Here is a 266,251-nt window from a genome sequence, read left to right as displayed (position 1 = left end):
GAATTCGAGCTCCGTGAGGGCAGGGAGGGTCATTATCTTTTTTAGGGCTGTATCCCAATGCCTACTTAAGTATGCGATAAATAATTTTAGAATGACTAAGTGAATGATTGCAATGGTATTTACAGTTCTAGTTCACTACCAATGTTGTGAACCCTTCCAGTGACCGTGAGGGTCTCTATGTTGAATGGTGTGTTTGTGACCAGTACTGAGAAGACGTCTGTATCATATGATACCTCAGAGCTGCTCTCTCCCCACTGTGTGAAAGATAATCTGAGCCCTCAGGATGGCCCCCTGTTGGGGCATTTAAGAACCAAAAATAGAAAGTGAACTACAGGGGCTGGTATATGGTGTTCAGATATTATAATATATAGTATATGCAGAGCTGGATTTTGTTAAAATGACCTCACACATTGCATTGCTTAGATAAGAAGCTCTTTCCTATATTTTAGGTTATGTTATGTTCTTTTGGAGTTATTTTTGAAGGTGAAGCGCTTAGTATCAGATACTTAAAACTCCACAGCTTGTTAAATCACCTCACCTCACCTCACCTGTAAGCTACAGTCTATCATGCTTTTAAGTGTGAAACACGTTATCTTATTTTTCGTTTTAAATACCTCAAGTCTGCAGGGACTTGTGGTAAAAATGCTTCACCATTGCACTAGCAAATGTTGGCGGGGGGGGGGGGGGGGGGGTGTCACCATATCTTTCTCAGATTTCTTTGCCAAAGAAGCAAATAATTTCTTTGCCAACTTCTTACTTCCCACCCCTTTCATTCCTGCACACACACACACACACAAAGATGTGAAGGACCATTTAAAGACTTGTGCTTTTGTATTGGAGGTAAAAATAGTAAACAAACCAAAATGTTTCAGAACCCTACCGTCCCAAAAAAGAATAATAATGAATTTTGTTTTGTTGGAAACTATTTTACATTGACTTCATAAAGACTTTTTGAAGGAATAATATTTCACAAATTCACTACAGAAACCCATTATTTTTTAATTTTTAACCCCCTCCTATCCTCCCATACAGAGCTTCCTCTTTAAGGGTATAACACTTTAAAGTATTATGAAGTTACTATTCATTATCAGAGGAGATAATTTGACTTTATCTACTATACCCATCACCTATTTTCAGAATCATTGCTGTCTACCATTTAACATTTGAAAACCAATAAATTAGAGAGCTAATTATAAGGTAAAATAAATAGCATGAAAGGAAAAATATGAGTGCCCTGAATAACAAACAACATTTGTTTATAAAAAACTGACAAACTCGATAATCAATGAATACAGGAATTTTTTTATCAAAATAAAGCACTTGATCTGCCATAGATCGGTTCATCTGAGCTTCACATTTAACAGATGAGGAACTGCGGTCTAGAGAGGGTAGATGATTTACTCACAGTCCAGGGGCAATCATGGACTGGAATTCAGACCATCCATATTCTAAACCAGTACTCTGGAGTTGCTATTGCCTCCCTATTCCCACAAGAAAGTTAGGCAGTGACAACAATCCATGAAAGGGACATGGAGTAAAGAGAGATACAGCTAACTTCAGCTACTAGAAGGCTATTTCACTAATCATTTAATTGATATTCTAATTTAATTAGTTAACATATGGGTTTAGCACTATTAGTCTTTCTAATTACTCTGAAATAAGCAATATATTAATTAATTCAGTGCACACATTTGAAAATATTATTTGTTCAGCACTCTTGAATAAATGGAGGAAGCTGATTAATGTCAGGACAACGATGACCATTGAAAGGTTTCCAGCCACTCTAAGGACCGAAGGAGTCAATATCTCATTACCCTCATAATCCATTTGTTGCACACACATTCTGCATTAATTAGTAATGTTTAAAGTTACATCAAATTAAGAAAGGTTTAGAGCATGAAAGAAAGCAAAATAATTATCCAACAGAGTTTGTGTAGAGCTTAGACTTTAGCAAAAAGATTCAGCCAAATAAGTGAAAGTTTATTAGGAAGGAACTAGTTCAGATGCTTTGGATACAAAGGCCAAAACCTTGAATCAAACTAGTTTAAACAATAAAGAAATTTATCATGTCATATAACAAATCCCGAGATAAGACAATCTTCAGTCACAGCTCCCCAACCTCATCAAGAGCCCTTCTTACTCTGTCTCCACTCTGTGATCAGCTGTATGAGCAATTTTCCCAAATCCCAGCTGCCATGTGGTCAAAAAGATAGCTGCAGTCTCTTTCTTGAGAGCAAGGAAACTTTCCTCAGAAATCCCCTATTAGACTTCTCCTTAGGTCTCATTTGCAAGAACTGTATTTTGTACATTTCCAAGTCAATCACTGGAAATGAAAATGAGGTTGCCATGACTGATTTCTTAGCCAAAGCAGAGTTCAGAAGTGCTGAGTTTAGGGTCACCTCCCTTGTTTCATATAGGGGAGGAAGGAGTGCTTGAATAGAATCATTTTTCTTATTCAGAAGGAAAAAGAGGAATTAAGCAACCAAAATCTTAAGAAAGAAACCTAAATGTCTGCTAAAGGTTATAAACACTGACGTTTTAATAACATTTTGATAATTTTTTAAAATTCCTCAGGCACTTATACAGAAAAAGTAAAGCTAGAGCCCATTAAATACAATGTAAATTTTATAAAATTGATCAATATAACTAGGATTGCAAACCAAGAAATGGTATATTATTAAACTTACATCCAGATTTTGATCTGAATGTAACTACTAAAATTGAAAAATAGATCTAACTTTTGTATAGTTTTCTAGGACTATTATAAAAAACTACTGCAATCTGAGTTATTTTAACAACAGAAATTTATTGTCTGTAGTTCTGGAGGATAGAAGTCCATGATCAAGGTGTTGGCAGGACCATGCTCCCTCTAAACAAATCCAAAGGCACCAGAGAAGGATCTGTTCCAGGTCTCTCTCCTAGGTTCTGGTAGTTCCTTGACTTGTGGCAACATAACTCCAACATTCACATGGCATTCTCTCTGTGTGTATATCTGTGTCCAAATTTCTCCTTTTTATAAGGACACTGGTCATATTGGATTAGAGGCCCACTTTACTCCAGTATGAACTTATCTTAACTGATTACGTCTGCAACAACCCTATTTCCAAATAAGGTCATATTCTGAGATACTAGGGATTACAAATTTAACATATGAATTTTGGAAGGACACTATTCAACTTATAACAGCATCTTTCTAATAGAAATAAAGTTGAAGATAAGTATCAAGAAAGATTTGACTGCAAAGGATAACATCAAAAAGTAAAAAGGCAACCTGCAGAATGGGAAAAAATATTTGTAAATCAAGGGACTTCACAAGGGACTTGTATCTAGAATATATAAAGAACTCTTATAACTCAATAATAAAAGATAAATAATCCAATTAAAAATAGGAAAAGGATATGAATGCCATTTCTCTAAAGAAGATATACAAATGGCCAATAATAAGCACATGAAAAGGTCTTCAGTATCATTAGCCATCAAGGAAATGAAAATCAAAACTGCCAGGAGCTACCACTTCACATCCATGAGGATGACCAGAATCAAAAAGCCAGATAATTGTAAATGTTGGCAAAAATGTAGAGAAATTGGAAACTTCATACACTGCTAATGAGATGTAAAATGGCACAGTTGCTTTAAAAAACAGTCTGGCGGTTCCTCAAAAGGTTGAACATAGTTACCATGTGATTCAGCAATTACACTCCTAGGTATAGACTTAAAAACATATGTACACTCAGAAACTTGTACATGAATGTTCATAGCAGCATTAGTTATAATAGTCAAACAGTGTAAACAACACAAATGTCCATCAACTGATGCATGGGTAAGTAAAATGTGGAATATTACTACAATGGAATATTATTCAGCAATAAAAGGAACAAAGTGATACATGTTACAACATAGATGAACCTTGAAAACATTATGTTAAGTGAAAAAAGCCAGGCACAGAAGACCATATATTGCATTGTTTCACTATGTGAAATGTTCAGACTAGGCAAATCTATAGAGATAGAAAGTAGATTAGTGATTTCCTGAGACTGAAGGGAAGGAAGAATGGGAAGTGATTGATAGTAGGTACAGGGTTTCTTATGGGGGTGATAAAATGTTCTAAAATTGATTATGTTGATAGGCATTCAACCCTGTGACTAGATTAAAAACCACTGAATTTGAAAATTTAAATGGGTGAATTGTATGGCATGTGAATTATATCTCAAAACTGAGAGAGATACATAAATATAAATATATTTCATATATATGTGAAAGACAAGGTTCTAATAATCATGCTTGATTAAAATTAAACAGTAAAGCAAATTATATACTATAAGCATGTTCTTTCACTACTGTTCAGGCAAATTTGTTTTCCCTTATTTGGCTGCTACCATGACAAAATGTATATATAGATTCATTCAATTAAACATCGACCTATTTAGAAATAGAGAAATGCTGTAGAAAATTCTTCACGTATAAATGTATCTTTTCTATCTTTTTCAAATGGGTACCCTAAGCCTATTAGAAATGCTTAAATAGAAATCTTCACTCTGTAAATGATGGCCAAACCAGAATCTCTTGGGGAGCTTGGTTCAAGAGATTGCCCAGAATCTGCATTTTTATCAAGTGATTATGGTGTAGGTGGTCCTTAGATAACCCTGCACTGTAGGAATCCTGGGGTAATTGAGGAGCAGCACAGGACTGAGGTGATAGCCACCAGCCTCTGGAGGTAACAGACTCACAGGGCTCAAATTCTTCCTCTGCCACTGCTACTGTATGACTGGGCCAAGCTGCCTGACCTCCCCGGGCTTTGCTTTCTGCTTTGTAAATTGAGTACTCCGCTCACGGGGGTAAGTGTGAGGATGAGATGAATTAACAAACCTAAAGTGTGCCTGGGACAGAGACTGGCACAAAGTAAACACTAAAGATGTGCTCGCTACTACCATTAACTATGAATTATGAAATTTAAATACCACATAGATTGTATGCAAAAAGTTTAGACTCACAAAATATAGTGTCATAGGAAACCAATTTCTATCATGCTGACATAGCCCAATCTGATAATTTAAAATAATGACGAGTGGCCGGGCGCGGTGGCTCACGCCTGTAATCCTAGCTCTGGGAGGCCGAGGCGGGTGGATCGCTCAAGGTCAGGAGTTCAAGACCAGCCTGAGCAAGAGCGAGACCCCGTCTCTACTAAAAATAGAAAGAAATTATCTGGCCAACTAAAAATATATATACAAAAAAAAAAAAATTAGCCGGGCATGGTGGCTCATGCCTGTAGTCCCAGCTACTCGGGAGGCTGAGGCAGTAGGATCGCTTAAGCCCAGGAGTTTGAGGTTGCTGTGAGCTAGGCTGACGCCACGGCACTCACTCTAGCCCGGGCAACAAAGTGAGACTCTGTCTCAAAAAAAAAAAAAAATAATGACGAGTTTTCAGTGTTGAGTTGCTGTCTGAGCCCTACATCAGATGGGGCCTAGCTGGGCCAGGAAGTGGCAGGGATGGTAGGCCTGGCTATAGCCATGAAAACCAATCATAGGCCTTCTATAAAAGTCAGAAGACATTTTTAGAAATTATCTATTAGCTCGAATTGTTTTATTGACTTGCTCTTTCTAGAGACATGGTTTATACTCCTGAAGATTCTGATTTAGTTTTCCTTTTCCTTAATTTCTAACAGCTACGCTGGAATAGAGCCTGTCTAAGGTTTACTCTCATAAAATGTATCCTTCAGCTTTATGTTTGCTTTTTAGCATGAGAAGGTCCTGTAATATTTATGCAGAAAATCACATTTGACTGTGATTCTTGGCTGACTCTCAGCTGACTCAGGTGCTTTTTCCTCCCTCTGGCTGACGGCTGCCAGCACAGGCTGTCAGTCAGGCAGCAACATTTACGGAGGGCTCCTCGTGTGTGCAGAGCACCAAAGAGAACTTCAAACAAAACAGGAGCTACAGCTTTGCTTTTAAGGCACTTACAATCCATTGGGCCTATTGGAACAAGCACACGGGATATATACATAATGCATAATTCATGACACAGACATATAAGATCATGTATTAGCAGGATCAGCCGGTGGCCAAATTGACAGGCAGGCTTGTCTCTGAGTTTTCCTAGGCTCCATTTTCTATTTTTCTTCCTCACTTCCAGGTGATGCTTTACAGCCAACAAATATTTATCAAATGACATCTGCATATAACATCCTTCAGAAAGCAACAGATACTGCCCTCAAGACCTTCCTACCCAACCAATACTATGTGGGCTATTGCCCACATTCTAGAATCCACTCCCCAATCCCCTCTCCCAACTTCAGGGTCCTCTCTCTCTCCTTAGTGCCCTTTTCTCAACTAGCTGTAAAGAAATAAGTCTTAATTTTTTAAAAAGTCACTAAAGCATGACTAATGGATTACAATTCAATATTTTAACTTTTTTGTCAGCCCAAATAAATCTGTAATGGTGAGATTATAAAAGAAAATGCAACTGGATAAGGAGAGATGTATTTTAACAAGTCTATGAGGTTTCCTTTTTTAGACAGCACTTTTTAGGTTTGGATTTGCAAGGCCAAAGCTGCTGGTGTTATTTCTTTCTAGGTCCTCAGACTGAAGAGCCAACAGTTGGTATATTCCCCTTGGCCTTGAAATTCAGACAACTAGGCTTCCCGGAGGCACAGTTATCTGAAACTAGGAAAATAATTTTTTTTTTTTTTTTGGAGACAGAGTCTCATTCTGTTGCCCAGACTAGCGTGCCATGGCATCAGCCTAGCTCACAGCAACCTCAAACTCCTGGGCTCAAGCCATCCTTCTGCCTCAGCCTCCCGAGTAGCTGGGACTACAGGCACGCACCACCATGCCCGGCTAATTTTTTCTATATATATTTTTAGTTCTCCGGCTAATTTCTTTCTATTTATTTAGTAGAGATGGGGTCTCAGGCTGGTCTTGAATTCCTGACCTTGAGCAATCCTCCTGCCTCGATCTCCCAGAGTGCTAGGGTTACAGGCATGAGCAACCGTGCCCAGCCATAGTATCCTTTTCCTACCTGATAATGGCTTTTTTGTAAGATAGAATATTATTCTTAAAACTGTGCTCTGATAAGTAGTGTCATAACTATTTGTATTTATTCTTAGAACAAGAATAAACAAATTCAAATCTTTAAATGCTATCTGACCTTTCATTAACTAACAACTTATTTATTGTTGCTTAAGTAATCCTAACTCAGTCTCTGAGTGTACATAACTCAGTACATAACACCCAGTACATAACTCTAACCACTGTGGGCTCTTTCTGGGTCACATAGATTGTACACAGTTGTTTCAGACCACACTTTTTCTTTGATTCTTGTCAGCTCAAATCTCTCTACCTGTTTATCCCTAACCAGTTAAAAAGCCCTGTTTGCCCTTCTGTGAATCCTGATTTTAGTCTTTGGCTGTATGTCTGAAGGTATGACTAGAAAGAAGATAAAATTATATGCCAGCAGCCTTATGCCATGAAGACAATCATTTAGAAAAAGTTCCCCCAACCTCATCTTGGCCTTTTTCCATTTTTGAGTTTTAAAAGAGTGTTTTATGTATACTTTTCCCAACTCCAATTCAAAATATTAGAGATGAGTTAGAATTTCCCAATTCAGTTTACTAGAAAACATTTTTTAAAGGAGAATACAGTTTTAAAACTGAGAAATAATGTCTTTGGTATCTTTTAAGTCTTCTCATAGACAATTTATTCTGCCTACTTTAAAATGAAGTTTGTAATTTTAACTGTGGGTTTGTTTGGATGACTAGAGGGACATCCCAGAATTACTATGGGAATTCTTTACAGAAGAATGAACTTGAAATATTGTATTGAAAGAAAGAAATATGGCATAATTTAACATAGGAAGGCATGAGCTAAGAAATGTGGGAAATGATGTGTGTAAATACCTAAAGATAAAAATTACTGAGTCATGTACTGAGAACAGAAAACCAGTTTCCCGACTTTATCTGCCAACATAGTAGGAAATGAGGACTTTTAGGGGAAAGAAGAATAAATTAGCAAAAGATTATAAATATATGAATGGGAAGTAAAATTTACAGGAATGGGAACAGAAATGTTTTTCTATCTTGTTAAGTATGCATTTCTCAGAATTTCTAACCATTTCTCCCTATGAATATTAGAAAATTTCCTGATTTAAATCCTGAACAAATGATGTGTTCATACTGCCAACTTCCTAAGTATGATGTAGTCTTAGGCCTTTCCATATTGGAAAATAAATTATTATGGTTTCTGGGAGTATGCTAGAGTAGGTACCCTAACTTACTTTTCCCTGCTAAAAATAACCAAATATCTAGAATAAAATTATTTTAATGCATTGATGACCTAGAAAGTTAGTAAGGAATACTCATGGATCAAAAACTCAGTGAAGACAAAAACCCCGAGGGGTAAACAGAAGGCTGAGGCCAACTTTCATTTTGAGGTATATCTGAAGCTTCAGTTTTTATGCCTTTGAGAGTGCTGGGGACAGATGACAAAGCCTAGGGCCTGCCAAAGTTGGGGAGCATAAGAGAAAACAAAATTCAGGTATGGTCTGTTTATAAAAGACTCATTTAAAACTAAAGAATAGAAAGAGATTCAAAAAACTGGTGGCATAGCCAATATAAATACCAGTAGAAATGGTACTTTAAGTATTACTAGAGATAAGAGATTAACATTTGGTACAGACAAACACAGAATGTAGGAATGAGAAGAAAGTGAATTAACACTCCTTTCAGGAAAATTATCCAGCATAATCTATTAAAATACAAGATCGTGTAAAATACAGATACGCTTCAACCCAATAAAGCCACTTCCTTTCACAAGTCTTTTCATCCTTTCTTCCTTATGATTTGGAGATGTGATTTTGATGAGATTAAGGTATCAGGAAGCACATAACCTAACACACGATTGATTTAAAGTTTGCAAATGTAAAAGTTGTAAACCATTATATTAATATGTTGAAATGAAAAATAGTGATACATGGTTAAATGGAAGAAAAAAGGTCAATAAAGCATATAAGACAAGTGAAGGAAAAGTTGCAAAGCAAAAGTGTGGCCATTTTAAACAGGCTTGTGTTTAGGAGACATTAGTGTCAGGTGGAACACTAGCTCCCCTGACTGTGTGGAGGTTCCCCTTATAGTCTGGGGTGGAATAAACACAAAAGAACAACAACAAAAATCACAGGAACTTCCTCAGAAAATTAGGATCCCTTGTAGTAGTTTCTGGCCAGGTCTGCTTCTCTGAACCTCCAATGCTCAGCAAGAAATGAAATGCGGAAGTTCCTTATCATGGTAGTAAGTTGGACTCTTTAGGGTTGATGTGTTCACTCTGACAGGAAGCCTAAAAAGGGAGCAAACCATTGGATCTGGACTCCCATAATCTGAAAGATTTCTCATTCTGAATGGCCTGCTGAAAACATAAAATTCTCACTGGGCCTTGTGGAGCATGAGGGAGGCCTAGAGAAGGTGTATCTGCTCACCTCATCATATGTTCATGATCTTTATATAACTTTTTCACACCTTATTTTTTCATTCAGGGTAAAAGGAAGTAAAATTAATGTTAGCCACGTCTGAGTTGGTATTTGTGGCCTAGCATCCACCATAAAGCTTTTGAAATACCAAACTAATAAGTATTAATATAATACATTTATTTTTTAAAAGCTATTTATTCATCAAAACATTACTGATGCAGTAATTCTCACATTCTCATCAAATAATAAAATTTCCAATCTGTACTCAATTCTTAAGAATTCTAGGAATTGCAAATCCATTCAATATTGTATTTAAATAAGAAACTAAAAGAAAGAATTAAAAATTGCAAACTTATGGAAGATAAATTACTATACAAAAGAAAAAACTTTGCGTATTTACGGAAACATTGTTGATGGCACCGTTCTATTGAAACTCATAAACATTTCACTGCTTAATTTACATATTATCTTGGTGAAAAAATAATATTCTTTACTCTCTCAATTTCCTTATACTAAAACACATTATAATTCTAGAGGGATATTACTTGGGTGTTATAAAAACCAAGGGAGATCCATGACAAGGTCAAATTTAGAGTCAAAGATGCTTCAAAGATTCCAAGAAATAATTTGAAGACAAATTTAACTAATGCGTATTGGGATACAACAATGGCCCTTCCAAACTGTATCCTGTCTCTGACTGGGGCACCAAAGAAAGGTCTATTATAAAATTGACCTTGGTGATATCACTTCAAAGTAGATTGGATAACAACTTCTCCTGCCCTGACACCACCAGCTTCCCCTAATAATTCAAATAAATCAGTCATCTATGTATTGATTCAAGTCTTTCTACTTATTTATATTTTCATACTGATTCAAATGTGGGCCCATGAATTAGTTAAGTTTACTATTAATAACTGTAGAGTGGTTTTTTCTTTATTTATTCCTAACTACCTTATTCAAACAATTAAGAGAAGCATCTAGCAGGGCCTTTCAGAGATCCAGAGGTTCCCTTAAAAAACAAAACAAAACAAAAACAAAAACAAAAACAAAAACAAAACAGGAGTTCCCTTAAAATATGAAGAAATGCTAAAGAAATGCGAAATATGGTGATATATTTAAATATTTACATTAAACCACAGTTTAACACCAAATATACAATGTAATCTAATTCTACAACTTTCAAAAGATTTATTAAAAATATAACAGTGTGGCCAGGTGTGGTGGCTCACGCCTGTAATCTTAGCACTCTAGGAGGCTGAGGCAGGAGGATTGCTAGAGCTCAGGAGTTCAAGACCAGTCTGAGCAAGAGCAAGACTCCATCTCTACTAAAAATAGAAAAAATTAGCCAGGTGTGGTGGCACAAACCTGTAGTCCCAGGTGCTCAGGAGGCTGAGGCAGGAGGATCCCTTCAGCCCAGGAGTTTGAGGTTGTAGTGAGCTATGATGATGCCACTGTACTCTAGCCAGGGTGACAGAGTGAGACTGTTTAAAAAAAAAAAAAAAAGGCACCAGTGTATGGATTAAAGTGGTATGGTGAGTTTCTTCTTTCCTGTACCTCTGTGACTGCAAATTCATTTGAAATGACCTCAAAAGTGTACCGAGAGGTTCTTCATGGATGTGAGGCTGAAGCCAAAATGCCCTCTGGACTTCCTTGGTAAACACTGGCATCTAGTTTCTAATAATCTGAGGTTTGGTGACAAAAGCTCTGGTTTCCTGATCCTTATCCTTCACGTGAATGGTAAAATTCAATAAACTATTTAGTTCAGGCTGAGTGGCAGGGGAGGGAGATGGAAGACTGCAAATGAAGGATAATTTTCTTTATGAATTGGCTAATTTTCCTTGGAAGTAAAACTGGTTGGGCAAACTTCAGGATACTCAGCAAGGTTAAAAAAGAATTCAAGCAGCAAAATAGTGGCATAGTATGAAGCAATAGAGAAGGTCACATTGAGGCTAAGCTATTACAGTGTTATCTATAGCTCTCTGTTTTTATCTCCACATATATCTATTACTCCGGGAGTTTACTTTTAAGTAGGCTACTGAACTGGCCTTTCCCTACCCCAGCATTGTTTATCTGTCAGGTGGAGATGATAACTGAGAGCAGGTAGCTGCACGCTGATTTCTTGAGGCTTCTGACAGGTTGGACAAAATATCCACAACTCTGAGGAGTGCTACTCTGTTGGACTTCATGCAGACATAGCCTGTGTTTGATATACTCTTTCTATTGACCATTTAAAGGTTAACCAGTAGCCAAGTCCTCAGAGTGGGAAGATTCTTCTCCAGCCATTTAATATTTTTGGTTATGGTTTCCAGAACAATTTGAAAAATATCCAGATGTGATCCTTGGGCCTGAAGAGATTCAAAAAATAGTTTCACCTGAAAAATATGTAAGAAAAAAAATTACTGACATGGTTCATAAAACACTTTGTCTTCCAAAAAATTTCAAAACAGCTTGCAAATTATACACAGGCAGGTGCAGGCACTTCTCTGCCAACCTCTAAAAGGTTATTTTCTTCTTCTTTTTTGCATAACTATTATTTCACTTTATCTTTAAACAATATATGAAGGCAAAAATTATAAATCCTCATCTTACTAGTAAACACACTGGGGGTAAAGAAGTTAAGTGATTTACCCAAGTCAGAGGAAATGGTGAGCCAGGATTTAAGTTTTGGATTTCTGAATTTGCTTAATGGGTAAATAAATTCAAGCTTTATTGTGAAAAGAAGTTATAAAATACTACAGTGTGAAAAGATGATGTAAAACACTAGAATGCTTTTTAAAAAAAGACAACTAGAATTACCAATAGTTTTGTTTAAAAGATCATTCATTACACTTCAGAACTTTAATATAATCTTGTGTCATGGTACAATGTGAATGACATAATACAAAAGTATATCTCAAGTATATTTTCATTTTGAATGCTATGAACACATTGCTTGTTTTAATCCTCTCCCCCATTTACTTGCTATGTGACATTCGACAAACAACTTTTTTTTTAAATAAAATGAGAACTTCAAACCCGATTGCATCTAAGTTTACTTTCAATTCTACAATTTGAACATTTATTTTGAAATTGTTAGCAACAGAGAGTCACAAACCTCTTCCAATTCATCCTTGGAAGAAAAGTGGGATGTGGTGCCAGAGATGATCATTCGCATGGCAAACGAGCCCAAGTCAAATCTGAAAATAAAAAGGAATCTCATAGATTTCAGTAATAGAAATACTGGCCTTATGTTAATTATATCATGTATTATATTTTAAATACATTATATTAATAACTATATGATAAGCTTGTGCATTACAATAGATATTACTAATTACCGTCATAACTCATATTCACCCAGTACAATCCTGAAGCTTTGAAATTTATCATATTTGAATATAAAATGAAAATGTCGATGAAGCTTCTTTGGGAAATATGGTTAGGTTATTCAGCAATGTTTATGTTTAAATTTAAGTTTAAGTCAGTGTTCTCTACATTTTTTTTTTATTATGGGTTCCTATCAGTAAAGATTTTTTGAGCTAGAACTTCCCAATGTCCATATTTATTTATGAATTATATGTATGTATTATGGTATGGTAAAAAAATTAAAACCATGAGATAAGAGATAATATAAAAATATATTTACTTAATTTTTGTATTTTATTTGTTTGTAAATACATAATAAATAATATGTTAAAAAATTAAGAAATAACACGTAGTAAGATTTTCTTTTTGCACTCTAATGTACTGCCTTGCACACTTCCTCATCCCATTTTGGACACCACTGTGTTTAAACATTGTGTTTATTGAGACAACGTTACCTGTTGAACTCTCATGCACAGCCACAGACTGCACCCTTCACCCTGATGTTGTATAAATAGAAAACTTATACCATTGGTCAAAAAAAATCCTCAGTATTACAGAAAAAGTTCAACCATCTCAGGAGAAAACTGACAATCACGCAAACAGCCAAACTAATGGTTCCAGTAGAGTCTTCAAGACTTTTTTCTAACAGAAAGCAGTTGCTATTTGATCTTATGTGGATATATCAACTCCTCGAAAGTCTGGGAGAGGAGTAGAAATGTGCTTTTTGCTTACACAAACCCGTCTGTGAGGAATCTGAATCCTCCATGACTATAAAATAAGAGAGAAGAGAAACTGGGGATGAAAGACATGAGAGATGCCAACCGACCCTAAGATAAACAAAACACATCACACAGCTCTCTGATTTAGGATATTTCCATTTAGGTCCTCAGTGCTATTTTGGATTTGGAGGAGGAATGGGTGAGCGCTCTACTAGAGGTTTTTTGTTGTTGTTGTTTTTGTTTTTTGTGAGAGAAAGCAATGCCATCCTGTACATTCCAACAAAATCTAATCATTATTGGTACTTTCTGGGGGATATTTTAGCTCCAGGAATATAGTAGAGCGAGCTCTGTTTCTCCCAAAAGTTGAAACCCCAGAAAAGACTCAGAACCAATACAATTTTGGAGGATGCTCTCTAAACACTCCTGACTGGGTTTACCTTCAGCTGTGCCAAGGTCTCCATTGTGCCACCTCCACAGGGAAACTGGGGGTGGGGATTAGCTCTCATCAAAATTCCTGAGGTTTTCCCCCAGAACAAGACTGCATTAACAAAGCAGGCAGGCCAGATATGTTCGATGTGATATAAGGCTTCATGGGATTCCTCTGGGCTAAAGAGAGAGCCAAGGGGGATGATGGGATGGAGCTGATGACTGGACTTAATTCAACTTTTACTTGTTTCCAGTGATTTTTTGCCTGGGCTGAATGCAAGTCTGTTTCCCATTCCCTTTTTCTCATTTCTCTCCCTTGTACCTGGACAGGATAATCTGGGCTAGTACGTTTTAAAGCTGATAAGACTTCATTGAACTATTTGGGTAAAAATGGTATCTTTTTATGTGCTTTAAGGGACATTTGATTCCATGTGGTTTGAGGCTACTGAGACAACTGCATGAAGGAACACACACTGGACATGAACGAATACCAACTTTTGAAGGAGATGGGTCCAATTTTCTCTTACAAAACTCCAGGCTAATTGCTGCCCCTTTGGATTTCTGGCAATTGCTTGAAGGAGAGCTGCCAAGTTCTGTGTCTTGATAACCTTTCCTTCCATTCCTAGTTCAATTAACCTGAGGAAACAAAAACCACGTTTCTTTGCAGTACATATTATGCACATGGAAATTAACTCGAACTACTAACACATTAAAAGAATAGAACAGAAAGAGCCAGGATAAAACCATAATTTACCAAAAACAGTAATACATTTTCTACTGGCTCATATTTTTAATGTTCCAGTTAAACTTTTCCTTTTTTCTAGCAGTAATTTTATTAATTATTTCAAAGAACTTTGGTTAGCATCTTATTTATATACATCTTATATACAAGATGTATTTTTACAACAATGATTTTCCTTCAAGGTTCTGAAAGTAAAACATAGCCATTTGTCTAGTAAAACATAGCCATTTGTCTAGTATCAATCACATGGTTAATAACTAGGGAATATCTGTTTTCACTATTTGTATTTTGTCAATATATATTTTTGAAGTAAAGTTAAAACCATAAAAATTCTGATTCAATTATTTTCTGCCTTTCAAATTGGTGGCTGAAATATTAATGATGCCACTGAATTTGTGTCAGTTTACTTTTAACAATTTAGTTAAATTAATGAACTTACTTCATTAACTTTTCTTGATGCTTGCTCGTTGACAACGCATACAGAATTTTGTTTTTTTCAGCACCTGACACTGACAATTCATATTGCTCCAAAAGGTAATTCCATCCTTCTGTTGTCCGAGCACCCACAGAATACACAATCTTTAAAACATCTGTCGGCATACTATAATGTTGAGGACAAAAGTGAAGAAAATAGTTTTATGAAATAAAAACTTTTTTTCCTTATTACAATTTTAAGTTGTCATGACAGAATCACCCCTGAATTATTTCTAGGACTCAGTCTACTAAATCTTTTTTTGGCCAAACTTTCATAAAAATATTTTATGTAATTTTACTTTGCAAATTATTTGTGATTTATCTCAAATAAAATATTAGCAAGCAGAAAAAGCATAGAATTTTAACCTACTCTGGTGAAAATAGAAAGTTAATGGGATCAATTGATAAAAGAGACCATTTCTGAAACTACTGTTTTATACACATTCTATCATCAAATAGCCTCTATTGGTGCTGTAAGATTTTTTTTAAAAGATGATGACTTGATACTTTAATGGCACTTTAAGAGCATTTTCTGAGGCCTGTCTGAGGGTCATCTGACTCTTGAGGTCTAGAGAATTGTAATTTAGCACAATTGATTAGGGCCCAGTCATTTTACAATTTTGTAAAACTGATTAAGATGCAATGACATTATTTTCTGCCCTCCTAAAGAATACACTATGATTTTGGTTTTTATTGTCTTGTGAGACATTAACCAGTTTTTATTCTAAATTGGTGTATAATCTTTAATCCCAAATATTGACAGATCAATAAGAACCGATATTTATATTGATGGCCCAGAAAAACCACTACACAGAGCAGTGGGGAGGGAGCAGGAGATTTGCATTTGTCATGAAGTGACCATGTGGTAGGGATTGTACTAGTCTCTGTATATCTTATTTAACTGTCAAAGCTACCCATTGAGATAGTTATAATTTTTAAAAAGTGGAAATAAATCTTGGAAAGGTTAAGTAACTTGCACAAGGTGCCCTAACTAGCCATTCTGGGAATGAGATTTAACCCAATGATTATAACACTTGTGCTATTTGAGCTATACTATATGAATTTAAATATCTCAAGTGCCATTTGAATCATAAAATAAAGATTAAGTAATTAAATTACAATCCATATTGTTTCCATTTTAGTATATTTTGCTGTACAAATTTATAAAAATTGTTAACAAATACACTATAAGTTTTTGAAGATAGGCCACATAGTTGCTTTGTTCTCTCCTTTATTCTTAGCTCCAAGAGCAGTGCCTGGCTGGCACAGAGACAAGCAAATAATTATACTCTGAATTCACAAATGAATGAAGTAAATAATTAATATATGTAAGGAAATTTTTCCTTAAGATTCATACTAGCAGTCTTGGAGTTTGGGAAAAAACCCTACAATATTTAATTATGTATTCTTGATTATAAGCATAAATGAACTTTATCCAGAATATTTTCATAGGTGTAGTCAACATGTTTAACACTTATATCTTCTATAGATAAGTTACTGCAGATTAAGATCATCTCTCTTGTAACTAGCATAAAGACAGAATAGTAATATTCTACTTTGTGATAGGGTAACAGGATGTTCATATTTCAGCTTCACTCGTACAACACATTCATACAGGAAAAAAAAGAGGAGGATAGAAGATCTAAAAGATATTTTTTCTAAAACTGATTTCAGGCTTAAAAACAGCCAGAAAAATCCAAAAAGAAGAAAACTTGAATTACTTTTTTTAAAAAAGAAAAATTCAAGAAAAGATTCCAAAAAGTGCACTGAGATTTGGGTTTGGGGAGAGAAGTTATGATAGCATATTATAGGAATTTGGCACAGGAAAAATTGACACCAATATATTCCGTGTTACCAAAATTATAAATTTTTTCTTCTATTTTTTCCTTAATTCACAAATAAATTTGATTTTCCAAAACATCCAACTCTAGAGTCATATTTTTAAAAATAACAATTTAAAATCATGTGTTGGACAGAAATCAAGGCTTCTATTGAAAAGATTGTGGGGTCTGTTAGTATCTATGGGTTGCAGCTACTAAACTGAACTGCAACAGATCCACTTGATCACTGGGCATCCTCCTAATTATATTCACCACCAGAATCAACTTTGCCACCATATCCTTTGGATGGCCAAACCCATCAGTTTCCCATCAAAGATGAAACTTGGGGACAAGGTTTGGCATTTGATATTGGTTGATGAGGGAGCAAACACATTTAAAAAAAAAACACCCTTTTTTAATGAGTTTCATCAAATGATCACTGTTGTTTTAATTGCACATATATTTCACATTGTTTCTTCTAACATCATTTTATCTTTAAAAGGCATCGCTTTTGGAAGTTGGGCTCCCCTGCTTCTACTTCCTGGCTATCTTTCTGTTACCATGCCAATGTTTATTAGCTCTCCCCATGCGGACCAAAACCTTTGCTTCCCACAAAATCTATCAAGCACTTACAATGTAGGAGCATGAAACAAGGCATATAATTCCCAGCATTTTTTTTTTCTGTCCTCACTAAAAGGTTTTAGGTCTAATGTCTTGCTTGATCAAAGACTTTTACATCAAAGTGAAAAGAACAAAGAATAGGACAGAAGTGTAGATCTACTTTAATTTTCCATTGGATTCCATCCACTGAGAGAAGAGTTCAGCCGCCTTCCGGATGCAAGGAGCATGGTTCAGGTCGCAGGCAAGCTTCAAGACAGCAGAGCGAAGCATCCTGTCCCAGACCGAGCCCTCGTCACTCCAGCTTTGCCTGTCAATCACTGGCTTAAAATACTGGAGAAGGTAATGCTGCAGAAAATATGAAATGGTTTACAGAGAGGCTAAATTTAGTTCTTAACACAGCTCTTACTCACCCATGTAAGGGCTCAACTCTAAACTTTCTGCATGAATCATGAATCTTTCCCAAAACATAGTACCACTTATTTTCATATTTCTCTTCTCTTTTTCTGGCTCCTACCTATCACACTTAAGAAACAAGAGTTTTTGCATTAAAATATGATTTAATTTCCTATCTGAGAGGGGAATATTAATTGATATAAGATGAAGTCACATTTAGTAGAGATGCTTTGCTCATAATTTAGCTCTTACAGTTGACAGTGACAAAGAACAAGGGGCATTGACCGCTAGGGTCTGTGGTATGGGCTGTGCGATCAGCCAGTCCCCTTAGCTTCTCCTCCGTGACTTAACTCCAAGGACTTCACATAAAACAGACTGGGCCTCACTGATCCTCCCGACACTGTGTATTTACTTAATAAATTTCCTGAAAGTAACACAAACCTTGAGGTTTTCTGAGACATCTGAAATATTCCTTAAGTCCATCATGTGGTAAAACAAACCTAAGTAGCTCAGACCCTTGAGAAGCACAGGGCTGCTTGTTTCGTGTTGGAGATAGCGGGTCATGTCGAGGGCTTTGTCCAGGGTCAACCTTCCTGCACTGAGATATAAAACAAATGTCAGTGGTTCCTGCTTATCTTATAGTTTTTAATATTGTTAATACTAAAACAAATATGAAATAGAACCCAGTAACAGAGGCAGTTTGTTATAACCAGACCATTTGGTTTAAATTCTAGCTCTGCCACTAACTGTGCGATCCTGGAGAAATTACTTAACCTCTCTGGACCTCAGTTGTCCCCCTTATATAATGGGAGTGGTAATAGTATCTTCCCCATAGGCTTGTTGTGAGGATGAGCATTAACTCATTTCAAAAAGCACTTAGAATAATGCCTAGCACACAGTTACAGTTTAATAAACGAAATGAACATTACCTAATGTTAACATTTAACAGTACCAAATAACATCAAAGTTTTTACATATTATATCATTCTCTAATTGCTTCATGTGTCAGTTTCCCCAAGTAAACTTGAGGACAGGTGCCATGTCTTGTTTTCCTTTGATGTTTGTCTTTAATCTTACCAGAGAAGCAGTGATCATTGCAAACTGGACAAAACAAATATGTTCGTCTTACTTAGATTCTAAAGTTATATGCCTTTTCTACATTTTGTTTCAATGAGAAGAACAAACAACAGAATTATTATTCTGAATACCAAAATACTAGAGTATCTTCTGTAGAGGAAATTAACCATTACGGTCTCGCTTTTGCAAAGTGGTTCTCACGTGTGTTTCTGGAAGGTTGTGTGTCCACACAGGGTCTATAAGCTGTTCTTGTGAGCATCCAACTCCAACTGGCACAGTCGTGTGTTATGGAAACCGATTCCAGCACAAAGGATGCCTCCTTTGAATTTATCATTAACATAATGTCCTACCTCCTTTGGGGATTTACATTTTTAAATTTCTGTCTAAAAAGAGGGAACTGAAACTAGAAGAAAATGAAAAGAAAAAGAAATAACTTTTGTTGTGCCCATACTCTTCTTGATCACAGTGACATGCTACTTTTAAAACAGACTTATGGAAATTTTTTCAAAAATTTCATCTGAAGACAGAGGGCTGGACCATATGCTCTGTGATTCTGTGCTCTGGTGTATTTTTTAAGAAACAAATCCACAAAATGTCACTACTCCTTTCCACATGTGTGAGTATCATAGCATATGGAGCAGTTGATACCTTAGCATTAGTAGCTGAAGGAAACGGTATTCTAGGGTCACAATTTAAAAAAGAATGTTTGACACATGAAAAACTACTTTATTTGTTCCTTCTTCACTCCCACTGCTTCACTTGGCTAGTTTTAAAAAAGAGAGAAAAAACCCTTACTTTATATAAAACCTGTTTTTCTTTTCAGCCCAGCCTAATTGATTTCTTACTAAAATCAATGCCATTATTAGGAACCTTTACTTTTACATTTGCCTACTTTATTTTAATCTTAATATTTATTCATAAGGGACCTCTTTTCTTTTTATGTAGTTACCAAATTTTTTAATAAAAAATTCAGGTTCTTACCACCTGCCCTATGCATCAATCAATGCATAGAATATTATCTGCATGTTTGTTTACCTTAAAGAATAAACACATATGTAAGCATGTACTTCAGCCCAACAACAAAAAACTGTATCTACTTACATATAAACAATTTCAGCTAGATTGTACTTTTAAGAAATAAAATCATATTCCTGAAGAGACAATTTGGGGTTTCTTTTTAAGATGTGGGATTAAAAGAAACAGATTCAATTTTTCTCTAAGGAAATTAAAGGTGTCATTTTAATTTCACTCAGTTCATACAAGGCCCAAGTCTTTAAATGCCTAGCACACAAAAGTAAGAAAGCCTAATTAAAATAAATAACCATTTCTGGGTCAAATTCTGTCTCCAAAGTAAATGTGGTCACTATTATGTCATTTTAACTTTTTTTGGTTTTGTTTTGTTTTGAGACAGAGTCTTGCTCTGTCACCCGGGCTAGAGTGCATTGACGTCAGCATAGCGTACTGCAACCTCAAACTCCTGGGCTAAAGCAATTCTCCTGCCTCAGCCTCCCAAGTAGCTGGGACTACAGGTGTACTCCACCACACCTGTCTAATTTTTCTATTTTTTGTAAAGATGGGGTCTTGCTCTTGCTCAGGTTGGTCTTGAACTCCTGGGCTCAAGCAATCCTTCTGCCTCGGCCTTCCAGAGTGCTGGGATTACAGGCATGAGCCACCACGCTCAGCCTCCTTTTAACTCTTAAAATAGATGTTTCATAAAGCAGGGAGGAAAGGGGTTTATTCTATTTAGAGAGAATAGCAAGCAAAAATATTTAAGGCTTATTATCAAAGTTTTAAATTGTTTCCTTATACAATTATGTTTGTTATAAAAGTAATATAAATAAATTACACAACAACTGGAAATTAGAGAAAAGGAGCGAAAAGACTCATAACTTCACTACCCTACGCACTTACTAATATCATTTTGAAACAGTTCCTTTAAGGTTTTGTTTCCCATTTTCACTTATTTTTTTCCTATGTAGTTGAAAACATAATAATACACAAATATTAATATATTCTGCTTTTTTCCCAACTTCGTATTATTTGAAACATACTTTTCTGTGTTATCACCTCCTCTTCCTATTCAACTCATGATGTTTTAAATAATTTGTATTAGATAATACTAATAATGTTAGCAGCTAACATTTATTGAGCAGGAACTATGTTTAATGTTTTATCTGCATTATCTTATGCAATCAAAACAATTCTGTGTATTAGACATTATTATTACTGAAGTTTTAAAGGCTAGAAAATTTAGGCTTAAAAGGTTTAAAAAACTTGCCCAAGCTCGAACAATTAATAAGTGAAGAGGTAGTACTTGAACTCTTCTGTTTTAATCCAAAACTTATATTCTTAACTTCATTAATCTGTCTACCTAGTGAAGAAAAGATTATTGTTTTCTCATTGATGCACAGTAACTGTAGGGTTCCTTTGGCTAAATTTAGACTACCCATAAATTTATAGGCTGGAAACAGCAAGAAATATTTCACAACTACTTAAAAGATTGGATTTCATTTGCTGAGTTGTCAATATTCTTCATTTTTCCTAGTCTTAAATTTTTAATCAACCTTCTCTGCAATCTGCTCAGAGTTTCAATTTTGAGCAGACAAACCTCCTTCAACTAATGATGGCCTGCATCCTAGCTGTCCTCTCATGCAATTGCACCCGTGTAGGAGGGGGTTTTTCCTAAATCTTGGCCTCCGATGATCTATGCCACATGATGGTCCCAAGACTCATGGGGCTGAGGATTCAGCCTCAGTCCTCTTGTCTTTCTAACTAGAGGATTCTGTTGTACCGAGAAGCTCTGCCTGAGAGATGTCTTGCCATTCACTTTCATTGAATTTGACATAAATAAGCATCTGAAAGGAAATAATATGTCACACTGAATAAAGTAAGTACATTATAGTAATTCTCAGAACAGGAAAGGCTTACAATGCACAATATTTCTCCGGATACTCATTCTTTTTCCCCGTTGGTGATCTTAAGACCTGATTTATTCTATATACTATTCTGTTGACGATAAACAGAAAAGGAAAGAAAATACTTTGTCCTTCCAGGAAAAGTCTACAGAGGAATAAACAGCCAATTCTTACTTCATTTCCCTACCAATTTCATATTGATTTTTCCAATGTAAGTAATGAATGGATTGTGCTCTAGGCTAAGAACTCATTTAAATTTGTAAAGGTTAAGACTATATTTATACTTTCTGTTTGAGAGATTACACAGGTATTTGTTGTAACAGCTACTAGCACAAACACATTTTAAATCCGGGGTCAAAAGCTCAAATGCCTAGGAGGGTTCACACTAAATGAGTGAAACAGGCAACTGTGTGTCATTTGGGATTTTGGTGCATGGGGGACTGCAACCTGGCCCAAAGGGGAATGGGCCCACTGTGTCCTCCTCAATGGCTGTCCTGTGGGAGTGAGGTCCACATTTACCAACATTCATTTTTTAAGAGATTCCAGAAGTCAAGATTTTTATATAAAATTCTCTACATTTTAAAATGTTGGATTAAATTTGTAAACACTGTGTAGGTCAAGATACCTTACTAGTGAGTAGGCTTTGACCTAGTGGGCAGTGTTTGACCTCCATTCAGATTCATATCTTAAGAATAATAAGCACTGAACATTTGATTTTGAAATCTAGCATATCTGGTTATGGATCAGTTATTTCCTGTGAAGTCAGATGAAATTTTGTATTACCTAACCAGCTGAAACACATCATGAATCAGACCTATTCTGTCCTTAGGTCTGAGAAGCGTATGGTTCTGGTTCAGCTGTGCAGTGAGTTGGTCCCATCCGTTCCCCTCATAGTGAACAATGTAGTAGCCATTTGAGTCCACATTAAATTTCACCCAACTGGTCTCTTCAGGTAAATCCAGGGAATCTAAGAGGAGAAAATGGGCATAGGCATTTCATTATCAACATACATATCAGGAACATCTTCAAAACTGTTAGTTTTAACACTATTACTAATAAATCAATGGGAAGACAAAGTTTTGGAAGAATCATGATGATATTCATTTACATAGTCCATTGGATGGTTTCTTTTGGGGAAGATAGTCTTGCCAGATTAATAAATAAATTAATTCATAGGAATAGGACTGCTGAATTTGTTCTCAAAAATACTCTATTCAGGTCTAAGAGGCACGCAAGGGCCCAGTGAGCCATATGACAAGAATAGCTGGAATTTGGTTTAATTTATTGGTGCCTTGTCTCAAGGTTTAATTACTAGTCATTGAAATATATATAAATAAACAGGTGATCCATTTGTCCATTTGAGTGAAATAAAAGCTCCAGGTAGAACATTACTTTATCATGGAAAACCTCTCAAATTTTAGTAAACTGTTTAGAGGAAACTTAAAATTATATATTTTTAATATGGCATGCATTATACTAGGTGGTCAAATTACATAATGATATTCCCTCAACAACTCTGTGAGGCCTAGTCCTTATTCAAAATAAGATGAGAAAATTGAAGCTTAGGAGGGGTTAAGAAATTTTCTTAAGGTCACATATCTTATAGATGAGAGAGTGAGGTTTGAATCCAGGACCAGCTAATTCTGAAGGGTATGCTTTTTCCCCTAAACATTTTTGCCTCATGCATAATCTATAAAAATGGATTAGTAGGTACTAAAGGACATAATATAGGATTCCATAATTTCTTGATATAAATATAAACCCATCTCTCAATGTTAGAAGCACAAGAGAACTTCCCACTGAATGAAAAACTCAGACTTTCTAAGTGTAGGGTTCTTTTAGTAAGTAATATACGGATAAATGAGAACATCCCCCAAACATAGATCTTTTATTATTAGATTTACTTATATATTGTATCTTTCCTCCAACTAACTCAAAACATGAATTTTAGCATTGCAACACCCATTTAGCTAATTAGTTCGTTACCTGTCTTTGATTTTAGAATGTGTCTGTGAATTGCATTGGAGGAACTCGTGGAGTAGGTCAGCGGGATGTGCCACAGATACCTATGTCAGAAAATAAAGAGAATTACAGGCAATGAACGACTGCTTCAATTTTCAGCATGTCAGACTCAGGTGGTAAAAGGCACCTAAGCACCTATCTGTCACACTGCCAGTGGCTTTTAAATCTTATAGGCTAAAAGTACCATATTCTTAAGTATGCAGAAATTTCTTCCATGATGATTATGAAGGGACAGCAATATATACCTAGTTGAACTCTGCCTCAAATACCAGTGTAATTTGCTGTCCAAATTTCATACTATAACAAATTCTGCTATTTGCAAAAGAAAAAAAAAGTCCAATATTTCTTTCATGTTTTCAAAAACTCTGACAGCCTGATATTAACTCAAATGACTAAATCAAAGCTGTACAGAAAACCTTAAGAGTTAAAGCACTTACTTCAGTATGATTTTTTACTTATCCTTTTGTTCAATAGAACTATTCATATCCAACCTCCCATCTGCTATCTGACTGCAAGGAAGTGGTCAATAATGCTATAGCCTAGGATCTGCAGCAGGGCATAAGTCCAGAGAGCAGAAAAGCAGAATGGATTGGAGGAAAAGGCCTCAGTTACTTTTCAATGACCCTACTAAAATAAATAACAGAAATTGGCCTTTTTTTCTAAACAATTTTTCTAGCAGCCTCTGGAATTCACTTCCTCTATTAAATCAAGCCGTGTTAGCTATAGTAATCCTATACATGTAAAATCATGTGCTTGATAATACTCACTGGTGTAAAACAGAAAGGACGTAACTGAGGAAGTACCCACCAGTCTTTAGAAAAATATAAAACAATAAAGGAAACAATATACACTGACTCCACCTAGTCTAGTAAAGGGTCAGAAAAGATAATCCACACAGTAGAGATAATTAACCAGTAAACTTAGAATCTTTACACAAAAAGGTAAAAGATGGACACATAGATACTGCCAAGACTTAATGGATTGGTATTTGAAGATGAATCTTGGCTATAAAAGAGAAGAGATTTTTTTCAGATAACTACATCTAGGGGTGGAGAAGGGAAGAATAGCACTCTATGAGTTCAGATAGCCATGAATCAGAGGGTAATCATTTTATGAATTTTCTAAATACTGCCCCAGACAGAGGAAAAATACAGATTATTGTAGAAGATATTTATCATTCTGGGCCATCCACAGTTTTGAACTTTCTCATGACATTTTGGTAAGTTACAAAATTGTGAGCCTTGCTTTCCCAATAATAAATCAGACATTAAAATTTTTAGACTGTTTTGCCAAGCTATAAGTCATGTAAACTGAGATTCAGATTTTAGAAGAACCCACAGAAAAATGGAAGGATGTGTACACAAGAAGTGGCATAACAGTTGCGCTGGATTGGAAATATGCAACTGATAAAAAGAGAAAACAGTATATTCTATGTGTTAATGGCCTCGAATGTGCTTCTGATTCTCAGAAAAATTTTATAATTAATTGTTAGACAGCTAAGACCATAAGAAAAAGAAAGTATCATCATAAGAGTCAACACAGGTTCCCTTGGATTATTTCATTTTAGATTAACCTCATTCATTTTATTAACAGGGCTAATAGATCAGAGAAATGTGGACACTGCTGTTTCTTGATTTCAGTAAAGTCTTTAACAAGTTTTCTCAGGATAGGCTGGTGATCAAGATGACAGTGTGTTTAATTGGATTTGCTTTCATTATTACCAACATCATATATTTTAAAATGTTACATTTATAGTCTATTTCTAAAAAATAAAAGGCAACAGGAGCTCTTAGCATCTAATTTATCACATAAGGACTATCTTTTCTCTGATGGTAAGAAGCGTAGTTGTCATAATACCCCCTAGGTGTACCACCCAGAAGCCCATGTATTATAATAGAAATATAATCCACCACCCTCTGCATCAGAACCAAGGTTCTGAAGGCTGCATGGAATTCCTAAGAGTGGGGCTGTTGAACAAAGCTGTGTGGGCCACCTGAAGCTCTTGAAATCTGCTAGGAAGGCTAGTTCAGGCCTTTGATTCCTAAATGGAAATAGCATCGTACACCAGCTGCCAGGGATCTGAGAGAAAGCTAATAAAACAATGCACGAACTGAGGTGAAGTAAACTAGACCAAAAGGGGAAAAGCAGCCACCTTTCCTGCAGGGCCCTCCATTCAGGATCCTCTTTGAAAACCCCCTTCAGGAAGCGCTCCTGTTGTAGTCGGAGCGAACGCCCGTCTTGTTTGACCACCACGAGGGGGATGCCTTTCTGGAGAGTCCACGTAGTCATCATCTCTTTAACCTCCACATTTCCCCCCAAAGAGGCGAGCTGAAACGACAAGTGACTTCGATAATTCAAGAGACAGGAGAAGATCCAAAGAGAGATCAGAAACTTCCATCTCCTTGGATGCCAGAGACACGGCTTGGGGAGCAGAGCACACAGGCTGGCATCACAGGGCAGGGCAGTGCAGAAAGCTGGGTCTGAGTGGGCGACGCCAGGGCTGCTCTCTGCAAATTACCTGAATGAAGGATGTAGATAGGATTTGTAGGGTTATCCTGTGGCAGAAAAAGCCAATGAGGAAGGGAAAGGGACTGAGCCTCCCTCCTGCCCCCTTTCAAAAAACAAAACAAAACAAAAAAACAATAAACAAAACAAACAGACAAAAAAAAAAAACCCTATTATAATAACAGTGGAATCCAGCAGGGGTGGCGTAGGAGGGAAATGCCCATCTTTAAGGAAACTTTAAATTTTCCAACAGAAAAATTTTATGTCAATAGAAGTATATTGAATGGAGAACAAACCTCTAGCTTCTGTGCTTCTAGTGTGGATGTCTAATCACTGGATGATGCTAAATCTTCCTTTAGAAAGCATAATTTAGGAGATTACCATGACTCTTTTAAAAAAGTTTGCCTTGACTCTGGGAAGCCAAGGTGAGAGGATGGCTTGAGCTCAGGAGTTTGAGACCAGCCTGAGCAAGAGTGAAACCCCCGTCACTACTAAATGTAGAAAAATAGCACACCCCTGTAGTCCCCGCTACTGAGGAGGCTAAGGCAGGAGAATTGCTTGAGCCCAGGAGTGTGAGGTTGCTGTGAGATGTGATGACTCCAATGCACTCTACCTAGGGTGACAGAGTAAGACCCTGTCTCAAAAAAAAAAAAGAAAAAAGTTTGCCTTTTTCCCCCATGATGACTTCTTTTCCCTCTCCTATAGTGCTTCTATAACTTCCCAGAAGTAAGGAAAAAGAAAGCCACACAGTTTTTAGGCCTAACAATACACATGTTTTGCCATTTGTCAGAGCCTAAGGGATGTCAATGCAGCAGCAACCACTCAGAAGAATTTTGAGCTGACATATTTTTAGCTAGCAGTGGGGTTGTGGGAATGCTGAATTGTAACAGCAAAAATATAATAGCAACAGCATCATTCTGAGCATTTCCCCTTCAGTCAGCTTTGTTTTTAAAAAAAATTGTGAAGTCTTTCTGTCCAGCTTTCTAAAAGGACACAGGTGGGCTATTCTATATGTCACACTCACTCCAGGTCATATCTCTTCTATTCTATAACTCTCTTTATACTTACTGTGTTACTTGTCATCCTGGAATCAGAATAACAAACTCCACCAGATGTAAAATCACCTTCTAAACAACTCTATAAAACAAGAAGAAAAGAGCACTGCCATTTAGGCATTGATCATTGGCTGAATATACATATTAGACATGAATGCAGACATTTATTAGCACAGCTAAATGAAAATATAATTCATCTAGACATGATGAAGATGAAAATGAGAAAAAGAAGGCATCTTTGCAGTGACCTAGGATAAAAATACACAAAAATTATTTTTCCTGTTTTTTATACATGTGTATATGTGTATAAAGTTTTCTAAAGAAGTTCAAGGAGGTCAATAACTGTTTTAAGGAAGAGTCAATTTGTTGAATTTTCCATTCATTTCTTTTCCTTCCCCTGGGAAAGGTATTCATTCATTGTGGCATGTTACACATGCCCCTATGTAGCATTTAGGCAACTCTGTCTAGTACTATTAACTTTCCCCTGTCATATTGCAAGTTCCTTGACAGTAGGGGAAATACCTTTGCTTATCTGGGTATTACTGCAATGGCAGTAATAAATTTTGAACTAAATGGTAATGAAATCAGACTAAAGAAAACTACTAACTTGGCAATCAACCCTTGAATAAACAGTAGTTAATTCTCTAACAGGAGCTGCAAATGAGAAAAATGAAATATACACTAAGGCTCTCAAATGCTTTTAGATGATCTTATGAAAAATAACAGCAAAGAATTCTTCTGATTCTCAAGTTGCTATTGACATATATTAGCATTGACTTTATGTGCCACAATGGTGAGCAAGATATTTTCAGGAATTTGTTATTTTTGTACCATAGTGTCCTTTGGCATCAGAAGGGGGTCAGTTAGAATCTAGGACCTGTAGGGAAAGGTTGATGGGGGGACTTTTCTGATAAATAGGAAGTAGATGCGATATAATTGAAAAAGTGAATATTGGACTTAAAGTCAGAAGACCAATCTTAAGTACTGACTCCATCACTGACTCAGTGACCCTGGGAAAATCTCTCCCTTAGTATTGGTTTTCCCATCAATAAAAATGGGGTAAGGATGCCTACTTTATCTTTGGATATGGTTATAAGCATGATGTGGTAAAAAATAACACAGAAGTCTTTACTTCTGGCCTAAAATAATCCTATCATTGCTGGCCAAATTTTCTTTTTAATCCTCCCCACTGCCAGTATGCACACCAAATGACAGAGTCTTCCTTGTTGGAGAGAGGCTACTTGATATGTACACAAACACACACACACATACATGCACACATGCACAGCAAGGGAGAGGGAGAAAGAGAGAGAGGAGAAAAAAGCAACATGAGGCTTGGTGTTGAGAAGTTTAGGAGAAACCTTGGAGAAAGAGCATTTGAGTCACTGATGGGGGTGATGGAAATGGATAGGAAAGGGAATTTTTATAATTATTAACAAGGAACGTGTCTTTCAATTCATATCATGATTTACAAGAAGTGTAGTTAAAAATTTGAGCTACTGAAAAATAATTTTTTTTTTTTTTTTTTTTGAGACAGAGTGTCACTTTGTTCCCCTGGCTAGAGTGTGTGTCCTGGCGTCAGCCTAGCTCACAGCAACCTCAAACTCCTGGGCTTAAGCAATCCTACTGCCTCAGCCTCCCGAGTAGCTGGGACTACAGGCATGCGCCACCATGCCCGGCTAATTTTTTCTATATATATTTTAGTTGGCCATATAATTTCTTTCTATTTTTAGTAGAGACGGGGTCTCGCTCTTGCTCAGGCTGGTCTCCAACTCCTGACCTCGAGCAATCCACCCGCCTCGGCCTCCCAGAGTGCTAGGATTATAGGCGTGAGCCACTGTGCCCGGCCTGAAAAATAATTTTTGATTGCTAGATTTTGTTTCTTTAACCACAAAATCCCATATAAGTTGGACCATGAGGGTGCTTTATAAGGGCATTAAAATATCAAGTGAGAGAATGCACACGAAAGTGTTTTTAAAATGGTAAAGTGCTACACAAAGATTGAGCAACATTATTACTGCCCCTAGGACACAGTGCTTATGAAAAAGAAGGACCTCTTCTATCTAAATGGCTTAGGGTTCTTCTACCTGTGGGCATGAGTCTTCCTAGTCCAATGGTTTTATAAAAGATTATTTTCTTTGCAGTTGAAAATTTTTAAATATTTTAATAATTATTAGAATCATCTGAGTTGACTGAATGTTTTCTGCTTTGTCTCTCCTATTATCTACATGAGTCCCAAAGACAAAGAGACCATGAGATAGTTCTTTAATTGATCCTTAACTATTTATTAATCAATATTATAGGACCCACAGTATGCTAAGTGCCATAGCATTAAAAAAAAGAATAGATATGATTCTTGTTCTGAAGCAAATTATTATTATTATTATTATTATTGAACCAATAAAAACCAACAAAAGAGTATCATTATGTAGAACAGATTGTAAGTGCACTTGCAGGCATTTAGCAGAGAGGCAAACCAATGAGGGCTGGGCAGTCTGTAAGGAGGAGGTAAAATCCTCGCTGGATCTTGAAAGATAGATAGCATTTGAATTCCTTCAAAGAAGAAAGGGTTTTTCGGTACCAAGGGCACTAAAACAAAGGTACCACAATGTCGGGATTCAACAAGATTTCTTTTTATGAGAGAGAAGATAAGTTTTAGTCCACGAAGAATATATATTGGGGAATAAGATTTAGTAGGTAGAGTTCGACCTTAAAATTTGGCAGACAAAATTAGGTGTTATGTGGTAGGAGTTGCAAAGTTATTAAAGATTTTGGAACAAGGGAAAATAAAAGTGTAGGATTAGCCATAGAAGGGGAACCAAAGAAAGGAAGGTGGCCATCCCACTGTGACATCCTAGTCTAGTTAGTATAATGTCACAAGAAAAAGAGAGGTACTGCCTTCTATAGACCCTGACAACCTGGCATGTGGAATATTATTGACTGACAATATAACTATTAATAAGCTTTCATAATTATAAGCATTCATAATTTTTAGACTTAACAACAATCTACTGTCACCCAACATATGACTTACGTTTGATAGACTGTCCCACAGATCATCGTTCTTCGCATTTCTGTAGCTGAAATTCTTTAAGTACTGAATTATTCCCTTCTGGAATTTCTCCTCACTCAAAAAATCCTTGAGCATATTCAAAATACAAGCTCCCTAAAAAAAAAAAAAAAAAAAGGAACTAAAACAAGACAAACAGATAAAGAAAAAGATAGTTTTTAAAGGAAACTTAAATTTTATGGAACATGTGTGATGTCTGAAAATGACAAATAAAAAGTGAAACAGGTAGCAGTAATTTGGCACCAATGACTTAAATTGCTGATTTTGCAGTCATATTTCTTCTGAAAGCAGAACTTCCACCTGCACACAACATTTACTACCTTGTTATAGGAAACTTCATCAAACATTTCCTGTATTTGAGTAGGAGTTTCTGCTGGTTTGGAGATAGGGCGAGATGAATTCAGTGAATCTTTTGCTATTACTTCAAAACACACATCCAAAAAAGAGTCATCCTAAACAGGGGAGAAAAATTTTTACTTTTAGTTTCTATTTGACACTCTAAAAGGAGGAGAAAACATGCTAGGTTTAGTAAGATGTTCTTAGAGGTAAGAATTCATCTGTATTTCTTGCAAGATGTTTCTTTGTCTTTATATAGTCCCCTTTCACCGATGCTGTATTTTAAAAAGGTAAAAATCCCACATTTTTTCAGATATAGCCTAAATGTTTACATGTATCAAGCCTTGAGTACAGAAATAAAAAATACTGGTTTCCAGTTAGAATACTTGCTGTGTGCTATGACCCATCATCTGCAATCTTTTCGACACCTCAACAAAGGAGATGCAGTATATGAATTTTACAAATGAGAATATACAAAGCTTTGGTATTAAACCACAGATTCAGCACATACATAATAATAAGACTCTGACTTTGAATCCATGTTTGTACTGGATTAAATGTATCCCCCAAAGATCTAATTAACCATTACTAACCACCACAACATACAGATTTGGGAAGTGTTCAGACTACCATACCCATTAAAAAAAGACATGCTTGAGGAAATCCCTTCACACAGTTTGGGGAAGCCAACAGGCGCTTTGGAAATTCCAGAGGAGTGTGCTCCCAATCATGTTCAATTCAGGTTACATGCCAACAACTCTGCACTGTACCTAGTAGCCATGGGCATTGCTGTGTGAATGTATACGGACAGCGATATTCTTTCCTCTCACCCCACATTCACAGCTGTATATTTGTGCTAGTTTGCCCTCTCTGTCCACAAACTTCTGGATGAGAGATTTATGTTGATTGTTTTCTGAAACCTTCAATGTCTCATCCAGTTCTGTGATCTGTTTTGTATATCAAACAAAACAGCATATGTTCAAAAAACACATTATGTAGTTTTCCCTTTAACATTCATTCAAAATTTTAGTAGTAAATTGATGATTCTTTAGGACATATGGTATGACATACAGAATTGTGAACTTACAAACTGCAGCTCTGGATAGGTAGCGTTAACAGAGATAAGTTCCATGTAATTTGCAAACCCCTCATTAAGCCAAATATCATTCCACCATTCCATTGTAACCAGGTTGCCAAACCACTAGGAGGTAAAAACTCAATGTTATTAGAAGTTAAACAAATATAAAACATTATTATTATAACTGTAGTAAAAAAAATATAATGGTTGCTGGCTCTATTTTTTTGATTAGTTACAGTCTCTCCTCCATCTTTGCTACCGTTTTCGCTGTGCACAATTTCCTTCTACTGATTTATTTGCCTTCTAATTCTCACTACCACATATGTTCTTATTTCCCTTTTCTTTTTTGTGTCCTTAATGCCTCTAACTCTCCAATTCTCATTCTATCCACCCCACATTTCCTAGCTATTAGATTTAATATTAAGAAAACAAAGCATTTTATAGCGGTAGTTTTTCTTTCTTGCACAATAAGAATAATCTTATTTTGTCCTTGATATATAATGATGGTCTTATAAAAAATATATGTCAAGATATCCTTGGTTAAGTCACCTTTTTATATTGCTTAATAAGTACTTAGGAGAACCATAAGAATTCACTTAGGGATCTCAGATTATTACATAATATTTACCGATGAGCAAATTTAATTGTTAACCTCTGCCCCTGATTTACTTCCAGGGATTCATCTGGCTACTAGAAAGAATAAAGGTCTCAGATTTAAAATATATATAAATAAAATTTAAAAGATGCATAAGGATAATCTAAACATTTACCCTTTACCTATGTTTGATCCATATCACACATTTTAAATATTACTATTCATTCATATATTTTATTTATTTATTTAGCCTGATGTGCCCAGTACTGTGCATCTAGTATAGGTATTTTAAGGTTGCACTCTCCAGAAGGACCAGAAACTTAAACAATAAGATAATAAATTTCAGAAGATCCTTATTATAGTTATAGAATAGAAAACTCTAGATCTATAGCTTCTAGAAAAAGTTTAAGCTCTATTCCTTTTCTGACAATCCTCAGATTATTTTGCAAGTGGGCACTGATCCTCCTAAGGGCATCCCTGGGAAGGAAGAGGAGGTGTTGCCTCAGTTTGAGAATTGGTGAATATGAGATGTACAGGTTGAACTCATTCTGGTCTTATTACCAGTTAGTAAGAATAGTTCATTCATTTGTTCAATAAATATCTATTGAGCACCTATTATGTTTCTGACACCATGCCATATGTTAGAAATACAAAGTTCTGTATGTAATAATATAGCCACTGTCTCCATACAAATGATGGAGGCCAACTAATAGAAAAATATTACACATTCGATAAACTATTATAGGGGTTAAGGTCAATTCTCTGCCAGGGGCAGAGGGAATTCTAGAGAGAAATAATCAATTTTTCTGGGAGAGTATGTAGGACAGTTAGGAAGTGATTCATTTCCTGAATGTTGCAAGTGGTTTCCAGGTACACTGAGATATTAGGTAGCAGGAGCAAAGTCATAGAGGGGTGGTACAACCTGGCATGCTCAGATTAGGGCAGGTAGTTTCAGATGGCTAACGGTTAAGTGTAGGTAAGAGAAGAGGCTGGAGAGGTGAAGAGTGACTGGGCCATGGGGGCCTAGTATGCTACACTAAGGACCCTTTACTCATGCAGTGGGCACTGGGGAATCCTTGCCAGGTTATGTGCAGAGGAGAGACATGGTCAAATGGACATCAATGGGGAGACAAAATTGTCAAGGCAAAAGTTCCAATGCTGTTTGTTGCTTCAGCCCCAGACTCTGCGTCTCCATGAAAGAGAAGCTATTAGATGAAGGCCCAGAGGGAGCATGGAGCCTCAGAGGTAGAGCTCTCAGACCATTTCCCTGCAAACATTGCCTAGAAAGATTAGAAATCCCCAGACTCAGTTAAGTGCTTTAGAGCTCCTGGTGACTAATGATCAAAACACCTAAAATGGGCCAGTGGGGAGATTCTGAACCAGAGGAAGCAGCCCTTATATTCTCAAAGTACAGCGCTGAGCATGGCTCCCTATGTAACTGGTACTTAGTTCACTGCTTTAAAAAAACAACAACTTATATAATGGTGATGATAAAGGATGACATTAAAATTTTTTAAATAAGAGATTCTACCAGCTTCTAAAATGATATTTGCCCACATGGTGAAAGAGAATTTTTGGTGCCTCTAATAATTCACTGCATTACTCAGAATTTTCAGAAATGAAATAGAGTGGAAATAGACTCTGATATCTATAGACCCAGTTTTACAGTTCCATATTTGTATGTAATACAGGGTTGATAGATAGATGATCCTTAGATATCTTATTCTGCAAGAAATGGTGGTAGTAGTAGTAGTGGCCACTGTTGTCGTCATTAATAACTAACACTTATCAAGTGCTTACTATACAGCAGGCACAGATCCTTTCCTTATCTGTAATCCTCACAACAGTTTTATGATGTAGCAACTATTATTACCTTCATTTTATAGATGGCAACACTTAACTTCAGAGAGTTAGGTAATGTGCCCAGGGTCAGCAGCCCATGTACACTTGACTGGAAACATTTATTATGGCCATATAATCACAGGCTCCAAAGGAAGGGAGATTGATTTTGACTGAGATTGGAATGCTGGGGTACAAGGAGAACTATTTTTAGTAGAAATCTTTATTTGTAGGGTTTCCATTTCTGTGCTCTATGTGTGTGCATAGTTACCATCCTTTTTTCCCCAAAGGACATTTGAAGGCTTTGCTTTGAAGAGTTTTGGAGGATAAATTTAGCGGCTACTCTTCTTGTGATAAAATTTCTATATGAGTCCCATAGTCTAGAGACTGAGTGCTCTGCTACTCCACATACTGTGTTGGGTTTGATATCCCTAAGCTCCCCTCTAAAAGTACAATGTTATTATCTTATGTTGTCTCAGGAAGATTGGTGGTGTTCTGCATAATGCTCTTTTGGATTAATTTTGAGAAAATGTCATGAGTGCGAATACCTGATGTGCTAGTTCATGGGCTATGACTTTGGTGACCCACAGTTTGTCAGAAGCAGAAGAAGTCTTGGGATCAAAGAGCAGTGATGTTTCTCTATACGTAATAAGGCCCCAATTTTCCATGGCTCCAGACCCAAAGTCAGGAATAGCAATTAGGTCTAAGAAAGAAGGACAAACATACTTAATCATTATGGCTTCCACATCAGAAGTAGGATTGCTCCCTACTCAAATATGTTATTTCAATACACATAAGCAGACTTTCTGAAAACATCAAGAATATCTTAACATTGACATGGTATATTGTAGTTGCAGTGTAAATATTCAGTACCCATTATTAAGTGGAATAAACTCTACCACTATAGTTTTATAGCTGAAGCAACATATTGACATTTAACTATTTTTCCCTGAAAGTGCTGAACTCTGAAAGTATTTTGGGTGCATTACTGCCAAGAAAATAATTTATTTAAAAATACTCATATTGTATTTTATATCAATAATGCTGAAAAACTTTAAAAATAAAATGATTCAAATAATTAATATGTTTGAGATTCATCAAAACATATAATGAACTCATTTCTAGAAAAAAGAGAAAGATACAGGATTTTGATTTCAGGAGAACACCTTTTGGGAGCAATCTCTATGGTCAATATTTCAATTGATATTTCAAGCATATACAGGCTCTATTATGAGCAAGTGTCCTTCTAAGGTATTAGAGGAAAAAAGCTCTGGGCATTGATTATTTCTGACCTCAGTTTCCTTTTCAACATTGATATTTCCTCTACCTCCTAGAACGTCTTGAGAGGGGGAAGTGCAATATAATCATCTGTGAACAACTCAGGTAAAATGTACATTAATTTATATTATATATGTGTGAGTGTATATATATATATATATATATATATATATATATACACACATATACAAGTATATGTGTGTGTTTCCTTTGCCATTCTTTGCCAATGACTTTATGTAGGTTAGAAAATTCCTAGCTAGGCCATTTTGGAAGTTCTGTTTAGCTAAAAAGGAAGATAATTTTTTTTTAAAGTTCAAAATGAACCAAGTCACTTGGCTTGTAATTACATTATCTGGAGTTAATACTGGTTAATTCTAGTGGATAAAAACAAGTATTTATAACACACTCAAAAACTAAATTAGCACTAACAAAGATAGTATTCATTAACACTTCAAATGTGGGAATGACTCCTTTTCTAAATTGCATTGATGATTTTATAGCAGTTGCATTATTTCCCATAGGTGTTAGAGGTTCTTATATTTGCTCTATTTTTTCTTAAGCTGCATGCTTCTTCTCAGTTTTAAAAGGTGTTATGTATGATCCTCAAGGTTGCATTTTTCAGGAACAACATAAGATTGTTGATGGCTGTTACTGATTTGTCCCTGACTTTTGACCTAGAGGATAGCAGTGGATGATGAGGAAACTGAATTTAGTATATCTGTACTAAAGGGCATGTAGAACTGGCCCTCTAACAATATAGTGAGACTCAGGAACTACAGAAATAAACCCCTGGATATGTCTTTTGATGGTCCTTTTTAACTTCTCTAAGGAAAACTCATGGGAGTTGGGAGGAGAGAGAAGGAACACGATGAGGTGTATATCCTAGCATCTCAAAGGAAAAAACTGTTTTGTCACCATCAGAAACTCTAAGAGCAAATCTATGTAAACTATGCAATTTAAGTCATGGTTTTTATATGCTCTGCAGCATTCTAAAAATCATATCTGTTATTTTTTTAAGACACAAAATCAAAACTAAGATAGATTGTATCATCCCGTGTAAAGATCTATTATCACATCCAAATGATCTATTTCTTCCAAATCTTTTTTTTTAATTTCAGTATATTATGGGGGTACAAACACTTTGGTTACATAAATTGCCTTTTCATCGCTCAAGTCAGAGCTACAAGGGTGCCCATCCCCTAGACAGCATGCACCGCACCTGTTAGGTGTGAGTTTACTCATCTCCTTCTCCCCGCTTCTCACCTGCCCGACACTTGGTGAATGTTACTTCCATATGTGTACAAATTAGTACCAGTTTGATTGTGAGTACATGTGGTGCTTTTTCTAATCTGTGCCACAGTCTTATCTTCCAATCTCAATGGCCAATATATATGAGAGATGGAGGGACAGTTTTCAATTCTCTGTTTACATAAACTTTTGGCAACTTTTATAAAAGATTGTTGGTCTTGTACAAATACGGTGTAGAGATTTCTCCAGAAAATTCATCTAATTTTAATATGCACTGCACATGTATATATTTATTTATTTCAGCATATTACAGGGGTACAAATGGTTAGGTTACATATATTGCCTTTGCCCCATCCAAGTCAGAGTTTCAAGTGTGTCCATCCCCCATACAGTAAGCACCACACCCATTAGGTATGAATATACTCATCCCCACATATATATTTACATATGTATATTTATGGAGAACCCATTCTCTGAACAGTGCTGCTGGGGCACAGAAGGGAAGCATGATGGGAAGTGTGTTTCACACCCATAGAAGGAGAGCATGATGGGTGGGAGCCTTGCTACATGCCACAGGGGCCACGGCATCACTGGGGTGAACAAATATTTAAAGAACATCCCTGTGATGAGCTCTTGGGCATGTGGCCCCCTGATTTCAGGGACAGATACAGAGCAGCCATTGTTTTCCTCCTCTCGTTCTCCCAATCTATCTCTAGGGCCCACTACCTGGCTTCTGTCCCAGCATCCCAGTGTGTTTCCTTTCTCATCAGCCTTGGGAAGAGTGAAATGCACATTTTTTAACATTAAACCTGATAGAAGAATAGAGAAATGATCAACACTACTCAAGCTTCTCATAAATTTTTTCTATACTCAAGGACTATCTCTGAGGAATGGATTATTCCTTCCTGGGCTAACTGAATATCTTCAATGCTCATTTAAATGAACTATAAAAAGGTAAGAAATCAAAGCAAGTTCTATGAGCAAAAATAAAGACAAGGATGTGGAATTTGAACGTACCCAGTTTGGAGAGTGGATAGTTGATGTCAAAGTACTTTTCATAAAAATCAAGTAGCTTCAGTGTTGCCTGCAAAGCATAATGTGTTTGGCTCCATTTGTCTGGGGATGCATAGATGGACACCTGGGAAATGTGGATCAGAAGAAATGGCCTTTGAATGACAGCTCCTTGACATAAGTCCATCCTTGATAACCCTCACACATAGAAAGGCAGATTGCATTTTTAAAGAAAGTATTGAGATACCATTAAGCATGTTGTCAATAAGGGATAAGAGGCTCCATGAAGTATTAAAGCAAAAGTCAGTCTTGACAATTACAAACAACTCTGCATCTTCTGTTACAATCCACTCTCTAGATGCTCATCTGTAACTTTCAAGCTATATTAACCCATCATATCATGAGGACTCACTTGAGTTCATCTTTATGGTATACTCTGTAGACCTGTGTGGGAAAGCCCTGAAAAATTTATTGGATCCACCCTCTATTGCTTTAAACTACAAAAGGCTCAAATATGTTCAATGACTCCCCCAAAGTAACTAGCTATTAAGGAGAAAAAACAGGATTAGATTCCAATTTTCTTGGCTTCCAAGCATAGGACTACTTTCAATTTCATGACCCATTTTCATGCTCTGAATTAACTGAAGTTTCTCAGAACTTTCATGCAGAGAATATGTAAATGGCCACCATTTGTTTTTGACAGTTTAGCAGACACTGTGTTAAGTGCTTACATATAAGATCTAATTTAATACTTAGACTCACCCTATGAAGAAGATGCTATTATCTTCATTTTATAGATGAAGCAACAAAAACACAAGGAGATTAAGTAATTTGTTCCAAATCTCCCAGGTAGAAAGCTGCAGAGCTGGGATGTGAATCCAAGGAGGCTGATAGGAACCTGTCCTCTGAAGTAAAGTGCATCCACCTCCCACACATCTATCTATGTCTGTGCACACATATATGTAAGTGCACAGATGCTGTGATATGTATGTAGACACACAACTCATAATAACTATCTACATATCTATAATATCTATGTAAATTGTAATAGCCATTTTACACCCATTTTTCATAAGTATGATTTTATGGTTCTTTGAAGATGTTTTTATGTCTATAGTTTGGTTCCTCACGGTAGGAGTTCTTTTTTATTTCTTTAATGTCTCCATTGATGTTTGCAAAAATTTAACTACAAGATAAGCATTGGGTATTGTTCTAAGTTTTTGCAAACCATGAAGACTCTAAAAATCTTAAAGACCTTGTTTCACTGAGAAAAAAAGTTATAGAAAACAGTTGGAAACAACATGAATGTCCTAAAATAAAATGCTGATTAAAAAATCCTTGGAAAATATATGCAATTATTAAAATTATAGAAAATATTTAATGGCATTCAACTTTTAAGGCATATTATAATAAAAATTGGATAAAAAACAGTCAATATGCTATTTTGGAAAAATTGTATACATATATTTTAAAAATATATATACATGTATATATAGTATACACAGTTACTATACACCCACATATACTGACATACATATAAAAATATTTGGAAGGCTTACACTAATATTATCAGTAGTTATATCTTGAGATTATGGATAATTTTAAATTAAATTAAATTAAATTTTTTACATATCTCTGTTTTGAAAAATGAGCATAATACTTTGATAATAAGGAAGAAAGCTTAAGAAACTAAAGAAAAGCTCATTGCTCTCGGGAGGACACTGTTCTATACTGTGTAGGAAATTAGAACTCAGTCTCACCTTGACCCCTGATGAGGCTGTGCCACTCACAGACTTGAAATCACAAACTATGTAGGCTACAAGGTATGTACTCATTTTGACAGTAGTTTCAAAGTGATCTTCCAAGAGGCCTCCTTCAAGTTCAATTGTCTTAACCTACAACAAGAGAAAGGAATGAGTATTTGAAAACTGGAGTATTTCACAAGCATGCCTGTGGCTTACGGCAAGTGGGTTAGAGGCAAGTCTGCCATTCTGAAGGACACTTGATGACTTTCTGGGAGATCAATGGCCTCTCACAACATTCTGTGGTCTCTCTGAGCTCTTTCTTTTATCCCTGCACTCTCTTAAAGGCACAATATGCTGCTTTTGAGATCCTTGAAGCGCAAAAATGCCAAGTCTTATTTTTTTTCTTGAGAGCAAAAAAAATCTTAGATGCTTCTATTGTCCTTAAATGCAATAATCCCCAACACTGGCATAAATTCAAGTTCTGGGCTTCTGAGTAAAAATACCAGAGAATGGCCTCTTTCCCTTTGTCATATGGTAAATAAACCTCTGTGGCAGAAGGCAACAGGAAGGAAAATGGCTTTACATTATTTTTTAATTCTCTTATTATATTGGTATGAGGTAGGTGTTATTTCACAGGTGAGGAAACAGAGGCTCAGAAATATTAACTGAATTGCCAGAGATCACACGGCTAGTTACACTGCAGGACTGAGATGTGGATGTGACTGACCATGTGACTTCAAAGACATTGCTCATCCTTTCACTTGCTTTGTGACAACTTGAGTCATAGTCTTATTTTATCTTTGCTTCATTGATTCAGCAATGAAAGCAGTCAGGCCAAGAAGGTCATTAGTAATTTAAGCTTCTGCCCATCTCCTGAGGAAGCAGAAAGTTTTTAGCCTACAGTCTGGTCAGCTGCATCCATCAACCTCACTGGGTCATTACTGAATTCTATCCTCATTTGGTCTGGGTAGTTTGTCTCAGAGACGGTCTCCACCATGGTACAACACCCCTAAATACCCAATAATCCGAAAACACCACTTTCTTCAAACTGGTCACCATCCTTAGACTATCTCTCCCCCACCCCCACCCTTCCCCCCTTTCAGGGAGTCAGGCTTGTGACAATGCTGACCAAGGCTTATTAAGCATATTTGATGTGTTGGATAAGATGACAGTTTGCTTTGGCAAGAGAAAATAGCTTGATGTATTACCATAAACTACCTAGCTTACTTTAATGGCAAATGTTTGTGCTATTAAATTCTACAGAATTTAATTCTACTGAATTCTATTTAAAATCCATTTCTACATTTCAACAAAGGTGAAGACATTTTTTGTTGGAATCTTTTTTGCTAGAATCTGATTCAACCAGAGTTCTCTGGATACCCACCCCCAGCAGAGGAGAAGCTGTTTTGTGGTGGGGGTCCGGGGTCAGAGTATGACTGTGGTCTTTTGGCCAAACTCAGCAGCGAAACCATTTAATCAAGTGTGTGGAGGGGTGAGGGGAAGAGGCTGTAGGACTACAGGGAAATGAGAGCCTGGGCCACTGGAAAGTGGGTGGCAGAGATGGTTAGGAGAGAGATGGTTATTTGCTCTGATTCCCCCCTGCCGGCCCTGCCAAACAGAGGCTGAGTTTTGTTGAAGAAGCAGGAGTGACCCATGTATATTAACATTGCCTTAAATGGAAGTATGTGGGATATTTAGTGTAAGTTCTTCCAGGATGGTGATGTAAGTTCTAAGCATAAAACACTCATTGCTGGACAAGGATTTAGCTGTTTTCTCAATGCCAGCGGAACTTTACTTGCACAGCAAGTATCACCAGCAGGTATGTGTTCCCTTACAAGATGAAGTTGACAAAGAAATGTACAAAAGGCATGCTGCCTCTGCTGGTGCTTGGGTGGCACACCCCACTTCCCGTAAATCCTGTATTGTCAACTAAGAAAATTGTGAACTTAGTATATGTTGCTTCTTCCCACTAGGCCATAACCCATCTTAGGTGGTGCAATTATTATTCTGACAGTGTGATTGTATCATTACTTCAGTTCTCCTTTTTTGGATAACCATGAAAGTCTGGATTAGTCATGTACATAAGAAGCAGAAAGTTAAACCAATATTCGCTGAAAACAGCATGATCCAGAGAGCTGCTCTGGTCAACTGAGGCAATACAGAGATTCAAAGCCTGGAGAAAATATTTTCAAAGTGTTTGCTTATTTTTCTTAAACATGAGAAGTTACTGGAGGTTTCCAAAGATATAAAGTTCTAATATGATAATGATAATGGCAATTTATGTTTGCATCATATTTTAATTAAAAGGACTTACTGTTTTTTACTTTACCCTCCATGATTATTCAGATGAAAAATTATATTAATAAAATGCTTCCAGGAAAGGGACTGAAATGATAAACTGCCCCAAAATAAATGCTTTTGGAAAGAAGATTTGGAGATGAGGTAGCAGATCATTGTTACTTGAAAATGAGAGGGCTAATTAAGTTGCTAGCTGTTCGATCATGGAAAAACTGTGAGCTATAGGTCTTGCAGAGGGTTGCCACTTTTTCCCTTCATCTGCTCTGTCAGAATTTCAGAGCAAATGTCTTTTCCAGCATTAAACAGAAAAACAGAAATCTGGGGTAATGCAAGGTCTGGATTATCGCTGCATCTCTCCTGCATGTGTAGAGGCCAATCCCTGTGTAGGGCAGAGAGGAAAAGGGGAGGAGGGCCACTTGCTGGCTGCTGATGACAGGGCTGCTTCCTGCGGCATTTGCCTTTTCTGAAGCACCATCAGGACAGCCTCTATTTTCGTCCTACTTTTCAAGCAGCGAAGGGGAAATATTTTACATTTCATTCAACAGCACAAATGGCAAGCACATCATTAGTGAGGAAATATCAAATGAGGGTCTGCTGGGTCTTTCAGAGTTCTGCATCGTGTGTACTAACACAAGCCAGATAAGGGTATCCAAAGGTCTCTTCCAATTAAAAAGTTGTATAACCACAATCAATAATTTTTCTAAATAATTTTGGGAATTACTTGTGGGAATTAAATTTAAAAAGGGGGGAATTTCTAAGTTCCATCACAGACTATTACATAAGAATTTTGTAGAGTGGGGCCTGGCAAGGTCCTCTAGGTCATTGCACTGCAAATGTCCCTGGACCGGCAGCAGTGGCATTACCCAGGAGCTTGTTAGAAAAACAGAATTTCAAGCTTCACCCCAAGACCTACTGAATCAGAATCTGAATTTTAACAAGATACTCAGGTGATTCATCTGAACACTAAAGTTTGAGAAATGCTGCTATAGTTCATTCTGAATTTCATCTCTGGCCAAGGAATACTGATTTAAAAGAACACTGTTTCTATATGAACCCAAATAAAATATAAATCACCTTGCTTGGGAGACAAAAAATAGAAGCTCCTTATGTAACAATGCTCCACACAGAAAGATGTTAATGTCTAGAAGGATTCGGATAATTATATAATATGTAGGTGAATAAAAACAAATCAATGGCTTAAATCCTGAAAACAAAGGAAATATTAAAAAAAAAAGAGTGAGGCTCAATTTGAGAACAATTTTTCGAAGTTTCTGAAAATGGAAATACCTTTGGCATGTTGGATAGGGCGATGTGTCTGCTCTCTCTTCTGATCTTGATTGAAAAGTTGGCTTTGAACAATGGTTCATCAAAGCAAGGGAAGGCCATGCGTGCCTCAGTCGGCTCAAAATCTGTTACAGCAATTACTCTGTGAAAAGACCCACCCCCAACCAGAACACACAAGTAAAACCAAGAAGAGAAATGAATATGTACTTTTAGCAAACAGAGTATCAAACCTAGAGGTGATATATTTGATTTTTCAAACTACGATCTTCTTGTATCTCAACTCCCTCTTTGAAGAAAACGAGGGTAAAATCTCATGAGCAATGCCCTGTGCTGGGAACTCTAATTACATGATTTCCTTCATACCTTGTCACACAAGGGTATTGAGGCTCAGAGAACTTGAGTGACTTTACCAGGATCCCTGGTTGGTAAATGGCTGAAACAGGACTTCTGCCGTCAACTTGACTTCAACATTGACTAGGGAATTAATGGTCAGTATTGTCTCCAACCCAAGGGGGCCTCCATCAGACGTGTGAATAACTGTGTATATGAGTGATGTCCTAGGTTGTGTTCCCTGGAAGCAGACCCCGATTTATAAAGAACATGCTGCCAAGAGAAACAGGCAAGGGAATGAGGACAGCAGGGCAGTCGAGACAGACAAGGGTACAGTATCAGGCAGAGTCCCAGCTTCAACCCCATCCCTGGGAGCCTCTGGGATGGAAACTACACCTTCCAGTGTCCCCCACTGGAGGCAAAGAGCTGGGCTTTCATATTCCTGCACCATCACTGGCTGCGGGTCTCCATGTGGCACCAGGCCCCCAGACACATCTAGTTCTCTCTGCTTGCCAGTCTTCAGACTATGACAGATAGGTAGGTACTTTGACAAATCTCTCTCCTCCAATACCTTGAAAATGCCTGAAATTGTATAATTACGTATTTATTCTTTTGACTTCAAGTTTCAAATAAGAAGTGACTCTGGGGAACAGAATTTGATTGGAGAAGGAAGGGAGAATAGAGCAGCTCAAATGAGACCATGATGGGACCAGGAGTCAAAAAAAAAGGAGCTCTTAGGACATTTTACCTCAGCTCACTTTATTTCTGTGATGCAGGTTGGGAAAATGAAGCTAGGGATTTAAATGATTCCCTTGGGGCCTTGGGGTCTTATTCAGATTTGGTAGAGGGCACTGCTAATGTAAAGGAATTCTGAGTGCCTCGAATCATTTTCACTATTGTGAAATTTTGGTTGTCATAAGTCTACATCGAAAAAGCAAAAAGTTGAACCATTTCTTTGCTACTTACATGATATTAATTTTAACTCTGCATGCAAAGTAGTGACTTCCTGCTTCTCAAAAAAACTATTGTCAACTGAATTATTTGTGTATTTTAGGTGAAGGGGTGAGAGCCAGCGAGGGAGAGAAAGATCCATAAGATTCAATTGACATAATGCAGCACATTATCCTACAAGTCAGACCTACTAGGTGACTGAGTATGAACAGAACTGACAAACCATTAGAAGAGTCAGAAATAACCTGCAATTCATCACAGGAGGCATGCTGTAAAGTCCTCCAGCTCTTACTCCAAATTATCTCCCCCTCTAATCTCCCCCAGCTCCCCAAATAGTATCCCTAAAATATATGTCCCTTGGATGGGGCATTTGCACTTGAAAAAATGAGAAAAGCCATCACCGTTCACATGGTGCCTTAGTGAGAAGCAGTGGATGGATTTCCTACCCAGTACTGCTCGGAGCCTGAGACAGGCCCCTGAGAATGGAGGCTGCAACGAGGGGAAGCGTCTCCAAGGGGAGCGGGAAAGAGATGAGCCTGGGGGAGAGCTGTCCTAAGTGGACCATTTGGGGCTGGAGGTGGGCACTTGAGGCCCCAGCGGGCAGTGAGCGCCGAGGTGGGGAAGGGAAGAGCAGGTACGTAGTAGACATTGCTAGTCGCCTACCCAATGTCCCTTCCCCTTCATCAGTTCCAGTGGAACCGCGATTTGCTCAGGAAGGCAATGAGTCCAGATAAAGAGTTACTTCTTCAGGCTCCCTTGCGACTTGGCGGGGCCTATGACTTGTTCTGGCCTAACTGAAGTCGGTGGGAGGGAACACTTTGTAAAGAGCATCAGACTCATTTGCAATGTTTCTTTTTGCCTTTTTCTCTCCCCCATGTCCTCTTTCTTCCTGCCCGGAGTGTAGACTTGATGCTTAGAGGTGCAGCAGTCATCTTGTGATTATTAGGAGAAAGCCATAGATGCCTGAGCAGAAAGACAGAGGAGCCTGGGGCCTGGATGACATTCAAGAGCAGCAAACCTGAGCTCCCTGCTTCTGCACTTCTTGTTGCATGAGAAACATATGCCTCTGCATGGCTAGGCCACTGTATTTGGGTTTCTCTAGCTGGCAACTGAATACAACTGATAAAAGGTGGGAAAGCACTAAGCCAGATCCTCTTACCTCCCTGATAGACCCTGGCCCGGAACAACCAAACCATCCACTCTATGAAGCAGCCTTGCTTCTTCTCTTCCTCTCACCTCACATAACCAGCATGTCTGCAGTCTCCCTTGTTTTACCTTAGGAGATAACTGCCAAGTTCTACTGCTTTGCTCCTAAGCACTGCCGCTGGCCTGGCCCGAGTCACCATCACTTGTCACCTGAACTACTGCAATGACCACCCCCCACCGGGATTACTCTGCCTCTACTTTCTCCTCTCTATGACATGTCCTCAACATAGACTTGATCTTTACAAAGCATAAATCAGATCAGAACCTGCCAGTGACTTTCTGTTGCACCCGAATAAAAGTGTGAAGTCCTTACAAGAGGTTCCAAGGCTCTACACAATCAACCCCTTGTACACTCTCCTCAGTACACATTAACCTTCTTTTCTCATTCAGTCCTAGTTTAGAGCCTTTACACTTGCTGCAAGATGTTCTCACGATTCTCTCTTTTAAAAAAAAATAAACCAGGTCTCAGTTTAAATACTTGCTTAGCAAGACCATGTGGCTCACTCATCTAAATCAGTCTCAGTCCCCAGCTACACTTTCTATCACAGCATCTTGTTTTATTCCCTACACAGCACTTATCACTTACCTCACCCATGTCCTTTATTTTCCCATCCTGGTTGTCTCTTCCATCATATCCCACCACATAGCCTGTGCTCAACAAATGTGAGCTGACCAAATAGACCATATTTCTCAATTCTCCAAACTTGTTCCTTGTTCTTGCCTCTTGGACTTGAGTCATGCCACTCTCTGGGCAATGTACACCTTACTTCCTCTCTCCCAACCCCAATCTCACATTTCCTTCTGGCCCCAGACCAAGACTCACCTCCCTTGAGAAGCCTTCCCTATTTCAGCCGTCTCTGCACTGACCATCCCTTCCCCTAGCACATAGACGTGTCTGTCTTACCACAGTCATATGCCGGCCCCTCCTCCTAGTTGTTTTCCCTACAGCTGTTTATGCCTCTGAATCCTGTCTTCCCATCTCTGCTGTGATTTCCTTAAAATAGCAGAGCTTTCCCTTCTTTCGACTTCCCCACCATTTATTGGATTTCTTTTGAATGGTTGCTGAAGCACCTGGCAAAGAGCTGTAACTCATAAGGAAAGCACCACAGGAGACTGTACGTGACCTGAGCAAGGTCTTACCTTTGTTCACCACCAAGAGTTCTGTATGTGCTTTTGTAAAACCCTTCAAAGCCATCCGCTAACTTGGCCTGGAAGTCAATATCCACGTAGTATTTCCAGCCAGGCATGAGTCTCTCTGGAACCAGCAGTGCAATTTGTTGATGAGTAGGATAACTCAAAACATGCAGCTTTTTCCCTGGTTTCATGTATCTCGAATCTTCCTCTGACTGAAGGGTGGCACTCGTGATCTCAAGATCTTTGCTGTGCAAGATGATAAATTGGGTGGCGTCTCTGGCCAAGACCTCAATCTTCTCAGATGCAACAAAGTCCAGAGAGGTGAGATTGGGGTGGATTAAAAGGTCATAGTGGAGGGGAGTGACCGTGTTGGGGAGCCTTAGCTCTGGCCAAGGAAATGGTTCCCCATTGGTGGCTACTGGGAAAGCTCCAGGATGCTTATTGGACTGATAACTAGATGACACTGAGAATTGAGAACAAATGCATATTTTGGGCAAGATGACTGCTAAGCAGTAAAATCCTATGTAAATATTAAATATTGGTTTTCCGTGTGAATTAACCATTGCAGAAGAATGGAACACTGATTCTGCTCTCTAGAAGACAAGTTGATATCCAGGCTACGCCTATAGTTCTCCGTAGCACAGCATCAGCTCCAGATATGACACACAGGATCTGAGCAATGTTTCAATAAATGGATTTAATCTAGAAGGAAAAAAAAAACATTTATAGCATGAAGAAAAAGATTTTAATTCACAAAGAAAACCTATCATCTGGTTATTACAAATAAAAGTTATGTAGAGCTCAAATAAAAGGACCCTACTTTAAAATTGCATTTAACGAATTTCCTCTGCATTCCTATGCAATGAGCAGAAGGCAAGTGTGTAAATTCATTGCATCTTGAATGTTTTTAACATTTGGTTACATCATTTTAAGAACATGCCTGAATGCCTGAAAGTAAACTGTGCAATATGTCTCTATTTTGTCTTAATCAGTCCCCAAAGAATATCCTATGTTCTTTGGATACCAGATATTATTATTGTTGCTGATGACATTGAACTTCACCTCTTTCAATAAATAACATCATCTGAATGACCTTATTCTATGGCTACTGGTATAAAGAGTGCTGGTCTAGGTGGTAATTATCCTCCATTTATTTCCAATATATAAAAAGCTGGGGCAGAGGGGAGGTGGATGATGAGAAACTATGTAATGAGTACAATGTACTGTAGTTGGGTGATGGATACCCTAAAAGCTCTAACTTCACCACAATGCAATATATACATGGAACAAAATTACATTTGTATTTCATAAGTTGATACAAACAAATAACAATAATAATAATAATGAACAAAACCCAAATGCTTTGATTTATTTTTAGCCCCACTGAAAGCAGAACTTTTTCATTGGAGTAAATAATTTTATTTGGGAATAGAGGAGTAAGTGAGTTGGCCAGGTGGCTTCCTTTGCTGGTAAATATAGTAGGAATATAAATGTCATGGACAGCTTTAATAAATGTGTTTTGTGTCCAAATTTAAAAAAAAAATCCAATATATCATAAGCCATGGAAATGAAATTTGAGTTTATAATATTCTAACTGAAAATATTTTAAAAATTGTTTTGGTCCTCTTCACGTTATACTACCTTTAAAAACACAATTAAATCAAACTGAATTTACTGCCTGAATAGAATTAAGGCAGTTTCCTCCTACTAGAAGAGTAAAAGTACAAAACATATAAAATTACAACAAACAATGTAGTTAATTGAGGTGATTCAACTCTGCCTCCCACCCTGCCACCTTCCTGCTCCAACTAAAATCCATGTATGGTTGTCTTTTCTTTTTCTTAACCATTAAAAATTTCCTCAGAAATAATTATACAATTACTTCATTTTCCAATGTGCAATATTAATGCAGATTAATGGGTATTGTTGAAGGAACAAAAAATACAATAATTTTAAATAATGACACTTCTCCCTCCTTTTAAAGACAAGCATTAAATTACTGCTATCAAATCTCAATGTTCCAAGAACCTTTGAAAACTAAAGTCATAATTGGTCTAGGAACTTGAATTTCTGAGGGTTTCAAAAAATAAGATGGTTTATTCATTAATTCTTGGGCTTTAGAATCAGAGTGCCCAGATCCCAACACTAGCTCCACCAAACTTACTTGTATGATCTTAGGCAAAGTTTCTGACTTTTTGAACATCACTTTCCTCACCTATAATACAGTATAATAATTGTACTTTCCTCGTGTTGGGAGGATTAAATGAAATAACTCATGTAAGGAAGTGGGCACAGCACAGCAACTAGCATACAGGAAGCATGTAATGAATGTTAGATATTAAATTATTAACGTGGTCATTAACTTGCATGCTGTGGCCTAAATTAAGAGGCGGTTCTGCCCCTACTTATAGCTGACCCTCCCAGAGTGTATTTTATTGGTAACAGTGGAGAGAAAGGCTTTGATATTTATTCACATAGTCCTTAACTTTAAAGCTGGTAAGGATTTTAAAGACCAGTTAGCACAAGCCCTTAGTGTTCAGATAAACTGAGGGTGAATGCCTTTCCCAGATTCACACAGGAACTTTTTAAGCAGAATCTGGACTGATGGACAGCTCTTTGACCCTTAGTCTAGGGGACTTTCCATTATACTGCCCTGCACCTTAGATAAACATCCCGGAATTGAAGAGGCAAAAATGGTAACAAACATTTGGGAAAGGCTAAAAGATCACCAAAAGAGAGTGAGTCATTTAAGCAGAAAGAGTCTTAAATCAAGTCCCATCCTCAACCTCACACACTTTCCAATACAGCAGTGCCAGGTTCACCCTCTTTCCCCAGAGCCTCATCTAAGATTACAAAACCTCTTCAGTACAGTTCTACAACTTCAGTTTAGGCCATTATTCTCACTGAAAAATTCTGCTTTTAAGACAAACCCAAGAGACAAAGAGAGGTTGATTTGTTACCTCAGTCCACGCTGTTGCAGATTTTAATGGAAGGAGTTTATTTTTGCTTTCACTTTCTATTCTAAGATTCAGAGCTTTGCATACTTCCTGATTACAGTGCTAGCTGGTTCATTATCATGGAGGTGTAAATGGGGCTTAGGAAAGAAGCTTTATTCCAAAAAGCACAAGAAACTTTCTGTAGAAAGTACCAATAAGTGGCTTCAGAGTACAAGCCAAACCACACTGCAGGGTAGGATGTGACTCCAGTATCCCCAGCAGCTGTCGGTCCTGCTGTTTTATCTCCCCCTTCCCCTTATCCCCGAGTGTAACCCAGTTCATGTTTCTTCCTGCCAAGTTATTTGAAGACTCAATCTTGACTTTCTCACTCACTGTGCTGTGTTCTTAGCACTGTGAAATCTGACTTCTGTCCATGCATCGCCCAAAGGTAACTCCAAGGTTACCAGGGCCTCCTAGTCAGCTTCTGTGGCCTTTCTCGGAGGTGATTAGCCTTGGCTTTTCCATGTCTGTAACCTCTTGCCTTCTGGGCCCCAGGGGACTGTATCTCACCCTCAGCTCCTTGATCTGTCTTTGTCCTCCCTGTTCAGAAAGGCCTCTACTTCCTCTCTCGCCTGAATATGGGCCTTCTGCAAAAGTGAAACCTCTGCCCGTTGTTCTTCCCTCTCTTTACCCTTCTCAGTGCGCAGGTTTAGCGTTTCTCCTGTTCTGATCTCTGCTTCGGGGTGATGGTCTGTCTTTACAGGGATGTTTCATTAACAGCTCAATGTCTTCTTTCCCCAGATCAGGGCCCTTTGCTTTAACTTCACCTGCTTTAAGCCTTCCTCCACCAGGATCCTCCACCATAGGATCCTGTGGTTATTTTGATTCTACCCATCTCCAATTTGATAGCAAGTCCTACTGATTCTTCCTTTTTAATCTCTTTCTATCCAACTTGGAAAAAAAATCCCACAGCGATTAAAGTAGTCCAGGCCCTCATCACTCCTCACAATGGCTTGCGAACAGGTCTTCAGGCTCCTTAAGCCCTGTCCCCTGCAGTCTGCTTGTACAGCGTCACCCGATTGATCCTTTCTACTGCTGCTTGACCATGCCTCCCCCTGCTCGAGACCTTTCCATGGTTTTTCTGTTTACACAGAGAGACAGGTCCCAGTGTAGAGACCACGGGTGGCCCACGGGTGGCCCGCAGGCAGCCTGTGTGCCAGCCTACAGTTGTTTTGTTTGTTTCGATCACAGTCTATGAAAAGGCAACGCACTCGCACAAGTGTTATTCCTGAGTGAAACAGAGCGAGCTTAGCTCTTACTGTCTTACGGACCCTCTTCACATGCTTGTGTTACACGCCAGCCTGCGATGCACTTGTGTTCGCAACCTGGGCTTTGGCCCAACATCATGTGTTGCCATGATTAGATCCTAGTTAACTCTCAAGCTTTACTTTTTCCCCTCTCTCTATATTTTATTATTTTAACCTGGATGAACAATTTGGTGGAGTAGAAGGGACGAAAGCAAGGTGGGAACCTACATCTAGAGCCAGAGGCACAAGGCTGAATGGGAGTGGCATTCGCCTTGTGCCTCAGGGTGGCATTTCCTGTAGTTAGAGGGGCACCTCAGGGTGTGGGGAGATGGCTGGAAATGGGTGAGTTTCCAGGGGAACAGGAAAAAGGGGACCAAGAAGAGGCCCCAGGGGCCTATTCATGGAAATTTAATTCTGCAGGGGTTAGGGGGATGTAGGGGAGGTATAGGAAACTGGGGGTAGCTTTGTGACATTACTTGTGACTGGATCCAGCTGAATTGTGAGTGGAAGGGGTAGGGTGGGGAGGGTGCATGTGTGTGTGTTCTCAGACATCTCCCTGTCCACTGGCACAGAAGTGGTGATTAAGAACGAAGAACAGGGCGATGGGGTTGAGCTACAGAATCCTAGAAGACAACGTTGAGTAGATCTGAGCACTTCATAGCTTATTGACACGGTTGCCCACCAAAAGGGGTTCTCAACTTTTCTTCTTCCTGATCAGAGGATAAGCTTTGGGACGTTTGTTGCTTAGAGAATTCACACCTCATTTTTTCACTTCATTGGGTTCTCTGAACTGTCACTCAGAGAGACCCTCCTTGTTGGCTCTATCTAACATGGTAGCCTTCCTCCCTAAATCCACCCCAACACCACCCAGGGTCTGCCCCCTCAGCCTACTTTATGTTTTTTCTTAGCATCTCTCAATTCCTGATTATTTCACTCTACACTTATTATTTTTTTACCCATGTCTCCGTCAGAACATAGCTTTTTGTAGGCAGCAACTTTGCTTGCTGACTGCTGAATGCCCAGAGCATAGAGCAGAGCCTGGCATGTAGGAGACCCTCAGTAAATATCAGCTGAATAGGTGGCTGCATTTAGATCGCCCAGTATTTGCCCCATGCTTCGGGCACATCAGCATACTTTCCATTTCTGGATGAGCCAGTGTTTTCTCATTTTTACTGCAGCTGCTACTCCATGTGACATAAAGTGTCTATGTAACACCCCAGGGTCCCTTTGTCACAGGGTAAATGCCCCCTCCAAGAAGCCACCCTGGAAATGACACATGCTTCCTTTCCAGTCCCTAACTATAGGCATTTATTTAGTTGTTCTACAGGCCCTTACCTTAGGCTAATATTTTTGTGCTTCCTATTCTTCCTTAAATTATCAACTCCTTCAGGCTCTGGGCCGAACACCAGGACTCCAACTCTTTCCAGCACCTATCAGAATGTTGTGCACATTGTAGGCCCTCAGACAGGTGAGAATGAATGAGTTAAAGTGAATTTTCCAAAGAGATGAAACTTAATTGTCAAAATGTTTTAAAGATTTTATTAATTTTTAATTAAAATTTATTTTAAAAATATATTTCAAATGTTTCCATCCCCTTAGAGTCTTCCCCACAGATTTAAATCTTAATGACTTCAGTTTTTTTTTAAATTATGAGCTGAAATGAACCTAGAATCAAGAGAATTGAATCATCTTCATAATTCACTTCTTATCTCCAAATTAGACACAATGATACTTTCCTACAGAGGATTATTGTCAATCTCAGAATCAATTCAAGATAATATGTGAAAAATAGTTTATAAATGTTTTATAAACTTTAAAGTTGTTGACTTGCATCAGTTACCTTTATAATAACAATAATCAGTGATTGTGTTATATTGTAATAAAGTGCTGTCCTGGAGGCAAAGGAGATGTCATAAATAAATGACTCCAAGTTGCTGTATCTTTTTCAACCTCTGTGGATACTCTACAAAGTTTATTTCAGCCACCCCATTATTATCAAAATTTTATTTATCTTCTGTTGTCATCTTTAGCTATCCTCAACCTCCACCCTAGACTTGTTTCAAAGTTGTTTCTTTTACTGTGTTGCAAGCTGAAAAATTCACAAATGAAGCCAGTTGGATATTTTTTTCAGGCACTCAGATGCCTTAAAAATCATTTGCTAATGCTCCCTGTGTTGCAGGTGGGCAGATTTCAAGATAAATGAAGTGACAAATATGTCCTGACAAATAAAATGTCGTCAACTCTCTTCCGTTTTTGCTAGTGTGGCCACTGAATTTCCTTCCTTTGACGTAGTCACACCTTGGCCTTTGTCAATGCTAGATGCTTGTCACTCTCAAGCTAGCCAACTTAGAGTTTTAAAAACAGCTTCCTGTTCTTTGTCTTTCATTTCTTTTCAAAAGGATCTCTAAAAGTACTTCACAGAATTATTGCTATGCTTCTGTTCATTTTCAAATAAAATAGAGGCAGAGTCTATAATATGGTTTTTAAAAATTTTTATTTAAAGAAAAAATGAAAGTTTATGCTAGTACAAAGACTCAAGGCCTTCTGCAAAATATGAGGGTTAGGAGGAGGAATTCACCTCGCAACTGCATTCTATAGCTTCTTTTAAACTCATTCAGCCTCAGTAGAAAATTAAAACAGCATATTCTCAGAATTTTAAACCAGTAACTGACAGAAAGATGATTTTTCGAAAACTGTTATCTTTAGCATGCCTTCCACAAAGCATTTGTTAAAAACGAAAACAGAAGAACGCAACAATAAAAATCTTACATTGTTGAAGTAGAATAGAATATTAAACAAACCTGACATTAGACAGCTGAAATTGTACCACAATGAAAACTTTTATTTAACAGCTAAATGAAAAAGTCAGGTGTCTCTGTCATTTTCCAACTAAAGCTTACCTAAATAACTGATGACACGTTTTCAAACAGCAAGTACAGTTGCAAAATAAACCAGAGTGATTCTGAGCTTGTTAAACACTTTATTTTGAAAGTAAATTTTTATGCTTCCAACTGACTGATAGAAAGCAACTGATGAAATGAAATCAGTATTGTTTTGATGTCCTACTATTTAAAGATTTAACTAAAAAAATCTATAGGAAATTCCGCTTCTGGCCAAAATAGAGTAGGGTATCTGATTTATCCTCTTGCTTGAAACAGTCCCCCCTCCCCAGCTCCCCCCGCTCCCGTAAAAAAATGGACAAAAAACAGGTAGTAAGACAGTGAATATCAGGCAGCCAAAGACAGTGATCCCTGAAGAGAAGGAAACTATTAAGGCAAACTCTGCAATTTTCCCAGCTCTGCAATTTCCCAATTTTCCCAGCTGGCTTGAAAGAGATTCCAGGCTGCTTTGAAGGGAGAACTGAGGCAGAGCCCAGCAGACCTTGAGTTGAGGAGATGGAGCTGAGAGGCTGAGAGCAAGGAAGCTAGAGTCCATAGGATGAATACCAAAGAGGGGGGTGGATTTGGAAACTGCTAAGGGTTCCCCTTGAGTATTCAGCTGATCATAAAGATCAACACATGTATGTGCAGAAAATAACAGAGCCAGAGACTGAAGCTCTGGAAAGGATTGGAAATAACAATGCCTGGTGCTCATGCAGAGACAGAAATAGCACTTGTGCCCACCTGTCAAACTGGAAAACCTCAGGATAAACGGGCCGATGGGTAGAGCACACCGATGGGTCTTACCTCAGCAGTGGGGAGCAATTAGTCCTAGATAAATCTCTTGCTCTGGCCTGCCTACCAAATCTTAAAAGCAAGATCCACATGGATCAAACTGTTCCCAAGTAACTTAACTGTGTCCCAGCACAATGTTCAAGAATATTGATAGTAATAATAATAAAAAAAAAATCCACCACCCAACCATGTAAAAAGGTGGGTGGTTGACTTTTGAATAAATTGGGTTTCTTACTCATCGAAGCAAGGGAGAACACATGCAAGAGGAACCCTGGGGCCAGCTCAAGAGAATGTCAAAAAGGGATCATTAGAGGATGTGTTAGGTGGTTTGGGAGAGGGCTTGATGCAGCAGTGCTTTTAGATGTTTCCAGGCAGTGGGGTTAATTCTGTGATTGGGTATTTTAATAAGAAGGGAGGACTAGACTAAGGCTTACGCTGGATTTGGTAAAGAAACAGCAATCACTCACATTAGTCGGTCTATGGATACGTTTGGTCATTTTTGTGGCTTGGACAATGTTCACGTTTGCTGTGTTCAGACATGATTATGCAGTGGGCTTGTGCTTGTCTTGAACCAGCAGAGTCACTCAGTGGTTTCTTTCTGATGTTGATATTCCATGAAATTGTTTATGTTCAATAGGAGAACATCGAGGCCGGCCTCTGAGTGCCAGGTCAGCTCCTGGTGTCAGGGACTGCTTTTCTCATTACTCTCCACTGGTCTTGGGCTCAGTTTTTGCACCCCTGCTCCGGCAAGTCTGTCAAAATCTGAAGCAGCTTCTCAGTTTCCTCTTTCAAATCTGCACACACCCCTGGGACATCCTGGAATCCCTTGCTCACCTCTTCCAATATCCATCCTCTCTAGAATCTTAGCTCAGTAAGTCTTCGCTACCTTTTTAGTCTTCGATGCTTTACAGATGTTTTCATATTTTGCCAGTGCTTATAGTTGCCTTCAGTGTGTAAAATTAAAAACAAAGTCCTAAGCCCCTCCACTGACTGAACACCCTCTCTTGGCCAAGGAGATCCCAGAAAAAATTTAAACACCGAGTTCCCAGCCATGACAGGATGGGAGGTTGAACATGCCTTGTTATGCCCCCTCCCTTTTGGAGTTAGGTAAACCAAGTGACCAGCATTAATGTTAAAATAGAGATCATAAGACTGACAAAGCAGACTGTTTGTGGCAGTAACATACCAAATTATAAACAGAAGTCAAGGCCATGCAAGGCAAGAGTTATGTCACATCTGCAGGCCATCAGTCTTGCTAAACCGGTCATTTTGACCCAGTGTATTGTGGCAAACTGACTCTGACATAATATCCTTATCTTAACTTAAACATTCCTTTCTGCCTTCTCTACATTTTAGATAGAGGCTTACTCCTTTAACCAACTGCAACTTAAATAATCTCTGAATCTGAATCTACCTGTAATTTTTAAACCCCTACTTCAAGATATCCTGTGTTTTTTGATTGAACCAGTATATACCTTCCTTGTACTGATTTATGTCTTTGCCTGTAATTTCTACCTCCCTGAGATGTGTGAAACCAAAGTAATCCAACAACCTCAGGACCACTTACTCAAGGCTTCTTGGGTTTGTGTTTTCCCCAGGCCACAGTCACTAATATTGGCTCAGAATAAACCTCTTTAAAATATTTGAGAGAGTTTGGTTTTTCCCTAAACAAGTGGGAGGGCTGGTGCAATTGCATAGTGCGTCATTACTGCAAATGGAAGCAGCTTCTCCCACCACCGATAGAATTATGAACCATTTCAATCTGGCTAGATGTTGATCACCTTACAATAGCTCCACAGGGTTGATGGTCAAACTGTTGAGTAGTTTGCACACACTTATATTTAGCTTTTCCTGATCCAACACTCTTCATCTCTTTCAGCGCTTTCTCTAAATGACCCAGAGTCACCTGACTGTGTTTTTGATATGTAAATACAGCTACAAAACAAGCCCTTTGGACAGCTCCTTCTTCAAGCCAGAGAGCTGCTCCTACCACCCTCTTCTGTAGAAATTCTGAATATACCGGTTATCCTCTAACAAATATGTAAGCTGAATAAATGTGGGTGGGCTCATGGTTATACTTTCGAAAATATGTTGAGGAAGCTAATTCCCAGCTTTTATCTAGGTGGAAGGAGGCTTCCTCTTTCCATGGGTGCCCTTTGATTGTACCTCCCTGAAGCTAACACTTGGTATGAATCTAGTCAGTGTAGGTGAGGCAGTGATGGGTATATATCTTTAAATAAACAGTTATCAACTGGAGAAGTAATGGATTACAGCCATTTCTATGCACTTTAATACCTAGCTTTCTGAGTTTTATTGAAATTCACAAGATAAGACTGGTTGCCTTACCTTCAGAGCAAAGCAACTTTGAATAATCCTAGTTATGAATTTTAAATTCCAGTCAATGTCATCTTGTAACCAACCAAGTTCTCTTGAGAGAAGAAAGCAAAGCAGCAGGAGCTTCATCTAGTGGTAACACGTGTAACTACAGAGAATCATAGGTTGTGGAGCTAACCCCTTACGCAAACATACATCCTGTGGCAAATCACACAGTCCAACAAGCAATTAGATACTTGTATCTAAGCACAACCCAGACCTAAAATAATCAGATTTATAAGTAGGCTTGGATTTCTGATATGTGAAGTTGAAGACTGGGGGGGTCAGAACTTCTATAATTCTGTTACTCTCATTTAGATGCTTGAATGACTATGTATTAACAGTATAGCCTGGGGCAGTGTATCTCACAGCGTGCCCCACCCCCTCCAACAGCAGCATCCTGAGCATTTGTTAGAAATGCAATTTCTCAGTCCATCCCAAACGTAATTAATTGGAAACTCTGGGGCTGGGGCTTAGAAATCTGTTTTCTAACAAGCCTGCCAAGTGATTCTGATAAAATGTGAGACCCACTAGCCTAGGGTCAGGAGTTCAGGATCTTAAATAAAACAGCCTCTCTTTATGTCCCAACTCAATTTCTTCACGTCATTGTGGCCTTGGGCAAGACACTTTTTCTCTAAGGTTCAAGTTCCCGCTTACCAAATGTTGTAATAGTAGTACAACCCCCATAGGGTTGTGAGAATCAAAAGATACCTGTGTTTCCTTAGTCAAAGTTCCCCCAAAGAGAGCCTGAGGCAAAGTTTAGGCGGTAATGCTTGTGACAGGTTGTATTTTCCAAAGATGGTCACGCTAACACATAGCCCATCCCACATGCTCTTACTAGTGAGGTCTCTCTTCCCTACCCTTGAATGTGGGCAGAAATTTGTAACTGCCTTCAATAACATGCAGCAGAAGTGACTTTGTGTTTTGCAGCTAGATTATAGAAGGGAGATAGCTTCTGTGCAAGTGGAGTGGGGGGGGGCGGTGCTGACTTGTAAGTGAGAACTGATTGTACGCATCTCTTCCCAACTTTGGGTTCAATGACTTCTAGTTGGTACCCTAAGATCTACCACACAGAGTATTAACACACGGGAAATTAAAAAATTATACCAAGTAGGACCTTTTTCCCACCAGAAGAGCTGGTTGTTAAACATTTTCCAGACAGTACCACTTCTGCTTGGAGCCCGCCCGTGCGCTTTCTCTCTCTCTCTCTCTCTCTCTCTCTCTCTCTCTCTCTGCTGGTCCTTGGAACCCAGCCATGAGACTACAAGGAAGCCCAGACCAACAAGGAGAGACCACTTGTTGGCATTCTGGCAGACACCCCCAGCTACTACTGCCAGGTGACAACCAGCATCTACCACCAGGTAAGTGAGTGAATGAGTTTCAGATCATTCCAGCCCCACCCTTCAGGAATTCCAGCTAAGACTCCAGACATTGTGGAGCAGAGAAAAATCATCCTGGCTATGCCCTGTCTGAATTCGGAACCTAAAGAAACTGTGACAAATAATAAACGATTATTGTTGTTTTAAATCACTAAATTTTGTATTAATTTGTTACGCAACCATAGGAACTAAAACATGGGGTGTAATCTCAGGGAAGCAAGAGAGGGGAAAATGAGGCAGAGAAGAAGGGAGACAAACACAAGGTGAGGTACTATGAGCTGGTCGCCAGGTAGCCAGCAACTAACTCATAATACCTCATCTTTCTATATCAAGAAAAAGTAGCTGGTTGCATGGTCCTGTGGGACATCCCCAGAGTGGCTGTATGGAACCACTGTGTTTCAGAACGGTATATTCATGGGGTAAAGGGTGGGCAAATGATCAGCTGGCTCCTTCCCATCTCCTGTCTGTCAATAGTGCATTAGGTCCCCAGCATTTCCTGGTTGTGTTAACAGGTCCCTCCCGGCAGCTGCAGAGCGCATGCTGGAGGTCTGCTCCCTAGAAAGTGCCTCTCAGTGGCTCCCAAGTTTGTTGTGGCTGCAGTGGCAGCACCTTGGGCTTTATAGTTGCAGAAATGGCATTGGCTATTACTAAAAGCAACCCCAGCCATTGGAAGCAAAACACGCAACTGAGGCCTGGTGGGGCCAGTGGGGCTAAGCAGAGCTAGGATGGCATATACACTGGGTTGGACACACATATTGAATAAATATCCTTAATAAATGTTAGTTATAATTATTACTATTAAAACCATACATTACAAAGACTGATGTCTGTTCATTGGTATTTTTTACCTACACAAGTGTGTTTTCGTTGCTGAAATTAATGTGAATATTGAAGGGTGTAGGGATTAACCTAAAAGTTGGCTCTTCTAAGCAAGAGTCACAGGGCAAAATAAGGGATGCATTAAGAGTATAAAGAACTTATGCACATATTATTCATGCAGTTCAGGTCATGTTGACCCCTGAGAGGGGGAAGAGAATTCAAAGAATATGATCACTTGACCAAAGGAGAAAGTACAAGCTTAGTATAATGAGAGAATAGGGCATGAGGCTGGACATATTAAGCATGTGGATGACATTATTATACTTTACTGGTCTTCTAAGCTAGTAACTATATTTCATTTTCTAGTAAAACCATTTGTAAATATACAGAAAAGTAAGGTTACAAATACACATCACTGTTGGTATGCACAATTGATAGACTGAGTGTGGAAAAAGTGGTTTAGTGTGGGGCTTACATAGAAAAAATACACACAACTAACTTTAAATCAGTCTGGGTACGACATCTTTGAAAGAGAAAATTCTTGGCAAAGCTTGCTGAAAGCAATAGGGTTTGGAAGACACTATTCCACTCAATGTATGGGCCATATGTAAATGGAGGTCATTCATCCATTCAAAAACTATGTATTGAGTGTGCTCTGGAACCAGATTAGGAGGTGCGATGTGGTAGATGGTAATGGAATTAAACTTGAAAGATAAAGGCATATGATATACAGTACTGGTGTGTCATAATTAAAACCTAAAGTAAGAAAATACTAAAAATAGTATAATTACCTTGGTTGTTTGGTAGGCTAAAAACATTTGAATTATCTGGTAATTTTATTTATTTCCTACTACTGATTACCAATTTAAAAAACAAAACCTCAGATATATTGCTTGTAGAGAACAAGTAATTATTTAGCAAATATTTCTATCTGGTTGTTTTGACATTATTTCTGTAGCTTGCTAACATGAAGCAAATCTCCCATTTCCTAATTTGTTTAGAACTAGTTCATACTTTGGAAAGCAGTAGGGCTTTCATATACACATTTACAATAGAAACAAGAGCAAAATCCAACAGGTTTCATTATATCAGTGGGGACATTAGAAATGGAGAAAATTAGCTGGGCGGTGGTTCTGGCCTGCAATCTCAGCTTCCTGAGAGGCTGAGGTGGGAGGAGCCCAGGAGATCAAGACAAGCTTGGGCAACACAGTGAGACCCTGTCTCAAAAAATAAAAACAAAACGAAATGGAGGAAATGGATTTCCCTCCAATCCTGTCCTGGGTGGATGCTTTAATCACTTTTTTAAAATAAAAATTTCTATAAGATGCACATCTTGACTAATTTTCCTGTGTCTGTAAGATATTTAGAGGCCTTTCCTAAAACTTGGATAAAAATTTCACTTGTTTAAAAGATATAAAGAGGATGGAGCAGGTCACAGATCAGTTCAAAGGGAAAGAATACAGCATTCTGTCAGGGACCATATCTCATCGCTTCAATTCTATTTGTTAATTATTAGCTAAAAGACAATACGAAGAGTCCTAGAAAAAAGCATACAAAAGGCAAAGAACAAAAATAAAATGTTAGCTTTAATCCAGGATTAGATCTTAATGTTTTTACCTCTTTGTTCAATTCTCAAACCTCTTACAAATTATTAGTCTAGATTGCATATGTCTATCAATGAGATCCCTATTGAACACACACCTTTGTATAAATTGGACTTCTGATAAGATTTTTATGGTTTTAACCTATACATATATAAGTCACTTTTTTTAAAAAAAAAAGTATTGTTCCTTGTTCAACCCATCAGATATTTCCAATATTCTAAGAAAATTACTATTGAGCTTGCATCTTCAAGATACTCAAATCCAAACTGTGAGACTTGATACAGTTGACTGAAAAGTGGAATTCCTTTTCAAAGCATTGTATTCCTCCAAGGGATTATAAAAATACTTTGTATAATCAGTGGACTCAATATTTGGCTTTACAACTCCATTTTGTGAAAAATAACCTTAACACCTTCTACTATAGCCCAATATGACTTCTGTTTATCATATGATAGAATATTTCTGTGCAATTTGTGCCAACCTGATGCATACAGAAGGTAGCAAAGTAAACCTGAGACTTTATCATTGTCATCTTTTTTGTACTGAGAAACCTGTCATTTTCAATGCACGTTTATTTTCCTTGAAGTGCTCAAAATCTTGAGGGTTACTTTTAGAGAATAAGGAAGCACTTGTCTGCCAATCTAAGGGAAAACACAAAGACAAGTAAGTTTGACATATTTGGCATAAGTTGAATAACTTTTAGCTCAGCTACTGTGTTAATAATAAGGCAATCTTACTGTTTTGGAAGGTAGTAGTGTCAAACCACCACTAAACCTTACTCAAATACAAGTGAGAGTGGCAACATTATTTATTTAACAGTTTTTGTGGTTTGTGTACATTATCAAAAAAGTGCCATATTGGGTACTGCCAGGAAGTCAAACAACTCTTGCCTCTGCTTGAAGCATCTTGTGCGCATGTAAATGTGAATATGTGTAGGAATGTATTCACCTTTAAGAAATTACAATAATATATGCATGTGGTAAAAAATCAAATAGTACAAAAATTGTAATGAAAAGGCACAGAACCACTCCCCACCCTTACTATTTCTCAACCATTTCTAAGCTTTCTGGTCTTAGTGGCCCGGAATGTCCTTCTACCTGCCCTCCCCACTCCCACCTCCATCTTCCGTCAACCAGGTTTTTACAGTGTCAAGCTAGATAATATTTACAATCTGCCATATACTCATGTAAACCTTTTGCTTTTTTCCCTATAGGCTAGTTCCAAAGGTTGGAAATCAATAACTACATTTATATAACCTGACTATGTAAATATTATTCCCAGCAGAACCAAGAAGTGTGCCAAGATTACATTTTCTTCTCTATCTCTCAAAAATATTTGAAATCCTTCCTTCAATCATTTCCTCCTTCATATGTTCAAGAAACACTTTTGAAAGCTTACTAAGTGTGGGTATTGGGGGGCACGGAGAGGAACACAAAGAGAAATACAGTGTTGTCTAACCCCTAGCCTCTGCTCTTAGGAATTTATTGTATAGAATTTACAGTGCAGCTGGGGTCAAGGAAGTCTTTGGGGAGAATACAGAAGATAAACTAAACCTTAAATGACAATCTGAAAAGGGGGAAAGGGCATATAAGAAGTGACACAAAAGGAGAGCATGTTCTCACTAATAAGTGAGAGCTAAATGATGGGTACACAAGCACACAAAAAGATGTAAAGGACATTGGAAATTAAGAAGCAGGAGGGATGGGGGTGAGGGATAAAAACTTACCTGTTGGGTGCAATGAACACTGCCCTGGTTACGGGCACACTGAAAGCCCTGACTTCAGCATTATACAGTGCATCCATGTACCAAAAGCATTTGTACCCCAAGCATTTGTACCAAAAGCATTTTATTTTGAAATAAAAAAAGAAGTGATACTAAAGGAGCAAAGTGTTAGAGACAGGATTTTTGTTTTAAAGGGATGAGATTTCTAAATTTCCTGCTTAGAATTGGGGGAGTTTGCACCAGAGAGGAGTGGTAGGCACGATCATATCTAGATTGGAGAATTGATAAGAATTTCCACATAGAAATCAGTGGGTAGGTAGAAATGTGAATAGAAATTTGCAAAAAAGTCAGATTGGAAATCACATAAAAAGGCAGTAAAGTCATGACCGTGGGTGAGTCTGCTATGAGAAAACACTGAGCAAGAAGAGGAAGGGGCTGGAGGAGCTGATGTTTAGGGGAACAAGAAAAGGAGAAGAGAGCTAAAGAAGTCAGAGACAGGGAGAGGATCACAAGGACATGGCGCAGAAGCCAAGGGAGGGGAGTTCCATAAAAGAGGGGTGGCCAAGGGCAGCCAATGAAAGAGGAATGAGGGTGATGATGGAGAAAAACCCATTGATTGGATCAGGTGGCTCAAGATCACACCTCTGAGAGACCATTTAACTTCGGGAGAGGCAAAGGCTGAAAGTACCCTGCAGAGGGCCAAGGTCGTGTTGGAGGGAACAGAGACTGTGGCAGGAAGCCCGGGGGCTGTGGCTCAGAGGCTTTGCAGCTGACAGAGGACGGAGGGTGCAGAGGTGTGGGGGATGGGCCTGACTGCAAAGCCAGCCTGGAGGACCTAGAAGGGAGAGGAGTCTGAGGAGGGCACACAGCGAATGGGAAGGTGAGGGGGTGGCGGACAAGGCACAATGGTGGGTTTAGAGAAGAAAGATTTGAGGGGACAGCACAGGTGGGTCTATCGTCTGAAAAAAGAAACACGTAAAAAATTTTAAGTGAATCCTACGGTTCCAAGAGGCACAGGTTAACATGGCAAGTGTGCTCCTTTTAGCTATGCCCTATTTGAGCCAGACAGAGGTGAGGGCAAGATAGTAGCTCTGAAAGGTCTGAGGCAGTTTTGATTGGGATTAACAGCAAAATGGCAGGGAGACAGAAAAAGTCAAAATGAGACCTTTTCCTGGGGGTGGGCCTGGAGAATGGCTCGGAAAGGGTCTTGCGGGGAGAGCTCCTTTTCCTCTTTCATCTCTTAGTAGCTTCATATTCTTCTTGGTCTGAAGCACAGCATAAAGAATAGTCGATTGGCAATCTATGGTGGCTGCAGAGAAGGTGACCCTGTTGCCATCAAACTTTTCTTGATACCAGGTGCCGTGGTGTGTGCACCTGTAGTTTCAGCTGCTTGGGAAACTGAAGTGGAAGGATCACTTGAGTGCAGGAGTTTTAGCCCAGCCTGGATGACATAGCGAGACCATCATCTCTGAGAAATAAAAATAAAAAAGAGAAGACCAGCTTAAGATAAAATAAGGAAGGTCCTTAGACCTCACTAACTACTAAAAAGTCAACCATTCACCAAACAGTGATGGAGTCTTCTAATGTCCTTTATTCATAACCACTCTAATTTCAGAGAATTTCTAAGTTCCAAATCTCATGTCTGGCTTTCACACACAGACAGAGATGCTTATTAATAGCTTCCTTCTGATTTTCTGTGGCTGCTTGGGTTAGCCTGATTCCCAGGCCACCTTTATCCTGGTTGGCAACCTCAATTTCACTAATAAGAAGGCAAGTTTATTTACTTATTTATTTATCTATGTATTTATTTGATTGAGCTACTCCCCTATTTATGGGAGTTCAAGCCAAGAATCACAATATACCTTGGTTCACAAGTCATGCAAGTCGTTTAGAATAGGATGCTTTAAATTGCAATTTTATTTTGAACATAAAAAATACTGGGAAAAATTCCTCTTGGGTAAATGCAATAGAATTCCCACAAAGACATTGCCTGTGCCCTACTGTCACAGCAGAGTTTGTTAAGCACGTGGACTTTGAAGTTAAATGTCCTGGATTCAAATGCTGGGTCATGTACTTACTTCAGTTGTTTAAATTCTGTTGCCTCAGTTTCCTCATTTGTAAATTGGGGATAATTAAAACACCTACCTTAAAGCATTATAGCTAGGATCACAGGAGATGGCACGTGATAAGGCCTTGCATAGACTAAGTGCTCAGCCTATATTAGTCATTATTTGTTGCTAAGGATGACCAATGTTAGCCACAGCATCAGAGGGAACATTGCCAAACGTGATTAAGGTTTTCAGAAATATCTTCCACTATCTTTGGAGCTGCCTGTGGACCTTGAGACCATTCCCATGAAATTTTAAAATGAGAATCATTAAGTATCTGTCAAAAGCCACTTAGATTTTTTACCTATTTGCATTCAGATCCACTGGGGCTCACGTTGGTCTTCAGAAACTCTCCCTAACGAGGTCAGACTGTCTTTGTTTTCCCTGACAGTTTGTCAAAGGTTGCCTTGCTGAAGTATCCAGGTGACGTCAAGATGTCTATGGGGAAAACTCACACTGATGCCAGCTGCTTCCGGATGCTGCAGCAGGTAGTAAGACCAGTGGATCAGAGTCATGGGCCCTTGTCACACCTCCTTGTTGTGACGGGGTTGGATGCTTCATTTGTGGGAATTTATGAAAGGATTTTTAGCAGTTTAAAGAATTGTCAGAAGGTGCTAGAAGCAGACTTATGAGCCTCTAGGAGGACAACACCCACAGTTTAGCCACAGGAGCAAAAGTCAGGATCTTGACCTAACAATGACTCCTGTCTCCAAAGTTAGAGGAATTTGCCTACACAACTAAAAAGAATAAAATAAAAGGAAGCTCGGCATGAAGACTGCTTGCTTGTGTTCACATGTAAATCACATTAGTGCCTTGCATTGGCAGAGCTAGATCGAGTGTCTGCAATTTAACTATAATGGAGGCTGGGAATTTGAGGCTGATTTCTTTCAGGCAGTGGGACTGGAAACGTGAGGCAATCATTTGGAAGATGATAAACAGCTACCACAGGACAAAAGTCCAATACACTCTCTCACTTTTAATCCACTCCCCTGGATTCCAGCCAACTCCCTTTCAAGGAAGTCTTCCATAAACTGACTCTTCCTCAAGGAAACCTTCCTTGACCCACTTAGACTAGATAAGTCACCAGATTATAATATCACAAGTGTGGGGCCCATGTCTGTTTCATTCGGTGTTGTATTTTAGCATAAATCCCTAAGTAAAAAGGCTGCCGTTGATCATCAAATCCAAGGTTATTATGTGCAATTAAGTGAAGAGGAGTTTATAATTGTCAATACTGGATCAATGCTCACTGTAATCAAATTAATCAGATACAAAATTATCTCCTATTGTTGCTTAACAGCAAAAATATGCTGCTGGCATCTACACTTCAGCCTCTTTGCCCCTCCAAACTGCTGTTCATTGCTCTTGCTCCCTCACATTCTGCCCCCTGACCTTGCTAAATGTCCCATTTTGAACACATTTGGAAGATATGATCTCAGCTTTATCCTCTGGGTGTGATTTTTGGTATTTTCCCTCTGGCCCTACTTATTTTCTTTCTTACTCTCTACCCTGACCCTTAGAGTCCTGCCATCTAGGCCTGGACATAAAATATATGCTCTCAGGATTAAAATAGTCTGAATATAAAACACATTTTCTCACCCAATATGTGGCTTATACATTTAAGGTAATTTTGAACTAATGGCAGTAATACTTTATGATTGCTATGGTTCTATCCTAACTCAAAAGCAAGAGGTATAGATTATAGAGTAGCAAGTAGGCATATAGGCTCTGGAGACAGACTGCTTAGATTGGAAACTCACATCTGTATTTCTTGGCTACATAATCTTGGGAAACTCACTTAATTTCTCTGTGCTCAGTTTCCTCATCTGTAAAATGGGAATGATGGTAATATACCTGCTTCACAGGGTTGCATTAGAAGTATTGCCTATTTTTATTGATTTTCATTTTTGTATTTCATCACAGAAAAATGTATTGAGAGTTTTCTATGTGCCAGGCCGTGTGCTAGATGCTGAGGATACGATTATCACAAGATTAATTTCTTTCCACAAGGTGCTCACTTCCAGTGGGGGGAACGGTTAAACAAAAAGGCAACAATAGCCCAGTGTGATAGTGTGTGCTAGGAGTAAGGGCAGGAGCTTTGAGAGCACATAGGAAGCTAACCTACCCCAGCCCTGGGGAATCAGGGAAAACTTCTTTGAGGAAGCGGCGTGGTGCTGAGTCCTGAAAGATGAAAGGGAGTTAGCCTGGCAAAGAGTGGCGATCACATCCTAAGCAAAGAGAACAACAGGTACAGATGATAGAAGGAGAAGAAAGAACAGGTCACATCTGGGGCAACAGCAAGGCAAGTAGATCAGTGGAACGATTGTGGTGGGGCACGAACTAGAAAGGCCTATAGGGATGAGGCTCTGAGGAATGAGCCCACCCAAGGGCATCCGGATGCAGAAGGACCAGACAGGCACCAGCCTTTCTGGAGAGAGGGGACAGGGCAGAAGCAGGAGGTCAGTGGCCACAAGGTCCAACAACACATAGCAGGTGGAAGACCTAGGAGGAAAGTGAAATGGGTAGGATGTTGGTATTGAGATTAGACAGCCAGCAGTGCCCGTCTGACGTGGTATCACATGGGAGAGGCCAGTGAAGACAGAGCCCCGTGAGAACCGCGCCCCAGGTGGAGAGAAGGAAAGTGGACTGAGCATGATTGGAGGGGCCAGTCATAGATCTGTGGTCAAGGAATCATTAATGAAATGGGGGCCCCAGGCCAGAGCAGAAGCATCCAGAAGCAGCAGAAAAGTCAATGAGAGTAGTTACTGAGAGCAGCAAACTAGCTCCATGCACATTCCTGAGGACTTGCTGGAAGTAAGGTGGAGGTTGGTGTCAAATTTCTCAAACAACATTGGACTGAAATATATTTATATCCCAGAAAGGCTAATAATTTGTCCCCATTAAAACTTAATATCCTTCAAATATTTGTTCAAAATTTACTTATAGGGAAGGCTGAGTACTGCGTGTGAAGAAAGGAGAGCAATCTTTCTTCTGCTGCCCAAGCAATTCAGCTGTGGCGGCATAGAGTCATTCCCCACTCCGTAATTAACAAGACCACACGTACACATAGTGTGTGCATGAGTGTGTGTGTGTTCACATGTATCATCTGAGAACCAAAATCCCTTGCCCTCCATTTTTCTGTTCCCTTTTACCTACAAGACCAGGAAGGAGATGTCTTGGGATTCAGATTCTAACTAGACTGTGAAAGCAGATCTGAGTGTTACTTATATGTCAATCAAGTGGGAGAGGTGGAAACGATCCAGCGGTGGCCAAAGTTCTGCTGCAATTGCTTCAGGGGGGTGAGCCAAAGTTTTAGAAATGTCGCCACCCTTTTCTTTGGAGCAAAGTGCCTGGTTTCCATAAGTCACGGAAAGGAACAGTCTTTACCCTAAAAATCACAGGGCGCTATGCAATCGCTGGGAAAGCCCCAGAGAGAGGGGTGATCTGGTTCCACCACTGCCCACCAATCTTGGTTCATTTTTCCTCCAAAGCCTTCCAGAAACATAGTTGTCTGAAATGTGAGAGATACAATGTATCCTATAGAAGTAGTTTTGACAGAGTTGTTTACATTCTTACAGCTCAATTTCATTGGATATTCATTCAACTCTGTAACACTTTATCTTTTAGAACAGGGGTCCCAACCTATGGTGAGTTGTATAATTATTTCATTGTATATTACAATTTAATAATAATAGGAAAAAAAGTGGACAATAAATGTAATGTACTTGAATCATCCTGAAAGCATCTCCCCCAAACCCCACCTCCCTGGTCTGTGAAAAAATTGTCTTCCATGAAAACTGTCCCTGGTGCCAAAAAGGTTGGGGACCGCTGTGAGAACATTCCTTATCATTGATTGAAAGTAGTTTTTCCACAGGCAATAAGGCTTACATTTATTTTTGTAATGATTATGATGCAAGCATACAGTCTTTTCTCACATTTCTTTAATTCTAATTAGCTCATATATGATTAGTAAATAGGAGAATGAGGTCAATGGAAGTTGTGTGGGTTCCAGCAATTTCCCTCAGCATGTTCATATTTGAAATCCATTAGAACCAAGCTCTCTCATACAGGGAAAAAGCTTCATAGCATATTAAGACTTTAAGATAAAAGCTATTTGTCCTGAAGAAATGTCTTTCCTTTGTGCAAAATGTGGCTTGTTTAGTGGATTCAAAGACTGCTAAATGTTCTATGTTAAGCTCCCTGGGGAATTTCAAGTAAAGATGAAGAAGCTTGAAGTCATTTCCCTCATGTTAAAAGAAAAATTAATGATAAGGAAGGCTACTCTTGGATGGTCTTTTAAATTTTGGTTAAACTGATTTCTAGGAAAGTGACTATTTTCAAGGACATTCATTTTAAAAGAGAAAGGAAGCATGACTCAGTGGTAAAAGGCCCCAGAGGTTGGAAGTACTGAGATTCCACAGCAAATACCCATGAAAACTTAACGATACTGGTAAAATTTCTTGTTAGGATTCCAACTGGTTGTGTTAGAGTGCTGATATCAAAGTTGTGTTGGTTTTTGAATATTCTGTCCTTAATGCTATTTTCCCCAAAGGCTGTATTATTTTTAGTGTGCAATTTTTGCAAAATGTGAAATTTTGCAAAATGTTTCCAAGAACACATGTATGATGTTATTGTAAGATACCTGTATTTGACACTTGAACAAAGCTCAGAGGTGTTTTTTTTTTGTTTGCTTGTTTGTTTACATTGGCCTTCAACAATTTTAGTGCATAGACCTGTTCAATATGATTCATTTATAAATCCAATTAAATTGTGAACTGTAGAACACTACATCAATATCTGTGTACATACTTGGTGTGTCTATTGAATCAAAAACATAGTACTAATTTGCAACAATGACTGCAATCTCACATTGACATTTACTGCCTGCCAGATAGACGCTATGCTAAGTGCTTCTCATGGTCATCTCATCTGATTTTCACAACAGAATTAGCAGGTTGATTCTATTACCCTCATTTTACAAATGAGAAAAGTAAAGTTTAAGTAATTAGCTCAGATAACATATCTGTGTGTGTGTGTGTGTGTGTGTGTGTATTCAAGACTTGGGGGGACGCAAGGGTTAGAACAAGATTATTTGGCTCAGAAGAGTTGGAAATGGCTGTGATTACAGATTTCTCCCAGTTAGGTGATGTCCTTCAAAACCCATCTTTTACCTGTCTTTTGTAAGTGAATGTTCCTCCCCTATGGGCACAGATGCAATGGCTCCCACTATTAAGAGCCTGCACCATTTTTCTCACTTTTCTAAGATTCAGGAAGGTCATCATGCTTCATTTCACAGAACATTTAAGTACTTAGAGGTTGACTGATATTTGGACTTGTAAGACTATCTCCCATTAACCTTAGGCACTCTGCTCACAAAACAAATGTTAAAACACTACATGGAGAGGAATATCTTTCCAAAGCCACATTTCACTATGAGTTCCAAATTTGCATCTGCCACCGAGCTCTGTGGGAAATGAGCTTTGCCTTTCTAAGTTTGTTCCCTGGGTATAATGTGAGTAAATATAACTCACATTATCCAGACCCTTCCTGGGGCAAGATGGGTTCACTGGGCCAAATTAGGTTACTCATAGCCACCCTTCCTGCCTAAAACATGCCTTTATATCTCCCAGGTCTTGGAATTTGTCCATCTGTACAAGGAGAGAGATAAGTATATAAGGCATTGATACTGACTTATGGAATAATTTTTTTGAATTCTGTAGTGTAAATATTCTTAATATGTGTGAGGCTAACGCAAGTTTTGCTCTCTGTCTTGGAATCCTATAATGTATATTCACCCACAGACTTCTGATCTATTTCTATAGTCTAGACCCTGTTCTCCTGTACCTTCTGCCCACAGGTTGTTTCAAACCAGGGCAGAGAATAAACAACCTCTCCCTTGGGATCAGGGGCCACAGCTGTATCCTTAGAGAACAACAGTTGGCCCTTCCTTTCTCAGTGGACTTCTAGACCTGAAGGTTGATTTGCATTTCTTTCTCTGAGCAGAGCCTCTGGCCTTGACCCATTATCTTCTTAACTCTGTATTTATTGAGTACATGGACAAGTGCACTCACTACCAGCTCAGTCCAATCTTCCAACTCTGCCCGTAAAGTGAATCAAAGGGCATGATTTTTAGCCACCTAAGAGAAATGTTTTAATAAAATATCTCTAGAAAATCAAATTTAAAGTCATCTACAGTCTGCTACTTGTCATTTTGCCTTATTGTGGGTAGAGTACATTCATTTTTCACAGTAGATGAATCATAAGTTAAGATAATTTAAAACAGTTTAGCCATGAAAATTCCTGCAGCATGTGCAGAACTAAGATTAAATTTAAGGCAATAATAATTCCCTGCCAGGAGAAAATGAATATATTCATCAAGGTACTTCAATTGAAAAGTAATTGAGTCACCATTTCTATTCACATTACCATCTGAACACTGTAAAACTAAATTAAAAACTATGGGATTGTAAAATGGCTTTTTGAAAAGTCTATTTTCATTGCCAGTCTTGAATACAAGCCTTTGCATCTAAAATAAGTTGTTCTTTCAAAAGTGGAAAAGTACTGAATTTATGAAAACATGATACCATTTTTGTTGTTAAATAGAGGTACTACAACCTGTCCTTAGATTTTAACTAGAAAATTTGGGGAATGGAATTTTTTTCAATATTTCTTTCAAAACAAACCCAAGAACATAACTTTCCTGAGCCACAAGCCTAGCTATACAAAGATTGTATTTTAAAAAAATTTTTTTATAACTGACTTCTATCTTGAGTCTCAAATCCACCCAGTGATAGAGACTTGCCTTCAGAAATTCAGGACAAATTCAGTCAAATCAGGGTTTTCTTAGTCAATTCTGGTATTCTGTTGTTCTCCTTCAGTGTGTGTGTACTGTCCAGAGGGGGGGAGAAGGCTGCCTGTTACCCACAGATGGGGGAGATTGGAGACTGGGATCTGGTCCACTTAGCGTTCATCCTTGCTGGCATCCCTTCTCATAAAAAATATATTATTCATCTCTATTATCTCTGAGAAATTTCATGATCCTACAAGTATATAATGCCAGACAATTTTAGAATAATAAAATTTAAATAATAATAAAATTTTAAAATTATAAATGTGGGAATTTGGAAGTAAATCAAGTTTAGGCTTCTCCCACAGAGAGAACTCAGTATTTGTCAAATGAATGAATGAATGACTAAGTGAATTCCTTCATTGCTACACTTTTGAGGGCAAGGAGGCACTTTGTCCCCCTCTTCATATACAGAACTGTTCTCAGTTTCTTTGTCACTTGTTCTCTTTGCTCAGGCATCAGAGGACTTGCTGCTTGCTTTTCCACACCACCATTTCTAATCCATGCTGCTCTTGCCGTTGGTCTCCTTTACTCTGCCTGGCTTTTCCTTCTTTTGTATTTCCTGTGACTCTTGTCCCTTTTCCTATACATCTCAGCTTTCCTTGCAATTTTCAGCCAGAGTATTCATGTACTACTAGTGCCAGCGTAGAGTACATAAGTGTGTTCTTTGGCTTTTCTCTCTCTCTCTTTTTTTTTTTTTTTTTTGGAGACAGGGTCTTGCTCTGTTGCCCTGGCTAGAATGCAGTGGCATCATCATAGCTCACTGCAACCTCAAACTCCTGGGCTCAAGTGATCCTCCTGCCTCAGCCTCCCATGTACCTGGGACTACTGGCACATGCCACCACACCCAGCAAATTTTTCTATTTTTTGTAGAGATGGAGTCTTGCTCTTGCTCAGGCTGGTCTCGACCTGTTGGGCTCAAGCAATCCTCCTACCTTGGCCTCCCAGAGTGCTAGGAGGCATGAGTTACCCAGCCAGCTTCTCTTAATTGTGCGTCTGATATTTCAGTACAAGAGTGGCCTGTCATAGAATTTGTCCAATTCCAGGGCTCAAGAGGTAGATTGCCAGGAAACAGAGATTGTACTCACTGTGCTGGATTGAATAATAAAGCAAAACCAGCGTCTGTGCATAGGTTTTCTGTGTCATGCCTGTAGGTCATTTGTACACAAACCTGTCGAAAAGCAGCGTTGAAAGGATGTTTGACATAACCTGTCAATCAAGCAGTTCGGGCCATGCCCAACACTCATCTGTCTCCTAAATTTGCAGAGGGCTCTAGATTTTTATTTTCCTCATGGTTTATTTACAATGTAATTAATTTATAAACTGTGATGTCCCTGTTCATCCTTCACCAGTGAAAGGAGACACAGGATGTAAGGCATGGTGCGGTCTGACTAAGGAAACCAAGTTCACCCGTTTCTCAAACTGATGTTTCAACACAGACAGAATTATTGCTTAAAAAATTACTTTTAGATAATCAACTCCCAAAGTCATGCCTTCAAGTGGAAGAAAAGTTCACTTAATTACTATAAAGCACTAATTAAACATAGACCACAATTTAATTATCCTGCGCTTTTAATTACCTGAAACCCTTTCTTATCAGAAATAATGTTCATGAGTGCTATTTGTATAGTCAAATAGATATTTTTGAGGGAGCAGAAAGAAGGAAAGAAATTCAACAGATTGAAATATTTTGTGACTCCTTCAACCTCCATTATTAGGTCTGTGACTTTAGAACAGTGTTTATAAAATGTGTGCCCTGGGATGTTAATGTGTTATGGTGGGGGGTGGGGGCGGGGATAAAAAGAGGTGGGGGAGTCTGTGGCCTAAATAAGGTTGAGAAGTTTTGTTTTGTTTTTTTTATTTTTTGCAAGAGACTTTAGTAACAGAGCCTTTAGTAACATGCCAATCTGCAGTATAAATTTCACAGAGAAAGAAAGGCATGCAACATTTCCCAGTGTTAATTGAACAAAATGGTATAAGATCTTGGTGTCTTGGTATTCTATGGAACAACTAACACACTCTGGGAGCTCTACACTACAAAATTAATAAGAGAAATGATCAGGACACATTTCAATATGGTGTTTACAATAAAAGGAGGGTTAAAATTGATAACAGAACAACACAAGGACATACAGATCTGTACTGGAGCAATTAAATTTGGCACATTTTACCAGAATTCATTTACACATGTCTCAGTCTTGCCAGTGTTTTACATTGCTAAACTAAATACACAAAGTTGAAATTCATTTTTAGCAGAAAATTAAATGAGTTATTTTAAAAACCAGCAAGATTTATTGAAAATCAATCTTGTTTAGTTTCTTATTATTCAAGCAAGTAAAGGTTTATTTAAATGGATTAGGGGAACTTCTACTTCAATGATACAATGTATGGTTATTACAAAAATAAAACTTAAAGAGTTCATAAGGCATTTCTCTCAAAACTTAAGTTCTTTATTACCATAGGAAGGTTTTTGTCAGGAAACAGTTCTTATAAGCAGTATATCAGCATCTATTTAATTCTCCTAACTATTCTTGTGTACACATATTGGCCTTCAGGGTATCTTTGTCCAGTACATCTTTTTTTTTATTTAATTTTTATTTTTAACTGACAAATAATAATCATATACATTTATGTGGTACAGTGTGATATATACTTGTATACATTGTGGAATGAGTGAATCAGGCTAATTAGCATATTTATCACCTCATATTCTTATCATTTCTTTGTGGCAAGAGCATTTAAAATCTACTCTTTTAGCAATTTTGAAATATATGATACATTATTATTAAACATAGTCACCTTGCTGTTCAATAGATCACCAGAACTTATTCCTCCTGTCTATCTGAAACTTTATATCCTTTAACCAACATCTCTTTCCCTCCCTACTGTCCCCATCCCTCAGGCTCTGGTAACCACCGTTCTACTCTCTACTCCTGAGTTTGAATTTCTAGATTCCACCTATAAGAGATCACACAGTATTTGTTTTTCGTTTTTTTGTGCCTAGCTTATTTCACTTAGCATAATGTCCTCTAGATTCATTCATGTTGCAAATGACAGGATTTCCTTCTTTTTAAAGGCTGAATAGTATTCCATTATGCATATATACCACATTTGTTTTCATCTGTTTATCTGTTGATGGGCACTTAGGTTGTTTCCATATCTTGGCTATTGTGAATAATGCTGCAATGAGTCTGGAAGTGCAGACACCTCTTCAACATACTGATTTCAATTCTTTTGAATATACCCAGAAGTGGGTTTGCTGTAACATGTGGTAATTCTATTTTTGGTTTTGTGAGGAACCTCCATACTGTTTTCCAAAATGGCTACGCTACTGTACATTTGCACCAACAGTGTGCAAAGTCTCCCTTTTCTATACATCCTCACCAACACTTGTTATCTTTCATATTTTTTATAATAACCATTCTAATGGGTATGAGGTGCTATCTTACTGTGGTTTTGATTTGTATTTCCTTGATAATTAATGATGGTGAGCATTGTTTCATATACTATTGGCCTTTTGTATATCTTCTTTTGAGAAGTGTCTATTCAAGTTTTTTGCCCATTTTAAATCAGGTTATTTGTTTTCTTGCTATTGAGTTATTTGAGTTCCTTATATATTGTATTTTAGATATTAGTCCCTTATCACATGTATGGTTTGTAAATATTTTTTCCCAATCTGTGGATTGTCTCTTCATTCTGTTAATTGTTTCCTTTGCTATGCAGAACCTTTTTAGTTTCACATAAGTTTATTTGTTTAGTTTTGCTTTTGTTGCCTGTCCTTTTGGGTCATATGCAAAAATTCTTTGCCCAGACCAATGTCATGAAACGTTTCCCCTATGTTTTCTTTTAGTAGTTTTATAGTTTCAGGTCTTACATTTAAGGCTTTAATCCATTTTGAGTTGATTTTTATATATAGTGTGAGATAAGGGTCCAGTTTCATTCTTCTGCATGTGGATATCCAGTTTCCCCATCACCTATTGAAGAGACCGTACTTTCCCCATTGTGTACTCTTGGCAACTTGTTCAAAATCAATTGTACATGCATAGATTTATTTCTGGACATTCTATCCTGTTCCATTGGTTGATGTGTCTGTTTTTATGTAAGTACCATGCTGTTTTGATTACTATATTTTGAAATCAGAGAGTGTGATGCCTCTAGCTCTGTTCTTTTTATTCAAGAGTGCTTTGGCTATTTGGGGTCTTTAGTGGTTCCCTGTGAATTTTAGGATTGTATTTTATATTTTTGTGAAGAATGACATTAGAATTTTGACGGGGATTATATTGAATCTGTAGCTAACTTTGGATTGTATGGACATTTTAACAATATTAATTCTTCCAGTCCATGAACACAGGGTATATTTCCATTTATTTGTGTCATTTTCAATTTCTTTCATCAATGTTTTTTAGTTTTAGACATACAGCTCTTTCACTTCATTGATTAAATTTACTCCTAAGTATTTTATTTTTTAATGCTGTTGTAAAGAGGATTGTTTTCTTAATATCTTTTTCAGATACTTCATTGTTAGTGTATAGAAATGCTATTGATTTTTGTATGTTGACTTTGTAACCTGCAACTTTACTGAATTTATTTATCAATTCTAGCAGCTTTTTGGTAGAGACTTTAAGGTTTTCTATATATAAGATCATGTCATTAGTAAGCAGAGATAATTTCACTTCTTTCTTTTATATTTAGATGCCTTTCATTTCTTATTCTTGTTCAGTTGCTCTAGGTAGGACTTCCAGAACTATGTAGAACAGAAATTGTGAGAGCAGGCATCCTTGTCTTGTTTCTGATCTTAGAGGAAAAACCTCCAACATTTGTGGATGAGGTTAGCTGTGAGTTTGTCATATATGGCCTTCATTGTGTTAAGGAGCATTTTGATGAGACTTTTTATATGCATTTTGATAAGACTTTTCATCATGAAAGGATGTTGAATTTTGTCAAATGCTTTTTCTGCACCTATTATAATGACGATATGGATTTTTTCCTTCATTCTGTATGGTGAGTCACATTTATTGATTTGTGTATGTTGAACTGTCATTGCATCCCAGGGACAAATCCCCCTTGATCATGGTGAATGATTTTTTTAACATACTGTTGAATGCAGTTTGCTAGAATTTTATTGAGGTTTTGCATCTATGTGCATCAGGGATATCGGCCTGTAGTTTTCTTTCCTTATAGTGTCCTTGTCTGGTTTTGGAATCAGAGTAATGCTGGCCTCATGAAAAGAGTTTGGAAGTGCTCCTTCCTCTTCAGTTTTTTGGAAGAGTTTGAGAAGGATTCATATTAGTTCTTTTTAAAATATTTGGTAGAATTCAGCCATGAAGTTTTCTGGTCCTGGACTTTTCTTTGATGGGAGAGTATTTATTAGGCTGATTTAACCTCTTTACTCATTATTAATCTATTCAGATTTTTTATTTCTTCATAATTCAGTTTTGGTAGATTATGTTTTCATAACATATAACCCATTCACCCATTTCTTCAAGAGTTATCCATTTTGTTGGTATGTAATTGTTCATAGTAGTTTTTTGTGATTCTTTGTACTTGTGTTCTCAGTTGTAATGTCTCCTCTTTCATTTCTGATTTTATTATTTGAGTCTTTTCTCTTTTTCCCTTAGTCTAGCTAAGAGTTTGTCAATTTTATTTAGCTTTTCAAAAAAAACCTCTTAGTTTTGTTGATCTTTTCTATTTTTCTAGTCTCTATTTCATTTATTTCTGCTCTGATCTTTGTTACTTCCTTCCTTCTGCTAATTTTGGATTTAATTTGTTCTTTTTCTAGTTCCTTAAGGTGCAATGTTAGATTGTTTAAGCTCTTTCTTTTTTGATGTAGGCATTTAATGCTATAAACTTCCCTCTTATAATTCCTTTTGCTGTATCTTATATGTTTTGGCATGTTGTGTTTTCATTTTTGTTTGTCTTAAGATATCTTTTAATTTCTTTTTTGACCCAATAGTTGTTCAGAAGCACAGTGTTTAATTTCCACATAATTGGATTGATTTCTAGTTTTGTATCATTGTGGCCTGAAAAGATACTTGATATGATTTCAGTCTTCTTGAATTTGTTATGTTCAAATTGTGGCCTAACATATGATCTATCTTTGGGAATGCCCTGTGTGCACTTATGAAGAATATATTTTCATGCTGTTGCTGTTAGATGAAACGTTCTGTACATGTCTGTTAGGTCCATTTTGTCTAAAGTGCTGTTCAAGTCCAATGTTTCCTTATTGATTTTTTGCCTAGATGATCTATTATTAAAAATGGGGTATTGAAATTCCCTGCTAATATTGTGCTGCAGTCTATATCTCCCATCAGCTTTTTTAATGTTTGCTTTTTATATTTAGGCAGCATATGTTTTGAAAGCTCCATTTGTCTCATTTGTACTCAACTTTTAAATGGCATTTTCCTGGATGCTTATTATGCTGTTCCAATGACCAATTGATTATGGTAACCGAGTAGAGCCTTCAGTTCACTATTTGTTCCTGTTTCATTTATTTATTTATTCATATTTTAATAGATTTAGGGAGTACAATTTGAATTCTGTTATGTTCCAGTTTTTAATTTTTTTATGTCATCAGCAGCACTCTCAAAATCACCCATTTATTCTTTACCATGGCTTTTGTATTTCTGAGTTCATGAGTTTGATTCATCTTTCGGTTGGATGCATGGAAGAGAGGCTGGAGGTTTAAAAAAGAGAATAAAAAATGTCATTCAGGACTTTACTCCTCAATGCGTGATCCCCAGAGCAGCAGGAACAGCATCTCCTGGGAGCTTGTTAGAAATACAGACTCTCATTCCAAGTCCCAGATCCACTGAATCAGAATCTGCATATTAACAAGATTCTAGGGAGTGCATACACACATTAAAGTTTAAGAAGCAGTGGTGGAGGACACTAATTCTAAAACTTAGCAGAATATGGGAATCACCTCAAGAGTTATAAATATTACTGATATTTGGCTTTCACTTCTAGAGATTCTAATTCAATCTGTACAGAGTGTGACCTGGGGAATCAGGATTTCTAAAAGTCCCCCACATGATTGGAATGTGCAGAACACTTTGAGAACCACTGGTGAAGGAGAGTGAAAGGGGAAATAGACCAGGGGGGTGGTTCTCAAACTGTGGTGTGTGTCATCACCAAATAAAACAATATAGAAGGTCAAGTTGTTGAGTAAGATAGGTCTTGTGTCTCTGTACAACAAGTTTCCCAGCTGATTCTGAAAAACACCAGCATTTAAGAACTACTGGACTAGGAACATATATCATAATCACTGGGCAATTTTAAGGACCTATGAGGTTTTTGGAGATCTCCCTTGGGTTCTGTTTTTTATGACTAAGTTAAGACACTGATGCAAGCATCTGTGCATGACCCTTCTATTACCTTATTATTTTATCCTCTAATATGTATGAAGAACTGATTCTTCTAAGGATTAAATTATGTCCTGTTGTATGCTAGACTAGTACTACTAAGAACATTTTTTTCATATGTGATCTTAAAAAAGATCCAAAGATTTAAAATCATGTATTTATATCATTTCTTTCCCTCTTTTCTCAGAACATACATAAAATTTGCATGTGCAGATATATTTAGATTACCAGACTGTTGGAGCTAGACTAGGTCTTAGAGATATCTAATTTCATTGCCATGTTCTGTTGAGGAAATGGAGGACCAGAAGGGGGGAATGAGTACCCAAAGGTTACACAGGGAAAAGAGCAGAATATGAGCAGTAGTTCTGATAATTTTGAAAAGTTTGAGTAGGCAAACATCATCCTAAATCATGTGGGCTAAGTACTATAAACATAAATTAGTCAAATAAAAGAATCAAGCTTATAGGTAATATATTTACCAATGTGCATATAATTAACAAGCTGCAACATAATTATGCCCAAATAATGTTTGAATAAATGACTGTAATTAGTGTTATTTTTACACTAACATCCTTATTTTTTGTCAATATTTCTCTTCCCAGCATAACTCTCTATTATATATAATCAGCACTAAAACTTAGTTTTCTTCCCGGTAACATACATAGTTTGTCATATTAAACATACACACCATTCTGTAGTCAATTTTGTAAACTTTGAGAAACATAATGCCTTAGTACCCTGGCTTATCTGAGAAGAGGGATCAGACATAATTTTTCGATTCAATTTTTCATCCTTGACTCTTCTGCCTCCATACTCCTCAAAGCTGAAGTATCTCAGCTTTTTAAAGAATCTAAGAAAACGAGTACTTGAAAATAGACAAACCTAGCTTTCATAGTGTTTGGATCAATAGCCCTTTTAAAAAGTTTGAGCAGTTCTCTCCTAAGGAGGTAGAGAGAGCCAGAAGCCACGCTGGGCAGAATTCTGAAGGTAAGTTTGTTTTTAGCATTTTATCATCTCTTGTCCTTCACTGCACCTGAGCCCCTTTCTTTCAGGGTCTTCCTACAAGCAGCAGTGCCTTTGAGCCACCGTCTCATTGCTCAGAGAACCCCCACTGAACTATTGTATCAAACCTGCCTTTTAAAATATTTTGCTACTTCTCTCAGGGTCTTGTAAGTTTACTTAGTTGAGCATCCGATAAACTTACTCAAACTATTAATACAGTGTTAATTCATTGTGAGTGATCATATTATTTTAGGTTATTTTTATTGCACATATCAAAAACTAGTAGGGACTAGCTTAAGCAAAAAAAAAAAAGAAAATTATTGGGAGGAAAATGGGTGATGGTGGTGGGAGGTGTCTCAGGGAATTTAAGAGAGAGTTGCACTAGTTAGCCCTGGGAAATGCAGGAAACAGCAGAAAGTATACTTGAAGTTTTTCTGAGGGGCCGGCATTAAAGTGACTCAGCTCCATTGGTGTGCTGGAGCTGGCTCATAACGACTTGGGAGAACAAACTGATAATTGTTTGGGAGTTTTGCAAACTGAATATTACATTAATAGCTTGAAATCGGCCATGGTGTGAGTATCTACACCAAGGAAATTGGTAAATGCTACAAAAAGCATTAGAAGAATACTATTGCTCAGGTCTAACTTTGTTAAAACACCACATTCTAAAGAGAGGTTATTGAAATGACTCAGTTTGTGTTCACTTCTGTGTTAATTATGTACGGACATCAGGACAGGGTTATGATATGCAGACATAGCCAACTCAGAATATTAGCAGTGTCCTTATGGAAGGGGATTTTTTGTGGACTGGGCAGCCACACAAGGGCTTTCTGCACAGTCACAGTCCCTTTTCAGATAATAAATTTTCATCTTAACCAGGGTTCAGCAATTAGGAAATTGGGAGACATGATATGTGTCCTTGGTGGGAATAAATTTACGTACCCAGCCATGACTGTGATTAATGCTTCAGCTACTGTAGTGGTCACAACTGCATATTTTAATCACCTGGACCTTTAAAAATAGACCAATGGCCGAGTCCCATCAGACAAAGATTCTTCTTTATCAGAGTGTTGATACTTTTTAAAAGTACCCCAGGTAATTCTAATATGTAACCAGGATTTAGAACAAGTGAGATTATGAGTTGACATCATTAAGGGATTTAGAGAAGAGAAACCTTTACATATTTGTCACTTGTTGCTTAGAACTCTTCCCACTTTTTTTTTTTCTTGGTAAGGTAGAACTATTAGACTTTTAAACTACAATACATGGCAGATTTAACTTATGTTATGGGCCAAGAAACATATGAAAAAATGCTCAACATCACTAATCATCAGGGAAATGCAAAAAAAAAACCACGAGATACCAACTTGCCCCTGTCAGAATGGCCATTATTATAAAGTAAAAAAACAACAGATGCTGGTGTGGTTGCAGAGAGAAAGGAACATTTATACATTGTTGGTGGGACTGCAAATTAGTACAACCTCTGAGGAAAACAGTATGGAGATTCCTCAAAGAAACAAATGTAGACTTACCACTCAATCCAGCAATACCACTGCTGGCATCTACGCAAAGTAAGTCACTTTATCAAAAAGACACCTGCACTTGAATGTTTATTGTAGCATAATTCACAGTTTTGAAGACGTGGAATCAACCTAAGTGCCCATTGTTAGGGTGGAGATGCCGGTGCACGAGGGTTTTGAGAAAGATTTCTCATGCGGAAATTAAGTAGTCCCCTCACGGGGGAGAAAAGTGACTTCTCCCCATGTGGAGACAGAGAAAAGTCCCCATAAGAAGGCAGAGAAATGATTTTCCTTCGCCTCTTTGTGGAGGCAAGAGAAATGACTCAGTTTTAGGCCCCATGAAGGCCACCAGATGTTAGGGTGGACAGGCTAGTAGGTGCTCACGGTGGGGGTAGAGAAAGATTTCTCATGCAGAAATTAAGATATATCAAAGTTAAAAGTTTATTTTATCCTTCAGGATAGAGAGAATGAGAGAGGAAGAGAGAGAAGGAGAGAGGGAGAAAGGGGCAGGAATGGGGGGAAGAGAGCAGGCATATGGCGTGGCATCCCAAAGAAGGAGAAGGCGGTGCCAGCAGCGAGGACAAGTGGCTCACTGATTTTAAGGGGGATGAAGAGAAAAAAAAAATAGTGATGGCTGTCAGCTGATAACAAAAGTGGCAGCCGGTAGATAACAAACAGTACAAGGATGTCAAAGTCCAAGACTTGGTTTCCTGCCTTTCCTTGGAGAAGGGATTATCACCGGAGATGTGACTTTGTCCTCGAGATAAGGTTGAGGCTGTAGCTCCTTCTGCTGTTTATTCTTGAACTCTGTTAAAGCAGATTCTCAAAAAACAATTTTGAAAGAGAGAGATTTACATCTCTTTTCCCTTCATTCAGCTCTTTTTAGGAGTTGTGCAAAACAGAACTTCTTCAGGGTACCTGTTAGTGAAAGAATTGGTAGGAATGATCTTTAACCGTTATGGGGGAAATTGTAGGATTGGGTATTTTCCTGTTATATTTCACCCATCAATTCATGAATGGACAAAAAAATGTGGTGTGTACTACTCAGCTATAAAAAGTAATGAAATAATGTCTCTTACAGTAACTCGGAGCTAGAGACCATTATCCTAAGTATCTCAGGAATGGAGAAAAAAAACACCACATTTGCTCTCTATCTATAATACGTGGGTGCTAAATGATGGGCACAGATAGGCACAAAGAGATGGAAAGGTCATTGGAAAGCAAGAAGAGGGGAGTGTGGGAAGGGCTGAGGGGTAAAAACTTACCTGACAGGTACAGTGAACACTATCCTGTGGAGAAGCACACTAAATGCCCCAACTTAAGCATTATACAAGGTATCTGTGTAACGAAAATATTTGTAACCCCTCAGTATTTTGAAATTAAAAAAAAGTTTACGTTACGTACTCTAAAGTAGAACTGGATTTACTGGGAAAAGAGGGAAAAAAAGAGTGAAAATAAAGCAATTGATATGTCCTCCAGAGTCAGGGACAACCTCGCTCCCTGGGGAGTGAGAAAGAATGTTATCTGTGGCTGATGGACTGAAAAGAGAACTCTATAGTAACTTGGCAAAAATGTGGAGGTTAATAAGCCACATAGTCCCATATGGAAATCTTAAAATGTTTTGAGATAGATAATACAGATTCAAGGCTTTTTCACTATTGGAAAGTTGGGGGTTCTTAGGAATACTTAAAAGCAGCATTTACTCACTTATTAATTCCATTCTTTCTTTCATCCAATAATTATTTATTGACAGAGAATTATATGCAAGGTATTTTATTAGGCTCTGGGAATACACTACCTGATATTATTGAATTTTCACTCTAGAAGAGGAGATAAACAATAAACAACTCATTGCACACCTAAGCATGTTAATGACAAATGTAAACTGTTATGAAGGAGAAATACAGATTTGATGAGCATGTACAACAGGAAGAGCTGAGCCCCAAGAAATATTCCGGGGAGTCAGATGAGGTCAGGAGACTTTTGGAAGTAACATTTGAGCAAAGAGATGAATATCTGTGGTATTTATTAAGTTGAGAGTAGAGATTGTTTCAAGAAGATAAAATATTATACGGAAAGAGCTGTTTGACAAGAAAGAGGTTAATGTATTTGAGGAACTAAAAGAAGCTCAGCATATCTGTTGGGCAGAAAGTGAAAGGGGGAGTAAGACAGGTAAAGAAAGTGAAAAATGACCATGCAGAGCCATGTAGACCATGGTGATACATATCCTAAAGGTAAGAGAAACAGTGAGAGGGTTTTAAGAATAGTATCGTATAATAAGGAATTCGGCTGGTCTTTGTCCCTGATTCCGAGGAAGTAACCTCTAAATCCTTGTAAGTTCCTGAGTAACAGGAGTGTCTTCATTATTCATGGCGAGCCCCCTGGGCCACACTTGAGTTTATGCTAATGAGATGACTCAGGATGGGGCTGGTCACACCAGAAAGACCAACCATGGGATTAGAGTTTTGGGGCTTTGAGGCACATGATAGAAGCCAGACCTCTGGGGAGGGGGGAGGGACTGGAGATTGACTTCAAGCATATGGCCAATAATTCAATCCTGCTTACATAATGAAACTCCAATAAAAACTCTAGCTTTCTAGTTGGTACACTCATTGATGTACCTTAAGGATAATGTATCCTCGGGACACAAAAGCTTTGAGTTAGGGATCTCCCAGACCTTGCCCTTTGCATCTCTTCATTTGCCTGTTTCTGAGTTGAATTCTCTTTTTATTATTATTTTTTTAGAGGCAGGGTCTTACTCTGTCAGTGCAGTAGCACGATAAATACCTCTCACTGTAGCCTGGAACTCCTGTGCTCAAGTGATCTACCACCTCAGCCTCCAGAGCGGATGGTACTACAGCCATGCACCACCAACCATGCCCAGCTAATTTTTTAATTTCTTGTAGACATGGGGTCTTGCTATATTGTTCAGGCTGGTTTCAAATTCGTAGGCTGAAAGGATCCTCCTGCCTCAGCCTCCCAAGTGTATGATTACAGGCATGAGCCACCCTGCCTGGCCTGAGTTAAATTCTTTATAACAAAACTGTAGTTGTAAGTATAGTGCTTTCCTGAATTCTGTGAGTCATTCTAGCAAATTATCAAACATGAGGGCTTGGGGGAACCCTGAATTTGTAGCCAGTTGGTTAGAAGTGTGGGTGGCCTGGAGAATCCCCCAATTTATAATCGGTGTCTAAAGTGAGGGCAGTCGCGAGGGAGATTGTGCCCTTAACCTGTGAAGTCTGAACGGATTCCAGGAAGTTAGCATCAGAATTGCATCACAAATGAGGGTGTGTGTGTGTGTGTGTGTGTGTGTGTGTGTGTGTGTGTGTGCGCATGCGCGCCCACGTACATGCCCATGCACATGCAGATGTGTGGTGAGTGATTTTTTCACTTCTACTCCCATGTTATTGTTTCAGGCTCAAACCTAGTTCCATCACTTCCTCTGTGAAGCCTTTCCAACTTACATGGCTTCAAGCTGTTGTTATGAATGGATTTGGGAGGAAATACATGGAAAGAAGTAATAAAACTGGGTAACTTTATCCCACAAATTTAAGAATTCAAGTTTTAAGATGAAGTGCTATTACATCAATAATATATGCATGCAGGTAAATCTATACCTCCAAACTACCACATTTCCAAAAACTGGGAAAAAAAGAAAGCCTAGATTAAAGTGTATTTTCAAATGTTGTCCTTGGACTACTGGCACCAGAGTCCCCCTGAGGGCGTCCTGGTCCATCTCAGAGGCACTCAGTCCGAAGTTCTGGCTGGATGGGGACCTGAACGTCTGTAGCCTTGGCAACCCATTAAACAAACCAGGCATTTGCAGATCTTTCATAACTCCTGATCCACCAACGCAGGTCTGGCTGCTGCTGTGGTCTATAAAATAGTTTTGAAAAACTATATCCCCTTCCAATACTTTAACATTTTAATTCTACATCTAAATTTTAAATATCTAAAATTTGTATACTTTTAGTAGCTGTAAATGATGTCATTGCTGGAGTATTATAAATATTGACATTTAAAACTCATACTAATTTTAAAAGTGTGTCCAGTAGAATGTGAATCTCATGAGAATTTGATACTTACACATCTATACTAAAAAGACAACATGTTCTTTTCTAAAAGTCATCAATTCCTCCTTCCTCCCCCTGTCACTTTCTCCTCAGAATTTTAAACTAATATATTTTGATTGAAAGTCCTTACGCCATCATGATTTTTTGAAACAGAAATATGTACATCAGTTGAAATGTAAATGAAAATTTAATTTTCAGTGACCATAATGCTAAGCTATTTTTTAAAAATCTTCTGGTTTGCATTATCATTACAATCAAATTAATCAACCCAATTAATCAAAACAGGATAAATACATTGCAAATTTTGACAATTAAATTATTTAACTTTATGCATCTTTTAATGAGATGAACAAATCTTGTATTTCAGTCAATGCATCTGTATATGCTCTTTATTGTTAGCATGAGTCTGGATTCGGCATCAATTTTATTCCTATTTTAAACTATTTTTTATGTAAGTGCTGAGAACTCTTGTTCACATAAGTTAGTAGTTGGGAATGTAATTCTAGCAATGTCACTCAGTTCTTTGAACTCCTTGTTACTTATGTGCCCAAAACAGCATAGTGATCTATCAACAAAAAGCATTTTTAATTATCTACTAGTTAGGTCTTCTTTTAATTTTGTTGAAAGCTAAGATTTGAAACTACCTGAAATGTAAAAAGATTTGTTGCCCAGTCTTTAAAGGCATTCACTTTCTTAGGACCAACAACACTATTTCACATTTCTCTTTATTTGAATCATGGAAGTTTCTTCTCCCAGAAATTGTATCACAGTAATGTTATTAGCCACTTAGAGAGGTTGGCCTTCCTTTATCAAGTGAAACAAGGGTGGAAAGGAGATTCTAACTGACCTTTACACCACAGGAGTGTTCTCAGGTTACACGTAGGTAGGGTAAGAGTGAGCTGAGGTCCTGGAAACTGATCCCCTGTCAGAACCACCTGTCTGCCTGGATGTCTCTTGGAAAGTCTTTGTGGGTTCCGAGAGGTCTGATTACTCTTTTTGAAGACCGTGTTCTAGCCTAGGAGGTCTCTGGGAGCTGATGAGTAGGATAGGCCTTTCTGACTCGTGAACCTTGGTACTGCTGGCTTTTGGAAGGATTTAGTCATGTTTCTACAACTGTAAATTTAGTTGTGATAGTACAGTTTAAAACATGATTGTTATGTAAGAAAAAGATCACACTATAAACTTAGACTTTAAAATCACACACACAGAGATACTATATAATAAAATCAGCAACAAAGTTTTTTTTTGAAGCATCTGGCATTCTTTACATGATTTCATAGAAATAAACTTCTCTATACCTAAGGATACTCTATTTTATTATTGTTGGTGTTGCTAAAAAAGATATAGGATAGGAAATTCTGACCATAGAATTGGTATTTGAGACCCTGTCTGGCTTTCATTTGTGGTTTTTTTTGAGATCCTTGTAGCAATTCATGCTGTTAAATGGAGCAGTGCCTTGTCCTGAGTCAAGTTCTTGTCAGACAGGTCCCTGAGGATCCTACCATGTGCCAAGAATTACTCAAATTCCAAAGCAGTTCTAAAGCAGCTTTGCTCATAATCTACTGGACAACTCCAGTTACCCTTGAGCCTTCTGGGACAATCAATGGCAGAATTCCACCTTTCTCAATAAGTAATGTCATAATTTTATATCAAGCTATAGACAATGTCCTAGTGTTACCTTTTTTTTACTATTATTAAAGCAAACTTCTCAACTGTTAATATACTCCCCCCTCTCTTTAGTATTCCTGAAGATCTGGAAGGATTCAGCACATGGCAATTACTGAAGGCCCTTATCCTAGTGGTTCTAAACTGGTTATGTGCGTAAGAATCATGTGGAGTGCTTCTTTAAAATGTGGTTTTATAGTCCCTGAATCACCTTTTGATTCAGTAAGTCTGAAAAACTGGCTGTTATTAGGTAAGTATTATCCAGAGTTTCTTTGTGTTGTCAACATTTGTGTCTCATAACAAAAAATTACACAGAGATAAATTCTCATTAGATGATTTACACAGTATGGGTTAAACACAATGCAGCCATTGATTTAGTAATCACAGTGAAATGGAAAAATGATTCCTTCCCACAGCATCAAACACTTTCAGTGAGAACACTCTCAGGTCTATTCTCTCTGCTACTGAAGAATATGAGCAAATTGCAGCTACCACTGATTTGGATTCATTTTATTTTGATTACATTCTCAAATCTTTTTTTATTCTTGTTCAAGTAGCTCATTTTACTGTGAACCAGGCCAAATATAAAAGCTTTGTCTCAGTGTAAGTTTATGTACATCAAACCCAGGACTTTGCTTAGCATAGCACAATTTAGCGGTTAATTTAAAATTCCTCAAATTGGACGGGGTCTGATAACTGCTGAAATCATAGAAGAACCGTTAGTGACAGACCCATTGTGCATTTAACATTCTTTATGGTTTGGGTTATTATTTCCATTTTAAAGATTAGAAAATTAAGGCTCTCAATGATAGTGGAGGGCTGGAATAGGAACCCATTCTCTTGAATGCAAACTCACGGGTTAAGAATGTTGACAAGGTAAACACATATCTTGGCAAAAAGAAAATTAATTCACTGGAGAAGGAGATTGTTGTGAAGTAATGAGAACTATTTTTGTTTACTGAAAGCCCACTTTAACTGTGGAAGTCACTGAGTTACTGAGGGATTAAAAATCCAGTGATGCTAACAAATTAAGGCAACCCTTTACTCATTTTGTGAAGCTATATCTAAGATTATAAGTTTCAGGTTTTCATATACAATTAGTTGGGGTTACCTCATCACCAGCTTTACTCTGACTGGCATGACTTTTGCCATAATCACAATGGATTATTACTAAAGTTGGGAGTATTCTCCTTTATTTATAAAGACAAAGACAAAGATATATGGACAGGAAAAACAGAAGACACATGGAGAACTGAGTCTGAAGAAAAGAAAATCCTGTCAGAATTCTTACGCTATTTTCTTATGCAAGGTGAGGTCAGGAGCTATGTGACCAAATTCCATTTATTTATTTTAGTTTTTTTTTTTTTTTTGAGATAAGGTCTTGCTCTGTCACCTGGCCTAGAATGCAGTGGTGTCATCACAGCTCACTGCAACCTCAAACTTCTGGGTCAAGTGATTCATCTGCCTCAGCCTCCCAAGTAGCTGGGAGGACAGGCGTGTGCTACCATGCCCAGCTAATTTTTTTCTATTTTTTGTAGAGACGGGGTTCTCACTCTTGTTCAGGCTGATCTTGAACTTCTGACCTCAAGCAATCCTCCCACCTCGGCCTCCAAAAGTGCTAGGATTACACCGCGCCCGGCCCAAATTCTATTTATTTTGATGTCTTCCCAGTCCCTAAAATGGTGAGGGTAATAGACCCTTAATGAACCAACATTTTAAATTAACTTTATAATGGAGAATACATATGTCCTTCAAATTATCTCTCTTTATCTTATCACTATTACCACCACCAACAAAAACAGCCACATACACAAACCATTTTGATATCAGTAAACAAATATACATTTCCAAAATAACCTGTTGAAAAATATTTATGTGATCAAAGCACACAGTGATGACAATCTTGTGCTCGTAAAGCTCAGGCCCCATTCACTGTAGAAGGATAATGTAACAGAGATTTGCGGTTGTCACCTTTGGCAGACTGAATAATGCAATCAATAATTTTAGTTTCTGTCTAAATCTTTATTGGTCCACAAATTCATTGGCTATCTTAGTTTAGGTTTCTATAACGAAATACCATAGACTGGGTGTCTTATAAACAACAGAAATTTATTTTTCATATTTCTGGAGGCTGGAAATCCAAGATCAAGGCACCAACACAGTTGGGACCTCTTTTGGGTTGCAGATTAATGACTTCTTATTGTATCCTCAGGTGGCAGAAAGAGAGCAAGATTGCTCTCTGGGGTCCCTTTTATAAGAGTACCAATCCCATTCATGAAGGCTCTACCCTCATGACCTAATTACTCCTAAAGGCCCCACTTTCTAATACTATCACATTGGGAGTTAGGATTACATTATATGAGTTTTGGTGGGACACAAAGATGACATCAGCCTAAAGAGATCATGAATGCAATTCAGGCAGTATAGAAGAGTATTAATATTTATACCAATAAACCTAAAATCTAAGATAATTGTAGCATCATTTTCCTTTGCATGTATCATGCTACTTGCTGCTTATAGCACATTTTCAGAGACATAAGTGCATTTTGCAAATCCTGTCCATTTGTTTAAAAATGATTAAATATTTTCCCATGTAAAAATCATAAAATGACACAAGGTGGAACTCCCTGGAAATAATTTCCTCGGATCCTTTAATTTTATGCATTCTTCCATTTCAGGGGAATACTTTAAAGACATTTGTGAAACAATCTGAATGTGGAATCCTTCTATATTTTTACAATTTTTCTCATTCTTTTGCAGTTATTGTACATACCCCCAATTCCACTCAACTTTATCAAAACTTTCCAAGATATTCATAGACACAACACTTTTCTTTTTCTATCCACTGATTTCATAACATTTCATTAACTTAAGTAACTACATTAAGAATACAAATGGCATAAATAGGTTTCAAACAATCAAAACTGACTCCCGGCCAGCATTGAGCTCACCCAGTGGGACAGAAATTCTCTCATACACCACGAGCAAAGTTTGCTGTGATATCAGTCAACATGTTTTACAGAGCGAATAGAGAGGTTAGGTTACCTGGGGAGTCAGTTTTTGTACCTAATTATAGTGGAATTGGTATGTTAGGTGGGACTCTTGTCTAAGTGAGTTTACTCCTCCTGCGCTGTTCTGGCATGTTCAGACCCACTCTGTGGGGCCCGGGGCCCGGGGGTGGGGGCGAGGTGTGCTGGGGGAAGGGCATGGGCTGGCTTTGTCCTACTTCTCCATGTTTAGCTTTCACCTCTGCTAAGCCTGGACTCTGGAGGAAGCAATAGCAGCATTTCCACAGCCAGATAAATGCTGTTCCGAGGACTGACGGTAGGGAAAAGGGCACGCTACTATATTTAATCTATGCGATTTGAGAGCTGCTATGGATGCGACTGCATCTTAGGAGTATTGATAAATCTGGAAGGAAAGTAGCCTTTGCACAAACTGTATATTGGCCTTATAACCAGTAAAAGGAACGTATTCTTTGCCTTTCCCAAGTGAATTAGAATATATCTGAAGGATCAGGAATGATTGTCTCTGGAGAGAACATGACTGACACGGCTGAAGCTCCTTGTGTGCACTTGTCTCCTCTCCAGGAACAACCAGAACCCTGAATTTTATATTTATTGTTCCCTTGCTTTTAAGCTTGACTACAAGTATATATATTCCTAAACAACATTATTCACTTTTCATGTTTTAGGACTTTGCATTACTGGTATCACACTATATAATCTTCTGCTACATGTTTCTTTGTTTGCTGAATATTACATTTCTGAGATTTATCCATACTGATGCATATAGCAATACTTCACTTATTTTTATATATAACATATATTTATATTCATTTATTACTTCTTTAGCATCGAATTATATGAATATCCCATCTTGCTGATGAATATTTGAATTGTTTCCAGTTTTTAATCATCGCCATACTATTTAATGAGCACCCTTGCTCATGTTGCCTGCTGTACAGTGCTACAATCACATACCTGGGGTGGGGGAATCATGGCGTATGCACATCTTCAACTTTTCTAGAGACAATTTAAGGCTGAAGATGATGTTATTTTCCTCCGGAGAGGATTTTTTATTTCCATTTGTCAATGCCTGGAGGCAGCAGCCATCTTGAACCATCATGCATTTCTGGAACCAAGTGGGTGACCTCAAGCCGGTCTGCAGTCTGTACACAGGCCACTTTCCTCTAGGCTTGTCCCTGCTGCTGGGATGCAGTCCCATAGGACCTCTTCCTACAGTGAGATGGGTTTGCCAGGGGTCTTACCTCTGAGCGGCCCTGGACTCCAGCTTTTTTGAAATTTCTTTCAAACTGATCCCAAATGTCATTCCTTAACATCTTGTTAGTTCTTTGATGCATTTGATACTATTCCTTTTTAAAACATTTCAAGCTTTTTTAGTTGTTGTGAGTGGGAGGCTTGGCCCAACTTAACTAGTCTCTCATTACCAAAAGTGGAAATTACATCCTTTCAAACTTGCTAGCTAATATTAATACCAATTTGCTGTACAAAATGGTTTATATACTTGCCAACAGTGAAAAGCATTTCCTTTGATAAGAGATATTTACTTTCCCATGCATATCCTTTTGTAGTTTTTGCCTTTTGTGCTCAGGACATATATGTTCAAAAAATACATACAAAAATTATTAAAAATAAAAGAGTGAATTATCATTAATTTGGAAGGCAGTTTGCCCTCAAGGAAATTAAACCATATGTTGCAATTGCTTAACTCTGCTTCCTTGTGTTCTCTCTAATTCAATATTGAGCTGATTGTTATGTCTCCCTAGGAAATTTTTGTGTGGACAATGATGTTTGTGTTCACAGAATCTAAAATGGTTGGTGTTGTTGGATTAGAATAGATCAGAAGATCACTGTGGATGGGACGAATTCAATCAAGAAGCCTTAATGTATATTAGAAAAATGACTAGCTCATTTGTTGCTATGGGGAAAATGATGTTTTCAATTCCTTCCCCACTAAAGGCATTCTTGCATTTAGTAAAACTCAAAACAGGTCAACATACCAGTTGTAATAATGCTATAGAGATGCAATCTTGTAAATAACCTCATATTAAAGTTTGAAAATCCATTGAATTTTATTCAGTATATGAAAAAACAAGGAATCTCCTATTAGGTCAATATTGTTTGTTCACATGTATAAATTATTTGGTATGAGACCCGAGGGGACTGCAGAGTTTGTTTAAAGTCATTAAAAAGAAGAATTAAAATAGCATAAAGAAGAATACTGTTGATTTTGATGCTAGTAAGTGAGTAATTTCTTAAAATCTAAATTTTTCTGAAGCTTATTTCTCTTCTACCAACTCCCTACCGCATCCCAAGCATCCAGACTTGCTGAAATATAGCATGTTCACAACGAGGACAGATTCCCAGGATGGTCTCGGTATGGTTCTCCCCTCACATGGAAGGATGGCCCTGAAGTTCTCCCACTGTCTTCATCCTGGTGATTCTGTAATTATGATCCAAATGTCTCTCCATCCCCAAATTATGGGGGTACCACTATATTTGGTGTGTGCCAAAATCACTTAATTGATGAATCTGCTCTAGTAAATAAGTATTTTTTGAAAAAGTGAACTTCTAATGTTATCAATTCTCACTTATTTGCTTCATTTTTCCTCTTAATATGTATTTAAATAAGTAATACTTATAATTGAGAATTTTATATTTAAAAGACTTGACACCTAAGTGCCCAGTAAATGTTATTAGTGTTACTAATATACATTTACAATGAATCTAGAGACTTTTATATTCTTGGTAATCTATTTACATTCAATAGTTGGATTACAAACTTTTTAAAATGTATCAGTCTTTATTTTGTAGTCATAATTAAAATGTAATGACACATAAAAGACCTATAAATTAAAAGCTTGCCCTGTAGTATATAGAAAGTAAGAGGGCACTTGGACTTAGACACCACAAAAGGCAGCAGAGATGGTGTCTATGTTTTCAATGGCTCTGTTCTCTGTGCACTTATTAGAAAATTTTTACTTTTGTATAAATGCCAGGAGAATTTCAGGCTAAAATTTAAAATAATTTACAAGATGAATGTGGTTCATTCCTAGCAGGCCTAGTTTATCACAGTAGCTTTAAAAAGGTAAGTTTGTGAATTGAAAAGTCTTATTTGGGAAATAATAATGAAACCTAATAAATATGACTTTAAATTGGCCCAGTAGAAAAAATAATGGTATTTCAGAACCAACGTATCTTCTATTACCCCCACAGGGTTACAGCCAATACAGGGGTCTCAGTGTTCTTCAGATCAGCATTTAATTTTTTTCAGGGGGGTGTATCACAGACAGGGCAGAAGTCAAGGGAAAGGTGAGGGGGAGGGGAAAAGGGAAATGGAAACTACTATTAAAAGATTAAAAGCAGCAAATTCTAGAAAATGTTTTTAGATTTTTATTTCATAAACAGAAGTAAGAATTTCAGGTTTTTTTTTGTTTCATTCTTTTTTTTTTATTTCAGCTTATTATGGGGGTACAAAAGCTCAGGTTATATATATTGCCCATGTCCTGCCCATCCCCCTGAGTCAGAGCCTCAAGCGTGTCCATTCTCCAGACAGTGCGCCTGGCACTCACCATGTAGTCATACCTCCCCGAGTCAGCACCTTCAAGCATGACCATTCCCCAGAGGGTGTGCAACGCACTCATCATGTAGGCATACCCCCGCCCCCCAGTCTGATATCCAGTTGGTATCATTCCCCATTGTGCATTTAGGTGATGATCAGGGAAACCAGTTTTCTGGTGAGTACGTGTGATGCTTGTTTTTCCATTCTTGGGATACTTCACTTAATATAACGGGTTCCAACTCTCTCCAGGAGAACCAAAGAGATGTTGTATCACCGTTATTTCTTATAGCTGAGTAATACTCCAGTTTTATTTTTAACTTCTTAATCGCTTGTCTTCTACTTCTGATTGGCTTTTTAAAAAGGAGACAAAAACATCTATCTCTACCGGCTATGAATTAAAGAACTCACTGTAGCTACCCTCAGTCCTTGCAATTTCATTCAACATTGGCCCCTTGCCTTTGCTTTATTAAATCCCAGCAAAACTACAGGAAAGATCTGTTTGGAGGGATGTGCATTAGAGCCAGAATTGGGGAGGGGGGTCTCAAATCCTGAAATATTGATATAATTTTCAATGTTCACATTGTGACAATATTTTCTAATTCTCTCCCCCTCCCCTTTCCAATACCACCTCATAAATACCACACATATTTTAACCTTGTGGGAATAGAGTCAGGGCATATTTTTATAGTTATTCTCTGCACCAAAAAATATATCTAATGAACCTTTCCATAACTAGTTTATTTCAACCTCACTGTATAGTGTTCCCTACAGTTAGACAGACTGATCCATCTCTAATGGCCAATTAATTTCAAAATGAGAGTAAAAAAAAAAATGAGAGTAACAAAGTTAAGGGGGCATGGTGCACTAGAATTCCTCCTGGAGGAGAATAACCACAACATTAAAAGCAGGGGTCAAAAATTCAGATGCTTTCCAGGGGTCAGTGGGTAATGAGGACTGTAAGGCTCTGCTGCAGTAACACGGTTAGGAAATGATGTGCTGGCTGACTGGAGAACTCACAGCCAATCCACATGTGTAACAAACACCACACTGGCTGAACCCTGCTGGCTATATTCATCCACCATGACACCCTTTTGGGATCCCTTTTTCAAAAAAGTCCTATATCAGAGGGATAAAAAGGGAAAGGATTTATTTGACTGGGAGTGAAGATCCCTAAGAGTTTTACTTTCTTCTTTTTGCTTTTCCCAAGTAGATATTGAAAACGAAGCTTAAGGAAAGGCCAGTCTAATTAATAGACAGGTGTAATTTGTTTGAAGCTTCCAAAAGTTCTCTCTGCCCAAATTCTCTTCCTCTCTGGTTTGCCATGGCACCTAGACTTACACTGGTGGCATGACTAGGCTCCGAGCAAGTATGTTGAGGGAGTGGGGACATTGGGGAGGACACCAATTTATCATAGTAGTTTCAAGGGCACAAATGTGAGTCTGGCAGATATTTAGCTATAATGTAGCTGACAGTCTACACATCATATTCATGAGAAAAGTGAAAAAAGAGTCAGAATTTCATGCATCAAAGGCACTGCAAAAGAAATTAAAATTTATGACCGGTTAAGAACACCAATAGCATTAGAGAATAGGAGGTATCAGGGCTGCAGAATGAAGGAAAGTGGCTGATGGTGTGAAATAAGCAACAAATTAAACAACTAAACTAAACTAATGTTATTGAGCATCTATGCCACGTGCTATGTGTGGTACTGGGGATACAAAGATAAATAAGCTATGGATACTTCCAGCAGGCAAGACAAACTCAGCTAACCACAATATTTCACCAACTCTATGACTCAAGTTTTTTCATATTTAAACATCTTTGAAATTGATAACTTATCATGATTTTATTGGCAGCATTTATTTTTTCTTTTACAGTGGTACATAAAATAATTGTGGGTGTTACAACATAAGAAATATAGTAAATAGATTGTAAAATATTGTTACCAAGTAGAAGGAAAAACAGTTAAAATGTATAGATTATAGTGAACCATTGGAAGCTTTTAATTGGGGGAGTAACATGTAACATCTCTGTATCCATTCTTCCCATCCTCATGCTCTTCTTCCCTCTTTTTATTCAATAAACATTTATGGAGCACATTCTGTAGGCAAAATTCTGTTAGATCCTGGGCATTCAATGGTGAAAAAGAGAGATACAACCATCAATCAATTGGATCTAATTGACATTGATAGACTACTTCATCCAACAACAGCTTAATACACGTTCTCTGGTTCCCATAGAACATTTGCCAAGATAGATCACATTCTGGGCCATAAAACATACCTTCACAAATTTAAAAGAATAGATATCATACAAAGTATGCTCTCAGACCAATGGAATGAAACTAGAAAGATAGTCAGAAAATCCCCAAATATTTGAAGACTAAACAACATATTTCTAACTAACACATGTCAAAAAAGATGTTTCAAGAAATTAAAAAGTCTTTTGAATGAAATGAAAATGAAAATACAACCTAATAAATTGTATGGGGGGAGAGAAAGCAGTGCTTAGAAAAAGAGAGACATGAACTCTGGCCTCAGGGAACTTAAAACTAGCTAAGGAGACTGAACAGTGACCAAGTAAACAGAAAAATTTATAGAAAGGAATAAAATATTTTGTGATTAGAGCTGTGTTAAAGAATTAAGGGCATGTGACCACTTTTTGAGAAGATGGTAAGGAAAGTAACATTTAAGTTGAAATCCAATTGTTGGCAAGGAGGGAAAGTTTTCCAGGCTGAGAGAATAGCAAGTGTGAGGCAGAAAACTCCTTAGTGCTTGTGGAAATGAAAGGTCAGCATGGTGGAAACTTAGCAAAGAGAAAAGAAATATGAGATGATTTGGAACAATAGACAGAAGTTAGAGCACGTAGGGCCTTATAGAACTTACCAAGTGTCAAGAGAAGCCGTTGAGGGGTGTTAAGCAGGAAGACGGGATGCAATTTATGTGTGGAGACAAAACTCCTGGGCCAGCAGAAGAGAGATTTGAATCCTAGTCCAGGTTTGACCAAGAGCCACAGCAGAGGCAGGAATCTGAGCCCCCAACCCAGGCTGCCAGCAGAGTGTCTGAGGAATCTGGTTTCTGAGGTCATTTGTGTTCTCAAGTGGACTTGGCTGAACATTTGAACATCAGCTTTGGGTGCAAATACAGGGGTTCCCCCTTATCTGTGATTTCACTTTCCGTGGTTTCAGTTACCCATGGTCAACTGCTGTCCAAAAATATTAAATGGAAAATTCCAGAAATAGACAATTTGCAAGTTTTAAAATGTGTACTATTCTGAATAGCATGAGGAAACCTCCTGCTGTGTCCCACCCAGGATGTGAATCACCCCTTTGTCCAGAGTATCCATGATGGATGTCTACACCACCTACCTGTCAGTCACTTAACAGCCATCTCAGGTATGAGAGTGACTGTCATGGTATTGCAGTGCTTGTGTTCTAGTAGCCCTTACTTCGCATAATAATGGCTCCACAGTGCAAGAGTGGTGATGCTGGCAATTTGGCTATGCCAAAGAGAAGCAGTAAAGTTAAAGTGAAAAGTTGAAAGTTCTTGACTTAGTAAACAAAAGAAAAAATCATATGCTGAGGTTGCTAAGATCTGTAGTATGAACAAATCTGTCTGTGAAATTGTGAAGAAGGAAAAAGAAATTCATGCATTGCGTATATAGGGTTTGGTAGGGTAGGAGCTTAGAATAGAATTTATTATTTCAATAAGATAAGAAAATCTTATATTTCTTGTACACTTGAATGAGGGACTGAGGTTCTTGCCCATTTTAAGAAGACATCTTTGTATGCTGTGTGGATTGGATTACAAGGAGACAAGTACAGAAACGGGGAGAACTGAGAGGCTATTATAGTATCTACGCAAGAAATAGTGTGGATCTAAATGAGGGGGATGGCAGCGGAAATGCTGAGAAGTGGAAAAATGAGAAATTGTGTCAAAAATTTTTGGTGTCTGTGTTGAACAGACTCTTAAGGTACCTTCCATAGTCCATGCCTCCTGGTGTCTATGTTCTCATGTGATCACTTCACCTTGAGTGTGGGTTGGACCTGTCACTTATTTCTAACAGAATATGGCAAAGGTGACAGGCTATACATGATCACATGGTTGTGTCATATGTGATTATAAGGCTCACCCTATTGGAGTCTCTCTCCCTTGCTGGCCTTGAGGAAGCAGGCAGCTATGTTGGGGATCCCACCTGGCAAAGAACTGCAGGTGGCCTCTAGGAGATGGGGGTGGCCTCTGGTCAACAGCCAGCAAGAAACCAAAGTCCTCTGTCCTACAACCTCATGGAACTGAATTTTACCAACAACGTGAGTAAGATTGAAAGTGGATCCTTCTCCAGTCAAGCCTCAGACAAGATTACAGCCCTACACGACACCTCGATTGCAGCCTTGGGTGACCCTAAGCAGAGGGCCCATCTAAGCTGTGCCTGACTCCAGACTCTCAGAAACTATGAGATAATAAATGTGTGTTGAGCTATTCAGTTTGTGGCAATTTATGGCATAGAAAACTAACACAGTGCCCTTAAAAGCATCTGTCTCTTCCTGTCTAAAGTCTCATAAGAAGTCACTTATATTCACATCTCTATGTGAATATAACTTCTATATGTGATATAGGGATATGTGATAATACAAGTTATATGACACATATAATGTTATATAACACATATTATATAAATATATGTGATAACTTCTATTCATACTCTTCCTCACCTTGTTCATCTGGCTGAATCTAACTGTAGTTTCTCTGCCTGTATTAGGATCCTCTGGAAAAACAGAGTCAAAGGATACACACACACACACACACACACATATATAAAATAGGAGAATTATTATGGGTGTTGGCTCATGCAAATTGCAGAGGCTAAAAAGTCCTGTGATGTGCTATTTGCAAGCTGGAGAACCAGTAAAGCCAGTGGTATAATTCATTCTTAGTCCCAAGGCTTGAGAACCAGGGGAGCCAATGGTGTAACTACCAGTCTGAGGCCAAACGCCTGAGAGCCAGGGGTGGGGTTGCTGGCATAAGTCGTAAGTCTGAAGGCCAGAGAAACAGGGGTTCCAATGTCCATGGGTAGGAGAAGATGGATGTTCCAGCTCAAGAAGAGAGAGAATTTGCTCTTCCTCAGCCTTTTTGTTCTATTCAGGCCCTCCCCAGATTGGATGATGCCTACACACGTCAGTGAGGGTGGATCTTCTTCACTCAGTCTACTGATTAAGATGATAATCTCTTTAGGAAACACACTAAATAATGTTTTATGAGCTATCTGACATCTTCTAGTCCAGCCAAGTTGACACAGGAAATTTACCATTATACTGCCTGAAACACAATTCTTGCATCTCTGCTTGATTCCATTTGGAATGATACCTTCTCTCGACTTTATCTAGGTTTCTGAGCCCACCTTTGTTCCTGAGCAATGTTTTTGATTCTGCTTTTTTTTTTTTTTTTTTCCTTTCTCATGACAAAAGTTGCTCTGTCTTAATTCTTTGCCAAACTCTGGCTTCCTGATTTAGATTTCTGAGACCTGTTAGTTTGGGAAGGGAGTTTAGACAGATGACAGTATGGAAAGCAGATTAAAGAGGGGGAAGAGATTACAAATTAAAATACTAGTTAAGAGGCTCTATAAGAGATGACTGAAGCCTGACTAGAAGAAGCAAGAGGAATGGAGAGGAAGGCAGAGGCTCGAGACACTCTTAGGAAGCAAAATCGACAGGACCTGCTGAGGTTGAGAGGTTGAGTGGTAAAGGGCTAGATGACACTGATGTGTTAACAGCATCTAGCTTGGGTGGCCGGAGAGAAACCAAGAAAATAATCACAGTTGGAATAATCTGCCCCTCCCTGATCCATTTTAAATGAATATGACACACAAGCAAACCCACACCAGGAAAGATTTGAAAGGCAGAATTCATCTCTGGAATTCAACCTGGTTCCACCGCTAACCAGGCCCTATAGCTTCCTAGATCTGTACCCTATGAGTTACTCATCTTTCAGAGTTTCAGTTTTTTTGTATTTGAAATGGAAATGACAATATTACTTACTTCATAGTGTTGCTGTAAGAATTAAATGACATGTTTCATACAAAGCGGCTGGGACACAAAAAATGCTTAGTACACACTAGTTATTATTATTGGCATGCTCCCTCTGAGCCAAACATGCTCTGACCAGTCTTGGATTCCCTGCTGCCATGATGTCTCTTTTGTTGACTATGTATCTCATCCAGTTGTCACTGAGTGCCTAGGTGTACTTGCTTTGACTTTGGCCCTCTTTCTTCATCTGGGACACGACGTGCCAGTACCTGGTCACAGATAAGGTCAGGAATACCTGTGCCCCTTGCCCTTGCCTTCCTGCTGTGCTTTCTCTGGGTCTCATCAGACTGCATGCCCAGATCTGCCTTTCTCCTACATCCTACATCCCCCTTCCTGCCAACAGGAAGGGGAAACAAAGGAGATTATGAGTTTGAGAGGAATGAGGGCAGTTTCTTCTGGAGTCTGTTGAACTTAAAGTGTTTACAGAGCATTGAGATGGTTGATTTTACGTGTCAATTTAGCTAGGCTATTATACCCATGTCTTTGGTCAAATACTAGTCTAGATGCTGCTAAGGTATTTTTTAGTGTGATTCACTTTAAATCAGTAGACTTTGAGGGAAGCAGATTATCCTCCACAATGTAGGAGAGCCTCATCTAATCAGTTGAAGGCCTTAGGGGAAAAGACTGAGCTACCCTGACCAAGAGGGGGTTCTGACTCCAGACTGCCTTTGGACTCCAGACTGCAGCCTCTACTCTTCTCCTGGTTTCTCTAGCCTGCTGGCCTACCCTGCAAATTTTGGACTTGCCAGTTCCCACAGTTGCATGAGCAAATTCCTTAAAATCAGTCAATCAATCAATCTTTATGTATCTATCTTTTATTAGTTCTATGTCTCTGGAGAACCCTAACTGATACAGACATCCAAGAGAAGTCTCCAGAGTATGTGATGTTTGTATAGATCTAGAGCTCAGGAGAGGAATCAAAGTAAGTAAATAAATAAATTGGGAGTTATTACTATGATAGTGATATCTCTAAAGCCAAGGGAGCTGAGAGAATGCAAGAAGGAAGAGGTTATAAATAATATCAGATATTGCACAAAACCTCACAGGATAAAGGATGAGAAAAGAACATTTGACCTGGCAACTAACTCATCAGCATTTACTTGTTTGCCACTTGGCAAAGAACATGGCTTTTTTAAAAAAAAGACAAATGAAAGAAAATCTCATTTTCAGAATTAGTAGCAATTTTATAGGACTCACTAAAAAATTATATGGTCTTTTTCATGGATTATATGATCCTCAACAGTTTAATGACTAGTAATGTTTAGATTACAGCAGACTTTTACAAGACTGTTTCCCAAGACCCAAATCTCAAATTCCATTTGAGTATATATTTTTTCTCATAAAATGCAGTAAAATGAACTTTAAAACTTTGAGCGATCTTTTCAAGATCCTTAACAAAATTGTAAGAATGTGGCTTGTTTTTCTTTTGAGATATTATCACTTCAGAAAGCAAACAGTCTGTGATGATGAATAGAGAACATGGCGTTGGGTTGGAGTGTGAACTCTGATGGGCAGGCAGGCACACTCACAGGTCAGGTGGCTCCTGCTCTCACATCAGTTCACATAATTGTAATTTATGCCTCTGCAAAATTATGAACTATGTAAGTTCTAGATATTGAAGTCACCCCCAAATAGTCAAAACTATAATTATTAAATCCATGGCTGCTGGAAGGCTATTACATGCTTGATCTTTTGATGGTATCTTGGAAGTTGATGACATCACTCAAAATATTAGAAGACTATGCTGAATGTGCAGGGTGTTTGGACAGGTACACATCAATCTGGAGAATTTTCCCCTAATTTAAATTCTCCTTGAGAGTGATTATTTTGTATGGCATATTTCTAAATGCTGTTCTGGTCTGGTCCTATAGTGTTTGAAAAGAACAATCCCAGAATAAGGTTTTTGTCTTTTCAAATTCTAAGCATCGAAGATGCTTCCAAGGCAAGCAAAAGAAACACACCTGAGTGTTGTTATTGGTAGGAAAATTTTTGCTTTCTCTCTCTCTCTGTCACACATCTCTCTCTCTCTCTCTCTCTCTCTCTCTCTCACACACACACACACACACACACACACACACACACACACACACCCTGCCCCGTAGAGCCATGGACTCTCTTTCCTTCCTGGTCTCACAGGAATTTTTCTTTGGCTTTCCCCCAATGCCAGTGAAATTATCTGGGACTCGCCAGACTACACAGCTGGTGATTGTTGAGTGAAAACATGATAACTGTGGCAGCAGTTGTCCATGAGGCTTTTACACAATGCAGTCTGAAACACAGTGATATTATAGAATCAATTAAATCAAGTTGGCTGATTAGAAATGTGGTTCAGGTTTAGACGTCATTGGAATGTGTTTCCCCACACAAGCAATGTATGGGAAAGCAAAGCAAAAAAAAAAAAAAATCACTTTTCCCATGGACACAAAAGACGCTACCTTCCTTTAAGTGAGTAGTGGAATAGTAGGTTGTAAAATTGAGACTGTGACTCTTTACGACTCTTAAAATTAAATGCCACTGATTCTCAACTCAATAAAACTATCTTAATCTAAAAGGGAGGATTTATGGGAAGGATGCTGGTGGCCTCACAGAATTGAAGAAAGCTGTAGGAAGGGGGTAGTTCCAGGCCTTAATTAAGGGTTAAATCAGAAAATGTGTACAACAAAGGCGTCTCTCAAACTCAGCCTCTCATTTCTTTTTTCTTCCTTGGCTATCACCCATAGTGGGAACTTGGCCATTAACTCTAAGGCTACATCCTTATAGAATTGGGAACATAAAGAAAGAAAAAAGGGGAGCTTTCTTTCTGGCTGCAGCCAGAACAATGCTGGGCAAGGACTCTGGTTGGTTTGGCTTTGGTCGTGTGCCAATCCTTGGCCTAATCACTATGGCCAGAGAGTGGAGGTGCTATGTTCATTCCAGACTGAGACTAGGAAATGTGACTATTCACTTACGAGGAGAGGAGGGGCAGGGTTGAACAGACAAAAGAAAAAGAAAACCCCTAGAGACATTCCAAAGATACCAAATGATAACTTGATTTTTGGCAACGTGCTTATGTCACAAAGTTGCATATACAGCTCACACTCAAGTGCCCCATGGCTCTCATAACCTAAATCTACAGTCGATTTGCCAATATCTTCTTGTTCATAACAGCAATCAGAATTACTTGAGGCTTCCTTATAATTGTATTATTTCTGTATTTGTTCAGCCTTAACACAGTTTAACGTTTGTGGAGGATACTGGATTGGCACATTCAGCGTCTCTTCCAACCTCTTTTCAGAATTTCTCACACCACTGCCGAGGCTGGAAAGCAAACACTTTATCTTCCAGACCCCGTACTCCTCGCTTCTGGAGATGCTTTAGCCTCTGCCAAATAGAAGCTCTGTGGGAGGCTTGACTTTGGAACTGAGTTCAGTGGGGAGAGAGGCAGCACGTGAGCTATTCATTTGCTGGGACAGATTGTAGTGCACATGATGTGGTTCTGGAACCAGCAACTGTGGCAGCAGCTGCCCAATTTAGCAGATAAATTGGCAACACATATAAACATAAATTTCTCAAAAGAGAAAATAAAAAGCAAAATCATCTAATCAACCTATGTTCAGTGTATGTGTTCAATCTTATTAGTGATGAAAGAAATGCAAATTAAAAAAAAAAGTGTTATGGTGATTTAGCACCTTGTTGAAATGAGCAAAGGGAAAACAGCAGGAATACAAAGTGCTGGCCAGAGAGCAGTAAAATGGGCCCTACCCCTACCGAGGAGAGATGAAGAAGGGTGGGTTTCCTGGGTTCTGCAGGGCTGCAGGAACGGAAGGCATGCTCAGGTTACCTTGGGTGGCAGTGGTTTATGAAATAAAAGCCTGGGGAGGTGGGGAAAATGGGAACCATGTAATCAGTCCCTGTGACACCTAGAATGTTCCTCAGGACCTGGGATTTCTAGAAGTTCAGCAAGTCACTCAATTAACTCCAGTTGTTCCTACAGAAGCCGGCATCCCTTGTCCCTCCTGTAGTGCTCTGTCATATGGTGACTCTGGACTCTTTCTGAAGCCTGATTCCAACTGGCTAAGTCAAAAAGGAATTCACTGGCCTCCTGACAGGAAAGTCCAAAGGCTGGGCTGGCTCCGGACAGCTGGATCTGAAGGCTTCAAGGGTTATTCTGTTCCCGTTAGCTCTGCTTTCCTTTGAATTGGCTTCAATCTAAAGCAGGCTCTCTCCAGGTGGTGGAGAAGGTCACTTACCTTCTCAAATCCTGTTTCCTCATTCTAGAAAACTGGACCGATAAGCCACCTACACACGTACTCTGTGAGGAGCCAGTGAGATAGAGTATATGTAAATGCTTTCAAACCATGGCATTTCAAAGGAATTTCTTAGTTGTCATAAGCTCAGTGGCCCGCTTTGAAACAGTCTTTCGACTTGGCATCTATACCTTCCTCTCTGTTCTGATTATTAATAAAGTCAAATAGGTGTGTTGAGCAGGCCTGTCCTGAAATTTGGCACATAGGGAAAAAAATGACATTCTCTTTATCAAGAATGAGGGATACTATTTTTTTTTTTAAATAAAAGGTATCCATGTAACAGAAACATTTATACCTCCTTAATATTTTGAAATTAAAAAAAAAGGCTCTGTTGTATTTTTTTTTAAATTGAGTTCTATGGACCGTAGGAGCCTGTGGAAGTGTCTTAGGGATCACAGTATGTGTGCATGTTGGCGGGGGCCCGGCAGTGGGCACGGCTGAATGGCTGGAGCTGCCCCTTTAATCAGAGTGGCCCTGCTTTTGTCTGTTTTCTCACATCATGGTTCTAAGATTTTACACCAAAAAGGAGAGTAGTAATATGATTAAAATAGCAGCAACTCTGGCAGCAAAACAGAAGAAATGAGCCAATTGCTGATATTAACTGACTAATGAAGGGGGAACTGAATGAATCAGAGCAAAATTGAACACCACTTGATACTATCTGGAATCCAATATATATAAAAAAAAATTGATCGGTAATAGCCCAAAGTGGAACATGTTCCAATGGCTTACACGTGAGGAGGACCTCCCCCATTCCCTGGCTCACGTCAGGGACTAAGGACGCCGAGGAGCCGTGGCAACGGATGGGCTCACCTGACCCTCCTAGGCTGTGAGGTACACAATGCTATTTGTGCTTAGCCACCCCGCCTCCTTCTGGGCAATGACATGTGAGTGGAAGTGGTGTGTGTTGCTCAGCACTGAGGCGGTAAAAAGCTGATGCATAACTCTCTGCACTCTCTCTTTCCTGGCACTGTGATGGAGAAGGCCAACAGCTTCAGAAGGTCAGCCAGATATGGTGAGCCCCTGTCTCCCATGGACCCTGCCTAACCATGAGCGAGAAATAAAGCTTTGTGTTCTTAAACCACTGGTATTCTGGGGTTACTTTGTTACAGCAGCAAGCCTAATACCCACTGAAAGGAAATTTGGAGACTCCTTTTTCAGGCTGGGGAATTCACAGGGGCTGGCTGGAGAAAGGAAGCTAGAAGCACTGCACGAAACAGGGGCTGGGGTGAAGGGGGGAAGGAGTGAATAACAGCTCACTGAGGGAATGGTGTGATTTAGTGGAAAAAACATGGATTTTGGAGTCAAATAGACCTACTTAGGGACAAAATAGGTTTCACTATTTATTTTCTCTTTGACTTGAGCAAATTGCCAACCTGTCTCACTCTTCTCATCTATAAAACATAATGCCTACATTACAAGATTGCTGAAAAAATTATATTATACACATATGCATATGGCTAGCATTTATCACAGTGTCTAACAGTTGGTAGGGAATCAATAAACCTAGGTACCCTTTCTCTCTGTGTTCCATGCTAAACATTTCTAAGCTTGATTGTTTGCTGTTTTGATCTCACAGACTCTACAACTAGGAATCCTTAAAGTCCTTACTCCAGGGTTTGCATCCCCTAAAACCCTGCTAGGGCTTTGAAACTAGAAGGGAATACTGTCAAATTCTCTGGCGTATCACTGCTTGTAGTGCACTTGAACTCTGAAGAGGAAATCATGGCCAGTGCGACTGAGGCTAAAGTCTGGGCCAGGGTGAGCTTGGGGAAGACCAGCGTGGAGGGAGGTGTGGAGGGAGGCATGGTCTCAGCTCTCTTCTTGCAGACACTCAGCTCAGTTCTGTCCCATCCCCGCCTCAACAGGCCTCAACAGTCTTCTGTGATCAGCCTCCAGTCTGTTTGGTGCATTTGCCCCTGCCATCCTGAACTTCAAAGTTCAGGATGAACACACACACACACTCTTACTAGAAATTAAAACCATCACACCCAAAATTATAAATATAAAAGCAAAGAAATGTATGCATTTAATGGACAAGAAGTTCTAATCTTGAGTAAACTGGGAGCACTCAGAGATGCCTGGAGGTCTTGGAGGAGTTAGCTATAATATCTAGTGACACCTCCTGCCATATTCTGAACATGCAGAAATTACCAGATCCCAAAGTTCTCATTTCTTATTGAAGTTTAGTGAAAAACTTCCCTTGATCCCAACCCTGGTTGAGTCTGGGAACACGGTGTTAACTTTTATATTACAAAATATTCTTGACTGGAGGGAATAAGCAGAACTAAATGTTGTATTTTTCGAAAGGAGGCGTAAAATTGAAAAAAAAAATGCTGAAAAATACTGCTCCAGTGTCTTGGAATCACGTTGTCGAAGGGAAGAAGGCTAATGAGGAAGTGGGAGGAAAAAGCCCGAGAACAGCATGGAAAGGGTCCTGCTCCCAACAAGGATGAGGGTCCACTCACCAACGTGTAGCATTTGGTTAGTTTTAATGTGTTTTCTTGGCTTGTTACCCCATTTACCCTTAACTGTTTAAAGATGAACTTTTTGGACATTTCATCCAGGCTTGAATGTTCCAATGGGCGTGAAGAATTGGTCATTTGCTTTGAAAACTCAGGGGAACGTCTTAATGCTGGAAGCAGCTAACCCTTGGGGTACAGTGTCCCCTGCGGTGCTAGGGGAAGTTCTGGGCCATCTGTAATCCGCCCTCCCCCTCTGCAGGACCTCGTGCTGCAGTCACCCTCCACGGAAACGCGAGAGCATTTTGTCACAACAGAGTTCCTCCCTGAGGCGGGCCAAGCCGCTCAGCCCATTTGCAGCAGCGCGATGACGGACACCCTCCGACTCCAGGGGGCGCCGAGCTCGTCCATGCCCGGCGGACTGGCGAGCTGCTGCCCGGCCTCGGCTCCCACCGTGCCGGGTACCCCGAGCCCCCGCAACGCTCATAGCTAACGAACGAAAAACGTCTCCAAAGACACACAGAGAGAAAAGATCTGCGTTCAGAAAGGGGTGCTCCTCCCCGCCCGGTCCCCGGCACTGCAGCCCCGCAGCTTCCCCGGCCTGCAGCGCTCATTTACGAGTCGAATCCCCACTTGGGAGCGGCGGCCTCCCTTGATCGCTCCCACTGCCGGGTTTCCCCTTCCCCAGCTCCCGCCTCGGCCGCCCGCGCCGCCCGGGCTCGGGCCGACGCGCCCCTCCGCGCCAGCCCGCCTGCCGCGCTCGGGGCTCCACTTTCGCTTTCGGTCCCGGGCGGCGGCGGCGGCGGCGCGAGGGAGAGCCGGCCCCGGACCCCAGGTACTGCGCGCCCTCCCGGAAAGAGGGGGACGCGGCACGGGCCCCTTCCCTGCGCCCGCCGGGGGGCCGAGGGCCCGGGGCGCCGGAGAGATGGGTGGCGGGGCACCAGGCAGGGCGGGGACAGTCGCTGGGCCGGGCGCGAGTCCGCGGGGAGCGCGGCGAAGGGCCGGCGCGCCTGTTCCCCGCGCTCCGTGGTCGCCCACTGTCTCCCCGCAGGAGCGCCCCCCGCGCCCCGTCTCGCCGGCGTATTCCTGCCAGCCGCGCAGGCCACCAACTCCCGCCTAGGGCCAAAGGGAGGGGCGGGTGGACGGCGGGTTAGGCCAAGGGGGGCGCCTTGCTGATAGCTCCCAGAGGAGCGAACGTGGCTTTGGGTTAACTGCTGCGGTGGGGGTGGGGTGTTGTGGCATCGGCGGGACTCAAAGTGTCCTCAAGGTCAGTTCCCTCCCTGTTGCTCCTCTACTTCTTGCCAGCAATTGCCTCTCCCCACTTCGCGCTGGCTCTAGCCCGGTTTTATTCAGATAAAGCTCTCCCGTTGAGTTTGCTATCTGGGTGCCTGGCCAGGTGGGCCAGCAAGTTAATTTCATGAGAGGAAGGGGAAGAGCAGACACTTGCTCACACCGTTGATGGAGTTCTTTGCGTAGGCTTGGTTCAGAGAGAAATGCTCTGTTTTCTATTAAATGTCTAAGAGTATTTGCTCTCAACTCAGGACATGGTCAACCATTAAAAAAATTTACTTCGAAAAATTGGACAGAGTTATCTCTTCCCTCGGGGATTTGGAATTAAATTGATTAGCAGCACATTTTCAGGTGGGGCTTGAGTATGTTAACGTTTTCGAATTCATTCAACATTTTTATTATTTATCAGCAGTGACAAGCTATTATCAGTGCTTGTTAATTTCATTGTGTGGAAAGTTTTGGAAGAACGTCCGTTACTTCTTAATCTGTGTTCCATAGTGTCCCAATAAAGGGAAAGGCTGACCAGTGGCCCCTGACTTCTGTGGTGAGTGGGAACAGTCAGAATCACCAAAGGCAGCCTAAGTAAGGTTCCTAAAACACCTTGGACTCTTTCTGGCTGTGAATTAAAGTCGGGTAGCAAAGTCTGCTACACTTTGGCGACGTTGACTGTGAAAGGTAGTTTAGTTTGATCAGAGGCCAAAGGAAAATACTTTTTAAAACATTTAAGGAGCTGGGCATGGTGGCTCACGCCTGTAATCCTAGCACTCTGCAAGGCCGGGGCGGGCGGATCATTTGAGCTCAGGAGTTTGAGACCAGGCTGAGCAAGAGCGAGACCTCGTCTCTACTAAAAATAGAAAGAAATTATATGGACAGCTAAAAATATATATCAAAAAATTAGCAGGGCATGGTGGCGCATGCCTGTAGTCCCAGCTACTCAGGAGGCTGAGGCAGGAGGATCGCTTGAGCCCAGGAGTTTGAGGTTGCTGTGAGCTAGGCTGACGCCACGGTTCTCTAGCCCAGGCAACAGAGTGACACACTATCTCAAAAAAAAAAAAAAAAAAAAAAAAAACATTTAAGGAATATGGTACAAGAAAGTCCTTTAAAACCCTGAACTCCATGCTCTCAACCTGTGTATTCAACGGCCTGCTTGATATTTCCCTTTGGATATCTCATGAACATCACAAATTAAACATATTTTTTAAAATGAACTCAAGATTTCTTCTCTCTTTTAATAAAAATCTGTTCCACCTCTGGTCTTCTCCATCTCAATAAAAGGCACCTGTGTTCATTCTAGAAACCAGGCAGCCATTGCTGATACTGTCCTCTCCCTCATCCCCCACTTCCAGTCTACCCTAGATATAGATGTTGAACCCATCTATAGCGTGTGCGCACTTTCTTGCATGCACTCTCATTCTCCCTCTGTCTCCACACCACCCCAGGACAAGCCCCTAGCCTACTTGTTCTAGACTACTTTCTCACTGGTCTCTTGGCCTTCACTCTTGCTACTTTCCAGTCTTCCACTCTCCACACAGCAACTAGGGCAATTTTCTTACAATGTGAACTTGATCCTAAGTTGACCTAGCTCAAAATCCTTCTAGTGGCTTTTCATTGCGCTTAGAATGTTATCCAAAATCCTTAACATACTTACAAGAATGTGTGGTGATCTGGCCCCTGCCCACCTCTCCAGGTGCATCTTTTGCTTGAACTTGAACTTGTGTTTCAAGTTCACTGGCCTTCATAACCAGTGCTCTCTACTGCCTCTGAGCATGCAAAATGATTGCTATTCCCTCTGTCTGGAACACTCTCCCGCTGCCTCTCTTCTTAGTTCACTTGTATTTTAAGTCTCAGCTAAAATGTCCTCGGAGCCCCGATGTAAGTTGGTCTGCTGTTATTGTCTTTTAGTGTGTGTGTGTTTTCCTTCATAGCCCTAATCACGGTTGGTAACTGTTAATATATATATTTGTGTAAACTTGTTAAAAATCTCCACTTCCTAGCTCTTTGAGGTCAGGGACCTGTGCTATCTCATATAGCTAGTACCCAGTTAAACCCCTGGCACATAATAGGCTCTCAACAAATATTTGTGGAATGAACAATCGAAAATATTTTTACTCATTTGATCTCTGTAACAATCCATGAGAGAGGTACTATTATTATCTCATTTCACACATGAGGAAAATGAAACTTGTATTAAATAACTTGCACAGTAGGTGGCAGAACAAGTACCTCAGTTTTCTGACTGTAAGCCTAATATGTATATTATTGTATAGTTATAATTTTATGTGTATATATATGTGTGTATATATTTATATAAAATTACATTTGTAGAAAAAATGTCAGAGACTACTACTTAGAGTTCTTAAATAAAACAATGTGAGTCTTGATAACATGCAAAGGAAAAATGAGAGTACCATATGGGAGGAATCAGAAAGTAAAAGCACAAAGGTATGAGCTCTTGGTAAAGCAGAAAAAGCAGGGAGTTTATAGTCACACAGACTTGTATTGCATTCTAACTAGTTACGTGAACGTGACAAAGGTACATGAATGTTTCTTTGCTTCAGTTGCTTCTCCACCTCAAAACAGGGAAAAAAGGCTTTTAGAGTGAGAGACTGTGTAAAGTGCCTGGCACTTTGGAGGCGCTTAGTAAATGTTAGGTCTTATTCCTCCTTGGCATGGAGTTTTACTTCAAAAAGAAATGTACTTTTCTTGGAAAGGAGCTGCTTATATTGAATGGACTAATCTTTCTGAGAGCCTTTTTTTATTTTTAAACTGCATCCCATTTAGAAAATTGGTAATAAAACTTGACTCTAGGAGACCATTCAGAACCATGAAATGCCCTGTTTCAAATTGAAACACTTACTGTTAGAAGTGAAGCCAAACAAGAGCTAATTTTTCTGGGGAACAGCTAAACACACTGGAGCATGATCACAGAATCTTGGATATATCCTATCACTGGGGATTTAGAGAATTTTCTCAGTGAAATCCTTAATTCACTACACTGAGTTTTTATCCAGCTCCTCTTATGTGCAAGATATAGTTCTAGGTGCAATACAGAGATAAATACAGTTTTGTTTCCCAGAGTTTATAATATAGTGGGGAAGGTATTACAAGTGCATCAGTTATAGTATTTTGATGCAGGGTGCTGTAAGATGCCATGAGAAGAACAAAGAAAGGCCTATGAGTTTCAAAGCAAGAAGTCCCTTGTGCCTTGAAATATTCAAGGAAGGATTCCCAGGGATGTCTCATTTGAGTTGGATTTCGAAAAATGGGAGAAAGTTGTTGAGGTGGAGGGAGTCCTTGAGCAGAGATGTGGATAGAGAAAGTGTTGGTCACGTTTTGGGAACAATCAAACACCCATAGCAGATCCTAGGATGCATATAGTGGGTTTATGTTTTGAGGTAAGGCTAAGAGGGGAGAGAAGCCTTTGTAGAACTCTGTTTCAGGGAAATCGCTCAGTCTGATGACTTGGGAGAAGAGACTGCATCTCAACCTTTCAGTCTCAAACATTCAGTGAAATGTCTATGACGAGAAAGACCAGACCAGTAAGACATAATCCCTGCCTTTGGGAGCTTATAATTTAGTAAAGAGAAGCAGGCATGTAAAAAATTAAGTTCACTAATGTGTTACAGGTTCTAAGAATTCTGCCTAGGATTCAATAGAAGACAAAATTTAGTGGATTTTAGTGGTTTTTGCTGATTGTAAATTTCTTTCTCCTAGTTAAATCAAGGATACAAGGTAGGCAGTTTTCCTCTTAGGAAAGACCTTGTATTTATGAAAGTTTGCATCATTTATCCATTGAATGTGGGTGAATGAATTCTGACATTTATGCTGTCTATATGTCCTATTTTGGTTTCTGGCACTGTATCCTCCTTGAGACACAGCCCCTTCTTGGACCCAACCCTGCAAAGCCTTTGATGTGAGGTCCCACTACCAACCCCTCAGTAGCCCGTGGGCCTGTTAGCTCAGAACCAGTTGGAATTTTTAGATCTCCTTCTTCTTGGGCTGTTGGAGAAGACTTGGGGACTTCCAGAGTCCTTGCATGCTTAAACCTGGCACCTGCATGGAGCCCTCTACTGTCTTGGGGTGAGGGCTAAGCCCACTAAGCTGCTGCTATCAGAAATTCCAGGTGGAAATAGGATACAGTTCCTTTTACTCTCTGCTTCCTCAACCTCAATGGAAATCCATTGTTCTGCCCCTGCCCTGGGATTCTGCCTGAGGAGGTAGGGGCAGGAACTCTTTACCATATTGCTCCACTCCTCTGTGGCTGAAAGCATCCTTTAATTGGTCTCCGAGATTGACTGTCTCTACGGGTGTACGATCCTTTCTAGCTAACCTCCAAATCCACTCCACAGGGGAGGAAGAGGGAGGCACCTTGATCTGTGTGCTTGGGAAGGGAACAGGATGGAAAGTGAGGGGTGAGGAGACCATGTCAGCCATTGCCTTGAAGTAGTATCCCATCACATGGGGTTCAAGGGTAAGGCCAGGGTCTGGCAAGGCTTATGTTGGAGCTTTTCAACCCTGGCTCCTCAGTAGAATCTCTGGGAAGTTAAAAAAAAATTGATGCCCTGATCTCGTCACCGTAGATTCCAGCTTAATGGTTGTCAGTAGGGATCCAGGCATCAAAAATTTTAAAAGCTTCCTAGATAATGTTAATATGCAGCTACAGTAGAGAACCTGACATCTAAGAGAGGGAGAATCCTCTGTGCCCTAATCATTTCGAGCGATCCAGTTTGTAGGGTTACCACTTTTCTCATTTCATCTGAATGTCCAGGAGCCAGGGGAGTTTGAGTGAATTAGGGCCAATTACTGAGCTCACCTGGCAGGGTCCCTCCTGGCAAACACCCAGTAGAGAGGTGTGTTTGTGTAAGGAAAAGAAAGAACTTTGCTTGAATCTTGGCATGTGGGTTGCCAGATCCCTTAAAATTCACATTGCTTTCATGTCCCATGGCTTTTAAAATAAAGTACAAAATATAGTCTGCAGCATGACTTCTGCATGCTTTAAGCCTGATCTTGGAATTACTCCCCTCATTGCCTTGCAAATAATCATTCTACATCAAGTCCTCCTGGGTTCACTTCTGTCCACGTCAGTTGCCTGAACAGCCTTGTACTTCCTCCCTTAGTGCTTTAGCTCCTGTCCCATTTGCTCCACCTGTGATACTGTTAATGCTCTCCCCATTTCCAAATCTAAACTGTCCTTTCAGGCTGTGGTCAAATGTGTGAAGGCATCCCAAGGAGTTGTTACTGCAGCCAGAGGCACTCTCTCTCCTTGGAAATATCATTCCATTCTTCCCAACACCTTCCTTTAGTAGTATTCTTCAAATGCTCCACACTTTCTGTGTTGTGTTTTATTATTTGCACATGAATGTTTTCTGTTCTTCCAGAGTTTGAGGTCCTTGGGGGTGGGGTCAGTGTGGTGTATATTATCATATCCCACACAGTACTCAGCACACAGCCTTGTTGGATGATTGTAAGAGAGAATCCAGATGACTGATATGTTTGTCACAAACTACCAGGAAAGTTAAACTCGTTAAGTCATTCCTGGCTAAATATTTAATTGACTTTTGGCATGACAATTTGACAATGACACTGATGTTATTAAAGACTACTGTTACCAATACTTGCCTTTTTTCCTCCTCACTACTCGCCATCTAACTGTCCTTCCTATGCTTCCTGTGTTTTGGGAATTCTCTACCTTGTGAGGCTTGGTGGGAAGCAAGGCCTTGTTGCCCGTGGCAGAAACTAAGAAGTGCAGATCATTGTTTTCTCCACTTTCCTGCTGGTGGCATGGACATCACACCTCGGCTCAGGCAATAGGACTTCAAAGCTGGAACTTTGAAGGTGAAACAAGTCATGCAAAGTTGCAGGGGCAGTGGAGAACTAATTCCAGTGGTGGCTGCAGCAGCGTGAGCATCTGATTTCCAGGGCAGTAGAGCAGCCTTCTCCAAGTTCCAGTGTTGGTGGGGAGCGGTAGCTCGATTAGATGTTTCTCTGATACGGTTCCGGCTGCCCATCTTTGCCTGTTTTATGAGCCTGGTTTCCCAAGTGTCTTGCAACTCTGTGACCCATTTAGTGAGCCACTGATGATCCTCCGATGGTTCCTCTACTTCCTGTATCAGCCAGAGCTTGTTCTGCTGCTTTCAACCTAGAGCCCGGACTGATAGAGTTAATTTAAACTTCAAGACTCAAATGATGCTTTCTAGTAGTGTTACTGATTGTTGCTAACCATAAACTTTTTCTTCTATGAATTAATGATGTAGGGAAGGTAGTTTTACTTTCAGGAAACGACCTAGTACTTTTCAGGTTTGTATTTATATCTATTAATGCTGGGTGGACACAGTGTAAAATTATGCTGTCTGGAGAACATCTTAATGACTTTTATCTATTTATTTTTGCTTTTATACATCTGTGCCACTAGGTGGTTTGAGCAAGAAAATGGTGTCTCTGTCTCTCAAGTGGCCACTTGCAACCATGTCTTGTCTACTTCCCTCGTTGTTGACTCTCTTAACTGTGTCAACTCCTTCATGGTGTCAGAACAGAGAAGCTACATCTCCAGAAGCTGGTAATGGGACACCATTTCCTTGGAATAAAATGCGACTTCCCAAGCATGTCATCCCAGTTCATTATGATCTCATGATCCATGCAAATCTCACCACGCTGACTTTCTGGGGAACCACGGAAATAGAAATCACAGCCAGCCAGCCCACCAGTACCATCATCCTGCATAGCCACCACCTGCAGATAGCTAAGGCCACCCTCAGGAAAGGAGCTGGAGAGAGGCCGTCGGAAGAACTGCTGAGGGTCCTGGAATATCCCGCTCATGAGCAAATCGCACTCCTGGCTCCGGAGCCTCTCCTTGCTGGGCTCCCGTACACAGTTGTCATCGACTATGCTGGCAGTCTTTCTGACAATTTCCATGGGTTTTATAAAAGTACCTATAGAACTGAGGAAGGGGAAGTGAGGTAATGTTTTTCTATTTTTTTTTAAGCTTCAAGTGCTATACACACTAAATTTATTATTTCAGATGGATTGCCTTTTAAAATTTCCTTTGTTGCTGAACTCTTTCTTCAGTTTTGTTTTTACATCTTTTTTATAGTATTAAAGATGGCCGATTTTTTTCCTTGATTTTTTAATCTCACTTTTCATTCTATTTTAACCAATTTTCTTTCCTCCAGTTCTGTCAGAGTAAATACTTATTTGTTTATTTAATTAGATTTCTGAGACATAATAAACATTTTTAATTCTTTTGGCCTGCATTGGTTTCCTGAGCCTGTCATAACGAAGTGCCACAGACTGGGTGGCTGAAAACAACAGAAATGTATTCTCTCATGGTTCTGGAGGCCACAATCTGAAATCAAGGTGTCAGAAAGCCCAGGCTGTGTCTTAGTCTCTGGGTGAGATCCTTTCTTGCCTCTTTCTAGCATCTGGGGGTGGCCGTGGATCCCTGGCACTCCTTGCCTTGCAGCTGCATCACTCCTGTCTCTGCCTCTGTTGTCACCTGACTATTGTACCTGTGTTTCCCTGTGCCCAAATTTTTATCCTCTTATAAAAGACTATAAAATCTTATAAAATATGACACCAGTCATGTTGGATTAGGGCCTAGCCTGATGGCCTCATCTTAACTTGATTATATCTGCAAAGACCCTATTTCCAAATAAAATCACATTCACAGATACTGGGGGTTAGGACTTCAGCATATCTTTTGGGGGTGGGGAGTTCAATCCATAACAGCCTATTAGAGGAAATATTTTTCTCTCAGTTAAAACATTTTTAGGATCCCTACCTGCTTTACTTTGGTTCCTTTTTTTAAGGAGGAACTTATTTGGGGAGATTTTATGCTAAATTTTAAAATCAAATCAAATTTTGTTAGATTATACAAGCTTATTTTTCTAATTCCATATTATTTTATCAAGGTAAAAATGTCAGATGCTACCAAAAAGAATTTTTTAAAAAGTAAAATGTATCCCAATCATAGCCCTCTGAAATAAATACTCCTTCTATTTCAGGGGAACATCTTCCTAGCCTTCTCTCTAGATATGCATATATGTTATTTTATGTAAATGGAATTGTTATATTTTCTTATTTTATGTAAATGGAATTGTTATATTTTCTTTACGATGGAGTTTTTGAAAACTTAATATATTGGAAAGATGTCTTATATAAATGACTATCACTATGCATCATTTTAATGACTTTATTAAAATATATGTTTATACATTATTTAATCCCTCATGCATGGAAATTAAATTCTTTCCAACTTTTCAGTATCAGCAACACTTTGATGAACATCCACATAAATTATTTTTTTAGAATAACAAATGCCTAGGTGTAGAATTGGTAAGTCAAAGAGTCTACAAACTTTGGTTATGCCTTGTTTTATTTCCTCATCCCTAACCACTACTGTATATTGGCAATCTTATTAGAGCAAAGAGGCCAAAAAATGGTATCTCCCTTTAATTTACATTACTTTGATTAAGGAAGTTGAGCAGCTTGTGATATGTTTATTGATGATCTGTTTTTCTTTTCTGAATTGCTTATTTATGACTTTTGCCTGAGATTGCGCTTGATTGTTGGGTATTTTCTTACTGATTTTTCAGAGCTCACTGTTTGTTAGGACTATTAAGTCTTCTTTAAATACTTTTCTATGAATTTTCCCAGTTTTTTACTTGCCTTTTAATTTAGCTTCTAATAGCTTTTGTCATATAAAACATTTTCTTTAGTAGTGAAATCCATCGATATTACAGCACCTACAGAAATTAAAAAGCCGACAAACCCCTATTTTAGAGTCCCTGGTGCTTCACGATCAGTTTGTATTTCATTTGCCGTTATTTTAGGGTACTTGCGTCAACACAGTTTGAGCCCACTGCAGCGAGAATGGCCTTCCCCTGCTTCGATGAGCCTGCCCTTAAAGCAAGTTTCTCCATCAAGATTAGAAGGGAGCCCCGGCACCTCGCCATCTCCAACATGCCCTTGGTGAGTCTGCGCCCCTGTGTCGACTCACAGGAAAACCTACCCATTCTCTGTGGCTTGCATTTCCCCAGTGACAGCTGACATTTGGGTCACCTGTTTTGTTTTACTGCTAGGCAGACAGTTGTTAACTTTTCTTTTTCATTTTCAACCTATGCTTTTGTTTCAAGTCACAATTGTTTGTAGTTAAAGAAAAAATTAGCCTTGAAAAATGTACGATTTCAGTAAGAGTAACGTTCCAGATTAGCAATGTTGATAGGAGGGAAACTTTAAGGAGTTCGGGCCAGGTTTAAATGCTAGTGCCCTTCACAAAACACTTTCACCCTCATTTTCTCACATAAAATTTTAAAAGGGTTTTAAAGAGAATGCTTTGTTGAATAAGACCGTATTTCTAGTATATAGTGATTTTCTATAATTTCCATATACTCTTTACTAATATTAACTATATGGTTTGTAACTGTATGCACAAAATTGGGCAGAGAGAAAAAGAGAAGAAAAGTAATCTTTTCAGAATAGTATGTAAGGAATGACAGCTTGGTTCTCTTCAAAGAAACCATTATCCTCCAGTTTCAGAGCAGGTGTAGACAGCGTTCTGTCTGATTTTTAAAAGTGGTGAGAGGACGACCGTGCCAGGTGAATAAAACTATTCATTATCCTATGATGCTGTTAGCTTAGAAAAGCATCAGCTGGGCTGTGATTCCGCAGCTAGCGTATCCCACCTCCTGGAAGCACATTGTTTGTTCAGAGAAGCTCACCGTGGATGAGACTCGGGGTGGAATAGGCCTCGCTCACAGTCCTGAAGAATGACCAGCTCCATCCCTACGCGGGCCAGGTAATCAATATCTCAGCATGAAGAGACCCTGAGCGCCACAGACCGGCCTCTTGTGCAGTACTTCTTAAAACTCTATAAACCTTAAAACGCTATATGCGCCTTTGAATACCTTCTAAAGATCCCTTCCTCAAACCAGATTCTGACCTCCTTTATGGAAACTAGAGGATTATCCTCTATAAAAAACACTCTTTGAAAATCCCTACCAGCCAAGAACTTTTGTCCTCCTCCCTCCCTTGTATATGAAAAGAAACAATTATGTTATTTTCCTAATATAAATTTGATCTACATAATATGATTTTTCAAAATATCGTCCTCTCCCCCAGTATTATGGTATTTCTCCCTGAGACAGAGGTGAGTCTTCTAATTAGAGAATCACTGCTCTAGGAGAATAAAGGAACAGGAATGGGATGGAGACATGAAGGACTAAGCAGGATTAGTGGAGAAATTTGTGGCTTGCAGAGGGAAGGCCAGGAGCTCTGGAGGCTCCACGAAGATGCTGCGGTCTAAATCTGTGTGTATCCAGGATCCACCTGTTGAGGACAGGAGAATCTCTAATGCAGTCTTGCCCCTTGGACAGAAATATAATAGGAGTGGCCTGACCTCAGGCTGCAGATGTGGAGCTGAGGGGGAGGGGAGGACAGTGGAGTCTCAAAGGGTCTTCTTGGAGGATGGAGAAACAAATAAATACCTTTGGAACATTGAAGTGTTTGGGCAGTGGGCAGGTGTTCATCACATTTAAATTTGAATTAGTTTAATCAGGGTACTTTCCTAATAAGTAGCAGAACTTCAGGAATGGAACTTTTTGTTGGGGTCGGGCAGAGGCATTTAAAAAGAAAAGATGATTTGGGATCCTTTAAGAGTAAACCTAGGTTGCTAGCAGAGTCAATCTGAATGGCCAAATGGTGACCAGGAGGCATCATAGCTGGTGGCTGGTGGGTATTAAGAAGGATAAGGGCGTAGTGATAGAGACAGGCATGGGATTACAGGGAAAGTGCTTGCTAACTTGGTTTCTCCAGGTTAGTTCTGGCTGTTTTTTCCTCCAAGATTTCATTTCAGTGCTTCTTGTTGCTGAGGTATTAGCCTTTCTTCTTCAGGAGCAGACCTCTTAGACTACCTCCATCCACCCCACTCTAACCGCAGGGCTATGCCTGATTGCAATTAAAAGCTGATTCCAGGCAAATGGAGGCAATGAGGCAAATCTGAGTTTGGAAGAGGCTTTGCAGGATCAGGCCTATCCATAGATTACTTTCAACTGTGTAGAAAAACAGAAGCTGTTTTTAGGTAATGCATGGTTATGCATTTTCCCAGAGTATTTACTACACATTGCATTTCCAGATAATTCTCAAACTTGTATATTTAAGGACAAGTGGACCACATCTTGGCAAAACCAGCAATCTTAGTTTTGCCTTGTCCCATCCATGTTATCAATTCACATGTATTAAATATGAGTCAGTTTGTAATAATCTGGATTATTTAAAAGAAATTGAATGTCAATCATTACACAGCTTTATAAATATAAAAACTGCAGAATCATGTACTTTAAAATGGTACATTTTATGGTATGTGAATTATATCTCAATAAAAAAAAGAAATTGAGAATGGCTTGACCTTAATAGCTAAATTACAATTGGATATTAGAAAGAGAACTTTTAAAGTAATTATAGAAATGTCATGCCATATACTTTTAATATTATGTCTGGTAATTGGGAAATTTCTCTTTATGATGTGTGTTTCGCACATCGGGTACGTGGATTCTTTGATAATTTGAGTTATTCTGGTTTTAGGTGAAATCTGTGACTATTGCTGAAGGACTCATAGAAGACCATTTTGATGTCACCGTGAAGATGAGCACCTATTTGGTGGCCTTCATTATTTCAGATTTTCAGTCTGTCAGCAAGATGACCAAGAGTGGAGTCAAGGTGAGCCTGTGATTGTCACATAGGGTGACCAACTTGTCCTGGTTTCCCTGGTTGTCCTGGTTTTAGAACTGGGAGTCCTGCATCCTGGGAAGCCCCTCAACCTCGGGCAAACTGGGATGGTTGGTCACCCTGTAGTCACAGATGCCCACTTGTACAGTGAGGTTCTAATAACAGCAACACAGAGGGAACAGGGCCTGGCCTGAGTCATGATCCTGATGTCACCACTACCTGGCTCTCTGACCTTGGCCCTGCTCCCTCTGGAACTTAGCTCTCACTTCTTTGGAAGGTGCAAGGTGGACGAGATCCTGCAACAGTTTCTAAGGTGGCTTCTGGTTATAACTTTCTGCAGTTTGGAAGTAAATGTTACTGATTGAGCAGGGGATTTATGCCTGTGGGAAGGAAATAAGATAGAGCAACCGGCTTGGAGAAAGGAGTGGTCGTTTCTAGTTTACCTTTACACTAACAGCATGGCCTTCGGGGTCCAGCTGTATGTGGGAGTCGTATGTCCTGTTAAACCTCCCACTTTGGGCAGGCCCTGGACTCTGTCTCTTATCCCTTGAGACATTCAATGCCATGGAAACCAAAGCTCAAATCCAGCTGTGTTGGGCTAGTGCTCTTAAGGGAAAAGCAGGGGGCAGTGCTCTGCTGACCTCAGAGGGTCTGGCTGTCACTTCAGTTTTGGCCTCTAAATCTTCCTTTCATTTTTGCCACCTTATGAGCACATTTAAGAAAAAAAATCTGTGTATATTACCAACATTTGTAGTTGTTTTCAGAAGTGGAATTGATCGGGAACAGTCAGCATTGATATAAGAAATGGGATTCCCAATTGTCTTCTTTTAATATTGACAACCATATCCCACAGTATGAAGGCATTACTGTCAGTCTCATGCAGGTGTGGAGAGAAGCTACTAAGATATTTGAATACCTTTCTTGTGCCTTTCTCTTTAGGTTTCTGTATATGCTGCTCCAGACAAGATAAATCAAGCAGATTACGCGCTGGGTGCTGCGGTAACTCTCCTAGAATTTTATGAGGATTATTTCAGGATACCGTATCCCCTACCCAAACAAGGTAGAGGTCTTGCACAGATACTGTGATGTGGCATTGGATGACCCAGTCATAGATTACAGAGCATTATAATTGGTGCATCCCCATGGCTATCTCAGCAGCCCCTCAAGTCATAACCCTAGCCAGTGTCAAACGTCTGGTTGATCCTTCTGAGCATTTCCTCACCTTTCATCTGTACAATGAATTTCCAGTGACAGTAAAAGCAGGTGTTGATACAGTTGCTGAGGCGCAGGGCATGGAAACTATTTTGCCTTCTGATTTTATTAGTGGGCAATCAGCAGAGGGAAGTGGCTATGTTTTTTTCATTATTGGCACATGCTTGGTAGGGGCATAGAGGGTGCTCAATAGGCTTTTTTAAAAGAATAAATTTATATGATGTAAGAAAACCTGCATTTTCTTTCTTGTCTGAGCCCTTAAAACTATTGTCTGTTTGAGTTTTTAGGTATATGTGGGTATTGGACATTAAAATACAGTAGATTATTAAAGTAATTGTTAAGATTATTCAGTCCCAAAACGCCTCGTCAGAAAGTCAGAAATGGAGTCAAGCGGCCTGAGACACATGTCTGACTTTGTAGGGATCGTAGCAAAATGACCCTGAGTCACCGAGCCCTTTTTTCTCCATTGTGAAAGGCTCTTCCAGTCTAGAGCTTCATGGTTCTGCATGGGCAGCTTGGCTTTCGTGTCCTAACACCCATTTGTAACCAATAGTGCATTTGGGGGAACATGTAGCTTAGAGATTGGTAATATTGCTCTATTACTTTCTTCCTAAGATCTTGCTGCTATTCCTGACTTTCAGTCTGGTGCAATGGAAAACTGGGGACTGACAACATATAGAGAATCTTCCCTGTTGTTTGATGCAGAAAAGTCTTCTCCATCAAGTAAGCTTGGCATCACAATGACTGTGTCCCATGAACTCGCCCACCAGGTACAAGCTTACTCATACTTTTTAAAAAGTATAGTTGAACTATATTTATATCACTTTTATGGGACATATGACGCCATTTATATATTATGCTTATAGTTTTTAGCTTGATTTTTTTCTCATAAGAAAAACTGTTTCCTTAAAGCATTAGGTTTCATGTTTTATAATGCATATGAAAGGTTTTTATTTTTACTTTGATATTATTTCTATAAACATATGTTAACATTCATAAACTGACATTTGATATCTAAAATATGTTTCTTTTTGAGTGTCTTTTGTGTAAGGCTGCCGTTATAGGAAGCAGGTAATCCAGTCTCCATAGCAATGTGTGAATAAACTGAGCAGTGTTTTCCTTCTAGTGGTTTGGGAACCTGGTCACCATGGAATGGTGGAATGATCTTTGGCTAAATGAGGGATTTGCCAAGTTCATGGAGTTTGTGTCTGTCAGAGTGACCCATCCTGAACTGAAAGTTGTAAGTAGTTATTTATTTATTTTTTTTACATTTTAGGTTAATCTGTTATTTTGTTCAGTGTCGCTGGAAAATATATCTTTGATTATAGAAGTCATAGAGTTCATTGATAACCTCCTTGAGAATTTAGATATGAATCATGTTTCACAAATGCTAGGGAACTTTCAAGATATATTGCAAAGACTTATTTTCAGACTCAGTGTGAATCTATGATTGTTAGAAAATTAAGTGTTGAATTCCCTTAATATCAAAAAAATAGAAATAATGACAGCATGAATGTTATGTATCATTTCTCAAACCATCAGGTTGCTCATTGCAGAATTATTAGGTATAGAATGCTATTATCTCGGTAGGACCCTACTTGCCAAATCAAATGAATTATGCTTAAAGTAGCTGCACATTTGATTGTAAAACAACATAGACTCACAAGTCACTAATTTAATGCTGTGGAACTGCTATATATTTGTTTTAAAAATCACATGTTTAACTTGGAGAAAATCACATTTAACAAAATTAAAAGTAAACTTATTTTACATAAAAAAAACCCTTTACCCTACTATGATTCTTTTCATTTGTGAATATTTATTATTTCCAATTTCCATCTGCCTATACACATAATTTATACACCATTATAATTATAAAATACATATTATAAGAGGGAACACAAACATTTCCTTATGTTTCTGTATAATCTTTAATAATAAAAGTGATTATCTATGTATATTATTCTATTGAGTTAATGTGCCCTACTAAAGCAGATTGAGGTTGGAATTTGTTCTCCATTTTTTTTCCATTACATGCTCTAAAATAGGACAGATGACTGGAAATGTTGAAATCACTATGCATTTTAGTTTCTTATTTTGTTGCTGTTTGGCTATAGGTGTAATGGTTTTGTTTTTAGGTTAATGTGAAATTTTCTTTCTTCTAAAGTGATGTTAAAATGAACAAAATCTATAATGTTTACCTAAAATTATTGTTTTTAGACTCATAAATATTAGAAATATGGAATAGGTTGGCTCAAAAATTTGAAGTATAGGCTCATTACCCTAGATCAAACCTTCCTCCTTTCGTATTTTTATTTCAATATAAATCATAGGTGATACTTCCTTTTTCCTGTCTCAATAGGAAGATTATTTTTTGGGCAAGTGTTTTAATGCGATGGAATTAGATGCTTTAAATTCTTCACACCCTGTGTCCACACCTGTGGAAAACCCTGCTCAGATTCGGGAGATGTTTGATGATGTTTCTTATGAAAAGGTAAAATGGATTATAAGGGTCCAGTTTGGACACTAAACTTATAACTACTGGGGTGGAGAGGTTATTTATAGGTAAGGTTGAGGGCTTAAACCTAGAATGAAGGCCTTCTCTCCTGACTTGTGCTGGCTGCTAAATGAAATGAATTGTGCTTAGCTCTTTTAGACATAACTTGGAGTTTTGTTCATAATCCTCAAGATTATATTATGTTCAGTTTTTCATTAACTCTTTCTTGGGTTGAAAATTCATGGCCTACAGAAACTCTGTCTTTTATTCATCATTCAACAAATAGGTATTTACTGAGCATTAACTTTGTGCTAGGCAAAAATTCCTGGCCTTGTGTAGCTTACCTGTCAGGGCCTTCAGAAATGGTTTCTATTGTTGAACTGCAACATGCTGTCCTGCACAGTGTGTTTAAAGACAGAGTTGGAAATTGTTGATGACATTTAATAATTAGGAGCTTTTATGTAAAAATCCAGATTTCTGGCTTCTCTTGGGGGAAGAAAAGGAGTTTTTGGCCACTGAAGAATCGTCATTAGGGCCTTTGGAAACATAAACTGGAGCTAATTCTTTATAAGATCAAAGTTCTGCTTTTCCACTTCCCCTGCCATTCCCGATTATTCCTATTGTCTTCTCCCTGAGGCTGAGTGTGTTGTCATTTATCATTGTGCTTTTCTATTGTTTTTCTTATAGCAAACAGAAAAATATTTCTTAATTGCATGTTTCCATCAAAAGTACAGAGGAAACATAATGTAAAAGAGCATTCTTCTTACCCTTGGACTACTTCCCTTATTTATGTCACCTGTGATATGTCACTGGAGGCATTTGCATTGGTGACTCACAATCTGTGGCAATGGGAGCGGAGGGGAAAAGAGCTTACCCAGAAATGAGCTTCCTTTGCTTCCATCTCTAGTGCTCTACCTCTGTTGTAGCCACCTCTCCCCCCCTCCTGCCCGGGAGTGGCAGTGGGAGAGCCAGGTGCTGGTTCAAGGTCTGATGTTTAATCTGTCCCATCGTCCACTCACAGGTGAACAAAGGCAGCTGGCAGGTGATGCTAATTTTCTCCATGGGGAGACCTGGCTACTGACAGAAAAGAATGGTCCTAGTGGGCTAAGAGCATAAACAATCATGTTAGATCTCCTGCCTACACAGGTCCAGGTTTAACCTACTACTCTGTTTCACAAATTGCCAGACAATAGCAAAGTTACTGCATTTGCATCTTAGGAGAATTATTGCCAAATAAAATATGATGGGAGAACAGATTGAGATCAAACCATACATAACAATTATTTCTATTATCTTTTCAGGGAGCTTGCATTCTGAATATGCTAAGGGATTATCTTAGTGCTGACGTATTTAAAAGTGGTATTGTACAGTATCTCCAGAAGTATAGCTATAAAAACACAAAAAACGAGGACCTGTGGAAGAGCATGGCAAGCGTGAGTATGTGTTTGTGTATCTCTGTGTTTGGGATTGACAGGCTTATTATCTTGTTTTCCCTGCAACACATTAATCCCTCTGAGAAGAATCATGAGTGTTTTCTGCAGAAACAAGAGTGATGTGTTTAGTTTTGGTTTTTAGATTTGCCCTACAGATGGCACACAAGAGATGGATGGCTTTTGCCCTGGAAGTCAACATTCATCTTCATCCTCAGTAAGTCTCTGCATCTGTACGTGTTCCATTAAGCACATTCTTTTATTCCATGTTCTTTGAAGGATAGCTCTGTGCCAGACTTTCTGAGGTTCTTGATTGTATCACCCTCATTCCAGATAAGACTGCATTTAAGCTACACCAGACTGACATTCTTTTACAATTGTTCTTAAAACGTATCAATACAAGAGAGTTGAACAGCCTTCTTTGGTATTACTTCTCACTGATAACTAATTTCTGCAGCTTTACTCTCTGGAAAGGGATTTTGTGACATGTTTCTATGGTAGATGGGGTGGAATTGTAGCAGTCAGGAGGATATGTCAGTCATTTCCAAAGTTCTGAATTTGTTCAAGGACAAATAGTGGCCGTGAGCATTCTTGAACACTTACTAGGTACCAGACACATGCTAAGCACTTGTGTGTTTTATCTCCTTTACGCCTCATCATAAATCTATGAGCTGGGTTCTCTTACTGCCCCTACTTTTACAGGTGGGAATATGAAATCCAAAGGCATATGGTTGGTAAATTGCACAGCAGGGATTTGGATTTAGATCTAACTCATGTTTTTAAATGCTAAGCCATAAAGTATTCATAACATCTAAGTCATAAAACAGTCCGAGTTTCTGTTTATCTGGACTTGGAGAATATTTTCACAGACAGCTGAAGGTGAGTCTAGAGATTCAACAGAATTTTATCTACCATATTTTTATTTTCTTGGCTTTTCTGTTTCTAGAGATTCCTTTTTTCAGTGGTTTCCAGATTGGTCCTGTAGCATAGTTTATTCTTTTGTTACCTCTTAAATCTTTTCTTAAAAGCTTTTTTTAGTATCAAATTACATATCCTGTTTTGCGTTCACGACCATTTGTTGAGTATGGGCCATCTCTGGGTTATCACTTTGGTAACACGGGCTCTCGACTGAACATTTCTTCCCACCTTGCTTGTCTTGGAGCCAGCAAAGTTATGTGGGTGTTGAAAACCTGGCCACTTTCTCTCCCTTCATTTATTCACATGCCTGCCTCTTGCCTGGTGCTATGCCAGCCCCGAGGTGTGCCCAGGAGAACCAGATATGCCACCTGTCCTCAAGGTACACATGTGTAATGGAGGAAAGTGGAAAGTAAACAGTCGGTGCTCTAATGGAGGTGTGAGGGCTGGAAACAGTGGGGGTGGGGGCCAGAGGAAGGAATCCGGAAGAGCTCCTCAGAGGAGGTCGTCAGCTGGTCGCAGTCTTTTGAGCACCAGCTGGTGTTCTCTCTTTCCTCAGAGTTGGGTTAAGTAGGTGATGCATCTGCCTTTTTGTGTATAAACCAGCACTGGCGTCAGGAAGGCCTGGATGTGAAAACCATGATGAATACCTGGACGCTGCAGAAAGGCTTTCCCCTGATAACCATCACAGTGAGAGGGAGGAACGTACACATGAAGCAAGAGCACTATATGAAGGGATCTGACGACGCCCCAGAAAAAGAAACTGGGTAATGTTCATAGGATAAAACTTATTTTGTTGCCTAGGTAATATCTGTCTTATAGGATGAAACCTAACTTTTGAAATAGTGCCCTTACCCCTATGGCTAAACTGTTTCAGTTGAATCTATGTAAACTATGAGGTTGACTTATACCACCCTCCTCATCTTCCCAACAGGATTAAGGAGGCTTTAAACCTTGGTTAATTTTGGTAAAGTTGGCGATATGTAATTACTTTAATATTCTCATGTTTTGTAGTCTGATAGGATGGTAATCTCTGGCTTGAAATCAGCTCCAATGTAAGCAACTGCTACTAAATTACAATAGTGCATTAGGATTGGAGCTAAGGACAAAAGAATTTATGTGATTCCTGAGAATTATGAAAGACTTAACTGTAATTTTTGCAAGTGTGGGTCAGATCTTGGAACCTGTTTGTCAGCTTAATGCCACAGAAAGGTATCACTAAAAATGAGAGGCTGTAACTTGATTGACCCTGGATGGACACTAAAAAAATTCTTTTTCATCTTGAAATAATTTTAGACTTATAGAGAAGCTGCGAGAATAGTGCAAAGAATCCCCATATATCTTTTATCCAGTTATATGTTAGCACTTTACTTTCTTTATCATTGTGTGTATATATATATTAATACATATATGGCATATATTTTTCTAAACTATTTGAGGGTAAGTTGGAGACATGATACCCTTTACCCCTAAGTACTTCAGCATGGTATTTTTTTAAAAAAACAAAAAAACAAGATCATTTACTTATATAATCATGATGCAATGATCAAAATGAAGAAATGGACGTGATAGAATACTTTTATCTAATTTATAAACCCCTTTCAACTGTTTCTAATTGTCCTAAAAATATCTTTATAGCAAAATAGAAAAGAAATTCTAGTTCAGAATTTAATACAGGATCACATATAGTATTTAGTTGTGACATTTTGGTCTCCGTTTTCTCTGAAACAACTCTTTAGTCTTTGTGTTTCTTGTTATTAACATTTCTGAAGAGTACAGGCCAGTTATTTTATAGAATGTCCTTCAACTTGGGTTTTTTGCTGTTTCTTCATGATCAGATTCAGGTTATACATCATCGGCAGGAATTCCACCGAAATGATGTTGTGTCCTTCTCAGTATATGATTTAGGAGGCACATGATGTTGATTTGTGCTATTACTAGTGGCCAATGTCTTAAAGTTAGGCCTCTGAGCTCCGATCAGCCAATCACTGTAAAGGCTTTCAGGGCTCACTTGAGCCCAGATTCCTAGCTCTATTCAAAGGGTCCAAGAAGGATGGGAAATGCCTGAGCTGACACCCCTGCAAAGCTGGAAAGCAGACTGTAGTTACTTTGAGAGCCTGGCTACAGCAGCTTTAGCACCATCCCATCCTAAACTAGCCAGTGCTTGGCACATGATAGGTGATTTAATAACTGCTTGCAGAATTAAATCAACAAATGAACAATCCATCCCTCCTTTCTTTTAGGTACCTGTGGCATGTTCCATTGACATTCATCACCAGCAAATCAGACACGGTCCATAGATTTTTGTTGAAAACAAAAACAGGTAATTTCTTGTGGAAATAACTAATTTAATTCAAAGAAGAAGTATGGAACTATGTAAGATTTAAATACTAAGTTTCTTTTGCTATTTATCTTGGTTAAAACAAAAAGGATCAGATTGAAAGTACTTTCTGGTTTTACAAAAAAATGACCAGTATCTTGCAATATAGAGATGAAAACAGTTGATTTATGTAATGCTAAAAAGGAGGGATTACTAGTGAAAATTCCCTATTACTTTGTTAGCATTACTGGGTTATATCATATGTATGGCCAGAGATGTGGTTGCGTTCTTTTCATAGATCTGTAAATCTCACACAATGCATGTCTGAAGCTAGTGTTGCCTTTTGTCTCTTGAGTTGCTGTTTTCTGGTTTCTAAAAGAAATAAGTGATGATTTCAAATTGTTCAGTATTAAACTCTTCTCCGATTTCCTTGTCCAGTCTCTGATCACAAAAGCTTTCATCAGGCGAGAGGGTAAATGGAGCTATGATTTATTTTATTTGCTCTAGATGTGCTCATCCTCCCAGAAGAGGTGGAATGGATCAAATTTAACGTGGGAATGAATGGCTATTACATCGTGCATTATGAGGATGATGGATGGGATTCCTTGACCGGCCTTTTAAAAGGAACACACACAGCAATCAGCAGTAATGATCGGGCGAGTCTCATTAACAATGCATTTCAGCTTGTCAGGTAATATGGGCTGCACAAAGTCGTGCTTTATTTCTGAAAGCAGCTGTTATCGTTCAAATTCTTGATTTCTAAAGATGAAAATGATCGATTGATTGCTAAGAAGAGGTTGAAAGGTGTTTTCCCCCAAGTTCTAACCATTCAAGATTGCTTTTAGCCTTCTGATTAACATTAACCTCCTGTCTGTGACTGCTAAGTAACTTGAAGGAATGAATCTGTATTTTAATTTTCCTCATTAACGACTCGGAGCAGACTGAAGCAAAAGTGTAGAAAACCAGGAGACTGACATCCGGGTGAAGTCCCTGGCCTCATGCCTCAAGCCTGGTCCTGCAGCTTTTTCTGGCCCTGCTGTGTCAGATCAGGTGTCTCCCATGCGGGGTCCTTTAACAGTCATGAAGCCTTCTCAGGAGACTAAGGGACCCAGGCCCAAGTTGTTACTATAGCAATACATCTCTTGGATCAAAAGAGGGATTTTTTTTTTTTCTTTCCTAAACCAGACACCTGAACTTCACAGCATCTTTATGGAAAACAGCTCATAAAATCTGGCCCAACCAAATAACCTTTGAGTGGTTGCAGAAAGAGTGAACACTAGCCGTTTTTTGTTTTTTGTTTTTTTTTTGTGCCATGACAATGGTTTTTAAGGAAATGCTCCCCAAGCCTAAAACTCAAACTTCCTCACTATTTAGGCAGAACTGAAGTCCTAAGGGGAACCGTCCAGGTGGGAAGGAGTAGCTCTCTAATTGTCGTATCCCATGTCCCTCTGCCTGGAATGTGGAGTTCTTCCTTCTGGTTCTTCTTACCAACACACTGGGCCTCCCGAGGTGACAAAAAACAATAGGGGAGAAAGTTAGGGCTTGCTCGTCTAGCTCTTTCTTCCTGCCTAAAAAACTCCCCTCTGTAGCATATTTTTGCTTGAACCTTAGAGATTTTGTGTTTATTTAAGTAAGTATATATCCTACCATTGAGACTTTTAACGCCAACCCTCTGTAATGAAGGGTTTTTGTGTATATTCAGTGTCTTTTTGAAATGGAGAAGATGAATATACTGCAGGGACTCATACTTTTGACTGAATCTAACCAGGCTTCCTGAAGGATCTTTGATGGAATCCCCTTCTTCCTCTGGCAGTTCGGGACACAAGCCAGTGTCCCACGGGGACAGATGCTGACCTGCTTCCATTCTGTCTTACCCACTCAGCCCTTGCTGTCATTATTTGAGAAACTTCCTCCCCAGTGTAAACAGGCTAGATATTTGTTATGTGTGACAAAAAAGAGACTGATATAACAGTTGTTATGTATAAGGGGCATTTTTATCTGATTGAATGTTGTTCTGGAAGATTAAAATACACTTTGAAGCAAAAAGTTGATTTCCTGGATTTTCTTTTAAACCACTAACCATGGTGTTTCTTGGTCAGCATTGGAAAGCTATCAATTGAAAAAGCCTTGGATTTAACCCTGTACTTGAAACATGAAACTGAAATTATGCCCGTGTTCCAAGGTTTGAATGAACTGATACCTATGTATAAGTTAATGGAGAAAAGAGATATGAATGAAGTGGAAACTCAATTCAAGGTAAAAGCCTGGAATAGTTATATAATTGTGTTTTGTGTGTGTGTGAAAGAGTGCTTATTATTGTGTATGTGTGTGTGTATATATTATGTGTGTGTCTTCATATATAAAGGAAAAGCAAATAAAAATTCAGTATTTGAATAGGAAGGATTTTTGTTTTATTTGGCGCTAAAAATAGGAACAGCTTTCTTTAGACTCTACACTTAATTTTCATGGATTTATTATTCCCTTTGTTTCACAAATCATTTATTTCATTTTACTTCTCTATTATAATGGCTGACATTAAGACTTTCTGGGCTCAACAGTACTTGAGGAAGAGGCATAAAATTGTTATTTTTGGCAAAATGTCATGAAGTCCTGTTGAATAATTTGCTTTTAAAAATTTAGTCATATAAACTGTCCCTTTTAGTTTGTTTTTAAAAGTGGCAATTCATTCTGACTTTAAGTAGATAGGATAGCTTATAAAAGATTGTTTTGCAAGTACCAAAATCATTCATCATTATTCTATTTTTTGACTATAATTAAATATAAACAAAGCAGCATGGTTCTTAAAATAAGTTGTGGGTTAAGCTTTAAAAATTAGCCCCCATCACCGGAGGCGGTACTGGATTATGTTAACATGAAATGACCTGTGACAGTACTAGTGACACATGTTGCTGTTGCCCTGTACAACACCCTCAGGCCTTCCTCATCAGGCTGCTGAGGGACCTCATTGAGAAGCAGACGTGGACTGATGAAGGCTCAGTCTCCGAGCGAATGCTGCGCAGTCAGCTCCTCCTCCTGGCCTGTGTGCGCAAGTACCAGCCGTGCGTGCAGAGGGCAGAAGCCCATTTCAGAGAGTGGACGGAATCCAATGGAAATCTGAGGTCAGTCCCTGCTGAACAATTTGTTGATGTAAAAGGTATCTTTTCTGTTTTTCCTCATCAATGCTAAACATTGGGAAAAACAGGAAGTTGAAGCAAGTCTCTCCTGCTGCCCTTTTTTGGAAAATAAATTGCTTTTTAAGACTTATGTAGCACCCAACTTTCTGTTTTAAGAAATGCTAGGAGGAAACTTCCGTTCATGAACATCGAATATCTGTTGAGTTAGAATGAGATGAGAATAATTTTCATCTTGTAGAGCCAATATAAAATTGTATTACTGAGCTGAGACAGCCATACAGAAACAGAGGCCATGCATTTTGTAGTAGCTTCTTTGGGCCTCCAAAGGCCCTGACAGGCTGCATGGTAACTAACTGCTGACACTGTCTGAGCAAGATAGGATCTTACCATATCTGGAAATCCCTATTCTTGCTATACTTCATTCCTTTCATATTGGGAGCTTAAATCCTATGGAGGAAACATTTATTCCAACAATCTACATGCTTCCATTTAAAGAAATACATACAAACAGTGGTCCTGACCTGTGATCATGGTGTAAACGTTGAATCTAGTTTGAATTTCTTTCTTTTGGCTTGAAAGGTGACCAGCTATGGAGTCACCCAGCATCATTAAAATATGTTAGATATGTGTATGTTTCTAAAACCGGCATGTTACATTACGTTTTGGGGAAGGCTACTTTAAACTTAATTTTAGGTATTTTTCTCTTGCTTCTTTCACAAATTGTCACTGAAGGAAAGAAGTAGTTTTTGTTGCTATTTCCAGGTATGCTTCTCTGATCACGAAGCCAACTCACCAGTTCATAACTGGTCACCATTATGCCTCTAAACGCACTTACTACGTCACAGATTCTCACCGGGTGTGTTCTTTCCCACAGCCTGCCTAATGACGTGACCTTGGCAGTGTTTGCTGTGGGGGCCCAGAAGACCGAAGGCTGGGATTTTCTTTATAGTAAATATCAGTCTTCTTTGTCCAGTACCGAGAAAGAACAAATTGAATTTGCCCTCTGTACGAGCCAAAATAAGGACAAGCTTCAGTGGTGAGTCATTCATTCATGTTCCTGTGGCCAAGGGAAATTAAATTAGATTAGATCATTCTGGCATCTATTTTTGTTCTCTTGGCCAGGAATTGCCTGTTCTGCTGGGAACATTACTGCAAGTGGGCACACATCTAAGGAGAATGACAAATAATTAGGAAGAACTAGGTGTTAGGAAAAATATTTAAAGAATACATTTGTGTATCTTTAAAGTGATAACGTACTTGAAATATTTACTAGAGATATTCTTCCTCAACTATTCTTTTGAGCCAATGAGAAAATATATGAGAATGGGTGTTAAAAACACTGTATAAACGTTAGTTTTCATTGTGATGTAGCTCTCGTGGGTTTATCAAGACTCTGGCTCTCTATTTAACCTTTTGGCCCTCACTATTGGCAGACTGGTTTTACTGTTTCACAAATTATTTTATTGTAGTCATTCATAACTGTTTCATCAGCTATTCATTGCTAACATTTCTTCTCTTAATCCTTCCAGGCTACTAGATCAAAGTTTTAAGGGAGATATAATCAAAACCCAGGAGTTTCCACATATTCTTACACTCATTGGCAGAAACCCAATAGGATATCCATTGGCCTGGCAGTTTCTGAGGGAAAATTGGAATGAACTTGTACAAAAGTAAGTAGTACCAAAAATTGTGCTGAGACTGGATAAGTTCCCTCCGTAACCTTACTGTTTTGTAGGTTTGTTGTTTATAAAATAACAATAACGGTTTAAGGGGATTTTTTGATTGAAGATGGCATTAGAAGTACTTAAAATATGCTTAGAAAATATAAAACTCTAATTCAATGCTAATAATGAATCTGGACAGGGGCATTTTCCATTCCATCTGGAATAACTGCTTCCTGCACCCATGGACTTACTTGAAGCCTTCCTTCTTACGTTCAGCCCACGTCTTCCATTAGCACTTTGGCTTGTTTGCTTCTGCCTTTGTGTAGCTCTTGAAGCACTTTCTACCTCCATCATTTGCTTTTGGATATTTAACCTTTTAAAAACTAACACCCAAGTGCCCAACAATACATGAGTAGATTAATAAAATGTGGTGTCTACTCAGCCACAAAAACAATGGTGATATAGCACCTCTTATATTATCCTGGATGGAGCTGGAGCCCATTCTACTAAGTGAAGTATCCCAAGAATGGAAAAACAATCACCACATGTACTCACCATCAAATTGGTATTAACTGATCAACACTTAAGTGCACATATAGTAGTAACATTCATTGGGTATTGGGCAGGTGGCGGGGGGAGGAAGGGATGGGTATATTCACACCTAATGGGTGTGTGGTGCTCATCATCTGGGGGATGGACACGTTTGAAGCTCTGACTCAGGTGGGGCAAAGGCCATATATGTAACCTAAACATGTGTACCCCATAATATGTTGAAATAAAAAAACCCCCAAGCTTTTAGCTAAATGCTTTTATATATATGAGGCCCTTAAAAATATATGTTGAATGAATAAATATTTCAAATATATTTTGATAATTTCGGTTTCTAGGTTTGAACTTGGCTCACCTTCCATAGCCCACATGGTAATGGGAACAACAAATCAATTCTCCACAAGAACACGGCTTGAAGAGGTAAAAAGACAATCTTTCTTTTTAAACTTGTGACAGTTAGGTAGTAAACATGTAGATAAAACATTTTGGGGGTGTGATGAGTTAGAAATAGATTTTGTCATGTAAAAGTTGGTTTTGGATGCCGTGGTATTGACGTAAGCAAAAGTCAGTTGCAAGTACACTAGTGAAAACTATGCCTCTTCTCAAACCCATGAAGAGGTCTAAGCTCTGCCATTAAAAGCTTTAGGACTTAATAAGAAATTACTTGGGACAATTAGGCCCTGTTTAAGGCTGCCCACAGACCAGATCTATAGCAACAAAACATTTCATTCATTCACTTGTTCATTTGTTTTCTCGTTAATGCATTCAAGATATATTACATTCCTATCATATGCCAGACATGGTTGTAGGTTCTGTGGCTACAACATTGAAAAAACAGCCTCTGCTCTCATGGAGCTTAAATTCTACTGGGGGAATCAGACAATTACAGATGAATTAAGCTGTGTCAAGTATTACATGCTCTGCAGATGAATAAGGCAAGGAGAAAGTGATGGGGTAGGTGGATGTTGCTACGTTGTATAGAGTGATTAGGAGACATTTGAGAAGATGTTGAAGGAAATGCCGACATCTAGAAGAGTGTTATGTGCAAAGACCCTGAGGCAAGGCATGGAAATGAAAGAGCCCGAGATATTATCATAAAGGAGAGCATCCTACTGCCATTTAAAAGTGGGGGTCATCCTGAGTCCTTCCTGCCCCTCACATCTAATTTATCCCGAGTCCTGTTGGCCCTGTCTCCAGCATGTGCACCGTATCTGTGCACCTCTCCTCTCTGCCCTTACACTCGTCCAGGCCTTTCTCATCTCTTGCCTGGCCTTCCGCTTGCCACTTTGCCAAAAGCAAACCATTTTGCACATTTAACACTGCAGATCGGCCCATGATTGACCCTGCCTTCTTAAAACCCTGCCTGCTGCTCTTGCAATAAATTCCAAACCCCTCCTTCCCACGTGTCCAAGGTCATGATGAGGTGGCTTCTGCCGACCTCTCCAGCCAGTTCCCACAGGCTCTCCTGCTTCACTCTCTCACAACACTCGGGCCACTCCGCCGCCTCCTGCTGCCGGGCCACCAGATGTTTCTTCTGCCCTTTAAGCCTCTGTACTTTTCCTTTTCTCTGCCTGGCTTGCTCTTTCCCCAGCTTTTCACTAGAAAGGCTCATTTAATATTTTAGAGGTTCCGGCTCAAATGTCACCTTCCCCTACTATGCTGTTTAAAGCAGGCCACCCTCTCCCCAGTTACTATCACACACTTAGCATATGTTCTTCACAGCGGTAGGTTAATGTAATCATAATTTACTGCCTCTCCCTTTCCCCAGGTAGATTGTAAGCTCCATGTGGGCAGGGCGCTTGCCTGATTCACTGCCTCATCCTCAGTGTCTAGACAGTAATCACAGCAGAGGGATCAGTAGGTACCAGAGTAAATATTGGTGAATGAATTGTTGAGGTTGGGTTCTGCACTTACCCACATTATATCACTATATCCTCACCACTGCTCTGCAGGGTACATATTCTCCCCATTTTACAAATGAGAAGACTGAGTCCCAGAGAAGTGAAGTCATTTGCTCAAGGTCAAACAAGTTAGGAGGATAAACCTATTTTTCTATCCCTACATCGCACTACTTATTGCACAGAAATGTTCTCAAAGAGGCAGGTTTGCATCCAACATTCAGTTGACATGCTGCATTTCCAAGGCAGATGAGGGTAGAAGAGACGGTGTGGGGTCAGGAAAAGGGTAAGGGCAAGGGTCAACAGCTGGCTTTAGTGGTGTTATCATGATGGGGTCCTTTAGGGCTAATTAAATAATTTGGGCAATTAGTAAAATTATTGATGTGGTTTGACTGTTGCGGAGTACCCACAGTGAGTTTTAATTGACTGTGAATTAATCTTGAGTTCTGAGAGTATGAAACGGGAGGTCGAGCTACAGCTGAAGGCAGGACAGTGGAGAAGGAGAAGCGTTCTCCAGGTTGCTACAGCAGAGGCCATGCCTTCAGCTCGTTGAAAAGTTGTGCTGTACTTAGATGTAATTTTAAAACAACTCTGCATCATTAGAAATTGGAATTTGATCTTTCTAAAGCCTATTCCCACTCTCCCCTTTATTCCTAAACTTATTATGTGGCATCATGACATGGAATTTTAAGGAATTAGCTGTCTGGAACCCATGCTGAATAAATAATACATCTTGGCCTACGCTTGCTTCGTGACTACAAAATCAAAAATGGATGGATTAATGCTGTGAAACTTTATGAGAAAAGGTTAAGAACTCTTTAAAGTGAAAGAGAACAGCACAGTGGTCATTGCTGTGGCAAAGCCAGCCTATTCCTCATGTGACATTAAGGGGTTAAGATACCCAGAGATGAAACAAGAACAAAGATATTTTTCGGGAGATAGCCAAGAGTCTCTTATCTCTTTAAAATCACGGGGAACTCTGTGGATTTTATCTTGAGGGAACACTACGTGAATTGTGGATTAGGATAAAAAACATTGGCAAGGTTTGGGGTCTTACCACCATAACTTGCTAAGAAGCCCATTCCCCCCAGTGTTCCTATAATAACATACAAGGCTAGGCCCGTGGAGAAATACTGCACTTATGTGGTTTAAACTGTTTTGCTTGGCAAAGACGATACTCTGCACATTTGGCTTTTTAGATGACATGTTTAAAAAAATTAAGTATGCATCTGTGTATACAGAACAGAATACATGTTAAATAGACATACTCAATTAAACCTTAATTATAAAATGGTAAACAGTGAAGTCTTTTAAAGCCTGGCAAGTGTGAACAAATAAAAGAGCTGCAGAGAAAAAAACACAAAACCTGACTTCATGAGGTATGAGCTCATTTCATACAGCTTAAGTTTATGTGTACATAATCATATCCAGACACCTGGGGCTGCCTTCTATATAGAATTTTGACAAATGTTGGAATCTTGGCTTCAGTTTTCTTTTAATGAGCCTGAAGTTACATTTGCTTAATGTAATAAAATTAATTTACAAAAAGAACCCAATTTTGTCTCACAAGGTAAAAGGATTCTTCAGCTCTTTGAAAGAAAATGGTTCTCAGCTCCGTTGTGTCCAACAAACAATTGAAACCATTGAAGAAAACATACGGTGGATGGATAAGAATTTTGATAAAATCAGAGCGTGGCTGCAAAATGAAAAGCTGGAACTGCTGTGACAACTGTTCTTGGCCAGGTTCCTGTTATCTGTAATCACCAAAATTTTGTTGAATGTGAATGTTTTCAAGCTAGAGAGGGCTGTTTTGGCTCCAGCTGAAGATACTTCCCTTCCCTTCCACTCCTGATTCGTTTGACTATTCCTAAGATTGGCTGTTAGTTTTTTCATCAATGGGCTATTGCTACCACGTGTTTCATTTACAGGTGGTGTCCTCAGATCCAAAGTGCAGTGGTGGGTTCCTTACCATGGACGAAGAACTTATTCTCAGGTGCCATAGTGTCCCAAACCCCATGCCCCACCTGTTTGTCATTCGTAAGCTGTTTCATCAATCTCCTTGAAAGACTTTGAATAGTGAAGACTACTGAACAATGAACGCCTGGCTCACAGATGAAGCCGGACTGGGGCTGTGCCCATGCTCTCCCACTGACCCCCTCCAGATCCGCTGTCCACCCTTTTCTTCCTTGCTCCTTGCCCAGGGACTGACTGGGAGGTGCAAGTCATCAGTCCTCCTTGCCCTTTGGATTTTGGTCAATGGGAACCCCAGGAGGTTGGAGCTGGGGTCGGGGGACGGAGTAGATGGAGGTGTTTCTTCCCTGGCTCCCTTGCGGAAGGTCTTAGCTCCTGAGAGGTGGCTCTGTTTTCCACACAGCCTTCTCCATCTCGGGGTTCTGGTCACTGCTTCCTCCTCTCATCCCTTCAGGACTAGGGGCCTCAGTGGGAGCCTGGCTTTTACTTGTCCTGGTGGTCTTTGTGGTTTCCTTATGCCTCGCCTGCACCTTTACTTTTGTAGCCCTTTTATAGAACCCTCCTTAGATAATTCTAATCTGAGTGTCATCTCTTTCCCCAGAGATCCTGACTGATACAGCAGCTCTTCTGAAAAAGCAGAGTGCCTTCAGGTCTATAGGAAAAACCTTTCATTTGAAGTTGTACCAGAGAGCTGTCGATCCTTAGGTAGGGAGGTGATATTTTCTCTCTCTTCCTTATTTGGCCTAGTTTTTAATTCCTAAATAACTCATTATTGGCACTTATTGCCAATAAATGATGATATACTGTTGCAGTGGAAAATATTTGCTTATATTTGCCTAAGTGAGGACAATGTATTCTTTGGCTTTCAAGTCATATATGATTTTTTTGAATATATGGCAAAAGTTTCAAGATAAAGGAATATGATATAAAAAAAGTCAAAATGTGTTGCTCTAATACAGTATGAATAGAGTGACTTTTCTGGACTTAAATGTATTTCCAATTCCATTTTTATACTTATTGCATAGTTAATGGTTTAAGAAATGAAAACAGAAATCACTGGTAATTTCCACCCCAGGCTATTTTCCTTCTAAAAAAAAACCATACACAACAGCCAGGATTTTAATGTAAAATATTTTGCTTTAATTATATTTTATATCTTGATTAATGAAACATGGAAATGCTGACTTTCAGTTTTGGTCACCTGAGGAACCTATCTTCACGTGCTTTTGGAAAAGCCCATTTTCTAAACAGATACAATATTGCTACAACAGTGTGCAGAAACCTTTTTGGTAATAAATTGTTTCTTCCCTCTAAACAGATATTTGTGATTTTTTTTTTCTAATTTAGTCAAAAAGGGCGGTCGCTTTTGATCCCACAGCTCACTCCAGTCATCGTTAGTTACCAGCAAACACTCACGTCTCCAAGATATTTCTCATAAAAAAAGAAGGCGTATTCAGAGTACCTTAAATGCTTTACGGGGAGTTTTTAAACCTCTGGATTTTGGTATGTCTTTAAAAATTACCTCTATATATGCATGGATGTTAGTAATACTGCAGCCACACCCTTGCAAACACATGTGTCAATGTCAAAGGTTTCAAAGTCTTTCCTGTTTAAACAAACAAAAAAGCAAACACCTGTTCTGCCCAGATGGGAGAATTAGATATATAGTTAAAATCCCTCAGGAAAAGTGGGATTTTTTTTGTTGTTGTTACTGCCTTCAAAATAGAATAATAATTGTATCTCTGATGGGACAGAAACAGCATTTTAAGCAGGTAACAGTTTGAAATCCCATAGGTAACTTTTAGAGAATATTTTTAGGGAATACTAATAAAATTTGCCCATTATAAGCAGTGTTATTACTTTTGCTTGCCTTGCCCCCCCCCTTTCCCCCATTTAGACAGTATTGGCCTTATTACCTGTTTTTAGTGAAGGCAGTTAAGTCCTAACAAAAGCTTTAAACTGATGCTAAGGAAGGCTGTGCTCTTTGGAAACAAATTCCAAATCTGTTTTATGTTATGTACCTGACATCTTTTCCTGCATTCACTACCAGAAAATATAGATGAAATTAAATATTTATCAAAATTCCATCAATGGTATCACTGCCGTGTTCATGAACTATTCATTCAGAAAGATCTGAGAAACCATCAAAAGTTGGAAGACATCAGAGTCTAGTTCTTAAACTGTTGTGGGAGAAAAGCAGATTTTAAAATTTCAGATATACGTGTATTTTTTTTTTAAAGCAGAAGTTTTTGTATTAAGTAAACTTAACTTCCACAAAGCCAGATGCTATACAGTGCAAAGACTAACGTGGCAATGGCTCTAAGCAAACAATTGCTGCTCAGATTTTACGTACAGAAAATAGAAAGCACAGTTTAATTCGGTAAACCAACAGAGTTCAAGCCATATGAATATTCTAAGAACTAGATTTTATTTCTTATTCTCAAAACTTGCTACACAGCGACCTCTGTAGCCTGTATTTTGCTCTTTTGCTGACTTGATTCAAGGCTCATTGTGTTTTGTGTTCATTATAAGGTACAGAAGTCCTCATACCTGGCAAAGAAGAGTTCAAACTGGAAAGGGTTCGGTGCTTCCTGGTTTGTCCAGGTTATCTATTATTAATTTATTAGCAGCAGCCCAAGAGGAGATATGTGCCCAATGTACAATATTTTATGTTTGACTTATAAACATTAACTCCAAAAAAATCAAATACAGTTCAAAAGCCCAAGAGGAAAGGGGATAATGAGAAATCAGAACATTGAAAAATGTTTAAAGCATTGTTTTCCAAATGCTAACAAAAAAATGAAGTGCAAACTGAAAATACTAATGGAGATTTACAGGCACTGTGTGTAGAATGTGCAAAAGTTTGCAAAGTTTTTTTTTTTTGGTGTTGCTTTATGAAACTTTATCAAATATATTTATTACAAATATAAAGCTTCCTTTCTCTCCCAACTGAAGGCAATTTAAAAAAAATTCAAAGTTCATCAAGACTCAGTACAATAACACAGGTGAACCAGACAAATTCATTTTTTTTCTGGAAAAGAACAACAAACCAATGTTTAGGATGTCAAAAGACTCAAATATCACTGTCTAGCAGCCACCCAGAAAAATTGTTTTCTGTTGCCAAAGCTTTTTGTTCTTCAAGTCACCATTCACCAGCTGAAGATTTTATATGCAGATACCTTGAGAAATTCAAATAAAAAATCCAGTGAACCATTTGATATGTAATCTTATTGTTATAAGCACAGTAAATATACCATTTAGCATAAGCATTGTATAATAGACAATAAGAAATTTACTATATGTAAACATGAGAGTGGATTATTAAATAGAAATCTTTTTTTAAATTTTGGGCAGAAATATTTACAGCAGTTCTTAGTTTACCTCCCTCTTTACAGGAAATAAAAATGGATCGTGCTGCGAGAGCTGAACCCAATGTAACCTTCATTTTGATTTCCTTTAGGCTTTGGTCAGTAAGTGGTTGTATGTTTTTGAAGGCTTAGAGTAAGACCTCCCATGTCTGAAGATTAAGATAAGGACCCAGCTCTTAAGATGGATCTCAGATTCCTTCATCTGTTGGATTTCTTTAGTCACCATAAATTAGAATCAAACATAGTACTTTACAAAATTAAGACAAATAAAAGTGGCCAATCTTTCCCTTTGCCCTTGTTCCCAAAAACCCTGTAATTTCCCCTAGACCCTAAACTTCTCCCTACCCTACCACATGTTGGTATTTTGGGTAATAAAAATACTTAAGGCAAAGCAAAATTAGCATGTTACAACTTAGCAAAATGTCCTTAATAACATGCAGTCATGAGCATTAGATTTCAAAGATTCAACTAGCCTTAGATAGTCATTTTCTTTAAGTGTCTGGCTTAATATTTTAAAGTCCTCTTAATCATAAGATTATGGTTTTTAAACATTCCAATAGCACAATCATCCCATTTAGTGCTTTTCAGAGAATGACTGATTATTCTGTAAATTTTGCAATTTGCATTTCATGCCCATAGTATAAAGAGGGGATGGAATACACAAGGGGTGGACTTCATTTCTCTTACTATAACACATAGGTTGGTAGAAGGTATAGTTGTCATTTAAATGAATGTCTCCATTTACATTCAACTTACCGAAGAGTGTAAACTTTAACTTGTATTTTTTTCATCAGTTTTTGGCTTGGAAGTTTCCTCTGTTGTCTAAAAGGAAAAGCAAAACCATCAGTGAGCTCTTTCTTTTCTGGATTAAGTATTAAGAAAACTGATCCACCAGAGGTGGTTTATGAGGAGAGGGGCTTCTCAGAATTAAAGGGATGATGGATGGCAGTCAGTGGGGGAAATAAGATGGTCCTTTCAAAGTTTCTCTTCATTTGGCCAAAACACCAGGAGTTCTTTCCCCTCAAGTTTATGAGCTTAAAAATAACCTTAAGGGATCCTAAATTTCTTAAACTTTTTTTTTAAAGGCCAGGGTAGGTGAAAAAAAAGGTGCATAGGTGTTCTTGGATGGCCGTGTTTACAGCAATCCATCCTTATCCTGTACTTGGGAGCATGGCTGGCCAGCTACTCACTCGTCACGTGGGGTTATGCTATTATTTGTTAAAGGGCTGATAAAGTACTTTGTATAACTGAAGTTAAATAATAAGCAAATAAGTATTTAACCTGAGATAGCATTGGTAATTGATAGTTATGCCATTATGTTTTTTTATCCTTTAATGGAATCTACTGTAGGAAGATTTCAATATCTTGTTTTTATTAAGAGCTTTGATGCAACTGGACTATTGTTTTTAAAGCCACACTTCAATTTCCCATTGTAGTCAGGGGATCGTAGTAATAATCATTTGAATCAGATGTTCTTGGAATTGTCTGATTCAACTTTCATTTCTGACCACAGCTTGAGTAATTTTAATAATAGAAAGCTCCCAACTTGTGTCCTAAAATTTATATAGACCACATACTTACTCTGGTGGTATTTTAATAAGGGCAAGAAACACAGGCAACTTGAGTTGTGTTAAGAACATTCATTTAGATTTTTAAAGCCCCAGTTACTTTAAGTGTGTGTGTTTGTGTACGTGTGTGTGTGTGTGTGTGTGTGTGTGTATATATATCTTTATCTTTAAAAACTCAATTTCTTTAGCAAGGTATGCTATGGAATAGTGATTTACAAAACCTTTTATTCTAAATAGATTCCAGTAAGACATTAAATGACTAAAGTGATAAACCCCACTCCATGTAATTGCTAAACTAATGTGTAGTATATTTACTGCTCTGTTTACCTTTGCTGAGTCCTTTGCTTTACCTCCATTCTTGGGTGCTTTGGAACTGGAAGTGGTCTTCTTGCTCTTATCCTAAAGCAAAGAAGATGTAATGAGGCTATTACTACTATCAATCTACCTAGCTATTAACTGCTGGCTACAATCAAATTAATGCAGACTATTCTTTCTAGCCTGGAGATCTCTAGTTTAATTAAATAATGGAAGAGTTTGCGTGTTTTAGTCATGATTTTTTTTAGAGCGGGGGAGACTGGGCTTGCATCGTCACCCAGGGTAGAGTGCAGAGGTGCCATCACAGCTCACTGTAACCTCAAACTCCTGGGCTCAAGGGATCCTCCTGCTTCGACCTCTCAAAGTGCTGGAATTATAGGCATAAGCCACCAAGCCTGGCCTTAGTCATGATTTTTTGAACAATGGTGAATGTACACCGGAGTGTTAAAACACGAGGTAAAAAGGATAAAAATGAGGGAAGTGTGGGTTACGCTGATGCTCTGCCAATTTCCATGATGCATGATTCACCCAGACCTTATTTTGCTCAACAAAACAGAGCTTATCTATGGGATAACAAATGTGGGTGAGGGTGTGTAGAAAAGGGAACCCTAATACACTGTTGGTAGGAATGTAGATTGGTACAGCCATTATGGAAAACAGTATGGAAGTTCCTAAAGAAATGAAAATAGAACTACTATATGACCCAGCAACCCCTCTTCTTGGTGTATACCAAAAGATGATGAAATTATCACCTCATAAACATACCTGCACTCCCATGCTCACTGCAGCATTATTCACAATAGCCAAGATATGGACACAACCTAAATGTCCATCAACAGATGAATGGATAAAGCAAGCGTGGAGTATAGATACACACAACAGAATACTACTCAGCTTTAAAAAAGGAGATCCTGCCATTTGCCACAACATGGATGGACCTGGAGGACATCTTGCTAGGTGAAATAAGCCAGGCACAGAAAGAGACATACTGTATGATCTCACTTAGATGTGGAATATATATACGAGAAAAGCTCAAATACACAGAATGTGAAATGGGGTGGAGAGGATGAGCACAGGGAGATGAAGGTCAAAGGAAAGAAAATAGCAGAGATGTAGGATGAACAAATTTAGAGATCTAATATACAAAATGGGGACTAAAGTTAATAAAATTGTATTGTATTAGAGATTTTTGTTAAATAAGTAGATTTTAGCCACTCTTGTCCCAAGAAAACTACGTGAGATGATAGATATGTTAATCTCCTTCACTATAGTAACCATTTTACCAGCTATATGTATTCCATGTCATGTTGTAAACCTCAAATATATACAATAAAATTTATTTAAAAAACAAAAAAACAAAATCAACTGGAAAAAAAAACAGAGCTTGTCTCTATTGGGAGTGGCTTTTAGGTGCAAAAGCAACAGAGCAAAAGCAAGACACTGTATTCAGTGTTATGGAGGAGAAATGTAACAATGGAAACAACCCCAGAAAGGTGGAGCATGTTACATATAAAGTCCATTCACCAAAAAGGTTGTTATATGGGAGTTACCTGGAGTGAGAAATAGGATGCTGAGGTGGTCTAGAAAGTAAATAACCCAATATGGGAGGACTGGCAATTCAGTGATTGGGAGCTATGCTTAAGAACAGCCAAAAACAATGGCAAACTGAGATATGCAGAATTAAATGGAAATCACGCGAAGGCACTCATTTCACTTTTCCTTCTGTTTGATTTATGAGACAGAGTGTGTAGTTTATAGGTAAAATGCCCCACACTTGTTGAATTGCACAGTGGTTTTTCATTTGCTTTTAATGACATGCTTTGAGCACCTGCTAAGCACCAGGCAGTTGAATGCTGAGCACAGAGGTAAAGGACATATCACAACTGTGTAAGGTGACAGCTCAGTGGTGTAATACACATACACTGACAGGTAACCAGAGTGCAAGGAGGGCATGGAAGAGAGGCCTGTCACCTTGGCCTGGGGAGGGAGAAGGGGTAAGACAAGACAGTCTCCCTGAAGGAGCTGATACTTGAGCTTCGTCCTGAGCAATGAGGAAGCGTCAACCAGTTGGGCTGGGCAGAAAGGGTAGGAAACCCCAAAGGGCAGGTGAGCACGAGAAGGCCTGGTACAGTTAGGGACTGCTCTCATTTTAAATGGACACAGACATAGCTTTACTGTCACACAACCATGTAGTGTGGCAATCAAAAATGATGGCTATGGAAATTATAAAGCAACATGACAAACATTTACGAAATAACATTAAGCAATGTTTTAGAAATGGACTACCAGTATAATTATATAAAACATACATATGGAAACAGGCAAAGGAAATATACCAAATAATACTGTTTTTGGGGTAGTGAAAGTATAGATATTTTTTCCTTTCTCTATTTTCAGGTTCTGTATGGTATCATTTGATTCATTCTATAGTTTAAAAATTATATTTATGTACACACATACATATGCATTTCAAAGAAGATCAATATGAAAAGGCACAATACCTTTGCTGTGTTCTGTGAGGTCTCTGTAGTTGAGGGACAGCTGTCAAAATCTCCTGAGAGGGCATCAATGGGGTCTTTGTCATCTGCAGTTTTCTGAGATATCAACAGAAATAACCATCAGGAAAGCAGCACAAGGCAAAATGCTATATAGGGCATTTTCCCACATCACTTAAAAAGAAAAGATGTTTATTTATTAAAAAAAAGTTGCTGACTTTTTTTTTCTAACAATGCATTGTAAAGGAGATAGTAAAACATGAAATCTTGACAGCTTTATTTTCTTTTACTCTGAGACAAGTTGCTTAGTGTTCTCTGAGCCTCAGTTTTCTCACCTGGGAAATGGTCCTGCCTACCTGAAAGGGTTTATAGTGAGGACTAAATGAGAGGTCATTAATAGACACACACATTTATATGCATGTCTTGTCATAGTACCAAGCAAGCTCAGGGTAGGCATCCAGTACATTTTAGTTTTTTAAAATGCAAAATAAAGCCATGGCTGTTTTTTTTTTTTAATAGAAACATGCTACTTTGGTAATTACCTTTGATTCCTTCGATTTCTTCGTAGGCGGCTTCACAGATTTGTCCTTAAAAACAAGGTACACTATTGATTAAACATAAATCTTTGTAAAGGTTTACTTAGGCTTAGTCGGTATGTATAGGATCTCTTATCAATGACTTCACTTGGATAAATCAGAGTACAGATTTGCAGTTAACTGATAAACCCGGGTCCCTACTATTTCTTCACCAGCTTTGCTTAATTACTACCCTTCTACTCAATAGACTTGGGGGAAATTTAAGAAAGTCTGCCCTGGAAGTGAAAGAAACACTAGGAACTTTCTGCCATCATGTGCTATCATTTATAATCCTACTTCAAATGTTACAAAAAGTTACTGGTGTTTTTATGTCTTATTTACTACAGCTCATTACACTTTGAAATTCATCAGGGATTTTCCCATCTTGGAAGGCAAGGGCATTAAATAATACATTTCCCAGTGAATACAGGGCAAGGTGGTACTATCAGAGCGGGGAGGACTCCAGCAGGATGCAGAACTGCTATCTGGAGGCAAACCCAAAGCAAGAGCAAGGAGAATTGATTCCTGTAACAAGAGACACTGGGGCCGCCAGTGCTGTTCAAACTAGAGAGTCATCTTACCCTCCGAGGGAATCAGTACAGAAAGAGAAGGATGTAATTTGCTCTTTCTTGTTTTTATTTGATGAACAGGCCTGCAAAAGGTTATTTATCTAAGTGACTCGAAAGTAAGAGCTGAATAGGAAAGGGGCAGGGAGGAGAGGGGAGGGGGAAGCAGACTGAGTTGACCTAAGAACTGGCTTCCACGTTGGAGACAAAAGCTAGGACTTTTGGACACAGAAACTGGACTTGCTACTGAGAATATCATTTTGCCTGTCTTCACTTTCAGTAGTGCTAGTGATGATGTAGAAGAAAGGGAGATCCCAAGTCTTGGAGCTGCCTTATTTATTTACGCTATTAATTATTCCAACACTAGCTCCTTTTCTGCTTTCCTTACACAGAGGAAATTCCTTTGAAATTCCATTGCCTTGGACATTTTTATAGCCTTTCCCTTGAAAAGAGAATCCGTCTATGTACATCTCTTGGGTCACTCTTAAGTGTCAGTGAGTGACTGAACATTAGTCAACCCTGTTCATACCACAGAGCCCAGCATATGAATAGCAAATGATATTGGCTCAAATTGATATTTATAGAATTCCAGACAGCCTGTTCATCAGCTCTGGGGGCACATTAAAAGCAGTCAGTCATGACATGTTCTTATGCTATTGTAAAAGGTGCAGCTTTTATTTATTTCAAGGGTGGTTTGAATTTAAAAAGCTTTGTAGCAAAATCTGATCTAGGCTTTTGCCTCAGTTTACCTTCCCATCACCATCCAGGAGATGTCTGTATTCAGGTGGGATAGTGTCATCTCTTTCTCCAAGCTTGTCTCTATGTTCGGCTTTAGATTTTTCCTATTAACAGTGAGCAGATTAATTAACATTCATTTCCTCCTTCACTTAGAAAATACATTCTAAAATGCCACACTCAGCATTTAGTATACATTTATGAAGCAAAGCATATGGTCTGGTTTTATTTTTTAAGCAGCAGAACAACACGGAAGACTTCAACAGATTACTAGTTGGTGAAAAAATGTAAACACATATGCTTCTTCTATATGTCAATCCCTATCTGTGAATTTTCTATCTGTATTTTAAATTGAAATAAATGGCTAAATAATTATCCTCAGACACCATGTTAGGAGATAAAACCCAAGGGTGTAAAATATCTTTTCTTTTAAGGTATGAGTTTCACTTTTCAAGTAAAAGAATCAGGCCACTGAACCTTGGCACTTAGGTAACATTTACAACTTTGCCTATTTATCAGCAATGCTGCAGGGTGAGGATAATCGCTGACCTGAGTGGACGTGCTAGCGCTTGCGTTGCAGGGAGCAAAGCTGCCACTGAGTAAGCTGTGCCTACCCCCCAGCATCTCCGCCTCAGTGAGGCTTGGCTGGTCTTTCCTCACAGATTCAGGGGCCTCCCCCCTCCACTGGAGTTCCGATTTATTTTTCTATATCATTATAATTCCATTTTTCAAACATAGGTTAAGTTCCCATCAATATTCCTATGACAATGATAGAACCAAGACCCAAGGATTAAAATTGCACTTATTAATGGATTTTTTTCTACCTTTACTTTATCCTCCATTGGTTTGTTCTCATCAGGGTCAGGCTGCCTCTGTCCTAGACTGTCAGAGAGTTTATCCAAGGCATCGTCGAGGTCTTTGTCACTCTGCTAAAAAATAAATAATTCTGAATGAGTCAGTGGTTAGCCAAACTGTATCAGAGGCAAACCAGCCTGGGAACCCCATCTTTTCAGGAGGGGACCTGTTCCCTTGAAAGAGAAAGACATCTTGGGGTGGAGCAGGGGACAGACAGGGTCAGAGAAGGCTGAGCGTGGAAGATCAGGGAGGGGCAGCGGCACCTGTCACCCTGCCAGGGTTGCAGTCCAACACCTTCTACCCACCCTGCCATCTCCTGGTGAAGGTCCCACCAGCTTAAGGAGCCTTAGTGGTAGTGTCAGGGGCCACACCCCAGCAGGTGACCTAGAGGCCACTTAAAGGGTCCAGAAGTAAATGAACCAATCACATTCCTTTCATTTAGAAATTAAACATGATCAGAAAACTGGATGTGAAAATAACATCCACAGATGTCAGATGGTTAGGAAGCAGGATTTTGGGGGTTCCTTTGGTTTTGTGGGTGCGCTGTAAGACCAGATGCTGAAGGGTGCATCTCACACAGCACAGCATGACAAAACATAGAAGGTGGGGAGCTGTGGAGCCCAGCACTGCCATCTCGATACTGCCTAGAGCATGAGAGCCCAGACAGTGTCATGAGAGTGGAAGGGGCTTCTCTGCCACACTGGGGACGAGGGGCCTCAAAAGACTTCAAAGACTTTCTGAACTGATGGGGAATCTCTCTCTCTCTTCACCTTTAGGAAGCTTCATAGGAAGCTCATGGGGTATTTAATCCCTCTGAGTGTCAATTTCCTTGACTATGAAGTGTGAATAATAACAGTACCCATACTTCTAGGTTGCTGAGAAGAATAAGTGACTGAAAAGGCATTTAAAACAGTACTTGTATGTTAGCACTTAGTACATTGCACATTAATATTATTACAGTGAAGTCCTGAGAAGTTTTTTTCAAAATATTTTTCGACATAGTGCATTCAAAATATTGACTTCCATCTCTATATGAATTCAGTTAAAATGTGTTTAACAACACTGTGCAAGACACCACGCTGAGCTCTGTCCTACACCGTACAGAACTTTCCAATTGATTTTCAAGGCATTTGCATGTACATTACCCAGTTTTATTTGATGCCCACAATGGCCCTGAGTAAACCAGTAAGGGTTTTTTTGGAGGCAGAAAGCAAGCTTAGGGAAGCTAAGTCAGTTGCTTGAAGACATATTGTTAAATAGTGAATGGAACCCAGGTCTTGGGACTGACAACACACAAAGCTTTCCCCTGTCCTGCTCAGTCACATCCACGATCGTCCATTTCCTCCTGAAGCAGCTTTTCCTGTTGGGGTGATTTGATTATACAGCTCTTTGAAAATATGTCTTAAGATGCTTTCAGTGTATGTAACACTGCTGGTGACTGTCTAATAACCCCATCAAAGAAAGCTCCCGTGAATTGTGATGGCTTAGTTGACATTTATTTATTTGTTTAAAGTTTTATGCTTAGTTTTAGTGATATCGCAAATAAAATATTAACTAAAACAAGACTTTCTGATGGACAAAGTGATGAGAGAAGTGTCATTCTTAAAACCTACTTGTTAAAGGCAAAAGCTTTTTGATTGCTAATGTTTACTAACAGCCTCCAAAGGGGCAGAACCTCTGGCCCGAGTGTTGGAGGGTTAAGAACGGGAGTGTGAATGGCAGCCTGGTCATCAGTGAGTCTTCCTTTCTGTTGCATAGGTGCTTTCATCACGTGGGTATGTTTGCACACACACACACACACACACACACACACACACACACACACACACACCCCACAGGGCATTTTACTGATTGTAAGTGCTTCATTAGAGCCCAGGATTATAGCTGCTGATGGTGGAGCTACCCACAGCCTCGTCTGGGCTTTGTCATCTGTGCCTCTGGATATTTTCAGATGATCTTGAGGCTGACCCAACAGGATGAAAATTCATCAGAATCTCAGACTACAGCACTAAGTATGCTTTGATGCTACATCAAAAGGAATGGAAACATAGCTGACTTCACTAGAGCTACTTCATCTCCTTCTAGGAAACGAGGCACTGTTCACCAAAGGAGAGGGGGATCTGGTTTAAGGCAATCCCTTTATCTTTTGATGTGCCGTGGTCTCCTCGATAGTGTATAATTTGGTACTGCACAGGTAATTAATCAAGGAAGTCTGGAAAAGCTTTGGTCCCATAGCCTTGCCTCAGAACATGTAAATAATTAAAACAACATTGCTGCTGAGGTTTTCCTATTGCTAGCAATCGGAAATGACAAACTTTTACTGGTGTGAATGGGAGGAAAACAGTGCTATTCCATGATAGGTTTGTAAAAAAAATTTTTTTGAGACATTCAGACACAAGAATTCCATAAAATAAACTTTGAGGTTAAATAATGGGTAGTAAATTACAGCATGTATTAGGAAAAATATAAAGGAGAAAATCAATTATCAGGCAAGCTAAAGAATTTTTCAAATCTAGTACTTCAAATACAGACATGATGCACATTATGGCACTTTCAGTTCTAATAAAGTGACAATAACATTAAGCTCCTCAACTGTGTTAAATACTTTCACATATGTTGTTTCATTTCATCATTTCAAAGTTATTCTCTGTCATCTCCCTAAATCACCAGTCGTAGCTCTTCTGAAACAGATGGTGCTTGATCTTCCTAATAATTTAGTCTATTTTCATTTGCTCTAAGCAGGTGCCCTATTTTCTTTCTTGTTGCTGCTGCTGCAAAAACAAATATTTATCTCTCAAATACGGTATGTTGCTTACCGAAGTGTCACGGGGCGGGGCTCCAGAATGAGTGGTTGAAGCTGGGGTTTGAGAAACCACGTCAGAGATGACAGCAGAAAGTTTAGCCTCTTCGAATTCCTTTTATTAAAAAAAAATTTTTATCAGTAACATGTTGTGTATAAAATTATGCCCACAAAGCCATCCCTTAAATACAGCTCTTAAGCTAGCTTTAGCACTGTTTATTCTCTTGATCCAAATAGTCTCATAGTAACATATAATCTTAAAAGTAATTTTTATTCTACTTCCTTCTCTATAGTATTTTTTATATAATTTCCTATTTCTATTTCATACTCATATTTATTATTCTAAATATGGTTCAACAGAGTTCACATATTTCCTATTGTACATTTAGGTTAATTACAGGTTTTCAGCTTTTTAAAAAATTGCTTTGAATAAGTTCTAGAAGTGGGTCTTTTTATGATGTTGGCTATATTCTGCCAAACTGAGCTCTCAAAAGTTGCTAGGAATTATACTGCTAAAAGCAATGACTTCCTCCCCCCCAGGGCCTTGCTTGTCAGAATTAGATTTTTATCACATAATTTTATTTCTGATAATATAGGTATAAAATGTGCTATCGTTGTTTGTATAATATATTGTGGTATATAGTATGAAGTTTCAATTTTGTTATTCTTTCTCAATGTTGAATATTATTCTAGAATCTTTCTGAAATAATTTTTAAAATATGCATATGTACTTCATATTCAAATACTCCCTTTAATTTGACAAAACTTTAGCTATAATTGTTGATGGAAAACCAGAAACAAATCCAGAACTCTTTGGAAGCTCCAATTATGGGTACTTTATTTTGAGAAAAAGAAAACAGAAAATTTTACCAAAGGATGGGGAAAAGAACATTAAAGAATACTAATTTTAAGAAAGTTACTTCAGCATAATATACAATATTACCAGACATTATATAAACTAATTTAGATAAATATAAGATACTTAATGTCAATTGATACCCTATGAAGACATTTTAGAATGTACTATCTTAGGTAATCTAAAATACAACATATTAAATAAAATTCATTTTTAGTTATGGGAAATCTTTGCTTCTATTACAACTGTCAAATAAAAAAAATAACATAATAAAATATTTATTTCTATTGTTACTTCTTAAACTGAATATTTTATTGACTCATTATTTAAGCCTTTTAATACCAATTATGGAATAATCTATCATCTGGAAATTTGCTTTGCAAAGCTGTATCTATATATATTATCATTTAATCTGAAACTACATGAAAGTAATATTTTTTTCTCTTTTTAAAAATACTAAGTCTATCATTCATATCCACTTCTAAATTTGTTTTGCATTGACCTATGAGTTGTGTTCTGCATCAGTACTGTATTTTCTATTACGACTATGTAACATATCCTAGTGTTTAGTTGGATTAATCTGCCCTAAAAATACTGAAAAATACTTTAATATTTTTTCATATTTTATATTGTACAAATATATTTTTAAATAATATTGAGTTATAGAAACTACCTTATTGCTATTTTAATTTAAAAAATTAGCTTATAAAATGACTTGCAAGAATTGTCATTCTTTTTATGATACATTTAAACTGTCTTAATGTAGGGGTTTCAGTTTCTTCATGTCCTTATTTTTCTAATCATTTCTCCTTTTGAAGTTTTCTTTACATAGATCTGATATCTCATATTAATTATATGTTCTAATCTATTGTTAATGTACATAGCATACCTAATGTTATTGACAAATAGTGATATCTACAAATACATTAAAGTGTTCCTTTTTAATGTTTGTCATTTCCTTTTTATGTGTTGTTAATGATTCTTCCATGCAACATTAAGTTTAAGTGACAATAAACTAAACTTTTCATAGTTTCTGTAAGGAAATTCCTCTAGCATGATATTGAATATTGATTCTTAAAACTAAATACTCTTTAACACATTAAGGGGTTGCCTATTTTTTTAAGGTTTTTATTTATAACATAAATATATGTAAAATTTCAAATATAACTGTTATGTGGACAATTATTTGATTATTTGTTTGATGTACCACTACATTATATTAAGTTTCTGTTTTTCTCTATTACTGATGAAGGTGGTTATGACAATAAATGTGTCTCAAGAATACTGCTTTGGCTGCTACTCAAAGATTTTTATTTATAATGTCTTATCTTTGATTTTTTAAGTCTATTATGAATTTGATTTCAATATTATTAGGGGAATATTTAAAAATTTTTCTTTTTAAATAGAATTTCTGTTCTATTTTATTATGATTAAAGAGCATGGTATGTACAGTAGCTGCTTTTAAAAATATTTGAATATTAATTATGAGCCAGTATATATTTTTCCTCCAAGGTTCTTGGGATGTTTCTCTAAATAATTTTCTGTTTTCATTATTTGCTTATCATAATCACTTTTTTCTACTTTACTAATTATATTGTCGACACTAATAATTTTTTTTCTTTGCTAGATTGTTAATTTCCTAAGAGTAAAATTTTTTTTTAAATTGTTGTTTGATCTAATCATTTCCCTGCTGTACACGTTAGGGGTAGGTGGAGGGGGTACATATAAGTTCATGTTACTTTTTCCAAATCTTTAAGTTTCTAAGAGAAAGAAACCCCTAACTATTGTAATAATAATAATGACAGTCAGGGTGAGGAGGGGGCATTCCAGTCTTGTTCCCCACAATTTGTTCAGGTGTTCTGTGTCACTGCAGTGGCATGGTTCCACATTCCTGGGATACTACTCACGTGGTTTTCTTCCCTATGTCTTTCAAGTTTTCTAAATCAGGGCCGGAGTGCCTCTCTGTGATGTGCAATTGCTTGAAGGAGGATGAGAGGGAAGTCATGGGATGGGGTGAAGGAACAGTGTGGTGCTTTTATAGGGGTGTCACGAGGACCGTGCTGTGGTTAGCAAGCCCTTCTTTGAAGGGTTTATCACTTCAGCAAGAGCAACAACTTCAGGCAACTCCAAGGAATCATTATTTCTTCCAGTTGTCACTCATTCTGTCTATAAATATATTTATATTCTGATATTTTCCATGCCATTCTCCACACAGGAATCTGTTAATTTGTTTTCCAACTGACTGCCAACACTACATTCAGTGGTTTAAAAACTGGGTTTCAAGTAAATAGGTAACCCAGACCCCACGTGAAAAGGTTCTGCAGCTGTATAAGTTTGGGAAATCTAACAGACTTAACAATATATATTTGCATATAAAAAGCCCTAAAAATCCTACAGTAGGGAAACCTGCTTAACATTACCCAACATTGTTCAAACTTTGTAGTAACAGAATTCCCTTTGAGGGACTATTACACATAGAGCTAAGTTTTCTTAGGAGGCAATTTGGGAAATGATAAATTGTAGAAATAACAAGCAAAGTAGCCTGAGAAGTAATTTTGGATAAACCCAAATTTAAATTTTATTTTCATAGGGGTACTTGATATAGTACATGCTCATTGGTCCAATTAGTTAGACTGCTGAAAACATCCACTGTGTTGAGACTTTATTTCATGGGGCGACACATTTTTAATGGCTACAGTGGATCAAGGGCCATTAATTTTGTGAGTTTCCTCAGGTCCCAACTCAGATTCTAAGTCACAAGTTGCCATTTATTTTTGGAATTAATTTACCCTAAAAGTAAAGAAAGAAAACCAAGAATTCCAGACTTACAAGAGATGAAGTGTTTGGGGGACCGGAGAAGTCCTCAGACAGAGCATCAAGAAGGAAGTCGTCACTCATGGGCTGTAAGAACCAGGAAATGTATCAACAACATCATTGTCATCTGTCTCCTCTTCAAAATGATGTCACTATTTACATGCTGATCAACTCACTAAGAGGAAGGCTATGTCCTTCCTGAATTAACAACCAGGGCCAAAAGGAAGGAGATATACTCAGAGAAAACTGGCTTGCTTACTGGAAGCTGTTCCTTGGGCTCTTTTGGCAGCAGTGGTTTTCCATCTTTATCCTATCCAGGGGGGAAAAACATAACACTGAATCATTTCATATTCTATCCCAAGTATGAAACCTTGTAAACATTACAAAGGGCTTACAGGTTATACCTGCTGTTGTACGGTTTAGATTAGATTTACCATTTCAGGACACAGGTTCTCTCACCAGACACTATGTTCCAATTAGTTCATGTCAACAAACAATCAGCTCATAAGTACCAGGCATTCCCAAGGCACAAGGGCTGCACACCAGATTAGGTATGGTTTGTGATCTCAGAAGCCCAGAGACTAGCAACTAGCACAGGAGAAAAATGGGTGAATGGTCAATGTCATGTGGCACGTGGTGCTGTGATGAGGGTTTGTGGGATGGTGTGAGATGAGCTCCTCACCTGCCTGGGGCTGAGTTTTGCAGAAGTTGCTTGGAAAACACTGGTTGATTTTATAAGCCATGCATCTAACTAACATGCATGGATTACGTGCCAAGCCCTAAGTACCGGGACTACAATAGAAAATAGCACAGATGAAGCCCCTGTCTTCAGGGAGTTTGCCTTGCAGGCAAGGCACTCTGAAACTTGCAGCTCAGATACGTCAAGCTTTAAATGGCCCTAAGTGCCACTTTTGAGTAATAGGGCAAAACTGATACAGCATTTGGGGCTCTTTAGTAAAAGAAGATATATAAGTTAGTGGTAAATCCCATGTACACACATACACAAAAATAAGCAAGCACAAAGCTATATTAATATTTGTGAATATTTCTCCTGAGAAACTGGTTAAGGTTGGTTTTTATTTGTTTCATTTAAAATGTGAGGTGCAGTGGTTTAGAGGTACAAGTTGCACATCGCTAATCTGAAAACCGGAAATCCAAGATGCTCCAAAATCTGAAACTTTTTGAGCGCTGACGTGACACTCAAAGGAAACGCTCATTGGAGCATTTTGGATTTTTGGATCAGGGATGCTCAGCAAGTATAATTCAAATATTCCAAAAATCCAAAAATAATCTGAAATCTGAAATGCTTCTGGTCCCAAGCATTTCAGATGAGAGATACTCAACCTGTATCATCTGCTTCCCTTGTGAGTGACATAAACCCCTTTACCTACTTTCCATCTCCTCTGTAGTCCACCCGCACATTCTCACCTTTCTTCAGGGAGGAGGGAAAGCAGAACCTGGGCTTGTTCTCCACCACCCATTAGGGGCAAAGGCAGCAAATTTCCCCAGTGATGTATGGGACCCTGGGGACACTTCTGCTCCACACTCAAAGGAAGTCAATTTTCTATCACTGCATCATCACATGTCTGGAAGGGGAAGCTTGTGGCCTCCCCTCAGGTAGCTGAATCTCCCTGAAGAGACCCGATGAGAGCGTAGTTGACAAATAACAACATAGGGTTTAAATAATAGATGAAGCCAGCACCTGAAAATGTTCTGTAGCAGTAGTTAACTAACAATGTGTGAGATAAACAAGTTCAGAGGAGGATGAGACTACCACAGAATGAAATGGTTGGGGAAAACTGATTACCTGCTTTCTTAAACACTACGACTAAAATTCAGCAAAGGGAGAGAGAGGAAGCAACCACCCAATCATTCCTATGGACAGAGTCCTCTGCGCTTGACCAGTCTGTACTGGAGGGGTAGTCCGTGCAGGCAGAGCATGTGGCCCCTTAAGATGCTCTCTAACAACTTTGAAAAGCAACATACGAGCAAACCCAAATTAATAGAAGTGCCATGGTTTCAACTGAGTTGTGAAATACAGAAAGGAAGAAGAATAAAGATACCCAGAATAATACACTTTCAATCAAGGAGAGCTCAGCATAGTTCCTGTGTTTGCCATATAAATGGACTAGTGCACATGGATGAGTAAAGAGTATGCATTTGATTTTCTGGAATTATTAATGAAATTTTGTTGAATATTCTTTTAAGTAGTGACATGTTATGAAGATGACTGACATTTGTTCAACTGTCCATGCATCTACCTTATTTAAGTGACTGCATTTAAACTACAAGATTCGTAATGGGGTCTTCCCCTCTGTTACTTGTCCTGTACAACCTATACTTTCAAAATAAAGGAAATGGGCCAACTTGCCACATTACTCAATGTTAAACAAGCTCTCTTATCTTTCTAACTTACATCTAAGAGTTGCACAGTTTTCCTCATAGAAAATAATTGTTCCTCTAGTCTCGTCTCTTCAATAAATGGTGGGGGAAAACTGGATATCCATATATAGAAGAATGAAACTAGACCCCCTCCTCTCACCCTATACAAAAATCAACTCAAAATGGATCGAAGAATTAAATGTTAAGGCCCTAAACTATAAAGCTACCAGGAAAAAAACACAGAAGAAATGCCTCAGGATTTTGGTCTAGGAAAAGATTTTATGAATAAGACACAAAAGCACAGGTAACAAAAGCAAAAATAAACAAATGGGATTCTATCAAACTAAAAAGCTTCTGCACAGCAAAGGAAACAATCAACAGAGTGAAAAGAAACCTACAGAATGGAAGAAAACATTTTCAAAGTACTCATCTGCCAGGGGATTAATATCTAGAATATACAAGAAACTCAAACATCTCAACAGAAAAAAAAAAAAACCACAATTGTATTAAAAAAAAGGCAACTGATCTGAACAGACATTTCTCAAAAGAAGATATACAAATGGCCAACAAATATATGAAAAAATGCTCATCATCAATCATCAGGGAAATGCAAATCGAAGCCACAGTGAGGTATCATCTCACCTTATTTAGGATGGCTATTCTAAAAAAGACAAAAAATAAAAAATGTTGGCAAGGATGCAGAGAAAAGGGAGCTCTTATACACTATTAGTGGGGATGTAAATTTGTACAGCCACTATGGAGAACAGTATGCAGATCCCTCAAAAAACTAAAAATAGAACTGCCATATGATCCAGGAATCCCACTACTGGGTATTTGTCCAAAAGAAAGGACATCAGTATATCAGAGAGACATTTGCACCCTCATGTTTACTGTAGCACTATTCACAATAGCCAAGATGTGGAATCAACCAAGGTGTTCAACAGATGAATGGATTAAAAAATATTATTCAGCCATAAAAAAGAATGAAATCCTGCCATTTGCAGCAAGATGGATGGAATTGGAGGATATTATGTTAAGTGAAATAAGCCAAGAACATAAACACTGCATATTCTGACTCATATGTGGAAGCTAAAAAAAAAAAAAAGCCAATCTCATAGAAGTAAAAAGTAGAACAGAGGATTCAGAGGCTGGGAAGGGTTGGGAGAAGGGAGGGATAGGGAGAGATTTGTTAAAGGATACAAAATTACAGCTAGATAGGAGGAATAAAATTCTATACCACTGCAGGATCACTATAGCTAATAATACAGAATTTCAAATAGCTAGAACGAAGACATTGAATGTTCCCAACACGAAGAAATGATAAATGTTTCAGATGATGGATATGCTAATTACCCTGATCTGATCACTATACATTATATGTATCAAAACATCATGTACTCCATGAACGCACACAATTGTCAAATTAAATTAAAGAAACAAGTAAATAATTGTTTCTCATTTTGGTTTTCCTGTCTATCCAAGATTTTTTATATTTCTGGTATTGTTAACTGCTAGTTAGAAGGGAAAACATTAGGTAGCTTAGATATTCGATTTCTTTCACTAAAGGGAGGATTGAAAGGCCACTTAGGAATATTTTAGTTCCATATCTGGTGTTCTAACATGATTATTAGTGGACTAATACTATTTGGTGTTTGAAATATTAAGAAAGATCTTTATACTCCAGGTCTATTCCCATGCCCCTTCTTTATGTATATGAAATTCAGAATGAATTAAAATCAAATAGAAAAATACTCTGGCCTGTTTACCTTGACTTCTTCTAATCTATAATCAGGAGGAATTGTTTCTTCTTTTTCACCAAGTTTTTCACGGTCTTCTTCTTTGGCTTTATCCTGCATAAAAATTTTATCATTTGCATTAATCATATATCTGTTTTCCCATCAAATGGATGCCTGAGTGACTAAATTTGAGGTAAACAAATCTATCATTAGGTTAGGACGTATGTATGGCCATATGTTTACAGTTCCTACAGCGACTGTATCCTAGTTTGGCAGGCTCAGACACCACGATAAGCCTGCTGGGCTGAAAGGCAGCTGTAAGGAGCAGCAGGCAGCTGCCACTTGTCTCCTGAGTCCCCGGCAATGGCCATGACGCAGGCAGGCAAAGGTGAGACTCAGAGACTTCTGACATGCGCATGCTATCCATCCACTGTGGCAGTTAAACGCTGGTGCTTACTCAGGTTTAGCTTATTAAAGGATATGCACAATAACTGAGAAAGCCTGCTGGTCATGTTTTGTGGGAAATATTTAAAAAACCCAAACGACTAACTTATTTGTGGGGGGGAAGAGGATGATCAATGACAGCTATTTTCTAGAAGTGCGTGAGTTGTCATTACCTTGACTTTGTCTATCACAGGTTTTCCATCTTCTGGATCTGCTTCCCTTTCTCCCAGGCTACCAGCCAAGGCTTCTACAGCATCATCTGGCACTGTGCCCTTCTGAAAGTACACGAGTGCATATACTAAGTAGGTGGTTAATCATTCCTAAAACAGACTCTATCAAACAATTCACAAAGGCATATCCTCATTTCAAATAAGAAGCACATGTCATCTTTTATTAATAATAATCTGAGTTATCAATTGAATTAGAATCTATGTTTAAAAAACTTAAAATGTTAAAAATTAGAGCAAGTTTCCCATATTAAACATTAAGTATGTGCCACTTATCTGTTGACAACGAGAAACTTACAAGATCTAACCCGGAGTTTTGGGCTAGAAATAAAGAAGGCAATAGAATGAGAAACACAGAGATGCTGGCAAGCCAGGAAAGAAGACAGACATGATATTTATGGAGATCACTCTATAGGCGGCACAGGAAAGATTTTCAGAGGGCCCACGAGACATTCTTCCCCATTATCTGAGAGGTAGCCTGGCCTGTCTCAAAGGCAGCGGCTCGGGTAGAGCCTCTATTGAGGCACAGAAGCGTGTTTGCTCCATGGGGCTTCTACTGGTCAAAGTGGATTTGAGGCTGCTTCAGGTAACTCTGCCTGGGACTGACCAACCTGAGTGGCACAATGAGAACTGGCACCTGTGATCCAGTTGTTCAAAACGAAACATGCTCCCTCGCGATGTACTGAGCTCTGGCCATGCTGGTGCGTAAAATGAAACCGGATGAACACACAGCATCGATGGTGCAAAGGGAAAATGAAGGAGAAATCATGTTTGGGCTAAAACGACTAGATCTGGCTTTTCCAAACTACAGGACATGATCTGTACTTTAGTGGCTTCTAAAAATAAATTTAACTGTAATGGTTCGTGGCCAGGACTTTTTTTTTTAAATGAAAAGAATAGAAAATGGAATGGATCATATATAACGGATATAAGTATCATTCTTCAAACTGTTGTTTCCACCGTATGTGTACCGGGTTGCAGTACTGATGAATTTCCAACTGTTGGTCTTGCTTGGTCAAACAAAAATGTGAAAGCCCTTGGATTAAACAGTCTCAGAGTTTAATCTTATTATAAAAATCTCTGACATCATATTCAGTATCTATTGGAATTTTAGAGTAAAAGTGTATTTCTGTTTTATAGATCTGAGCCCTCATTCCAAGTAAGAAAAACTGTTTTTCTGCTAAGCTGCACTGCAAAAGGAAAGATCTCCAATGAGAGAGAGCCTAAGTGGAAAGTGATTTACTGCCACCTAGTGGCTGGACACTGCATGGATTTTATTCCCAGGAGCAACAAAAAAATGCCTGAGGTATCTAACCTGTTGGGGATTATACCTAAACTAAGTATTAAGAGTTGTAATATTCCTATCAAGAGTTACACTGGTCCCCAAGGCTTACCCAGGCAATATGAGTTGCTACCTGATTTGAGACTCCTGTTCACACTTTAATTCTGTTTTCCCATACTCTGCTGTTTTTGGAAACCTACTGCTTCCCAATCCCATGTTCTTTGCAAATCTCTGGTTTAAGAAATTAATGAAAAAGAGTTAAAGAAAAGCTAGGAGAAGAAGCAGTTTTAAGAACTAAGAAATGTGCAAACAAGACTAAGGACTAAAACTTCTATTTTTGTAGTATTTCATGTTGTCAAATGCAGAACCAGAACTCAGGTCTCTGGGTTTCCTCAATAAACTTTCTTTTTATACACACAAGAACCACCCAGAGTGCACATGCATTTCCTCCTTCTAGTCTGTTTTCCTTTACTCACTAATCTTCATGCCTTTCTTGAGTCTTCTGACCTTTATCACATTCCACAGCTATTCTTTCTGGCTCCTAAGGATGTCACCATCCCAGAAATCCCAGCTGCCTCAGTGATCGTAACCTTGGCAACTGGCCAGAGTTGGTGGTGTAGACGCCCAGGACAGGTGGTCAGGGAAGGGGAAAACAAGAGCGTTTTGTTGGGGGGGGGGCGTCCACTAAAAATCCAATGCTCAATTCTCTATAGTCAGGATAAAGCTGGAAAGGAACTGACTGAGCCCTTGAAGGCGTGGCTGTCACACTTGGCAGATGAGGTACAAGGCACAGGTTTTAGCCACAAGAGTTCTATTCTGAAATATGAGCTATTGCATTTTTGATTCCAATCACTGTCTCTGTTCCTGTGTTCTTCACTGGACCCTTCCCTCCTCTGTTCTTTACTGTGACTCGGCACTCACAAAATAAAAGTTTCTAGAGAGTGTCCTCAAGCCTCATGAAAAGGTGGCAGGGGGTGGGGGGTTGTCCTCAAGTTCTGTCTAAGGCCGGAGGGAGACCCTGGACTCAGGGGATTTGCAGTTGGCACCAAGGGCTTTCCTGGCAGGAGGCAGCCATTTCACGGCCCACAGGGCACTTGCGCTGTGCCTTCTCAAAGGCGACCTCTTCTCAAACAACTGAATGCATACCCCAAATTCACAGAGAGCTTTGCATTCCTGTGTTGGTCTGTCCTTGGCTCACTGGTCTTCCTGGAAAAATGATGCAATTTCTACTTCTCAGTGTGATCCTGCCTTCCACCTGCAATCCCTTTGTAATTTCCCCTGGAGAGGGGCTCCATCGCCCACATTCCCTGTGCCATTTTTCCACATGGGAATGATCAAATTGTATTTGTGAGCTTGAGATCTGGCCCACATCCACGCTAGGCTTGAAGGTAGCTGAGAGCAGGGGTCATATCTTTCATCTCAGACGAGGCTCTGAAATGTTAAGTGGGTTGTTCAAGGTCAACTCAAAGCCTCATTTCCTCATCTACAATAGGAAGATGATCAGAACAGACTTCATAGTGTCCTTGTGAAAATTTAATGAGAAGATATTGCAAAGCATCTAGAACAACTGCATAGCAGATGCTGAAAGTTAGCTATTCAGAGTGTAGATTTACTGCATCTGTAGTAATGAAATATATTTCTATCAGATGTTATTCTCTGAGTCAGAGTCTATCATTAGCTAATGGAAATAAAACCCACTGAAATCAAAAGAAAACAAAGATTGAACTAGTTAAATATCATATCTCATACAAAGAAAGTGAGAGGGAGGCAAGAAATGAAGAAGGCAAGGGAAAGGAATTGAGTTGATCCCTCTTATTTTAGTTGGGAGAGTAGGGAGGAATCATGATTTTGATGCAAATTATTCCACCAGGGAAGTCAGTAAAAAGTAACCTTGGGCAGCCTGTGGATCTCCAAACAGGCTTAAAAGATGCAGGAAAGTGAAAAAGCAGGATTCTCCATAATAGCTGAGGAACTAGAAGGAATTTCAGAAGATGAAAGAAAAACATAGCTTGCTGCAATTTAATTAAAAATTTTAATTTAGTGTGAATTTCTAGCACACCCCTGAGGCCCAAACAACAATAGATACTATAGCTATATCACATTTATTTTTATTTTGTAAGAATAAAAAAAAGATGGCAAAATATAGCAGAATGTGATGAGAAGAACAGAACTTTCTCAAGACACTGTTTAATGCCTGAGAACCACTCACCGGGGGAGCAGCTGGCTTGGGTGGTGCTGACTGTATACTGCACATGGAGGTCCGAGGCACGGCCTCTGCCACAGCAGCCGGGGCAGCCGCCTTAGATGTCTGAGGAAAGAAGCAAGTACTTTGAATAACTTTAGAAATGTATGTTTAATAAGACTGAACAATGATGGACCAACAAGACACTGCTATATTATACGCTATGCACATGATTTCCTAGAATGCGAAAGGACTGCTGAGCAGTAAATAAGTCAAGGCATATTAAAACTCTTCGGCTACCATTATTTCAATTTGGTTTTCTCTCTCACCTTAGGTAGGTTACTTAAGCTGTCTGAGACTCAGTTTGCTTATCTGGAAAATGAGAACAATGATAGTACCTACATCTCGAGGGTTGATATGGGGCTTAAATGAGATAATGCGTAGAAAGGGCCATGCGTAGTACCTGGGGACACACTAAGGTCAATACATTTGAGCAATCACTGCTAATATTTATATATATATTTGTCATCATATATAACAACAAAATATACCTATTATATAATACAACATAGTATCATATAAAATGATATGAAATGTAAGATCACATTACAAATTATAAATATCTCTGTTTAAATGCAAGGTAGTAATACTATACCAGGGTTCTAAAAGTGTGGTCCCTGGACTGACAGCCTCAGCACCACCATAGAAATGCATATTCTTGGTCTCCCAGCCCAATGTACTAAACAGAAATTCTGGGGGTGGAGTCTAACAATCTGTGTTTTAACAAAGCCTCCAGGTGATTCTGGTACATGCTAAAGTTTGAGAACCGCTATACTACCTTATCACAAGAGTAAAATTTCCAACAAATTATTTTAAATCCAGACATTTTTGGAAGCCTATCCTAATATGCGAGGTGCTTAAGCAAATGATCATTAATAGGGTCTGATCTCTTCTATCAGGGAACTTACTATCTATTAAAACCTAAGTATAAATGTTAGAGTTGAAGAAAGATCAATACACCTAAAAACTTGTTTGTAACAAACGCTTTAACAGAAGCAGGGATGGAAAGGAAAGCATGGGTTCGAGGCCTTTCCTGAAGAAATAATTACAGGACCACAATTTTGCAAGAATACCAGGGTTAGCTTAGGGAAAGAAAGCACATCCAAAAAGGCAAGACAAAAACTGCATGTAAAAAAAATATGGCATATTGGGCTTTTTAAAAATCAACTGCAACATGCTAAAATAATTCTGGTGTCACATTTTTTAAGATTACACGAAACATAAAAACATTCCTCAAAACTAGAGTTTTATTTGTTAGAAACATACTTTTGTTTTTTCAGTTGGCTTAGATTGTTTCTCTTTACATTTAGACTGGTCAAAACCTTCTGAAAGTTCATCAATGAGTTCAGATTCACTCAGGAGCTGTAATATAAGAAACACTGTATATTATGAAGTGACTATTTTCACTCTGTAAAAAAAGTTTTCATAGGGCAAATATTTTTTCTGATTAACACGAGGCCATGCGTTAGAATCTAAAACCAGAAGCTAATTTATAGACACAATTTTCATCTATCAACATAAGATAAAAATGTCATGCAACAAATAAGGAATTCTAAACAGCTCAGTACCACAAAAGCGTTAATTGTTTAGTCAAAAGTTTTCCTGATACTTCAATTTCAGAAGAATTTTGTCCCAATAAAATTGCCTGTTCTCTCCAATGAAGATCTGTATCATTTTTCAATGGGATTATTGTTTTCCTATTTCCCAATAACTTCCCTTCTGAGTAAGTCTGAGCAAACATAGATCACATACTCCTTTCTTATGACTACCTGGGTTTGTGGCAGGAACATTCTGCTGTCCCTAGTTCTTTCAGGGTAGGTGGTATTATCGTTTGGGGCATGTGGAAATTTTGACTCATACAGTAACCTGTGCTAGACAGGCATGCAATTCAGAAGCCAGGCCCCAGCACTAGACAGCCTGAGTTCTAAGTCCTGGCCTGGCTCTTTCTAGCCGTGTGACATTGGCCTATTTACATAAGCCCTCTGTGCCTCAGTTTCCTCATGATAAAATGGGAACACTAACAGTGCCTTCACTCAGGGAGGACTCAAAAAGATAACATTCAAAAAGCATTTGGTGCAGTGTCAGACCCATAGTAAGTGACTAATAAATGTTGCTGATTAGTAATATGACAGGTAACTCGTGGCTGCACCAACTTAAGTAAAGACAATATATTTAATTAGAGTATTTCATCAGGATCAAACTCTAAGTGCTAGCTTAATTAAATTTAAGGACCCCCTTAACATCAGATTCTAGAGTTCAATGAATGTTACCTAGAAACTCACAGTATAATAATTCATGAGGAAAATAGTCACTATAGTATCTGAAAAGGATTCATAGGTATCAGCCAAGTGTTACCATCAGAAGTTCCCCTGTCCTCAATACTAGGTTGGCATGTGAGTCTGCACAGTGAAATCTGGTTTGTCAAAATTACCTCAATTTATACTCTACATTTCTATCATTCCTTAACTACCAGAAGAAAACCTATTTTCCTACCTTGGATTTTTCCTCAGGCTCTGGCAACAGTGGTTTGCCATCTTTATCCTGTAAACGAAATTGAAAATTCACTGGAAATGAAATAGAAAGTTTTGCTTTCATGTTTCAAGTTTGTTTTTTGGAATTCTAGGATAGGAGAGATCAGCTTATTTTTTCTTATATTTGAGTGAATTTGTTTCAGATTTACTTTTTATAAAGCATAAGAATAAGGAGTTGAGCTGTAAAAATCAAGGTGTTACCAAATATGATGCACATTTACTTTTCTTTAAAAGTTACTGAAAAAAAAATTTTCCATCCATTGCATAGGGCAATAGGAAAAAAGAATTTCTTTGGCAAGAAAGGTACAGCTATGTAAATGAAAGATTTTTAAAAAGTTTCAATTCTTCAACCCAGGGTGAAGAGGTAATTATCATTTTTATAACACTGTTTGGTTTTTCGGACATAAGGTTTCACAATTTTGAATATTTCCAAAAATGAGAAACTTTTCATATATAAGCACATATAAGAATTACAACTATTTCCCTTCATGTGCCTATATGTATGATTTCAAAAATAAATTGTAAATGTAACAACAAGAGTTAGTCCGCCATCCTAATCACAAATCAAAACCAATAAAAAAACCACCCTAACTGAGGATACTGGTAAACTGTTGGACATTTATATCTACCACTGAGAAGATCTATGGTGCTTTTATCCATATAACAGATAGAAAAGTAAATATTCCCAAACTGTTTCTTCTGCTTTAAGTTTAAGGATCTATATGAAGCATTGTTAATAGTTGAAACACTTGAATTTTGGGGAATTTTAATGGCCACCTGGGCACTACTGAGGAAGCCAGGCAGATATAAACCATCTCTCAAGGGGTCCAACTGCAGAGAGCAGAGAAGAAAGGGTTCAGGGTTTTCAGAGTTAATATCTGAACTGGGACAGACATGTCCTTAGTGTCAAAGGTATGGAAACAAAACACAACGTGAAGGCAAGATGCTGTGGTTGTTCATGGTGGCTAAAAATTTACCGTGGCTGGTTTTAATCTGTACTCCGGTGGGACTGTCTCATCATCCTCACCACACTTCTCTAGTTTTTCTTCATTAGCTTTTGCCTGATGGAAGTTGGAAAAAAAAAAAAAAAGCAGTTGGATAATGCATGTAAAATGAAATGATACCACTTCGTCTGTATACTTCCCGAGTGTGGTAGACAAGGCCAGACCCGGTACAAGTGTCTAGAAGAGCTTTGTAAACCACAAACGACAAGACCATGGTGGGCATCTATGGAAAAGGCATCACGGGGTAACTGGAAAACAGCCCGGCCAGGGATCCCAGGGAGCTGTCCTGCTCTGCCCCCAGGTGCTGTGACCTTGGGAAGCCACTCAACCTTTCTTTGGTCCAGTTTCTTCAGCTGTAAAATGTAGCTACTAATAATCCTCATCTGGCTCACTGCCTTGTGAGGATCACCAGAGAAATTTAAAGATCCTTTGAAGACAGTCCACACAGTGCGGCATTAGATGCAATTACGTTAACAGCCTTCATCTGTCTGACTCAATGAGCTAGCCCTCTAAGGAAGGGAGAGGGAACACAACCAGTTCTCACGTGAAACCCAGTTCAGAAATGGGAGAGGTATCCCATCACACATCTTGGCTGATCCACAGATAATTGGTTTGACCTCTTTTAAAAGGGCTCCCTTCAATAAACCAGAACTGCACTGGCTTACTGAACCATGGATAACCAACTGCGTTACAAATAAAACTAGTTCTGTAGCAGATTGCTGACTTCTAGGATTTACAATTTAAACTACTGGTGAGTAGGGGAAAGTTCCATAATGTGAAATAATTTGTACCTATATCAAGGTGTGGATTTAATTTACAAATGGGGGGGGGGTCACTTAGCAAATCCTAACTCAACCCACACTGCTCCCATCTGCCCCTCAGCCTAAGACTATAGTTCTCCATTGATTGATTGGTGGATGAATTAATTTAAAACATATTTATTGAACATTTTTAACGAGCCAGGAACTCTAGGCTTTGGAATTAGTTTTATTTTTTATAGAATAATCCTCATTAAGGCGTGAAATCATGTTTTTTTTAAAAAAAACATTTCTAGTTATATTCTCCTGCAGTATATGGAAGAAGTCTTACTACATAGCAGCATGCCCCAATTCAGGGATTTGTGAGGTCTCCGGCTACAATGTGGTCATCATAGGTCGCCTGTATTAAAACTGTCCTCCCCACTACATGCAGGCTTGCGGACAGCAAGAGTGACACACATAGCTAGAGCCTTTCTTTCCCTCTTTGATCTTTATATTCTTAAAATGGCTGCACTGTGGTTTGTATACAGTAGGCATTAAAAAAAAAAAGTCTACTGAATTGAAATAGCACTGGACTAGGTAACCACACCTAAAAATGGGGAGATATATAATGAGGTATAATTGTAGAATAAAAAACTTTTATGTTATGATAGATTATAATACCAAGGAGGCATGGGCCTCTTCCCTGAAGTATCACGTGGTTTTGCACAGAGATGTCTGTATTGGGGGCTGTGCCGCAGTGGCAGTGGACACCCCTACAGGATGACAGCAACTTTCCTGAGCCTTATCAACACATCAGACTATCTGGGATGGAAAGAACTCACCATCGGGTACTAAGAATTCAGCTTAAGACTCTAGAGGTTTGAAAGACCTTAGGCAATATTTATATTCTGTTCATGATTAAAAAGGAAAACCAGTAAGTCATAAGAGTGGAAAAGAAGATTTTTTTTTTTTTTTTTTGCTGGAATTTTAGTTTACTGTTGCTCTGAGGTTTTCTAGAAGAAATTTAATACATTCATACACATCCCCAAACTAGTTACCCACCTGCTTACTAAGCTATTTTTATGTCACTTTTTTACATCTACTTATCTGATTTTAGTCACTCTAAGACTCATTTGTTCCTGGGATTTTATAACTTGTTTATACCTTCCCTCCCCACATTTATTGTCCTATTAAATCACCATAATTATCTATAAAAAGCCTGGGGCAAAAGTACAATTTACTTGTGGCCATATAGCCCTCGGGTGGTAGAACTACAACTCAACTGGGCTTCCCAACTTCCCCCCAGGTTTTGCCAAGACCACCCTTTCCTCAAGGTGACATTACTTCTATGGGGCCACTCCAAGTAATGTACACCTCACACGGTGCTGTAAAGAAAGTTTCCTTTCTTCCCAATACATTACTTGGCCCTGGAGGACAGGGACTGTTTCTCCTGCTCCCCCGAGATCACCGTCACCAGGCTTCTCGGGCCACACTGTGGCCGGTGAGCCCTCCAAGTAAGTTGAAGACAGAAATTGGCCCATCTTGGACCAGGTCAGTCCCAGACTCCAGGGGAGTTGCTGGGAGTCAGGGACATTCCCCTCCCCTGATGACTTGGAACAGGAAGTGACAGCATAGAAAGGGGCATTGTGACAGTGACACCTGCCAGCTCCCCTCCCCTGAGCTGATGTGGGGGAGGGGTCCTGGGAATCCCAGGCTGCCTTTCCATCTCCCCACGACACTGCCTCGTCAGTAACAGGCAACTCTCCCCTTTCCTTTCTTGCTTCCCCCAGAGGACCAAGTTGAAAGGTTCTACAAAAATAACAATTTAACGTGAAAGCTCTCCTACACCAGCTACATCCTTGCTTTGGCTCAGAAGGCTTCTTAAGATCTTGGAGTGTGGTGGGATAAACACCATCATCATGCTCTAAATGGGCAGGAGCTCCAGTTACAGAGTTATTGTTGCTTGACTTTATTCTAATTTGACGAAACACTTTGGACATCTTTCCCCATAGTTAAAAAAAAAAAAAAAAAGGATCTTCCCATCCCTTGTATGGCCATCTCCTACTCTCCTTTTAAAGAGAAACACCCCAAACTCTTCTAAAAATACAAATTTCCAATTTCCGTGAGAGCAGACAAATCTCACTATTTCTCACCAGGCCACAGTCTCTTTGTTATCTTGCTCAGTCAGGTGCCATTTAAGCTTTGGCAAAGGAGATGAGTGTTCATAAGACAAACACTCAACTGTTTCTCTTCGTGAAGCAATAAATATCTAAATGAACCAGACTCTGAAAGTAAGGCAGAATGAAGAGTAGTTCATTTTCAATCTCCAATAAGAGAAAAGTTGTACAACAATTCTTAACATGCAAAATGCATTCAGTTTTGCAGCCTGCAGACTAACAGGCTTTGTATATCAACTCCAAGGTCAGTACCTCATCGACTTCCTTAAGAGAGCTGAGGTCGAGCTCGGGTTCTGGTTTCCGGGTGCCCAGTGAAGCTGACAGAGCCTCAAGCGCTTGATCACTCATTGTATCCTGTTAAAAAGGAAAAATTCTGTGCATGAATAGAGAGAACATCTCTGGAGGCTGAATAATCCATTTACTTCTTTGTGAAATATATATTTTAAATATATAAGATAAATTGTAGATTGGGAAAGTACTTTAGGAAGGAAGGCAATTTCACTTGAGATATAGCAAAAGAAGAGAAAGGAAAAAGAACTTACCAATGAATGAAAGCTGGGGCTACGACACGTTTGTATAGTAACAGTGTTCTCTGGGGCACACTTCACCCCTTATTTGGCAAGCCAGAAATAAAACTATAATAATATTATTATAAAATATTCTTAGCAAAATAAAAACTGCAAGTAGTAGACTCTGACTACCCTGTTTTTCTTTTTCTAAACATTCATCTTTAAAAATGGCTTCTGACAACCAATCTTCTAGCAACACAGCTACGCAGGAAGCAGGGAAGCGTGAAGTGGTCCGGCTGCCGCCTTCTGTGAAGGCACAATGGCTGATCGTTGTAGGAACTCCCACTTTCGGGGTGTGGCGCTCCCCACTGTTCCCCCAGCCAGCCAGATAAAAGTAACCGATCCGCCCCAGGAGGAGAGTAGCAGAAGCAACTCTGATAGAAACTGCCCCTTAGCACTATCTTGACTGCAGATGAGACATGTTTTCCCAACCAGCCCACACGCAGGACCGCCTTTTCAGGATTTGTGAGAACCAAGCCACAGTCGATTGTGGTTAAGAGAGGTGACAGAAGGAGCTGCGATGGCATCCCTTTAGTGACTCACAGGGATCAAACTCTTTTAGGAAATCAAACTGGAAGATTTTATATTCCAAGAATACAATGTCTCTGGTTTCTGCCCTTCTGTGTATCATAATGGTGAGATGGTTTTGGATCATGACCAAGAAGACTGTGCTAAAAATCATTCATAAGCATTTATAGAAGGAGATGTGTCAATATAACCCTCATTGTCTTCACTATTCCACATAGCCACAAAGGAAAAAAGATCATGGCTTTTCATGGGGAATGCACTATTGGGATTATCCTGAATGAGCTGGATTAGGCTCAGGAAAGTAACAGCTGTGGGGTAGTCCGTGGTTCTTTTCAAAGAAGTAATGATTTGTACCTCCTCCACCTTTCTTTTCTTCTCCTGGGGTGGAACAGCACTTCTGACTGTCTCTGCTGACTGAGCTTTTAAAACCTCTCCTGTAGATTTCTGAAAAATAAAATACAAAAGATTAGATTTACAGATGGGGAAAATTTAACTGTAATAACCAGAACCAAAACATTGTATTGTTATTCTTTGAAAGTTCAAAATAGTTCCTAACAAGTTCTCCTTAATAATACTAAAACAATACCTCTTTTTCAGTTTTCTTTCCATCTGCAGCAGGAGAACTACAGGTGAAGTCAGATGACAAGGAGTCTATAGCCTCATCCGGCCCCATGGGTTTCTAAGGAAACAGGCACCATGATGGGTAACATAAGAAAGTCACTCAAATGAAAGAACAGATTATAAACCCAGCAAAAGAAGAACAGACTTTTGGAAATCCTTTGCCACCAGATGAGATATGTTAAAGAAATAACTTAGATCAAAGCCTATGTTTTGAAGAGAACTGGTATTTAATAAGCATTATTTTCTTCTTCCCCTCTTCTAAAGGTATTGCATGCTAGGATATTTTCATCCTATTGTTATCAACTTTTTCTTATCCTAATACTTTCTTGGCTTCATTCTCCTTCCCCTCACAACAAAACTACGCAGACTAAGAAGCACTGAGATGACCCCCACGCCAACCCCCTTTCTCTGAACAGACAGAAACTCTGATTTGGAGATTGGTTAAATCATAATCCTCAAATACAGAATCGATAGCCCTGTTCTACCAGCCAAAGATATAATAAAAAGTTACTTTAGATCTTAGAAGACATTTATGTACACTCACCGAAGAGTCTGGAGGAGGGCCTGTGATCCCTTCTTTTTTCTGAAACAAATATTAATTTGATGGCGTTGAGAAGGCAAACACCATCCGTATGATCAGCAAAATGTATTGCTCAGTGTGTTATGGGGTTGAATTGTGTCCCCTGCCCCCAGTTCATACATTGAAGCCCTAACCCCTAGTACCTGAGAAGGAGACCTTATTTGGAGACAGGCTTTTTATAGAATTAATCAAGGAAAGGTGAGATCATAAAAGCGGGCCCTAATCCATTATGCTGATGTCCTTATAAAAAGGGGAAATTTGGACCCAGAGATGTGCATAGAGGGAAGGCAACATGAAGAGAACAGGGAAAAGATAGCCTTCTGCAAGGTGAGCAGAGAGGCCTAGAAGAGACTCTTCCCTCACAGCCCTCAGAAGGACCAACCCTGCCGACCCCTTATTCTCAGCTTCCAGCCTCCAGAACTGGGAGACAATAAATTTCCATTGTTGAAGCCACCCAGTCTCTGCTACTCTGTTACACCTGCCCCAGCAAACAAATACAGTGAGCTTTAATAGTGATGACAATTTCATATGCTCCATTATATTTTTAAACTTAAAAAATTGTTAGGATATTGATATGAAGTTATAGTCCAAAAAGGAAACAGTGAAATAAAAGTAAATGCTTATTTAACTTACAGCCAAAAGTTCCCTATATTTTGGAGGAATTGTGACTTCTCTTTTACCCAATTCCTCTATGTAGGTGGAACTCATTGGATCCTGGAACAAAATCACACACACAGGGATATGATATAATTAATTAGCTGAGAATGTTTTATGCATATGCTGAAACCAAAGTACTATTCCATTATTAATTTATGGAACCATTGCAATGAAATCAATAGTTAATTAATGGAATCATTAAGAAGCCAATACTTTTAGGACTATTCTGAAGTTCTAAGCTTACACAAATACGCATATTTAATTGGCTTAATTCATATGTAATGCTAGAAAATATTCAGAATACTAAAATTGATTCCCATATTAAAATGCATTTTGTTTTCAAATGCTTTCATTATCTAATGTTTCTGATACATACAAAAGTACAGTTAATAGCATAATAAATTTCTGTCTAACACAACACTCAACTCTATCAGATCTACAGTTATTTCTTACGTAATTTCTAAGAAAACAAAATCACAGTGTGGATGTCTCCCGTGTAGCCCTCTCCAATCCAATTCCCTTTCCTGTTACCCAGAAATGACCACTATCCTGAACTTTACCATATCCATTCACTTAAAGTTGAACATATCTTAAAATAATTTTTATATATGTAGGTATCCATAAACAATGTACAGTATTTGCATGTTTTGAAATGTTATGTAAATGGTATGATAGTCTATAAATCATTCCACATTTATTAAAAATTATGTTTAATGTATCCATGTTGATACATAAATAATCCATGTTAACTACTTTATAAAGCACTGCATTACATTATCATGTCCTCTGTTGAATAAAATTGTTTTCAAATATCTCACCAGTTCTTATAGCTCCTTGTCCACCTGGGCAAGGCTCCCTCCTGGGGAGGGAGGACTTCCTGGTTGAAGGGGATGCTCGTCTTTAACACCCACCAGCTATTGGTGAATTGTCAGACTTTTACACTTTTGCCAATCTGATAAATGCAAAGTAGTGTTTCTCCATGTTTTAATATCATTTTCCTAATTACCAGGGAGAGTTTCATTTTACTTGTTCATTGGCCAATCAAGTTTTCTCCCAGTTTTCTGTTGCATTGTCCTTTTCTCACTGCTTTTCATTCTTTATAAATTCTAGAAACAAATCCTTCGTTACATATGTTGCAAATACTTTCATCTAGTCTATGGCATGTCTTTTTTTATAACGACCAAGGAACATAAAATTTTCTGGCTTTTTAGGAATTAGAAATAGGGATGAACTGAGGGTGGCAAATATTGAGAAATCCAATAGGATAGGAAATATCTGGAAATCAAAAGAAGTTTAAGTCCACTGGACTTAAATCTTGAGGACAGAAAATAAGTCTTTGTGATCCAATTAGCTATATCCCAGTGCCAATATTTGCACAATCAATAGATATTTGCTGAGTCAATGTCATAGAATAGGTACTACAGGACAAACAATTTCCATCCCCAGCACTACCTTTTAGTTGCTGTGTCAATACTGACATCATCCTGCTTCCACCCAAGTGACAGAACACCAGGTATTCTCACACTTCATGACCACGGGCTTATTAGCCCTCCTACCTACTGAGTACGAGTTTTTACAGATACCAAGATCACATACTGAAACTTCTGGTCCGGTATATGTTGTATTATCTTCTTTAGGTCCTTCCGGTTCTCCTAAAGTGTCTATTAAGTCATCCAAAGCAGCATCCATGTCTGACTGGAAAAGAAAGAGCAGATATTTAAATGTTACTTGTTATACACATTTCACTTTTGATTTTTTAACTATGAAAACATTATTCTGCATAGAAAAACACCAAACATCAAAAGTTCAAATACTAAAATAGTTAAAAGCTGGTCTCTAACAGACCTTATTACTTAAGCCCCAAAGTACAGACTCTTGGTTGGAAAGATGAAAGTCCACCTTCAGGTAGGAATCACAATTTCAACAAGTTTAAAGGCATTAACAGCATGAGCAAATGTATGAGTTCATTAAAGCTGCCAATCCAATGTACTGACAGTTAAAAAGAAAAAAGAAAAAATTCCCAAAATATGAAGAATTATGACCCTGCTGCTCTAAGCAACAGGAGATATGCTTGGTATTTACTGCCTACAAATAGTATTCCAGAGTTTTATACAAAGAACCCCAGCAAAATCTCTGTATAGCACCCTTTCCAAATAGAATCTATTTCAAAAATTTCTTTCATTCATGTTCTTTTGTTCACTTGTTGCCCAAAGATGTTTACAAAACAGAAATTATCTGAGACATTAAACTGATAAAAATTGACAGCTTATTTCATCAATATGGGCTTAAATCAGTATGATAAATGAGAGAGGGCTCCCACCCTAGAGTTGAGGTTAAGAAGGATTCATTATGAACAGTGACCTGCATCTAAAGGAGAGAACAACAATCCAGGGGAAAGGCCTTTTAGTATTTGACTCAGATTAAAAAGGATTGCTTAAAAATGTCGTTTTTTTTTTGTTTGTTTGTTTGTTTGTTTTTACAACTACTACATTCCCACAATTTTAGGACTCACCTGATCATAGATATGTGTAATAGGATGTAGGGTCTATTAGTTTAGACTGACTCTTTTTGGAATTTCAGGATAAAGAAGTATCTGACACTGCTTAGCAATACCTCTTGTTAAAGAAGGTGTATTTGCAGGAGAGAAACCCGCATGTAAACTCCATGGGATGAAACTGGAGTTTTCAAAGTGGAGGGTTATAATATAAAGCGTTAAAACATACGTGTGAAAGCCACACTTTCAACCCAGTCATACGAGCTCGAAACAATAATTCATTAAAATGGTCCTTTAAGTTACCCGCTTATTTTATGTGCCCACAAAAAATCAGATTATGATAAATATACAGCATATGGTTGAATACCTTATGTAGAAGTACACTGCTATCTTCCTACCTTTCCAGATGGTTCCTCCGGTTTAGATTCAACTGGTACAGCTGGAGTTAATGATTTCTTTTCTTTTTTCTGGTGGGAGTTGAAAAGAAAAACTCCTTCTCACATACCTTTATAAAACTCAATATTATATTTTAAAATTACTTTATGATAATTAATAGCACTGATCATATATTAAACATCTGCTCTGCACCAAACACTATGCTGTATGTTTTATATCCTTTTGCAGAACAACTTAAATAACATTCATCTTATTTAGTGCTGGGGAAATCACGGCTCAGAGAGATTAAGTAACTTTCCTCAGGTTGTCCAGTAGGGGAGAGATCCGAGATTTGAATCTAGGACTGTCTGCCCCTTTCTTTGCTATTCTTCTGCAGGGCCCACAGCCAGTCTTTCCAACACTCATGACTTCTTTCTGAAGGCTTCCACCGCTAGCTGTTGCTCTCTGGGTCTTTGCCCCGCATATCAAGACCTCCATATCCCTCACTTTGGCATCTCATCACCCACTCTGTCCTTCATTTTCCTAAAATGAGTTTCTCTCTCACCATGGCTTCAGTTGCTCTATCAAAAGATTGCCAATAACTTCCCAATCTGCAATTTCCATTCCTTTATTCAGATATAATCTTCTCTGAAGCTTGACCCTGGGGAGGATCCCGCTCCTGACTCATCTCTCCCAGCCGCCAGCCCCCAGCACCAGCTGATCCTACTCTGGTGTCTGCCCTTTGCTCTCTGTCACCTCTGGCATCTCTTTGTCTCCAGCTGCACTCGTTCTGCATGTTTCTGCTCTGTGCTGGTGGTCCTATCCAAAGTCCTTTCTCTAGGCCAGGGGTCAAATGCTTTCAGGGATTGGCAGGAACTAAATGGGCAAAGTTGTTGGGTTTAAATCAACAGGGGATCCTATTCCATTTGAAGGTACCCAAATTCTGGCAGCAAAGCACAGGAAGAACACGGGCTCTGACTGTCTGGGTCTGCACACCTGTCGAGACAGGCATGGCTGCTTGAGACATTGGCAAGTCACTTGGAGGTAATGACTGTACCTTACCCGAGGGGTTGTGAGGATCAGTTAAATCAATCTACATAAAGTATGAAAACTAGACTTTGGCGCTTGCTAAGCACTACGTAAGTACTTACTATATAATTAAGTGCTAAATAAGTAATTGCTGCAATTGTGATGCTAAAAATACTGTGGGAGCCACCAGGGTGTGACCCTGAGTGTGGGCAATGGAAAACACTTCCAAGATTCAACCACCGCCTTACGCAGATAGTCACTCATACTCTCTGCCCCACCTTCCCCTTCCTTCCTCCTCTCTCCATGTCTCTCTTTCTCTGCTCTCTCTCTACCCTCTTACCCTTTCTTTCTCTCACTCCCTACCTCCTTGTCCTCCTCCATTCTTTTGTACTCCAAAACAATATTTTAATTGCCTTGCTACACAGCTTTCTTTGGACACTTCCAACACTTAAATTCAGCCAGTGTTAAAAATCAGACATCACTTTTCCTCCCCAAACAATCCTTCTTCTGACTTCTGCCCAGCTGGCAGTGGTACCCAGGGGACTGCAAGGTGCCCAGCTCACAAGGAGGCACTCACCCCTACGGGCTGCCCCTGCCCCTGCAAGGACCCGACGGTGAGTGCCTCCTTAAATTTGTGCCCTACAGGCCTGCCTTGTCTCACCTCAGGGTTACCAACCTAGTTCAATCAGACTCATAAGCCCAGGTTATCTTAGATTTTATTTTGCTTTTGCCCACTTTGGCCAATTATTTCCTAAAACCAGAAGTTTCACCTCTGCAATGACTCTTGCATAACTCACCACTCTCTTATTCCATCACAGTTCTAATTTAGGCTAAAATATAACTCCCCAGGACTGCTGAAACTGTCAGTTCCTGAACAACCTTCCACCTTCCGATCTTTATTCTATTTCATTCTACCCATGGTGGTCCCATAATCCTTCTCCAGCTCGGTTTCAATGAAATCACTCCATCTGTTCCCTAATGCTCTCAATGTCTACCCACTGTCGGCTGAATCACTACACGTATAGACTCACCTTTGCATTCTCCACAGCAGCACGTAACCTGTCTTTCTGGTCTTACAGCCCCACCACTCACTTCCTCTGTGCTTCACCTACACTGGAATGCACTCTGTGCCCAGAACACATCTTATACTTTCCAACAACACCACGATGTGCTAGCGAGCCTGCAATCCCAGTTCTCCATCCATGCCCCACTCAAATCGGATCTACTCTCTCAAAGCCTTTGTAGATTCCCTGAAATCAGACAGAATACCTCCATTCTCACCAAACAGCTCCCTGTGGGGGCTTTTCCTAATCTGCCTTGAGTTACAGTCAGCTATGTCTTCTCTCCACCCCTAGCTGGGCCAGCCTGCAGCTAGAGTGTCCTGCAGAGTCGACCACAGTGCTCTAAACATGCTAGGTACTGCAATAAGAAGGCGGATCTGATCAATGCTATTTAATGGAGAAGAATCAGAAGCAAAGAAAAGGGAAATGAATTGCCCCAAGTTCCAGGACAAGTCAGTGCAAAACAGAATTCCACACACAAGCCTCTCCTAATTTTTTTTTTTAAGGGATAGGCAGGGGGTCTCCCTGTGTTGCCCAGGCTGGACTTGAACTGCTGGGCTCAAGAGATTCTCCAGCCTCAAGCCTCTAATTTTATTGCTTAGCTTTTGCTGATAACACTGGCTAATTTATAAAATTTGGGTTACATTTAAAAATCTAACACATCCAGTCTTCTGCCTTAAATCTATCCATTTTCTAACTATTTTATCTATAATAAATACTCTGCATCAGCACAAATAAGTAACATGTATTCCTGGGATGAGGGCTGGACTCTCAAGATAGTATACAAGTGATCTCCTGCAAGAAAAAAAAATTTTAAGTTGGGTATTTTCATTTAAAAGTTTTGCCTTTACGCTGTAGGAGCTCTGCATTACTTTAGATAAAAATAATGTGCTTATTCTCCCAAAATCTGAGAGAAAAATGTATCAGGGAGATGTGTCATATTTTACCTTATGACTTTCCTTACCATCTATCCTGTAGGGAGACATTTTTCCCATTTTGAGAAGCAAAAATATATATAGATACACACTACTTTTTTCTATTTTCATTTCCATCTTCTCATTGGTTGCTTCAATGGCTTATTCAAGTGCTCATGGAAATTTTATTTGCTTTATTTCATAGCTATAAATCTGTAAGGCAGGGTCTGAGTCAAGTCACATTTTAATTTCCTTGGTACTGATACCAGACTTTATATATGGCAGATGCTAAGTATTTATCGGATATATGAATTTTAAAATCATTGTTGGTATCTTGTTCACTTTATTGCCCTTAAATGCATGCTCTTCTTCACAAATAAAGTTCCTATATAAACAGTATTCAGTTTTACCAAATGATAGGTTATCTGAGCATACATTTCTTAAAGGAGAAATCTGGTAAGCGTAGAGGCCCATGTTTATGTCTGCTTACGTGTGCTCACCTTGTCACCTGGTTTGCCAGATGTTGCAGCTACACCAGCAACAACACTCTCTCCACCAGCAGAAATCGTGTCTTGTGGCTTAGTCTAAGAGTGAGGATAAAAGATTGACAGGACTAAGTCTCATTGAATGGCTCAAGATCATGAGTTTCAAACAGCACTAATGTCTGTCAGTTTCCCCTCATGAACATCATAGTACAGGACTGTTTACTAGCTTTCACTGCACCTGGTGCAGTGCTGGGCACCAGGTAAACCTGGACTCGAGAGTCTGTCAAGTCCACGCAGTTAACACAAATAGGTGAATCAGGCTCGGTAGGGACTGCAGTAAACTGTAGCACATGCGCCAGGTGTAATGGCTGCAGCTCATTGTTGCCATGTGAGCCCACAGTTGCTAGATAGTCCGATTTGTCAAGAGAAGCTAGAAATTAGGACTTTATACGAATACTCTGACTTTAATTGCTGGCAACTAATTAAAAACAATTGTTAATAACACTGTAAACCAAACAAAATACATACGCGGTAGCATTTAACTGGTGGGAAACAAATGTGGGATCTCTGATCTAAAATATATTGTGAAGCAGATCTAGTTACTATCTTCCAAGCACTCTCAATGAAAAACTTCTTCTCATAGATGTTAATTCTTCTAAAAGCTGGCTGTCATTAACTACATAATTATAAAATCAACTTCTGATTTTTGGCTCTATAAGTTCATCTCTTCTACAAGAAGGCTAAATAAGTGCTTTTAGACTTCCATTTAAAGCAGGTAATGCAGGGCACCTGTGTTCCCCTAGCCAAGGTGTGGAGAGGTCTCAAGGCAGCCTCAGTCCAAAACTTCCTGTCTGGGAGACACCAGGGCCTGCTGCTCTGCAGGGCAGTGGAGAAGGGCTGGACGGGGCATCCCCTAAACCCATTTAATGCCCTTCTCAGGCCCTCCATAAGCCCAAGTTTCTACAAGGCTGTTTGCAAAACCAACACAATGATAGCACCAAATCATTACAATATAAAATATATGCAGCAAAGCTTCTAGAGTCAACTACACACCTCAATGTGAATAGGTGAACTGTATCTTATCGTCTAGCTGATATTACTGTTTTCTTATCAACCTGCTTTATTTACCTTTGGTTCTGTTGATTTCTCTGATGGCACCTGTTCACTTGATTTGGAAATTGCTTTTTCTTTATGAGCATGTTTACTTCCTGTATCTGATGTATGCTTGGGTAGGCTTTTTGGCTGAAAGCACACACATACATGCACACACATACAATGACAGTGTTAACAAGATGGTAGTTTTAAACATAACACCGATACTTTTCTCTACAGAATAAAAAACTGTTCTTAACAGGTGTGCTGTTTGTGGTTTTGAACCATGTGAATTTGAATTAGTGTGATGTACATGTGATAGAATTTCACTTTAGGTACAAAGGTACAAAATTTAAAGTAGTGCAAATCCTTTCCCCCAAATTCATCAAGAATCATGAGTCAATTGTAAACATTGCTATTGCCACACGATGGCACCATTTTATCTGACAAAACAAATATCCAGACATCCACTGTTGGGATCAGTCTAGAATAATGAGAGATTTTAAGTACACCTCACCAAAATGATGTAACCTTATCATCATATCAAGTCCTAATGATAAGCATTTACCTCTGTGTGTTCTTTTGGCTTTCCTTCTTGGGACTTTTTCTCATGAACCACAGATGGCTGTCAATTTCAAAAGATTAAAAGTCAATTTCATTGGAATCCACTATTTTCATATTTCTAAACAGGCTGAAGAACAAAGTTTCAATTAAAATATTCTGCCTTTCTCAGGAAAAGCCCACTTGGGCCCAGTTCTTTGGAGTCAGAGATGTAGACGTGTGCTATCCAGTCAATAGTAACCCTGCCAACAGTCTCCAATAATGGTGATTATCAGAAGACTAAGGAAATATGTAATATTTCATCTAAATGATGTTTCCAAATACATGTGTATCTCTAAATGATTGGCTGTTTTTCACAATTCACACAGATAAATTGGTAACTGTAGATCTATGTACAGAGACATCATATGATCAATGTCACTATTGGGGTTATTGCCAGGGGATCCCACCAGAGAAATTTTTTTTTTAAATCTCCTTTCATAGGAGATGAAGAACACTGTATCTTTTTCAATACAATGATTTCAAAGTTTTTTTCTTTGTTACCAGGAAAGAAGATTGTATCACCAGAAACCCAATTCTCTTGAGATTTGGCAGATAATCAAAAGCATTTAAATGTGGAATAGAAGACAATTTCCACCTAGCTGCTGAATTCTTCACTCTCCAGTATACATACTATTGGACTACCACCCTCGGGGGCCCCCAAAAGGCCCTACACAAAATCAGATAAGCCTCACCTTTTCACCCTCACCTGCACTTAATGTACTTGGACCCAAAGCACCTCTTTGCTTTTCCACAGGAAACCTTATGGTCTTATCTGAGTATTTGCTTAAGCTCTTGAAAGATTTGTGCTGCCACAGACACGCTGCGGTCTACACCTCCATGCTGAGGCAGAATGTTTCATTCTGGACAGCCGTGAGTTAGGAAAGCCAGAGAAGCCAGTCTCCTGAGAAACTGATCATTGGCTCCACCAACTGAGATAAGTCAAGATAAACTCAGGAGGTCTCTTAGGAAAGACTCATCCCTGAGTTATCCAGGTGTTGAGTTCAGCAGAAACATTATTCTTTTTTTTTTTGAGACAGAGTCTCACTTTGTTGCCCAGGCTAGAGTGAATGCTGTGGCGTCAGCCTAGCTCACAGCAACCTCAAACTCCTGGGCAGGAGTGAGTGATCCTCCTGCCTCAGCCTCCCAAGTAGCTGGGACTACAGGCATGAGCCACCATGCCCGGCTGATTTTTTCTATATATATTTTTTAGTTGGCCAGATAATTTCTTTCTATTTTTAGTAGAGACGGGGTCTCGCTCTTGCTCAGGCTGGTCTCAAACTCCTGAGCTCAAGCAATTCACCCGCCTCGGCCTCCCAGAGTGCTAAGATTACAGGCGTGAGCCACCGTGCCTGACCAGAAACATTATTCTTGATGTCTCATTGGAATTGTAACTGGATACTCACTACCCTTTGTCCTTTCTCCTTTGTTCCTCTTGCTTTATTTTTTTAAACAATTACTTTACCTATAACAAAAATCTAGATTTGAACAAAATGCCTTCTGAAATATATTGTTTTCATCTATAAAATTATATATTCTTTTTAATATATGGATTTAATGTTATAAATACTTTATATATACTCTCCACCTACACAATCATATTCAAACATGTAGTCCAAGAAGTAATTAGCTGACTGACAAACTCCTTTACCATCCAGTAGCACCAATGTAGAAGACTGGTTAGTCATTATTATTAAAAAGAATCCAACGAGCTCTCTAGCAAACTTAAATATTTACCTTAGTTGATTGTGACTTCTTCTCAGGTTCTGTTTTTACAGCCTAAATTCAGGGGGAGAAAGCAAAAGAAAGAAAAAAGAAAGGAAGAAAGAAGAAAAATGGACATAGTTTACAAAGATACCATAGATTTTCTTTAACTAAAGAAGCAAAAAGAGATGATTTTGATGTAATTATAAATACAAACTTTGAGTTAAGTTTATTACACTTTGCTTGGAATCGTAACTCTAGATAAACCCTTAAGCACACTAATTAATATTCTGCTCTTAATATTCAGATAGCAATTTACAATCTTTTTTGTTGCTATGTGTATCAAAGATATGTAAAAATTACTATTTACATTGTAGCTAATACAAAAGCAACATAAAATAACCCTCATCTTTCAAAGCCAAGGATACTGTGCTTCAAAACCACTAACACGATCTTTTAATCAGTGAAACACTCACATGTTTTGGCTCACAGTGTGAAACAATGGGATGGTGACAGAATCAAGGGCACAGAAAGCAGTGAAATATATTTTTAGTGCCAGGATGTGACCGATGGGTGGCTAAGCCTACAGAGAGTCCATGATGGAATCAGTGTTACAGAAGATTGTGAACTATAGTTATTAGCACATGCTGAGCAGCTGAAGTGACCATTAGTAAACAGATGCCCTAGTACAATGAACCATATCACCTGTTTTTTGTGTCTTTTCTTGTTAGGAGGATGTGGTCCTTCCATCTGTTTGCTGATTGGAATGGCCTAATATAAGAGCACAGCCCCAAGTGTAATTTTATTTTATCTGACAGTCAAATAAGTAACATGTATAAACAGAGCTAAAATGACTATACCAAAATCCATTCTATTAATTTATTATATCTACTCGATGCATATACATAAAACTCCAGGAAGTTGTAGGCACTTACACTCTTAAGTTCCCAGAAAATATTTCAGTTTGGGTTTACATTTTTTCAATAAAGATTTCCATTAATAAATTTAATTTGATTCCTTTTCTTTCCTTCTGTGTACAGGCTACATGTGTAATATTTTTCCCACCTATATTTCCAATGGTTGGTTACAATCAAATAGAGGTGTTATTGAAAGTTTTCTGAAATTCTGTCAACATGATCTTTAAAAAAAAATTTGTAAATATTTAGTGCATAGATTTTTATTGGGCATGTCATAGCCCTTTATGTAGAGATCTAATTTAAAGCTCCAGGAATGCTTCCAAAGAATTCATTGTAATTTAGAACCTTTAGTGTGATATTTTACAGAGTTCTACCCAACTAAATGTTACCTGTGTAAAAAAAGATAATTCCTTAAGTACACGCATGCGTTCTCGATATAGGCAAGATGTGAAATCAGAAAAAAACTCAATTAAACATTGTATGAACTTTTCAAAGTAAGAGATTACAAATTAGGCCTAAACCTTCTTTCCATTTTTCCCTTTTTATCTGCTTAGCGTTATCAGCACAAACTTCTTTTTATTTTACTGTCTGAAGAGGCTAAAGTCAAATACCCTCTTAGTTTGTCTTGTTCTATGCTTCAAAAAGAAAGATACACACTTTCTTCACATAATGGCCCTTGTTATGCCAACACACTTACTGTTTTGGAAAGCAAACAAAGTTCATGATTGAAGAAATGTTTTTAAAAGAAATTTTAAATTTTGGATCCTTTCACACTACATCCTTGTTAATGAGTTTCCATTTATGGTACCATTCTTTTTGAGTTTATGCAAACGCAATTTATTAAATGATTAACAAGCAAAATAAGCCAGCTGGTATTGCAGTGGTTCGAATCTATTAATAGCTTCCAATTTGGCAATATAGATTTTGCATGAGAGAACTCCACACTACAATTAAGAATGTATGCTCACAGACACAAGCAGCTTATAACTCAACATACACTTAAATCAGCAATTGCTAAATTTATTTTGGTAGTGATGGCCCTGAGCATTATAATGATAACCATAATGACTAATGCATATCAGTCACCTCTTAGAGCTTAGTACCAGGGACTGTTCTAAGCTCTATGTGTATCAATTCAGTTAGTCCTCATAACCCTGTAAGACAAGTATTATTATATCCATTTCAGAGAGGAGACATCGAGGTTAAAGGAGTTAACTTCCCCAAGACACCCTCGCTGGAGCTGGGGTTCTGTGTGCTCAGTCGTGTGCTGCACTGTCTCTCCAGCATTGGCTAACAGCCAACTCCAACCAGGCACTCGCTGTGGGACAGGCACCACCCCATATACGTTTGTTTCCTTACACAGTCACATGAGATAGGTACTATTATCATCTGCTTCCAGACTCGGCAGATGAGGAAACCAAAGCAAAGAGGGGTTGTCCAATATCACAGCCCAAATGGAACCAGGATTCTAAGCCAGGCTGTCTGGTTCCTGTGCCCACACTACTGCCTCTAAGTGATTTTATCCTATTAGAAATGATTTGGCTTTCTACCAGCATTGTCACTGCCAATTCTAACGTTCCAGGGGCAAGAGATACACAGATCTAGATATATAATCCCCCTTCAGAGCTGAACTTTTATTTTAAAGGTGTAGAACATGACAAGAGTTTGGTATAGGTATGACCTTAAATTAGAATCTTTTCTCTAAAAGCTCAAAATATTTGAAGACATATGCTCATTAAGTTTACGAACATCTCCAAGAGGAGGCTGGTATAAATGTTATGAGCAAACATCAGAAGCACATGAAGATAAGATGATTAATGAGAACAGCATGATTGAAATCCACCAAGGAAAGAGACTTAAGGCCAAAAGTGATCCCTAGTCAGCCGGTGGGAACACCTCATCCTGTGCATCTTATTTTTGTCCCTCTCCCCCTTCTCTCTCCCACTTTCCTCCCTTCCCCTAGCTTCACAGGACTGCCAGGAATTCTCATGATTAATGCTTAGTGCAAGTTGAAGAGTTTGCTGACACTTGCTCTAGAAAACAGGGCATGCTTGAAATAAGCATGGTCCTGGAGCTGAGACACAGGGGGATTAGAATCAGGCATCAGATTAAAAGAGAACCAAAAGAATAAAAAGGAAATCCTATATTTCTGCCTTTCCTTTCTATCTTTTCTTTGGTTTTCATGGGCCAATGAGAATTGGTTTTCTATAGATGATTCTACTACAGTCTTTAAAATTATTTTGGAGTTTAAGATAAAATTTTCTAATTTTTTAAGATTAAGCTAGACATAATTAAGTAGTGATAGCTAATAGATTAGGGATGATATATTTTGAAAACAATAAATCAATATGCATGTAAAATTTTAAATATAAAGTATAATTTTACATTAAAAATAAATTTAAAAGTTAAAATGAATATTAAAAGACATTTATAAAAACTTATATTTGGATAGTGTGTTTCCAGATATTTGCAATGTTCTTTGAAGACAGTTCAAGATGAAGTCATGGGATCCCCGGATAGTACTAAATCATGGGGCCACAACACCTGGGATAGGAAACTACCGGGATAGCAAAGTAACAGGGAAGACAGAAAGTGAAAGTATTTCAGTGATTTTAAAGAAGGGCAATTTAGTAACAACAGAGTTGGGGTAGCTCTTAAAGGCACTAAAGAACATTGGCTCATAAGAATTATTTGAGAGCATTTTGAAAATGCTCCTTCTTTAATCCCCTGCCCTGAACTTTCCCAAGAAACAGAACTTGAGACACAGTAACTAAGGCAGACGGTTGACGGCAGCTTTAGTCAACTCTTCAGAACTAGGCTTACCCGATGTGACAGTTCCACTACAGGACATTCTTTTTTTCCTTTGGAAATTCCAAGAAATAATTATAAGAATAAATCCTAAATAGAGCTCAGCAAAGGTTTGTTAATAAAATGGTATCCTACATGACTTTAATTTCAGAAAATAACTGCAGAAAGCATCTGAAATAACCAGTATCTGTTTCATTTGTTTCTATGTTCACTTAATGTAACATTTCTCATTTTTACATTTATTTTTAAATGGCCAGAATAAAATTATTTTAGCAAGACATTAAGAATCTATATTCTCATTTAGATACAGAGAAATGTATTTAAAGAGATTATCTTCAATTAAAAAACTCGATCAAGTCTAGGATCAAAAAAACTTTAGGTGACTACTCTTTTCTAGAAATTCTAAAACCAGGTAGATGCTGTTTGAGGTAAATATCAGGAGGAAAGTTCAGTTTCCAAAGACCCCATAAATTAGGAAGAAAATGTTTACTTTTGTAACCTAAGCTTCCTAGGACATGTAACTCGTTTGTCAATAATTAGTCTATATTTGTTTTGCTTTACAATATAATCAACTGAAAGTAACATTCATCCAAATTGACTCTTGAAGGTTCTCCATACCTTGGTTTCAGTGGGATTCATACTGGAAGACTTGCTGGTCGCACCTGAAGAAGCTGACACCTAGAAAGGAAAGACACAAAAAGTCTGACTCTAACCTACAATCTGCATTGTCCTTCAGTTCCTCTTAACCATACTGCCCCAGACTTTTTTCTTGGTTTTACCCAGTTTAGAGCACCATGCCCACAAAAGTCCAGTAGGTGGTGTTGCCCAGTGGTAAAAACCTTTGTAACCAGATCAAATGGGTTCAAATTTTTGGTCTGCTATTTACTAAATAATCTTCGGAAAGATGCTTACATTTTGTGATCTTCAGTTTCCCATTCTCAATTTTTCTTCAGTAGATAACAACTACTTGGTAAGTTTACATAAGGATTACTGCCTTCTACATAATAGCCGCTTAGTAAATATTTTTATAATCACTGTTTGTTATTTTTAGAAAGAACCTGGACTTTGAAACTCGATAGAATTTTGTTCAAATCCCAGTGCTGCCAATTACTAGCTCTGTGACCTTGAGCCTTAGTTTCACAGGTATATAAAATAGGCCAATAATATCTATTTTGCAGGGTTGTAAGTATTTAAGATAACGTGCGTAAAATGCCTGGCACATTGTAGATGCATTAGCAACACATAAGAGGAACAGAGACATAGTTCCAGGAAATAGACTTGGGTGGGTACGAATTGTCCTTTCAGTGTCATGTAAGGAAGAGAAGGTAGGAGGCAAGGTTGCAGAGGGAATTTTTGCTGCATTATCTGTCCCATCTAGGCTCCTCCTTGGAGAGCAAGATGTGATTAAAATTAACTAAAGTATTCAAGAAACACCTTTCCTGGAGATAGATGCCTGGGGGTGGTAGAATCAGCTCCTGCAATCTAATCACCTAAGCACTGGGACGTGCATGTGGATACTTGCATGGTATTGAGTATCATTCTAGTACGTAACTTGTATTACACTGGTGAATATTAAATTGACAATTATCATCTTTGCAAATTCTAACCCAGGCTCCTTAACATTTGAATCCGTTAGGTTCTAGAGCTAAGTGATTCCATTTGGCATGAGTTGCCTTCCTTAGCAACTGCTGTCAGTAAACAGCTACTGCCCTGCCAATGGTATCCTGAGAACCCTGTGATGCGGTCTTCACTCTGTCTCTAGTGCCTGGCCCCCAGCCATTTCTTCACTCTGTCTCTAGTGCCTGGCCCCCAGCCATTTCTTCACTCTGTCTCTAGTGCCTGGCCCCCAGCTATTTCAGAAGCTGAGTCACAGGGCAGCAGGAGCCCAGCCCTTAGCTTCCCCTATTCCCAGCACACTACCACTCAAGCTGATTGTCTGAAACCCACTGTAACCTCTGGCCCACGAACAAAAATCACCTTCCCTACAGACATCAGTCAATGAAGAACAAATTTATCTTTGTGGTTAAATTACTAAAATTTACAGATAAAAGTCCAAAGCTTCAATGCACTGATTTTTCAAACATAATCATATGAACTTGAACTTAACTATTCCAGAGCAACCTCAGGCACAAATAGGGCCCCTGCTTCCTGACAAACACACACAACAAACCTCTGGTAACTGTAGCAGGGCATAGAACAGCCTCTCTCATATTCTCTTTGGATAAAAAACTGGAAGATGCACCAAGGTAGATTTTCCCCCATCAAATTAACGGAAAAATATATGAATATCCTTTTTATGAGAATATTTTGAAATTTTATGGTGATTAAAGTACCCATATCTATATAATTCTACCTTCCACAATTAGAATTGGTTGTACCAATTTCCATTCAAACTCAAGAGGTTCCACTTTGCCACATCCCATTCCGTCAAAGATTCCCCTTAACCACATAAAACTACCATAGAAACCACGCTACATGACAGCGCTTGGGCTGAAAATCTTTAGGTAAACATTAACTTATTTTTTAAACCTTCAAATATCTATTCAAACATTCATACAATTACATAGCCTCGAATTGTCCAACCTGTCTTACTACTTTGTGAAACAACACCTTGCAGTGATCCTCAAATTCTAGAAAGGAGACTTTCGAAGGCCCACCAAGAACAGCAAAATCTTCACGCAGGATGGCTCTAAGCAAGCATGGAGCAGCCTACAAGGGGAATTCGCAGGAAGGCCTTGGCCCCTCCGGTTTTCAGTACAGATTATTCCATGTTCTATCACCTCACTAAGGCGTTAAGCAGTTTGAAATTGAAATATGAAAGCTGCTTCGTGGGGGATGGAAATAAGGGAAATAGGCCCAACCCATTATTATCCCATTCAACTCTGGCTTATTGTAGCTTGTTCAATTTTTATTCTATCTGTAAAGACCAGCAACTTTTAAAATTTGTTACCTCTGGTGAATGATTTTCATTTTAAATTCTTTTGCACTGTTTCTTTTAAAAATGCTCTAAGGGAGGTATGAAGAGAGAGACCCATGCGACAAAACAAATCTTTGAGTTCTAAGTCAGTTTCAGGCCCACCTCAAATACTCTTGCTGTATGGTGAGGCTGCATTAAAATAAACCAATACTGATAAAAGAGATTAGTTGCAGGCCAGAAAAAAATGAATATTTAATCTTGTTCTTAACCAATATGATGTCTTATTTCCTGGCATTATTTAACAAAATCTCTTTAAATTTGTTTACCTGCCACAGTAAGAATTTTGGAAGTTCAACAGAGTAAATGAATAGAGATGTGAGAGGAAGATAGTATGGTTTTAAGACACTTGGAAAATGAAAACTGCTTTCCTTTTTCACACATACTTTGCAAAGGTCTTGCAAACCCCAGCCTTTTCCTCTCCTGCACACTCTGGCCAGACTCATCGCCCTCTAAGGGAGAAGCAGCAGTGACTCCTGTTGTTCAGTGCATCACACAGAAGACACAGAAACCCTTTCTGTTGCCATTAAAGTCCCCCAGTTTGCAATTCCACCTCACCCCCCATTGCAGAACCTCCACTCCAGGCAGCCAGTCTATTCCTGTTTTAAGGCACATCTCCCTCCTCTCTCCCTTTATATTCTTTCATGCAAGTACCACTGGTGGGTGTGCCTCTCTTCCAAAATATTCGAATCCTATGCCCCCTTCAAGGTGCATCTCACTGACTCCCAGCCCTGGCACCATAACTTGTGCCCCGCTGCCATCAGTCTTAGTGGGCGGCCCCTCTGCAATCCCATTTCATTCCCCATAGCAACACGTACAGAGGTAATCACACATAACTGCATCATGAATGAACGGTCTCCTCCACCGGATGGGACTCTTTAAAAAGAGCTGTCTGTTGGGTGTACTAATCTGCTGACCCCCCATTCTTATCACTGCAGCTCTCTCTCCCGGGCCTTTACTTAATTCTGCAGGGTGTCTAGTGAGGCTGTGCAGGAGAAGAAGCAAGACCCAGGACCAACCTTGACCATCTTGAGACACTTGAGTGGAGAGGGTTGTGAGCCCTGCGGGTCCCGGTGACTGGCCCAGGATGGGAGGGTAAAGGCTTCTGTAGAAGGCACAGGCTCCTAAATGTCTGCTCCTCTATTCTGCTGCCACTACCTCTGGCTGAAGGGACAGCCACTCCCTCAGCGCCTTACTTCTGTGTGCCACACAATAGAGTCCTTTCGCTTCTCCCTGGGCTCCCAGCAGGCTTTCAGCCTCCGGCCAGACATTCCAGGTGGGTCGCGGGAATCCTCTTCACCTCCCTCTAGCCATGCAGCCTCATCTCGACCTCTCCCCGCGCCCCTAGCTGTCTTGTTCAGAAAGTGCACACAGAGGGTGGCATCAGAAGTCTTTCTCCTCACGCCACACCTTCCTTCCCTTCCCTCCCACCACTGGCTACATTCCCTATCCTCCTACCTGCAACACACCTGGATCTGCCTTTGTTTGTTGAGGGTTACTAAGAACGTCAGGCTGCGTGTACGAACTCTCCTTTCCCCTTGGTGATCCACCGCAGTTTCATTTTGAGTCACTGACCATTCTCCTCCTTGGCTGCCACGGCACTGGGAGCCCTGGGTTCTCTCCCCAAACCTCTGACCTGTTTTCTTCTGGAAGCCTCTCCCCTTGCTCTGTTCTTCTCTGTGTTCATTACTATTCAGTCACAAGCCCTCTACCTTTTATATCATCACTCCCTCTGGATGGTGATTTCTTCCCAAGACTTTAAGTACCTTTTATTATGTGAGCAATTCTTCAAATCTTATCAGCAACCCTGCTATCACCAGACTACATTATCTTAAAGAGAGGAAGCTAAGAAAGCCAGATGCAGACTCAAATCCCTGCTCCAGTACTTATTAGCCCAAGTTAATTAGCCTCTTGGAGCCTCCCTTCCCTCATCTGTAAATTAGGGGTAATACCAGCTGGCTCTGGAGTTGGCGTGGGGAATCACCTGGGCTTGAATCACCTGGATTCAGGAGCAGCGTGGGTTCCCGTCCTTATCACTAATCCATCCTTTCATTTCTATTGCCACCCCTACCCAGGGTCTACCCACCTATTACTCACACCTGGATTACATCAAGGCCCTTCTAATAGTTTCTGTGCCTTGCTTTCCTCCCCCGGCCCCACCCTCATTTATCTTTCAACTTTCTGTCTATGGCTCTCTGACTAATCTTTCTAAAATAAATGTGCACCATGTTTCCGCACTGATGAACTAGCACTGGTTTCCCGCTGTGTCCGGACAAAGTCCAATGTCTTCTGCCTGATTTTTACATTCCCCATGATTCATCCTCACCTGCTTATTCAATCCTCTCGCTATGGCCCCACATCAAGTCTCCCCTCCAGCCAGGACAGTGTCCTTTCCATCTGTGAGAGGGGACTCCGGAATCCAGACTGTCTGGCGGAATCCAGCTGACACTTAATGCGTGCACAACCTTGAGCTAGTTACTTACCCTCTCAGTTTCCTCATATGTAAAACGGGAATAGTAACAATTCTTACCTTGTTGAATTGTTCTGAGAATTGCTTTAATCTTGTTTTAAGGATAAGCTGATGCATATGAACCAATGACGACAGTGCTTGGAAGGTGACAAGCGCTGGGCAAATGCTAATTATTGTTATCACCATCGCGCTCCTTTCCACCTCTGAGCCTTTCATCTTACATTCCCACTTCCCAGAAAGCCTCTTCCCTGCCCCAGTCCCACCTTCCCTACCCTTGAAGACTGAGCTCAAGATACAACACCTGTATTTGCTTTAGCTCGTAGTATCTTCTCAACTCTTACAAATGTTTGTACTTCTCATTTGAACACTTAATCCTATATTCTGTGTTGAAGGGTTACTAAGCTCTTTTCTAAGTGTATGTCATGTCTTATCAATGAAGCTATCATAATGTAAACTGACTGAGGGGCGGGGCCATTTCTACTCCCCACAGCACCGACCATGGTGCTGAGTGTAGAGGAGCCCAGATGGGCTCGAAAACCTCACTGTTGATGCAAATCTTGGCTTCCATTTTCTGTCAATTCAAGTTTCATTTAAACAAAAAATAAAATACAGTTTTAATACTTTAAGATCTTTTTAATAGGCAGATGGAAGAAACATGGTCAATAAATCAGAAGACTTCAGTTTCAGTCTTGATGACTTCTAAGTGGCACTGACTCCACGGGAGGTCAGTTAAACCTGCTGAGTATCTAGTTTTTCCTCATGGGAATACATGCACCCCCACGGGGTTACTGATAGTCAAATTAGATACCAAATACCAGGACAATTTGGCCAAACCACAAAACAAATATTAAAGATTTTCTAAATTAAGGAAATCTGACAAATCAATAACCAATTTTTAACTTTCAGAATTAGCTCTGCTAGATGTGTAAGAGAAAAACAAATAATTTGTTCTGAACCATGATCAGGTTATTTAATACCACATCTCAAATAACGATTGAAAGGAAATCACTGATGTAAAAAAAAAAAAAGTACCTTCCCTAAAAGATTACACATCCCATCCCCAGAGCCTGCACATAGCAGTTGCTTAACAAATATTTTCAAATAAATGTATGAATTTATGCATGAATAAACACAAGAATATTATCTGGTGGTTCAAAAGCAACATTACGTGAGTTTTATTACTTGATCATCAGGAAATTTGTTCATAGCACAAGTCAGAAAACTGGTTAGGAAAACACAGTTTAAACATCATTTATATCATTATTGTCATCAACTGGAGGTTGTTCAAATTAGAAAAAAATACACATACACAAAAAACCCTGAGCTTCCTGTTAGACATCTGCAACAAACAATAGGTTGCTAATGAGGGACTTTTCTAAGGAAAGCACTGACATTCTTTACAAACACCGTTTATGGACCTACTGAATACAAGTTTACATTTTTCTTTCTATAATGATGGATTATTCACTTCAGGAAATGAATATCCTGATGTCTATTGTTTGCCATGCTGTCACACCATGACATACATTCTTGCAATGCCTTTCATTATTAAGTATAATAATGGTGCTTTTAAAAAGACCTGTAATACAGTCATCTAACAAAGTCCAGAAAGCAACAGGTTAGATGAAGTAGAATGCTACAAAATGAGGCAATTTGAACATTATCTAGGGGGAAACTGAAGATGATTATAGCTTGCTGAGGATTCTGTACATTCATAAAATATTTACAAGGGAAGCACAGATTTCCGATCAAAATAAAGTGCCTGAGCTCAATTGCTCTGGGAAGTAGAGAACACATAAAGCTTTGGCCTCTGATGCAACATGTGGGCAGATCTCAAAATAAACATCCGAATGTTGCCTGGCAACTGCAACAATAGCCACAACTGATCTGTGATCTAAATCCAGGCAAGGAGGATTGGAGAATAGTTGGCTACATGCCACACCCTTTCAGTATCTGATGATGAACTCTGACACTGGACCAACCCAAGTGCTTAGAAAAATCCACAGAAGGCAAGAAGTTGAGCTTCCAGTTCTACAGGGCAACTGCTTCATTTTCATTGCTTTGCAAACTTCAGTTTTCCAGAGTTTTTTTCCCTGGGATAGCAAAAATTTGTAAGCAAGAAGAGGAAGCCATACAGCCTAGATTAGTCATCAAAGAATAGAAAAGCAGTTTTTTTTTCTGAAATTGTGTTTGTGCCTCTAGGGATCCTAAGTCGCTGTTCTTGCGGCATGAAATAATTCCAACTATGTCTGACCTTTGGCTGCCCAAGATAAAGCAAACAGAGAATTTAGACCCAGAAAGGACAGCCTACTTTCTCTTGTCCCTCCCCTAGAGGTTTGTCTGGTGAAGATTTACATAAGCCTGTGAGTTAAGCACTTTCAGCCAACAAGCCTTTAACATAACGAGCAACGAGCAACGAGGAAGACTGCCCTTGACAAGCTGTGTGACTTGGAGCTCTTCTCCCAAACTCAGTTTCTTCACCTGTAAACGGTCAGCTTTGAGAATTCTGTGGTTCCACAACTCTTATATGCTACATTTAAGTGAAGCTTATTAAATAATGTGCCCAAAGATAGATGTTCAATCTGGAAACACAGGGGTTAAAAGCATGGGCTCTGGAGTCCCACAAACTTGGGATCTAATTCTAGCTATGCAACTTCAGACAAGCTGCTTAAATCCTTCCAAATTTGAGTTTTTTAAATTTGTTAAATAGGTATAAAAATGATATCTACTTCATAAGATGGCAGTGAGGATTAAATAAGGGTGTGTTTATAAAGTGCTTGGCTTGGCGTCTGGCACACAGTAAGTCAATAAACCATAATGATTTTTATTAGTTTATGAATACCTACAGCCTCAAAAATTTCCTTCCTTGGCATCAGAATAGCAGAGCAGTTCTGTGGTGACCACTGCTTTGAGAAATTACACACTAATCTTGCTTATCTTTTTCAAAGAAAAAAATGCATATTATTTTACAGTATGACATTTTCTTTAGTTCAAATGCATGGTTGGTTTAGGTCATGTTCCAATCAAATAAGAAAGGAATCTTGGTAGCAAGAGCACAGATTTGTACAAACCCTAACAGATTATGAGCTAATCTAAAATATACATTATTATTGATATGATTATTGTATAGGAATGAGAAATTCTGAGCTATGCTGAACAAGCATCATTCAACTTGACTTTCCATAGTGCATTCATTCCTTAGATGTAGACCTAACAGAGGGTGAGAAAAACATGAGGACTTTTATGGGTGCTTGTGCCATAAAACCAATTGCCAACCTCAATCTCTACCCAAATGATAGACTCACAATGTTTCTAACAGAAAATGAGGAGGAACTCACCCTGAGATACAGCCAAATGTGTGACGACTGAGAAATGGGCCTGGCACATAACCATTCTTGCAGCCCACTTTTCACTGAAGCATAATCTTATGCTTTATTATTATAAAGCTTAAATCATGGCAATTATAACAAGGTTCTCTTAGCCAAGCTGATTTTCAAATATCCAAAATGGAAATAGGGAGTGAAATAAAATGTCATTCTGGAAACCATCTAAGAAAAACAAATTCACAAATGTGTACTGACAGCAAGTTTAACCTTTGCAAGTATTAAAAAGGTAGTGTTGTGTCTCAGAAGAATGGCTCTGGAGTTTGAATTCCAGCTCTGCTACCAGCTGTATGACCTTGAGCAAAGTTCTTAACGGCTGTGTGTGTGTTTCATATAATGGTGCATTCCACTGCATTATACCCCTCTTTCCCCTCAGATAAAAATTCAGTGGAATACAGAATGGATTTTTAAGTAGAATTCATTTGAAATTAATGTACAAAATATGAGCATTGCTGCTTATACTTCAATCTAAGCAAAAGTTCTATATTCCTACAGGATAAGAGAGTTTTCAGTTATGTACTACTTAACTGTGCAATTGTTCCAAAATGGCTACTTTATTCCTTCTCTACTGCCCATATGAAACATCTAAAAAAATTGTCACCTAAACTATAATCTGCTAATTCCAATCAGTGTACAATACTCTCGTTCACAAAGCAGGAAACCTCATCCATTAGAGAAAATTTCAACACTATTAAGATATGGAACATAAAACTAGAGCGCAAAATATTGATTTCTACTACTTACTTGAATTTAGATACAAATTCCCCTGTCACTTATTTGAACTACCTAGATACAAACTACTAAGTGGAGGATTTTGTAAGACCAGTCAACTGAACAGAACTTTAGAATCATTTTGAGCTATGTTTCATCTATGTCTATTTTGTTAAGAGTTTTTATCATAAAAGGGCGCTAAATTTTGCTGAATGATTTTTCTGAATCTATTGAGATGATTATATGATCTTTGTGTTGCTTCTGTTTATGTGGTGAATCACATTCATGGATTTACATATGTTGAACCATCCTTGCATCCCTGGGATGAAGCCTACTTGGACGTGGTGGATTATTTTTTTTGATGTGCAGCTGAATTTGATTTGCTAGAATTTTATTGAGAATTTTTACATCTATATTCATAAGGGATATTGGTCTATAGATTTTGTGTGTGTGTGTTGTGTCCTTTCCTGGCTTTGATATCAAAGTGATACTGGCTTTATAGAATGAGTTAGGGAGGATTCCTTCCTTCTCGATGTTATGAAATAATTTTTGCAATATGAGGACTAATTCTTCTTTGTAGGTCTGATAAAATTCTCCTGTAAAAACCATCTGGTCCAGGACTTTTTTTTGTTGGGAGACTTTTTATTGCTGCTTCAATTTTGTTGCTCATAATTGGTTTGTTCAGGAGTTCTGTTTCTTCCTGATTGAGCCTGCAGAGGTTGTGTGTTTCCAGGAATTTGTCCATTTTCTTAATGTTTTCAAGTTTATGTGCATAGAGATTTTCTGTCGGTGGGATTGCAAACTAGTGCAACCTCTATGGAAAATAGTATGGAGATTCCTCAAAGAACTAAAAGTAGACCTGCCATTTGATCCAGCAATCCCACTACTGGGTATTTACCCAAAAGAAAATAAGTCATTTTATCAAAAAGATACTTGTGCTAGATGTTTATTGCAGCACAATTCACAATTGCAAAGATGTGGAATCAAACCAATTGTCCATCAGTTCAAGAGTGGATTAACAAAATGTGGTATATGTACATCATGGAGTACTACTCAGCCATAAAAAATGAATTAATATTTTTTGCAACAATCTGGATGGAACTGGAGACCATCCTCCTCAGTATAACAAGAATGAAAAACCAAACACCACATGTACTCACTATTAAATTGGAACTAATGAATCAGCACTTATATGCACAGATGGAAATAAAACTCAACAGAAATCATGCAGTGGGGAGAAAGAAAGAGGGGATTGGTGAAATCACACCTAACAGGTACAATGTACACTACCTGGGTGATGGGCACATTCATAACTTTGACTCAAACAGTGCAAAAACAATCCATGTAACCAAAACATTTGTACCCCCATAATATTCTGAAATTTAAAAGAAAAACTTCAGAATTAAATAGAATCTTGCTATCTGTCTGACTCGAAGTAAGTTATTTAATTTCTCTGGGCCTCAGTCTCCTCATTTATAAAACTGTCATAATATCTCCTTACCAAGTTACAAAATATGCAACTCTTAAAAAGAATAAATAAAATCTTATATAAATCACTTAGCACAGTAGTTGTCCAATAAATTAATAAATGTAAGATATTTTTCTTGTTTCCGTTTATTTTCAAATATCTAGATCCTGCAGAGTTTCTCTAAAATATGCATATGCTGCTGAACCTAACCCTGCTCCCAGAGCATTCCAGAATTATTTTCAGATTATCAGCAATAGAATGTCCTTTGTTAAGCTTTTCTTTGTTTTATATTTGTTGTCTCTGCAATTTGAATGGCAACCAAAGCTTCAGTTTATTGGCCTATAATAGGATGTGGAAAAGTTACATGTGAACTAGTTCAATCGGATATCAATTAGGGTATTTCACCAAAATTTCCATTGCAAATATGAAGATCAGTGTTGAACACATTTAATCTTTGGAAATCTGTGAAGAGGTATAAGAATATGATTGTCAGAAGGGCTGGAGAAAAAAACAAGTCTTATTGCTAGGAATCCTGGCCTGCCACAAGAATACTGTGAGAATAATTCAGCACACAATACTGCAAAAGTTAAAAGATTCTTAAAACTGAGAAAAGGTTCAAACTCAATAGCCAAAAGGGGTTAACTTTTCATTTTTGAACTCAATATTCAGCAAGGGGGTAGATTGTTTCTTAGTGATGCAGACCCCTTAGAGCTAAAGATCCAAGCAATTAAAGATTAATTAATTGACTGATTTAGAACTCAAGATTAGAGTAAAATATCACATGGAAGATATTTAGTTTTATAATACTGCAAGGGAAAAACATAATCACTAATTCTAACCACTGAAATTACATGTAAAGTATGCAGGAATTTATAGCTATTTAAATATTATGGGCTAAAAATGTACATAATTATCACTGGCAATGAAAGCAATGTCAAGCCATCGGCCAGTGTAACTGGCCACACATTAACATCTTCGCTTGGTTGTTCGTGACTTAATGAGTAGAAATGGTCCAGGAATAAAATCATTCACAGGCAGTAGAGAGAGTGGGGAGGGAGGAAGAGGGCAAGGGACACTCAGAAACTTACAAAGGAGAAAGAGGAAGAGGGAGAAAGAGCCATGGCCTAAAAAGACGTACGCCCCTCAGGTGATTCTGAAACTCCCCAACATGGAGAATCACTGCTTCAGGTAATTTAAAACAAGATGGCTTTATAGAGAGCCGGTGAAGTGACAACTGTTTTCTACCATATATTGCTATAGATGAGGGCTTCATTACTGGTGACAAACTCTGTCTCTTCACACTTGCATTTGGTTAAAAGAAAGAAACCAGATCACCTAAGATAGTAGGATGGATTTGCAAAATGGCTTTTTAAAATTACCTTCCAGCCAGTTTTAAAAGGAAGATTTGTGGTGCTACTATTGCCAGCCCAGGTTACCAAAGAACCTAGATGTTCCCTAAAAAGACTGGGGTGAAGGCACATCTGCTAGCCTTGCAGTACCTCAAGAATGTTTGTCCTCTTTAGTTCTCTGGCCCTAAAACCCAGGAACACTTGATACTTGTGACTATGCCTGTAGCCCACACCCTTTCTTGAATTATAAAGAAATAGTAGACATCAATCCAAAGATTGCTGTCATTTTATAGGCAGATATTCTGGAACATCAGGAAAACCCCAATGTTACATATACGAAGTATATAGCTCAGCTGCAAGGGTATTTTATTTTTTCCTGAGACAGAGTCTCACTCTGTTGCCCAGGCTAGAGTGCAGTGGGCTATCATCATAGCTCACTGCAACCTCAAACTTCTGGGCTCAAGTGATCCTCCTGCCTCAGCCTCTTGAATAGCTGGAACTACAAGCACACCACTGTACCTGGATACTTTTTCTATTTTTAATAGAGATGGGTCTCGCTCTTACTCAGACTGGTCTCGAACTCCTGACCTCAAGAGATCCTTCTGCCTCGGCCTCCCAGAGCACAAGGATATTGGAATAAAATAAAAATAAAAAAAAACAGGATGCAATTTTCAAAGGTTAACTGATTAAATTTTCAGAAAATAATATATATCTATCACTGTAGATTAGGGGCCTAAAACTCAAATGAAAATATGTGTTGGGTGATGTGAATGAGTGTATCATTAGGCCAGTATGAAGATAATTGGGGGTGGTGGGCTTTGTGACAAACTAGCACATGCATCACTATCTACAGGCTTTCAAGCATTTTACATACATTATGCAGGTCTGACCAAATTAGTCTGTATTCTGATAGAAAAATCTCCTTTTATTTCAGATATAGAAATACTGGGTAAAATTTAACACAGAGCAATAAAACACATAGCTAAGCTTGAAAGAAGGGAAATCTACAAGCAAACAAAAGGAGAGTGAACTCAAAGTCCTCCAGTGAGCAAGGCTGAGGCTGAACAGCTCATGGGGATGAAACAGATAACACAGCCTGGACCTGGGAATTGAATACTCTAATGAGAAAGGAATCCTGGCCACAGGCCCCATGCTAAGTTACTGTCATAAAGCCAGGACTACTAAGAACTGATCATCCACAAACATAAGCCTTGAAAACTGCCTACCTGTCCTGGGCAATGTCAAGGAAGCTTTCTTTCTGGCTGGAGTCGTGAGCATAAAAACAGACATCCATGAGAAAAAGGAATCCCAAACCTGTGCCACTGGGCATTCAAGATCCAAATTTACTCTATCCATGTGGAACAGAGGCCTCAAGACAAGATATTAACCCTGATGAAATTTCAACAATCCCAGGCAAGAGACATTAAAAACTACTTAGTAGAGATAGATCTACAACATAGGAACAAAGGGATTCTCGTGGAAAACAATCTTCATTGAAAATGAGTTTCAAGCCACATTTTCAAACTTAATCAGGACGTAAAATATCATATGGGAGAGTCAGCAGTTAGAAATATGGAGAAATTGCACAAGAACTAAATGTAATAGAAAAATATGAAGGAGACTTTAAATATGTTTAAAAATTCAAAGTGTCAAAGGATAAAAATCACAAATCAAAAATAGGTGAAAGCATAAACTACACATAGCTAAATAGAGATTTAAGTGACTAAAAGATAAATCTGAGGATACTAACTCAGAATACAGCACAGAAAAATAAAGAGATGAGAAATATGAACTTCTTGTTAAGACTCCTGGAAGATTAACATTCTGGCCACCAATTTCAGTTCCCTGCTATAGACCCAGTCCTCTGAACCTGATGCCTCTTTTTAAATAAAATATTATGAAAAGATGCATGTCTAAAAGCATGTGAGGCACTGTTTTAAACATATTGTTGACATGGAAATATTTATATTCAGGGACTCTGATGGTTACTAGCCTTAATAATGGAGTTATATAAAAGGATTTTATTTTCCCTGTTGGATATAACACAAATTTCTATTTTCACAATAGGTAGGACATAGAAAAAAATATAGGTAATTGAAAAATGTACAAATAATTTTATTCTCTGCTATTTTTCCTGGCCACTCTCTCACTATAGCTGATAAAGAAACCATATGCTCAGGAGGCCAAGCCCCTGATTTCTCTATAAGAACGGCACTTTCTCATACTTTCCAAACAACTCTATTCTGGGCAACCCTGGATGTTCTAGGGTTTGGCCCAGGTCTTTGGTTCTTAAGTCACTTTTATGGGGTCCCTCAGTCCATTACAGAGTTCAGAGAGTATGCTCACATAGGAAGCTGGCCTTAATCTCTTATGGCAAGAGTGAAATGAGTCCAGGCCTTGCTCAGACTCCAAACATGGGCTGTGAACATCAATCAATTCAGTTCACAGGAGACCTTTGCTATGACTCAGAAGTCTGAGCCCCTGTGGCCGGCTAAAATTCTCACCAAAATGTCACTGCACTGTTAAGGCCAGAAGACTCCTTATAGATGGGCTTTTTATAGTCTAATTCACTTCTGAGAGCAGTGGTTCTCACACTTTAACAGGTGCAAGGATTCATCCAGAGAGCATATTAAGCCATAGATTGCTCAGCGATTCTGATTGGGTAGGTGTGAGGTGGGGCTGGGGAAATGTCCATACCAGGTATCTCAGGTGAAGATTCTCCTGCACCCTCCCTTTGAGGACCAAGAACCTTTTCTTTTCTAAGGATACCCCAACTATGAATGCACAGCTCTCTGCAATTCAGAAGGCCTTGCTTAGATCACGATTACATTCATCATTCCTTAGTAGTCCATAAGCAAGAGACTCGAATCAATGTTACCTTCGCCATTCATTTACATCTTACCCATTATGATCACTATGTACTGACTACAGGGCGAAGGCAAATTATAAGTGTGCTGGCAAGATAAAAAAGTTTATTAAAGTTAACTTATTAAATTTAATAAAAGTAGACCCAAATGCTCTAACATAAAATTCCTCCCCAAATAAAGCTAAATTTTAGTTTTTAAACAGTCTTGCAAAGGGATCTGTAGGAAAACAACAACAACAACAAAACACCAGCAACAAAACAGACCAAGCAACAACTTTGTAACCAAGATGCGCTAACCATTTCTGTGAGAGGCACCAGGGAAAATAATAAAAGGTGAGTAAACCAGATATGAGGTTCTCCTCAAATAGTAAAAGATATGTATCCACCAGGTGGCAGCTGCCAAATATGAAATCAGAAACTAGACTGAGACAAATGTGTCAGAAATGAGAAATGGATGGAATTCAGGGGCAGGTTATTCTGTTGATGAACTTGTCTATCCTCTTTTGCACCTTGAGTTGGGTGTTGAAGCAAGAAACAGAAATCTGAGCAGCAGGAACTTGCAACCCTCAAATCTTGCTCAGAGAACTGACAAAACAACCCCAGTCAGCTGTGGGGGCTCCAATTAAACTCTGTAGATCCCCAGGATGAAATAGAAATCTCTGATAGCTGACACCTGATGGAAATCCAGCCCCTCTACAAGGGGAGGTTGCAAGAACATCTCATCAGAAGGTCCTAGAATTAATCAGAACTCTCAATCCCACCGAACAGCACATGTAAAAGCATGCAAGGAGAAACTGGAGTGTCTCAACTGGTAGTTAGGAGAAAGCATGGGAAGAGGAGATTAAGAAAATAATAAATGAGGCAAGCCAATGCTTGGGAAGCAGAATTCTGAGCAGTCCTGCCTTCGACGGACTGTGCCTCACTCGAATAACATCCCAGTCCCTATAGCCTGTGGCTGTTGGTATTTTCTGCCTTGGACTTGATTCCTGGTTGCAGATCTCCTTTAAGGACTCATATTTCTAATCTTTATCTTCAGAAAAACAAGTCCCCAAGCTTAACTTCATCCCTCTTCCCTCAACCTTCCACTCTGCTTTTATGGCACCTTGGCAGCAATGTTATTTAGCACTTTCACATCATCTGTATTTGATATGTGGGCCATACTTCTGAATGCCAGCATCATGTCTGACCCATTACAGAAGCTCAAGGAAAAAAGAAGAAAGAAAGAAAAGAAAAAAGGTTCCTTATTCACCTTTTTTGATTATCCACTCTTTAATTTTTCACCAAAGCAAAAACAGATATTAAGTTCCAAAAACTCTACTTGTAAACCCTAGAGAATAAAAATGAGTATCATTTTACCATTTCTACCTAGCTAGGAAAAATTTCTGTATTGGTGAAACAGCATCTTAGGGCTCTATTCATATTAGTCTTTTTTCCAATCGAATAAATATTGAGCATTTACTATGTGGAAGGCTCCATGGTAGATAACATGGAGGTACAAAGATGTGTATCCTGTCTTCAAAGGGCTCACAATATAGTAAAAAGTTTCCATTCTGAGAATGAAAGTAACTATAGTCAAATGAGACTTTAATCTGCGATAACCTTTCATGTGCTAAAGCTCATGTTTTGAAAAGTATTCTATGGAGAACTGTGAACTGCATCCTGAAAGACAATACAGTATTGTGGCTCTTACTTCTCAATCTTTAAAATGGGCAAAATAAGTGTATTTACCTTGTAGCTGCATTATCATCACAGCATGTAAATGCTCAGCATATACTTACAACATAGTATTTTTCAGTAAATGTAGCTACAACTATTAATATTCTTTTCCAGTATTGATTATGCTGATCAATTCTTTTACTGGAACCTATTACAGTCATTTCCTAATAATTTACCATTATTGCTTAGGGTAGACAACAGAGCACTATAGGGCATGGGACAAACATTGTCATCTCACTAATGGTATGATTACAGACAGCTTCCACCAAAATTTCCAAAGTCCAAATAAACAGACATGCTCAGAAGCCATCAAGTTTTAGGAGATATTATACAGTGGCCTTAAAAATGGAAAATAATGTGATTATTTTTGTGGTTTTCCATCAAAATAGCATAGCTCACTTGCTCTTAACCAGGGGAGGCAGCACCCAACTGGTCATTTAAAATGTGTGAGAGTGCTTTTCATCATGCTCTGGCATCCACTGGGAGCAAACAGTTCTGCCCAATTCAGAATTGTTATCCAAAATGCCAAGAGTATGCCTGTTGGGAAACATTGGGTAGATGACATTTTTAAGCCAAGAGCTATGCACAGAGAAAAAATAGAATGTAATGTTTGTGAAGATCTATTATACTTTTCCAGGTTACAGATTGATAATTCAATATTTCAGAAAAACTATGGACACACCAATGCTAAAATATATATTTCAGATTCACATGATCTCCAAAATGAGGGAATTGTAAGGTATAAAGAAAGAGAAGACACAAAGATAGATATGTACATAGAAGAACATAAGTTATAGAGTAGTGAGATAATTCATATTTTAAGGAAAAGTAAACAGTAAGAAGTAGTAATGGCTCAAAGATATAACTGTTATCATAAACAATGAATGGGAGTATAAATATTTGGCTGATTTCCAGAAGTTAATTCAAATTTTAAAAATACTTTTTTTCTTTTTGGTTTTATTCTTTCAAACTGTTGTTTTATGTGATATCTTTTACCTTTCCACTGTGGGAGCAACATTACACTCTGCAAATTTTACTGGAGAAAAATCAAGGAACTGAAACTCACCACTAATTCTGTAAAATCAACTCCTCTCATGCATTGGTAATCTTCTCTCAAAGCATGTGAACTGAACCACCCCACATTTACGCTTGAGTGCGTTGCTTCATAAACACTGTTGCACAGTCTGCAACGCACACTTGTTTATAACAGACACCAAGAGTCCTTGGTGCACACACAGGGGCTCCCTCTTCAGCCTCATTGCTATAGGCAGCTTATGCTTCTACATCAGTCTACAGGTGTGGCCTTTCCTTGTTCAGCATGATTTTGCTAAATTTGCCCACTTCATTGTAATCCTATACTGCCTCCTAGAACCCAAGCAGCACTCCCTTCCCACCACGTTCCCAGCAACTCAATACTCCTCTGAGATACTGAAAAATCCGTGTGCAATAGTTGAATTCGTGCCTGTTAGCAAAACATCAGGAAGAAGCTCTCTGTAGTTATTCATTAGAAAATAAACTTTCCCCCCGCTGAACAGTGGATGCCACTCCTTGCTGAGCTTCCCTGCAATGCAGAGGCTTTTCCTACAGAAAACTTCGCTAACAGCAGGTTTCCGGAGCCGCTGATTAAGCGTTGATGTCACTCTGATGCTTACTTAGGTGGGTTCCTAGAAGACCAGGCAGAGGCCCCAGAGGCCCGCCCCTGAGGGAAGCTGCCTAAACTCTCTGCCTCGTTCTGTCGAGCTGTAGAATGGGGATAAAGAACTTGCCTCTCGCCCGTTTATAAGCTGGGTCACTAACCCCTTACAAGAAAGAGTTTGTTAATCTCTGTGAAAACACTTTGTATTCTTGAAAGATAGATACAAAGTAACCCTCAGTGATGTTATCACACAACAGTCTCGGGCTGTGTTCAAGGAAATAGCACCAAGGCATGTTACGACAGTCCCTACACCACACCCGGCACGGATCAGGTACACAGAAAGGTCGCACAGAGTGAGCTCACTCTCTAAAACGGAGGTCATCCCGGGAGTGGGGGAAGGGCTGGGGGAGGCGGAGGGTTATCTCTAACCCTAGAGATAAAAGTGTCAAGTCAAATTGACATAGGTGCTGCTTTTTGTCGTTGAGCACTTGGCCTGGGCCACACAAATCCCTTGTTTTGTAACCCTACGTGCGCGGTCGCCAGATACATTCCAGCTGAAGTGCCAGTAACAGTGTTACCGACACGGAGGGGGAGTCGACAAGAAACAAAATTGAACTTAGATCCCATCTGGAAAGAAGTGTATCTCCAGGTTCGAGATACTAGCAAGAGCGATCGTCCCAAATCTGGGGAGTGCGCCGCATGCAGGGCCGGGCCCAGGGCGCCGGCGGCGACACCCGTGCCAGACGCGCAAACAGAGGCAGCCTTGGCGCAAAGCGGCGGAAATCAGTACTCACTCTGCCCGCGACTCCCGGACCCAGGAGACCTCAGCTTGGTTTTCAGGATGTTTGCATTGCTGGTTGGGCCGGGCCCCGCGGTTTCCGTCTGAGCCCCAGCTGAGCTCGCGAGCGCGGCGGGAGGGGCGGTCCCCGACGGCGACGCAGGACGCTCCCCGCCCTCGTCCCCGCCCGGAGCGCCGGGCAGCGAGGGAGGCCCGGCCCGCCGACTCGTCAGGAGCCTGGCATCTGGTGGCGGACTTGGTAACGCAGCCTGTGAGGCAGACCCGGTGCTGCGTGCGCTGCACACTGCCGGCCGATGACAGGGCTGCCGCTCCCACGGCCTCACCCCATGACTCCACCAAAATAAGGAAGCAACGGTGGGTGGATGCCCTTGCAAACGCACTCCCCCAAGTGTCTCTTTTGAGACTATAAAGTGAATTAACAATGATCACAACCAGGGATTCATTCACAGATACATTTAGAAATGTGCAATGGACTTTTTAAAAAGAGCAGTTTAACAGAGTCAGAATTCTACTGAATTATTATTATATATTATCATGATTAAAAACATCAAAATTAATAATGGATTTGAAGCCATAATGAAATATAAATTCATGAGTCTATGCTACTATAAATAAATGAATGAATAAATAAGTAAATGGAGGGGGAAAAAACCCACTTTCTTATAGAAGAATGCCAACAAATAAATATAGAGTGAATGATGGAGTTAGAGAAAAGAGTTATGAAGTTTTAAAAGAAATATGGAAAGCCAACTTCCCCCAAAGCCATAAACCAAGCACGATAAACACTCTGGACCCTGAACTTGGGGTGAGTAGGGAGGTGGTGGTGGTCCGTGTTTGAGGAACACAGACCTCAGGCCTCGCTAGTGACAGCTGAGGCAATGACTCAGATCTTTATCCAGGCAAAACAGAGGTGACAGCCAGCTGTCATTAAAAAGGTGGAGAACTCATCTGCACGGCTTCATGCCCCACATATACCCCAGCAGGCAGTCAAGGCAGGGAGGGCCCTCTGACTTCCCCTTCAAGGGCTTCCTTACAGCCACCATATTTATTTTCATTTTTCTTTCACTTCTGTCAAAGCTGGTGAAGTAAGAGTCCTTCCAAGTCTAAGATTTTATAATTTCCTGAGCAGACAGCCCTGTCCTTATCATTCTTCTTGATAAAAATGTAGCTTTAAAAATGTCTTTTGTGTTGCTCATTAGTATTATCTTTCCTTTTTAAAGATAAACAAACATCAGTTCACCTAGGTTTCACTGACATTCATTTCTCTTGGGACAAAAACAGCACAGCGTGACTTATCTGGGCCACACACCAATAGGAGTAGACCCTGGGCCCCACAGTCCCCAGAGTTAGGCAGCTCAATGAAGGTGAGTATTTCTGTGCCCCTAAAGAGTATAGATGAGTAATCACATGGTTATGAAACAAATTTTTCAAAGATTCTTACGCTACAGGTCAGGTAGAAAGGGACTCCTTTCCTTAGAGATGAAGGGAGACATTATTGTTCCCCTGACGTGCTAAGGCTATCACAATCCCTGAGGGTCATCCTTTCTCCCAGTGTGGTCCTCGGATCATCTGCATCAGAAACAACTGGGGGTGCTTATTAAGTATTAATATATAAAATCCTAGGCCTTGCCTCACCTTGGTATATTAGAATTTCTCAGCTTAGAACCTGAGAATCTACATTTTAACCAGATTCTCTAATCAATTTTTAGGTAATTGGTGGGCTGGACTATCTATACTCAGCACAGTTCAGCCTTTTGCTCCTCAAAGTGTGGCTGCCAGACCAGCAGCATCAGCATCAGCTGGGAGCTTGTTAGAAAAGCAGAATCTCAGCCTCACCCCAGACTTCCTGAATCAGAATCTTCATTAATAAAAACGCCACTGATTCATCATGCACATCAAAATCTGAGAATTACTGCTCTGGATCTTATTTCCCAAACTTTGGTTATTTGTACATAGTATTTTTTAAATTACCTACATAGTATTTTTAAATCTGCCATAACTATGTTTACTTAACTTTTTAAAAAATAGATTTACTTTAACCTTTAATTTAGCCTGTCTTAAGCAAAAATATCCACAGCATTATGAGTTTGATGTGCTAGTTTACTTTTTATAGCACAATAAAAACATATTCATAATTATTAAAATAAAAGTGCTTTCCTAGCTAACACAGAGTCATCTCAAACCACACATTGAACAAGGGTACTGTGGGGTGATGCTGACATTGAATGGCAGAATTCCACAACACCCAAAGTTTTCCAGCCCCTCATTCATACCATGGATGAGAAAAGTAAGAGCCTGGGAAAAGAACTGTGTAGGCAAAGTTAACACATCTATTATGACAGGACCAGGACCCAAACCACAAAAGCATTTCTCTGATGTGAGCTTATTTCTTTGTAGATCTCTCCTCTAGGCTAGGAGAAAAGCCGTTTGCTCCTTCTGTTTGAAAGGCCTAATGTTGCTGAACAACCTGACATCAATGTTTTTCCTCCTGTTCAATTAGATAATTCTTCTGTTTTCCTTTCTGTAGTAGATAGCTGTCATTTGGCAGCTGGCCACACATTTGAAAACTCTCACCACGTATCAATAATTTCCCACCTCATCAGTGTGCACCTTCCCAAAGTAGAATCCAGAAAACTCACACCCCCAGATTCCCTGGTAGCAGGGTTGAAGCACATCACTTGTGCTGGCCAATCAGATGTGCCAGAAAAGAATCAGACTGGAGGTGTGTGGAGGCCACTGGCAGGAAATCCATATTATAATAAGGCCTTTGGATTGGCAGTGGTAGAGTTTCTGTCATGTGGTCCTAAATGTGGCAGGTGCTGAGCTGTGACGGCAGCAGAGTTTTAGCATGAGAAAGTTCCATGGTGTTGCTGCATATTTTTTCTGGCTGTAAAGCTTTAGATTAGTTCTGTTGGACCCTCTTGCATTTCCCTACAAGCTACCCACTCTCCCTTAAGAAATTCCTTTTTGGATTAAACTAGTCAGAGTAGATTCTAATTGGAACTAACAATTTTAACCAATACGTCTTCTTAATAGCATGCTCATCTACAGAGTCATTCCTAATGCAATCTGAATGTCAGTTTCCTCACCTGAACAATGAAGTTGTTGAAACTGAAGTTGTCTGAGAAGTGTTCCAGCAATAAAATTGCATGACTAATTATGGCTCACAACTATTTTCACCCTGGCTTTATATAATTTCTGAAGCCTTGTTAGTCTTCATTATTAATTTATCAAAAATTAAATTTTAAGCACTAAGCGTTTTACAATAATTATTTTGAGTTAGAAATGTCTCTGCCACTTAAGAGCTTTGAATTTTTCAAACCCAGAACTATTAATACATGGCAGAAGGGATATTATCTGTGGGCATAATTACTCATTTGGTAAGAATTCTCATAAAACAGTTCCACAATATATGGAAACCATCCTATAATGTGCAGCTTACACATATGCTTCAAATTAAGTATTTAATTTTTAAACAGATTTTTTAAGGTTTCCTCAATAATTATAAAATTATCACTTATTTTAAATTTCTAATTGAATCTGTCCAGAATTTAAAAAAAAACTAGAACTAATTTTACTGCCAAGTGTATCTACCATTTTGTCATGCCTTTTCTGAATGTATTGGGAGAATATTATTTTGCCTCTGTGTGCTATGATAATTGTGTAATGAAAGCCTTCAAGTTATCACAAATGCTCTTACCCCCAAATGCTTTTCTAAATGATGATTGGGAATGGTAATCTTTAAGGAATAATTATATGAATTATAGCCATTCCAATCAGGCACCAAAAGGAGAAATAAGCAAGTATATTTCTTCAGTACATTATAAGAGTTAAAGATATGAGAAAGGAAGAAGCGAAGAATTAAACCCTGGAAAACTGATGTTCTGGAAACTAGTGAAGGAAAGTGAGTCAGAAAAACATAGTGAGAAAGAGCTACAGGAGAGATAAGAATGGAGGTGGAAAAAGGACAGTCGAGGAAAGAATTTCAACTTTGCTGTTAAATAGTAATACAATAAACATGAGGCTAAAAAGTCTCCACCTCCCAGCTGTGTTTCTTCCTCCCTCCCACAGCTTCTTAAGACAAAACAGGGTTTGGGGAGACAGGTCTAAATTCTCTATAACCATCCCATCTCAGAATGATTGGATGATAACTTCCATGTGGGAAAAAAAGATGGAAAGAGTCTGATGATGATTAAGTTCAAGAAAAAACTGGGTGTGGCTCTCTGCAATATACTGGACCTTCATAAGTTCAGGTAATGGCAATTCTGGAAACATTCACAAATAACTCACTAAATCTCATTGGGTGGGCGTTTTGCTAATGAGGCTTCTCATTTTTCGGTGCATAACTTAATTGTATGTTAAATACAAGTCCTTAAAAACAATCTTTTTTAGTTGGAGAATCTTTTCTTGTTGTTGTTGAAGACCTAGAAACAGCAGAATACGAGGACTAACAAGAGTAACTACAGGAGAGATACTGTTTCCAACACCTACAAAATGCCAGGCCTAGGGTGGAGTGATTATATATTTTATTTCATTTAAGCCTCTCAACACCTCTGAGAAGAGAAATCCCATCCTCATTTTACAGATGAGGAAACTGAGGCTCGGTGTGACTAAATAGATAATAAACGGCCAAGAGGAAATTCAAACTCGTGAATTTTGTTTGGCTGAGTGGTCTCTTACCCAGTGAGCATCAATGCTGCAGTGTCCCCAGCAGCGGTAACAGAGTGGCTAAAATAGAGCAGACCCCAGTTTTGAATTTCTATTTATCCCAAACATTAATTTACCGCCTGTATTTAAAATTCATAATCTTTCAATGACTTTTATCCTTTTGCTGGCTGGTAGAAGAAGAGCTTTGAAAAGGTCTGTAAAACACACTCATGCTTCTTAAACTAGGATGGCATTCAGCTTTAGAGGGTTGAGTCTTCTCACTCCTTGGCTGCTTCTTGGTTTTGGCACCTTTAGGGGCTTGCAGAGCAGCCAGAGCTCTGGGAGGCACTAAAATATTAACTCTTCATCAAGCAAGTGACATATGTGAGAAAGTCTGACTTCCGTACGATAGCCACTAGTTTTAAATGCTTATTTTAAATAGTTGTATAGACAGTCTTGAAATACAGGTTAAGGTTTTAGATAATCTTGGATTTACTAAAAGACCACAGAGTTGAAATGGGCTGAACATAACTTTATTTATCAAAAACTACTAGCTAAAATTTAGTTTCTTGTCTTGAAAGGTGACATTTCAGTGATTTTTATAAGTTGGAAAGCTTTTACGTGTTATATTACAAAAAAAAAAAAAAAGTGCTTACACAGAGCTTGTAAGATCCAGCATTCCCAAAGACCTTGTATGACAGAAAAGCGGGGTTCGAGCCCTACCTCCATCTTACTGGCCTTGTGAGCTTGTCAAGGTTACTTACCCTCTTTGAGTCTTGGTTTCCTCAGATATAAAGGAATAATCATAATGAGGCCGTGAAGGGGTTGCATGAGATAATTACATACAGCACTTAGCAAAGAGCCTCATGTGGTTTATAGTCATGAGGAAGATTTAGGAATTACTTTCTGAAGACACGAGAGGATTATATTTTCACTCACAGTATGTGGAAAAGTCCAATGTTATCTATAGATATTCATGATAATAATTAATATTTGTTGAACACACTATTATATGCCAGGAAGAATTATAAAAGAAATGGTTTTACTAGGTTTTAAGTCATTCATGTCATCATTAAGAAATTATATCCTCTTCTCCAGCACAGAAATGAGACCTTGTTCCAAAATCTTCAGTGACATACAGACATTGTTTGCTGTCCCTACGGCCCCACACACTAATGAAGTCCCTGTAGAGTAGGGGTCTTTTCGTGTTCAGGAAGTGACTGACCTTAGTGGCAGGGGCTGTTCTACCAGCATTGCTTCTGGAGGGTTGACTGGTCCCAAGGCTTGCTGCTTTTTTCTTGAAAATAGAAAATATTAGTTTCAGTGGGGGAAAATGCAATATATTAGTAACAATGTAGTCAAATGGAACTTTGCATATCAATATAAATATCTTCTCAATCAAAAATTAGACTAATATACTAAACACATCCAAAGTAAACATATTTTTTAATTTTTCATAACTTTGCCTGGAGACCATATAAATATTGAAAAGGAAGAGCAAGTTGAATAAATCTCAATTGTTCAATAGTCAATGATTTTGGAGAACTGCAAAAATCCTCACATGGGCAGTTGTCCCACCATAATGTGCTTCCAGAAACAACGTCGCTTACTGTGGAGCAGTTGCTTTCTCTCTCACAGTGCTCTAGAGAGTGTACAACGGTACAGCCTCTATGAAGGGTGATTCACAATATATGTCAAAGCCACAGTTCTATTTGTAAAAATTTATCTTAGGGAAACAATAAGAGAAGAGCAAAAGGCTTTTTCTTCAAAGATATGCATCACAGTATTATAACATCAAAAAGCTGAAAACAATTTATATACAATAATGAACGTTTAGTGAGTACTTATGGTATGCCAGGTAATATTCTATTAGAGGAATACAATTATAGAGAGTAGAATATGATACTCTAATAATAAAGTCTATTAGAACATTATTCTAAGTGCTCTGTTTTAAATACCATGTGTAACAATTTATTTAATCTTCACATTAACTAACTAATAAAGCTGGTACTATTGTTATTGCCATTTTATGGGTAAGGAGATCAAGGTACAGAATGAATAAATTACTTGTAAATTACTCATTTTTTACAAAATATTAATAGTAAAGGGCAGGATGTCTGCTTCAGACTATTCTCTTAGCTACCTATACTGACTCCCATAATAGGGGGTTATGTTATGGTACAACTACAGGTGAAATATCATGTGGTTATTAAAAATCATTTCTAAGAAGGCCATTTCATTAAAGATATATTATTCACATTTTATATAAAGAAAAGTCAGATTATGAAATAGGATGTATAGTATGATCCCTGAAGTTCATATGGGTTTATTTTCTGATGGTGTAAAGGATAATTAAAAAAAAATTCTTCTTGGGCTTTTTTGTATTGTCTTATATAACCATTTTAACTGAGAAAAGAAAAATAAATGAAAAGAAAAAGGAAAGGCAAAATACACAGTTGCTTTCTCAACAAGACCTTTATATCCTATACTGCTGACTTCTGGATATCTATATTGCAAACAAGCAAGCATATAAATTATAAAGCTTTATAATATAAAATGGTGATATTATGCTCCAGGGTCTATCAAATGTGAATAATGTACTATAAACACTGAATACACAAGGGATTATAATGCATTAATTAGCTGATATATAGCACATTAAAGTGTTCTATGTCTAAGTAGTACTTACTTTTATATGCATAATTGAGAATAATTTGGTTTAATTCTTTGACATTTAGAAGAAATATTTAGCCAAATTTATATTGTTTAATTTATTGAAAATGCCTGCCTTGGAAGTTTGAGCTGAAGTATTTCCCTTCAGGGTAAATAATGCCTTAGCATGACAAAAAAAAAAAAATTACAAGTTAGCTTGCTGTCCTCCAAGCACAATCTCGATGTGTCCACTGGTTGACTACCCTCAGAGTATTTCATGAACATCACCAGAGGGGACACATTTTGATAAAATGCTACCTAGGGAGCCTCTGAGGCATTTGCAGGAGTTCTAGCTCCCAGGCATCATTTGTAGAATAAACAGTCTCTCTCAAGCATACATGCACTACTATCAACCACGGAAGAAAAAAATCATGGATAAGTGTGACAGAAACAAAAAATCATGGATAAGTGTGACAGAAACAAAAGTGGCTGCCAAAAAGCTAGTAATATGGGTGTGATGTGTAAGATGGAAAGAGGAGGAGATGGCCTATATTTTATCCAGATTGCAAGTCTTTTTCAAATTATGATGTATAACAACAAATAGCTTCTGATAACCATAATGAACAAATGGATTCAGTGTAAAACACTGGGCATTAAGACATAAAGACAAGAATACAGCAGTAGGGGTATCCATTTCAACTTCATTATTCATTTCACCCTCCCCATTTTCCAGTGAGGAAACTGAGGGAGGCTAGGTCATTGTCTAATGCGGCACAGCTGCCTGGAACTCCAGCTATTAGCCTTTGGTCTCAGTTACAACTAGGAAGGCCACGTTCCAATCCTGGGCTGACTATAGATTCCATTCACTACATCAAAGCCCACATACTGCAGCACAGCTCAAAGTCTGTAAATGAATTCCACTACTTACTATATATCAACTAGAATTTGCTCATGAGAATAAAAACAACTTGCTTTATGGCTATGATGAAACTATTAACTTAAAAATATTAATAATAACTGTTTAAACTTAATACAAATGCTGATTTTTATTTTAGCTCTACACCAACTCAAGTTTCACTTAAAAAAAATGACTTACTAATAAATTCAATGTCTTTTAACTCAACTGAGGATCCCTCAACTTTCCTGTGGGTATGATCTGTTACACCAAAGACTGGCTTGCCCTCAGAGCTGCCTGGATTACTTAGTCTATAAAGGACAAATTTAGTTCAGCTGAAATTACAGTGGAGTTTGTAAAAATAACCTTTCATTAAATTTTGGTCTCACAAATATTTACTAAGCCCTTTGTCAATGTCAGGCACTTAAAACACAAATACAAAAGCTTAGAAACGCATACACATATGTAGCACAGACTCTTTATTTTCAGGTTAGTAACCAGAGTTTAATTACAAATTGTTTTGGCCGATGTATAAGACCTGGCTTTCTTTCTTCATTTTTATCTGACTTCATGTAACCATTTTGTTCCTTCATTTGTTGGACAAACTATGAGCCTGGTCCTATTCTAGGCAATGGGGATATAATGACCAATTAAACAGAAAAAGCTCCTGCTCTCATAGCGCTTACATTCCAGTAGGAGGACTCAGCCTCTAAATAAGTCAACAAAAAACAAGATGATTTCAGAGAACACGATGATTGCAGGGTGATGAGTGCAGAACAGACTGTAAAACACGGTGGTGTAACAGAGAGTGAGTGGCTGAGGGTTGCTTCAGACAGGATGGACAAAATGAAATGGACAAAATGAAATTTGACTGCGACCTGACTGTCGTGAAGAAAGCAATCATGTAGATCTGAGATCGAGGAGAGGAGGCATTCTAGGTGGACAGAGCAGTACATGCAAAGGCCTTGAGGTGGGAATGGGCTTAGCAAGTAGGAGGAACAGAAAGAAGCCAGTGCAGCCAAAGCTTGGTGGGTACAGGTACATATACTAAGAGATGAAACAAGATGTAGGACCAAGATACTTAGTCTGATGTGATGTGCATTCAGGATGGCCCTACAGTCAGATGTGTTTGGGAACATCAATTTCTGCCAGGCTCTGGTCTGCTTCCTGGTATTGGGGTATCAGCTGGCCCCCAGGAGTCCTCCCTTGCCTCCAGGTGGAAAGTTCTCAAGGTCCTCTGGCTTCATGATGCCTTGTACTTAGTTTTGTAGGAGCCTTTTTCACCCCTGCACCCGTTACAATCAGCATCAGTCCTTAGAAATCTCACCCTGGCCTGGATACATCTCTCACCTGGCTAGATGTGCATACTCACTAAATAGTGTTGGGCTAGATCTACCCTCAAACAGAAGCAGAAACTCTCAAGACAAGCTCATTTGTGTATGATTCTACATTTTTCCTAACGATGATATGAGCTAATCTCTAAAATAAAAGATTAAGATGTTAGATGAGAATGCTAATCCTACAAGTTCAAATTTTGAGTTAAATTGATTTTATTCATTTCCATAAATCCATAGACTAAAGACCAATGAGCAGATTTTTCCTTGCCAACCAGTCACCTTCCATCCAGTATTTATGTACACCTCTTTGTTTAATTCAAGTTGTACAGGAAGTAAACTATTAGGAACATCCTGCCATTTTTCCCTTTTCTGTTGTCAGGTCTGGCTGAGTCATTCCCTCCTTGCAATTCAGCAGTCACAGGGCCTCAGTCCTAACCATTGGCAGGAGCAGAAGTGTAATACTCTGCGCCCTATTTGCCTCTACTGGACCCAAACTCTGGGACTCTAAGTCTGGCCCATTTACAGAGAACATGTGTGGCCCCTCCTGCTCACGAGAAGAGTCTCAACTTCACACAGAAGCAGTCCTATTTCCACAGACTAAGAATCTACATCCTCGACTGGAAGCGGCTCCCTCGCCTTCAGAAGTATTTCCCATGTTGCCATCCAAGAGACCAGCAAAGGAAAACACCTCACGCTTGAACAGAGAAGTGCAATAAAAAAATGCACAGATTAGACTGATTGTGTCAGCTGTTGCAGGAGGGCATGAAAAGAATTGCATACCTTTTTTGTATATTTATTTGTAGTTCATAATAAAAATTATTTACTAAAGTAATCAGCACTCAAGTCTTAAAAATTGTTTTCAAAATTTCAATGAAGTTCCAAGAGCCAGGCAAAGAGTTGCTGTGTCACTATCACCTAAAATCTCAGGGAAGTCCCTCTGAGTAAAGCCACATGTTGTCCTGAGACTTAGTGACTCTGCAAAGAAAGGCACTACATTCTCTAGGATGATGGTTCTACTTTTTGATTTACGTAGCAAAAATCCTGGTTCACCAAATGCCAACTATGAGAACTTGGGCAAGTTTGTGGACATTTCTAAACACCGATTTTCTCAACTGAGTAATGTGAATAACACTATTCATATCTCAGAGGGTGATTCTGAGGATTAAATGAGATGAGATATGTGCTCAGGTCTGTGGCCCACAAGTTGGAAATCCCTGCTCTGAAGAGAGAGGCCCAAAGTCCTTGAACAGGTAGTAATGGGACAGACTGACCTCCCCAGGACAACCCCAGTGGGTCTAGTTTTAACTCGTGAGAAGATTTAGTGGCTGCTGAAAATTTTATTTGAACTTTTATTATTTATATAATAAAAAAATTACTTTTTTATTGAATAGAAAAAGTGATTTTTCCTTAGAACTAGCCCAATTCTAATAATAGGACACAGTTAAGTTAGTTGGAAACAGTTTGATCCTTTTGAGATCTGCTTTTAAGCTTAGTTAGGTTGGACCAGAGCAGCCTTTAGAGTATGTGATATTATGACATAATAAGGAATGCATACAGTCATGCACCAAATAATGATGTTTCCATCAACAATGGACTGCACATCCAACAGTAGTCTCATAAGATTATAATGGAGCATATATAGAACCTTGACAAATGGCACTTGATACTGGCATTGCAGATCAAGCAGGGGAAATGACTGATATTCATCATGGTGCTTGGACATTTGGTTTTCCATATGGATAAATATATATAAATAAAGTTATACATATATAACCTAGGTTTGTGTAAATACACTCTGTGACATTTGCACAATGACAAAATTGCCTAACGGTGCATTTCTTACACTTGATGAAATGTAGTATTTTTCAGGATAAAAATTTTCATTAAAATATGTACGTTTTGACATTTTTTAAACAAATCAATTCCATTACTTAGTAGTCTATAAAATGGTGAGAAGCATTGTGTTTCCACATGAAAACACATGCTTTATTTGAAAATAGTACCTAGAAAGATTGTCTTTCAAAAGTGTAGGCAGATTCCCCAACACTAGCAATTATAAAACTGTGACTTTTATTTACAAATGTTCTTTTACACTACAGTTTAAGTAGTCTACAAATAAGTACAAATTGGTTTTATTGCCAGAAGAAATATAAACATGTGCTACCAAAAATGCAAAGCAGTAAATAGAATATGCTGGCCCCAGGAAACACATAAATAAGTCATAATGCATCAGTCTTATTAACTTACAACATTATATAGCAATTCAGGTACTGAATGAAATGTCACGTGTATAATGGTCTCAGTAACACACACTATGGTGAGCACACTCCTGTAAGGTTTTTTTGTTTTGTTTTATTTTGTTTTATGATTACTCAGTTCCTATGCATCACCTCCAGGTGGAAGTCCTCCACATGGTCCAGCTCAAGTCTTTCTAGTCTAGTCTTGACTAGGAGTCAAGAGAATGCTCTCCTTCTCTGGCTCCGCCCCTGCTCTGACTTAGCTTCCTGCTAAGCCTCATTTCCTGCCTACAAAGGAGGAATAGCTACACCTACCTCATGGGAATTGGAATGATTTAACGGGCTTTATTAAAAGAAGGCACAACACAAGGAAGAAAGAGGGAAATGAAGAGGTAGAGAAGTGAATTTACAAAAGTTGACAACAGTAGTAGGGAAGTCTATGGAGTTGGCCTCCATATTATAAGGTAAAATTCTTAATATGGGCAATTTTATGATCAGTATCGAATACTAGTTAAAAGCACAGACTCTGTAAAGTGAGTTCACCGGGCTTCACTATTAAATAACTGTGTGACCTTGGATGGGTTACTTAATCAAGCTGTGCCTCAATTTCCTCATCAGAAGGATTGGGTTGCTGTAAGGGGTGTGTGTGTACATGTGTGCACACATGCATGTACACATGTATAATGCCTATGTTAGCTATCATCATCAAACGATCTCTAGTTCTCTACTACCTTTACCAATCTACAGAAGAACAGTGCTTACATTATTCTCTTCCTTTCCTGTCAAGCCTACTTTTTATTAAGACATTAATAATGACTGTATATCACCCCCTGGGAATACTTACAATTTAAAACAAGACCCAAGGGAAGGCAATGCTTAACTCAAAGGTTAAGGAAGTTGCTAACGGTAGAATTTCAGACATCAAAAAGCCAACTAGGAAAATAGTATTAAGACAGTGCTTTCTGAATATATCTACTTCATAAGATTGCCCCTGCAGGGGTGGGGATGGTGTATATCCATAAACCTCTTTAAATTGTATGTAACATTTTTGGGTTTTTTTTTTGTATTCATATATGTGCATAGTTTTCAGAGAAAAGATCACAGTTTTTATCAGATTGCTAAAGGGACCATGAACCAAAAATATTTAAGAATTCTTGCTCTCCAAGCTACCTTTCTGGATAAGTCCTTATTTTCTGTCCATGTTCTCTTCTACTCAAACACATGCATGTGTGCACATACAAGCACACAACACACACACACACACACACACACACACACACATATACCAGCAGCAACCTCGTTCTAGAAATACCTCTTGGGGCTCCAAAGTAAAAAGGCTCAAATATACAATATTTCTCTAAGTTCTAAGCAAACAGATGCAGAAGTTTAGTTTCAATCATTGTTAAAAGACCTTAATCTTTTATTATCTATGCTGTTTACTATTCTTTTTCTTCTGATTTAAAAAATATATTTAGGATAAAGAGAAGGTAGGAAGAAGAAACATAAATTATGCAAAATCCTTACAACTACTTTCAGTTATTTTTTATATTTTATGAATATAAAAATATGTACAACATATTATGTTACATAAATAGAATTGTAGGCCTTACGTTTTTAAAAAAGTTCTACCTAATATAAACATTTTCCTCTACCATTAAATGTTTTTCAAAGTATGGTGTTAAAGATGCCTTATTCACTACATTCGTGCCATAATTTGATCAATTCATTACTTCCATACATGTGTTTACTTCTTAGTTTATCAAATAAAGCTATGATAAATATCCTTGTATACAAGTCATCAAATATACCTCTGATTATATACTTGGAAAAAATTCCTAGAATTGAAATTTCTGGGTCAAAAAGGTTTGTTTTTCTTATTCATGACTGTCAGCCATTTATTTCACTTTTCTAAATATAATTTATGTTCTTATTAAAGGAAAAGTTTAATCACTCTTTTAACATTTTCAATCAATTTGCCCACTTTTATTCAAAGAAAATTTATATATAAGAGCAAAAGCAAACCTCTTCTTAAAATATACACATACCTAACACACACACACACCCCTATGCTCTTTCAGAAAAACAAAGTCAACCATGTGATCACTGCGAAGGCAAGAAGTATTTTATTCCTTAATTTCTTGAACACTGTATCACAACAAGGAATACCTACTTTTAGCCACTGGGTGTCCTCTGAACCCCATGTTTGACATTCTCACCACCATATCATATCTAACAAATACTTCAGCAACCTCTCTTCTTTGTACCGCCATTATCTTTTAAATTCATTAGTTATTCAGCTTTCTATTTCATTATTCTGTGAAATAAATGTATAGTTTCAGAGTATACTGAGACTATTCACTGTATCAAGAAAGGAAATAGGGAAAAAGTAAGTGACAAAATCATATTCAAAGAAGCAATTTTTATCCCAAGGACTAAGTGAAACCAAAATTGGAATGTGAACATGAGATCGTTTTAGCTCTCAGTTTCCTATAAGGGAAATGTTTTTCTTCAAAACTGTATTTGCAGATTTCAGAGTTCAAAGTGATAAGTTACTAGAATGTGCTAAAGTCCAAAATTCTTCTCCTGAAGGTCAAATTAGAGGTCATTTTAGGAATCAGAGGCTTGATTTTTAAAAGAGAGAGCCCAGAGATGCCAACCCTAATATGAATAATATACCAGGAAGTCTGAAATCCTAACAATTAAGATAAAGTATTTTTAGAATTCTCTTGTGAGTTCTTCCCAAATAATGTCTGTCTTATTTGATATTGATTAATTGAAAAGTAAATCATTTACCCATAAACAACTGGCAGAGAATAGTACCAAGAAATCTCTAACAGGCGAAGCATCTCCATCACACTGACAAAGATTCTCTCTTTTACCAAACTCTAGTAAGGCTCCTCTGAGCTCTTTTTCAACTAGGCCTCAACTTTTAGACCTACCTGTTCATCTCTGCCTTGTCCAATTTTAGCAAGAATCCTGCTAAGTCATGTTAGCCACAATTCCCCATCCTTGATATCTGATCACCCTCTGATGATATCTGATCAGGTTCCCTCATCCCCCAGCATCCCCCTGGTGTCTGATCACCTTGGCCTGCCTTTAGCAGGAATCCTGTTAGGTCAGTTTAGCCAGAATTCCCCTTACCCTGATGCTTCCTCTTAGTGATTTTCCATCTACTGACTCCCCACTTTAACTTATTGTATTCAGAGTTGAATATTACCAAGGCTTTGACTAACTAGAATGTCATATTTGAGAATGATGTACAAAGAATCCAATTTTCAAAACTAAGGTTGACTTTATGGAGCCAATGTTTATAAAGCCCTCTTGGAAAAACCAGCCACCCCTATAGTCTCTCTCCCCTACTGCAAAACGCCATTGTGGTGGGCCCTACATTGATAGCAATGGTCCTGAATGAAGTCTGCTCTACCACTCTTTAACTGGTGTCAGGCATAATTTTTTTCTTTACATACTTATTTTTTTCTGTGTAAATAATCACTGGTTTCAACTTCATTTTTTATTTTTTTTGCTTCATCTGCTGTTTACGTAAATCTATGTACACTGGAAGAAGAGTCATGTAACCAGAATCTCCATTCACTCTGCATCCTCTTAATCATAATCATGGTACAATGGGTAACTTCTGTTATTCCATAGTAACAGTTCAGATGAGGCCTGGCCTCAACCCTCATCACTCTGGAAGTATCAACAGCGTCAGCCCTGCGACTCTCCACTCCTTCCTCCACTCTCCCCACCGATGACCCTGAGCATGCAGCTTCCCTTCCCCCTTTGACTGCTGCTTCTTTGACTTACTCATCTATTTCTCCTTCCTGTCTCCTACATGTAGGCATTCATCAACACTTGCCTTTCATTTCTGTCTTCTCTCTCTACACTCTTTTCTTCAGTAATTTCAACTAAGAATTTTGGCAGTGAGTGTTTGAAAGAAAGATTAGATGGGAGCTTGGGCAGTTTCAAAGGAAATATTTTAAAAAGTTTACCAGAAAGAAGACTGAACTAATGTGTGGCCTAAAGAGAAATGATTAAATAAAAAGTGAAAGGAAGGCCGGGCGTGGTGGCTCACGCCTGTAATCCTAGCCTTCTGGGAGGCCGAGGCGGGTGGATCGCTCGAGGTCAGGAGTTCGAGACCAGCCTGAGCGAGACCCCGTCTCTACTAAAAATAGAAAGAAATTATCCGGACAACTAAAAATATATATAGAAAAAAAAAATTAGCCGGGCATGGTGGCACATGCCTGTAGTCCCAGCTACTGGGGAGGCTGAGGCAGTAGGATCGCTTAAGCCCACGAGTTTGAGGTTGCTGTGAGCTAGGCTGACGCCACGGCACTCACTCTAGCCCGGGCAACAAAGTGAGACTCTGTCTCAAAAAAAAAAAAAAAAGGAGTGAAAGGAAAGAAGGAATAATTAAAGGAACCAGGTCCTGTGAGAAGTGGGAAGACGTAGGACCAGCACCTGCTCCCTTCAACCAAAACCTCTCTCATGGTCCAATGACTCTTTGAAACTGTAGGTCTCTTGATGCGCTCTAGAGCCAGGCATTCCCAGAATATGGCAGAGCAAGTAGAGTAGGGAGGAGGAAAGAGGGCTCATCTTAAAAAGAAAATATGAAAAGAAAAAAAGAAAAAATGCTTACGTGCCCTAGGCACTCTGTAAGAATTATTTCGGTGTTACTCAAAATGTGCTGAGAAGACCACTGGCATAAGAGAAGAATCACCTGGGATAATTAGTAAAAATACTGATTCCTTGGTCCCACCTTAGATCTAAATCTGAATCGAATTATTGGGAAGGGGGCCCAGAAGTCTGAATTTTTCATACTATCTCCAGGTGATTCTTAGGTATGTTACAACTTGAGAATCACTGCATTATCTCATGTAATATCCAGGAAAATGAGACATAGAGAGTTTTTGAGTTTTTTATGGTACTAAGACCCTGCTCTACACATTTACTAAGCATTCTGTAATAATGCTACTTGGAACATAAAAGATCTTGTGATGTCAACTTGCCTTAAAGTTTTGTTTCCCACTTTTTATAAGGCTATGACAACTATCATAAACATTGTTATATGTTAAAATGTTGTTGACATTGTGAAAAGAATCATACATATTCAGTCTTTAGACAAAACAGGTACTTTGCTTTGGGCATGTATTCAGGTTATTATTCCTTTTTAACCAATCATTCCATTATCTTTGAGAAGTTTATAAAGTCTACATAGAAGAATGAAAACATTTTTGCTTTAAACAGGATATTTCTGGAATAACATTTAATGGATCTGTCCATCAGGTTTCTAGGACTCATGATCTATGCTGAAGTCAGTGAATTTAACTTCCATTCAATTTCTTCAACATTTTGTTAATATTTGATACTGATTCCATATGCCGTAAGGTAAAATCTTTTCAGAGACAATTTTTTATTGCAATATATTATGGGGGTACAAACATTGAGGTTACATATATTGCCTTTGCACTGTTCAAGTCATAGCTACAAATGGGCCCATCCCAGATAGTGCATATTGCACCCATTAGGTGTGCATCTCCTCCTCCCCCGTCCCTCCTGCCTGATACCGTATGAATGCTACTTGCATATGTGTACTTAAGTGTTGATCAATTAATACCAATTTGATAGTGAGTACATGTGGTGCTTGTTTTTTCATTCTTGTGATAGATACTTCACTTAGAAGAATGGGCTCCAGCACCATCCCAGAGACAATTTTGATGAGACCTAAAATCTCAGGTAATTCAGAACATAAATCCAAAGTGTGGTAATGAAGGGTATATTATTGCTGCATGATATAATGTTGATATATTTATATATTTCTTTATAGAGGCAAAGTGCTTGTTTTTTATTAGCCATTCCCTATCCAATGATATAACATTTTGTATATCACAGATTCTTAATTTATTTTTTATTAATTTATTTTCATTTCAGCATATTACGGGGGTACAAATGTTTGGGTTACATATATTGCCTTTGTCCCACTCGAGTCAGAACTTCAAATGTGTCCATCCCCTTACATGGTGCATACCACACCCATTAGGTGTGAATATACCCAACCCCTCTTCCCCCCTCCCACCTGCCTGAGACCCAATGAACGTTACTACTAAATGTGCACGTAAGTGTTGATCAATTAATACCAATTTGACTGTGAGTACATGTGGTGCTTGCTTTTCCATTCTTATGATACTTCACTTAGTAGAATGGGCTCCAGCTCTATCCAGGATAATATAAGAGGTGCTAGATCACCATTGTTTTTTTGTGGCTGAGTAGAACTTCATGGAATACATATACCACATTTTATTAATCCATTCATGTATTGATGGGCACTTGAGTTGTTTCCACATCTTTGCAATTGTGAATTGTGCTGCTATAAACATTTTAGTGCAGATGTCTTTTTTATAGAAAGTCTTTTGTTCTTTTGGGTAGATGCCCAGTAATGGGATTGCCAGATCAAATGGGAATTCTACTTGTAGCTCTTTGAGATATCTCCATATTACTTTCCACAGAGGTTGTACTGGTTTGCAGTCCCACCAGCAGTGTATGAGTGTTCCTATCTCTCCACATCCATGCCAACATTTATTGTTCTGGGACTTTTTGATAAAAGCGGTACTCACTGGAGTTAAGTGATATCTCATTGTGGTTTTGATTTGCATTTCCCTGATGATTAGAGGTGTTGGGCATTTTTTCATATGTTTCTTGGCCATTAATATGTCTACTTTTGAAAAGTTTCTGTTCATGTCCTTTGCCCACTTTTTAATGGGGTTGTTTGATTTTTTTTCTTGCTGATTTTCCTGAGTTCTATGTAGATTCTAGTTATCAGCCCTTTATCAGATGTGTAGCATGTGAATATTTTCTCCCATTCTGTAGGTTGTCTACTTGCTCTTGTGACAGTTTCCTTGGCTATGCAGAAGCTTTTTAATTTGATCAGGTCCCATGTGTTTATTTTTGTTGTCACTGTGATTGCCTTTGGGGTCTTCTTCATAAATTCTTTCCCTAGGCCAATGTCTATAAGAGTTTTCCAACATTTTCTTCTAGAATTCTGATAGTTTCATACCTTAGGTTTAAGTCTGTTATCCACCATGAGTTGATTTTTGTGACAGGTGAGAGGTGCAGATCCTGTTTCAATCTTCTACATGTGGCTATCCAATTTTCCCAGCACCATTTATTGAATAAGGATTTTAAATTATTTCATAACATCGAGAAGGAAGGAATCCTCCCCAGCACATTTTATGAAACCAACATCACCCTGATACCAAAACCACGAAAGGACAAAACAAAAAAAGAAAACTATAGACCAATATCCCTTATGAATATAGATGCAAAAATTCTCAAAATCCTAGCAAACCGAATTCAGGTGCTTATCAAAAAAATAATCCATCACACCAAGTGGGCTTCATCCCAGAGATGCAGGGATGGTTCAACAAACACAAATCTATAAATGTAATTCAACACATAAATAGAAGTAAAAATAAAGACCATATGATCTTCCCAATAGATGCAGAAAAAGCATTCAACAAAATTCAGCACTCTTTTATAATAAGAATGCTTAACAAAATAGGCATAGATGGGACTTACCTAAAATTATACAAGCCATATATGACAAAGCCATAGCCATCATACTGAATGGGGAAAAATTGAAAGCATTTCCACTTGGAACTGGAACCAGACAAGGTTGTCCTCTATCACCATTTCTATTCAACATAGTGCTGGAATTCCTAGCCGGAGCATTCAGACAAGAGAAGGAAATCAAGGGCATCCAAATGGGGACAGAAAAGGTCAAACTATTGCTCTCTGCTGACGATATAATCTTATATCTAGAAAACCCCAAAGATTCGGCCATGAGACTACTGAAATTGATAAACAATTTCAGCAAAGTCTCAGGTTATAAAATCAATGTACACAAATCAGTAGCATTCCTATGTGCCAACAATAGTCAAACTGAGAACCAAATCAAAGACTCAATACCCCTCACAGTAGCAAGAAAGCAAATAAAATACCTAGGAATATATTTAATTAAGGAGGTGAGAGACCTCTACAGGGATAACTACAAAACACTGAGGAAAGAAATAGCAGAGGATGTAAACAGGTGGAAAACCATCCCATGCTCATGGGTCCGCAGTATCAACATCGCTAAAGTGTCTCTACTACCCAAAGTGATCTATAGATTCAATGCAATCCCTATTAAAACAGCAACATCATTTTTCACAGATCTAGAAAAAATAATTTTACACTTTGTATGGAACCAGAGAAGACCCCATATAGCAAAAGCAATCTTCATCAAAAGGAACAAATTGGGAAGCATCAATTTACCAGACTTCAGGCTATACCACAAGGTTATAGTAACTTAAACAGCATGGAACTGGCACAAGAACAGAGACATAGATCAATGGAACAGAACTGAGAACCCAGACACAGAGTCTTAATTTAAAGGCTTATTATTTTCATATTTTTTAAGGTAGATCTTTAGCTCTTGATAAAACAGTCCATTGAATGGTGATGTATGTAGCTCTATTTTCTAGCTATTGGCATATGTTTCTGACTGTTATATGTAGTTTGTTTTAAAAGAAAGGTCTAAACTTAACGAACTATAAAATTTCCTTCTTTCTAATGGGAAAGCCTTTGCAATATATAATCAATCAAATATTCAAGTCCTATCCCATCCCATGGTTGGAAATCAATAAGGGTCTCACCTTTTTTGTCAATAAGCTCTCTTTGTTGGCCTAATAATAATAGTGATAATAATAAAATAACATCGATAATACTAACAACAATAACAGCAACTAACACTTATAGACACTTCTTATGTCCCAGACACTGTTATAGATACTTCATATAGATAGTCTCATTGCTCTGCACACTAACTCTTATGTAGGAGTTATTATTATCCCCATTTTGCAGATGAAAAAAGTGCCCTTAGTAAGGCAAAGTAACTTGCCTAGTGACACACAGCTAGGAAGTGGCAGAGCTGGCATTCAAATCCAGGCAGTCAGACTCTGAAGCCTGCCCTCAGCAAGTATAATATGCTGCCTCCATAGCAGGTTAACTGGGTTGTGAATGTGGCTCTTCAAAGCTTCCACAACAGATGAGAAGAAGATGCTTTTACTGTGGTCTCAGAGTGGCACAAAATATTTGTCCTGAATTTTGTAAACTTTCTAAATTTCTCTCAGAATTGAACCTAAATTTGTATCTTAGGGTGAATTCACTGTTATAATGTCTACATAATGCCTGGTATTTATAACTGTGTTTTATACTTAACTTCATGCACTACTCATGAATACCTATCTGATAGGCTCTACATAAGTAATTCTAATACCTATGTAAACCACCTTCACTTATAGAAAGGCAAGCAGTGACCTAAATTATTTCATGATGACTTACACAAGAAGAAGACAAATGTACCAGGAATTGCAGAAAAATCCCAGAAAAGAGGAGACATGGAATGCTCCATGATGATGATATCCCAACTCGTAAATCTCAAGTACCTCTGTTAAAACGCATGAGGAGTTACACCCAAATGACACATAGAACAGAGTCTAAAATGAAAAGCCATTTCACAGGTTGTACCCCAAGCAAACTAGAAGAGACTTGATTCAAGAAGCTAAACACTGTCATTATGAGTTAATTCCAAGAATTCCTGGTATAAATATTCTCTTTAGCAGTTCCTATTTTCTTATCTTCTCATAGAAGAGGATATAACTTTAGTAAACACTAAAGAAAGTCAATTAAATGCCAAAATCTAGGCAGCATCTCCACTATAAAGAGCCGGTGGAACCATATTGAAAAGCACAGTTGGTGAACCACTTGTATTGTGCATCTGAAACACAGTAAGCCAACACTCCTGAAAGACCCTCTGTCTCCTGAATGGTCAGACTCCATACAGAAATGTGATCATCTAGTCCCCCTACCCTCAAAATTAGAGCACAAAATAATGACCAGATTAAATGCCATATCAAATGCCAAGGTACTTGAAAAATGATGTTCTATGCACTTAAAAGCCACACACACTGATGGGCCTTTTTTTAATTGGAAAAGATTTATCTATCATGAAGCACATTTTTTTTATCATTTTAAGTAGAGGCTAAAATGTTAACAGTGTTCCTTTGTTATCTTTGCTTAAACATTGGGATATGCAATATTTCACTAAACATATATGTATAGAAAAAAGACAGGCCGGGCGCGGTGGCTCACGCTTGTAATCCTAGCACTGGGAGGTGAAGGCGGGAGGATCGCTCGAGGTCAGGAGCTCAAGACCAGCCTGAGCAAGAGCGAGACCCCGTCTCTACTAAAAATAGAAAGAAATTAGCCAGACAACCAAAAATATATAGAAAAAATTAGCTGGGTATGGTGGCACATGTCTGTAATCCCAGCTACTCGGGAGGCTGAGGCAGAAGAATTGCCTGAGCCTCGGAGTTTGAGGTTGCTGTGAGCTAGGCTGACACCACGGCACTCTAGCCTGGGCAACAGAGTAAGACTCTGTCTCAAAAAAAAAAAAAAAAAAAGACAAAGGGAAAACCACCAAGATGTTAATAGTGCTCACCTCTAGGTACTAGACTTCTAGATGATGGTATTTATTTTCTTTAAATTCTTTGGTACTTCCTAAATTTTCTTCAATGATTATATTTTAGCTGTATGATTACTAAAAGTACTAAAATCAGCATATATAATTATGAATACATGATGTTATCATATTAAGAATACACACAAAATTTTGTAACAGTGGTTACAACTAAGTGGTAAGACTCAGGGTGATATTTTTTGTTTTTCACAAGTATGTATCACTTTTGTGATTTAAAAAAGGCTAACTTTATTAAAACAAAAAAAGTAAGAAAAATAAAAAAATATTTGAGTCATTCAATACTTAATTCATGCATTTTAGAAGGAGGAAATGTAAATACTGAGGGAAAAAATGTCACCAATGCTGTTTATTAGCTAAGGAAAATGTACCAAATATTTTTTCCTTTAAGGCACAATTTCTATCTCTTCTATTTATATCTCCCTTTCTTTACTCATAAAAATATATCCATTGTGAAATTTGAAGCTTTTAAAATTGGCTCTGTGAGATCAGGCCCATTTTGTGCTTTAAATTTCATTCCCCAGGACTTCACTGAAATATGTTGCTAAAAGGCTCACACTCCTCCAGTGTGGCCAGATGTGTCAGTCAAATACTTTAAATAGATTTGATTGCAGGTTTGGAAAGACTTATTTATTCCACTGTATTTAAAGATGCTGATGTTGAATGTTTCCATTTTTCTTTTTCCTGCTCTCTAGTCATTTTATCTTTAGCTTGTTAGTCCATGCAACTTTTGGTCTTATAAGTCCTCTACATCTGAGATGGACTTGACAAATTCATAATGATTGGTGTAAACAAACATAAATTTTATCCTAGTGAAAAAGAAAAATTTTGGTTTTTCAAATGGAAATTTATTTTTTAATGATTTAACCAAGAAATGGGATGAAATTTTAATGTAAGTTTACTTTTATTTTCTGTTTTTAAAGAAATATTTTCCATTTATGGCTATGAAAAACTCACTATAAATTTCCTTGGTAAGAAATAATCTAAATTATATTTTCATGGGTATTGGTAATGGGAACAATGGTAGAAAACTGAGAAGTAAATCTCATTCCAGAATGCATAACAGGCTCTGCCATAGCAGCCTCCTTACATATTGAATATTTTGAAACTACAGAAAAATAAGCAGGAAGAGGAACTAAATTTCTAAAAACACCTGTTTAATGCATAATGTAGAGAAAAATAAAATGATCACTTTACACTTTCTAAGTTTTCATACACCTTTCAGGACCTGCCTATATGGCTTTTAAATCTTAGAAATGACACAATTTCTACTGAATGAAGATGAATATGTCTATTGAGATGTAACACATAAAAAGCAGCTGAAGGGAGGCAAATCCAGCACCCTTTTGAATGACAGAACTTTCACATGACCCTTCCATAGAGAAGTAGGTCAACGTTGACAGCGCAGGTGATGATGTGTCATGCAGTGAAAGGAGAAATTCACGGCTTCAAAGAAAACCCATCTCAAAGTGGGGAGATTTGGTTTTACTAGTATTTCCAGAGAATCAATGAAAATGAAAATAGTTCTCTCTTCCTTTTGTTTACAAACCTGAAAGACTGCTTAATCTAGGCTGCCACTGTCCTCCTTTCATGGTGCACTCTCATGAAGAAAGATTTTCCTTTCTACTATAGCATTTGGTTTCCCTTCTATGCTCGCCATGTTGACCAACAAAACAATTAAGATTCACCAATTCCTATAGGGAAAACGCTCTAAATAGCTGAATTCTATTTCTAAATGGAAACTACTTATAAAGATTCTTTTCCCAGGAACATTTGAGTTTTTATTTATTTTTAATGATTTTCACTTATATTCTTGAATCAAATCTTAGTTAAAACTAAATTTGTCAATATTTCAGTAGAAGCTCTTTGCTACATTATTGTTTAATATTTCAAGACAGAACTTACAGTTTAAAAGGAAGAGAAAATGAAATGAAATGAAATGAAATGAAATTACCTCATCTGATCCTTTCTTTTCTACTGGTCTGGAAGGCGATCCACTGGTTTTTTCACCAACCTGCTATAAAATTGTAAAAAAGAAAAATTCTTAATAAAGCAAGATGATATAAGATAATAGTGACTTTAAATCCCGAAAGCTAAATGCATAGAATTTAAAAACTAGGGACCACTTTAATCTTCCTTCTGAGAATGTTGGTAATTTTGGTTTTTGTTTTCTTAGAGATAGGGTCTTGCTCTCTTGTCAACCAGGCTAGAGTACAGTGGTGCAATCATTGCTCACTGCAGCTTGAACTCCTGGGCTCAAGCGAGCCTCCCGTCTCAGCCTCCCGAGTACCTGGTATTAGAGGCATGCCACCACACCTGTTTAATTTTTAAATTTTTTGTAGAAATGGCATCCCGCTATGTTACCCAGCCTGGTCTGAAACTCTTGGCCTCAAGTGATCCTCCTGCCTCAGCCTCTCAAAGCACTGGGATTACAGGCATAAGCTACTGTGCCCAGCCAAGAATGTTGGTAATTCTATACCACTGTAGGTCAGGTGGCTCTCAAAAATCAAGAGATGCTACAAATGAATCAAGACATTCATTTGGGATCCGGAAAGTCAGGCTGTAATTAACTGGATGCAGAGATGATGGTGATGCCAAGGCGCATCTCATCTCCTACAAAATGCCTCATGGAATTTTAAAGCCCAAATTTCCAGCATGGTTGACATCTGGTTCATCATGGAGATGAGATCTCTAAGGACCACGTTGTATCTGAACCCATATTTAAGCCCGAGTTCAGCATGAACTCGAGGGTCCTCCATAGCCTTCCAAGTCACCTGTCCCTTCTCATGGCTCTTGGGAATTCCCCAGAGTTCTTCCAACTGAGAATTCACCAATGTAGAAGGACAAAACCTCAAGAGCAAAGACCATCCTGCAACTTCTCCTATGTATTATGGCTTTAAGATTTTATTATGTCTAGAAACAAGAGTATTTTTCTTACTAGGACAGTGGGGATGAATACAATTGTTAAAGTTTTATTTTTAATTGATACATAATAACTGTACATATCTATGGGGTGCAATGTGATATTTTGATACATGAATACATTATGCTATGATCAAATCAGGATAATTACCAAATCTATCACTGCAAACATTTATCATTTCTTTCAAATGAACATTCAAAATTTTTCCTAGTTATTTTGAAATATACAGTGCATTACTGTCACCCTACTGTGCAATAGAACACCTGAACTTATTCCTTCTAACTGTAACTTTGTACCTATTAACCAACTCCTCCTTAATGCAAATATTTTTACATGGTATATAAAAGCTTCAAGTAGCTTACATGCTCATTTGTTTTGGTGATAAGATAAAATAAGTCATAAGTTTATTGAATTTGTTTGAGAATGAAAAAAAAGTATGTGTTCCTGAATAGGGAGTACAAAGAATTATTTTATTATATGCATACTGTGGGATATTCAAGAAAGTAGGAAAAGGGAGCCAGATATGAGAAAAATAAAAGCTTACCATTGGATTCAATCCCAAACACCCTCAGTTAAATCAAAATACAAAATATTATTATGTTCCCTAAAGAAGAATCACAACCTGGATATGTGAGTCAATGAAGAAGATAATTTATTATCTATAAGACAGTTTCATATACATTCTTATTTGATACAAAAAAGGAGGCTCATGTGGTTTCGTGAATGAGAAAACTAAGAATAACAGCTATTTTGTGTTTTTCACAGGGACACATAGCTAGTAAATGGGAAAATGTCACAAAGTCGGTTTTTCTGATTAAAAGCTGTTGTTTGCCACTATATCATGCTAAATGGAATTAGTTAACTTTCCCTTTAACCGTATCAACAGATACGTTACTAAAAATAGCCAAGGAATACCAGAACATGTGGCTGAAATCTTTCCTTAAAAGTTCTTTGTATGAAAAACTAGCAGTAAATCACTTTCATGAGTGTGCAATCCTTACCCAAAAGAAACACTCTCATGGAGTAGTGATTGGAATCCACTGAAAAGCAGCCGGGCTGCAATAGCTTGGTGGATGAAACCCAACACAGGGCTTGCTTTACCTATATGTCCTAGCCAAGGGTTTGTCTGTCTATGGTTGAGGGCAATCAGCATGGAATAATGAATCTTGAAAAAAGAAAGGAACCATTTGAAAGCCCACTTATATATCAGAGCTAGATGGTAATCGATAAATATTAGAATAATTGGTGAACAAAACATTTGTAAAAGCCAGACTTGGGGGGGACCACTACTTATCTCTATTAAAGTAAGTAAGGAAGCCATTAACATGAGATTGTCTCTATACTCTATACTCAGAGCCCTTACAGGAGCAAACTGAAACTTAACTTGAAGGCATTTCTTGTAACTGACTGAAAACAAACAAACAAGAATGACAACAACAAAAAGTGAGTGACAGCCAAATCACAAACAGCCAGCCAGCTAACTGGTGATGTAACTACAAACATTCCACCAGACCACACCCGAATAAGGTAAATGCCTAGCTGTAGCCAATCACATTCAGCCTATAAAAGCTCACTGCTCATGTTGCTGGAGTGCTTGAAGCTCTTGGAACCTCTTTTGGTTTTGAGTACTACCCAATTCATGAATTGTTCTTTGCTCCAATCAACTCTGTTAAACTTATTTTGACTACAGTTTTTCTTTAAACATCTGTAAAAGAATCATTCAACATTCAGAGATAATATTTGATAAGGAAAGATCTACAAAGACAGAGGTTTACCAAATTTGTCTCCTTCCAGAACTGGTAATTTTATAATCATGATATCATATCCATTTATTATCTGCAAGTCATATTTTTTTCAGATTAGGTAAAGTAGAAACAATATCAATATCCACTCTTTCATTGAGTGTTTGCTGTTTTGAGTGCTTCATTTCTTTGTCAGGAAGTATTATAATTCCATTTTACAAATAAGAAAACTTGAAATCCAACTCTGTCTTGTCCAGTGCAAAGCTCCATGTTCTCTACATAGTCCCATTCTGCTTCCTGCTCATGTGGCAAATATATATCATGATTTATTATCCCACAGTAAATGTACATACAGTCTTTTCTCCCTTAAATATAGGTATATAAATGATTGCTTTAAAAAGATTAAAAAACTGTTTCCTGATGGTACTTCAAAAGGGATTCCATTGTAGTACTCTAACCAACATCATCAGTTATTTGCTTCCATTGAAATGCTCAGAATCCTTTAAAATTATGCAGGTTCCAAATAATAGTTTGGGGGGAATATATGTAATGAATGCTTTAAAAAATATTGAGCTATAATTACAACTTAAAAACTTAGTATTATAAGCATTGTTATTTTGTGATGTCAAAAGAAATATTTGTTCTCAATAGAAAGCTCTATTACAAAGTATGACATAAATAAAAATTACTTATAATCAAGTGCCAACTTTTTTGGAACTTTTTGGATTCAATTTTTCAGTTCCTTCTTTTAACCTAGCTTTTTATTATGAAAATTTTCCAACATACAGAAAAATTGAAAGAATACTGCAATGAATGTCCACATTCCCATCACTTAGATTTCAAAAAGTATTAACATAGCTGCCATATTTTGCCATGTTTGGAGAAAGAGAGAGAGAGAAGAAGAAAGAATATCTATTTGTCTATATATGCCTGTATTGGAAAGTAAATTACAGACATCCTGAAACTTTAAAAAACATTTCACCATGCATCTCCTCAAATTGAGCACATTTCCCCATACAACCCCATTACTATTATAACCCTAGGAGAATTAACAAGAATTCCCTAATACCATTTGATTTCTAGTAAATAACAACTTTATAAACTAACCATTGTCCTGATCATTTCTTGGGACTTACTCATCAGTCTGTTAATAATGTAAAATCAGTTATATCTTTTCACTGAGAGAGATTCAAAGTGCCTGATTTTAAAATTCAGGATTTATGGAATAATTGAGCACTCTTCACATAATTAAGGGGGTGGAATGAAATATTTGGGAATGATATATGTCAAATTTGATCCAGCTCAGGACCCTGCAGCAAATCTTTCTAAGAGTAAAGAGAGAACACTTCGCCCACCACTATTGCATGTAGCTGGAGGGTGGGGAGAGGTAAGAGGGGCAGGGCGCTTGGCGACCACGTGGGGAGGTTCACACGGTCAGGAAGCCGGTGCAGCACTGGGCTCCCCCTGGGTAAACTCTGACTGCTCAGTGAAGGAGCACAGTGCCCTGTGTTCACAAGTCTTACTTGGTCACGTTAGTCAGGATTATAGTCTGTGGGCCAGAGACTGGGATGCTCTGGATCTTGTTAAAAACTAGCTGAGAGGGCGGGCACGGTGGCTCATGCCTGTAATCCTAGCACTCTGGGAGGCCAAGGCGGGTGGATCCCTCAAGGTCAGTAGTTCGAGACCAGCCTGAGCAAGAGTGAGACCCCCATCTCTACTAAAAATAGAAATAAGTTATCTGGCCAACTAAAAATATATATACAAAAAATGAGCCAGGCATAGTGGCACATGCTTGTAGTCCCAGCTACTCGGGAGGCTGAGGCAGAAGGATCGCTTAAACCGAGGAGTCTGAGGTTGCTGTGAGCTAGGCTGACGCCACGGCACTCACTCTAGCCCGGGCAACAAAGCGAGACTCTATCTCAAAAAAAACAAAAAAAAACTAGCTGAGATCTTTTGATTTTCCTTAGAGCAATCCAGTGCTCTAAAATGAAAACAAAATAAACAACTCAAAAATCACAAAGCAAAAAACCTTCCTATTCTAAAACTGGTTTATTTTATAAAATTAGTCAAACACACAATACTTATGAATTCTGTCCCATATTAGCAGCTGGAGAGGCCAAAGACAGGAAGAGCAGAACAGGATGCCAGCCCCAAAGCAGTAAAGAATTTCTACAGGACACCACATGGGAGCTAACATGAAGGCTAGAGGTGGTATGTGCTACAGGAGTTCAGATAAGGGAAGAAATCAGATAGATAAAGGGCTTTCCTGTCTTCCTTTAACAAAGAATATTTTCCAAACTGTTTTCACCCTAGCGTCATTACATATTTGGCAAGTATAGCTGTGCTTTGTCCTCATTCTAGGAGACAGCATTTATATGCTTAAAATCGTCTGCTCCAGCAAACCCATAAACCAGTGAGGAAATCAGCAAGAGCTAAGAGCAGTAGGGCTTGGAGGCTGAGCTCTCGCCCCGCTGAGGCCTTCTGCCAGTGCAGCTTGCCGCACTTGGGCCTCTCCCTGTCATTACCCAGATACACGCGGATACACGCACAGACAAAGGTACATGACACTCAAAATAAGATAAAATCAAACAAACGTCTACTCATATAAAAGAAGAAAGAAGACAGAAAAACAGCTTTTGCAAGTCTAAATCTAGCTGTGAAAAGAGTACCAAATGCTACTGTGCTTCTGAAATGCCTTTGCTTATTTAAAAAAAAAATTAAAATTGTGGTGATGGTTGCACTACCCTGTGAACATATACTAAGAAAACACTGTATCATATGCTTTCATAGGTGAATTATTTGAAAACTTGAAAATTCTTCTTCGACTTGAAGACCAAGCCATAGAGATAATATTTGCATGTCCAGGGACAGCTGCGGCAAAATGATGAAGCAATAAAAGGTGATCTTGGTGCCCTGTGGACTTCCCCAGCAGTGGTATGTCAGCTCTCACTCCACCGTCACACACGTGGAGAAAGGCTTGTTGCAGGGGCCTCCTGAGGATTAGAAAGCCTCTGTTAACCGTGGGTCCCATCCTTCAGTGCATGCTACAAGCACCTGGGAAGCTTTTGGAAACACTGGTGCCAGTGCACAGGGATTTATATTTAGTTTGAATAGGGTGGGGCCTGGGCGTGGATATAGTATTTTAAAATTCCCCAGCTGATTCCAATATGCAGCCAGGATTGGGAAACACTGGTTTTGAGGGGAGATTTGTGGGCACCATGACAGGAAGCGGAGGTTTCAGCTTCTCAAACCACCCCACTGTGTCAGCACCCATGGGGCAGTTCACAGGGTCAGGCAGGCCCTGCAGCACTGGGCTCCACCTGGGTAAACTGATTGCTCAGTAAAGGAGCACAGTGCCCTGTGTTCACACCGGCATTTCCCATCTAATTCTAATTCTGAGCCTTGCCCTGTTAGCGGAACATCATATCCTCATATGTGCACATTAGACTATTTGCTAGTAAAGTAAACAAATTAGCCCTTTATTGTATGAGTACTCTCTTGCTTATTGTTACCTGATAAATGTATACCATCTTGCCTTCCCAATCAGATGGTAAATTATATTCTTTTTCTTCTAGTTGTGTGGTGGGACCATGATAAATAATTCTTGATTGAATGATCACATTTCCACAAACCACTAAATATTCCCCGAGAAGCGCTTTTGCTCGTCAGATCAGTAAATTAGACAAGAGAGGAAGAGGCCAAGAAAACAGCTTAAAAATTAAGAGACAACGTACAAATTGGTATTACCTACAGAATACCTTAAAATCTATTTGTGTATGCTATTCTGGTTGTTAAAACAACACTATTCAGCAAACAAGCAGAAGGAGCAAAACGTAAACCTCGGTTTGCTTTAAAACAGTCTCCCTGGGTGCAGATCCCAGGCCTATATGCCTTCAGGTGGATTGCTTGCCCTTGGCCTAGCCCTGCTCTGTTGGTATGGCAGCTGATCTTTCTGCTGCATTTCACTTGATGGAGGGCCTGGAGCTGGATTTGGCCAATGGCAGGCACAGCCAGGAGACTGGAGGTGGGGGCTAGGTGGTGTCTCTCCTCTTTCTCTTTACCTCTGAGGGCCTCTCTAGTAGCATCTCCTTCAGGACAGTTCAGCTGTGGTTCCAGCTTCCCCAGGGCGATCCTGCTCCTTCCTCTATCCCTCCTGCCTAGGGATGGTAGCAGCTTCCTGCAATTTCTAATCTCTGGGTTGCTTTACCCTCCCCTGCTGGCTTTCCAGGTTTTCTTATAAGCTGGAAAACCAACTCCCTACATTTTATTCCCTTTGTTTTACATACTTAGAGTTGGTGAGGTGTGGTGGGTCATGCCTGTAATCCCACCACTTTGGGAGGCCCAGATGAGAGGATCACTTGAGGCCAGGAGTTCAAGACTACCCTGGGCAACATACCAAGACCCCTGTCTCTATAAAAAGTTAGCCAGGCATGGTGTCATTCCCCTGCAGTCCCAGCTACTCAGGAGGCTGAGGCAAGAGGATCTCTTGAACCCAGAAATTTGAGGTTACAGTGAGCTATGATTGCACCACTGCACTCCAGCCTGGACAACAGAACAAGACCCTGCCTCTATAAATAAACAAATGAATAAATAAATACTCCGAGTTGTTTCTGTCTCTTAGTTGACTGTGATAAACTCTGATAGGAAAGAAAGAGCATAGATTTGGAAGGCTATGTGAGCTTGAGCAAATAATTTAACCTTTAAGCTTCTCCTCATGAAATATAGCTAATGGTACCTACCCCAGGACCTAGCATATTTATGAAATGAGCTGATGTTAATGAGAAGTCTAGCTCATTGTCTAGTTCATTTTAAAAGTACAATTAAAATTATTCCACTCCTTTCTTTTTCCTTGGCATCAATCTGATCGTGGTAAATTAGGTGCCAACAAAATGAATATGAGAAGAATAGGTTGGAAGGTTTCATTTTCTAAGACTGTAAACATTAGAACATTCTACTTTCTTTAAAGTAGAAAGGAACATTATCAGTTCACCTAATAAGTTTTTGTTTATCACTCTGTCTCATAACTATATTAGTCTCACATCTCCATGTAACACCCAAGGAAATAAACTACATGAGGGAATACAGAATTCATTTTCCCAACAATCTATGGCAATTTGGTTACAGGGATGACACTTAAATTTGCAATTCCCATATTTTAAAATATAATTAAAGGGTTTGTGTGTGCGTGTGTGTTGGTAGGTGTAGGGGTTAATAGATAAAACAAGATTGGCACAAAGATAATTATTGATGTCAACTAATTGGGACCTCATTATCCTCTCTTTTTCTGTGCACATGTAAAAAATTCCTAATAAAAGGTTTTGAAAAATTTAGAATCCTCTTATCTCAAGAGTATTTGTCTCTCTAGAATCACACAAAGGCAAAATCCTAGCTGTTTTACTTAGTTTTAATACTGAAAATCCCAAGCTTATGGAGAAGGCAAATGTGGGAGGCAGGTTTTATTTATTAAAAAAAAAAAAATCAGTGAGTGCCCACTATGAGCTAGGAGGGGAGGGTAATTATTAAAGAAATTAAGAAAATGAAAGGCCTGGCTTTCAATACATGATACTTCTCTGCTCCTCTAAAAACATTAGATATCAAATCACAATATTGTTGGAGTAACTTTCTTTGGTATTCTCATATTTTAAAAAAGATGTGTATTAAGGATTAACTATATAGCTATAATTCTGAAATCCCTGTGTTTCATTGAACCCCAAGTGGTCTTTTTCCTAATATTTTATGATTTTTGTGGACATGCCAAGATGACATTCTAAAGGTACATAATTTTTGTCCAGTTTTCAGAGGTAGTGTTGATTGTCTAACTAACTGCCACAGATTAGCTTCCAGGATCTACCTGCAGTGAGGCCTTTTGAGTTTTTTTCTAAGTCAAAGGAGATGTCCTGAGAATTTAAATAGTTACTTTTTTGCCATTTCAGTGGTCATTAGGATGTACGCATAGTTTTATCTATGAGAAATGCAAGAGAAGGGCCAGCATGGACCACCCACACAATTTTTGCGTCCACAGCACCGTGCATAAAACTGGCACATAGTAGGTGTACAATAAACAACTGTGACCATATTTGACCATAACTAATTCATTCTTGTGTTCTATGAGTTTTCTATAGTCAAAATGAATTCTATACATTTTCAGGAAACTATAACCACAGACCTTTTTCCTCCTGAGTTAACTGACTCTCCCGTCTGAGGAGATAACCTAAATACTATTCGTTGGATGGAGTTGTGTTTGCATTTTTCTTAACTGGAAAACGCCTGATATACTTTTTTTTCTTTATGGTAGCTGTAAAGCTTTCTTGGTAAGTTTCCATGAAAAGAAAATGTGACAACTTAAAGAACAGAACTTTTTAGTAGCACATTAGTAGAATTTCCATCTTAAAAATACCTCAAGGGAAAAACAAAAAGATGGTCTGCTTAGTTGTATGTAGTCTTGTATCTGCTGAGACAAACTACTCAGAACTAATTACCCACCACCTACCCACTTTCAATCTCAAATGACCACCCACTGTTCCCACCACCAGAGGGCTACATCATTCTTTAAAAAGCACTTGTAGAATATAATTAACTTTCTGAGAAGTGTCAAAACTGATTAAAGAAAAATATTATCAGATATTACTCTTAGTTTAAAAGACTTATATGCAATGGGAAGCTAACTAATTCAGGGATTGCCAGCTCAAAGAGGAAAGTTGTATTTGACTTCTGTGTTCCCACTACAAGTCTGCAGCCTTTTGCAGGCCCTATAGTTCCACCTTCCTTACTCCTAAAGATCACTGCAGCCAAGTGGTCTGTCCTGCCATGGGAGGCTTGTGACACTCTTCCCAGGCTGGCTGCAATGATGGGGCCTCTCAAATGACTGGGTTCCTTGGTCATGCTGTCACTGGGTCCATGGGTCTAATTAGGCTAAGACACACCTTTAATTAACATGGTCTAATGGAATCAACTTATGACTCAGGAACGCGATTGCTGGTATAAGCCAAATTAACTCTCCTTCATGCTTGATCATTATGATGCTCATCAGATGGTCTCCAAATCTAGCTTGTTCAAGTTGTGTTTACTACATAATTCTTCAGAAGACAAAATCAATAGTATTATTGATGACATTCAATGTAGAAACATACATTGTAATATTTCACTGACTACCTTTATAGGTGGCATGTTCTTAAACAAACATATCTTAGATATGTCTTTGAATTATTTTTTTTTATTCTGCCTAAACTTTGAAAGTTAGGTCATGCACAACCTTTTCCAGTATTTAAAGGACCCTACTAAAGATGTTTTAATTATAGGAATTACCACAAGTATTTTGAGATGTCTGTGTATGTATATCTATATCTATATCCATAGATAAAAACACATACATAAGTCTATATAAATATATATGCATTATACATATGTGTATTATATATAAATATGTGCATATGTATACATGCATATATAGTATGTATTTTGGATTGTACATGTGTATATGCTATAAATTGGCTCCACAGACATTTGGGGGATTTATGGGTGGTCTTTTAAGAAATCTTTGAACTCCTTGAAGCTATATGAGAAATGGCATTTGTGTATGTGTGTATTTTGTCATGAGAAAACAGTCCATAACTTCATTTGAATCTCAAAATGGTCTGTGATCACCCACCCACCACCGCCACCAAAAAAAAAAAAGTTTAGGAACCCATGGTCTAGAGCTGTACTGTCCAATACTGTAGCCACTAGTCACTTGTGGCTATGGAACACTTGGAATGTAGCAAGCGTGACTTGCGATGTGCTGTATGTTCAAAATATACAATGCATTTTGAAGAATTAATATGAAAAAGAATGTAAAATATTTATAATATCTGGCATATAGTGGGTTAAATAAAATATACTTATTTTATTTCACCTGTCTTCTTTTTGCTTTTGTTAATGTGGCTATTAGGAAATTTAAAATCACATATGTGGCTCACACTGTATTTCTATTGCACAGGACTGGTTTGGGAAAAGTTAAAGCTTGATCACAGGCGTGATACTGATTATAGGAGGTTACTAATAGCAAAATATTTTTATAATAGTTCCCAAATTGGATTCTAAGATAGGTTTTAGCAAAAAGTCAGTCTATAACTAAACATAACAGGATTAAAAGCATATATGTAAACTATTTTCTTCCAAGTAACCCAGCATAATTTCCTTTAGAGAATCATGAGTTTAGAAGAAGTCTGATGTCAACTCTGAACCACTGCCAACCGTATTTGCAGATAATACACATGGTACATTTTGATAAGAACCTTAGGACAATAGTGACTCAAAGGAAACTTCTGCTCTTAGCACATCAATAAAATTCCATATTTAAGAAGCCTAGAAAATGTATTGGAAAACATTCACAAAGAAATATCTCAAGGGAAATTGGAATTCCAATCCGTAAATATATATGTCAATAGCATCTTGATGTATGAATCTAGTGCTCACCAATCCTTATGTAGTGCATATCACCTCCATTTTACAGATGTGGAAACAGATTCAAAAAGGTTGACTCATTGCCATTTGAGAAGAAGAACTCAGTGTTGGTCTGCACTATGTATTTGGACGATAGTACGCAGTACAGCCTGGCACATAGTAGATGCTCATAAATGTTCATTGGCTGATAAGTTAACAGTTTCTTGATTCTAACACAAGATTTCTAGCTCCAAGGTGTGTCTGATGACATCTTTGCTTTTCCCCAAATCACATGCTGAGAGAGAGAGTTGTACCTAATTTTTTGAAATTCTCACCATAAATCAATGGGACATAAATATTTTGGCTCTGTCAACAAAACTTTTGTGTATTTTTTTTTTTTTTGGAAAGCAATCTAATGTTAAATCATGCTTCCTGGTTCCAAAACAGAAGTGCCAGCTTGATTGGATCACAATTGGCGTTTATTCAATGCATTAAACAAATGGAACTCATTCTCTTCCTCTCTGTCTCCTCCCTTCTCTCTCCCCACCGGTCTTGATCTCAGTTGCTTCTGTCCCTTGGTATTTCGGATTTTTTCTTTGCTTCCCATCCCAGCAGCCACTCCTGCTTTGCGTTGGCGAATACACATCCAACAACCTTCCTCTAAAAGTTGTGAGCTTCAGGAATCCACGTTCTGGAACGGAATTCCTCCAGCAACAATTCTGTTCCATTCAACTAATGAGCACGAGAGAGCCCGGTGCCTTACACCGGAGCGGGTGACATGCACGCGTACGCCCGGGCGCGCTCGCACATACCGCAGGAGGGTGAGTCCTCGGCCTCTCCCGGAGCCCAAGCTGAAGGTCTGCGAGGAGATCGCACCGGTCGGTCCCCACCCCTTCCCCGCCAAACCTCGGACGATACTTCGTCCACACGCCAAGAACACCAAAACAAATGCACTCCCTTCCCAGTCCTGCCCAGGCACAATCGCTACTATTTACCGTCTTGTACCACCAGCTTGCGAATGCCATGGCGACAACCGGCTTGCTCCGTCCGATCCGCGAGGCGGAGGACCCGGCGAAGGCGCGGGGTGCTGCGCTGGGGTCGCCGGCTCACAATTCGCCGGGCGGAGACCTGGCTGGCTCTGAGCTCTGCTCATCCCGCAGCTGCCAGGTGAGCAGGCACCTGGGGGCGGGGCCCGACTTTGGGCCCGCCCCGCCGGCCGGGCCCCGCCCCCCGGTTTGGCTCCGGGCGAGTTAGGGAAGAGGTGTTATTTCTCCAGGCAGCCACGCCCGGCGACACGGACTTAACAGAGAAGACAGGATCCCGCTGTCTAATGAAACAACCCCACTCTCTCTAAGGGTCCTGAAAGAACTTTATTCCCCCTTCATCCTCGTTCTCATTTCACCCGTGTCTTACCTGCCAACTTTTCTCGACGCGCCCCCCCCGCCCCCTCCCCAGCCAAAGCCCCGCCCAAGGCACTTGACCCGGACCCGGGAATCCCTAGCCACCTCCGGCCACCTGCCTGGTGACAGCACTGAGCCTGGACCCTTTGCTGCCCAGAGATGGGGCGCAAAGGCCAGCAGGCCCTGCAGGCCCGGCAACGCCCCGAAGAGGCAGCCCGTGGCTCCGGGACTCGGGTCCCTCTACCGCCCAGCCGAGCGGCTGGGACCGGAGCGCCACTCACCTCCTGGGTGTGGCGGCCGGCCGCGCTGCGCCGGGGCCGCGGGGAGGCGGCGGGCTTCTGGCCGGGCTGGGACATGGCGAGGCCGCGGCGGAGAGTGGAGGCGAGGCCGGGCGGGGAGCTCGGGGAGGGAGGGAGCGGACGGGCGGGCGAGCGCGCCCGTGAGGCAGCTTTTCCGACCCAGCCCCAAGCCCGCGCCCGGGCTCCCCCTCGCCCCGATGGGCCCTCCCCTTCCTGCCGCCGCCGGCCCCGGCCCCCGCGGTGACTGTCCCGGGCTGCCGGGCTGTAACTTAACACCCTCCGCTCCGGGTCTTCAGCCGGCGACCCTCCCCGGCCCCCAGGACTGCTCGGTTCCCTGTTGGTCAGAAAGAGGGGGGCTGGAGGCCGCAGGGTTCCTCCTTCGACCTGCCCGGACGCCTCTTGCAGTTGTGCAACGGGACAGAGAGACCTGGGTGTGGCCCACTTACGCCTCGATCCTCCCCCCTAAGAATGTGGAGATTAGATACTTTTTCTGCATTCTACCCTGGTTTAGCCAGAAGGATTTACCAACTCAAATCTGGCCCAAGCCTGGACGGTCTAGATAAGGAAGAGGATCATAAAAACAAATTGGTCTGCGTGTACGGGGCGTGCACGCGCCTGTGTATGTTTTTTGTCATTTTACTTTTTTGTTGTTGTTTTGTTTTGATTTGGGGTTTTGGGGTGTGTGTGTGGTAATTTCTAAAGTTTAATAAACTCTTATGGAGAGGAGAGGACGTCGTTTCCAATACAAAATGGAGAACAGTCCCAAATTTAAACCCTTGTAGCTGTTCAGGAGTTTGAGGGATTTTGTTTCCGCGGCTGGATTGCTTTTGCTTTGAGCTCATCTTAAACAACACTTCCTGCTTTGGGGTTGGAAGTGAAATTTGACAAGCCCTACTAGAACACGCTCATCTGGAGAGACTGTCAGCCTGCGGTTGCTGCTGGTTCATGATCAGACCCGACAGGAAAACCTGTTGCCCTGCAATAGCAGCCTCATTTGGGGACTTGGGGTCGCCGCTATCTGCTGTGTTGTGTTTTAGACAGTTCAAGAAGAGGAAGACAAATTTTAGGAAATAAGGTGCCTGACAGAACGGCATTCTGGTTTCCCCTCTACCCCTCAGTTTTAGGGATTCTGACTTCCTCTTCCTGAAGAAATAGGCTGGCAGCATTCTTAATTGCGAAGAGAGAAGGGAGCATTTAAATGCATTTCCTCTTAAAGGGTTCTACTTACTATCTATGTATCTACTATTTCAACAAACAGATGTCACTACAGGAATTTATATATAAAAATGAAACAACTTGGATATGGGGACTATGTCCATTCAGGAAAAATTGGTGGCATCAATTACATTCAGAAAGGGAGAAATATTAATATGTCATAAGCCTAAAAAAAGTTCTTGCAAGCAAACCACTACAGTTATTTAAACAAACACAAAAGCTATAGGGGTGAGGCTATAGCTTCTCTTCCCCAGCCAGGCCTCCACCCTAAGAACTGGAATGGTTTTCTTACTAGGGAACCTAGATATTTCAGATTCAAGGTTTTAGATTCCTCGAGTTATTCTAACTCTGTAAGAAGAATGGTTTCCACTCACTTGGTAGCATTAAAGTTTGAGGTGTTTTCCAACAGAGTATTTAAAAATTGAATTTAAACCAGTTACTTATATATTTCTTGATTATGTGAAGCACTGTAAAAGTTATAGTAGAGGGAGAGATAAAAGATTAAAAATACACATTCCCTGCCCTGGGGATTTACAGTGTAGCTGCAGTCATGTGGCATTTGTAATACAGGACGGTTTGAGTGACACTGAAAGACATACAATGTGTGAATAAATAAGCATAAACGTGCTTCAGGAGATTGGGGTTCTGCAGGTTTTGTAGATTATGGGATGCAAAAGGAGATGTGAGCAGGCTCCCTGTCTGGTGGGGTGTGAACAGAAGGAGAAGGGGTGGAGGCACCTCAGGGGATAAAGAGGAACCCACACACCTGGCTGGAGCTGAAGGTCTATGTTTAGGAGTAATGAACCCATTCATCAACCCATTATTTACTGAGCAGCTACACAATGCTGCATGACATACTACATAACAAAATCTATAAGAGATAATGACCCTATCCTTTCAGGCTTTGCTTAAGAGTCAGAACTCATATAAGCATAACAATTGCCAAACAGTGCGTTAATTACCATTAGTAAAGAAGAATTTCAAAGAAGCTGAAGAAGAGAATGATGTTTTCACTTTCTCCTGTAGTCAGTGAGGAGTTATTGGATTTTGACACCATGGACCAGCATTTCCTGGGAAGATTCCTTTCAAATATATGTATATGGCTTTTGCTATATTATTGTCTGCACATATGGTAAGCATTTATTCCTTTATTTACTCAGTAACACATGCCTGCTATGAAGAGGTACTGGAGACTTCCTACTCTCAATGACTTTACAGTTTGGTAGAAGAGACAGAGAAGTAAATACAAGCATACCCTAATTTTATTGTGCATTGTTTTATTGCACTTTGCAGATCCTGTTTTTTGTGTGTTTTTGTTGTTGTTGGTTTTTTTTTTTTTTTTTTTTTTTTTTGAGACAGAGTCTCGCTCTGTTGCCCAGGCTAGAGTGCCATAGCATCAGCCTAGCTCACAGCAACCTCAAACTCCTGGGCTCAAGTGATCCTTCTGCCTCAGCCTCCCGAGTAGCTGGGACTACAGGCATGTGCCACCATGCCCGGCTAATTTTTTCTATATATATTTTTAGTTGGCCAGATAATTTCTTTCTATTTTTAGTAGAGACGGGGGTCTCGCTCTTGCTCAGGCTGGTCTCGAACTCCTGACCTCGAGCGATCCACCCGCCTCGGCCTCCCAAAGTGCTAGGATTACAGGCGTGAGCCACCGCGCCCGGCCTATTGTTGTTGTTTTTAAACAAATTGAAGGTTTATGGCAACCTCGCCTCAGGTATGTCTATCAGGGCACCATTTCTCCAAAAACGTGTGCTGATCTCATGTCTCTATGTCACATTTTGGTAATTCTTGCAATATTTCAAACTCATTATTAGTTATCTATTATGGTGATCTGTGATCAGTGATCTTTTATGTTACCGTTGTAATTGTTTTGGGATGCTACAAACTACTCCTATAGAAGATGGCAAACTTAATCAATTGATGTTATGTGTGTTCTGACTGCTCCACTCACCAGCTGTTATATCTAGGAATCTATTTAGGAATAGATTTGCATATAAATGTAGACTTGAAACAGTATTCCTATAGAGAAGTAAAGAGCAGAGCCAAAGAAACACCCAGGTAAATTGGCTGGAGACTGCCATATTTTGGCAACGTATCATAGTGGGTAAAACTTTAGATTCACACAGCTGTGTTCAAAGTCCAGCTCTGCCACTTACTGCCTGCATACCTTGAGCAAGTTACCTAATCACTTTGAATCACAGTTCCCTTGCCTGTTACCTGTGGATAATAAAACTGAATACCTACTTCCTGGGGTTATTCTGAAAATTGAATGAGGCAATGTATTAAAGCACTTAGCACAGTGCTTTGTTGTAGAATAACTGTTCAATAAATGCTGGTTGCAATTTTAAATTTCAATTATTTTTTGTTGTTATTTTAGTGGTTGCATTAGGTTTTATAGTACACACCTTTATCACACTATACATTCAAATGATATTATAGTATTTCAAATACACCATAAGAACTTTACGATAGTATACTTCCCTTTCGTTTCTCCTGACCTTTGTGTTACTGTGGTCATACATTTTACTTATATACATGTTCTGAACTTCACAATACATTGCTACTATTTTTGTTTAAACAATTATCTTCTAAAAGATTTAAATAATAAGAAATCACTCATATATTCACCCATGTATTCACTATTCACCATAGTGCTCTTCATTCCTTGGTATAGATCATAACTCCATCATTTTTCTTCTAACTGTAGGATTCCTTTAACATTTGTCATAGTGTGGATATGTTGGTGATCCTTTAGCTTTTGAATGTCTGAAAATGTCTTTATTTCACCTTTGTTTTTGAAAGATTTTTTAACTGGGTATAGAATTAACAATTTTTTTCAGCATTTTAAAGTTGTTGCTCCACTGTCTTCTTGCTTGCATTGTTTCTGAGAAGAAATCTAACTTGCATCTGAATTTTTCTTCCTTTGTGTGTATTGTGTCTTGTTTGTGTGGTTGTTTCTAAGATTACCTTGGTTTTGAGCAATTTGATTATAGTGCACCTTGGTTTATTTTTGTTCATAATTCTTGTGCTAGTGTTTTGTTGAGCTTCCTAGATATGTGGCTTTATAGTTTTCATAAAATTTGAGATGAATTCAGTTATATTTCTTCAAATAATTTTTCTGTTCCCCCTCTCCTCTAGGTACTTACGAGTATGTGTGGATCAATCTGCTTCAATGGTGTGATAGCTCACAGAGTTGTTCAATTTTTTTGAAATTCCTTGTTCTTTGTGTGTTTTGTTTTTGATAGTTTGTATTGCTGTATCTCCAAGTTTACTAATCTTTTATTCTCTTCTGAAATGCTCATCTGCCATTACTCACATTCAACATTTTCACTTTACACGTTATAGCTTTAACTTCCAAAAAATCGGTTTGGGTCTTTTAGGTATCTTTTATGTCTCTATTTAATTTTTTGAATTTATGGAATAGAGTTATAACTTTTTAAATATTCTTGCTTGCCGATTCTAGTATCTATGCCTATTCTGGCTTGGTTTTGATTGAGTGACTTATTTTCTCATAATAGGTCTATTTTCTTACTTCCTTCCATGTCTAATAATTTTTTTTTCAGAATATTATGGGGGTACAAACATTTTGGTTACATGTAATGCCTTTGCCTCGCCCAAGCCAGGGCTACAAGTATGCCCTTCCCCCATACAGTGTGCTCCATATCCATTAGTTGTGAGTTTACCCCCCCCCCCACTACCTGACTGGCACCCAATGAATATTACTGCCATGTGAGCACCTTAGTGTTGATCAGTTAGTACCAATTGATAACAAGTACATGTGGTGCTTTTTTTTCCCATTCTTGTGATACCTCACTTCGAAGGATGGGCTCAAGCTCTATCCAGGATAATATAAGAGGTGCTGGATCACCATTGTTTTTTGTAGTTAAGTAGGATTCCATGGTATACATATACTATGTTTTATTAATCCACTCATGTATTGATGGGCACTTGGGTTGTTCCCACATCTTTGCAATTGTGAATTGTACTGCCATAAACATTTGAGTGCAGACGTCTTTATTATAGAATGTCTTTTTTTCCTTTGGGTACATGCCTAGTAGTGGGATTGCTGGATCAAATGGTATTTCTATTTTTAGCTCTTTGAGGTATCTTAAAATTACTTTCCACAGGGGTTGTACTAATTTGCAGTCCCACCAGCAGTGTAATAGTGTTCCAGTCTCTCTACATGCACACCAGCATTTGTTGTTTTGGGATTTTTTGATAAAGGCCATTCTCACTGGAGTTAGGTGATATCTCATTGTGATTTGATTTGGATTTCCCTGATGATTAGAGATGTTGAGCACTTTTTTATATGTTTGCTGGCCATTATTCTGTGTTCTTTTGAAAAGTTTCTGTTCTTGTCCTTTGCCCATTTATTGATGTGTTGTTTGATTTTTTCTTGTTGATTTTCTTAAACTCTATATAGATTCTTGTTATCAGCCCTTTACCATATGTGTAGAAAGCAAATATTTTCTCCTATTCTGTAGGTTGTCCATTTACTCTAATGACAGTTTCCTTGGCTATACAGAAACTTTGTGATTTGATCAGGTCCCATTTATTTATTTTTGTTGCTGCTGTGATTGCTTTGGGGGTCTTCATAAATTTTCATTTATTGTTATTAATTAAATAATTTAGAACCCCAGTGTGTTCTCTGGACATGGATAAAGCATTTTTGGCTGGATCCCAGGTCAGAAGTAACCTCCTGTCCAGTTGATGAATGTTCTAAGTCTGTTTCCATTCAGCTAGCATTCCAGACATTCTTCAGACCATAGGATGAGCCCCTAGCTGAGCAGTACCCCAGGAAGGTCCTGGTCCAGACCCACATACCTGAGCTGGCAGCCAGAATTCACCCGTATGTACTCAGTCATGAGCATGGGTGCTTCTTCCATCTCCTCAGGAAATACAAACTTGATTGCAGTCTTTGTTTCATTTGGCTATGTGCTGACGGAATGGGTAGTTATTTGAAACCACCCCAGCATTTGCTAGGCAACAAAGAAACCAAGTTTGGGATGATAAATGCAAAGTCCCCTCTCACACCTGGAGGTAACACAGGAAACTGAGTCACAAAATTACATTTTCTGACTGGCAGTGTATCTCTGCAAATTGAATTATGCTTTTGAAATCTTGCTGCTTTTCTCTAATTTCAATTCTTCTCCCACTCACAAACACCACTCTATTGAGTTAATTTTCGACATAGAAATTTTAGCAGCCCAATTCTCTCCACAGCAAATAGCTTGCTTCAAATACTTAACAAAGCTAGGTTAATCCTTTAATGTGTTGTTTCTATCTGGAATGTACCAAGACAAAGTGATTCATAGGAATCAACTTTTATTATAAGAATATTATATTCTTGGGATATAGAAGTTTTCAAATTAATTATCCTTTCTGTATCTTCTAACCTACCCCCTCCTACTCAAAAAAGAGTCATCTAAATTTTCCTTAGGCAGCAGACATGTCCTAGAGCTTACCCCTCATTTCCTCCCTCAGCATGTCTTTTGTTCATTAATAACTATTTCTTGTAGCTTATCCAGAAGGGATTTAGATTGGGATGATATGCTGAGCTAACCACATTTCTTCACTATAGAGAAAAAGAAACCCCAATTGGTCACCAACGTGACTCACTCCAGGCTACTGCCACCACACCCAAACCACACAAGACTGCAAACGCTTTGGTTAGATTTAACCCAGAAAATAAAGCCAACTTGCAGAGCAAGATGTTCTGTTTCCAGGTATGCCTAAGGTCACCTTTCTTTGGTGTTTACAACAGTCTTGATCCTTCTTGCTGCAGATCACTTCACATTACACATTTAATCGTGTTGGGTTTGTTTTCACTTTTGGTTTTTTCCCTGCATTTCTTTTTCAGGCTCAGGTTATCATATGAGGATAATGTGCCATTTCCAAGAAGCTCTTCAATTGCCTGCAATCCTGAGTTCCTTTTATTGAGGAAAAGTGTCTCTGGTTATAATACTCAAAGTCATTTTGAGCACATGCATAATCTTGACCTTTTGACTCAATATATAAGAACCCACTAGTTTCTGGAGAGGGGAGTTAAGAGCATGCACCAGGGACCACTTGGAATATCTGGTCATCCCACTCCAGTTCCTTCTTCTCTGGAGCAGAATCCGGAACCCCATTAGGGCCCCATTACTCTTTCCCCTTTCTCCCCAGCCCACTGTTGATTGGATCAAGGGTAGACTTCACTTGAACTGACCTAAACAGGTCTTCTTTCCTCATTGGGAGGTGGGGACTGAATAAAGAAATTAAGATGGAGACAGAAAGAAAAACTTTCTAGGTGGGAAAAAAGTGTAACATAAAGCATGCAGAGCTGGGCTTCACTGTGGAAACTGAGGACTCAGAAAGCCAGCCTGCACAGGAAGAAAGAGCAGGCTGCCAGGGAAGCAGAGATGGGGGGATGCAGACAGAAGAGAGCTCAGCTTCCCTGCAGCCTTCCAGCTGCCAGTCAAGCCTGGCTGCATTCTCATCTTAGGTTCTGGGAGGCGCACTATATCCTTGAAAGTAATCTCCCCTCATCTTTAACTAGTACAAGTTGGTTTTCTGTTATTGAACAACCAAAGAGTCTCAACAAATTTAGAAAATAACCAGAATATGCAAATTGTTTTTAAATAAAGTTCTCAGTAATTTTTCCAAAATTTTTTTCTCATAGCCCTCCATAAAAAGCACATTTTACATTGCAACCAGTGCATATAAATTCATATAAATAATAAGAACATAAAGTTTCATGAAATAATATTTAATATTTATTACCTATTGTCAAGTAAATACAATAAATAATGTAAAATGATGTTTTGGTGCTATGTAAACACAAAGTAGAAAAAAATCTAAAACAACACTAGAAAAATACCGAATAAGAATAATGGTTATTTATTTATTTATTTTTGCTTTCTAGTCCTTTGAATATTTAAAGATAGCTATTTTGCTTCCTCAAATCCTTTTTTTAGTTCTGCCTAAAGAAGTCAAAATACAATATTCCTTAGTTTTCTAAATATTGGGTCAAAACCTCAGGATCTGAGGGACAAGAATAGAAAGAAAAGAGCTTTGAAATAATTTATATTTCATCTATAATTTACTTTTTGTTTAAGCTAGGACTTTATGTGCGTTTTATAAATCCCCACAGCAATGTTATGTGGTTTGTTTGTACCCCTGTTTTACAGAGGAGCAGATGGCTGCTCCAAGCAGATAAGCATCTGTCCCACAGCTGGGAGGCGGCAGGGCTGGATTCCAAAGCTAGTTCTACTAACTACCCTTTAGCTTCAAGTTATTGCCCTTCTCCTAGAAGCATCAACTCCATTGTTCTCTTTTAATCACCTATTTTTCTGGGTCTCCCAGAACTCTCCAGATGAAACAATATTCATTTATTAGCCTATCTTTCCCTCTATCCCACTCACATACCCATACCTGCAGCCACTGCCCACCCTAAACACAGCGAACAGAAGCTTGCCGTTGATTTTTGGGAAGAATTTCGTGATGATAAACACCCGTCTGGCTTAACTTCAATACCGGGTTGGGCCTAGCTCTGCCCCTAGGCAGTGGATGTGGACTGGTTGGCCTAGGGTCTACTCAGAGCCAGAGACTCCTTGGCAAGTCTGAAGCCCACCCTGGAGATACAGGATAGCTGTGGCACAGAGTGCGTATCTCCCTGGAGCCTGTGAGAATATATCGAGGTGATCACTAAACTGTGGAAACACTGCCATTAGTTTGGGTGATAGTGGCGTGGGAGGATCAGGCCCAAGAGCGAGCCTTCCGGGCCTGGAGGACTGGGAGGCATTCCTCCAGCACCAGGCTGGAGCCTCAGTGGGAAAGAGGGTGTGGTCTCAGCTGTTGCCTCCTTTACCCTTCCCAAGTCTGTGGTCCCACAGGAAGGGACCCTGGCTCCCATGCAGCATGTGCCCCTTCTGAAGTATGCAGTAGTCAGCCTCTTGCTGTTGGAGTTTCCAAGACCACCAATTTCTGTCACCAGCTTTTCTTTCTAGCCTACTTCAGATATTACATCTTATATTTTGCAATGTATCATTTTAATATAGGCAGGATGATCACATATACAAATAATGTATGACAAGAGGAATCTTAAAATAAACAAAGGGTACATAGCTCATTCCCTGAGTGGGCTTGACTGAATGGTGTGTTGGGAGGCCCCATGACACATGGCATTTAAATGGAGGCTTCACAGAGGAGTCACCTAAACACAGGGTTTCCTCTTTGTCGGTATGCCATGGGCTGATTGTACTGTAGCTAAATTTATAATTAGGTACTGTGGATCACTCAGCTAGTTTTTCTGTTTTATGTCCCTCCCTCAGGGTTTTTAATTGAGTGCTATTTAGTACTTAGGCTAAAATGATATTGCATTAACTATCTTTATTTAAAAATATCCCTGTGACCCATTAATTCTACATTTCTCCCTAAAGCATGTTATGCTTATACCATGAATATTCTAATTATAGACTCCATGTAGGAAACCATTTGTAATTATCAAACAAGGTGAAGGCAGATATTATAGCCAAGATTGGAAGAGACCTTAGGTTGGTCTAGATCTTGCTTGACTTGAATCATGTGTCTTCTCAGAACCATCCCTGGCAGGAGTCCTCTGACCCAGCTCCTGGTGGCCACTGTGGGAAGAATTCTGTACTGGTGAAGGGCCTGGGTTTGGGACTCAGTTAATATAGGTTTGAACCACAGCTCTAGTACTTCGTGCTGAGCTCTTAGGCAATTTACTGAAGCTCTCCAAGACTCACTAGCTGTATCTTAAAATGAGCCTATTAATACATACCTTTCAAGGCTATTATTTTTAAAAACATGTCACAGGAAAATTCTGATTTAATGATTTAATACACAGATTGAATATGTGTCTTCATCCCTTCTCTCCCCTGAAGCCCCACTAAAAAAAAAAAAAAAAACTAAATGAATTTAAAACAAATAGGAACCTATAAACCCACAAGGATAAAGGGACTAGAACAGGGGACAGTTACAGGTGTGATATAGCAACACACTCTTGTAAAACAAAAAGTGAGAGCGGAGTCGTGGAAACTGATTTTTACAGAATGGAGAAAGCTACAACCTGAGAGCTGCAGAAGGGACAGTGACAGGAGTGAGCCAGGCTGAATGCCAGTTAGAAGGCTCAGGGCCCGGAGGTGGCGCATAGACTGAAAAAAGGGAGGTGGGCAAAAACCTTTACAGACTGCAGTTAGTACCCCAGACTCTTTCTTTATCCCTCACAGCAAGGCAATTACCCCTTCCCAACCTTAAATGAGATGGGGCGTTCACAAGGAAAAGGACAATGGAGAGAGGATAATAAAATTAGAGGATCAACTCAGGACATACAGCATCTATCCAGTAGAATTTCTGAAAAGACAGAACAGAGAAAGCAGAAGAGAAGATATAATCATGTAATGACATTAAAAAATACTCAGAACTGGCTGATAGTAGTTTACACGCACACACACACACACACACACCCCTGGGCACATCACTGGTGCTGTGTCCCAAGTCAGAACGTCTCAGAGGCCTAACGGGCATCCTCTGCAGAGTATTGCAGAGAAACCTAAGCTCTTGTTCCACTAAAGGTTGCTGTTCTCCTTCCTAACTAGACAGTGCTTTGTTGTTGAGGAGCTCAAGGCACAGTAAATTGTTGTCTGATTTAGAGTTGAAGTGAAGAGGATGGAGTCAGCTACATCATTTCCCTAAAAGCACATTTATTTGTAGTCCTACTGGGTCTATGTTTTATTTGTCCAGAATTTTTTTTCTGAAAATTCTTGGAAAGAGATGATCTACCCACATTGCCATCCATTTTTAATTCTGAGAGAGCAAAGTAGAAAGAAGACATCAGTCAATAAGTGCTTCAATGTCAAGATCAGAAAACACATTTCCAAACACAACTCTAAATATCTACTTTGCTCTGGTCTCTTGAAAATAATCTTTCCTAAACTTTCTCCATTTCCATTTTTAAAGGTATGGTGTACATTTGGAAAGCAGTGAAGACTGTTTTGAGTTATCTTTTCTTTCCTTCCTCACCTATCCTTCAATATGTGCATGTGCACACATAAACTGTACATACACATACACAAACACATAGACATGATTAAATAGATAAGAGGTAGGTAGACAAATTACATACATGGAAAGTCCATCTTAGGCTGATGGGTAGAGGAAGTAAAGGGGAGAACTGTACAAATTGATTGATTCTTTTTTTTTTTTTTTTTTAAGACGGGGGTCTCACTCTTGCTCAGGCTGGTCTCGAACTCCTGAACTCAAATGATCCGCCCACCTCGGCCTCCCAGAGTGCTAGGATTACAGGCGTGAGCCACCTCGCCCGACCGAGAACTGTACAAATTGCATGAAGTAACTCTGCCAAAAAGTTTTTGCAGAGGAAGCATGTTAGAGGAAATTGTCTGATTGTCAATATTTAGTTTCAAATTTCAAGTCACAATTGATGATTTCTAGATGCAAAAAATATGAATATATTTATTTCAATGAACAGTATACTACTGAGGATAGGATAGGCTATTCCGTCATAACCAACAAACCTGAAACCTTGGTGGCTAATCACACAAAAGTACATTGTTGTCTTTTGCAAAGTCCCCTGCAGGTCCAGTGGCTCCCCAGTGTGGCTTGCTTCCATGTGGCCCGTCCTGTTTTCATCTTTAAGGTCATTGTTTCAACCCAAGGCCTACTGCAGCCCATTGGCCAGAACTAGTCCCAAGGCCCCAATTTAATTACAAGGGAATCTGGAAAATGAAAGGGAGCACATGGACATTTGGGGAGCATTAGATGTCTCCACCACAGGCTGCAAGCAAAGCCTGGCTCTGCCACTGACTCACAGTGTAATTTATTTAACCTCTCTGTGACTCAGTTCCTTCAACTGTGAAATAAAGATTGTAATAGCGTCTAACTTATGAGATAGTTATAAGGATTATAAGAAAATATTCAAACTTTTAGAACAGTGTCAGCCACAGAGAAAGCTTTCATGACTGTTATTTATCATATTACTGTCATATAGTAATATCTCACTTGCTGTGTCCACCAAGGTTTGGCTAATCTCTGCTACCTCTATGACTGGACACATTTAGGTGTGACTCTAGGAGGAAAAGGTTACTTATGAACAGTGTTTTACAGTTTGAATATCCTCAATAAATCTGTCATGCATACAAGATAAACATAATTTCAGTTTTATTATTTTAGGAAATAATTAAGACTGTCCCACTGGGTCAAGGTCACATTGCTAGTTCTGGGAAGAGGACTAGAATCCAGTGCTAATGATTTTGGACAGATTGATCCACCAACTTCAGACTGACTAATAAGGCAGAAACCAAGGTGGCAAAGGTGGCTTGATATAGGCCACAGAGCAAATCAGTGAAAGAGAAAGAGTTAGAACTTAGGCCCCTCAACTTCAAATACTTAAGAGATGGTGATAAACAGTGGATCCCGGGAGAGGTTACACTCCGAATACCAAGCCCCAGTGGCCTTTCCTGGGAGAAGAATCTTCCCCGTGCCCATTGAACAAGATGTCTACAATGTCAGACGGATGCTAGGGCCAGGAATACATGCTCATGGTGAGACCATATAGTGACAGAAGCACAATAATGGATTGTCCTTGTCAGAAACCAAGGGCTGCGATGGGAGTCTGAGGCTCACTGACTTGAAAGAAAAACATTTTTTAAAACAAATCAAACAGTAAAAGACAGAACCTTCTATTAACTCTAAATCCTTTCTGCAATTGTGTAAGATGGAACGGCATGAAATTGCCATCTTTGTAGGTTGAAAACTTTGAATATGGACAATTTCATATGGTTCAACCTAGTATTTGGAGAAGAGATGTTTTTTCCTATGATTATCTCTATTCCTATTAGTATAGTCACACATGTACAGAGCTAAAAGACTGTTTATGCAACAATAATATGATATGAATCCTGAATCTACCATGTGCCAGACGCTATTCTAGACCCTGGGAATAGATCAGTGAGCAAGATAGATGAAGTACCTGCTCTATTAGTCAGAGTTGGCTTCACAGGCCGTCTTACTTAGTATGAGTCTCAGAGTTGGGTCTTCAGAGTCAGTCCCTGCAATAAATTCTTGTCTCTGCCACTAGCTAGCTGTGTGACCATGAGCAAGTGTCTTATTACAAACACACACACACACACACACAACCTCTCCTGAGTTCACAGGGCAGAGGTACAGAGTAAGTACTCCTGTAAATATAACAAGTGTATCTGTTACATTTATTACCACCTGCTTGCTTAAACAACCCTCCCTTCAAAGATTTGACCATTTAAAGAAAAATAATATATTAATACAAATATACTATTCAAATGCAGAAACAAACTCAGAGAGAAATAAATAGGTTTATGAGGACAAGAGTGTGGACTTAAAACTATGAAGCATTCATGGGGTTGCTGAGTGGCCGTGTACTGAAAGAGTCAGTCTAGAAAGACCAACGAGGAAGTGAGTCTTCAAACAAGTTCTGCAAGTGAGTTTTGAAAGAGGGGAAGGCACATAGGTTAGTTAGTAGAAGGAAGAGGTGAAGTCATTCTAGGCAGAAGAAACAACTTGAGTAAGAAGATGCAAAGCCTACTGGAAAATATGACCCAAAAGGTAGACAGTTCCCACAGACAGAAGTGATATTGTAGCCTTTCTTCCTAGGAATGTTGGGGAAACATGATTTAAGTTGAAAAGGTAGTTGCTCTTTCTAGACTACATGACAAAATCAGAATTTAAATTCACAAGAGGCATTTCCTAGCACAGAAAGAAATTGGAGAAAGTCTAAGCTCATTTTGAAGTGGAATCTTTATTACTGTGTCCAATTATTCCCCATCTTGAGTCCTTGGGCTGCTGCAACAAAGTACTACAAACTGGGCGGCTTAGAACAACATAAATTCATTCTCTCACAGTTCTGGAGGCTCCAAGTCCAAAATCAAGGTGTTGGCAGGACCATGTTTCTTCTGAAGATGCTGGGGAAGGATCTGTTCCAAGGCCTCTCTCCTCGCCTCTGGCAGTTCCTTGGCTTGTGGCAGTATAACTCCAATCTGCACATAGATAACTAATAAAAAATAATATTATACATGATATAATATATTTGCTATTGTGAAATAGCAAATGAAAAGCTGTAATGAACATAAAATTTTCCATCCCACCTTCTTCTCCTTGAATAACTTTGAGACTGGGATTATTTTTTTTTTTATAAGTGATTTGGCTTTTCTGCTGGGGACAACCGGCGTATTTGTGATGGAGTTAGGTGTGGGGCTTGTTGAGTGTTTTGTTGCTGCTTAGTGACATATACAGAAGTGTGGGGGGAAAAAAGGCCTCAACTCTCTCACGGCTCAGTTCTCCATACCTGCAGTGTCAACAGGACCCTTTAGATTTCCGTATATTGTATTTCTTGATTAGATCCAATCCAGTCTCCAAAGCATTTGTTGCACAAGATCATACATACATTGACAGTGACTTGTGATTCAAATTGACATAGTGCTGTTCTGTGGTGAAAATAGCCTTCTTATAAAGAAGGTTCTTTACTTTGTAAAACTGTTTTTAGGATTTTTACTTATATGAACCTTGAATTATAACACTTTGTGCTGTGGTAACCAATGTTACTTTTCCTGATTGGATCAGTTTCCTTTTTCTAAGTATTAAGAGTTGAAATGTGTCCCCCCAAAATGGCTATGTTGGAGTCCTAGCCCCATCCCTCAGTGTGCAACCTTGTTTGGAGATAGAGTTTTCACAGAGATAATCAAGTTAAAATGAGGTCATTAAGGGAGGCCTCAATCCAATATGACAGGTTTCCTTATTAAATGGGAGAGAGAGAGAGAGGGAGACTGGGGCACAGATGCACACCCAATACTTTTCCTTTGCTAGTTCACAATAGAGAGGTTGGGCATCAGCTAAGTTTCACCTTCACCTCCCATAGTTTGGGTAAGTGATTTCTAGAAGTACAAGTTGCTTCAACAAAACAGAGTTGGAAATTCTGGGAATTCTAAATGATGAGCTTTATCCTACAAGTTATACATGCCCTTTATATATAATATTTATTTTTTATTATTCTAGAATTATAATACATAAAGAAATACTGTATGTGCTTTTAAAAAATAAGTTGACTAATAAAAAAGGATAGAGAATGAAAGGCATGTCTTCCCTATTGACATGCCCAGGCCCCTAAGCCCCTCCCCAGAGGCAACCGCTATTTACAATTCTTTATGTATCATGCCAGAGATAGACAATACAGTAATGCATATGTGGTTATACAGAAAATTTATAAAACCTAATCATTCTGTTTTTACTTACATACTAGAATACTATATACACTGTTCTTCACACTGTCTTTTCCAGTCAACAATACATTTTGCAAGACAGTCCACATCACCTTATAGAAATCTCTTTTTAATGGCCACATAACATCTTATGATGTAGTTGTTCCATACTGCATTTAACTGTTCCCTACCTGTGGCCCCTTAGGTGGTTTCTAGTATTTCACTGTTGTAAACAATGCTGTGACGAACAGTTTTGTACATATGTTTGTGTATGTACATATGCAGTACATTTGTCAGCAAAATCTCTAAAATAGAATTACTAAACAGATGTATAGTTATAACATTTTTGACACAAATTTGCCAAATTGCCAACTCAAATTTTTGCACCGATTTATACTCCTATCAGCAATGTGAGACAGGACCTCCGTCTCGACAATATTGCCAGTGCTGTGTTTTATTAATCTTTTTTATCTTTGCCAATTTGATAGGACAAAAATAGTATCTCATTGTGGTTTTAATATGTATTTGTCTTATTTTGAATCAGGTTGGAGCATCTTTCTATATGTTTATAAACTATATTCCTTTTTTTGTGAATTCTCTGTTTGTATCATTTACCATGTTTCTTTTGAATTGCTGGTTTTGTTATTGGTTTGTAGTTATATTTATGTTGTCTTTATTTATATATTTTAAAATTATTTAAAAAATAATATTAAATATTATGCAGAATTTTTAAAATTTTAATATAGCTAAATTTATTAATCTTTTCCTTTAAGGCTTCTAGGTTTTATGTCATATTTTAGAGAAGTCTTTCCTATTTAAGACTATAAAAAATACTCTCCCTTATTGTTCTCTGGTACTTATAAAGTTTGCTATGCTTTCACAGTGTTTGCTCACTAATTGATATTTTAAAATAAAAAAAATAATTTTTTAAAATGAATGTACAAATTTACATTTAACATCTTGGAAAGCAGCAGTCATATTATCTTATAATTTATAAAATATGTATTTTCCAAAGTACTAGAATCCAAAAATTTTAAGTTCAGTATTAGAGAGTAAATGGAAAGAGAATCCTAGTCAATTGAAATAATCTTTGAAAATCTTATAGGTGGATATTATGTTTGAAACAAATAAAAAGGAATAATTTTCACATTTAAAAATTATTTGAGCATGGACTAGACTTAGTGATTTGCTTCCAAAGACTATAGAAAGGGAGAAATAGTAGCGTTAAGTGGAGAAACCTGGCAAATACTACCTCAACCAAGTGATAATAAGCGTTAACATCACCAGTGACACTTCCTGTGGATCCCGGGGACCCCCGGTACAATGTGACGAGAAGGCCACCTTACCACTGTGCTAATCTTCCCCCAAACTCGTAACTCCAGCCTACTTATGAAAAAGACATTAGATAAGTTCAAATTAAGGGACATTGTATAAAATACTTGGCATACTTTTCAAAACTGTTAAGGTCGTGAAAAACAGAGAAGGCCTAAAAAACTGTCACAAGACCACAGAGGAGACAGAGACTTGATGGCTAAATGTAGCGTGAAATCCTGGATTGGAATCTCAAACAAATAAATGGAATTAATGGAAAAACCAGTGAAATCCAAATAAAGTCTGGCGTTTAACTAACGATGTTGATTTTTTAGTTTTGTAAGTGTATCACCGTAGTGTAAGATGATAACATCAGGGGAAGCTGAAACTGGGTGCCGGGTATAGGGGAATTCTCTGTACTACCTTTGCAACTTTTATGTAAATCTAACGTTATTCCAAAATAAAATTTTATTAGAAAATAATTGTATGTTTAACAAGAATTTTCTGAGAATAAACACCCTTAAAATATTTGCAAAAAAAAATTTGTGTAATAACCATTTTTAAAGATTTAAAGATAATTTTCCAGCAGGTCCTTGCTGTAGCTAGCCAACATGCAATGTGAATCCAACAAGTAACAAAACCATTCCTGCTGTGAATACCTTACTAATACTCTTGGAGAAGCAGTAAATGTAAATGGGTAAACAGAAATTTAAATTACAGGCTAGTACTGTAAAAGGATCTTAAAGTGTTATTTTGAAATTCACAGATAGTCATCATATTGAAAATAAGTTTGTAGGGAAGTGCTTTTGTTAAAATAACAGCTTTGTTGGAAATATAATACCCATAGCATACAATTTACCTATGTGAAGTGTACAATTCAATGGTTTTTTAGTATATTCACAAACATGTGAATCATTGTCAATTTTAGAACATTTTCATTGCTTAAAAGAAAAACAAAAAAAAACAGGTATAGTGGCTCAGGCCTGTAATCCTAGCACTTTGGAAGGCTGAGGCAGGAGGATCGCTTGAGGCCAGGAGTTTGAAACCAGTCTAAGCAACACAGCGAGATCCTGTCTCTACAAAAAATTAAAAGATAAGCCAGGTGTGGTGGTGCACACCTGTAGTCCCACTACTTGGAAGGCTAAGGCAGGAGGATTACTTGAGTCCAGCAGTTTGAGGCTGCAGTGAGCTACGATGATGCCACTGCACTCTAGCTTGGGCAACAGAGCAAGACTGTGTCTCACCAAAAAAAAAAAAAAGAAAGAAAGAAAGAAAAAAAAAGAAACTCTAAACCCTGTAGCTATCACCCTCCTGTCCTCACATCCCCCTCCACCAGCCCTAAACAACTACTTACCTACTTTCTGCCTGTATAGATTTGCCTATTCTGAATATTTCATATAAATGGATTGCATAATATGTGATCTTTTGTGATTAGCTGGTAGTATTATTTTTATATTTTCCAGATAAACTCTGAAGAACAGATAGCAAAAGTGTCTTAGAAATGTACTTTTATTGATACAGATAGTAAATCATTCCTTTTGAAATATAATCTCAATCCCCAACTCCCAAGTGTCTTGCATCCCATCCAAATGCAAATATTCCACTCCACATTCCATTACAAACATTGTTTAGTATGGAGCAAAGAATAAATATAGATTGGTGGTTAGGAGCACACTGGAGAGCTAGACCTCTTGATTCAAATGCTAATGCTGTCACTTAGCAGCTGTGTAACCCAGGGCAAATTACTTGACATCTCTGGTCCTCAATTTCCTCACCTGCAACATGGGAAAAATTATGGTCTGACTGCATAGGGCATTATAAGGATGAAATGAGCAAATAGATGCAGGGTCCTTAAAATGGTCCCTAGCACATATTAACAGCTGTACATGCTTGATTTATTTACTATCATTATCAACTATGAGAGCCATTCAATATAAATAATGCCACAAAGTGTCCTCATGACCCCCTGATCCTGTATGATCACAGACCATTTCAACTAGAAATTCCTCAGTCTATTTCTCTCATCGTTGGTAGAAGGAGGTTTAGCCCAGAAAGACCCAGTAATGTGTCCTTACGCATTTAACAAATATTTATTGAGGACATGCTGTGTGCCAGGCATTATCTCAAGTTATGTGAATATAATTGAAATGATTCTTTTCATCATAGACTATAGTGGTAAATACAGATAAGTATGACAGGGATCAAAGAACATAGTAAAAAGAAGAATTGTACCATTGCACAAGGGAACAAGCAGGAGAAATAAGGCAAGGTGACATTTTCTGGTTGGTTTTTGGAGCATTTATAGAAGTTTCAGAGCATGGGAAGATAATGGGAGTACGGTAAAGAGAGGCAGGATTTTTAAGATGCTTTGCTGAGTGTTCAGAATGTGTGCCCACTCAGGCATTATCATTTGCAGTAAGGCGACCACAGTAAAGATTAAAACACTTTAATTGCTTTTTGAACATTGGATTACTGTTTCTTTAAACTGCATTCAGGACTGGGCCGTGAGGATGCTGGGCTTTATACGGCCTATAGATACTTACAATATAACTGCAATACTGGGGGAAGTTAGAGAGAGCTCTGGGAACATGAGGGAAGGATGGACTTGAACTAGGGAATCAAGAAAGGAGCAAGAGATACCTAAGCTGAGACTTGGGAGGATGAAGGAGTTCTAACTGGAAGGTAAAATATTCCAGGAGAGGGCAAACGAGCCAAGGACTGGGGAGAGCCCGGTATGTTGCAGGATCTGAAAGGAGGAGGGTTTGGCTGGAACACAGCAGCAGGAGGGCATGGACTGCAGGTGAGGCTGCCCAGGCCAGGTCCTGCAGCCCTGGGAGGCCATGGTAAGGGTCTCAACTTCATTCTGTTGGCACTGGGAAGCCATCAAGGACTATAAACAACAAAGAGGGATGATTCACACAGCGCTAGGTAGTTCTTAGCCCAGCAAAGAGTCCTGACTCTTGGGAGTGGAGCTTTTCTCATGGCCTCAGAGACCCTGCCCCGGGGATGGAAAGTTGCAGAGCTCAGGAAAATGAACAAGCGAAGCAGAAGACAGCTGGAAAAGTTCTTAGAGCTTCGTGGCAAGCAGGGGGTATTTTACACCTCCTTGCCTGCTGCCAGACCTGTAGAGGCAATGCTTTTGTTTCTTTTTTTATATTATCACTAGACAAAACTAGAAAATGAAAATTTTATTTTCCCTTTATCTCTAACCATTCTCAGCAATTCGCAGTGGTAAAGTTGTTGTTTCTATATCTCTAGTTGTTCTGATAGCATGGCTGCTCTGTGAAACAAATTATTCTTCAGTGACCCCTTTTGAAGGCAAACATCATTGTAAAACGAAGAGAAATTTAATTAAATGGGTAATATTTTCAAATCTAATATCCTATTATGTAGCAATTTGACAGCATGCTTTTGCAATATTTATTTCCTCGTTCATTCTATTTGCAAAGTTTTATAGTATTAAACAGCATTGAGGAGTGTAGTGGATATGATAAGCCACCCCGATCCCCTTTGGGAATAACAGGTCTTGCCCTACCTTCTGGGAGTGCTGCCAGCAAACCGTCCTCCTCTGCCAGCCCCCTTTGGGAGTCGCCACAGATTCAGAGAGCTACCTCCTCCCCCCAAAGTCATGCTCTCTCCCCCTCAATCATATCCAATGACTAGTGATTAAGGGCATATAAAGGCCATAAAGGTCCAGCCTTCTCTCCCTAACTTCGTACAACCCGAGGAAGCCACCCCAACTTCATAACTCCCTGCAGGTTTGCCTGAGCCATCTAGTGGGTCTACATCCCAGCTCAACTCTCCCTTTGCCTGGTCCTCCCTTCCCTTCCACTGGTGTTGATCCCAAGTGCTGTCCTGAAAAAGAGATACCATCTCGGTCCTCTTTGGTCCACAGAAACAAGAAGCAGAAAATTTTGTCATGCTGAAGAACAAGGCCTGAAGGTATGTTGCAGGTGTTTTATTATCTGGAAGGAAGTGAATCATACAGGCTGGGAAGTAAATCCTAAGGGCCCAGTTCTAGGTATGCATGGACTCAAGTTCTTACTTGGTATCAGTGCAAATTAAAAATAAAAGTGCTATTTATTCTCTCTTTCTTCTCTTCTTCCTTTGTCCCTCCATCCTTCCACCTGCATTCTTTTCCCTTCCTCTCTCCATCTGCTATCCATGTACAAGCCCAGTGTGATCAGAGAAGCATCAAAATGCCCGGTGGCCTAAACATATTCCCCTCTGGCTAACACACCTTCCTCTCCTTTACACACAAAGTTTCGCCACTGATGCCATTCTTCTGGGTAATTCAACAGTCAGAAGCACAAAGCTCCTATTCAGATACATGCGTGTTACATGGGGAAAAAGGCTCTGAGAGCCTTTGCCTGTTTTGCTAATTAATCTTTGCCTATTTATAAGGATTCGTGTTTATTGGTTTGCTCAGGGAAACATCACTATGGAGTGGGGCAAACTTGGCTGGGAGGAGAGGGCAGGTAGGGCAGGTACGTTTCAGTGGGACTGGAGGGCACTGATGTCAGTTGGGAGGTCCAAGTTTTCCGGGATAGCTTCTCTGTCAGGAGCACGTGATGGTGTAGAAATAAATACCACCGGAAGTGGAGGGGGCTGCCCAAACTGTGGGTACCTCAGAAAAAAACTGCCTCCTTCTCAATTTTACCTGCTGTCTGAGTCACCAAAAAACTCTCAGCTATCAGATCAACTGCATACTCTTCACACGTTGTCTGACTCAGCCTTTGGTGACATTGTTTTATGTTCATATGGTCAGTACTGTGGACCCTCGTTTCCTCTTAGAACACCCTCCTGCTACGGCCTCTGGCACCCACTTGTCTGCAAGCTTCCTTCTGCCCTGCAGACCCTGCTCAGGCTCCATTGGCTTCTCCTCCTCTGGTCTGCATTCTGTCTTTCTTTTTCTCATTTTACACATTTCCTGGTGGGAAGTGATGAGTTTCTGGGGATGAAGAGGAGGAGATTAAATGTGGAGATTACTAGGAGTGGGTTTCAACTCACTCAGGTCAAACACGGGGTTGGGGGGGAGGAAGCAGCCTTGGGTTCCCCTTTGTCCCCAGCCAGCCCATCCCTCTGTCACGATGAGATGCCCTCCTTGGAATCCTGCAGCATTCTCCAAGTACCCTGCATGCCTTTCCCCTTTTCCTATGATCATGTGGCTGTGATTATAGACAGTACTTTGGTCACAGTAGGCGGCTCTGCAGTTCAAGCTCCGTGGTAAATCCTTTTCTGCTTGCATACCCTCACTGACTTAGATTCACATCTTTTCCAGATGAACAGGATGAATAGATCCAGAAATAGGAGTTATATAATGTTAGTGCAGGATCTATTGATGCTGGACTTGGAACAGGACCAAGGGTCAAGACGTGGGCTGAAGATCAAAAGCTGGAAAGGCTCCCAAGAAGACACTCTCAGGACCAGAATGTCTAGAGAAGGGATGACGTCCTCAGAAGCAGGCTGTTTCTCTTAGGTAATAATCTCCCTAGGGGCTGTTGTAGAGAAAGAGAGATGAAACTGAGAAGGGATAGAGAAATACTCCAGTGGTAGAAGGTTTGTCTGCAACTTATTTATGCTTCATTTAGAAAGGAAGCCTTGGAATTAGATGGAGCCGATACAAAATATTAAGACTCATGAACTTAAGAGACCCACTGGAGGAAAAAATTGCTTCAGTGTTGACCACGGCCATGAATAGGTTTACTCTGAGGGGTTTAAGATTTAGTCTGCTTACTGGTGTGCCAGTAAGAGTGTTTTCACTGGTGTACCAGAACAAAGTTGTTTGAGCCCATTGATGAGAAGGGAAGGAGAAAATTTCAGCTGCCTTGTGTAATCCTAACCTGGCATGCTGTGGCTCAAAATGCCCAAGGTATCTGGGGAAGTCTAGGGGCTCCTCAGAAGGATGTCAAAAGCTTTTGCAGCAGCAGAAAAGAGATTGGGGTGTAGGGCTTAGTAAAGCCACTGTTTATGGATGTGCATTTTGCATAGTACATAAAAACACCCCGATGAGGGGCCTAACCTCCTTCCCAAGCTGTATGCCCTGTCTGGGACTTCACTCAGTCAGAGAAAGTGGCTTTTCCCAGTTGGTACACCCAGGTGGAAGCCTTTCCAAAATTTGCATTAAGGCTTTCCAAAACACAGTGGTGGCCCAGGGATCTGGCCATCTCTCTCCAAGGCCTACTCATACTTCTTGCACTATGAACCCTGTATATAAGGCCAATCTTTAAATCTTTGCATTTACTTAGACAGAATATTGTGTGTTTCTTACATTACCATATTTTGCTTAAATAGTAAAATTTATTTATATGGTAAGATATTATTTTGTTAAAAAGAATGCAACTGGTGATTAATAAAAAATAAAAATCTGTATTTAGAATAAGCTCTTTTGCTTTTATTGAGTTTAATTGTATGTTATTATTCTGGGGAGATATCTTTACCCTAACTCTCAAAATTTGGTAGCATGACAGCAATGAAATTTCTAAAGGTTCACTAAGCCAGGCCAGTCCTCATCTGTGTAATGTTACTTTAGTGTGCTAAAATTCCTTTGGTTACTGATCCTACAACAGTTCACCAAGGGAAGTTATTTTCAAAATGTATCCCAAGAAGCTGAATTCATTTACTCATAAATTGGAATTATTTAAAATGGAACATAGGAATGCTGGAAAGCCACATTCCAGAAAGGAAGCTTAAATCTGTGGTTACACAGGTGCTCTGAGGTTAAAACTCTAAGTAGCCAGGTGAATGTACTAGCCGATAGACTCGAGCAAGCTACCTGGCCACCCTATGCCTTAGTTTCTCATCTGAAATGGAACTAACCTCACATGGCTGCTACAAAAGTTAACTGAGAAAATAAGTGTGAAGTGTTTAGGCTTGCACCTGACACACGGTAGACATAGTAATGAAACTATGTTAGTAATAGTGCAATGGATATTGAGCTGGCCTAAGACACAATTGGCCAAGCCCCAGAATCGCTATATTCTACCCTAGCACTGCACCTAATGCTGAGCACACAGCCCTTCCATAGTCACACTAGCAGTCTTGCACACATGGGGAGGCAGAGCAGTAGGAAATCCCAGAGGAGGATTCAGATCCATTTCAACTCGGACCCCCCACCCCACGGGATCTCACTAATGCTGCACCTCCCCCCGACTCCCAGTGATAATATCACACTGTGGTGTGGCCTCTCAGGTCCATCAGCTTCAGACTGGAGCAGACTTGGCCATCCTTCCCACATCTGTGCGAATGTCTTAAGAGATTCTAGCAGCCACATCTGAGCCCTTTTCCCCACTACCCACAGCCACCACTGAATACTCTTCCTTGTAAATTTACATTTGAAAGCATTTCCAAATGCTATTCAATCTTTCACTAGTTAACATGTCTTTTCAATACTTTCCTTTTACTTTTCTGTTTTGTTTTTATTATTTCCAAATCCAACAAAGTATTTTAATA

At 38.8% G+C, this 266,251-nt stretch overlaps 3 protein-coding genes across 13 annotated transcripts; 1 reads left to right on the top strand and 2 right to left on the bottom strand.

Annotated features, from left to right (window-relative positions):
- Positions 1–10,891: 10,891 nt before the first annotated feature.
- Positions 10,892–47,668, bottom strand: ERAP2 (endoplasmic reticulum aminopeptidase 2). 3 transcript variants are annotated; one of them, XR_006738453.1, is made up of 19 exons: positions 46,977–47,668; positions 43,353–43,491; positions 39,783–39,917; positions 38,029–38,149; positions 35,034–35,188; positions 32,061–32,174; positions 30,958–31,089; positions 30,602–30,733; positions 27,581–27,649; positions 26,160–26,335; positions 23,972–24,051; positions 22,769–22,952; positions 18,435–18,591; positions 17,761–17,945; positions 15,125–15,286; positions 14,439–14,579; positions 12,548–12,629; positions 11,509–11,825; positions 10,902–10,934 (listed from the first exon to the last, which is right to left on the bottom strand). XR_006738453.1 is itself a non-coding variant. In XM_045565693.1 (18 exons), exons 1-18 carry the CDS (start codon positions 47,531–47,533, stop codon positions 11,682–11,684), a joined length of 2,865 nt encoding a protein of 954 aa, XP_045421649.1. In that variant the 5' UTR covers positions 47,534–47,668; the 3' UTR covers positions 10,892–11,681. The 3 variants fall into 3 exon arrangements, 2 of the variants coding, with proteins under 2 accessions (XP_045421649.1, XP_045421651.1); XM_045565693.1 differs by having other exon boundaries at positions 10,892–11,825; XM_045565695.1 differs by lacking the exons at positions 10,902–10,934; positions 12,548–12,629 and having other exon boundaries at positions 11,757–11,825.
- Positions 47,669–107,571: 59,903 nt separating this feature from the next.
- Positions 107,572–138,692, top strand: ERAP1 (endoplasmic reticulum aminopeptidase 1). Its single transcript, XM_045566189.1, has 19 exons — positions 107,572–107,611; positions 114,479–115,022; positions 116,895–117,033; positions 119,644–119,778; positions 120,727–120,847; positions 121,615–121,769; positions 122,126–122,239; positions 123,362–123,493; positions 124,798–124,929; positions 125,072–125,143; positions 126,448–126,608; positions 128,085–128,164; positions 128,669–128,852; positions 130,261–130,417; positions 131,096–131,280; positions 132,170–132,331; positions 132,825–132,965; positions 133,847–133,928; positions 136,977–138,692. The coding sequence occupies exons 2-19, from the start codon at positions 114,496–114,498 to the stop codon at positions 137,130–137,132; spliced, it is 2,835 nt and encodes a 944-aa protein (XP_045422145.1). The 5' UTR covers positions 107,572–107,611; positions 114,479–114,495; the 3' UTR covers positions 137,133–138,692.
- Positions 138,693–139,784: 1,092 nt separating this feature from the next.
- Positions 139,785–242,131, bottom strand: CAST (calpastatin). 9 transcript variants are annotated; one of them, XM_045566191.1, is made up of 32 exons: positions 242,001–242,131; positions 229,188–229,250; positions 210,768–210,839; positions 186,142–186,201; positions 182,504–182,569; positions 181,832–181,873; positions 180,063–180,119; positions 179,531–179,644; positions 178,418–178,501; positions 174,937–175,005; positions 173,641–173,739; positions 172,021–172,101; positions 171,352–171,390; positions 170,773–170,865; positions 170,541–170,630; positions 169,342–169,443; positions 166,146–166,229; positions 165,131–165,178; positions 163,904–163,999; positions 162,605–162,703; positions 159,060–159,161; positions 158,473–158,556; positions 154,584–154,634; positions 154,340–154,411; positions 150,671–150,769; positions 147,824–147,925; positions 147,014–147,106; positions 145,666–145,710; positions 145,130–145,222; positions 142,641–142,712; positions 141,502–141,567; positions 139,785–140,556 (listed from the first exon to the last, which is right to left on the bottom strand). In XM_045566191.1, the coding sequence occupies exons 1-31, from the start codon at positions 242,073–242,075 to the stop codon at positions 141,517–141,519; spliced, it is 2,397 nt and encodes a 798-aa protein (XP_045422147.1). In that variant the 5' UTR covers positions 242,076–242,131; the 3' UTR covers positions 139,785–140,556; positions 141,502–141,516. The 9 variants fall into 9 exon arrangements, with proteins under 9 accessions (XP_045422147.1, XP_045422146.1, XP_045422148.1 ...); XM_045566190.1 differs by having other exon boundaries at positions 147,824–147,928; positions 242,001–242,130; XM_045566192.1 differs by lacking the exon at positions 242,001–242,131 and adding an exon at positions 241,315–241,468 and having other exon boundaries at positions 147,824–147,928.
- Between the last annotated feature and the right edge of the window lie 24,120 nt (positions 242,132–266,251).

This window comes from Lemur catta, chromosome 12, assembly GCF_020740605.2.
Source record: "Lemur catta isolate mLemCat1 chromosome 12, mLemCat1.pri, whole genome shotgun sequence".
In the NCBI taxonomy this organism is placed as follows: Eukaryota; Metazoa; Chordata; class Mammalia; order Primates; family Lemuridae; genus Lemur; species Lemur catta.
Note: the sequence above shows the minus strand (reverse complement) of the source record. Positions and strands in the feature narration are given on the sequence as shown.

Bases quoted from the DNA above. Each gene is read 5' to 3' on its own strand.
- CAST (XM_045566190.1), bottom strand. From the start codon at position 242,075: ATGTCCCAGCCCGGCCAGAAGCCCGCCGCCTCCCCGCGGCCCCGGCGC. The intron at 150,770-154,339 runs GTAAGTCTGGAA...TTTTAATAAAAG, and splicing joins CCCCAAACACTTCATCTCTT to GAATTCGAAGAGGCTAAACT. The intron at 141,568-142,640 runs GTAAACAGAGCA...TTTTCCTTTTAG, and splicing joins AAGCAAAGGACTCAGCAAAG to ACAACAGAGGAAACTTCCAA.
- ERAP2 (XM_045565693.1), bottom strand. From the start codon at position 47,533: ATGGTTAATTCACACGGAAAACCAATATTTAATATTTACATAGGATTT. The intron at 24,052-26,159 runs GTGGCTGCTTTT...TTTCTGACATAG, and splicing joins TGGAGGGCCCTGCAGGAAAG to GTATCTGTGGCACATCCCGC. The intron at 14,580-15,124 runs GTAAGTTCATTA...TTGTTTCCTCAG, and splicing joins CATCAAGAAAAGTTAATGAA to GTTAATTGAACTAGGAATGG.
- ERAP1 (XM_045566189.1), top strand. From the start codon at position 114,496: ATGGTGTCTCTGTCTCTCAAGTGGCCACTTGCAACCATGTCTTGTCTA. The intron at 125,144-126,447 runs GTAAGTCTCTGC...TGTATAAACCAG, and splicing joins AACATTCATCTTCATCCTCA to CACTGGCGTCAGGAAGGCCT. The intron at 133,929-136,976 runs GTAAAAAGACAA...TTGTCTCACAAG, and splicing joins CAAGAACACGGCTTGAAGAG to GTAAAAGGATTCTTCAGCTC.